Raw genomic sequence first — 288,358 nt, forward strand, 5'->3', positions numbered from 1 at the left:
GCCTTCCTTATCCCACAATGTCACCTCCTTCCTCCAATGATTGCTTCACTTCACCCCCTCCCCTCCCCTGGGATACCTGCCTTACACACCCCTGATCCTGGCCACAGGTGTATGTATGGCTGTGTTGGTGGGTTTGCAGTTACAGCTTTTATGTGTCATTGGGGGGGGGGAATACCTTCTCATTTTTCACAGCTCTGCTTCCTAGTGCCTCACCTTGCACATGTGATGCTCTTATGGCATCTACCTGATTGCATATGATTCCCAGCATTGCAAAGCAGTCACCAGCTGTCCTGTACATGACTCCTCAGGCCTAGGATGTCCCGTCAGTCTAGGGTTAGCACAGGCCTCATGATATCAGGGAGCACACATGACACCCAGTTTAGAGGTAGATATCTGTTATTTATTTACTTCTGCTTTTGTTTTGTCATGATTCATATATAAATGCATACACCATTGCTGAGGTAGACATGAATGCTAGACCATCTGGTCACACTAGACTGTCATAGAACATTCACCATACATATATGTACGCTTTATGAAAAAACACAATATCATACTTATGGTAACAACATGGCACATGCCAGGCTGATTGGCCCAACATGCCTGAAACTGCTCCGACCTGTGCAAAGTAAACGAGCAGTTCTCAGCCTCACATACTTTTTCATTTGTAAGGGACAGCAAATATCTGTGAGGGCTGTGGCTTCTAATCTCACTGCTGCTCCCTGTACCCCTGGCCTGGTTACATCATCATCCATTGGCCCATAGGTTAGGCAAGCTATCTGTCACCTCAAATATGCAGCCTACCATTCCCACGTTTTCAGTGTCACTCTTTGGGCCTCCACACCACATGCCATCTGATGGCAGGGTCTTTTCATTTCACTGCATACCTCTTTTCCACTGATATGGGATAGGTACCCTATATTGCATATAACACTGTCCCACCATATGCATGTCTTCCTACCCTAGGCATGGGGTGAAAACACACCTTCGGTGCAACTATTGCACACCTTAACCATCAATGTACAGTTTGCATCTGTACATCACATCTCAACATTTGCAATCATTGGCAGAGAATATGGTGACAACATTGTAGACGACAGCCTGTAACATGCAAGTATGTCCCAATGGGATACAGTAGGTAAAGTCCCATGAATATGCAAAGGAGCGCCCGTGTGATGTCCTTTCAGTCATTGGATATCTGCCAGCTACTTGTGAGATGTCAGGGACACTGTTCGTAACATGATTGGGGCCTCAATGGTCCATTGCCACCATGGCCCTCAGGTTTGCCCCTTCGGCTCCTACACAGGCTCCTGGAAGATGCCTACCAGCTGGCGCAGGAGCCTGACAATCTCCGCCAGGGCCTCTATTGTCTCCCGCCTCCCCTCCTGCAGTTCAGCGCGCATATCGGCCACAACGTTCAGTAGCTGTTCATAGGCCTCAGGAGGGGGAGGAACAACTGGGGCCGCTAGCTGCACATCCTGGGCTGGGGCTGGCCCTGCTGCCTCCATCGCCACCTCCTCATCTCCTTCAAGAGGGGGCATGTCTGCATAGACATCGGGGACCTCCCATGCTCACTGCTCCTCCACCACGTGCTCTGGCACCACCTCCGCCACGCCCTGTGACACATCCTGCACCTCTGCCGCCTGGCCCTCCTCCTCCACATCTGACACCTCCACTATGTTGTCATGTGGCAGACTCTCCTCAGATGCAGAGTAGCCTTCCTCCTCATCTGCTGCCTCTGCCTCTGCCATTGCCTCCCTGGCGGCCTCGAGGCACATATCCTGCACCACCTCCTGGGCTAGGCTCTCCGCAGTATGCTGTGCACGACCTGTGTATGGACAGAATATGATGTTAGGGTAACCATAGCGTGCATAGCTTTTATACTACATACACAATTAGCTATACCCCCACCCCCACCCAACTCATTGAGACTAGGTGGGAGACAGGTCAGGCCAGGGTGTGGTCCGGCAGCTTCGCTGATGTCAGGAAGGTCACGCGATGATTACGTCTGCCGGTCCATCCTCCTCTGATGTCATATACTTCCTAAGCAGAGCTGGCAGACGCTGTTATTGCGGGATCTTCCTGACCTCAGCACGGCTGCCAGTCTACCCCACTTGTTCCGGAGCAGAGCCGACTGCGTTGCCGCCGATGCCGGAGGGAAGGAGGGTGGCTATTGTCGTCGATGCTAGGGGAGCCCGCATTGCCGCTGCCATTTTAAAAAATTTTGAAACAGTGAGTCCTATGTTTGCCCTCCTTCAGCAGGCCCCCTTCAGCAGACAACTTTGGGCCCTAGGCACGTGCCTACTGGGCCTACCCTTTAATCCGGCCCTGCAGATGATATTTACCCAAGATTTCTAAAAGAACTCAATTCTGAAACTAGAGACCTACTTCTATAAAATAAGCTGAACACAACACAAATCGGGAATGCGTTAGCACATTTTCCTTAAATGTGAGCAACAGAACCACGTCAAGGTCCATTCCCATGTCTGTCGGCATTCATACACATTCATACCTGGAGGCACCTATTCTCCTTCCTCTGCCTTCCTTGGCTAGAAGAAAAACAGTGGCACTGAAAGTGCCTTTTATCCAGAGACACCACTGTGGGAGAAGCAGATGCCTTCACTCTTTTACACACACTTGCACACACACATGCACACACTTTCATACTCAGTCATACAAACAGGCATACTCTAGAGGTGTATTGAGGCCTTTGGAAAGAACATGGATGCAAAAGCTCTTTTTTAAAAATTATTTATTTGAAAATATTTTACAAGCAATACACTTGTTACATGAAAAGCGAAAAGAAATAAATCACAGGAAAACATACGAATCAGAAAACATTAATTATATACATTACATTAGTGATTTCTATTCCACCATTACCTTGCAGTTCAAGGCGGATTACACAAGAGTTGTCAGGAGGTTACAGGAGTTGTAACATTACATAAGAATTGTCGAGAACTTAAGAATTACATAAGAATTGTCGAGAACTTAAGGAGCAACATGATGGGTAATTCGAAACATTTTAGATTAGATATGGGTGGAGTGTGTGGTAGGGAAGGAACTTGTCGTGTTAAACAGGTTTTATGTGTTTTTTGAAGAGTAATAATAATAATAATAATAACTTTATTTTTGTATACCGCAATACCACAAACAGTTCAGAGCGGTTTACAATGTAAGAGACTGTACATATACAGCGAAGATACAATGTAAGGGTTTTAGTTTCTTTTTGAAGGTTTTATAGTCTGTGGTCGTAGAGAGCAGATTGGTGATTTGTCTGTCTAGTTGAGCTGCTTTGGTGGCCATTAGGTTGTCATATAGTTTTCCTTTTTTGACATTTTTGGTTGGTGGATGTGTGAATAGTGAGTGGGTTCTCCTGTGCCTGTTTGAGGTGGATCGGGTTAGTCAGTTGTTCCAGTAGGTTGGGCTTTCTCCATTAATAGCTTTGTATAGTAGGCAGTAGAATTTGCAGTGTATTCTTGCTTGTATTGGGAGCCAGTGTGAGTTGTGGTATGTTGTGATGTGATCATATTTTTTCAATGAGAAGATGAGTCTTAGGGCTCTTCTTAGACCCTAAAACTTAGTTAAGGGGTGCAGCCATAAGAAACACTTGGAACCTAATTTATCTAATAAACATAATATTTGTAGATGAGCTTAACGGAAAAACTCCTCTAATATATTCTAACTACCATTATCCCCTGGTGATCATTTTTAAGTCCAAGAATGCTCGTAGCTGGTCTGGCACATAAAATATATTTCACTCCAGCTTAACTAATGAAACATTTGCACGGGTATGCAAGCAGGAACGTGGCACCTAAATCCGTGGTCTCTTGCCTCATGGCCAGAAAGAGCTTTCTTCGTTCCTGCGTCTCCCTATTGACATCAGGGTATATCCAAACCTGTTGCCCCAAAAAAGGGGTCTGGGCATTTTGAAAGTAAAATTTCATCACAGCATCTAAGTTCTGTTGAAAACCAAATGAAATAAGCAAAGTAGCTCTCTTCTCAATAATAGACACTGTTTCCTCAAGTATAGCTCATATATTCTCCAAGTCCATAGAAACTTGTTTCTGAGATTCTTGATTTGCTACTCCTGATTCAGCCCCTGATTTTTTAACAGCAGTAGGTACGTAATAGATTTCATTTATTGGAGAAATAACTTCAGAGGCGAATTTCAGGACTTGTATCAAATTTTCCGAAACAATCCCACAGAAGAAATATCTGATGATCTTGAAAAGTTCAAAATGTGTAGGTTAAGTCTTCTATTAAAATTGTCCAACTGTTCTATTTTTCTATGAACAGACATTTTATCCTTAATTAGATTTTCAGGAATAATTTCTTGATTAACTGTTGCAAACTTTACTTCATTATCTGACTTAATTTCTTCAATAGTTTTGCCAGAGAGTATACTTTTCCTACCAGACTGGAGGTTTCTTCAAAAGATTTTTGTACCATTCCATCCAGTCTTTGGAGCATTCTCCAGACATCCATCAAGATTACCTCCGGGAGGGTTGAAGCCACTGCTTCAACCTCATTCGATTTTAACTTCATGGCAGCACTTTCTTCTGACTGGCGCCCCTCCACAGAGATAGGGCCCACAACCACTTCGGTGTCAGGGCCTCTCTGGCACTCGGTCATTACCGCTACCGGACACAGAGGAATAACTGGTTCCAAGAGCGAAAGAGATTTCAGACACGGATATAGCGGCAAGATCCCGAGCCACCATCACCAACAAGTCCTGCATCTCGGATTGTAGAGGAGTTCTGGCGGCGAACTCAAGAGTTGTTTGGCGCAAAGGCGTTGATGAATCCAACGGCGAGGGTCCAATTTGGACTGCGCCTTTGCGTTTAAACTGTGGCATCTTAAAGGAAAAAAAACCCCGAACACAGTTCTCGGTACCAGCATAGCCAGTCTCGCTGCCATCCTGGCCACTGATGCTAAAGATCAAGCTGTATTTTCCCTGCTCACGAGATCATGAAGCAAAGGGACAGAAATTGAATGATGATGTCATAAGCAGGGAAGACACAACCTGAACTTTGCCATTCATCTTCAATAAGCAGTTACTGAACAGGAAAAAATTAAAAAAATATTTGCACCCTTGACTCCTTAAGAAAGAACATGGATGCTAAAGCTCAAGCTGTATTTTCCTGCTCATGAGATCATGAAGCAATGGGCCAGAAATTGCCTGATGATGTCACAAGAAGGAAAACTACAACCTGAACTTTGCCATACATATTGAATAAGCAGCCACTGGAAGGGTAGAAAAAAAAAGTATTTGCAGCCTTGGCTCCTTAAGAAAGAACATAGATGCTAAAGCTCAAGCGGTATTTTCCCTGCTCACAAGATCATGAAGCAAAGCGCCAGAAATTGCCTGATGATGTCATAAGCAGGGTAAGAAACAACCTGAACTTTGCTGCTATTCATCTTCAACTGGACAGTCACTGGACAGGTAAAAATAAAAAATATTTGCACCCTTGGCTCCTTAAGAAAGAACATAGATGCTAAAGCTCAAGATGTATTTTCCATGCTCACGAGATCATGAAGCAATGGGCCAGAAATTGCCTGATGATGTCATAAGCAGGGAAGACACAACCTGAACTTTGCCATTCATCTTCAATAAGCAGCTATTGGACAGGAAAAAATAAAAAAATATTTCCACCCTTGGCTCCTTTGGAAAGAAGATTAATGCTAAAGCTCAAGATGTATTTTCCCTGCTCACGAGATCATGAAGCAATAGGCCAGAAATTGCCTGATGATGTCATAAGCAGGGAAAACAAAACCTGAACTTTGCCATTCATCTTCAAAAAGCAGCTTCTGGAGAGGTAAAAATAAAAAATATTTGCATCTTTGGCTCCTTTGGAAAGAACATGGATGCTAAAGCTCAAGCTGTATTTTCCTGCTCACGAGATCATGAAGCAAAGGGCCTGAAATGGCCTGATGATGTCATAAGCAGGGAAGACACAACCTGAACTTTGCCATTCATCTTCAATAAGCAGCTACTGTACAGAAAAAAAAAATATTTGCACCCTTGGCTCCTTTGGAAAGAAGATTAAGGCTACAGCTCAAGCTATATTTTCCCTGCTCAAGAGATCATGAAGCAAAGCGCCAGAAATTGCCTGATGATGTCATAAGCAGGGAAAACACAAACTGAACTTTGCCATTCATCTTCAATAAGCAGCTACTGTACAGGAAAAAAAAAAATATTTGCTCCCTTGGCTCCTTTAGAAAGAACATGGATGCTAAAGCTCAAGATGTATTTTCCCTGCTCATGAGATCATGAAGCAAAGGGCCAGAAATTGCCTGATGATGTTATAAGCAGGGAAGACACAACCTGAACTTTTACATTCATCTTCAATAAGCAGCTACTGGACAGGTAAAAATAAAAAAATATTTGCCCTCTTGGCTCCTTTGGAAAGAACATGGATGCTAAAGCTCAAGCTGTATTTTCCTACTCATAAGATCATGAAGCAATGGGACAGAAATTGCCTGATGATGTCATAAGCATGGAAGACACAACCTGAACTTTGTCATTCATCTTCAATAAGCAGCTATTGGACAGGAAAAAATAAAAAATATTTGCACCCTTGGCTCCTTTGGAAAGAAGATTAATGCTAAAGCTCAAGATGTATTTTCCCTGCTCATGAGATCATGAAGCAATAGGCCAGAAATTGCCTGATGATGTCACAAGAAGGAAAACCACAACCTGAACTTTGCTGCTATTCATCTTCAACAAGTAGTCACTGGACAGGTAAAAATAAAAAATATTTGTACCCTTGGCTCCTTTAGAAAGAATATGGATGCTAAAGCTCAAGATGTATTTTCCCTGCTCATGAGATCATGAAGCAAAGGGCCAGAAATTGCCTGATGATATTATAAGCAGGGAAAACACAAACTGAACTTTGCCATTCATCTTCAATAAGCAGCTACTGTACAGGAAAAAAAAAATATTTGCTCCCTTGGCTCCTTTAGAAAGAACATGGATGCTAAAGCTCAAGATGTATTTTCCCTGCTCACAAGATGATGAAGCAATGGGCCAGAAATTGCCTGATGATGTCATAAGCAGGGAAGACACAACCTGAATTTTGCCATTCATCTTCAATAAGCAGCTATTGGACAGGAAAAAATAAAAAAATATTTGCACCCTTGGCTCCTTTGGAAAGAAGATTAATGCTAAAGCTCAAGCTGTATTTTCCCTGCTCATGAGATCATGAAGCAAAGTGCCAGAAATTGCCTGATGATGTCATAAGCAGGGAAAACAAAACCTGAACTTTGTCCTTGGACACCGTCTAGCCCGCCTACTTCACAGGGCTTTAAACTAGGTAAGTTGGGGGAGGGCACGGGCACAAATTACCTACCTGGTGTGCTAAACTGTCATTACTTTTATGAGGCTGGGATAAGTAGTATACACACTATCGAGTCTAGGGAAGGTTCACATTACAATTCAGGGTCACATTGTAATTCAGGATCTAGGAGGACTACACATTGCAATTCTGGGTCCGGGAAGTGTACACACTGTAATTCCGGGACTAAGGGCAGTACACATTGTAATCCTGGGTACAGCAGGGGTATACACATTGCAAATTTTGTGAAAGGAGTTCAAGTAGCCCATGCGGGAACTCCCCCACAGGATACACACATTTCCGTTTTTGAGATAGGTACACACTGTAGCTCTGGGTCTGGGGAATCCGGGTCAGGTACAAGATATAGCTCTGAGTCTAGAGAGAATACCAAATATGCGAACAATGCTAAAAGTGTCCAAGTAACTCAAACAGGAATATCCCCACTAAGACATAATAAAAACACAACATGGAAGGCTATGTACGTTAACGCACACAGCTTGGGAAACAAGATACTGGATCTGGAAACAGAAATAAGGAATGCCGACATGGATGTGGTGGCAATATCTGAGACCTGGCTCACAGACTCACATGGGTGGGACATGGTCATACCAGGCTACAACCTGCTCCGCCGGGACAGGGAGGGTAGATTGGGAGGTGGTGTTGCATTATATACAAAGGATGACATTAAGGTCACAAGGATCACAGATGTCCAATACACGGGGGAATCCCTTTGGGTTAATTTGGCCAGAGGGAAGGACAAATGCCTATATCTCGGCGTTATTTACAGACCCCCAAGACAACAAGATGACCTGGATATGGAATTGATTGGAGATATAGAGAATATCACCTTGCGTGGGGACACGGTATTGTTAGGTGACTTCAACATGCCTGATGTAGATTGGGGCACACTTACCGCTGCTTCTGGCAGCAGCAGGAAGCTATTAAACTTGTTGAAGGGAGCATGTCTCAGGCAATTGGTATTGGACCCAACGAGGGATCAGGCAATACTGGACCTGTTGCTTACCAATGGTGAAAGTGTCACAGAGGTCTCGGTGGGAGACACATTGGCCTCAAGCGACCATAACATGATATGGTTCAATCTTGGAAAAGGCTTCACTAAACATGCCACACTGACCAAGGTCCTCAAATTCAAGAACACAAACTTCCAAGAGATGAGTGACTTTGTTCACCAGATGCTACAAAACCAAGCAGAAACCGATAGTGTGGATGAAATGTGGTCGACTCTGAAAGCCACCAAACAGGAAGCGACAAACCGTTATGTTAAGCTAGTAAGTAAACACCGTAGAAACAATAAACCACAGTGGTTCACTGCGGAGATCTCAGACCTCATCAAAGAAAAAAAAAAAGCATTCATCTCTTACAAACAATCAAGGGAACAGGACTCCAGGGCAGAATATCTGACCAAGTCAAAAGCCGTCAAAACAGCAGTCAGGGAGGCTAAATTAAACATGGAGGAATCTCTAGCAAAGAACATCCAGAAGGGAGATAAATCATTCTTCAGGTATATCAGCAACAGAAATAAAAACTCAGGGGGAATAGTACGTCTAAGGAAACCAGACGGAGACTATGTGGAAAAGGACTCAGAAAAAGCCCAACTGTTAAATGAATACTTCTGCTCTGTCTTCACCCGAGAAGCTCCAGGGCATGGCCCTCAGTTACAGACAAGGGCTGACTCAGTTGACCCATTTAGCGATTTCAAATTTACGCCCAACAGTGTCCACGTTGAGCTGTCCAAGCTCAAGGTTTACAAGGCAATGGGACCGGACAACCTGCACCCCAGAGTACTCAGGGAGTTGAGCGATGTCTTGGCGGAGCCGCTGTCGGCGCTTTTCAACCTCTCTCTTAGTTCAGGTAGCGTCCCGTTGGACTGGAGGAAGGCTAACGTCATTCCACTCCACAAGAAAGGCCCCAAGACAGAAGCGGCAAACTACAGACCAGTGAGTCTCACATCAATAGTGAGCAAACTAATGGAAACTCTTATCAAACACCAATTAGATACGATCCTGAATGAAGAGAACCTACGGGATCCCCGTCAACATGGATTTACTAAGGGGAGATCCTGCCAATCCAACCTGATCAGCTTCTTTAACTGGGTGACGGGGAAGCTAGATGTTGGAGAGTCCCTGGACATCATATACCTGGACTTTAGCAAAGCATTCGATAGCGTGCCTCATCGCAGGTTACTAAGCAAGATGAGTTCCATAGGATTGGGCGACACATTGACGAAGTGGGTTGGGAACTGGCTTGGAGGTAGGGTTCAAAGGGTAATGGTGAATGGAACCCCCTCTGAAATGACGGAGGTGATCAGTGGAGTACCCCAGGGCTCTGTCTTGGGCCCAATACTATTCAATATCTTTATAAGGGACTTGGCAGAAGGGCTCCGAGGTAAGATAACATTATTTGCCGATGACGCCAAACTAAGCAATGTAGTGGGCAAAAGCACAATAGATAAAAATTCAATGCCCGACAATATGATGCATGATCTACTCTTACTAGAGAGCTGGTCTAAGACATGGCAGCTCAGCTTCAATGCCAAAAAATGCAAAGTTATGCACCTGGGTACCCAAAATCCATGCAGGACTTATACCCTTAATGGCGAGATCCTAACAAGAACAGTTGCAGAACGAGACTTAGGGGTGATCGTCAGTGAGGACATGAAGGCTGCCAATCAAGTGGAGCAAGCTTCTTCCAAGGCAAGACAAATCATAGGTTGCATACGCAGGGGTTTCGTCAGCCGTAAGCCCGAAGTCATTATGCCTTTGTATAGATCCATGGTGAGACCGCACCTGGAATACTGCGTGCAATTCTGGAGGCCACATTACCGTAAGGATGTGCTGAGGCTGGAATCGGTCCAGAGAATGGCCACCCGGATGGTCTCGGGACTGAAGGATCTCCCGTACGAAGAATGGTTAGATAAATTACAGCTATATTCGCTCGAGGAGCGAAGGGAGAGGGGAGACATGATCGAGACGTTCAAGTATCTCACGGGCCGCATCGAGGTAGAAGAAGATATCTTCTTTTTCAGGGGTCCCACGGCAACAAGAGGACACCCGTGGAAAATCAGAGGCGGGAAACTGCACGGTGACACCAGGAAATTCTTTTTCACCGAAAGGGTGGTGGATCGCTGGAATGGTCTTCCACTTCAGGTGATTAAGGCCAACAGCGTGCCTGATTTTAAGACCAAATGGGATCGACACGTGGGTTCTATTCGCAAAGTAAAGGCAGGGGAGGGTCATTAGGGTGGGCAGACTGGATGGGCCTTGGCCCTTATCTGCCGTCGATTTCTATGTTTCTATGTTTCTATGTTTCATCTTCAATAAGCAGCTACTGGACAGGTAAAAATAAAATATATTTGCACCATTGGCTCCTTTGGAAAGAACATGGATGCTAAAGCTCAAGCTGTATTTTCCTGCTCATGAGATCATGAAGCAAAGGGCCAGAAATTGTCTGATGATGTTATAAAAGCAGGGAAGACACAACCTGAACTTTGCCATTCATCTTCAATAAGCAGCTACTGGATAGGTAAAAATAAAAAAATATTTGCCCTCGGCTCCTTTGGAAAGAACATGGATGCTAAAGCTCAAGCTGTATTTTCCTACTCATGAGATCATGAAGCAATGGGACAGAAATTGCCTGATGATGTCATAAGCAGGGAAGACACAACCTGAACTTTGCCATTCATCTTCAATAAGCAGCTACTGTACAGGAAAATTTAAAAAATATTTGCACCCTTAGCTCCTTTAGAAAGAACATGGATGCAAAAGCTCAAGATGTATTTTCCCTGCTCACGAGATCATGAAGCAAAGGGCCAGAAATTGCCTGATGATGTCATAAGCAGGGAAAACACAAACTGAACTTTGTCATTCATCTTCAATAAGCAGCTATTGGACAGGAAAAAAAAATAAATATTTGCACCCTTGGCTCCTTTGGAAAGAAGATTAATGCTAAAGCTCAAGATGTATTTTCCCTGCTCATGAGATCATGAAGCAATAGGCCAGAAATTGCCTGATGATGTCACAAGAAGGAAAACCACAACCTGAACTTTGCTGCTATTCATCTTCAACAAGTAGTCACTGGACAGGTAAAAATAAAAAATATTTGTACCCTTGGCTCCTTTAGAAAGAATATGGATGCTAAAGCTCAAGATGTATTTTCCCTGCTCATGAGATCATGAAGCAAAGGGCCAGAAATTGCCTGATGATATTATAAGCAGGGAAAACACAAACTGAACTTTGCCATTCATCTTCAATAAGCAGCTACTGTACAGGAAAAAAAAAATATTTGCTCCCTTGGCTCCTTTAGAAAGAACATGGATGCTAAAGCTCAAGATGTATTTTCCCTGCTCACAAGATGATGAAGCAATGGGCCAGAAATTGCCTGATGATGTCATAAGCAGGGAAGACACAACCTGAATTTTGCCATTCATCTTCAATAAGCAGCTATTGGACAGGAAAAAATAAAAAAATATTTGCACCCTTGGCTCCTTTGGAAAGAAGATTAATGCTAAAGCTCAAGCTGTATTTTCCCTGCTCATGAGATCATGAAGCAAAGTGCCAGAAATTGCCTGATGATGTCATAAGCAGGGAAAACAAAACCTGAACTTTGCCATTCATCTTCAATAAGCAGCTACTGGACAGGTAAAAATAAAATATATTTGCACCATTGGCTCCTTTGGAAAGAACATGGATGCTAAAGCTCAAGCTGTATTTTTCTGCTCATGAGATCATGAAGCAAAGGGCCAGAAATTGTCTGATGATGTTATAAAAGCAGGGAAGACACAACCTGAACTTTGCCATTCATCTTCAATAAGCAGCTACTGGATAGGTAAAAATAAAAAAATATTTGCCCTCGGCTCCTTTGGAAAGAACATGGATGCTAAAGCTCAAGCTGTATTTTCCTACTCATGAGATCATGAAGCAATGGGACAGAAATTGCCTGATGATGTCATAAGCAGGGAAGACACAACCTGAACTTTGCCATTCATCTTCAATAAGCAGCTACTGTACAGGAAAATTTAAAAAATATTTGCACCCTTAGCTCCTTTAGAAAGAACATGGATGCAAAAGCTCAAGATGTATTTTCCCTGCTCACGAGATCATGAAGCAAAGGGCCAGAAATTACCTGATGTCATAAGCAGGGAAAACACAAACTGAACTTTGCCATTCATCTTCAATAAGCAGCTATTGGACAGGAAAAAATAAAAAAATATTTGCACCCTTGGCTCCTTTGGAAAGAAGATTAATGCTAAAGCTCAAGATGTATTTTCCCTGCTCATGAGATCATGAAGCAATAGGCCAGAAATTGCCTGATGATGTCACAAGAAGGAAAACCACAACCTGAACTTTGCTGCTATTCATCTTCAACAAGTAGTCACTGGACAGGTAAAAATAAAAAATATTTGTACCCTTGGCTCCTTTAGAAAGAATATGGATGCTAAAGCTCAAGATGTATTTTCCCTGCTCATGAGATCATGAAGCAAAGGGCCAGAAATTGCCTGATGATATTATAAGCAGGGAAAACACAAACTGAACTTTGCCATTCATCTTCAATAAGCAGCTACTGTACAGGAAAAAAAAAATATTTGCTCCCTTGGCTCCTTTAGAAAGAACATGGATGCTAAAGCTCAAGATGTATTTTCCCTGCTCACAAGATGATGAAGCAATGGGCCAGAAATTGCCTGATGATGTCATAAGCAGGGAAGACACAACCTGAATTTTGCCATTCATCTTCAATAAGCAGCTATTGGACAGGAAAAAATAAAAAAATATTTGCACCCTTGGCTCCTTTGGAAAGAAGATTAATGCTAAAGCTCAAGCTGTATTTTCCCTGCTCATGAGATCATGAAGCAAAGTGCCAGAAATTGCCTGATGATGTCATAAGCAGGGAAAACAAAACCTGAACTTTGCCATTCATCTTCAATAAGCAGCTACTGGACAGGTAAAAATAAAATATATTTGCACCATTGGCTCCTTTGGAAAGAACATGGATGCTAAAGCTCAAGCTGTATTTTTCTGCTCATGAGATCATGAAGCAAAGGGCCAGAAATTGTCTGATGATGTTATAAAAGCAGGGAAGACACAACCTGAACTTTGCCATTCATCTTCAATAAGCAGCTACTGGATAGGTAAAAATAAAAAAATATTTGCCCTCGGCTCCTTTGGAAAGAACATGGATGCTAAAGCTCAAGCTGTATTTTCCTACTCATGAGATCATGAAGCAATGGGACAGAAATTGCCTGATGATGTCATAAGCAGGGAAGACACAACCTGAACTTTGCCATTCATCTTCAATAAGCAGCTACTGTACAGGAAAATTTAAAAAATATTTGCACCCTTAGCTCCTTTAGAAAGAACATGGATGCAAAAGCTCAAGATGTATTTTCCCTGCTCACGAGATCATGAAGCAAAGGGCCAGAAATTACCTGATGTCATAAGCAGGGAAAACACAAACTGAACTTTGCCATTCATCTTCAATAAGCAGCTATTGGACAGGAAAAAATAAAAAAATATTTGCACCCTTGGCTCCTTTGGAAAGAAGATTAATGCTAAAGCTCAAGATGTATTTTCCCTGCTCATGAGATCATGAAGCAATAGGCCAGAAATTGCCTGATGATGTCACAAGAAGGAAAACCACAACCTGAACTTTGCTGCTATTCATCTTCAACAAGTAGTCACTGGACAGGTAAAAATAAAAAATATTTGTACCCTTGGCTCCTTTAGAAAGAATATGGATGCTAAAGCTCAAGATGTATTTTCCCTGCTCATGAGATCATGAAGCAATGGGCCAGAAATTGCCTGATGATGTCAAAGAAGGAAAACCACAACCTGAACTTTGCCATACATTTTGAATAAGCAGCCACTGGAAAGGTAAAAAATAAATATTTGCACCCATGGCTCCTTTGGAAAGAAGATTAATGCTAAAGCTCAAGATGTATTTTCCCTGCTCACGAGATCATGAAGCAAAGTGCCAGAAATTGCCTGATGATGTCATAAGCAGGGAAAACAAAACCTGAACTTTGCCATTCATCTTCAATAAGCAGCTATTGGACAGGAAAAAATAAAAAAATATTTGCACCTTTGGCTCCTTTGGAAAGAACATGGATGCTAAAGCTCAAGCTGTATTTTCCTTTCTCACGAGATCATGAAGCAAAGCACCAGAAATTGCCTGATGATGTCATAAAAAGGAAAACTACAACCTGAACTTTGCCATTCATCTTCAATAAGCAGCTACTGGACAGGTAAAAATAAAATATATTTGCACCATTGGCTCCTTTGGAAAGAACATGGATGCTAAAGCTCAAGCTGTATTTTCCTGCTCATGAGATCATTACATTACATTACATTACATTAGGGATTTCTATTCCGCCATTACCTTGCAGTTCAAGGCGGATTACAAAAGGTTAATTTAAATAAAAAACAGAGTTACAATGATTAGCTAGAGAGGTAAGTTATAGATCTTTTAAACATTTAACGGGTTGTTGAGGGTGAGGTGGTTTGTAAAAGAATTAATAGGTGGTCATAGTGGAGGTTCTTTTGTTATTATTAGATCAGATGTCAGTTTTAGAGTTACAAAGAGGTCGTGATGTTATTGCTGCTTCAGGAATTTCTTGAAAAGTGTGGTTTTTATTTCTTTTCTGAACGTCCTATAGTCTGGGGTGGTCATCAGAAGGTTGGAGATCTGGTTGTCCAGCCTTGCGGCTTGAGTGGCTAGGAGGCTAGGAGATCATGAAGCAAAGGGCCAGAAATTGTCTGATGATGTTATAAAAGCAGGGAAGACACAACCTGAACTTTGCCATTCATCTTCAATAAGCAGCTACTGGATAGGTAAAAATAAAAAAATATTTGCCCTCGGCTCCTTTGGAAAGAACATGGATGCTAAAGCTCAAGCTGTATTTTCCTACTCATGAGATCATGAAGCAAAGGGCCAGAAATTACCTGATGTCATAAGCAGGGAAAACACAAACTGAACTTTGCCATTCATCTTCAATAAGTAGCCACTCAACAGGCAAAAATAAAAAATATATGCACCCTTGGCTCCTTAAGAAAGAACATGGATGCTAAAGCTCAAGATGTATTTTCCCTGCTCATGAGATCATGAAGCAAAGGGCCAGAAATTGCCTGATGATGTTATAAGCAGGGAAAACACAAACTGAACTTTGCCATTCATCTTCAATAAGCAGCTATTGGACAGGAAAAAATAAAAAAATATTTACACCCTTGGCTCCTTTGGAAAGAAGATTAATGCTAAAGCTCAAGATGTATTTTCCCTGCTCATGAGATCATGAAGCAATGGGCCAGAAATTGCCTGATGATGTCATAAGCAGGGAAGACACAACCTGAACTTTACCATTCATCTTCAATAAGCAGCTATTGGACAGGAAAAAATAAAAAAATATTTACACCCATGGCTCCTTTGGAAAGAAGATTAATGCTAAAGCTCAAGATGTATTTTCCCTGCTCATGAGATCATGAAGCAATGGGCCAGAAATTGCCTGATGATGTCATAAGCAGGGAAGACACATCCTGAACTTTACCATTCATCTTCAATAAGCAGCTATTGGACAGGAAAAAATTTAAAAAATATTTGCACCCTTAGCTCCTTTAGAAAGAACATGGATGCAAAAGCTCAAGATGTATTTTCCCTGCTCATGAGATCATGAAGCAAAGGGCCAGAAATTGCCTGATGATGTTATAAGCAGGGAAAACACAAACTGAACTTTGCCATTCATCTTCAATAAGCAGCTATTGGACAGGAAAAAAAAATATTTGCACCCTTGGCTCCTTTAGAAAGAATATGGATGCTAAAGCTCAAGATGTATTTTCCCTGCTCACGAGATCATGATGCAATGGGCCTGAAATTGCCTGATGATGTCATAAGCAGGGAAGACACAACCTGAACTTTGCCATTCATCTTCAATAAGCAGCTACTGTACAGAAAAATTTAAAAATTATTTGCACCCTTAGCTCCTTTAGAAAGAACATGGATGCAAAAGCTCAAGCTGTATTTTCTCTTCTCACGAGATAATGAAGCAAAGCGCCAGAAATTGCCTGATGATGTCATAAAAAGGAAAACCACAACCTGAACTTTGCCATTCATCTTCAATAAGCAGCTACTGGACAGGTAAAAATAAAAAATATTTGCACCATTGGCTCCTTTGGAAAGAACATGGATGCTGAAGCTCAAGCTGTATTTTCCTGCTCACGAGATCATGAAGCAATGGGCCAGAAATTGCCTGATGATGTCACAAGCAAGAAAACTATAACCTGATCATTTTCATCCATCTTCAATATGCAACTACTGAGAGGGATAAAGATAAAAATATTTTCTCCCTTAGCTGATGTATTGTGATCATGGATGATGAAGCTAAGCCCGAAATTTCCTGGTTAGGAGAGCATCAGACAATGATCTAGAAATTGCCTGATGATGACACAAGAAAAACAACCACAACCTCAGTTTTCTCATCATTTTTTAATATGCTGCCACTGGGAATGCAAAAATAAAAATATTTGTTCCTCTAGTTTCTGCATCATGAACATGGATGCTGAAGGTCAAACTGATTTCACAAGAAACAAGCTGCCCCCATACTGTCATTTTCCTGTTAAATTTTAGTTGTAGATGCAGAGTCTTCCCATAGAATGGTGTAGGGGAACATTTCAGCAAAGCAGGACCCCTAATTTAGTTATAGACCTATCTATGAAATGGTATTTATGTAAACTGTACCCTTTTCCCTCTGTAGAGGGAGACACCATCACCTAGCAGATTTGCAAATCTACTTATATATAGAAAGCATTTGTGTTTGATCTAAGGTTAATGTCAATGGTTTTTCAACACTTAATTGGAATTTCTTAGCAGCTATGGGTGCAAGAGATAAACTTGAACCCTTTTACAGTTATCGTAAAATTATTAAAACAAAAAGTTAAGCCAAAGTGGTTCATAACAATAAAAGCAAAGGTGACATTTCAAAAATCAATATGCACAAACAAGGAAAAGCCATAACAAAGAAAACAAAACAAACCAATAGGCACAAATTAGCTAGAGAGGAAGGAACAATTTACAATATATTATAGTGGGGAAAGGGGGAGGAAAACAAGAAAAGGTAAGAGGAAAATAAAAACTTTATATTATCCAAAGTAAATCAAATGCCAATTTAAAATAATAAACCTTTTATTGTGAATTAAAATTTTTGAATGAATTTTCAGCCCTTAAATATAATGGAAGTGAATTCCACAAATTAGGGGCCATTACCGAAAAGCTAGACTCACTATTAACATCTAAAAACATCTGCCTGAAAGAGGGGACAGGCAGCACATTTTGGTGAGAAGAGTGACGATTCCTTTGAGGTGAGTAAGGAATCAATTGACGCCAAAAAAGAAGGAAGAATCTGAAAAGAGAGTACATTGTACTTAAAAGGAATTCTATAAGCAACTGGAAGCATAAGTTCAGACTTAAGTGAAGGAGTAATATGATCATATTTGGATCGACAATAAAGCTAAAGACGACAAAGATGATATTGAGGAAGACCAATTAATCAGTATCCTTGTGCGTTAATCTTTATCAATATATGGTAAATATCTCATTCTAAATAAAGTACCAAAACTTACTGTTGTGTAATAGTTATCAAGCTTATCACTGAATCTACTGATTTGACTTTAAATTTATTAATTCCCTGATTTTATCCCCTGGTGAGTTCTCTACAGAAACAGTAATAAGCAAAATAGATCAGTAGAGCATATTGAAGTGTGGGGAAAAAAACCATTAACAAAATTGGTCTGTAATTAAAGTACAGATGAAGTCTGCTAATAATCATCCTGAGAAATGAATGAAACAGTGATTGTGTGTTTTATGGATGTTTATATTTAAAAGAAAAAACAGTGCCTAGTTTTAAATAATTAAATCTGGTGCTTTACCTGGATCCTCATTAGTCCTGTTCTTTTACAAGCATGGCAGGGTTTTAGTTAATCCTCTTTAGCATAGTGGTAAGTATCAAACTTTAAAAATTAAGTACTCAGTGTTGAGTTTGCTTATTTATTTCTCACCTGCCCTTATCCAGGGAGAGTTACATATTAACTTACAAAGTAAGATATTGACATTTGCCATACAAATCAATACTTAAACACACTATAACATACTTCCATATTAAATCAAATTGCAAATAACATACACATCGCATCAATGAGGAATATAATTTAAGGCAGAAACTGGCAAAACCCTAACATACATCAAAATATAAAATTTCATAAGGCATACAAGATGCCACAATTACAGACATTATGCCGGATAAAACAGACTAGAATATCTAACACCTCTGTGACCAGCACTCAACAGTCATCACTCCTTCTCCCTCAGCTTAACTCAGACTCTATATTTCATCTTACAGAATAGGTGTCTTTTCAGCATTTTCCTAAAGTTCTGTAAATTTTACTGTTGGCGAATGTATCCCCTGGGGCCAATGCAGTGAAAGACACTGTTTCTGGAAGAGGAAAGCCTTAAGTCCAACACAGATGGAACAGACAAATCACAATTTTCAATTGAATGAAGCATCGAGCCGACTCACGCGGCAAAATGCTCTGGACCTGGTGTTTAGTGGCCAAATTATGTAAGCACATGAAAACATTTACCAACAGCTTGCAACATACCTTGCCCCTTACTTTCAACCAATACAACCTTATAAAATATTCTGTTACATGCTCACATCTGTCCAATTTAAATAGAGAGCATACCATTGAATTCTGGGCCACATGAAGCGCACCCAAAACTGATTCTGGTACTCCCAAGAACACCAGATTGCACTAGTCGAAAATGGACAAAACCTTCGACTGCAACACCATCCTAAACAATGAGACCTCCAAATAAGATCTAAGACCATTCACTAACCGAAGATGAAAATACACTTTCCGAACTACTACAAGCACCTGCCGTCTCATGGTGAGTCTTGAGTCCAAAAGCATTCCGAGATACTTCACGATTATCACATTCTACAATTAATCTGATGATATAAATTGAAATCAAGCACTTACCTGGCTCCTGATGCAAAAGATGGATTGGAAACCTTCTGCTCTTCCACCAGTATTCGGATGCTATGGTTTATTCTTCTTAGCAGAGTGGTAAATATTCCACTCCAGATTAAGTGCCAAATTCCACAGTGTAGTGGTTAGCACTCTGGACAATGAATCTGATGATATAAACTCACACTTACCTGGCTCCTTCTAACAGCTCTTCCACCTGAATAATCATTAGTGGTAAGTATTCTACTCTAAAATAAATCCCTGGCAGTCGAGTGGCTAGGATTCAACCCAGAATCAATTCACGGCCAGTGAAACCTGGTTTAAAAGGAAATCTAAATTTGTTACGATGAAGTACACCTCAAAGAGCCATTAGCAAATCAAAAAACCTAGGGAAAAGTGAAGACTAGTGGGTAGAATGTAATGTTAGAGATTGTAAGGTCAATAAGCCTTTTTGTTATAAAAGTAAATAAAAATATGACTATGCGATAGATAACACATCTAATTACTAGGGATCAAAAGATTCTAGGTTCAACTCCTGCCCGACTGATGCTTTCTTTTACTTTAATATACTCTAAGATACTTGAAATAGAAGATAATAAAGTAAAAGATTTGAGATTTTAATACATTTATATACTGTCACTCTATAACTTGCAGCGCTTACAAAAATTACATACATACAGCAGCGTAACTAGGGAGGATGGCACCCTGGGCAGTGCAAGATGCCACTTATACACCTGCCCCCACGTACGTGAGCAGCATTTTCCATCTGCTGCTGGAGCCGGCCTCAGCTCCCTTCTGATCTCACCTCCTAGTTCCGTGCCCAGGAAATGATGTCAGAAAGAGGCCGAGGCTGGCGCGAGTAGCAAATGGAAGATGCTACTTGAACACCTGTCCCCACTGTGGGACAGGATCCCAGCTAGGCCTACTTGCCCCTGTGAATCCCTGTCCCAGAGTTGAATGAAAGGCAGTGGAATACAGCTCTCGGTGCCTCCCAGAAATTGCACATTGAGATTTCTCCGTTGTAACACATAACACTTTAATGAAAAATCCAAAAACTCCAATAGGATGGTCAGTATGGCACGAGCAAATAAGGTTTCAACAGTTCCACACACTGAAGCTTTAAGTGCAATGTTCACCTTTAGTTCCAGGAAAGTCTCTTGAGTTTAAACTCAACATAGTCTCTTGAATACAAAAATAAACTTCCAAGCACAACCAGTGCAATGGATTGAGTCCAATGTTAAAAAGAAAACCAACCAAAACTTTTCTTCTGGCCCAACAAGAACAGTTCATAACAATCCAGACAAACACTTGTTTCTTCAAGGCATAAACTCTGGTTCTGGCTGGTGCCCTGCTTGGGGAAGAGCCAAGTTCTCCAAAAAGGCTGGGAGGAGATAGGCCTGTACACCACTGGTATTGCCACATTCCCCCAAAAGACAGGCACAGGTTTTATATTTCATCCCACAACACAACTCAGAGTAGTGCACATGCTGCTCCAAAAAACAAAACCAAAAATGTAGCTTCTGCTTCACAATTCCTTGGGTGGCTGGACACACCCACAATGTAACCAGCACAAACACTTAGGCAGGCTTGAACATAAATATAAAAGGAAAACTTCAGTGAACAATAAATTGTCTGGCTTTGCAGCCTACTCACAGACCATTTGTTCTTCACTAATATCAGGAAAAGCAGAGTCCTGGTAATCTATTGGATAGATCTCTTGCTGGGTTTCTGTAGCTGGCTCAGCATGGCTTTCGGCTAGTTCCTCCATCTCCCAGTCAGTAGTTTCCATGGGGGAATTGGCTTGTGCTGGCTCCTGCTCAGCTGAAAGGATTGGCCTCCTTCCCAGCCTATGGTCAGCTGCTTGTTCCAGCTGTCTTCCTCCTCTGTCTGAGGAGGAAAGCTCAGGAAATGGAAAACTCAGCAGTTGACTGTGCATTAGCGGTCAGCTTTTGTTGCGTTCTCCACATCGGATCTTCCAGATTGGGAAATCTACTCCACAATGTCATCATCTTATTAACAACTGGACCCTTGAGAAAGGCTTTCTACACCGAAACACTGCCCATGTCGGGTCCATTAGTTTCTCATATGGTTGATGTGGCTATACATTTTTTTTATCATTGGTTGAAGATATTTTGAAGAAATAAAGGAAAGTCAAGAACATTGTGTTTCATCCATTGTGTTGCTGAATTGCTCCTTTTTCTGTGGAACACTGGGTCTTCTTGTTTTGCTTTTTACAACCTCAGAACCCAGCCACGCACCCTTCTAGCAGAGACAGGCAAGATCTTGAAGGGCCATACACTCTGTCAGCCTGAGTTCTAGACATTCTTAAAGGGGCAGGCTCTTGCCTAAAGCTGTGCACAGGGTTTTTATAAACTGCAAGATATTTCACAAACCTGCTGACAGGGTTTCTAATGGGGCTTACAGGATCTTCCTCCCTGTTTGTGGCAGGGCTAGCGGGATTCCTGTCACACCACATACCTCTTGAAAGATTCGCCTTCGTGAGCCACATCATCCACCTGCTGCTGGAGCCGGCCTCAGCAACCTTCTGATCTCAACTCCTAGTTCCGTGCCCAGGAAATGATGTCAGAAAGTGGCTGAGGTTGGCACAATCAGCAAGTAGAAGATGCTACTTGTTCGCCTATCCCCAAGTACCTGTTGAAAGATTTGCCTGCGTAAGCAGCATCATCCACCTGCTGCTGGAGCCGGCCTCAGCTCCCTTCTGATCTCACCTCCTAGTTCCGTGCCCAGGAAATGATGTCAGAAAGGGGCCGAGGCTGGTGCAAGCAACAAGTGGAAAATGCTACTTGAACGCCTAACCCACGTACCTCTTGAAAGATTCGCCTGTGTGAGCAGCAGCATCCACCTGCTGCTCGCGCCAGCCTCAGCTCCCTTCTGATCTCACCTCCTAGTTCCGTGCCCAGGAAATGATGTCAGAAAGGGGCCCAGGTTGGCGCAAGAAGCAAATAGAAGTTGCTAATCATGCCAGCGTCCCCTTGAAGATGGCATCCGGGGCAGTCCACTCCCCCTTACTATGCCACTGCATATATAATTAAAACCATTAGAAAGATGATAGGGACTTGCATGGCCAAAGAATCATCAGTTCATGTTTGGATTTTTCATGATATTTAGTTGGGTTTTTCCAGTTATTTCGCACATTCATTTGTAGTATGTTTATGTATTTTTTTAATAAATGCAAATTGATCATGCAATGATTTATAGATTTATGTGTGTGTAATTTAATGAATTCCTAAAAGTGTTAAGGTTCCCAAATGAACTAAATGTATTCCAACAAATGCACATCCCCAGAAGCTGCAAGTAGAAGAAAAAGTATGAGGGTGAATCAAAAATTAAAGGCAATTGTTAAGTTACACGATAACCAGAATAGAGCAGGCGAAATGCAACATATGTACTTGTGCATTGCCTTTTGAATAGTTTGTCCACACAGTGCAGCACTCAGCCTTTAATCATATGGCAGCCATGAGGTCAGAAACATGGACGCTCCATTTTAAGATTGTACCAATAAAGAACAATCTGCAGTAGTGTGCTTTCTCCGGACAGAGGGAGTGAAACCTGTGGAAATTCACCTTAGAATATTGACAGTATGCACATAGAACCATGAATCAATGAAAGGTATATGAGGGGTAAAAAGGTTTAAAGTGGGAAGAACAGGTAAAAGCGAAGAAGGTCGTTCTGGTCACCCATCAACATCGCACATGCAAGAGCACATTGACAGGGTGGATGCTTTGTTTATAGAAGACCGACGGATAACAGTATCTCAGTTGGCTGCAAATTTGGATTTCAGTTATGAATCTGCATGTGCCATAATGCATGATGATTTGAGAAACAGGAAAGTCTGCCCATAATGGGCTCCCAAACAGCTTACTGATCTGCAAAGCAACAATGTGTGGAGGTTGTGACCCAGTTCCTGAGACAGTATGAAGAAGATTTGAGTATTCTGGAGAGATTTGTCACCGGTGATGAGATATGAGTGCATCACTGTGACCCAGAGCGCAAAAGACAAAGCAACCGGAAAACTTAATCTCTGCAGAAATGCAGAAGCTAGATGAACGATACAACAAATGTATGGGGACTATGTGGGAAAGTGATATGTTCAATTGTTCACAAGTTACTTTTTTTTAAACCGTTAAATATATTTGCCTTTACTTTTTGATTTACCCTCATACTTAATATGATCATATAAGCAGATGATAGTACTAAAAGGAAGGCCAAAGAAGGTGTTCCAAGACTCAGAGATGAAGGAGAATGTGTAGAGGATGATGAGGAAAAATTTGTGTGATGTAAAGATTCATCCTGATTTGCTAAATTGGTATCTACAGGGTTTCCTGGTGAAGCTGTTCCTATTTGTGGGGAGACGTTGTGGGGCAGGTGGGCAAGGCTATGCAAAATGAACCAGGAGTAGAATGATGTAGAGGAATATCTGGACAACAGTTTAGTAAGAGTACCTTGATGAGATTTCCATTTCTCTTGAGTTGAGGACGGCTTCCGTTGGTTGTGAGTTTTCTGATGAACTGCGCTATGAGCTGCGCAAAGAAGCGCACCTTTGTCTTCTGCCTTAGGTGATGTTCCGAGCAGTGGCAAACTACTAGGTGAACTGCTTTAAATGGTGGTGCGTAGTAGGGGACACCAGGGGGAGTAGATTGACTCTCCTATGCCTGCCCTAACTGCTCTGTTTCCCCAATATAGATGAATCACACTGGGGCAGCTCCTGAAGGAAGTGGATACAGGATAGAAGGGCTTCTCCTTCAGCTCTGACATATGAGAGAATAAGGGGAGAGCAAAGTTTTCAAAGTCCTACCTTTGGTGGGTGGTCTTTCCACCATATGCCATTCCATTCACTCTGAAAAGTGCAGTCTGGATGAATAAAAATTAAAGCAACTATAAAACCAGGACTAGGATTCACAAACTAAAATATTGTGAAATAAACAAATATCAAGCTTGACCCTTAGGACCTGAGGAAAAAGTGCAAATTACATTAAAATCACAAATTACAGAGGGAGGAAGTGATGTCAGCTTGAAATATGGCTGCATGAGCTTTGAGCTCTGTAGGGGCTTGATAAAAAATTGAATCGGTAGAACCTTCCCGGAGAGAGTTGGATCTTCTAACTGTGCTAGTGGCTGGGGGAGTGCATGGCAAGAAGGAAGAAACTCGAGAAGTTTCAGTTTCCTGGGACAGTAAGCGTTAAAACCCAATCTCAACATTGTGGATCGCCGATAGGCTCAGTAAAAATGGCACAGCAGCCTGAGAAGGCCACCGCGGGCTCACCTGCTGGTTTTCGACTGGATGGGAAACATCTGGGTTCAGAGACTGTGGAGCAGCTGTTTCATGAGCTAAAAGAGGAAATGTTAGGAGTGCGGGCTGATGTAAAGATAGCGCTGCTGGAATTCTATGCAGAAGTGGGGGAGTTGGGCCAGCCGGGTCCTGAATGGGGCCGGATTGTCCCAGGCAGAAGAAATATTCTGATTAGCCCAAGCGCCTCAGGCCCCACCTGTGGGCGGGGTTTCTTCTGCCTGGGCCAATCCGCCCCATTCAGGACCCGGCTGGCCTGCCGGACGGGCGGGTTTGGCACCTGTCCGTCTGGCCAACGTTCAGGTACGGGGAAGGGGTGGGGGTCGGGGGGTCATGAAGTCGGCCGGGGGGGTTGCGGGTCGGCGGGGGGGACAATTGGGGGTTCTGGGGGGGCGGTCGTTGGGGGGGAGGGGAGTGGTGTCAAGGGCAGGAGGGTCTGGGATCCCTCCTGCCCGTATTGTAGTGGGGGGTGGGGGGGTCGCCGGGGCCAGGGGGCTTGGGCTCCCTCCTGGCCCAATCCAGTAGGGGGGGTCGCCGGGGCCAGGAGAGCTTGGGCTCTCTCCTGGCCCTTTAAATCGGAGGGGGGGGGGGTCGCCAGGAGGGCTTGGGCTCCCTCCTGGCCAGATCGAGTCGGGGGGCACGATCGCCGGGGCAAGAGGGCTTGGGCTCCCTCTTGCCCCGATGTTGTGTGTGGAGGGGTGATGCATCGCAGCAGGAGAGATGCCTCATCTCCCCTACCGCGATGCCATCACTCCTCTACCCGAGCTGCTGCGACCCACGGCAGGAGAGATAGGGCATCTCTCCTGCCGCAGGTCATGACAGTTCGGGTAGAGGAGTGATGGCATTGCGGTAGGGGAGATGAGGCATCTTTCCTGCCGCGATGCTTGCGGTGGGTAGGTTGCCGGGCCGCTGAACTGATGGCGCCAGCGGCCATCAGCTCAGCGGCCCCTTTTTTGGCACTTAGACCTGGTTTGACTACGTCTAAGTCAAAAAGGTCTAAGCGCTGACTAGGCAACCTGTTAATGTTTTGGTTATACCTGTTGTACGCCTAGGTGTAGGTCGGCCTACCTCCCGCCCACTGCCCGCCCTTTCCCCTCCTCTAAACACACCTCTTTTCTCTCTGTGCGTTTAGTGGCAGGGGAAAGGCCTAAGCTGTTTTTAGATACGTCTAAAAACCAGCTTTGGTTATGGGTACTTGGACGATCAGGCTTTTTGATCGTCCAAGTAGCCATTTAGGACACTTTTTAGATGGGTTTTTTTTTTTATGAACCTCTTAGCTTTTAAGCTTGGTTTGAGGGGTCCCAACGTGGCCCCGTTTCGATCTCTGCTTCAGGAGACCCGATTGCAGATTTTCAAAAAGCTTAGTGCTATAAATTGTTATAGTTCTTTAAGCTTCGTGATGTGCGGTCACATCTATAAATATAAAGAGTATCAGGTTACATGTGGGTAAAAAATCCATACTCGCACTGAACCTACTATGTTTATAATCATTCATTAGGCAAAACCATTAGAAAGGAAACGCATTGCAATAGTACATACCGCTGCTGGAGCTCACTGTGGAACACAATGTGAGTTGATGCGTGTTTTAAAAGAGGGAGCTGGAGGAGGAGACTCCGTATACAAGTCATAACGTATTGATGTGATACGTGGAATTCAAAGCCTGTGAGACTAAAGATCTGGTGAAATTAGAATTGAAATTAAATGACCTCTCGATGGCAATGTACAGAGCACTGGTGAAAATAAAATTCAGTCAAAGAAACGCCACCCATTCTATTTCATTATTGAGTCTATACGGGTGTAACGTGTTGAGAAGGTAAATCCATTTCTGTTTTTTCTTCCATAGCATTTGTGCCAGATTGCCTCCTCTGGTTGTAGCGACTGTGTCTAAAATGTAGTATTTCAGGTCTGTCAGATCATGTTGTTTCTCTTAAAAGCTAAGTGAACTTTAATACATCCAATTAACGTAGTGATGGCTGTTTTTCGATAAATGAAGAGAAGATATCACTTTCAATATATTTGAAGGATTACAAAAATTTTGAAATTTATTTAAATAGCTCTTTTGTGTCTTAGAGCGTGATCATTGATTTATGAAGTTGCAATGACTGGAAGGTGAACTCTTTTTGCAGGGAGGTTTAGAAGCCTTCCCTTCAAAGTTTCATGTCTCTGAGTATTTTATATATTTAATTGATCACTCTCTATAGACAGTTTTTCTATTGAAGTCAGCTTTTTGTTACTTTTAATTTCTTTCTGACTTCTGTTGCTGTTAATTTATATCCCTGATTTATAAGGAAATAATTTTACATAGAGCACATCGCAGCTTGGGGCCAGCACGAGCTGTAGGTAACCAGGATATTGTTGCTTGCTTTGGTGACTACCTACTGAAGGAGAGGATCTTGCAAGCGGCGATTCGTAATCCCTCTTTTATTTGGCAGGGATTATCTATTGGAGTGTACCAGGACTTGGCATCCGTGACTCTCCAGAAGCAGAGAGCATTTAGGGAGGTCACCCAGGTGCTCCGGTCAGCAGGGCACCATTATAGATGGCTGTTTCCTTTTGGAATCTTGCTCATGATAAATGGAAAGACCCGAAGGGTGGATAAAGTGGAAGAGGCTTGGAAGATGATGAAGGACTTTGGCTGTGGTTCGGGGGCAGATCAGAACCTGTGACGATCCCCGGTCTGGGGCCTCAAGTTTCCCGTGAGAAAACCTGCCTGCCGTCTACTAGCACTTGCACTGGCTGATCAGGGACTGTAGTAATCTGGTTTTAGACTCTTGCTTGTTCTGTTTGGGACATTCAAATTGAGCGGGTCCTGGGGTATTCAGGATGGCTCTGTGGGAGTTCCTGTATGTTGGGATGGGATGGGATGGGAGTTGGGGGGTGTGATGTCTGCCTGAGTTAAGCAGGATGGAGAGTGTGTTTGTGAGAATGGGTGCGGGGTATATGGGTTATAGTGTTAGAAACATAGAAACATAGAAAGATGACGGCAGAAAGGGGCCATAGCCCATCAAGTCTGCCCACTCTATTATCCCTCCCCAAACTACCCTCGTAGAGATCCAACATGGGCATCCCATTTTTTCTTAAAATCTTGTATGCTGCTGGCCACGATCACCTGCTCCGGGAGTTCGTTCCAATGGTCTACCACTCTTTCTGTGAAGAAGTACTTCCTGGTATCCCCATGAAATTTCACGCCCCTGATTTTCAGCGGATGTCCTCTTGTGGCCGAGGGACCTTTGAGAAAGAAAATGTCGTCTTCCACCTCTATGCGACCAGTGATGTACTTAAATGTCTCAATCATGTCTCTCCTCTCCCTGTGCTCTTCGAGAGAGTATAGACGCAATTTATGCAGCCTGTCCTCATATGAGAAATCTTTGAGCCCCAAGATCATCCTGGTGGCCATGCGCTGAACCGACTCAACTCTCAGCACATCTCTACGGTAGTGTGGCCTCCAGAATTGCACACAGTACTCCAGATGAGGTCTCACCATGGTTCTGTACAATGGCATTATGACCTCCGGCTTCCAGCTAACAAAGCTTCTACGGATACAATCCAGCATTTGTCTAGCCTTGGATGAAGCTGTTGAATGGCTGTTTTCATGTCTCCACTAATGATCACCCCTAAATCCCTCTCTGCTGTAGTCCTAGCCAAGGTCTCGCCATTCAGTGTGTATGTTCTGCACGGATTATTGTTGCCAAGGTGCATGATCTTGCATTTTTTCGCGTTGAAGCCCAGCTACCAGGTCGTGGACCAATGTTCCAGTAAAAGCAGGTCTTGCTTCATGCTGTCTGACAAATCATTTTTACTTACAGTGTTACATAATTTGGCATCGTCGGCGAATAATGCTATTTTACCTTGAAGCCCCTGCGTCAGGTCTCCTATGAATATGTTGAAAAGGATTGGACCCAGGACTGAGCCCTGCGGCACTCCACTGATCACCTTCAACGTTTTAGAGAGGGTACTGTTAACCAACACCCTCTGAAGTCGTTTACCCATGCGGTTAGTGTTACACCTAGTCCCATTGATTTCATTTTGTTCAATAATCTACGGTGGGGGATGCTGTCAAAAGTTTTACTGAAGTCCAAGTACATGACCTCCATGGACTCTCCCTGGTCTAGCTTTCTAGTTACCCAGTCGAAGAAGCTAATAAGATTGGATTGGCATGACCTACCCTTGGTGAAACCGTGTTGGTGGGGATTGCATAGATTCTCATTCAGGATAGTGTCTAATTTGCGTTTGATTAGCGTTTCCATGAGCTTACTCACCATTGAAGTGAGACTCACCGGTTTGTAATTTGCAACCTCTGCCCTGCAACCCTTTTTGTGTAGAGGAACGACGTTAGCTATTTTCCAGCCTAAAGGGACTTTTCCCGTACTCAGGGAGAGATTGAAGAGTACGGCTAATGGCTCCGCTAGGACGTCACACAGTTCTCTGAGCACCCTGGGGTGCAGATTGTCCGGTCTCATGGCTTTGTTCACCTTGAGTTTTGATAGCTCGGCTTATACGTCACTGGGTGTAAACTCGTGGTTCTGAAACGGGTCTCCCGAGTTATGCTTTTCCTGCAACTGTGGGCCGGACTCCGGTGCCTCGCAGGTGAAGACTGAGCAGAAGTACTCATTTAGTAGTTCGGCTTTATCTATGTCTGATTCTGCATAATTCCCGTCAGGTTTTCTAAGGCGTACTATCCCTTTTTCTGTTTCTTTTTCTGTTTATGGGATATTGATAGAGTATGAGTATGTGTATGGGGGAGTGTGCATATCGGGGGGTGCAGTACTTGAGTGTGAGTCATGGGGATTGGGGATTTTTAACTTATAATTTGTAGTGTTTTGGATATTGGGGGGGGGGGGGGCTAAGGTGCCAGAAGGCCTCTTTGATTTGACCTTATTTTCCTGTTCTGGCTGATCCGAATACACTGGGATCAGAAACTTGGAGGGGGGAGGAGAGCAGGGGGGATAGGGAGTACGATCCACAGGGTTTCAGCAGGAGGAAAGGGATCAGATGGGGAGGGGAACAGAGGAACTATTAATTGGCTCATGGAATGTTAATGGGCTGAACAGTCCGGGGAAACGGAATAGGGTGTTTAGGGAACTGAAACACCTGAAATGGAATATTAGTTTGCTACAGGAGACGCACTTGAGACCCAGAGATGCTGCTTTGCTGCAACTGCCTCAGTTTGAAAAGGTTTGGACTCATCACGGGCAGGGGTCTGACAAGAAGAAGGGGGGCTTAGCAGTCTTGGTGAGAAAGGGGCTGGGATTACAACTTGTAAAGGAATATAAGAACGAGCAGGGACACTGTTTAGCGATCAGGGGAAAATTGCAATGTCATTCCATAACAATAGTCAATATTTAAGGACCCAATAAAGGCCAAGTGGAGTTTTTTCGGGGATTACAAGGGGGCCTGGTTGATTTTGTGCAAGGGTCAGTATTTTTGGGTAGTGATTTTAATGCCCCACCAGAACCTCAATTGGATCACTCTAGGGGAGGGAGGGGAATGTTGAAGGCTTCTAGCAAAGCTTTCTGAGCTTTAATGTATGCTCTGGGGTTGATAGGTAGTTGGAGACTGCAGCATGGAGTACAACGAAACTATACTTATTATTCCCATTTGCAACAGACCTATACATGCCTTGTTGGCATTTGGATTCATGCATATTTCAGACCATGCCCCAGTGTGGGTGGCTTGTTGGGGTTTTATTACACATGGGGGTAAGGGGTATTAGAGATTAAATAAATCTTTGTTGAGTGCTCCCCAGGTAGATGTAGAGGTGGAAAAGACAATTTCAGAGTTTTTGACCTTTATTGATACGGGAGAAGTTTCTGATGCGACCTTGTGGGATGCTTTGGGTTTTTTATTAAATGGGGTTTTCAACGGCAAAGAGCTCAACGCCAGCTAGAACTCCGTGAACAACTAATTAGATTGGAGAAGTCCCATAAACACAATCCGGACCCTTGGGGTCTGCCACAATTGTTGAGAGTGCGGGAAGAGCTTAATCAAATTCAGATGGAAGCGAGAGAGATTTAAATTGAATATATATGAGCATAGTAATAAATCTAGTTCTCTACTGGCTAGATATATCAAGCTTAAACAGTCTAAAGCAGTGGTCTCAAACTCAAACCCTTTGCAGGGCCACAGTTGGATTTGTAGGAACATGGAGGGCCGCAGAAAAAAAAGTTAATGTCTTATTATAGAGATGACAATTTTGCATGAGGTAAAACTCTTTATAGTTTATAAATCTTCCCCCCCCCCGAAGGCCTGCATGTTCTCCCCTTCTTTGCAGTGTCCTCCAGCTTCTCCCCTGGTCTCCCAGTCTTAGTTTCAGCTAATTACCATGCCTGCAGAGAGGATCGCCGGTGCTGTAACATTCCTTGCAGGCTGCCATCGGCCTCCGCAGCACATTCCCTCTGCCGCAGTCCCGTCCCTCCTCTGATGTCAAGGGCAGGATCGCGGCAGAGGGAACATGATGCTGTGGATGACGGCAGCCTGCAAGGATCGCTACAGCACTGGCAATCTTCTCTGCATGCTGTAGTAATTATCTGAAGGTAAGAGCTGGAGGCCGGGGGGAAGCCAGAGGACACTACAAAGAGCAGGCAACATTAGTACAGACCGTGGGCCACAAAATAGTACCAGGCGGGCCACTTGTGGCCCCCGGGCCGCGAGTTTGAGACCACTGGTCTAAAGCTACTATCATTAGGGTAAGAGATAGCAGGGGAGGATTACAGGTTACTGACATTGCTGTTCGCCAGGCTTTTTTGAGCTCCTATAAGAACTTGTATAGTGGGCCCACACGGGAGGATTTAGCTGTTTATCAGAGATTTTTGGACACTTTGCCTGATAGAGATTTGCTTCCTGAACCTATTACCTTGATTGAGGTTCAGGGAGTGATTAGGGAGCTTAAAAATGGAAAATCCCCTGGTCTTGATGGTTACTCTAGCAGGTTTTATAAGCAATTTTCAGATCTGGTGGGTCCTATTTTGGTGAGGGTTGCAAATGGGGTACTGGAAGGGGGTCTTTTGCCTAAATCTATGGGAAAGGCTGGGATTGTGGTTCTTATGAAACTGGGTAGGGATCCCCAAAATTGTGGTTCATACCATCCAATTTCTTTGCTGAACTTGGATGCTAAGATTTTGACTAAGGTGTTAGCTTTGAAGTTGGGCAGGGTTCTGCCCAACGAAGGCAAGTGAGCGATAATATTAGGTGGACTTTACATCTCCTTTGGGAAATGAAACAGAGACCGGTTAAGGCGGTTTTGATGGCTATTGATGCGGAGAAGGCCTTTGATAGGGTGTTGTGGGGCTTTCTTTGGGAGGTAATGGAGCGTATGAGACTGGCTGGTCCCTTTAGTAGTTGGGTGAAGGCTTTATATGCCTCATCAAAGGCTTGTCTCTGGATCAATCAATCTTATACGGACCTTTTTCCTTTAGAGCGGGGGACCTGTCAGGGGTGCCTTCTTTCCCCATTATTGTTCGCTCTTTCCGTTGAACCCTTGGCTATTTGTATTCAAAATCATCCTTTGTTATGGGAGTTTGTACGGGGGGATGGAACACCGTATTGCGCTATTTGCGGATGATATTTTGTTGTATATAGGGGATACAATCTCTATTCCTCATTTGCTGCAGATTTTTGAAGATTATGGTATAGTGTCAGGATTTAAAATCAATTTAGACAAAATAGAAATATTGAATTTGACCTTGGATGCTTTGAAGGTCACCAGGGTTCAGGCGATGTTTCTGTTTCGGTGGGCTTCACGGTACTTAGGCATAGAGTTGCCAAACGATTTGAATAAACTTTTTGATGTTAATTATCCACCGGTGTTTTGTCAGATTAGATGTGATTTACAACGTTGGCATGGCTTATGGCTATCTTGGTGGGGACGGATAGCTGTAATTAAGATAAATGTGCTACCTAGATTGTTGTTTTTTTTTTCAAACCTTACCAGTGCAGGTGCCTCGGGTGGTGTTGGCTTCTTTGGGTGCAGAGTTGAGGAGGTTTATATGGCAAGGGAAGCCTCCCCGGATATCCCAAAAAGTGATGTGAGTCGCTAGAGAGTTGGGGGGTAGAGGGGTCCCTAATTTGTATTGGTACTACCTAATCGCACAACTCTGAATGCTTTTAGATTGGGAAATAGGGGAGTACAAGAGTGGGGTGCAATTAGAGCAGGATTATGGGGGCCTAGAACCACTTAAATATAGGCTTTGGCTTTCAGGGATAATTCGCACCTGGGCGAAGAGAGTGGATAATCCATTCTTACATCACCTTTTAATCTTGTGGCAGAGGGTTAGAGATAGGTTGGGGAATGGGGCACTGGTGTCCTCGGTGGCGCCTATTCGGAATGAACCTCATTTTGTAGCAGGGCATGAGCATAGAGTGTTTTATACCTGGGCAGGGTTGGGTTTGATTACTTTTCATGATTTGTTGGGAGAAGAGGGGGTGCTCCATTTTGCTCAGCTCCAAGAGAAGTATGGGATACCTAATGGGGATTATCTGGCTTATCTTCAAGTTTGCCATTTCATGAGGGGCCAAGGTTGGGATTCTAGATCACCCATGCAGGAAAAACATTTGGAGAACTTGTGGCTTTTGTTTGCAGAAGGTTCCCTGCTTCATTTCTGTCCTATATCAATGTTAGAGAGGTCATGCAGTAGTTCAATTTCCATTTATGAAAAAAATGGGAAGGGGATTTTGGCAAGGTCCTTACCCTCAGGGAGTGGGGGATTATATGTGGGGAAGTGTACAAGGCGTCCTCTTGTGCTCTAGTAAAGGAGAATGCCTATAAGGTCTTACTCGGTGATATTTCACACCGGCGAGATTGAATAAAATGTACCCCCAGTTTTCTGATCAGTGTTGGCACTGTGTCTCTTTCGTGGGTACCTTCCTGCATATTTGGTGGGATTGCCTGGTTCTGCGCCCTTGTTGGAGAGGTGTAGTCCATACTTTAACTGGTCTGATGGGAACACCAGTGGGAGATTCCCCAATTGGTTGCCTACTTGGCCTGTATAACACTGGGGAACATAAATGGCAAACTAAAATTCTTCACATAGGTTTGACAGCTGTTAAGTGCTTAATTGCAAGATGTTGAAAGAGCAACGCAGCACCCTCACATTCTGAGTGGGTCAATAAGCTATTATCCCTGGGAAAAATGGAAATTGCTGTAGCAAAGCGGCATCACTATTATATGCCCCAGGTATCTATTTGGAAGCAGTTGGAAGATAAATTGGCTTTTCTTTAGTTCCTACTCTTTAGGTTCCGATGCTCTGTTGGGGTGTTGGGGATGGAAAGGGGGAGGGGGGACGGGTGATGGGGGGAGGAGGGGGGATTTAGGTAGCTGTGTGGAGGACTGGGGTATACCTTATTCTTTATCTGGAACTATTGGAGCAATTCTGCTTTGTGATGTTGTGCTAGAGTATTTCTATTGGTTGTTTGTAATTTCTGTTACCAGTGTTTTTGGTGGTGTCATGTTTATTATATTGTTCTTCCACTGAAAAATCTAGTAAAAATCTTTAATTTTAAAATCACAAATTACATGAGGTTTTTTTGACCGATGATTAACTTGAAATTGGGTTCAGATTTTTCATGGGTGTAGCCTGTTCCACTCTGAAGTCTTTTTTCCTCCTTCTATATTTTGAAAGTTGGGTCGCAGGGGTCATGTTTGATATTTGAGTAAAAATCAATTCTTTTACTTCATTGGCTTACATCTCTCAAAGTTTCTTACTTTAAGCTTCTCATTCAAAATTTATTGATTGATTTGGTTTTATATACTGTCCTCCCCAATTCTATGTTCTACTACCCCTACTCATTCACATGGCTATCTTATTTTATTTTATTTTATTTTTTTTTACTATCCTTTCACTCTCAGACTTCTTCATCTCAGTTTGTCTCTATCTGACCATCATCTAATAACTTTCACACTTAACCACAAAGTCTTTCCCAATCACCATCATAAGAACATAAGAACATAAGAAATGCCTCTGCTGGGTCAGACCCGAGGTCCATCGTGCCCAGCAGTCCGCTCACGCGGCGGCCCAACAGGTCCAGGACCTGTGCAGTAATCTTTTATCTGTACCCCTCTATTCCCATTTCCAGTAGGAATTTGTCCAATCCTTTCTTGAACCCCAGTACCGTACTCTGCCTTATAACGTCCTCTGGAAGCGCATTCCAGGTGTCCACCACACGTTGGGTAAAGAAGAACTTCCTAGCATTTGTTTTGAATCTGTCCCCTTTCAACTTTTCCGAATGCCCTCTTGTTCTCTTATTTTTCGAAAGTTTGAAGAATCTGTCCCTCTCTACTCTCTCTATGCCCTTCATGATCTTGTAAGTCTCTATCATATCCCCTCTAAGTCTCCTCTTCTCCAGGGAAAAGAGACCCAGCTTCTCCAATCTCTCAGAATATGACAGGTTTTCCATACCTATTATCAGACGTGTTGCTCTCCTTTGAACTCTCTCGACTAATGCCATATCCTTCTTAAGATACGGCGACCAATATTGGACGCAGTACTCCAAATGCGGGCGCACCATCGCCCGATACAACGGCAGGATAACTTCTTTCGTTCTGGCTGTAATACCCTTTATGATTATACCAAGCATTCTATTCGCTCTCTTAGCGGCCGCTGCACACTGTCCACCATTACCCCCAAGTCCCTTTCCTGGGTACTCTTATTTAATAACATCCCTCCCATTTTATAGTTGTACCCCGAGTTTCTGCTCCCCACATGTAATACTTTACATTTCTCAATGTTGAACTTCATCTGTCATTTCGCCGCCCATTCTTCTAATTTGTTTAAGTCCCTTTGCAACTTTTCGCAGTCCTCTGTAGTCCGAGCTCCATTAAATAATTTGGTGTCGTCCGCAAATTTTATTATCTCGCACTTCGTCCCTGTTTCTAGATCATTTATGAAGATATTAAATAGCAGCGGCCCAAGCACCGAGCCCTGCGGGACACCACTCGTGACCCTCCTCCAGTCGGAGTAGTGACCCTTCACTCCTACCCTTTGTTTTCTACCCTCCAACCAGTTTCTGATCCATCTATGTACGTCTCCTTCCACCCCATGGTTCTTCAGTTTCCGGAGTAGACGTTCATGGGGCACCTTGTCAAAGGCTTTTTGGAAATCTAGGTTAGGAACATGTTAGGAATCTTCAGGCCTTTTGCACTCTCATAACACCAAACTCTCCTCTGCTTTAGATATTCTCATTCTTCCCATTCTCTATCCTATGAGGTGTATGAAACTCCATCCTTTGCTGACCTCCTGAATATGCTACATATACATATTCCTGTGTCTACTCCGCAAAGTGCCTTTGATTAAAATCCCATGACTGTGCTGCCTTTTTACATTCAAAATTCTTGCTGACCTCCTTCCAGTCTGCTATTGTACTTGCCAAACACCCATTTAACAAACTTCTTGCCCCCAACCCTCACCATTTCTGCCACACTGAAATCCATCCTCAGATGCCTCCACATACAATGCCTCATCTCTTTACTTTCTGCCCGGACTATGACTGAGTACTTCCATGACAAGATTAAAAAATTAATCTTGAGTTCTCTACTAAGTCACTTCCATCTCTACTTTCCCCACTTCATTTTCATGCCTTTATCCTTTTTCACCTATCTTTTGCATCTGACTCTTTTGATCAACATCTATTCCTTGTTACACTGTACTTCATTTGGATTAGAGTTATGTCTTGGCTTTCATCTTATCCTTCCCATCACATTTTTTTATGTATACTCTGGTAAATCCTTCTCCATTGCTATCCCATCATAAGTCAGTGTACCTCAGGGCTCTATTTTGGAATCTCTTCTGTTCACTTTCTATACAGGTACAAGATCCTTTATTCAAAATCCTTGGGAATAGACATATTTTGGTGTTTAGAATTTTTTTGTTTTTGGAATGGTAATACCAACAAACTTTTGTATTTCAATATAAGGCAAATATTAAACTCTTCAAACACTTCAGACACAAACTTATTCCTATGAGTGTTGGAGCATTTACCTCACCAGCCTGCAATAGAAACCTCTTTGATTCCTCTCTCTGATCATATCCTTTTCAGCTGCTAAAACAAGTTGAGCCCGATATTCAGAAAACACTTAGAAGGGCATAATTGAAAAAAAAAATGTCTAAGTCCCTTTTTGGCCTAAGGTGCTAGATACATCACCATCCTCCTTCCATTCGACATACATAACCCAATCTCCACAGAACACCTGAAAACTACATTGGAAACAGTGGATAAATGGATGATAGATCACAAGTTGAAGCTGAACTCTGACAAAACCAAATTCTTATTACTAGAGAAAGACAAAAAACCATCCCTAACAGAACTGGAAGTAAACTCAATCAAGTACCCTATACAGAACTCCCTCAAAATCCTAGGAATACACTTAGACAGATGCTGTACAATGCAAACACAAATCCAAAAAATCACTCAAAAAGCATTCTTCACAATGCGAAATTTAAGAAAAATCAGAAAATTCTTTAAAAAAGACCAATTCAGGATCATTGTCCAATCCATGGTACTAAGTATCGTCGACTATTGCAACAGCCTCTACTTACCCTGCCCGACCAACACAATAAAAAAACTACAGACCATCCAGAACACAGCCCTCAGACTCATATATTCACTCAGCAAATACGACCACATTACCAATGCATACCTAGAATCCCACTGGCTACCAATAAAAGCAAGAACACAATTCAAACTCTACTGTCTCATTTTCAAAGTAACCCATGGCACGGCACCCAGTTACCTAAATAACCGTTCTCACTACTACCACCCACCAAGAAAAAGGAGAACACAGAACCTCTTCACTTATCCACCACTCAACGGTACCTGTCGTAAGAAACTCTATGACAACCTCCTGGGGACACAGGCAGCCAAAATAGACTCTGACATCTCTAAATTACTGACCAAAACAACAGACATAAAAGAGTTCCGCAAAGAAATAAAAACACTACTGTTCAAAAAATATCTCCCATCACTCTAACCACCGCCCAATGAGTTCCCATTCAAAGACTTCGGAATCACTCATCCATATCATCTCTTTGTCTGTGATCAAGAATGTACTGTAACTCTTCTACACTACACCCGACTTAACTGATCGAGTTGACATGTATTACCTCTGCAAAATGCATTATCTTCTGCTATATGTATTATCTTCTGTAATAAGTAATATCTTCTGTGAAATTGTAATATCATAACTCTTCACTGTTCCTGTAACTTACTCCTATCCTGAAATGTAATTCTACTGGAATGTCCCAGATATTTTCTATATTGTAATCCGCCTAGAACCGCAAGGCACAGGCGGAATAGAAATCCGTAATGTAATGTAATGTAATGTAATACCCAAAGTAGGCAGCAGGGAAATGTCCATTCTCTACAAAAAACATCCAAAATGTGATTTTTTTTAAAAATGGCCTACCTGTATGTTCAGGTGTTTAATTGTCCAGACCGCCACTCCGTCTATCTTTAAGCCTTATTCCTGAACAAAAATTTGCCCAAGTCCCAAATGCCCAAAACAAGACCCTTTAGGCATAGGAGGGACCAGTCCTTCACTAAAAACCATGATTCTCTAACAGGCAGCTGTAATAAGCACAAGTTAGAGAATCGTGGAACAGTCCCCCTCCCCTCCGCAACGATTGCGGCAGAAGGGATGCCACACCCGCCGTTACCTCCGCCCAAATATTGCTTCAGGAGGGATGCCCAGTCCCTCCTGCCTGCACCTGCCATGACCTCTCTGCAATGATCACGCCGGAGGGATGCCCAATCTCTTCTACCCAATATCCCCTAGAACCCTGAAAGTTCACCCGCAGGAGAGATGCCCAATCTCTCCTGCTGACACCCTCCTACCCCACCAAAGTTCGCCAACAGGAGGGATGTCCAGTCCCTCCTAACTAATACCCCTCACCCGCCACAAAGGTAGCCCACCCAGATCGGCACTTAGATGACCTGTCTTTTTGATCGTCCAAGTACCGCTTTAGGCAAGTTTTTTGACGTATTTTCCTTTTGGTTATGTACCTCATAGCTCCTAAATTTATGCTCTTAAGAAGTTGGAGAAAAGGGAAAAGACTATTCTTATGTTTTAAAAAATCAGTTCCTGGCCAAAACCCTAGTCTTTACTCCAACTTCTGTGACTCCAGTCTTGCCTCAAGGACTCCTGTTCTGCAGGGATTCTTGATTCAAATATACCAGTTCTTGATTCAAAAACTCATGTATCACAGGGTCTGCTCAAGACTTTCCAGAGTCTGTTTCCTGCTTCATCAGAGACTTTACTTCATTGGAGCCTGCCCTCCAGAGATCCCAGTAATGGCCTCTAAAAACTCTTGATCCTGTCTTGGCTGGCTTCTCTCTCCACTCCAGTTGTCCCAGCTGTGCCTATCTTCAGCCTCAATTTCAGAGACTTTTGCCTGACTGAAGCTCCAGAGTTCGCATCATTGATGACTTCAGTTTCAGATACTCTAGTTCCAGTCCAAGACTTGTCTAAGGCTTAGTTGTGTCCAGTTTCAGCTCCATTTCCAGTAACTGGACCAGGATATCCAAAAACCATCTGTGAAAATACCGATACTAGCTTGGCTATAAGGCTCCAGTATAGGCAGATAGGAGGGAGATATTCTGCCAGGGCCAGCAGTTTCATGCATGCTTTACATTTCAATTTCCCTTTTAAGCTAAAGACTTGAGACCCATTTTAGACGGAACTTAGGAGGTGGAATTGACACATCTAGGTGTGGACTTGAACAATTTCTGTAGTATTTTAGAATAGATTCTTCCAACGTAGCAGCCTTGTGATTCACAAAGTTGGTTTGTAGAAACAAAAAATGAATCACACATTTTTCCTGGGAGCATTCATATCACATTATATATATGGAAAACATTACAAAGGAAACTTGGTAGCTTATACATGTAAGTGCTGACACATATACAGTGCCTCCCCTCGAATTCGCAGTTGGTGGTTCACGCCCCCGGTCATTCGCGGTATTTTCTGACCACGAATGACCGGGCAGGAGAGGGCAGCTGGAGAGGAAGGAGAGGCCAGCCAGAGTGCCGGCAAGTGAAGGAAATCACTCTCTGTATGCTCCGACTGACTCTTCCTGTACTAAAATCGGGCCTTACCAATCCGGAGCTGTGTGTCAAAGCAGCTCCTGATTGGTGAGGCCCGACTTTAGTATAGGAAGAGGCGGTCGGAGCATACAGCGGGTGATTTCCTTCACTCGCTGGCGCTCCAGCTGCCCTCTCCTGCCTCTCCAGCTGCCCTCTCCTGTCTCCCCTGCCTAAAAACCATATTCACAGTTTTTCGAAATTCGCAGAGGTTCCTGGAACGGAACCCCTGTGAATTTTGGAGGAGTACTGTAATATGGTAGTTTTCACAACTTACACATGTGAATGCTCTTAATTCATCACAGAGGCTACAATTTTTAATTGGTTTGTCTGGAGGGGGGAATTAAACAATGAGTTTTGCTTAAGGAGATTGTGTGTGTAAATTTTGGTTCTGCCCAATCCCCACCCAAACCACATCTGTTTGCAATGTACATGTAGTAAGTATTTACACATATGGGTAATTCCATGTCATCTGATCTAGTTTCAAGGAGGGACCCCACTCAACATCTTCCATGGAAGTGGCCTAAATAAAGGGGCCCCTAATTATGGACCTAGTTGAGACCATGTCCCCAGACTGTGGATATCTTCATTAGAGGTCCCTGAAAAAATTTCATCAATTTCTGAGATGGTCGTGGGGGAGCTCTGGACCACTTGACATGGAATGACCACATGTGACCTACTGAGAGAAAAGGTGGGATATGGAGCTTATTTAGAGGAATATCAACTACATAAATCTGCAAAGTTAGCCTTAGGTATGGACAAATTATGTCTTTTAACACATTTATCAATAAAAAAAGTAATTAAGTACCTTTTAGGCACTTGTGTTTTTTTTAGGCTTTAGAACATGAAAAACATCACAGTTGTTGAAAAAATTGTACAGTCCCTTTCTACTGACCCTACAGTACACAAAACTTTCATAAGAACATAAGAATAGCCTTACATATCAAGCCCAGCAGCCCGTTCTCACGGTGGCCAATCCAAGTCACTAGTACCTGGCCAAAACCCAAGGAGTAGCAATAATCCATGCTACCGATACAGGGCAAGCAGTGGCTTCCCCCGTGTCTTTCTCAATAACAGACTATGGACTTTTCCTCCAGGAACTTGTCCAAACCTTTCTTAAAACCAGCTACACTATCTGCTCTTACCACATCCTCTGGCTGCCCAAATTTACCCCTCCAAAATTTTATAGCCTTTATCTCTGTTATTTGTAATCCCACTTCTGGAAACTTTTACCAGTTTGCTAAAATCAGGTTTTACATGGGTAAGTAATGTACACCTGTAAATTGTGAATACGACTTCTAAAATATGGGCCTAGCAGTGGTTTAAACTTTACTGTTTATGAAATAAGTGCTATTAAACCTTACCTTTAAACTGCATTTTGGTTTGTGTTCATGTAGAGCTCCTTATGTCCCAGTCAGTGTTCTCTGACATGCCACGCCTTTTGTCTGCAATGTTTTGGGGGTGCAACCACCAGTGTTGGTGCTGCTTTATCCCTCTCCTGGTGTTTTTCCAAGACTGGCACCTCTTTGTATCTCTCGTAGTGGCTTGGAGTCTTCATGTCAGTGTTGAGGCCCTTTAACCCTCTTTTGCTGCTGTGAGGTCATCATGGCACTCTTGGAATACTGTTGCCTCTGTGGCAGATGCCTGCTAACAAGTTAAAAAAAAATTCAATAAAAATGGATGGAAAGTCCTACCGTTAGGATGAACAATTGCTTCCCTCACTGATTTTAATGGACCCTGAATGAAATGAAGGAAGCAAAGTTTTCTGAATCTAAAATCGAATCACAAGGTAGATTGACACAAACAGAAACTAAACCATACATTTTTCCTGTACACAATGCTAAGGTGGAGAATTACAGGGGAAATGATAAGACAGATGTGGGCATTTAGCAGATGGATTGGAGTTAGGAATTGAAAGCAGCTTCAAAGATTTGGGATTTGAGCATGGATCTGAATACTGCCAGAGACGGAGCTTGACGTACCGAGTCAGGCAGTTTGTTCCAGGCATACGGTGCAGCAAAGTAGAAGGGACAAAGTCAGGAGTTGACCATAGAGGAAAAAGCTACAGATAAGAGAGACTTACCCAATGAGTGGAGTTCCCAGGGAGGAGTATAGGGAGAGAGAAGAGATATTGAGGAGTTGTGGAGTGAATTTACTTGTATATGCGGAAACAGATAGGGAGCAATGAAGTGACTTGAGGAGAGGGGTAGTGTCAACATGGCAACATTGGCAAAATATAAGGCCTGCAGCAGAGTTCCAAACAGAAAGAAGGGGAGAGAGATGGTTTTAGCAGAAGACCAGTGAAAAAGCAGGTTGAATAGGATACCATCTCATCTCATAAAATCTAAAATTGGAACAGCATTTAAATAGAGGTGCAAGATCTTTTATCCAAAAACCAAAATATGCCTGGTTGCAAGGACTTTGGGTAAGGGTTCTTCTACCAGTACCACCGATGGTCACTACAGCAGCAGGGCTCTGGAAATCCGAATGAGGTCAGAAGTGCCAGGAGCCTGGACTGAAGTCCCGGGTGGTCCCCTTCTCCAGGGAAATGGGTGACCACACATTCTTTGAAGAGGTATGGGGTGGGGAAGGAGTGGATGGGGGTAGGGTCGGAGAAGAGAGCAGAGGAAGGGTGCCACTAAGCGCCTCTCACCCTTGTTATGCCACTGCCTACCCTCCTGCCTATCCACCACTGATTGATTTAGCACATTGCACCAAGCGCCCTATTGGACCTGCATGTCCAGTGTTCAGGCAAAGCGGCTCTTCCCTACCTCTTTGGGTCCTTAAGATAGGACTCAGTGTGAGGCCAGGCACCCTGCATGGAGTCCTCAAGCAAGGCAAGGCCAAAACGTCTGTCAGGCAACTTTCTTTGCCGTGATAGCTCAGGTGAACAATCTTGGAGCTCCTTCCTTCCCGCCAGTGGGAAAGGTTGTTCTGCCTCATCCCTCTCATGTTTCCCTCTTAAAGGAGCACATTCCTCTGGCTTCAAGAGGTGTTCTGGGGTCCCCCCTAGGCTCACTCTTAAAGAAGCAGTGGTGGGAGGGGAAAGCCTGGTTTTCTTTCCCTTTCTGTGGAGTGACGATGTTCCTAAATTGACTTTATTTGAAAGTATCAAAGTTCCAAAGGTACACTGAAATCATCCACATAAAATTCCATCCACATAAAATTAAATCATTCACATAAGAGCCTTAAAGGACCTAGTCCGCTAGGGATACAGGACCCAACACGGTCCGCGTTTCGACAAAAAGTCTTCTTCAGGGGAATGCAAATGCAAGCAGTGTCTCACTTCTGGCTCACCACACCATTGTTTCCCACGTACTCACCTTTATAGGACCCCCCAGGGACCCCTGAAGAAGACTTTTTGTCGAAACATGGACCGTGTTGGGTCCTGTATCCCTAGCGGACTAGGTCTTTAAGGCTCTTATGTGAATGATTTACTTTTATGTGGATGGAATTATTTTATGTGGATGTATCTTTGGAACTTTGATAACATACATGATTGGCTATACTCAAACAAACTCGCACTCAACATAAATAAATCCCGTGTGCTTCTACTTCCCATCAAAAAATCAGAATCATTACTCGGAACTATTTCTATCAAATCCACTCCATTACAAATGGAAACAAAAATTAAATTACTCGGCGTCATCATCGATAGCAATCTCACCTTCCATGAGCATATCAGCTCTGTAGTAAAAGTATGTTTTTTTAAACTCCGCATTATTAGATCTTTAACTTCCATTCTGAACACTGACTCTATCACCATCTTGACCCACTCTCTGGTAATCTCTCACCTAGATTACTGCAATTCTCTTCTTAATGGCCTCTCACAAAAAGAACTACGACGCCTCCAACTAATACAAAACACCGCTATAAAACTTATCTATAAGAAAAGTAAATCTGACCACGTCACTCCTCTCTTAAAGGAAGCTCATTGGCTTCCTATCTCCTACCGTATTACTTACAAAATCATCCTTCTCACTTTCAAAATCAAACTTCTACATCAACCAACTTTTCTTGACAAGCTTCTTATACCTCAAAGTTCCCCTCGCACATTGAGATCTTCAGACCAAAAACTCCTTTTTATACCGTCCCTAAAAGACTTTTATTATACTCGTAAAACCAATTTCGCTGTTACCGCCCCAACATTGTGGAACTCACTGCCACAACATCTCCGTGATGAACAACAACTTGCTAAATTTAAGACAAATTTAAAGACATTCTTATTTCGGGACGCATTTAACCAAACCTAAAAAAATCCTCTTTTTCTTTCATTAGGCAAGTATCCATTATTCATTACTTCAACGCTCCCCCCTCCTCATGTTCATCCCCTCCCCACTCTCTCCATTTCTTCTATACAATGTAACTTTTTCCCTTCCCCCACAATTTCCTCACATTCCAGTATGTCAAGTCTTTGTCATTTATGTTTAATTTAAGATATTTCCATTCACAGTCTACTACTATTAATTCTTTTTTAATCTGATTGTTAACCGGCCAGACAATTGTTTGATGGTCGGGATATTAAAAACCAATAAACTTGGAAACTTGGAAACTTGATACTTCAAATAAAGTCCATTTAGGAACATCGTCCACAGAGGTTTTTTTTTGGTTTTCTCTGGATTTTCTTCTTTGTGGATATTTTGGGGTCAATTCCTTTTGTTTTTTTCTTTCCCTTTCTTCCATCTCTACAGTTGGTCCAAGGCCTTTCCCTTCCACTGCGGAGTGGAAGACGGTTCCTTGCCATCTTTCCCCTATGAAGGTCTAGTGCGCAACAACCCTAGAAGGCAGCAGTCACTGGCAAAGGTTCCTGCTATGCAACCCCTGGCTAGGTGGCAATCTGTGGTTACCTGGTTGATCATGCCAGTAGCATATGCTTTTGGCTCCAAGTTACCACAGGGATAACAGGCTTGAGGCAGACAAGCAATCATAGCAAAACCACAGACCTTTTTCCCTTCTGGCCTAGGATCGAGAAGGCTGAGAGGATCTGCCAAGCGCTAAGGAAACAAAGTCCAACAGAGAGGGAACCAGAAGGCCCTTCATCCCCCAGGGGACCAGATGACCAAATTCCTGGCTGGGCTGGGTTGCCTGGGAGTCGAGGGGAGGCAGAAGGTGGGAGTTTAATAGACGGAGCAGCGGCATAGACCCCCCTATTTCAACTGGGTGGTGGCTTAATAGTCAGAGTGGTGCAGGACCTTCCTCGGGAGCATAAGGCGGACAGGACCCCAGATACCTCAGTGTGGTCAGAGAGAGAAGTTGAGGGGCCGCTAACCTCCTGAACAGGGGATACCTGGCAAAGTATACCTGAGTATATAAGGAGAGAGAGGGAGGGAAGGTGGGTGAAGGTCCTGCTGTGAAGTTCTCTAGCCAGCAGGGGGAAGGGCTTAACCTACCTGCCTGCTGAAGACACTTCTGGTTCAAAAGGACATAAGAACAGCTACACTGGGCCAGACCATCTATCCCAGTGCCCTTTTTCCAAATGTGGCCAATCTAGGTCACTTTAAATAGCAAGCCCCAATAGTCCAGAATGACAGCATGTTATGAAGGATGACTGATGCATCCTATAGCCCTGTCTGCTGTGGCTGGGAGGGTGATGCTCCCCTCCTTTGGGGAAGGAAATTTCCAGTAAATCCTGTCATGGCGGGTCGGCAAGTCTCAACAAACCTCCTATCCATCAGCCTGCCCGCTCTTTCCCAGCGTCTCAGACAGCTCTTAAAAACATTTAGTCGTTGCATTTCTGTTTGCAACTTTAGAACGTGTGTTACAAAGTTCTGAACTGTTCTTACAATTTGAATATTGTGTAATTTTGCCAGTAACAGTCAGTTTTTAATTTTTTGCATCGCTTTGAGCCAAAAAGGCACAGCGATTTATAAATAAATCTTTTGTGTTTCAGCTGGGGCTTTCTATGGCCACCAGAGGATCCAGGACCAAGAAGTATAGAGGGTGTGAGACCCTCTCCCCTTATCCAAGCGAGAGTTCCAAGAGGCCTGGCCTAAAAGCTGTCTCTTGGCTGGTGCTTGTAAAGCGCAATACCACTGATGTCCACTGGGGCAGCAGGGCTCGGCTCTGGAAGTCCAAAAGAGGTAGGTGTGCTTACTGCATCCGAAGAACAGATCCAGTAACTTGCACAGAAGACCTAGTCTCGCCCCTTAAGCTGGGGCACCCCACTTTCTTTTAAGACAGGGCAGAGAAGTGGCCTCCCTGCCTACAGGTCTCCTCCGACTCGGAGAGGGCATCCTTGCCATTTTCCATGATCGATTTTGCACTTTGTACCCAAAGGGGGGAACCTCCTTGCGAGATGGCCACCAGGGCCACAGGGCTTTGGAAGTCTGAATGAGGTAGGTGTGCTTACTGCATCCGAGGAACAGATATAATAGCTTGGACAGAAGACCTAGTCTGGCCCCTTAGGCTGGGGCATCAATGCTTTGTTTGTAGACAGGGTAGAGAAGGGGGCTCTCTGCCTACAGGTCTCCTCCCACTCGGAGAGGGCTTCCTTACCGCTTCCCACTGATCGATTTGGTGCACCATACCCACATGTTGAGTGCCCTTACAGGCAAGCAAGTCCTGTGTTCATGCAAAGTAGTTCCTCCCTTACCACTTTGGGATTTTCTGTGACAGAGGACTGGTGCCCCGCTGAGAGTCTACCGATGGCAAAGCAAGGTAGCTCTCCCTGCTGTAAGAGCTCAGGTGTCTGAATTCAAAAGGGCCTGGGATAGGCATGTGGGATCTCTCGGAGAGAGAAAGAGATAATGGTTACTGCGGATGGGCAGACTAGATGGGCCATTTGGCCTTTATCTGCCATCATGTTTCTAGGTGTCTGATCTCCGGGCCCTAAAAGAAGGGTTAGGCTTTAGTCTGGCCCATCCCTCTTGCATCTCCCCATGAAAGAAGCATGTTCCTCCAACTTCCAGGGGCATCCCAGGATCCCTGTGCTTATGCTCTTATGAGAGTTGTAGTGTGGGTGAGCCCCATTTTATTTTCACAGCTGTGCTGAGGTCCTTCCCTTCTGCTGCAGAGTGGAGGAGGATGGGTCCCTGCTGTCTTACCCCTGCTTTCAGTCCGATGTGGGATGGCCCTGGAGGGTGGCTGCTACTACCACCTCATGCTGTACTGCTCCCTGCTGCCAGTCCCCAGTCGGGTGGCCAGCCATAGTTACCTAGTTGATACTGTCAGTAGCATATGCTTGTCTCAAAGATTAAGCCATGCATTTATAGGTACACATAGCCAGTACCATATACACAGCAACTGTGCCCCCCCCCCAAAAAAAAAAAAAAGAAAAAGAAAAAAAAGTTTCCTGCCCCAAACAGCTTAGTGGCAGGAGACTGCTTTGGGCTTCTCCTGCCAGCTTTGCGCACATGTGAGAGTTGCTCTAACAATGATCAATCAGACAGAAGAGATGGGGATTCCAACGAACCTCCGCGTGAATCACTTGCATGCAAAATATTTTGTGCATCAATAGCTCTTTTAGAATTGACAAATAAATGAAAGAAGTCTGACCTTTGATTATACTGAGGTTGTGTCTACAGAGTGGTGCAGAATGTTTGCCATTGGCGCAGGCTTATCCCACTCACTGAGGTCTTTTTCTCTTATTTGAAAAGCAATAAAAGATATAAGAACATTGAGTCAACCATCCTCTCATATGTTTTAATATACTCAACTTTAGAGCCCAAACAAAACCAGGATCTTTGGTTTCTGCCAAAACTGAATCTATGACCAAAATCAGCCTCTCGTTTTCAGAAGACAGTGAAGCCAAAAACATAACTGCCCCACCCAACATCCCCCACCTGGCCCAAAAAAGAATCCCCAGATCCATCCACTGGTGGCAGCCCCCTCCTGGACCCAAACCCACCCCTCTTTCAACAACCCCCCTACTGAACCAATCCCTCCCCCCAGTGATAGCCTTTTTCTAGGCCTACCTTGTCATTGGTGAGTGGTAGCTACAGGAGCATCCTCACTTGCTATTGCACATGGCCATTTCCAGCTCAAAATGGCCTCTGGGAATTCCAACAGCAGTCTCGCAAGACTGACAATGCAGGTCTCATCAGAAATTTTGAGACTGGAACCAGCATGGGCAAAATCAATCCCAATGGACTACCCAAAATGCCTTACAAAGTACAATTCATAAACATTCAGTAAATTACAAAATAAGAAAGTTAAATTTCAATACTTTAACAAAGGCTTTAGTATTATGAAGCAATTTTTTTAATATTTAGGAGAGGAAAATAAACACATACATAAGTGACCAAGATAAGAAAGGAGGGAACCCTCAGGAATATCATGAGGTTTCCTTTTAACTAGAGAAAAACTGCTCCATGAAGAGATACAGTTAAGTATATTTGTATATTTATATTTCCATAATCCCTACATTCTTGTTTCAGTCTTTTCACCAGTTCTCAAAAGTGAAAGTACATGCATACTTCCACTTTGGAAACTTGTCTCTTTCAGCGTTTAGCATTTTGCAAAGATTTAAAAATTCTATCTGTGCATATCTCTGAGAATGGCTCCTCTCAATATGACTAAAATTATGCACATTGTGGAAAAAAAGTATACTTTTAGCTACATTTAAAGGGAAAATTTTCAGACAACCAATCATCAACAGAGAATAAGTGCGGATGTATAATGGGAAAAAAAACCTTCATACCTAGGCACCTGGTTTTTCTGCCTCCTCTATATTCTTAGGATTGTTCCACTGTGTATGAAGTAGAAAACTCTTACCTTCATCAGCTGCCTCTGCCACAGTTATTTCTTGTCACAAAGGTTTCAGCGCCTACTGGCAGCAATACACCAGAACTGATACTGCAGACAGTAAATAGGGTCCCCATGGCTCTTCTCTCTTTGGGGGATCAGAGAAGTACGAAAAGGGCTGGATCAAACTATTTTAATAAATGAAGCCAGCTGGTGCCACAGTGCCACTGTCCCCCAGTTTGTCCAACTCAGAAATAAGGACTAACAAGTGGCTGACACTGTGTGTGATTTCTGGTCTCCAAGCAACAACCTCTGTCATAAAGGGCAGTATTGATCAGGGACACCAACTCCCCCACTGTGACATCGGCACATAGAAACCTTTAAAAAATACATATGCGCATCGTTTTGATGCATGGTAACAGCTACAAAAAAGGGCTGAAATAACATAAATTAAAAACTTCTGATCAATAGAGTCAATTGGAAATTTTTAGACCACGGTTAATCTCTATTTTGCACATCTTTCACATTCATCCATAATATGAAGTAGATTAAGGGGCTCATTGTCAAAAAAGGGGCAGATGTTTTTCTCACCAAACCCTTCCAATTTTTTATATTTGAAACCCATTTTCTGGACAGATTCTATGTTGTTCATCTGCAGTGCGTCTAAATCTCAAGGTGTGGTTTGTGTGGGACTAGGAAGGTCTTATGATTTGGATATTTTTCTGCAATAATTGAACATTTTAGAATATGTCCAAGCACAGTTTGGACATTTGGGGCTAGATCTGTTTTAACAACGGATAAGTACTGACCAGATAACTACTGGAGGGATATAAGCATGGTCCCCCACAACATACTCTCCCAGTGGTCACTGACCCCCCCCCCCCCCTTGATTTCCAAGATTTCAGAACAAAATTGGTTGAGAGACTTTGGGTGTTAATTTCAAGGAGGAAAGGACCAAATAATGTGAAGAATTTTTTTTTATTTTATGGAAGGTGGGATATTCTCTGTGGGATTATTAGAGGTATTCATAGATTGAATAGCTTTCATCAAATCTGCTAGAGAGGACCTGCAGTCTGTCCCAGTATGACAACTCTTATGTTCTTGGTAGAATAAGCATTGGTGAACAGAAAAGTCTTTAGCGTGACCTTAATTTTTTCAAAAGATCTCACCATACTTAAATCAATAGGAAAAGAACAGGTCTATGAAGAGCTTTGGACAAATGAAATCATAGCAAAATTATAACCTACTAGCTGATGCCCCGGCGTTGCACGGGTATTTAATTATAGCAATAACACTGTAAATGGATTCAAATAAAGATACTTTATAGTGGTGAATGAAATTATTTTTTAACAGCTTTATAAAATATTCAAATTATAATGTGAAATATTTGACAAAATGAATACAATACAACTAACACAAAACTTGATTATAAACAACATTTTTAGTTTCACCTCCAGGAGCAAGAACATATAAAATTTTGGGTGAACCCACCCTTGAGCAAGCAACATAGAGTTGTCCATGGGAAAAACAGGGGGATCTTAAATCCACTCCACAGTATGTAATAGTCTGTCCCTGTGATTTGTTGATTGTGATAGAGAATGCAAGTCTCACTGGAATTTGCAATCTCGTAAACTGAAAAGGAAGATCTGTTGGAATAAGTGGCATCCAAAAGTTTCAGTATTGATTTAAACAACTCAATATGTGGAAACTCAGGTTGAAAAGAAACTCCATGCAGTTTTTTCCCGGTTCAGAATGGAACCAGTGTTCCTAGTTCAGCATATGTGAGTACTCATGTAATGTAATAACATTATGAACTGGGGTGCATGAAGGAAACAGTTACAAACACAGTTAGAACATACAAACTCTATATGTATGGTGTCCGTGGTAGAATAGAAACGATGTCCCTAGTGGTTATAGTATCATAGAAAGTGTTTTATAGTTGGAATTACTGTGAGAATGGCAGCTTTTTACATCCTTTCCAATGACATGAATGGGTGAAATCTGATTTTATGTTTGTAGCTCCGCCCACGTGTGCAGGTGGGCCGCGAGACCCCCAGAACATATCACCCCAGGTAGTGAGGGTTCTGCATACCAAGTTTCGTTCATATCGGTCAAGCCGTTTTTGAATTACTGTGAGAATGGCAGCATTTTACAGTTGTACCATTGACATGAATGGGTGAAATCTGATGTTCTGTTTGTAGCTCTGCCCACGTGTGCAGGTGGGCCGCGAGACCCCCAGAACATATCACCCCAGGTAGTGAGGGATCCGCATACCAAGTTTCGTTCAAATCGGTCAAGCCGTTTTTGATTTACTGTGAGAATGGCAGCTGTTTACATTTTTTCCATTGACATGAATGGGTGAAATCTGATTTTATGTTTGTAGCTCCGCCCATGTGTGCAGGTGGGCCGCGAGACCCCCAGAACATATCACCCCAAGTAGTGAGGGATCTGCACACCAAGTTTCGTTCAAATCGGTCAAGCCGGTTTTGAATTACTTTGAGAATGGCAGATTTTTACATTTTTTCCATTGACATGAATGGGTGAAATCTGATTTTATGTTTGTAGCTCCGCCCACGTGTGCAGGTGGGCTGCGAGACCCCCAGAACATATCACCCCAGATAGTTGTAATTACTGTGAGAATGGCAGCTTTTTACATTTTTTCCATTGACATGAATGGGTGAAATCTGATTTTATGTTTGTAGCTCCGCCCATGTGTGCAGGTGGGCCGCGAGACCCCCAGAACATAACAACCCAGGTAGTGAGGGATCAGCATACCAAGTTTCGTTGTAATCGGTCAAGCCGTTTTTGAAATACTGTGAGAATGGCAGCTTTTTACATTTTTTCCATTGACATGAATGGGTGAAATCTGATTTTCTGTTTGTAGCTCCGCCCACGTGTGCAGGTGGGCCGCGAGACCCCCAGAACATATCACCCCAGGTAGTGAGGGATCTGCATACCAAGTTTCGTTCAAATCGGGCAAGCCGTTTTTGCGTTGGCAGCTTTTTACATTTTTTCCATTGACATGAATGGGTGAAATCTGATTTTTTGTTTGTAGCTCCGCCCACGTGTGCAGGTGGGCCGCGAGACCCCCAGAACATATCATCCCAGGTAGTGAGGGATCTGCATACCAAGTTTCGTTCAATCAGTCAAGCTGTTTTTGCGTGATCGCGGCACATACACACATACACACACACATACACACATACATACCTCCGATTTTATATATAGATAAACATCAAATAGAAACATGCAAGGGTCAGTGTTTCAAAGGAATTCTATTGTGAGTTGGAGAGGTCATATATCTTTTTGCATATGTAGTCATTGGTCATTCCGTTTGCGTTTGTTGAGGTCATATCCATATTTTGCATATGTGACCAATGTGAGGTATTTTGCAAGCATGAGGGTTCTATGTAGAGATTTATAGCAATCCAGCTTGTTTTTTTACCAACACGAGATATGTTCTAATTCTAAGGACTCTTTCCATAGACTCAATGGCCAGGTGCAAGGGGAGGTGGCTATTATGGAGACAAGTCCCTCTGTGCTGATCCTATCCCTGAAAGGACACATGACATATCAGTACAGCCACATTTCTTGCTAGAAAAATGCACTTCCAGGAAGCAATATCCAGGATTGGTGGTAGACATGCTGAAGATCAGGGCAAAAACTAGGGGGAGGGGGCAAAGATCACCAGCAAGCTATGCCATGTTCAACTTCAGGCAGGCATGGAGACCCATGGCAATTTCCCTGGTCGCACCCCCCACCCCCCATAACTTAACAATACCACAGTATGAGGGTAATTTGAAAAATTTGGTAAAAAAGCAAGTTAAACAATGTAGTCTCCATTGAGGGCTATACACATAGTGGGGCATAATCAAAACATATGTCTAAGTTCGATATTTAGGGCGCTAGTCATCCAAAGTCAGCAGCGAGGAAATGTCCATTCTCAAAAAGTACGCCTAAAAATTTCTTTTTTTCCCCAAAAATCATCTATCTGGACGTCCAGACGTTTGATCATCCAGACTGCCACTACGTCTATCTTTATACCACATTCTCGACCAAAAATTCATCCAAGTCCCAAATGCCCAGAACAAGATTATTTGGACATGGAAGGGGCCAGCATTGTGATGGACTGGCCACCCAGACTTGGCAACAGAGCAGTAGGGCACCTTAGAGGGCACTGCTGTGAACTTCACAAAGAGGGTGCTACATAAACATCTCCCTTTATGGCTACAGGTGGCACTTATATGGCAGTACAGTAGGGTTTGAGGGGTTTTGGTGGGTGCACAGGTTCACCACAAATGTAGTGGCTTATGGGCCTGGGTCCTCCTTTCTATGGTTCATTAGCCCAACCCCATGGCTACATACTGTGTAGGCTTTCCTATGCTAGGTGCTGATGTTCCAGAGACAGGTATGTACGTTCTAATTCCAATCTTTGAGGGGATTAGTGAACACTGGGGGAATGTGTGTGGATCTTTACATTGTCTCTGCAGTGGTTATCTGGTCACTTTGATACCTTTTGGGCACTTATACCTCTTTTTACATCGTCTAAGTCACAACGTATAAGTTCCATCCAGACAGTTCCATAAAACCTTCGATTATCCCTGCAGGATGACTAAGGGCTCCTTTTACAAAGCTGTGCTAGCGGTTTAACGCGCGTAATAGCCCGCGCTAAACTTCCGGCCGCGCTAGCCGCTACCGCCTCTTCTTGAGCAGGCGATAGTTTTTCAGCCAGCGCAGAGGTTAACACGTGATGAAAAGTTGCACAGCTTTGTAAAAGGAGCCCTAAGTCTAGGTGAGCCCTCATCCCACCCACATCCCCACCCTAACCACTCCTCCAGATATGTCCCCTGTACCTCTGGGCACACAGCGACATTCAGAGTCCTAAAAGGTCCCTGGATACAAAAAAAAAAAAAGGTTTGTTTATCTGCACTTGGACGACCTGTCTTTTAGGTCATCCAAGTGCCGACTTGGACAGGTTTTTAGACGTCTTTACGTTGTGATTTTAAGCCCCTTAGTCAAGCAAATTTCCAGTTTTTCCGTATGCTATTTTTCCTACAATACGAATAAACTGGTAACTCGCTGTACTAAGTGTATACCCTCGATGGTGACTATATTTTTTAACTTGCTTTTTACCAAAATTTTCAAACCATCCTCATATTGTGATCCACAGGGTATTTCTCTGCTCATTAATCACTTTACCTGTTCTACAAACAGCTGAGTTATGACACAAGTGTATTGCACATCAATAAATGGCTATGGTGTCTTAACTTTTATATCAGTCCAAATAATGAAGTAGTGTACCACCAAGCAAGGACTAGATATTTAAAACCTCTTAAAAAATTCTTCAATATGTGGAAGCCTCAGTCCCACCACTTCACTGCTTTACCGTTTGCACCTGCGGAATAGCCAATGATTAAGGTTACCCGCAGGTGCAAACAGTAAAGCGGTGGAGTGGTGGGACTGAGGCTTCCACATACAGTTATTGAAGAATTTTTTAAGAGGTTTTGGAATATTTAGTCCTTGCTTGATGGTATACAAGTGTATTGCAGGCATGTATCTATAATCAATTTTCCTCTTACCTGAATTTACAAATCTTTCCCTTCTTACACCATTAAACTGACCGCTGTGAAGAAGGCTGTGACATCACGGGCAGTCTAGAACATCATAAAAACCTAGCCAGAAAGCATCTCCCCACACCTCTAGTCTCATTCACCATCTGTTCCCCTCCACCCACGCCCCTTAGCCCCCATACATCGTATGCTCATTCCCCCACCCCCTCTCTCTTTCCCTAGTCCCATCTATTTTCTGCTTTCCACTATCTTTTGACGTTTTCTCTCACCATATCCAGTCACTCTCTCTGTCTCCCTATCTCTCTTCTACATCACCTCCCTCTGTGTCCCTATTTCCCAATGTTCAGTATCTGTCTTCTGTGTCCCCATTCCTCACCCTATCCCTTCTTTTCCCCCTTTTTTTGCACTCCCACCACAGGGTCAGCATCTCCCCCCTCTTCTATCCACTGCCCCATCCCTATGATACTGCGAAAAAGCAAGCCAATCACCTCTCTGCTTTACAATCAGAAGATAACATTTATTCCTTATCCAACTTTCCCTCATCCAAACCTCCCATACCCAAATAAAATGAAAGAAAACAAACAAACAAATCCTGACCCCCCCCCCCCCCCCCCCCGCCTTAGAAATCTCAATTACCCTCTGTTTCTCCAATTTAAATAATCTCTCATGTTCTCTCTTTAAGTCCAGGTTTATTAAGTCCAGAGTTGTCTCCATGTGATGTAAGCATCCCATATCTTTTTAAATTTTAGTAGATGACCATTTTTTGTGCTCTCATCTTGGACAGTAAGCATAAAAAAATCAAATTTATGAAGCACTGCCACTATTGTAGGTATGGTGGGTTGTTTCCATGGTTGTGCCAGTAAAGGTTTTCTAATCACAAACACAAGTGTAGCCAATTTATGAGTCAGTGATGATACATTAAGAGGTTTGAGACATACTAGCCTGCCACTGCTGGATCGTAGGATGCACCTCTCCCACCCAGTGTTGCAGAATAAGCTTTTTAGTGAGCCCCAGATTGCCTGGTAGCAATGTTCACTTGTATTGATTTTTTTTTTATTGTGATGCTTCCAGCTTGACCACTGTATATTTCTCCTGTGCTTTGTTCCACTATAAACATATATTAAAAAAAAAAAAAGAGGTTTGACATGCAATAAGTAAGTTTCTGCAAAGGGTATGAATCATTGATAAAGTGCTTTAAGATTCCGAATATATTTTTCCAAAACATCTGCACTGTTGAGCATTCCCACCTGATATGATAGAATTTACCTGGTCCTCTGCAATGCCTTCAACATAAAAAAGATCCGACTTTAAAGATTTTTTTGATTCTCACTGGAATATAGTATCATGTTTATGGTACCATCTATATAAAAGTTTGAAAACATTTTTGATTACTCATCTAGATATGGATATCGTTAATAGATAGTGAAATGTTTTCCATCACAACCGATTATAGATTTAGCCTATATCTTTTTCCCCAGCTATCCATATAAAACGATATAGGATAAAGTTGGCCCAGCAATGCTTAATAGATGCGTGATACTACACCTCTGTTTGTATCAGAATGCATCGCTTGGACTACTACTACTACTTATTTCTATAGCGCTTCCAGATGTATGCAGCACTGTACAGAGTCAAGAAGAAGACAGTCCCGGCTCAAATGACAATACAATCTAAACTGGCAAGACAAACAAATAGGATGCCATGGACACAGTTAAGATGAATGGTTAATCACTGGCTAGTATAGTGGGCAGTGGGGATATAGATTGAAGGCTATATCTAAAAGGTGGGATTTCTGTCTGTTTTTAAACAAAGTAAGGGAAGAGCGGTAACTGGCAAACTCAGGTAGTTTATTCCAGGCATAGGGGGCAGCTAGATGAAAGGAAAAAAGTCTAGAATTGGCAGTGGAGGAGAAGGGTACAGCCAAGAGCAGCTGATCTGAGAAATGGAGTTCTCTGGGAGGTGTATAATGAGAGAAAAGAGAGGAGAGATACTGAGGGGCAGCAGAATGAACACACTTGTAGGTCAGCAATAGGAACTTGAACTGTATGCGAAAGCGGATAGAGAGCCAGTGAAGTGATTTAAGGAGAGAGGTGACATGAGTGTAGCGAGGTTGGTAGAAGATGAGTCGTGCAGCAGTTTATTGCACAGATTGCAGGGGGGAGAGGTGGAACTGTAGGAAACCAGTTAGAAGTAGATTGCAGTAATCTAAGCGTGAAGTGTGCTCAGAGAGGAAAGCCAACATTTGGAGATGCTGTAGAGATAGAAATGACAGGCCTTAGCAGTTTGTTGGATGTGTGTAGAAAATGAGGAGGTTGAAATCAAAGATGACTTCCGAGGTTGCGAGCAGAGGAGACTGGAACGATGATAGTATTATTTATAGAGACTGAGATCGGAGGGAGAGGAGTAGAGGGTTTAGAGGAAAGAGGAACAGTTCAGCCACGGACATGTTTAGTTTCAAATAATGGCAGGACATTCAGGCAGCAATGTCAGCCAAACAGGCAGAGACTTTCTTGGATTTTAGGTGAAATTGCGGGTGTAGAGAGGTAAATCTGGGAGTCACCAGCATATAGGTGGATACTGGAAGCCATGGAGATCAGGGCACCAAGGGAAGAGATGTAGAAATAGAAAAGAAGAGGTCCTAAGACAGAACCCTGGGGTACGCCAACCACTAGTGGAATAGCAGTAGAAGAGGACCTACCAATACATACACTAAAGGTGTGGTGGGAGAGGACAGATTTGCAGAATCCAAGCAAGGACAGCATATCAAGGAGTAAGCTGTGATTAACAGAATCAAAAGCAGCAGACAGGTCAAGAAGGATGAGGTTCGAGCAAAGGCCCTTAGATCTGGCCATGAACAGGCCACTGCAGACTTTGGTGAGAGCAGTCTCTGTGGAGTGTTGGGGGCAAAAGCATGATTATAGAGGATCAAGAATATGTCGAGATAAAAGGAAGTCAAGGCAGAGATGATGAACAGCAAACTCAAGTAGCTTGGATAGAAATGAAAGAAGGGAGACAGGGCAATAGTTTGATGGGCAGATGGGGTCCAGCGAGGGGTTGTTTTTGTTTGTTTTTTTAGAAGTGGCTTAACCACCGCATGTTTGAAGGCATCGGGGACAGTTTCAGTGGAAATGAATAGATTGAGAATATGGCAGATGGGAGGAATAACAGTATGCGAGATGGAGTCAAGTAGAGGAGTGGGAATAGGGTCTGAGGGGCATGTAGTAGGTTTGGCTGAAGACAGAAGTTGTGTGGTTTCTGCCTCTGTGATTTCTTCCTTCTCTGAAATCACAGAGGCAGAAACCACACAAGGAAGTCTGAAACCCAGGAGTCAAATTCATTGAGAAAGGAGTAAGGGGACTTGTTGAGGGGACAATAAATGACCACTCTCCAAAGAGGTAGAGGAGTGAATAGGCGGATGGAGTGGACTTCAAATAAGGAAAGACTGTGTGATTGAGATGGGAGAAGAGGTTGGAATTTGCAAGGAAGAGAGAGAAGAAGCCCAACACCTCCACCATGACCAGTAGGGTGTGTGTATGGGAGAAGAAATAGCCACCATGGGAGAGGGCAACAGCTGCAGTGGAGTCCTCAGGGAGTCCTTAGTTAGAGCAAGAAGGTGGAGGAACTAGGAGATGAAGAGTTCATGAATGTAGGGCAGGTTGTTGGAGGCAGAATGAGGCACATGAGAAAGGGAGAGAGGACTGAAGAAGACTAGGTAAAAGGTTAGGGTGATTACAAACGTGGGGAAATATATGGCATGGAGGGACTGACATCGCTGGCAGTAAACAGAAGGAGTAAGAATGCACCGAAGCAAAGGGGAGTAATGATAGCAATGGCTAAGACGGGAGGGGGCTCAAAGAAAAAGGAGATGGATGAATGGAAGAGAGAGAATGCTTGAGTGCAGTAAATAAGGTAGATGACAAGATGGCTGGTGATTGGACTTGTGGTGTGGAGAGTAGAGAGAGAGTGAGTATGAGAAGCAGAAAGTGAACTGGAGCCATAAGGAGAGGAATAGAGAAAGGAAATCAAAATATACAAAAAGTGAAGCAGTGAGAATAGATAAGGTACCCTCAGGAGGCATACAAAGGAGTAGACATGAGGAGGGGCAGGACCGCAGTGGAGGAAACAGCACCGAAGCAGCGCAATTATCGCTAGCATCGTGATCTTGCTGCAGGCTGCTTCTATAAGGTAAATGGTGCGGGAAGGCCAGAGGGGTGAGCAGTCCTTCGGGGTGGGGCAGGCAGGCCTTCAGGGGGGACAGACAGGCAGGCCTTCAAGGGGGGGACAGGGCTTCAGGGGGGACAGGCAGGCAGGCAGGTCTTCGGGGGAATGCAGGCCTTCAAGGGGGGAACAGGCCTTCTAGGGGGGATGCAGACCTTTAATGGGGGGACAGGCCTTCAGGGAAGGTGGGCCCTGGTGTAGAAGTACACAGAGGGAAGGGGGGGTTCAAAGAGACGTGCATATGTTGTACTTTGGGGGGAGGAAAGAAATAATGGGTCTGAAAATAGAGGAGAGGGAGAGAGATGATGGACCATGGGATTTAGGGAGGGAAGGAACAGAAAGGGAAAGAAGTTGGACACAAGGGATGGTGTGGAGTGGGGAATAGATACTGGATAGGAGGGTAGTTGAGAAATGATAGGGAGAGATGGTGGACCCTGGGGTGGTGGGGAAGGAGGAAGAGATGCTGGATGAAAGGGTAGTTAAGAAAAGGTGGATCTGTGGAGGGAGATGAAAAAAAGGAAAGATGGCAGACCTCCTGGGGAGGGAAGGGAAACAGAAGGGGAGGACAGAGATGGCAGATGGATGGTTAGCAAGCAGAAAGAAGAAAGGAGACCCTGGCAAGCAAGTTATCAGAAGACAACCAGAGCCTGGGACCAACAAGATTTGAAAAATAACCAGACAAAAAAAGGTAGATTAATTTTATTTTCTGTTTTGTGATTACAATATGTCAGATTTGAAACGTGTATCCTGCCAGAGCTGGTGTTAGACCGTAAAAGTGAGCTAGGATTTAACAGAGAGAGGAAAAATCTTTTTTATTTGTTTATTTTAGAGGCTATAAAATAAACCCATCAGGATGTTTGAAAAAAACACCCAATTGGGCAGGAAAATCGAATCCAAATCGAAAAACCAATTCAATAGGCTGAATCGAATCAGATCAAATCGAAATTTTTTATCCTGATTCGGGCAGCACTAGTAAGCACACATTAATGTTTACCATAGCTTAGTAAAACGACCCCTAAAGAAGTCAAACTAAACTATCACACCAAACTTTACCTTTCAGAGTTCTAAAGACTTTTTTCTCAAATTCCATGCACTTTGATGAAGAATGACTCTAGTTTACTACTTCTATGGGGATTTTTACATAATAGTACAACAGTTTCAGTGCTGTCAACTTAACTCCAAGTTTCTGCTGAGTATCAGATTGATTTTGGGCTTTGAACTCTCAATCCAGTGTGTTAATCCTAATCTAGCATTTCAAGCACCAGAAAGCAAAACAGACTGCCCCATATCAAATAATACAATACAATACAGTGTCTTATATACTGCAATTTTTGGCGAGGAATCTATGTTTACAATAAGATTTAGATCAAGTTTTGAAGTTACATTGTTTGCAGGAGCATTGGTTTTGGAAGGAGGGGTGAAGGATAAGAAAGTTACTATAGTGAAAAGAGGTATGTCTTTAGTTTCTTCTGGAATTTTAGGTAGTTGATGGGTTGTCTTAGGTTTATTGGTAGTTTGTTCCAAATAAGAGCTCCCTGGTATTCAAAGGTAGCTTCGAATATCTTCTTTCGCTGTACTTGTTGAGGAGATGGGAAGGATAGTTTGTAGCGTTCTGTAGTGCATGAGTTGAAGAAGGAATGTGGGACTTTAATGCCAGAAGTTAGTCCCTCTGAGTTCTCACCGTAAATCGCTTTGTGGACTAGGCAGGCTATCTTAAACTGGATTCTTTTTTTCATCGGCAGCCAGTGTAATTGCTCTACTAGTGAACTTACATTGATAATCCCTTCAGCAGCAGAACCAAAAATGGGCTTTAAAAGCCAGAAAAGGAGACATGGTGGATTATAAATGACAAAAAAAAGTTCTCAGATAAACACCATAGAATTTGTATAATATTTTTGTACAGCCAACAGGGACAGAATATTGCAGTAAGCAGCTCGAGGAAAAATCAGCAGGAAAGTGTTCATTTGATCTTCAGTCTTCAGTGACTGTGAAGCTGGTCTTCAGTGGAAGCCTATCTCGGTTTAGCACAGATCTGGTAGGGTAGGGGGCTGAGCGTTTGTGTAAAGCAGGCATCTTCTCGAGGTCTTGGCTGATTCTCAGGAACATGGAAAGTGAAATGCTGCATGAGGGTGGTGAAGAAGAGGAAGAGCTCTAACCTGGCCAACGGCTCTCCCAAGCACATTCGGCGTCCTGCCAGAGGGAGAAAAAAGACAGGGAAATAAAATTATGTTATGTTAATCTTAGGTTATTTTGGTAAGGCTGTAACTCAACTTTTCTCACAGACTCTTTTCCCACAGATAGCTCGATCATTGTACTTCAGCTGTCACCTACAGCAGTGGTTCCCAACCCTGTCCTGGAGGACCACCAGGCCAGTCGGGTTTTCAGGATAGCCCTAATGAATATGCATATGAGAGATCTGCATATAATGGAGGTGCCAGGCATGCAAATCTGCGCCATGCATATTCATTAGGGCTATCCTGAAAACCCGACTGGCCTGGTGGTCCTCCAGGACAGGGTTGGGAACCACTGACCTACAGCACACTTCCTGCTGTTCTAGTACAAGGCCCCCCACCACCCTTATAGTTCTGTCATTATATAGCCATTACTATTTTCATGATATATGTATTTTTTCTGTGCCTGAGACTCTTTCTCTTAGGTCTTCCTCCCTACAGATACTTTTCTTCACTCTGCTTTAGGGGCCCTTTTATTAAGTTGTGTTACAACAGCTAATGCACATTTTGCTATGCAGTAGACATCAACACAGACTCATGCTAATGTCTACTATCATATCGAAGCAGTCAGCATAGTTAAAAAAAAAAATAATAATAATCTGTGCTAGCTTCCTAATGCGGGAGTGGGCAAGAGCTTGGTGTGACATGGGCAGATAGGAGGATTGGTTGCCTGTGACAGCCATCGTGCAGGTTGTTACCACACACCAGCTGTCACAACTGAAAAGGAACAGTAAGTGCAGCTGTGTTACCTGCAGTCCACACGAGTGGCAATAGCCCTAACTCCAATCAGTTCACCTGCTCATCTAGCTCCCCTCCAGATTTATACTCCAATTTGACCACCCCCACAATGTGATACGCCAATCCGGTCACCCCCCCCCCCCAAGTAGTACTCTGATCCCTCCACCCCCCTTGATGTGACACTCTGATGCAATCACCATCCTCCTGCTGTAACACTTCTATCGCCCAGCCAAGCCCCTCCCACTTAGCTCATGCTACTTGCCTCCTACCCAACACTCCGCTTAACCATAGTTTATGTTTTGCAAAATCATTTGCTTATCCACTGTTTCCAAAGATAGGTCAAAGCGCCTTAACAATTAATTAAAATAGCAAACTTATAGAAAAGAAAACACCATTTGGTTATAGAAAAAAAATAGAATCATTCACACCAGTAGCGTAGCAAGGATGAGAGGTGCCCTCCCCTATCCTCCTCTTTGCCCCCCCACCTCCTCCTTCCCCCTCCTGCCACGTGTGTGCGTGCCCCTTCCCTTCCTCGTACCTCTAATGTTCCTGGTGTGAGCAGCATCATCAGCATCGGCTTTCCCTCCGATATCACTTCCTAGGCGCAGGCCCAGGAAGTGACGTCGGAGGAAGAGCTGATGCCAGCGCAGCAGCAGGTTGGGGTTGCTGCTCCCATCAGGAATGTTAAAGAGGTATGGGGAAGGGAAGGGGCGCGTGCGGCATTGGTGGGGGGGCAGAGAGGAGGATGGGTTCCGGCACCCCGACCAAGATGGCACCCAGGGCAGACCACCCTCCCCCCTTATTATGCCACTGATTCACACAAAGAACAAAAACAATCATCAATATAAAAATAGTCACATCTTAGCCCTTGAACACTGTGTAGATTCCAAAAAAATGCAAATTAAGTTGAACCAAATGGAAGTTCAGAAAATAAGTCTTTAAGAGATTTAAATTTGGGGAAGATAATTCACTTTGAATATGAGGTAGGAGGTTATTCCAGAGGAAAAGGGATAGAAAATAAAAGGCAGAAAATATCATAGGCCCTAAGCCCTGATTCTATAAAGGGAGCCTAAGTCATGCAAATGATTTTATTTTCAATTTAGTGATCAAAATGTGTCCGTTTTGAGAATTTATATCTGCTGTCTATATTTTGCACTATGGCCCCCTTTTACTAAACCGCAATAGCGTTTTTTAGCGCAGGGAGCCTATGAGCGTCGAGAGCAGCGCAGGGCATTCAGCGCAGCTCCTTGTGCTAAAAACTGCTATCACAGTTTAGTAAAAAGGGAGGGGGGTATATTTGTCTATTTTTGTATGGTTGTTACTGAGGTGACATTGCATAGAGCCATCTGCCTTGACCTCTGAAAAAAACCCGGAATATAAATGATAATTAACATTTTATCTTGCTTACAGTGTGCTTTGTGTTTCTTTTTAATTTTAATGTTGGTAGATCATTTTGACTTGGTCATTTTAAAAGTAGCTTGCAAGCCCAAAAAGTGTGGACACCCCTGCTCTAGAATGTCTCACCTATTGCACTGCAAAGTAGGAATATTGAAGAGAAAAAGATGCTCCCTGGTAACAGCACTAAACAGTAAGGCACCAGGAGCCCAGCTCCTCCCAGTGCCTGAACAGCACCAATGTGAACACAGCAACAGCTTTGAATGTCAAAAAAAATAGTCATCAGATGTTAAAGAACAGATAATGAAGACACAAAACCTGCATCAGCACCAAAACTCAGTTCAACATCCCCTATACACTAACATTCAGCCCAAGAAGTCCAACAAATAACCCCACCAAACTACCCTCCCGAGTCATCCCCACCCCTACCCCATCCCCCCAGACCATCTTCGAGAACACAGTATCAGTCGTTAGCACGGTCACGGCAGTGAGGGGGGGCGGCGTCTGGGTAGTAGTGCCCCCTTGCCTCCTCTGCTTCCCCCCCTCCCGCTCTCCCCCTGAAAGCCTTCTCTTCCCCCTGTATTGCTTTAATTCCTTCCAGAGGGGAGACCTGGTTTTTGAGCCGGAGCTGCAGTTGCTATATGATTAACAAATGTGATTATAGAGAGAAAAAAACAGTGGAAACCTGAAGTGGCTTCAGCTCCTGAGGACGCCTGTGTGGCGAAACGCAAGATTGTGTTGGGCTGGCTTGAACATTTTGTCAGTTGTTATTGATGAGAGAACAAGATCTTATCACGAAAGCAGGAGTTTAATCCATGAAGCACCAGTTTGGCAAGGACATTTTAAATAAAACACTGGACAATATGGAACTGATTATCCAGGTTTTCAGGGCAACAAGGGCATTTGCCTGGGTTGTCTGTTGAAATAGGTGTTTGTTATAAGTCAGAGGGTGGTATGTTCAATATATTTATAATATTTATGAAAAAAGTAAGGTTGATTAATAAATTATTATGTATTAGTTCTTCTCTTCTTCTAAATGTATGTTATGTGTTTCTTTGCCGGCGCAAGCAGCATCTCCAACCTGCTGCCCGTATTGGCTTCAGCTCTCCCTCCGACATCAATTCCTGGTCCTGTGACTAGGAACTGACCTCAGAGCGAGAGCCAAGGCCGTCGCGAGCAGCAAGTTGGAGATGCTTTTCGCGTCAGCGAAGAGCCAAAGAGGTAGGGGGGCGGAGAAGAGGAGAGGTGCTGTTGGTCACTAAGATGGCAACCTCACTATGCCACCGCCCCTTTCCAAGGGCTGAAAACGCTAGAGATCACGATGTCGTGCATACAGGCGGAGAGCTGAACACAGCTCCACTCCTCCCCCTTCCAGCGGGGGAGCCTCTTCAAAAGGAACCGCGCCGAGGCCGCATTGATTTTCCAGCGGCTTGGCGCATGCAGCGGAGAGCTGAAAACAGCTCCACTCCTCCCCCTTCCAGCGGGGGAGCCTCTTTAAAAGGAACCGCGCCGAGGCCGCATTGATTTTCCGGCGGCTCGGCGCGTGCAGCGGAGAGCTGAACACAGCTCCACTCCATCCCCTTCCAGCGGGGGAGCCTCTTCAAAAGGAACCGCGCCGAGGCCGCATTGATTTTCCGGCGGCTCGGCGCGTGCAGCGGAGAGCTGAACACAGCTCCACTCCTCCCCCTTCCAGCGGGGGAGCCTCTTCAAAAGGAACCGCGCCGAGGCCGCATTGATTTTCCGGCGGCTTGGCGCGTGCAGCGGAGAGCTGAACACAGCTCCACTCCTCCCCCTTCCAGCGGGGGAGCCTCTTCAAAAGGAACCGCGCCGAGGCCACATTGATTTTCCGGCGGCTCGGCGCGTGCAGCGGAGAGCTGAACACAGCTCCACTCCTCCCCCTTCCAGCGGGGGAGCCTCTTCAAAAGGAACCGCGCCGAGGCCGCATTGATTTTCCGGCAGCTCGGCGCGTGCAGCGGGGAGCTGAACACAGCTCCACTCCTCCCCCTTCCAGCGGGGGAGCCTCTTCAAAAGGAACTGTGCCAACGGCGCTTGGCCGTTCGGCGCGCTGGCGCACCTTAGCCGTGCGCCTTTGTGAAGCGCCTGCAGTGAAGACCATAGGGTTCTGAAGCTCACAAAACGGTGGTGAAATTTTAAAAAAAAAAACCCCAAAAAAAAACACCTATTATATTAAATTGTTGATATACATTGTTATACCTATTAGTCGGTATACTTAATTGTCGGTTATACTTAATTGTTGGAATATCTTGTAACAGTTGGTTATTCTCGAGTGTTGGTATACCTGTAATATTTTATTTGTTAATAGACATCTTGCACCATCCAGTTTAAACATCCATAAACACCAAGAACAAGTCCCAATACCCACTCACACAACTTACTCAAAATTCTTACACGAACCCTACTTATAGGCATAGGCATAGGCTCTTCAAAAAGACAGATAACACCAACAGAGCAAAGAACTTTAGTACTAACTCCCCAATCCATACACAAAAATGGCAACACGTACACCCAAACTCATCCTAGTCCTACTACTGCTCTCCCTTCTCATAGAAAAATGGAAAACAGCAGGATACCACACACATTCTATACCTATCCTCACAACAACACACAGACTGGTTCAACCCAATAGGAAACCCCAAACCCCCAGAACCCTGATACCTTGTCCTTCATCCAACCAAGAAAACATTCCCACAATCTGGGGAAATAGACCACCAACAAAAACTAAGGCAAACACACAAAAACTTCATACACCATCTAGAACACTTATCAATACACTCACTACTCACTCTCCCACTAAATTCACAGCAATAAAATGCGCATATATGAATATACGATCTATCAGCCCAAAGACAGAACTAATCAAAGACTGGCTGATCAAAGACAACCTAAGCTGCCTCTTCCTAGCCGAAACCTGGCTCACTTCCGACTCAGACCCTCGCATTACCGAATTCTGCCCAAACGGTTACAAACTAGAGCTAGTATGCAGAGAAAACAGAAGAGGTGGAGGGCTAGCAATCATTGTAAAAAACAACCTCAACATTAAAGTCCTCACCAAGCACTCCAACCCTCACCTAGACCTACTAGCCTGCCAACTCTCTGACAACACTTGCACAGGAACTCTGAACTGCCTTCTATGCTATGTCACACCAGGAAAATGGAATACCTCTAAACAAGAACTTGAAGAGTTTATCTTCCAGAATTCCCTCTCGTCCTCACACAACCTGATCCTAGGAGACATTAATCTCCACTTAGAAGATAATACCTCCAAACAAGTAATGGATATTCTTACATTCCTCAACACCCTATCATACCAAATACTCAACCCAGAACCCACGCATGAAAAGGGCCATCAACTCGATATTGCCGCTTACACATCTCCCAACCTCAACACACAAAACATCCATATCACCAACGGCACATGGCATCCTACCTTATGGTCCGACCACTACAAGTACACCTTCACCATCAATTGGGAGCATAATAGCATCAAACCTACTCCACTCAAATCAAGCTTCAAGTCCAGACAGAAAATCGAACCTAAAACATTCTGGGACACAGTAGATCCAGCAATAGACTTAAACAACCCCAAAGAATTCATAAACATCTGGCGTTCCACAAGTGAATCCACTTTGAACAAACTAGCACCACTAAAAACAAAAAACAAAGTATGCAGACCATCAAACAAATGGTTTGACGCCGAACTCCTACACCTAAAAAGGCAATGCAGACAATTAGAAAGAACATGGAAAAAACAGAAACAAGACCACAATAAAACAGAATGGAGATACCAAATCAAACAATACAAAATCAAACTGAAGGATAAACGCAAAGACTACTACTCCAAACTCATTGGCACCGAAAAACCGGACACCAAAAAACTTTTCAGCATTGTAAAAAACCTCACAGATACCAAACCCTTCCTCGCCACCCAAGGAACCCAGACTCCAACAGCTTCTCAACTAGCGGACCACTTCAAAAATAAAATCACCACAATCAGATCCACATTCAATAACTCTCAAAGCATCATAGAAGAGATACTAATAAATCCCACAATAGACGAAGCCATCTCAGCAGATAGGACCTGGAACAACTTCCCAACGACACAATGGTCAGACCTCGACCGACTGTACAAAAAATACAGCAAATCTTCTTGTGATCTGAACAACTGTCCTCCCTATCTACTAGCCACAGCGTCCACTAAATTCATAGCAGGTCTCACGCTATGGCTGCAAACCACCCTCAGGGAAGGTCAGTTCCCTCAGGATCTTGGCGAAATCATAATTACTCCCATACTAAAAGACCTCAAAGGACCAATAGACAACCCAACAAACTACAGACCAATCGCTTCTATCCCACTATATGTCAAACTCATAGAGGGTATAGTAGCACAATATCTCACCAATTACCTAGAAGACCACCACATTCTGCATCCAACTCAATCTGGTTTCAGAGCTAACCACAGCACAGAAACACTACTGGTATCTTTACTAGATATAGCCAGACAGCACCTCAGCAAAGGAAATAAGTTACTAGTCATCCAACTCGATCTTTCAGCAGCATTCGACTTAGTTGACCATCCAATACTACTCCAGACACTAGATGCCATAGGAATATCAGGTAAAGTCCACAATTTGGTTCCAAGGATTCCTTAAAAATAGATCATACAGAGTTAAGTCAAAGGATCTTCTATCCGACCCCTGGCAAACCCATGCGGAGTACCACAAGGATCCCCTCTTTCACCCATACTTTTCAACCTCTTCATAGCTTCCTTAGGCACTGCCCTAGATGCCCTAAATATAACATCTTTCAGCTATGCGGATGACATAACCATCCTACTCCCCTTCGACATCCAAGACCCCATCTCAAACAGACGCCTGAAAACAACACTGGAAACTGTAGAAAAATGGATGAAGAACCATAAGCTGAAACTGAATGCAGAGAAAACCAAATTCCTACTACTAGAGAAGGAACAAAAACCATCCCTAATAGAACTGGAAGTAAACGCAACCAAATATCCAATACAGAGCACTCTCAAAATTCTAGGAATACAATTAGACAGATGCTGCACAATGCAGACACAAATCCACAAAATCATACAAAAAGCATTCTTCACCATGCGAAACCTAAGAAAAATAAGAAAATTCCTTACCAAAGAACACTACAAGCTCATTGTTCAATCCCTCATACTTAGTACATTAGATTACTGCAACAGCCTCTATCTACCTTGCCCAAACAACATGATAAAACAACTACAGACTGTTCAAAACACAGCCATCAGACTCATCTACTCACTTAGCAAATTTGACCACATCACTCCCGCCTATGTAGACGCGCACTGGCTTCCAATAAAAGCAAGAATTCAATTCAAATTCTATTGTCTACTATTTAAAGTAACCCATGGCACTGCCCCCAGCTACCTAAACAACCGCCTACACCGCTACAACTCACCCAGATCAAGGAGAACTCGGAACCTATTCACCTTCCCCCCACATAATGGTACCCGACGCAAGAAACTTTACAACAGCCTTCTGGCGACACAGGCAGCGAAAATTGACCCCACCATCACCAAACTAATGATAGAAACAACAGACATCAAAGTGTTTTGAAAAGAAATCAAAACATTTCTATTCAAAAAACATGTCCTTACTCACTAATCTCCTCCCACTCGTACATGCTTTTCCTCCGTGAATAACACACTAGTCAATTCCTCGAATCATACCTACCAAAAAAATATCCAGACCGCTAAACAAGCATCTACCACATGTATCCAATAAACTTATCCCCTCAATGTTAGGTAATCCTCTTGAGTTACCCGAATATATTGTTATTCTCCACTGTTTCCTGTAAGTACTTGAATCTTTACTATGTAATTCCATCGGATAACTTCAGATATCCTCTAATTTTTAACTCTCAACTGTATCATGTAATGTACTTGAATCTTTGTTATATAATTCTCTCGGTAATGTCCAGATATCTTCTAATTTGTAATCCGCTTAGAACCGCAAGGCACAAGCGGAATAGAAATCACTAATGTAATGTAATGTAATGTAATGTATGGGGGCGGAGAGGAGGAGAGGTGCTGCTGCCCCCACCAAGATGGCGACCTCACTATGCCACCACCCCTTTCCAAGGGCTGAAAACGCTAGAGATCACGATGTCGTGCATACAGGCCCCTCAATCCCCATCCACCACATTCAAGTCTAAACCAGAATCAGTAATTACCACAGCACTGCAACAACTATCCTGGCACACACTCAAGCAAACAGTTAAATCTAAAGAACAAATGTCAAATAGAACAATATCAAGGATGCTGAGTCTCTGTATTTGTATTTATATACTGTATTTGGGGGTCTAGTATGATATTCAATAAGGTATGGAGCCCATTGACTGCATATGTTGAATTGCAATGAATGTCAGGAATATCCCTTTTTACAGATTCCTTACACATCCGGGGGGGAGGGGGGAGGGGAAGGTATTTGGGATTGCTAAAGGTATTTATCTATAATAGTGCAATAATATATGCATATGCAGTGTAATAGTTATGTGAGGAAGGGAGGGAGAAAAGGATTGGTAATGTATTCATTTTGTGTATTTTAAGTGTATAATGCATATGTTTAATATAGTTGTATTGCACTGTCAAAATTTGAAAATCAATAAAGAATTAAACAAAAAAAAAAAGGATGCTGAGTCTCTTGTGAAAGTATTTAGAAGATCTTGTGCCGCTGAAGCAGAGTCCCATGCCGGCCAGCGACCATTCTGAGAAACTTTAAGAACGATAGGATACACAAACATCAAGCAGATTTTCTTTTCATATAACTTGCTGCAAATCAGGATGGAACATCTCTGCTTATCCATGAGGACCACTGAGTAATCTTAAAAGAATCAAATGTGATGGCTCTCATATAGTACGGATTCCCATTTTGCTTTGTACAGATGTAAGAGTTCGGCCTTGGGTGCATAATTATGCACCTTGACCATAACATGAGGTCACAGGGACTCTACAATTTTGGGCTAATCTGTTTGCCTGTTCCAGATGGAAGGGGCCTGTAGCTGCAGAGAAATTAAATTTGTGTAAAATCCAAGACTCCCTGAGGTTATGGGTTCAAATCCCTCGCTGCTCCTTGTGACCCTGGGTAAGTCACTTAATCCCCTCATTGCCCCAGGTACACAAATAGAGTTTGAGCCCGCCGGGACAGATAAGGAAATATGATAAAGTACCTGAATGTAAACCACTTAGGATATAAATGGTATATAAATAATTCTTTTTTCCTTCTCACTCAGACACCCATGCCCAACAATTCTCCCTTTCTATTCCCCCACCTCAGCATCTCTTTCCTTCACTCCCTCCATTCTTCCATCCTATGTCCCAAGTTCATGCTCCCCTCTCTCCCTCCATTCTGTGTCCCAAGTTCATGCTCCCTTCCTCCTTCCTTCCCTTCTTTGTCCGAAGTTTGTGCTCCCTCCCTTTCTTCTGTGTCTCAATGCGACCCTGCCTCTCCCTTCCTGTGTCAACGTGCCCCTTCTTCCTCCCTTCCTGTCAAAACACGACCCTTCTCCTCCTTTCGGTGTCACAACGTGCCCCTCATCGTCTTTCCCTCTGTTCAGCATCCCAAATTCGTGCCTCTTGCGGGTGTATACCTCCTCCTCCCAGTCACACTTTGCAAGCCACAGCCGCTGGTTTCTGCACACGGCTGACTTGGAAGTCTTTCGTCACGTCAACTATAACATTATACCATGGTTCTTGCTTTGCCTCCTGGTTTCCGCATTATACTGAGTTTTTAGTGTATAGGAAAAGCTGTATGAAGAATGTGGGGCTGATCTCACTGTTTCTCACATACTAAGCAAATGCTTGTCTATTGGGCATCAGTTAATTCTGGTTGTTTGTACAGGTTTTTATGCTGTTATGTTATCGTTGCATCTACCTTTCTGTGCTCACTAATGCAGAGACTGGCTGTTCAAATATTACCTGCAGAAAATGGTATAAAGGCATCTCTCTTCACAAACTTGCCCTCAGGGCTCAGAAAATGCTCAGGGTAAAACTGGTGTGGCTTCTCCCATAAGGTTTCATCCTTCAGGACTGAGTACAGGTTGTAAAGGACAGATGTTCCCTGAGAACATAAACCAGAAAAAGTGCTTAGTGATGAAACCAAGTTAAATGCATCAGGGTGAACTGATCCAAATGATTTTTGACAAGCCAAAGAAAATCACCAAAATGTTCCACAGAGAGACAGGGAAAACCTTCACAATAAAAGTATTGCAGTTCAGTTGATCATTCCATATACAGCACAGCAAAAGTTTGTTGTACTTGGTTTTCCAAATGATTTTTGGCCTTTTGAGGGAAGATTTTAGGCAAAAGGCAAATGGCAGCTGTTGTAAAGTAAAACTGACAGAGATGCCAAGTTACCCAGTTCAAGGCTGGAGACATTTTGCCAGTCCTGGTTTTGAACTTATATCCCATATCAGCATGGGCTTAAAATGATCCTACTCATTTTAATCAGTGCAGCAAATCCCATAATGCAACAGATGGAGTGGTCAGAAATCCAGGACTGACCCCCAAATCACCAGTCTAAAACTGGGTAACTTGAAATCTCTGAACTGATTACCTGCAACAGCTAAGAGCAACAAAAAAGAAATCCAACTAAATCTGCAGAAAAAACACCGGAACAGGAAAACCAAACAAAAACTGCAGACAATGTGCACGATGCAGGCAAGAATTTATTGTACCAAAGTTAAAATGCAGTAAGATAAAATCCTTATTACCAACCAAGGGACCCGACACGGTCCGTGTTTCGGACAACACGCCTTCGTCAGGGGTCCATGGTAAATAAGGTATAAAATATACCGCATGAAATGAAGATAACAACAAAAGCCTGACTGTTGAATACACCAAACACTGCCAAAAATAAAGCCGCTCACAAATGGAGCAAGTGCGGCTTTATTTTTGGCAGCGTTTTGGCGTATTCAACAGTCAGGCTTTTGTTGTTATCTTCATTTCATGCGGTATATTTTATACTTTATTTACCATGGACCCCTGACAAAGGCGTGTTGTCCGAAACACAGACCGTGTCGGGTCCCTTGGTTGGTAATAAGGATTTTATCTTACTGCATTTCAACTTTGGTACAATAAATTCTTGCCTGCATCGTGTACATTGTCTGCAGTTTTTGTTTGGTTTACCTGCAACAGCTAACCACTGGAGACAGCAGTTCATCCTTTTCACAGGTGTGTCACATGACTGCACTCAATACCAAATTGAAAAATTCTTCTAGAGTAGTCTGGAAATAGGAAAATTCTTTCACTGTCCTTTCACAATAGGTTCCATCCTGCAACTCCCCTCTGTTCCATTTATGTGGTTTTGACGATGGGAAAAGAACAACACCAAAGGGAAGGTGGGTGGATTTCCATCGCAAATGAACTGCTGTCTTCATAGAACAGCTGCTACAGAAAGCATCTTCACTTTCTCTGTGGACACCTTCACCAAATCAAGCAAATCAAACTCTCTAGCTCAAGGCTGTCTTCAACAAAACAGGGGAAAACTAGCAACAAGAAGAGGTAATAAAAGAATTTTTAAATTTAATTTGGTTAGTTTTATATCCCATCCTCCCCAATGATCTCAGAATGGGTAACAAGATTGACATACATAACGCATAGACAAACAAATTACGAATTTACATTACAAGTATTCTATCATAATAAAACCCTAAGCGCATGCGCACTTTAATCTCCGTGCTTTGTGCTCCGTGCCGCGCATGCGCAGTACAATAATTCGCCTGCCACCGATCACCCGTGCCTGCCTAGCTGATTTCCTGCCTTCTGCCTCGATCTCTGATGCCGGCTGACTTCCTGCCTTCTGCCTATGCGGCCGGGATGCCTCTTCTTCTCACCCCCGGACCAGCAGTGGCAGCAGCCGTGGTTTCATCAAGCAGCCATGGGACCTTTGCTAGGCTGGCCCACTTCGATAATGCGAGGCTGGCCAGCCTAGCAAGAGCCCCAAGGCTGCCCGAATGCTAGCGGATGCTGGACAGGGTGAGCAGGGAAGGGAGAAGGGGTACTTCTGGACAGGGAGGAGGTAAAAGGAAGGGAGAAGGGCTACTGCTGGATAGTAGAAGCAGGGATGGGGCGCTGCTGGACAGGGAGAGGTAAAAGAAAGGGAGAAGGGCTACTGCTGGACAGGGGGAGAAGGAAAGAAAGAAAGAAAAGAAAGGCCTCAGCGCCCCATTGTGCTAAAAGTTTACACATCTGTTCTAGCACCCGTTAATGTAACGGGTTTAAACACTAGTGCAAGTATATAAGATATGTAATCAACATAAGAACATAAGAACTGCCATCTCCGGATCAGATCTACGGTCCATCGAGTCCGGTGATCCGCATAAGCGGGGCCCAGTCAGGTGTACACCTGATGTAGTTTTAGTCACCCAGATCCCTCTATGCCTTTCGTAAGGAGATATGCATCCAATTTGCTTTTGAATCCTAGAACGGTGGATTCCGCAATAACCTCCTCTGGGAGAGCATTCCAGGTGTCCTCAACTCGCTGCGTGAAGCAGAACTTCCTGACATTTGTCCTGGACTTGTTCCCCCTTAGCTTCAGTCCATGTCCTCTTGTCTGTGTCACGTTGGACATTGTAAATAATTTTTTTCCCTGCTCTATTTTGTCGATGCCTTTCAGTATTTTGAAAGTCTCGATCATATCCCCTCGCAGTCTCCTCTTCTCAAGGGAGAACAGTCCCAGTTTCTTAAGTCGTTCCTCATATTCCAAGTTCTCCATACCATTTATTAGCTTCGTTGCTCGTCTCTGCACCCTCTCCAGCAGTTTTATATCCTTCTTTAGGTTGGGAGACCAATGTTGGGCATAGTATTCCAAGTGTGGTCTGACCATTGTCCTATAAAGCAGCATTATAACTTTCTCTGATCTACTTGTGATTCCTTTCTTTATCATGCCCAACATTCTATTTGCTTTCTTTGCCAACTCCGCACACTGTGCCGAAGGTTTCAGGGTCCTATCTATCAGTACACCGAGGTCCTTTTCTTGTTCGCTTTTACCCAGAGTTGCACGTGACATTCTATACTCGTATTCCTTGTTCTTACCGCCTAAATGCATTACTTTGCACTTTTCCACATTAAACTTCATCTGCCATTTCTCTAACTGATACAAGTCACTCTGGAGTACCTCGCTATCCTTCTGCAATCTGATTGCCCGGCATAGCTTTGTGTCATCAGCAAACTTGATGATCCCACTGGATGTTCCTTCTTCTAAGTCATTTATGAAAATATTAAATAAGATGGACCCAAGTACCGAGCCCTGGGGTACACTGCTAGTCACTTTCTCTCAGTCTGAGAACTTCCCATTTATGCCCACTCTCTGTTTTCTGTTCTCTAGTCATTTGCCTATCCATCTCCCTCTATTCCATGGCTTTGTAGTTTCCTGAGAAGCCTTTCATGTGAAACTTTGTCAAACGCTTTTTGGAAGTCCAAGTATATTATGTCCACCGGTTCTCCATTATCAATTTGTTTGTTCACGGTTTCAAAAAATTGAAGTAAATTCATCAAACATGATTTCCCTTCCCTGAAGCCATGTTGACTGGCTCCCATCAGGTCGTGTGTGTCCAAGTGCCGGACTATGCTATCTTTAATCAGTGCTTCAACCATCTTTTCAGGGACAGATGTAAGACTCACAGATCTGTAGTTGCCCGGTTCTCTTCTTGATCCTTTTTTGAAAATTGTCGTGACGTTCGCTATCTTCCAATTATCCGGTATCTGACCAGTTCTAATTGACAGGTTGGCAAGTTTTTGCAATAGCTCTCCAATTTCAACCTTCAGTTCTTTTAAGACTCTCGGGTGAATTCCATCAGGTCCAGGGGATTTGTCACCTTTAAGTTTGTCAATCTGGTAGTATATCTGGTCCAAGTCCACTTCTACTGTGGTGAGGCTGTCCTCTGTTACTCCTTTGAACATTTTCACTACTTCTGGTATTGTTGCGGTGTCCTCCTTTGTAAAGACAGACGCAAAGAAGGAATTTAGTTTGTCAGCAATCAATCTACTTTCATGCCAAGTGACCAAATGGGAGTCTATAATGCGACCGTTAATTTCACTATATTATCTTACATGCATTTTAGAAGAACTTTCTGTCCATGGATATAAAAGCTATATGATAGCGCAGGGTGGAAAATACAATTACTATTTCAGTGGTGGGACAAAAATATTATCAGTACAGCAGTGATATTCAGATGCTAACTGTAGTCAGCAACCAATAAATATGTATTCTGTGCAGCTAATTATAAGGATAATAGCACTGAAGACACATATTAATGTAAAAGCAAATGCTAGCATTTAAATTAAGCCGCTCACCAGTTCCTGAAAATTACATCCATTCAGGTTGATATTAAAAGCAATTTAACCAGTCAGAAACAGCTCCTACAGTTAACCAATTAGGGCCACTTAAAATTAGTGGTTAGCGCCGAACTGAAAACCAGCTGTTTGCTGGCAAAGAGCTGAGGTCTTCCTGAAGTCAGAGGTTGGACTTAGCAATTGCAGCCAGGCTGCTGAATTTTTCTCCTTAAAGGAATATAAGCAGGTCGGTCTCTTGGGAGAGGGGTCAGCTACAGAGGAAGAGAGAGACCTGGAGGGGGACAGAGCCTTCAGGGAACTGAGCTGGTAGTCCTGGATAAGGAGACTGGGGATAGGAACGAACTCCCTAAGCTAATGTATCGCAAACTGTGTGCCGGACACACTGGGGAGGAGGAGAGGTACCGGCTCCGGATGACTACCTACAGGGCATGCCTCTCACGGTGAGAGGCATGTCCTGTAGGACCAATGTTTATATTTCTGTCCCCTCGTCCCTCCCAACATACACAATATCAGAAAGACCTGTGACTCAGGTTGAAATACAAGGTCCATGGCCCCCTTCTGACCCGCTCATTAGTACTAGGGATTGATAGGGTTACCAGATTTCAACTGTAGAAAAAAAAAGGACATGTGACCCCATTCCGTTTGGCCCCAGCTCCACCCCACCCACATCCCTGCCCCATCCCAACAGGAACTTCATCTTTTCTTCCCCATGCTCGGGGCCACGTCTGGAGGGCTTTCGAGCATGCACAGATGTGATATCGCATCCACGCATGCTCGGAGGCTCTCCAGACGTGGCCCTGAGCTCAAGGACTTCCAAAACACAGACAAACTTCCAGATTTTGGGAATCCTCCCTGGGTAACTGGACAGTCTTCTAAAAAGAGAACATATTTGGGTTTTCCTGAACGTCTGATAAACCTAGGAATGGACAACCAGAAAATTTTGGTTTTGTATTGTTTACTGTGTCATTTCTGGGAATGTTCATTTTAACTGTATAACTTATTTTGAAAATCGATTTTCTACATATTTTTCAATATAAGATTCACTTTCCTTTCCCTCTTTACCACACTCAGGGTATCCTTAACCAATCTACTAATCTTATATTATTTTCTCTGTTTCTAATTCCTTTATTTCCACAAAGCCAAGCAGGCATTATATTCTCATATGTGATGGGTAACATCATCCACAGAACCCGGCACAGACAGTGAAAAAGTATACTGTCACTTTAACACTACCCATACCACATGCATGCTGGTGCCTTCCAGCCCGACATCGTCTCACAGGACCTGCACTTCTTAGATTACCACAGAGCTGAGAATCTGTGTTGTAAGGTCTCTAAGTGTATCAAACTTCTATTTTGTGCCTTTCTGTTCTTTTTCCTTCAATTTTTATCATAATATTTTATTTTCTCTTATTTCCTAAGATTATGTTGAAAAATTTTCATTTTTTACCGGGTTCCCATTTTTGGGCCTTTTGTTCCCAGGCTGGGAACATCAATGTTTATTCCACCTAGTCGACCTCTCAGGCCATAGAGCCTTTTGACTTCACATTGGCGGTTTTTCCTTCAATGTTCAAAGCTCCTAGCAGCTTCAAGAAGTGCACTCAATGTCAACAGACCATTTCAGGTACAGACTCACATAACTGAGAGTAACGAGTTGCAGTAGTCTAAGCACAAGGTGATGAGGGCTTTGGTAGTGTGCTCAGAGAGGAAGGGTCAGATTTTGGTAATATTATAGAGGAAGAAGTGGCAGGTTTTAGTGATATGTTGTGAAGAAGAGAGAGAGGAGTCAAAGATGACCCCAAGATTACAAACAGACAAAACAGGAAGGATGAGAGTGTTGTCCACAGAGACAGAGAACGGAGAGGTGGGTTTAGTCAGGAAGATGAGCAGCTCTGTTTTAGCGATATTCAGTTTTAGATGGTGGTGAGCCATCCAGGTGGCAATGTCGGAGAGGCAGGCTGAGACTCTGGTCTGGGTTTCAATAGACATATTTGATGCAGAGAGGTAGATCTGGGAGTCATCATCATAGAAGTGATACTAGAAGCCATGGGAGGAGATCAGCGCTCCAAGTGAGCAAGTGTAGATTGAGAAAAGGAGCGGTCCCAGGACAGAGCCTTGAGGTACACCAATCAATCACCACTTTATGTCCCTAACCCTTCCTCCAGTGTTCAGCATCACTCCCTCTGTGTCCCTATGCCCCCCAAGTCCAACATCTCCCTTCTGTGCTCCTATTCTCTCCCATGTCTAACACTTTCCCTCTGTGTCAAGTTTCAAGTTTATTATTAGCATTTGATGAATCGCCTATTTGAATTACTAAGCGATGAACAAAATTTAAAAAATAACGTAAATTATAAAAACAAACCAAATAACAAGATCCTATAATTTAATACAAACATGAGAGGGGAGGGAAGGAGGAAAAGTAACAATTTTTATCTTAGAAGAAAATAGACAAGCAAGGAAAATACAAAAGGAAATGGAAGGGGTTAATTTTAGCGATTTTTTTAAAAGATGTAAGATCCTTTTTGTTTTTAATATATTGTGGCAGACAGTTCCACCATTGAGGGCCCATTACAGAGAACATGTCTGATCTTCTCGTGCCTACTATTTTTAAGGAAGGGACAGATAAGAGATTTTGATATGATGACCGAAGTGGACGTAAAGTGTTATGAGGTATTAACATTTTAGATATGAATTGAGGTTCATTAAAAGTTAAAGTTTTAAATATAAGCAGCATGACCTTAAAGGATATGCGATGGCTGATTGGGAGCCAATGGGCATCGGTCATCAATGGCGAAACATGATCATATTTCTTGGCGTTGTATATTAACTTGATCGCTGTGTTTTGTATGATCTGCAACCCTCTGTGTCCATGTCTGGCATTACCCCTCCGTGTCCATGTACTATTCCCATGCAGCATCTTCCTTTGTGTCCCTGTCCCTGTTCTCCTGCCACACTGCGCTGCAACCTAACCCCTCCCCGAGAGCTGTCCACACTCTCCCACTGCCCTAAAATCCCCGCCGTGATCCGATCCTCTCCCCCTGCAGCAGGAGAGATGCCCACTCTCCCCTGCTGACAAGTGACTCTCCTCCCCAGTTTCCACCGCCCCCCCTACCCCTTACCTCAAATAGATGACCCAGAGGGATACTGATTCCCTCCTCCCAGCTGCCTGCAGAGTCTAAAATGGGCCTTCCCCTTCCCGGTGCATCTTGGGATGCACCGGGAAGGAGCCTAAGGCGCTGATTGGCCTAGATGCCTAAGGTCTCTCCTATGGGGCGTCTGGGCCAACCAGAGCCTTAGGCCCCTTCCCAGTGCATTCGGGGAAGGGCTTGAGGTTCTGATTGGCTTAGATTGTATAAAGCTCCTCCCTCAGACCCCCTCCCCAGTACATCCCAAGATGCACCGGGGAAGGGAAAGCCAATTTTAGGCGATGCAGGCATCTGGGAGGAGGGAATCAGCATCCCTCCGGGTCATTTGAGGTAAGGGGGAGGGAGGTGGCAGAGACAGGGGAGAGGGTCACTTGTCAGCGGAGGAGAGTGGGCATGTCTCCCACTGAAGGGGATGGGGTTGTTGGTTGACAGCCAGAGAGATTGAACATCTCTCCCGCTGTTGTGTTCTGGAGGGGATTTTTTTCATGAGACAGATGACAGACCAGGGGAAAGGAGGGAAGGAGAGAAAGGAAGGAGAGGAGATGCCAGAAAATGGAGGGGGAGGGGGAGATGGAAGGAGAGGAATGAGATGCCAGGGCATGGGGGGAGGGAAGGGAAACTAAGGAGACAAATGCGATACCAGAGGGAAAGGAAGGAGAGGAGGTACCAGAGCATGAAGGGAGAGGGGGGAGATAGAAAGGAGAGAGATGCCAGGGCATGGGGTGGAGTGGGAAGAAAGGAAGGAAATAAGAAGAGAGAGATGCCAGTGCATAGGGAAGGGGTGGAGACAGAAAAATGGAGAAGGAGTAAAGCTGAAATGAATCATGTACAAAGAAGAGAAGGGGCACAGGATATACAGTTTATTGAAGGGACATAGAAAGAGGGAAGATGCCATATGGAAGAGAGAGAGGGCAGACACTGGATGGAAAGGGCAGAGAGGGTGGACAGTGGATGGAAGGGGCAGAGAGAGGGTTGACAGTAGATGGAAGGGGCAAAGAGAGAGGGCAGATGTTGCATGGAAGGGAGAGAGGACAGACGCTGTATAGAAAGAAGAGAGCGAAGAGATGATGATTAAAGCAGAAACAACAAAAGGTAGAAAGAAATGTTCTTTGTTGCTTTAAGTAGAAACAAGTAGTATTGTAACTGTATTGCTAAAAGTTTATAAATAGGAAATGGAAATAAGGCAATTTTGGGGGGGACTAAACCAGGTCAGGACTTGATACCATAACAGTAGTATACTGTACTGTCCTGAAGATAGATTTGGCCTCTGAAAGCTAATTGAAAAATGGACTAGTCCAATAAAATGGTATTTTCTTATTTCTCATATTTTTTTTATTTCTATTTGTTAATTTGTAAAGTGGTGATTGTTATGTATCCATTTTTTCAAATTTACATGCACTGTCTTCATATTTTGCACAGTATTAGGGGATGTGTCACTGTTTCTGTGGTGTTGCATTGTATGCAGAGTCTGGTTTCTTAGGGTTTCATTTTTATGTATTAGTACTTTTAGTTTGTGGTCCCGAATTTGCATAGGGTTATCTATGTTCTGCATGTGTGACCAAGGCCATGTGTTCCAGTAGGAATGAATATTGAGAAGCATACATTGTGCTTTGTGTAGTTTGATTTTGTGGTTAACCATTATGTGTTGTTAATAAGATTATATTGTATGTATATATGTATGTAGTATATATGAAAAATGAATGGAAAATATGGTATTACAATTAGTGCTATTATGGGGTGGGGTTTGGGGTGGAGATTGAGCGGGGTCTGGGTTGGAGCTTTCAGGCCCCTCCCAAACAAAAAAGCATTCCGCTGCCTATGGTCTGGGTCACTTTCTTCCTCCCCCACTTATGAGTCCAGCATTCATCTCCGTCCCCTTCACCCTGTGGGTCCACCATCCATGTCCCCCCACCCCTATTGCGGTTCACCATGCCTTTTGCGAGTCTGCTCTCTCATTCTTGGACCACCCCTCCCATACCCCGTGGCATCTCACTGCCGTCTTGCTTCTGACCCAACCCATTCCCTCCCTCATGTGGGTCTGGCCTCCAGTCGACTCCCCTCTCCATGTGAAGCTGGTATTTCTTACCCGCAGGCCCTCCGAAAGCAGCAGCAGAGGGAACATTGTAAACAGGCTGCTTGTGGACAGCCTTTTCTCTGCCACATCGGAAGTGACACGGCAAAGGAAAGGCCCTGGCAGGGCTGGCTGCAAGCATTTAGCATTGCATTCATTTTTGGTCAGTTAGGGGAGGAGGGAGTGCAACTCTGCTGGTTACGCTCACACCAGGACTTACTTTCTTCTGTTTCCCATTCAAAGCAACTTCTCACCAAGGAATTTTCCCTTCTCCCAATTTCTCTGGCCCTTACTTTCAGCTTAGGGCAGTGTCCCGCAAACTTTGTCGAGCCACAGCACACTAAACGTAGTGGCTGCAGCTCGAGGTATCCGGAAGTGTGCAGACGTCACCGTGATGACATCAAGCGCCTGCGCAAAGGTCCTCCAGATGTGTCCTGAGCCGCCAGTGGGGGGCGCCAGCAGGGAAGAGGGCTGGAAAGAAGGAGAGGTGCTGGCGCCTGCTGATTGCCTACAGGACATGCCTCTCACCGTGAGAGGCACGCCTTGTAGGCAGTCATCCGGAGCCGGTACCTCTCCTCCTCCCCAGTGTGTCCGGCACACAGTTTGCGATACATTAGCTTAGGGAGTTTGTTCCTATCCCCAGTCTCCTTATCCCAGGACTACCAGCTCAGTTCCCTGAAGGCTCTGTCCCCCTCCAGGTCTCTCTCTTCCTCTGTAGCTGTCCCCTCTCCCAAGAGACCGACCTGCTTACATTCCTTTAAGGAGAAAAATTCAGCAGCCTGGCTGCAATTGCTAAGTCCAACCTCTGACTTCAGGAAGACCTCAGCTCTTTGCCAGCAAACAGCTGGTTTTCAGTTCGGCGCTAACCACTAATTTTAAGTGGCCCTAATTGGTTAACTGTAGGAGCTGTTTCTGACTGGTTAAATTGCTTTTAATATCAACCTGAATGGATGTAATTTTCAGGAACTGGTGAGCGGCTTAATTTAAATGCTAGCATTTGCTTTTACATTAATATGTGTCTTCAGTGCTGGAGACCAATGATACACATCTGGAGAGCATCATTAGAAGCAGAAGGAAGAGATACAGAAGAGGAGGGTATCTGCCCAGGAACCATCAAGACAGAAAAACCAATAAGGAGACGTGTAGGAAACTTTTAAGACCCAGAGCTCTGAGCAACCAGCAGCATTTTGTATAGTCCATTTCTTTATTAGAACTAAAGACGGCAGCAAGTGAATCAGACACTAGTTTGAATATTGGCTGGAGCCCAATAAACCTCTGGGTTGGCAGCATTGACTATGCAAGGTTAGTTCAGCTGGTGGTAGGCCATGGTTTGTAAGACATTTATTGCTAAGGGTTGAATATCACATCCTTTATTTTAGGGGCTCACCTAATAAAGTATTTTACTTGGAGATGATGCATTTTATCCTTATTGCTTTTTTCTGTTCTGATTATTGTACTCTAGTTTAGGCCTTCTAGTCTTCCATTATCCTCATGAATCCTTTTTATTTACTTAACTGTCTTGTCTGCTGTTTTTTGTGTTTTTTTTAATAATTTTCCCCCTTTAAAATAGACATTCTTACAAATTTTCTTTTTGCATCTTTATTGAATACTCCAGAATCATTATTTGAAGACAGATTATTCAAAGATAATGCGAACTTTGAAGTTCAGATCTCCCCAGATCTCTTCCTCTTCCTCCTCCTCCTCCTCCATGCCCCCTTTTTCCATGCACAGAGGAAAAAGAGAAAAATTTAGCTTGCCTCACAATTAAGTCCACACAACAAAAAAGGCAAGACGGATGTCCAATCCAATCACAAATGTCTTTATTGTATAAATACAGTTCCAACAGTGTGTGCTGAGATGTACCTCATATTTTAGCATACATTTATGTCTGCATTTTGTATGTTTATATATTATGGTTATGTTCTTATTATTTTTTAGAATTTTATTGTCCTCTCAGGAAGGCATTTTATTTTACCAAAACTAGGATCCTTATTGGGGCTGTATTTATACAATAAAGACATTTGTGATTGAATTGGACATCAGTCTTGCCTTTTTTGTTGTTTTCCCTTTCTCCCTGCACCCATCTCTCTGATCCCTCTGAGCCAATCCCCCCTCTCCCCCCACTCAGTGCTAACCCTTCATTTCTTCTATTTTTAGTCTTTGGAATAGTTTGTTTATTTATTTATTTATTCATTCATTTATTTAGCCCATTCTCCCAAAGGAGCCCAGAACGGGTTACAAGAGTACATTCACAGTATATACAGGACAAAACTTAAGTGAAAATACAGACCTAGCGGACATAGCATAGTTGAAATTGCGACATTCACAGTACAGATATAACATAACATAAAGGTAACAGAACATAAAGGGTTTGGGAGGCCGCACTGAAACAGAAGAGTTCTGAGTGGTTGGGAGCCAGCACATCCTGAAGCAGCTGTTTCTGGCGAAACGCTGGGCACCGCGTCGATGTGACACTTGCTCTACTTACCTACCATTGTGTGGGATTAGTATACATATATTTTTTCTTCATAATTATTTGAATGAAGATGATAAGCAGCTGAGAGTGCTTTGAGTATTTAATCTGTGTTTTCCCTGCATTGCTTAAGGCTTATAATATCTCCCAATGTGAAAGGTTTTTTAGGCCTATGACGAGATTCATCCCCGGAGAATTTTCCCACACCTGTTGCACTTAAGAAGGTGTTTGTGTGTGTGTGGGGGGGGGGGGGTGAGGGGGCTTTTTCCTTTATATTCCTTCACATTGGGCTAAGATGTTTGTGAAGCACTTGCACTGACAGGGAATTTGGGACTTATTTCCACTCTATCCTCTTCTCCTTTGGGGAGTGTGTGCTATTTGAGGAGAAGGGAGTTGTATCTAATATTATATCGTTCTTCCATACTTGTGTTCGTTGTTCTAGTTATAACATAAAGGTAATACAGCTTTTGCGTTGTAGGTATGTACATGGTTGATAGTGTAGCGTTTGGGTTCCAGTGGGTAGCACAGTTTAAATTTGCTGGGAATGACATTTGAATTATGGTATGTAGCAGACAGAGTATGCTTAGTGTGTTTAGAAAGTTTGGTAGCTATTCAGGTTATATTTGGGTGGCATATGAGTTACAGTATGAGTCCATATGGTATGCTAGGAGATGCCTTTAAGATCCAACAGTCAGGGGTTGCCCATTCTAATAAACCTTGCTGAACTATTGGGACCTCTTGGCCTTTCCAGTTTGTGGCTATCTCATTTCATGCTTTTATAATTTCCCATTGGAACAGAATTCTTTTATCTCCCATGTAATGTGGGTAGCTAGCTCAGCAAGAAATTTTTAAGTTGACTTCCATTCTTTCTACAAATTTTCTACTGCATGGTACTTTTGGAACTACCCTCAAAATCTTAGTGAGAGGTTGGCTACACTACGAAAAGTATTAGTTGGACATAAGGACTTATTGCATCTCATGAGCATCTGAATCAGACAGATAATATTTCAAATTACAGTTCCAACACACTGTTTATGTGTTAGTTGAGAATCTATATCCATGCTTTTTTTTTTTTCGGGGGGGGATTTGAGTTACAGGGATGGGTAAAAGGGGGTAAAACAGTATGCAATAGGGAAACTTGGCTACTGTTATACAATTGCTATACCAAGAATACCAAAACATAAAATTAATTAAATGTTTAATTTATTAATTTCTTTAATTCAATTCATATCCTAAAAACTAACAAAATTTATTTCATCTACATTTAAAATCTACAATAATAAGTAATACAAAGTGCAAAATGCTACTAATGACAAAATCATAGGCTGGGAAAAGCTACAGGTACGATCTAAAGCTTTTAAATAGAGTCCATCAATCAATCTTCAATGCTCTTAATGATGTTAAGTATTGAAGCCATTTCAGACCCAATAAAGCTCACTTAACTTGATGATGAGTCAATTAAAGTCCCAATATCTCCTTGAGTTCTAATTCGTAGATTTGATCAAGTCAGTTGTTCCTTATATTCATGATCCAATAAGAAATGTTTAATCATTTCTGAGGTTCTCTCTTCTTAATCCTTATTGTTTTCCAGTTTTAGTTACTTATATTGTTCAATCAGCATAAGCCTCCAACTCCAGCTAAGTTTCAGTTGAGTCCATCATCAGGGAGGTTGAAGATATAAGTACTGAAATTACTTCTGATACAGATCTCCGGCTGAGAATTCCTGCTGGGAAACATTTATACAATTGGCAAGATTTGTAAGATTGCTGTTTTCTATGCGCTAATGCTGTTATGCCATGCATGTATTAATTTGACTTGTTGTACCTTTTGCTAAAGAAATAAGAACATAAGAACATAAGCAGTGCCTCCGCTGGGTCAGACCATAGGTCCATCTTGCCCAGCAGTCCGCTCCCGCGGCGGCCCGAACAGGTCACGGCCTGTCTGAGTCACCAGAAGGGGCCCCCTTGCCACCTTGGTTTCCCATTGAGTCTTATCTTCCCATCGAAGTCCTAACCCTCCGGTCTTGCACATGCACGACCTGGTTGGATTTCTATACTTATTACTTGGTTTGCTTTCTATACCTGTGTTACATCCCAGCACCTCTCTCAGTATCCCACGATCCCCCTATCCCTCAGGAATCCGTCCAATCCCTGTTTGAATCCCTGTACCGTACTCTGCCTGATCACTTCCTCCGGTAGCGCATTCCAAGTGTCCACGACCCTTTGGGTGAAGAAAAACTTCCTTGCATTTGTTCTGAACCTATCTCCCTTCAGTTTCTCCGAATGCCCCCTCGTGCCTGTTGACCCCTTCAGCCTGAAGAATCTGTCCCTATCCACCCTCTCTATGCCCCTCATGATCTTGAAGGTCTCTATCATATCTCCCCTGAGCCTCCTTTTTTCCAGAGAGAAGAGCCCCAGCCTATCCAACCTCTCGGCGTATGGGCAGTGTTCCAGCCCTCTTACCAGTTTCGTTGCTCTCCTTTGGACTCTCTCAAGCACAGCCATGTCCTTCTTGAGGTACGGCGACCAATATTGAACGCAGTATTCCAGATGTGGACGCACCATAGCTCGATACAATGGCATGATGACTTCCTGCGTCCTGGTTGTTATGCCCCTCTTTATGATGCCCAGCATCCTGTTGGCTTTTTTCGAGGCTGCTGCGCACTGTGCAGATGGCTTCAATGATGCATCCACCAGCACACCCAAGTCTCTCTCAAGACTGCTGTCTCCCAATAATGCCCCCCCCCCAATTTGTATTTGAACAACGGGTTCTTTTTCCCTATATGCATGACCTTGCATTTTTCCACGTTAAAGCGCATTTGCCATTTGTTTGCCCAGTCTTCCAGCTTGTCCAGGTCCCTTTGCAGGTCCTCACACTCCTCCCTAGACCTAACTCTGCCGCACAGTTTGGTATCGTCTGCAAATTTTATAACCTCGCACTTTGCCTCTTTTTCCAGGTCATTGATAAATATGTTGAAGAGTAACGGCCCCAGCACCGATCCCTGTGGCACACCGCTTGTGACTCCCCACCAGTCAGAGTATTGTCCCTTTACTCTGACCCTCTGCAGTCTACCCGACAACCAGTGCTCGATCCATCTGTGCACATCCCCTCCCACCCCGTGGTTCCACAGTTTCCTAAGCAGCCTTTCATGTGGCACCTTGTCGAAAGCCTTTTGAAAATCAAGGTAAATGATGTCTATAGGTTCCCCATTGTCCACCCGACTGCTTATTCCCTCAAAGAAGTACAGAAGGTTCGTTAAGCATGACCTTCCCTTACAGAATCCATGCTGGCTTGTTCTCAGTAGGCCATATCTCTCGATATGCTCGCAAATACCATCCTTGATCATAGCTTCCACCATCTTCCCTATAATTGAAGTCAGGCTCACCGGCCTGTAGTTTCCGGGGTCACCCCTCGATCCCTTCTTGAAGATAGGTGTGACATTCGCCAATTTCCAGTCCTCTGGTACCTCTCCAGTTTTCAAGGATAGGTTGCAAACATGCTGGATTGTGCCGCTATTTCTTGTCTTAGTTCTTTCAGAACCCTTGGGTGGATCCCGTCCGGGCCCGGCGATTTGCCGCATTTTAACCTGTCTATCTGCTTGAGGACATCCTCCTTGCTTACCTCTATGTGTTCTAATTTTTCAGCCTGTTCCCCACTCATGAGCTCCTCTGAGTCCGGTATATTAGATGTGTCTTCTCTCGTGAAAACCGACGAGAAGAACGTGTTCAACCTCTCAGCTACCTCTTTATCCTCCTTGATCACTCCCTTCCTATCCCCATCGTCCAACGGCCCCACCTCCTCTCTCGCTGGTCGCTTCCTCTTTACGTAACTGAAGAATGCCTTGAAGTTTTTCGCCTCCCTGGCCAGCCCCTCTTCATATTTCCCTTTTGCTTTTCTAACCTCTCGGTGGCATTCCTTTTGGCATTTCCTGTGCGCCTGGTGATTTTCCTCCGTTGGGTCCTTTTTCCATCTCCGGAAGGACACTTTCTTGTTGTTTATTGCCCTCTTTACTTCTGTTGAGATCCAAACCGGGTCCTTTGACCGCTTGTTCTTGCCGCCTTTCCTGAAACTTGGGACGTACATTCTTTGTGCTTCCTGCAGGGTGTCCCTGAATAGGGTCCAGGCGCTTCCTACAGTCTCCATCCTAAGGACGTTTTTGAGCTTCCTCCCCACCATTTCCCTCATAGCAACATAGTTCCCTTTCCTGAAGTTGAGCGCAGTTGTTGCGGTCCTCTTTACTGTGGGTGTCCCCCTTTCTAATGTGAATCGGATCGCGTTGTGGTCACTGTTGCCTAGTGGTCCTCCCACTTCTACCCCTCTTGCAGGCCCCCCTAATCCGTTTAAGATGAGGTCAAGAGTAGCACTCCCTCGCGTCGGTTCCTTGACTAGTTGCTCCATGAAGCAGTCCCTCACAGCTTCTACAAATCCTGTTTCCTTAGTGCAGTTGGAGTGACCCGTACTCCAGTCAATCCCCGGGTAGTTGAAGTCCCCCATCACTGTTACACTTCCAGTCCTGCATTCTTGTCTCAGTTCAGCTTCCAAGTCGTGTCCGATTTCCTCCGGCGTACCAGGTGGGCGATAGTACAGCCCCAGTTTTATGCCTGTACCCTTGTTTCCCGGCAATTTGACCCATAGCGATTCCAGCCCCTCTGCCTTCTTTGCCATATCCATCCCGACCGAGTAGATAGAGTCCTTTATATATAGTGCTATGCCTCCCCCCTTCTTGTGGGTCCTGTCCCTCCTGTAGAGCTTGTACCCTGGCAGCGCCACATCCCACTGATTCTCCTCTGTCCACCATGTTTCTGTAATTCCAATTATATCCAGGTCCTCCCCCTTGGCTACGACCTCTAGTTCACCCATCTTGGCCATGAGGCTTCTTGCATTGGCGTATAAGCACCGCAGGTCCCGTCGTTTTTCCTCCACCTCCGTATTTACCTGGGCCGCCTCCCCTTGAATTTCGGGCAGTTCTCCTGTTCCCTGTGCTTCTGCTTTGCCCTTAGCCTTTACTCTCGCAGCTTTCGGTTTCCCCACATTTCCGCCACCCCTCTCCCCAGCTTCTCCTCTGGGTTTTCTAGCCCTACCGGTCTCCTCCTGGGCTATCATCCCTTGAGGCTCTGTTTGATCCCCCTCGCCTTGTGGCACCCCTATATTGCCCTCAGTTTTCGCCCTCGTGCCACCCAGTCCCCCTGTGTCTCTATGCCCCTTAGTCTCCTCCCAGCAAGCTCCCTTTACCTGGTGTTTCCCTCGCTGTCTGATCATAAGATTCACCGGTCTCTCTACTTCCTCCTTGCAGTCAGCCCGTTCAGCATCTGTTCTGGATACTGTTGTCCGAAGCGTCAACATCAGATCAGCTGTCGGCTTTCCCCCTCTCCTCAGTTTAAAGCCCTCTCGATCTCCTTCCTCACATTTGCTGCCAGTAGTCTAGTTCCCGCTGTGCTCAGGTGCAGGCCGTCTCGCCGGTAGAGCTTGCTCTTTTCCCAGAAGGACGTCCAGTTCCTCACAAAGTGGAAGCCCTCCTCCTGGCACCATCTCCTCAACCATGCATTCACAGCCTGGAGGTCTGCCTGCCTCTTTGCATCTGCTCTCGGTACAGGCAGGATCTCTGAGAATGCTATCCTCCGGGTACTCCGCTTCAGCTTTCGTCCCAGGGCCCTGAACTGGTCAGTCAGTGTGGCCATGCTGAAGTTCCTCCGGCTCACATCATTCGTTCCGATGTGGATTATCACCGCAGTCTCCTCTGTCTCTGCTCCGTCCAGGATCCTCTCGATCCTATCAGTGACATCTCGTGTCTTGGCCCCTGGGAGACAAGTCACTAGCCGGTCCTCCCTTCCTCCAGCTACGTGACTATCTACCTCTCTCAAGATCGAGTCTCCCACCACAATAGCAGACTTCCCTTTCCTCAGCAACCTCCTCTGTCTCAGGTCTGTGTCCTCAGTGTAATGTGGTGTCTCTCCCTCGGGGTCCCGGTGGGTCGCGGTCTCCTCCTCTTGCGTGATTCCTCCACTAGGTCCTTCCCCGGTGTCGCCTTGTGGATCCTGGGTCTCGTCTGCCGACATATGTCTGTGCAGCTGATGGTCCTGTTCCTCCACCTTCCTCCTATAGGCCTCCTCGATGAATCTCTCGAGGTCCCTCACCTGGTCCACCAGGAACTGGTCCACAGTTCTAACCACATGCGCACACACAACAATACAAGCCTTTGAAACGCTACTGAACTATATTTTCATGCCCTGACTGAAGAGAGCTGGGCTTATCTTGGGACCTTGCTATTCTCCGGTCTGCAAATAGGTGTGGAGCTGCTCTGACCAGGTACGAGATGTTAGCTGCCTCCCTTCATCCTGAAAAACACAAACATTGTCACATGTCCTATTATATAAAGTATATATTTTTTGTCATCTCACATTCTCACAGCATGCCTATGTTTATACAATGAATAAAATGATATAGCACACATCCATTATCCATGCAAATTCATTAAGTACTCTTTATGACAGTGTATCGCAAACTGTGTGCCTCCTGAGATTTCAGGTGTGTTGCGACACACTGGCCATCAGGCAGGCAGCTGGCGCTGATTACTCTTCTCCTCGCCGGCGTCTCTCCTCCTCTCTCCATACCTCCCCTTCTCTAGGATCCCTCCACCAAAGCAGCCAGGTGGGCCTCTGCGCATGCGTGGACGTTGACGCAATGGCATCACGCATGTGCGTGATGTCAGCATGTTGACAACCGCGCACTTCTGGGTGCCTTCCGGCCGGGGTACTGCATATAGCGTGCCGCCAGCCAGAAAGTTTGCGACACACTGCTTTATGAACTAAGACTATGTATGTTGCTTATGTACTGCCTAGGTGTTTAGGCATTGTATAAATGTTTAAAATAAATAAAGATTAACTTCAGACAAAGCACTTACTTGGCCATGGAGAACCAGCCACTTCACTGTATTCTTGGTCCATTTTACTCAAAGAACTAGTTGCAAAACGAGTTGATGTTTCAGCAGCTGCTTTTTCAGATAAGTCAAGAAATGAGAAAAATCTTGTGAAAAATTTTGTGCCAGGCCTGTAGAGGACTGCAAGGCAATATAGCAGGATAATTTAAAAGGTCTTAATCCATTTCACAGACCTGAGACAGATAATTCGGACAATGGAATTCAACAAAGCAAACTGAATGCAAACATCGGAACATGGGTCCTACATGCTTCTGGCTCCAACTAGTTATGATTGATTCATCTTGCTTCAAACATGCGAGTCTCTACACGTAACTCTCATTTTTTAGAAAACACTATAGGAAACAAGATTTATGCCTCCAAAAATCCTTCAACCTAGATTAGATCTGGAAAAGCTGACTAAAACTGGCTAAGATTCAATTCAACAGACTTCTTGATTCCCAATAGTGTGGACAGTTATGAAAACACCTGTGTCAATTCATTGAATATTTTCTACTTCCTTTAAGGAGAACTTGAAGGGTTTTTGATTTGTAAGATACACACGTTACCCTTTGAAAATGTGTTGTTTTATTGCTAATGTTTCTCGTGTCTGTGAAAAGAGGTACCTTGGGGATGAAGAAGCCTTGGATCTCGGTATCTCGATACGTCATGCGAGGCAGCGTTATGGGGACAATATTTCCATAACGTTGAAATTCATGAATTACGGCATTAGTGAAATGCAGGTGCGCCTGATCATCCAGAACAGGTCTCCTGTCTCTGCCAATCACTCGGTCAATTTCCTCATGGACTTTGCCTGGAAATACAGAAAGACTTCAGGTTCAGAAAAACTCAGTACCTATTTTGTATACTTAACATGATTTCCTGGAAGCAGTGTTGGTTAAAGTACTTAACTAAATATAAATGTATAAATTTATATTTTAATACTTAAATAAAATTACAGTGAAGAATACATTAAAAAATTTATTTAGGTGAAAGTAAAAAAGTTATTGCTTAATATAATACTTTTTGAGAAAAAAATAAAAGCACAACAACAACAATGAATAGAACATAAGAACAGCCCCACAGGGTCAGAGCAATGGTCCATCAAGCCCAGCAGCCTGTTCCCACAGGCCCCTAGTACCTGGTCAAAACCCAAGGAGTAGCAACATTCCATGCTACCGATCCAGGGCAAGCAGTGGCTTCCCCCGTGTCTTTCTCAATAACAGACTATGGACTTTTCCTCCAGGAAATTGTTCAAGCCTTTCTTAAAAACAGCCACACTATCCGCTCTTACCACAATCTTTGGCAATGTGTTCTAGAGCTTAACTATTCTCTGAGTGAAAAAATATTTCCTCCTATTGGTTTTAAAAGTATTTCCCTGTAACTTCATCAAGTGTCCCCTAGTCTTTGTCATTTTTGATGGAGTGAAAAATTGATCCACTTGTACCCATTCTACTCCATTCAGGATTTTATGGACTTCAATCATATCTCCCCTTAGCCGTCTCTTTTCCAAGCTGAAGAGCCCTAACCTTTTTAGTCTTTCCTCATACGAGAGGAGTTCCATCCCCTTTATCTTCTTGGTCGCTCTTCTTTAACAATTGTTAATTTTTTTATTCCACTAACTTTATTGCTCTATAATTCAATCCACTTTGTTTCAGTGAAAATAGCTGTCACTCATGTGAGTGAGTGCACTTGTGAGCCATTATTAAACCACCACAGCTAATGAGGTGTTCAACAACTGAACTAGCAGAAAGTGGAGTGTTCAGTCTGATTAAAAAAAAAAAAAAAAGTTCCTTCAAATCATGCTAGGCAGATTATTACTGATGACTTTTGACTGGGTTTGCAGGTATTGATCAAGGAAATCTTTGTCATAACAGTATGGGGGTCAAATCAAAAGACACAGACATCCAAAAAGCATCCTAAATCAGCACTTGGATGTCCTAACCGCCAGGTCGTCCAAGTGCCAAGAAACAAAACTGTCTTTCTGAGATGTTTGGGTGAGGGGGGGGCTCACCATAACCCATAAAGGAGTTCTGGTGAGATATGTATCTGGCACTCTTTATGTGAAATTTGGCCTTGTGATTGCTCAGAAAGCCCCAAACCACTGCGACAAAGCTGTTCCAAGCCGCTTTCTCCTTCCTGATTAGCTTCTTAGGAAATTCCTTGAACTCCATGATATCCTTTAGTTGTGGGCCAATGAAAACACTAGCTTTGACCTTTGCCTTAGACAGATTGGTGAAAATGTTTTGAAGGTACTTGAAGGCTGTGACTCCTTATTTAGAGCTCTGACAAATTGTTTCATTAGGCCTACTTTGATGTGCTGTGGTGGCATCAGCACCTTCTGGGGCTCCACCATCAGTACCCATCTAATGTTTCTCCACACACAGAACTTGGTCTGCTGTGGCCAGTCCCACCTTTGGTAATGCGTCTTTGTGTTCCTGCTGTCCCAAAGGCAGAGATAACAGGGAAACTCGGTAAAACTACTTTGGAGACCCATTAGGAATGCCACCATTTTGAAGTCTACAATGACCTCCCAGCAGTACTCATCATACTTCAAGGTGCCTAGTAAGGTCTTGATACTATTATAATCCTGAATGAATCAGTGGAAGAGACAAGTACTTGTTCCCGTTATAGAGCAGCAAGGCTTTGATGCTCCTGAATGAGCTGTCAATGTAGAGATGCTACTCTTTTGAATTACGGGCGATTTCAATTGCCTCAAACAGACTGGTCACATTGTGGCAGAAGCAGAGTCCATCTTGATGAGTGAAGAAGGTGGAAAACCTTGATGACACTTACCCTGATCTTAGAGTCTTAATTTATTGTCAATTATTCTAATTAGGATAACAGGAGAACTTTTTATATTTCATTATCTGCTATGAAACAAACACTAAATCAAGCATATAATATAATCCTACGGCTCTCTATACTAGTCTAATATATTCCTAGTAGCTTAATAAGGTTTAATTAATTAATCAGCTCAATAATAAGACACAGACTGTAGTCCAGCAGCAAGAGGGGTGCTATCCAGCCTTTTGGTACTGAGTGTCACATGAATGATTATCTCCCAGTTTGCGAGAAGTTATATGTGTGTGCAAAGAGCTCCTAGCTCTCAGAGAACGAGTATGTTCCCTTGAGGCTAGAGTAGCAGACTTGGAGGAGCTGAGGGAGACAGAGAAGTACACAGAGAAGACCTACAGGGATGTTGTAGAGAAGACCCACCTCCAGTCTGGTAGCTCCTGTGCTGCCTTGGAGGAGAGTGGTCTCTTAGAAGAAGAACATCACCTTGGTGAAGCTAGGACCTTCCCATCAGGGGCTTCTGTCCAGGAGGGACGGGTCAGGACAGCTGTTGTGGTTGGTGATTCGATCATTAGGCATGTAGATAGCTGGGTGACTGGTGGGCATGAGGATTGCCTAGTCACTTGCCTGCCTGGTGCAAAGGTGGCAGACCTCACATGCCACTTAGATAGGATTTTAGATAGTGCTGGGGAGGAGCCAGCTGTCTTGGTACATATAGGTACCAATGACATAGGAAAATGTGGGCGGGAAGTTCTAAAAGCCAGATTTAGGATCTTGGGTAGAAAGCTGAAATCCAGATCCTCTATGGTACCATTTTCAGAACTGCTCCCAGTTCCAAACGTAGGACCCAAGAGGCAGAGCTCCAAAGCCTCAATGCATGTTTGAGATGATGGTGCAGGGATGAGGGATTTAGATTTGTTAAGAACTAGGCAACCTTCTGGGAAAGGGGATGCTTGTTCCGAAAGGATGGACTCCACCTTAACCGGGATGGAACCAGGCTGCTGGCACAAATGTTTAAAAAGGAGATAGAGCAGCTTTTAAATTGAAATGAGGGAGATAGCCGACAGTCGCCCAGGAGCAGATGGTTCGGTGTGAGGTATCCTTGAAGGATACTATTGAAACACGATATTTAGGGAATCCCAGTAGAGAGGTTTCAATAATTTAGGGAATCCTATTAAAGGAAGCTCACTGGTTACCAATAATACATAGGATAACATATAAAATAGCTCTTTTAGTCTTTAAAACAATTAAGACCAATACACCGGCTTTTATTGATAGACTTCTGATCCCATATAGTTCATCGAGAGTTCTTAGATCATCCTCTCAGTCTACCCTTAACGTTCCCTCCTTGAAAATTATCGGAACACGCCGTGCCTCTATTTTTTCAGTAACAGCACCAACGATTTGGAATTCTCTTCCTTTGTTCATGAGACTTGAACAAGATTTGCAGAAATTCAAGAGTAGTTTAAAGTGTCTACTTTTCAAAGAAGCCTTTAATTGAATTTACCAAGTATATCATGAGACATCTTCTTATGATCTATCTCATTCACGAAATCAGTTCACCAGTATTTCTCTCTTTCGATCTCTCATAACCACTTTCTACTTTCTCTTACCCTCCCAATGTACTTCCCTTTTATGTACTTTTCTCGAAAAATTGTATTTCTGCCCTCTATTCCTATTGTTTCTCAAGTTTAATTACCCTTGTTGGTCTAGTTATAAATATTATGTATCAGTGATTTCTTTAAAATCACATTTTTATTTTTGTAAAACGCTTTGTAATTTGAAAAGCGTTTCATCAAATAATTTGAATAAACTTGAAACTTGAACTTGAAGGTTTAAAAGGAAGGCAGAGTAAAAACCTCAAATTTTCCCTGTCTTTTCAGCATTCTGTAGTTACAAGGAAAAAACACAATTTGAAGTGTCTGTATATAAACACTAGAAGCCTAAAAAATAAAATAGGAGAGTTAGAGTATATAGCACTGAATGATAAGGTAGATATAATAGGCATCTCAGAGACATGTGGAAGGAGGACAATCAATGGGACACTGTATTATCGGGGTAGAAATTATATCGCAAGGCTACAGTAGATCAAATTGGAGAGGGAAGGGTTTGCGCTATGTGTTAAAGAGGGAATTGGATCACATAAAATACACTGTTGCATGACATAGATGGCATTGTGGAATCCATATAGATAGAAATTCCATGTGTGGAAGGAAGGAATATAAAGGTAGGGTTATACTACCATCTCCTGGGACAAAATGAGCAGACAAGACAGATGAAGAAATGTTTTCATAGATTAGGAAGCTGGAGAATTGGGCAACAGTGTAATAATGGGTGATGTCAATTACCCTATATTTCACTGGAGAAAAAGTACTGTATGTTCTTAACACCAGTATAATCCACTATCTTATCCACATATAAAATAACAGGAGACTAGTTTAGCATTGTGATACTGCTTCACTCTTGCTCAAAATCCATATATAACTTTCTTTGAGACTTAAAAATTGGGAGATATAAGGCCTTAGATGGGCTTCATGGGCCAAAAATACTCCCAATATGTTCTCAGTTGTAATCTTGTGGTTATAAAAAAAAAAACAAGTCATGATGCAATTTATTAAAGTCTCAAAGAGTGCATAGCAACACAATACAGGCAGGTCACAAAATTACAACTGAGAACGTATTAGGAGTTTTTTTTGGCCTATGAAGCCCATCTGAGGCCTTTTTCTCCCAATTTATGAGCCTCAAAGAAAGTTATGTATGGGTTTTGAGCAGGAGTAAAGCAGTATCACAATGCTAGTCTCCTGTTATTTTGTATGTGGGCAAGATAGTGGATTATACTGATTTCAATTACCCCAACATTGACTGGTTATATGCTACATCAGGGAGTGCTAGGGTGGTAAAATTCCTAGACGTCATTATTGACTGCTTCTTGGAGCAACTGGTCTGGGAACCGACAAGAGAGGGAGCTATTTTAGATTTGGTCCTTAGTGGAATGCAAGGCATAGTACAAGAGATAACTGTTGGGTCCACTGAGAAAAAGTGCTCATAACATGATCAAATTTGAACTGCTACAGGGAGTGATGTCGCAAAAGAAATTTATTGTAGAGGCATTCAATTTTCAAAAAGGCAACTATGATAAAATAAAGAAAATGATTAAAAAGAAGCTAAAAGAATCAGTTGCAAAGGTTAGGACTCTAAACCAGGCATGGATGTAATTTAAAAATACCATTGTGGAAGCCCAGACCAGATGTATTCTATGTATCAGCAAAGGTGGAAAGAAGAGGAAACAAGAGCCAGCATGGTTAAAAGGTCAAGTGAAAGAGACTATTAGAGCCCAAAAAACATCCTTTAAAGAATGGAAAAAGGATCCGCATGAAGAAAATAAGAAGAGACATAAGCCCTGGCAAGTTAGATGAAAAGCATTGATAAAGAAAGCTAAGAAAGAATATGAAGACAAATTTGCAAAAGAGGCAAAAACTCATAACAATTTTTTTTAGGTACTTCAGAAGCAGAAATCTGTGAGGGAATCCGTGGGACTGTTGGATGATCTAGCAAAAGGGATGCTCAGGGAGGATAAGGCTGTAGTGGAGAGACTGAATGAATTCTTTGCTTCGGTCTTTACAGAAGAAGATGTAAACCGGAAATGGTTTTCAAGGGTGATGTGGAGCAACTGAAAGAAATCTAGGTCAATCTCGAAGATGTACTAAGCCAAATCGACAAGTTAAAAAGTGATAAATCACCTGGCCCGGATAGTATACCAGGGTACTAAAAGAACTCGAACATGAAATTGCTGACCTGTTATTAGTGATCTGTAACCTGTCGCTAAAAAAATCTCTAGTACCTGAAGATTGGAGGATGGCCAATGTTACACCGATTTTTAAAAAGAGTTCCATGGAAGATATGGGAAATTACAGACCGGTAAGCCTGACTTCATGCCAGACAAAATGGTGGAAACAATTATAAAAAATTAAATTGTGGAATATATAAACAAACATGATTTAATGAGACAGAATCAGCATGGGTTCAGCCAAGGGAGTTCTTGCCTCACCAATTTGTTTCACTTTTTTTTTTTCTTTTAAGTTCAACAAGTCTTATTAAAGTTTTTCACAACAAAAGAAGAAAATATAACATAATTTGATGAGTATAATCTTGCAGGAAAGGAGGTATGCATTCAAATAATTGGCATGTTATAAGTGTGTATAAGCATGGTATGCAACTCGGAGATATTAACACAATAAAGACTATGTCAGTTATGCAAATTATCGTTATAATCTTATATCACAGCCCATACATTATTAAAGGTTGAAAGCGTATCCAGTTTTTCTGCTGCCACCTTTTCATATCTAGCAAACAGGCATACAGTATTCCACCATTCATTGTAATATAAAGTAGAAAAGTCTTTCCAATGTGATGAGATCGTTTTCAGTGCAATCAATAGTAGGGATTTAAGTAGCCTCGCTTTGTCTTTATCTAGACATGTTTCAATAATGAATCCACCAAAAAGGACTATTGAATAAGATAGCTCATTACTAATAGACTTATTGTGGTCCACATTTCAGACCAATACGATTTGAGGAACTTGCAATGAAATATCATGTGGTCAAGAGTGCATATATTTTCTTTACATGACCAGCATTGATTAGTACCCACTTGAGAGAGTTTTGAAAGTTTGTATGGGGTCCAGTATGCTCTGTGATAAAGCATTTGCTTAGTCACTGCTGATTTCAAAGAGCTAAAGGAAGAGAGCCAATTAGACTTCCATTCTTGGGGTGAATGCTTGCTTAATATATCTCTTGTCCAAGGGAAGGGAATTTAGATTCTGGTTTACAGTTCAGCCATAATATTACCCACCGGAGGTATTGATACATCTTTACCCCTGATTGGGGTTACACTTGAACAGATTGGAGGATGTTAGTGCAAATGGAGGCATCAATGTCCAAAAATAAAGCTGATTTATCATCTCTTGTAAGTAAAATTAACCAAGTACTAACAGAAAATGAGGAAACACTTAAAAAAAATTATACACTTCAAAAAATTATACACTTCAAATACAACAGATTAAAGAAGAGGTAACTATTGCTTATGATATTTCATCTGCTTTGATTAAAGACAACTTGATACATATGAAATTTTTTGAGAACTTTAATCAAAGATTAAGGGCTCATTTTATGAAGGTGCGCTAGCGGTTTTAGCGAATGCACCGGATTAGCTCGCACTAGCCGAAAATCTACCGCCTGCTCAAAAAGAGGCGGTAGCGGCTAGCGCATGCTATAGTGCTGCCCGATTCAGGAAAAAAATTTTGATTCGATTCGATTCAGCCTATTGAATTGGTTTTTCGATTCGATTTTCCTGTCCAATTGGGTGGGGTTTTTTTCAAAAATCCTGGTGGGTTTTATAGCATTTTCATCCCCTTTGGCTTCTCCTAACCACACTGGCACTGTGGTGTAAATAAAATAAAGAAACAAAAAGGACTTTTCCTCTCTGTTAAATCCTAGCTCACGTTTGCGGTCTAACACCAGCTCTGGCAGGATACACATTTCAAATCTGACATATTGTAATCACAAAACAGAAAATAAAATTTATTTTTCTACCTTTTGTTGGCTGGTCATTATTCAAATCTTGTTGGTCCCAGGCTCTAGTTGTCTTCTGATAACTTGCTTGCCAGGGTCTCCTTCTTTCTTCTTTCCCCGTGCTAACCATTCATCTGCCATCTCTGTCCTCCCCTTCCATTTCCCTTCCCTCCGCAGGAAGTCTGGCATCTTTCCTTTTTTTCGTCTCTCTCACACATCCACCTTTTCTTAATTATCCTTTCATCCAGCATCTCTCCCTCCTTCTCCACCACCCCAGTGTCCACCATCTCTCCCTTTCTTTTTTCAACTACCCTCCAATCCAGTATCTCTATCCCCCTCCACACCATCCCTTGTGTCCAACTTCTCTCCCTTTCTGTTCCTTCCCTCCCTAAATCGCATTGTCCTCCATCTCTCTCTCCTCTATTTTTAGACCCATTATTTCTCCCCCCCACAAGTCCGGCATATGCACGTCTCTTTGAACCCCCCTTTCCTCCCTCTCTCTGTGTACTTCTACACCAGGGCTCCCCTCCCCTGAAGGTCTGTCCCCCCCTGAAGGCCTGCACCTCCCCCTGAAGGCCTGCACCCCACCCCTAAAGGCCTGCATGTCCCCACTGAATGCCTGTGCCACCATCCCTGAAGGCCTGTTTCCCCCTTGAAGGCCTGTCCCCCCTTGAAGGCCTGCATTCTACCCCTGAAGGCCTGCCTAGCCCCCCTGAAGGCCTGTCCCCCCCCTTGAAGGCCTGTCCCCCCCCCCCCCCACGAAGGCCTGCCTGCCTGTCCCCCCTGAAAGCCTGCATGTTCCCCCTGGCCTCCCACTGGTGTTCGGCTTCCCCCCTGGCCTCCCCACACAGTTTACCTTATAGGAGCAGCCTACAGAGAAGATCAAAATGTTAGCGATCTTTGCAAACTGCTTCGGAGCTGTTTCCTCTGCTGCGGTCCCGCCCCTCTTCTGACATCAGAGGCAGGATCGTGGTGGAGGAAACAGCTCTGAAGCAGTTTGCAAAGATTGCTAGCACCGCGATCTTCTCTGCAGGCTGCTCCTATAAGCTAAATGGTGTCGGGGCCAGAGGGGAAGCCGGACGCCAGGGGGGAAGCGGACCACCAGCACTTCCCAACTGACCCTCCCCCCTCGCCCTCTAAAGCAGGTGCGGCAGCGACCGGCCAGCAAGAGCAGCACTGTTAAACTGTTATTATTATTATTACTCCTGCTTTAGGGGGCGAGGAGGGGAGGGTCAGCCGAAGTATCGGGAAACCGATTTTTTTGTGTTTTGAATTGATTCGAATCGATTCACCCGAAGTGAATCGGTGAACCGATTCGAATCGTGAATCAGGCGGCACTAGCACGCTATTCTGCGTGTTAAGGCCCTAGTGCACCTTTGTAAAAGGAGCCCTAAATTGGCACTTAATAAAATTTCTCAAATTTGTGGGCTTGACTCCAGGAGATGCCTTTAAAAAATATTTAGTTGAGATTCTGGAATATTCCCTGACCAAATCCCACCAATATATAGAAGTGACTGCTTACCTTCATCTTCAAAAATGACCCAGAAGGTGCTTAAAAATAGGGAAGCGAATTCTGAAAATCATATAGAAGCGCAAAAGGAACAATAGTGGAAGTTTCTCCGGATTTAAATAATTTGACTGACTTTCTCGAGAGTTCTCAATCCCCCTCTTTTATGAGGCTGCATTAGGATTTTTTATCACTGACAGCAGCGGTAAAAACTCATACGCTCATACCTGAACAATCAATACCTCCCTTTGTAAAGGTCTATTATCTTCCATTAAATAAGAAAAATCAGGAACAACTGAATGAAGATCAATCTTATCAGGAGAAGCCCCTTGATGTTTTCAATCTTTTGGAAACCTCTGATGAAGTACTTGCAAAACTATCAACACTTTTGGCCACAGTGGCGCTTGCTCCTGATAAAGAATGGATACTGAGGATTTTCTTCAAAAATAAATCTAAAGAATTCTTGGGACAGAAAATATTGATATTCCCTGATATCTCCAAAGATACCCAAAAAAGAAGGCGTCAATTTCTGCTGAGACCTGCAGTAACCTCAATTGGAGGAGTTTATTTTCATACAATACCCATGCAAGTGCATAATTAGTTATAAATCTTTTAAATATGTTTTTTATGACCCATCCCAGTTGACAGGTTTCTTGTCTCTAAAAAGCCTTGACAAAGAAGTTATAACAACCTCTAAAGTTTAGATTAACTCTCTACCCAGCACATGCTACATTTTTGCCTGTATTTTAGTTTCCTTATGTTTAAATCACTCAATTGAATCTTGGATTAGTTTAAATTGAGGATTTGAGATTGATTGAGTATTGTTCATTATTTTCTTTTCCTTTTAATGCAAATTTGGATTTTAATTATTTTGAAATCTATATGTATCATCAAACTTTCTGTTCAAGATGATTTACCGTAATGCTTGGAATTGTATTTCTGAAAATTTAAATAAAGAATTAGAAAAATAATAATAATTGGGTTACAATGTTTCACTAACATACTTGAAATGCAGGGATTGTGGACCTGTACTATTTGTTATTTATCTTTGCTATTTAAAGGCTGGACTTACCAAGTTCTTTATCAACAATTTGTTTACAATGCTTCACTAAGTATTCTTTAAATATTCCTGACATGCCACATCTGCAATTATTCTTAGATATCTTAGGAGTTTTGATTATTGTTTCTCTGTTATTTAGTAACTCTGTAAATAATATGCTGTGGGGAAGATTAGAGTGACTTTCTCACTTCTTTCTTCTCTCTATTTTGAAATGTGGTATCACCTGTTTGTTCTCACAAGTGTCTTTACCTTCAGTACACATGTTATGGTATCTAAACTTTTACTTGCACAGCTTATCTGTGCTTATTCTCCCAGCGAGCATCAACATTTCATATTTTTGTTGACATCAATGACAATGACTCTCACATATTACTTGTCACATGTCCCTTAAAATGATTTCCTTAAATGTCAAGGGTCTAAGCAACATGAGTAAATTTAAAAACGTTTTGTCTTATTTAAATAATAAGCAACCAGACATAATTCTTTTACAGGAGTCACATCTTAACACCTTCGAGGCTACCAAAGTGAGACTTGAATGGGCGCTGAAACCCTTCTTTTTTCCTGCAGTGGGGATTAAAAATGGTGTCCTTATTCTGATTAGACATCACAGTAGCGTCGGCAACTAATGATCTTCAAGGTAGGTGGGTTCAAAATATTTTGAATGTAAATAATTCTACAATAGCCCTAACTAACATCTACACTCCTACAAAAGACTCCCCAAAATTCTTTGAAGAAATCACCAACCAATTAGTTGCATCTAATGCCTGGCACCATATTGTAACTGGTGACTATAATATGATCATGAACCCCCTTATTGATAGACTCTCAAAAACGTCTTATAGGGCACCTAAGGCCAGGTCTACTCTTACAGATATAATGTCCCACTTGGATTTACTTGATATTTGATGAGATCTCCATCCGTCTAGTAAAGAATTCACATTTTACTCCTCACCCCACTGCTCATATTCACGCATTGATATGTATTTTATTAGTCATTCTCTCCGCCATTGTATAAAGAATGCCACCATTGAAGAAATCTTAATTTCTGATCAAGTTGCCATAACTTTAACCCTGTACAACATTGACTGTGTCTCCTAAGCAGTGGAGATTCAATTCCAATCTTTTTTTTTTATTTATAAGTTTTTCAAATTACATACCAAGTAATCACTTGTATAGAAAGTAAGTTAGTAATGATATGATCTATAACAAGTATAAATCACAATCAAACCTTTAGATAATTAATAATAAAGAAAATTCTTTCCAACTAACCCAACTCAAGTCCTCAAAAATAGATCCAAGATTACAAATTATCGAGCAAAGGAAAATTAATATAGCAAGATAAATTCCAGACAGAGCTGAGATATGAGCAGTTTATATAACTATACAGCTGTTGGTTTCTCTTTATTCAGTCGAGACAAAGCCAGAAAAGCAGTTAACTGTTGAGGTTCAAAGAAAACATATTTAACTGAACAGTGGCAAATGCATGGATATCTTAAATAGAACGTCGCCCCCCCCCCCCCCAGTGAAGTGACTCCAGGGTTCAATAGAAGAAATTCTCGAAGACACTTTTGAGTTTCTCTGGAGAGGTCAGAAAACATTTGAATTTTACATCCAAGAAACTCTTTGTTTGTTTTAAAGAAAAGTCTCAATAACCATATTTTATCAATTGCAAGGGCTACAGTCAAAATCATTGTGGAAGGTACAGCTATCTTTCTATCTGATGTTTCTAAAATTTCAGAGACATTCAGCGGTGCTTAATCCGGTATTTTAGACTGTAATTGAGCCCCATTTTTATTTGGCAAGTAATACATTTGAGTAAATGGTGGTAAAGTTTCTTCTGAGACTTGCAAAATTTCTATCAGTTATCTCCTGAGCATCTCCCTAGGAGTAACCATAGTTAATCTAGGAAAGTTAATAATTCTCAAGTTGTTATTCCAAGAGTTATTTTCAAGTGTTTCTAATTTCTTTCTGAGATTTATATTATTTTTAATTAGGGACTCTTGTACTTGTTTAACCATTAACATATCTTGATCCAATTGGTGCCAAGATATATGCTAAGATCTTGGCGACTAGACTTCAATGTGTTATACCACATCTGATTACTAAAGATCAAACTACATTTATCAATGGTAGACATTCATTTAATAATTCCCTTATATGGTTAAATATAATTGCAGCCTCCCAATCTTCTGATCAAAAACTTGCATTAATAGGATTAGTTGTTGAAAAAGCGTTTCATAGAGTGGAATGGCCTTTTATCAATGCTACCTTAGGTAAATTCAACATACCTGCTCAATTTATTGAAATGATAAGGGTCTTATATTCTTACCCCAGAACTAGAATTTACATTAATGATCACCTTTCTGATACATTTAAACCCACCAGAGGCACACTCCAAGGTTGTCCATTCTCTCTGCTACTCTTCAATTTAACGATGGAACCATTATTGATTGACATTAGAGCAAAGACGGATATCCGAGGATTCAAGCACAGAGACAGTGAAATCAAACTCTCCCCATATGTAGATGACATCATGCTTTATGCTACACCTGATTCTATCCCTGGAGTCATTAAAGTAATTGATCAATACGCGCAGGTCTCTGGATACAAGTTGAATACGACCAGGAGGAGCGCAGGAAAGGGGTGACATGATTGAGACATTTAAATACGTCACAGGTCGTGTCGAGACGGAAAACGACATATTCTTTCCCATGGGACCCTCGGTCACAAGGGGGCACCCGCTTAAACTCAGAGGAGGGAAATTTAGTGGTGACGCCAGGAAGTACTTCTTCACGGAAAGGGTGGTGGATCATTGGAACAAACTTCCGAGGCAGGTGATCAAGGCCGCCAGCGTGCTCGACTTTAAGAATAGATGAGATATCCAGTGGGATCCCTACGAGGGTCGAGCTAAGGAACTAAGTCATCAGCACTCAGACTTAATGGGGTGGGTCAGTAGAGTGGGCAGACTTGATGGGCTGTGGCCCTTTTCTGCCGTCACCTTTCTATGTTTCTATGTTTCTAAGTCCGAAATCATGCCTTTAAACTATGCTGTAGACAAACAAAACATAGAATCCTATGGTTTCATATGGAATACCTGCAAACTGAAATATTTAGGCCTTTTTATAGATCCAACATTGGAAGATACTGAACAGCTAAATATTGAATACTTATTAACACTAATAAAAGAACTAACATACAGATGGTCACCATTAAAAATCACTTGGTGGGGGCGACTAGCTACGCTTAAAATGATGATCCAACCCAAAATCAACTATGTATTAAGCATGCTACCTTTCCTTTTACACAAAAAATTTTACCATGACATTGAACAAGCATTGAGCAAATTTTTGTGGAAAAACAGTCACCCTAGGATTGCAATGCATAAACATAAAAATGATAAGATGAATGATGGAGTCAACTTTCCGGATTTCTTTAAATATCATCAGGCATTTATAATGCACCAGGGATCGATATGGATTCTTCATAAAACCATTGCTGATCCCCCCTCATGGCTCTCTCTGGAAAAAAGTATTCTGGGGACTAACACCCTCCGTCTCACCTCGTCAATAACCTCTTCTTTAAAACAATTTAATAGTATCATTCGCTCAACTAATGCTGTGCTTCAATAATTTGACTGCATAATGAAGATTAAATGGAAAGACACAACTATGATTCCATTATGGAATAATGACACCTTCAAAATTCAAAATAATACCTTGGATTGGCCTATATGGCATAGATGTGAAATATGGACTCTGCAAGACCTCCTTAATCACAATAAATGGCTGACCTTTGAAGAAGTGTACAATAATTATGTTCTACCTGCCAACCAATAATCTAGATGGCTTCAACTAAAACATTATGTTTGTGTGAAGTATACGGATCTTCAAAAACTAAAATCCATACCTGATCTTCTTTCACAAATTATTACTATCGCTCCTCTTAAAGGAGTTGCTTCTAAATGGTATGCAATATTGCGACAGACGCCTCCAGTACATATATCACAACTGATGAATGTTTGTCATACAGATTTAGAAATATCTGCTGAGTTATGGCAGGAAGTGTGGACTAGAGCACTGGCTCCCAACCCTGTCCTGGGGGACCCCCAGCCAGTCAGGTTTTCAAGATATCCCTAATGAATATGCATGAGAGAGATTTGCATACCTGTCACTTCCATTATATGCAAATCTCTCTCATGCATATTCATTAGGGATATCTTGAAAACCCGAATGGCTGGTGGTCCTCCAGGACATGGTTGAGAACTAGAGAGTTGCGCGGGGACAGAAATCCCACCCATCCCTACCTGTCCCCGTGAGGTATCCCTCCATCCTCACCTGTCCCCACCCAGCCCCGTGAGGAATCCCCTCTGTCCCCTCCCGTCCCTTTAAACTTCAGAAATAGTTATTTAATTTAATTATGCTACTGAATTAAAGGCTTTGGTAGAAACCCATTTACAAATAAGCAAAGACACTTTAATTTGGAAATATTAATTGGGAAGAATACATACTTTGTAAACGGGTTTCTACCAGAGCCTCTAATGTAAATATAAAATAGAAATACTCAGCTGATGAGGACCCCCAAGCTTTCAGCTGAGGACTTTCTCTGCAGTTGGCCGGGGGTCCCTTTTGCCAAGCTAGGCAGGCAGCAGTAGCGTCCCTGAATCACAGATGCTGGTACTTCAGAGGCTCATGGATGCTGCCAGCGACTGCTCCGCTTGGTGGAGGGGAGTTCTGGCCGCCTTTAGAGAAGGTCCTCTGCTGGCGGTGCTTGAGGATCCCCACCAGCCACAGCAAGGGTCAGCAAGTATTTCAACACTGCAGAAATAAAACCAGAAATCCATTTCCTTTTCTTTTGAACACAATACAAAGACATCTGCTATCTACATTTCCCAAAGCTAACATATTTTAGTCAATACATTCCATTTTTTACCTTTGTTGTCTGGAAACTTATTTTTCCATCAAGATGGTCCCAGTTTCTTTTTTCTGATTTCCCAACTTTTGTAAATTCTTCTGTTGCTGTCTATTGGTTCCTTCTACCATGGTCGATCATTTATCCCTTTTTCATCTTTCATGCCTGCCCACCAGCCCCATGCTCAACATTTCTCCTTCTGTTCTATCACCCCTTTCCAGCACCATGTCACATCTCTCCCTCCATTCTCTTCACCACTATGTCCAACATTCCTCCCTCTTGCATCCCTTTCAATCTGTCCCATTGTTCCCTTTCCATCACATTTCTCACTCTCATCTGTACCTCACTCCCTCCCTATGACCAAAAATTTTCCTCTTTCTTCCATTCCTCATGTATACCCAACCTTCTCTCTTTCCTGCTCACTGGCACACCCACACCCAATTCTCCCTTTCTATTCCCTCCCCCACCTCAGCATCTCTTTCCCTCCCTTCCTCTCGCCCCAGTTCATACCTTCTGTGTCCAAAAACGCATTCCCTCCCCTACTTCAGCATCTCTTTCCCTCCCTTCCTCCATCATCTCTTCCAAGTTCATGCCTTCTGTGTCCAAAAATGCACTCCCTCCCACCCCTTCATTTGAGTCCAGATACAGCAGGCGATGGAGGCAGCCTGCAGCATGCCATATGTAGCCTACCCAAATGTCTTCCCCCAAAGTCAGAGCTGACATCAGAGGGAAGGCTTTGCGTCAGTCTGGCGGCAGCTAAGATGTCAGGTGGGAGGGGGTAGATACTGGATGTAGGAGGTGAGAGGAGACAGATTGTAGATAGAAAGGGGGAGGGATCAGACACGCTGGATGAAAGGGGAAAGATAACAGGCAAGCTGGAATGCCTGGGGAGAGAGAAAAAGACAGATGATGGATGTAAAGAAAAGGAGAGGGGAGGAAGACATTGAATGGGAGGGAGGAGAGGGGGAGGATGCGGATGGAAGGGAGGAAAGAAAAAGATGGGGAAGATACTGAATATAAGGGAGAGAAAGAGAAATTAAGTAGATGCTGAGCTGAAAGGGGGAGAAAAAGATGGGAAGATGCTGGATGGAAGGGGGAAAGAGAAGGGTGGATGATGGATGGAGTGACAGAGGGTCAGAAAGGAGGAAGAGAGGAGACAGATCAGATGCTGGGCAGAAGCAGGAGCAAGAGGAGCTGATGCTGGATGGAAAGGGGAAGGGGCAGATGCTGGATGGAAAGGAGAGAGGGGCAGATGCTGGATGGAAATGGAGGAGAGAGAAGATGCTGGAGAGAAAACAGAGAGAAAGGACAAATGCTGGAAAGAAGGGAAGCAGAGAGAGAGAGGTGAAATGCTGAATGATGGGAGAGAAAGATTGTTCCTCGCTGGGTTTTTGCAGCTTTGCTCAGCAGCCCTTGGCGTCCACCGATCCCCGCTCAGCTCTGAGCCACATATCGCAGCTCGTGCAGCAGAACCAGGCCCTGGACACTGTGCCTGACCAGCGAAGTTAGCACATTTTGGGTTTGTTCCGGGAGCGGAGGATGACTCTGTCCGCCCGCTCTAGCCTGCAAGTGACACCTCCTCACGAATCAGCAACAGTCTCTTTCATGTAGGCATGGAGCTCAGCACGTAGGCACACAGAGTCTGTGTATCTACGTGCTGAGATTACTGCCTATGTGACAGAGACTGTTGCTGCTGATTCATCGGGACTTGGGAGCTCAGCTTGGCGCTGGACCCGGACCAGAAATTAGGTAGGCCTCAGGATAGGAACTCCGGGTCCATCCCCTTGGGAGTCCTGTCAGCCTCGGAAGGGTCCCCATGGGAGTCCTATGAGCTTGGGAGAGGTCCCCGCGGGATTCCCGCGATCCCCATTCCCGTCCAGATCTCTATTGGGAACCACTGGACTAGAGTATTTAAGTCTATTTGATCGGCTTCTATACTTCAATCAATATACTTTCTGCTACATCGATCCCACTGGACCCCGCAGAAATTTGCTAAATTCTCTCATGTTGTCTCCTATCTATGCTGGTCCTCGTAAGAAATCAGTGGGTACACTGCCTCATATGATATTCCAGTGTCCACACCTTAAATTGTATTGGGATGGAGTTTGGAACACCATTTCTTCTATATTGAACATTTATGAACCCTTACACCTCAAAATTATCATACTAGGACTAAAGGGCCTTAAGCACTCCCTATCTGAACATAATGCACGCTTACTCAACATCTTACTATTTTTGGCCATTAAAAACATTTTGCATTGTTGGAAGGACTTATCAAAAGTGGAATATATGATATGGTGGAACACAGTTTGTATAACTATCAAATTTGAAAGCACCATCGCGGAAAAACATAATTCTACTAATTCATTTCTCAAAATATGGAGATCTGTTCAAACTTACTGTACTTTAGACCGTTGACATATTGTATATTAGATCGCTTAATCTAAACTATAATGTGATGTTCGTTGAGAAATTCTTCCATGTTTTGCATGTGCATCGTCAAATAAAATATGTGTACTGAACTGTTATATTTGTTTGACACGAGGTACCTAGTTGTATTGTATTACCTTGTTCATGTTAATCTTCTCATATATTCCATTTGGCTTGTACAACTGGAATGTATCATGTCCTAATTAATACTTGTATACTTGGGTTGTTTTTTTTTTCTCTTTATATGTTATTATTATAAATCTAATTCAAATAAAATGTCTGGATATAAATTGTATGTAGCTAAGATGGAAGTTATGCGACTAAACTGCCCAGAAGCATTCTCTGTTGTTCAATAACTGGATCTGCAATGGTCTCCAGATAGAATAAAATATGTTGGCCTTTTTGGGGGGCACATCTATTGAAGATACTGTGGAATATAATACCTCTTACCTCATGGACTCCATCCAACAACTAACAAGTAAATGGTCACCTTTGAAACTGTCCTGGTGGGGCCACATGGAAACTATTAAGATGATGATATCGCCTGTTGTGAATTACATCTTAAGCATGCTACCAGTGTACTTGAAATCGCCAGCTTATACAAAGATTGACAGTCTCTTAACTTAATTTCTATGGAATAATAAAACTCCTCGTATAAGCTTTAAAAACTCAAGAATAACAAATCTTTTGGTGGTGTCAACTTCCCAATCTTCTTGGATTACCACACTGCTTTTGTTATGCGGTAGACTTCCAAATGGATCTCCCTCAAAAATTCTCAACCTTCTCCCAAATGGATGGTCATTGAACACTGGATGATATCTTCCCTTCCATTTGATATGATCTCCTTCTCTGTAAATATAGATTACGTGAAAACCAATGCAGTAATGTCTACCATGAGAACAGCCCTACAAGAAATCGATAAACTATTACCCCCACGCTGGAATGAGACTACTTCGATGGCAATATGGGGAAACCTAGGAATTCTCATACAAAACCCCCTAATATTTTGGTTGTCCTGGTGCAATGCTGGTCTATGGAAAATAAATCAACTTTATGTGGATTCTACATGGAAAACTTTTTCTGAAATTCTCTCATCATAACATTTTACTATCGCAACAGTTTAAATGGCTCAAACTCCATTCTTCTGTTAGCGCCCTATTGAAAAGTACTAACCTTAGAGATTACAAACCAACTGAATGTGATAGGCTATCATCTACTAAACATGAAACCACCAAATGGTACAAAATTCTAAGGAAACATAAATCTTTCCAACTGGATGGTCTTCATTCAGTTTGGGGCAAGGATACTGGCCTTTGCATGGAAGAACATGTCTGGACACACATTTGATCTGAGTCTCATAAAATCTACAGTCTTCAGCAATCATTCAATCAATATTTTTCCTAATATATAAAACTTTCTAGACACCTTTCAAATTATCTAAGATATCTAAACTATCAGACTCTGATAACGACAAATGTTGGTCATGCTGTTCTGCTACAGGAACCCTGGATCAAATGATCTTCTCATGCCCTGATGTAGCACACTACTGGTCTCAAATATGGGGTACAAAATGCAAAATCATCGAAATCTCCAAACCATTAATTCTGGCAATAATTCTATATGGATGCAATGGTCTCCAGGCCACTCTACCAGTTTCTCTGGCTCGATTAGTAAAAGCCCTTCTTTTGATCACCATCAAATCTATTCTCACTCATTGGAAAACTCCATCATCTCGATCATATTCTGCCTGGTGGAATATGACCTGCATCATTGCTGCAGTGGAAAGAAATGGGTCCTTGGCCACAGTTCAATCTATCTGTCAACCTCTCAAGGTCTACTGTGAGACTGTGAAATCTGTTTGATGCTCTTTGTTACCTAGAACAGTGAATGTCATAAATATATCACGATGGTTGCATTAACTTCTTTATTTGTTTTATTTATAGCTGAACAGTCAATTCTCTTAGTACTGTTTTCATTTTCTCTAATATTTGCTCTTCTTGCTTTATTACTGGCTTACTTTGTTTTATTGCATTATACTTATTTTTAATACATGGAAGTCTCTTCTTTAAGAATTGGAACATATGTATAGGTCTTAGATTTTTCCATCACTGATCTGGTCATTTCTGGGGGGGTTTGTTACGTTTATTGAAAATTGCAATAAAACTTTTGAACTACAAAAAAAAAACCCCATAAGGTTGCATATAGAAACCTAAAATAAAATAAATGTTTATTGAAGTAAATCCTATACTATAAAAATTACAGAGATTCTGAGTGTATGGGATTTATTGTAATTGGACTCCTATTGTTTGAATCAGTAAATTTCAAGCCATCTGCATCACATTCCATGCTCATATAATTTTTGCCCTGAACACTCCATGTCATGCTCTGATATGTTTCAGAACAAATGTTTCAATACCCATCACTTACTCTGGATGTCGGGATGGAGAATCATGAACAGTAGTGCCCAGCGCAGGGTGGTAGAGCTGGTCTCTGTGCCAGCTCCAAACAGGTCAAGGGTTGTAAAGATAAGGTTGAGTTCAGTGAAACTGGTCTCTGGGTCCCCTTTGGTCTGGAAGAAAAATGGATAGGGCAAGCAATGTTTACCTGAAAGCCGGGGTAATTATATATACAACTGCTTTCGTGCCAATTTTACCAGAACTAGAATGTCATTAAAAGAGCTGTAGAGACACGCTAACCAGTTAAAATTAACCAGATAACATATCTTCGCACGTCTTATCATTTTGAATAGATAATTTTTCAACACTCATCATGTTGTACAGTCAAAAGTTATTAATTTTGCTGACTCTGAAATTTGAAATACAATGCTCTAGCTCAGAGTTTTCAGCTCAGTCCAGCCAGTCTGGTTTTCAAGACATCCACAAAGAATATGCATGAGATACATTTTTTGCCTCCATGGTAGGCAAATCTATCCATGCGTATTCATTGTGAATTTCTTGCAAACCAGATTGGCTTAGTGTGTCCAGAGGACTGGGTTGAGAATCCCTGCTCTAGTTCAACGTTTTGCAAGTCTGTCCTGGAGTACCCCCTTGCCAGTCAGGTTTTCAGAATATCCACAATAAATATGAATGAAAGAGATTTGCATACAATGAAGGCCCAGGAAAAAATATTTCACACACACAATCATAGGAAAAAAAGACAAATGATACCAGGTAGTCTGAGCAGCCAAAGGCTAGTTTTAAAAAGTGAGGTTTCAAAAGATTTTAAAATTTAGCAAAAAGTCCTTCACAAAGTGAAGGGGAAGGTCATTCTAGAGTTTTGGAGATAAAAAATAAAATGCTGAATTAAGAGTGGACTCAGATCTACCTGTCTAGGATTTGAAAGCGTAAGGCGATGGGAATCTAGAGACTTAAGAGGACAAAAGGGGGCATAGGGAATGGCCATGGAGACGAGGAGAATGAGGTACAATGATAGTAGGCAATTAGGATCATTTTCAAAAAAGAAAACTAACCAAAAGGTGGCATAAAGGGGCAGATGACTGTTTTTCTTACCAAACCCTTCCAATTTGCTATTTTCAAAACTAATTTTTTACACAAATTTCTAAGCTATTCATCTGTATGGCGGTATATAAAAATAAAGTTGTTATTATTATTATTAAATCTAAAGTGAGCATGTTGGAAGATTGGTTTGTGTGAGAGTAGGACGGTCTTATGATCTGGACATTTTTCTGCAATAATCAAACATTTTAAAATAAGTCCAGGGCACAATTTGGACGTTTAGGGCTAGAGCTGTTTTAACAATGAATATGTGCCAAAAGGTGTCCAAACTGACCCGATGATCACTGGAGTGATGAAGGCATGATCTGCACCCATTGGTCACTGAATTTCTCTCACCTCTAAAGAAGTGAATGAAACAGTACATACCTGCTTGTATGGCAGCTTCAAAAGTTATAACCAGTCATATTAGAACAGCAAGCAGGTTCCTGGCATAGGTGTCAAATGGGGAAGGCCACAGGGGCCATGGTCTCCCCATAAATTGGTACTGCACCAGCCCCCTTCCCTCCCTCCCCTGTCAGGCTCTTCACCCGCGGAATCGGGTTTTTCAACGAGCACCCCCTTCCCTCCCAACCCTAGTCAGGCGGAAAACATTTCTTCTGCCGCTGAGTTGCAAAAAGCAGGAGTGCACTTTGGCACACATGCTTGGTGCTGAGGTGCTTCTTGATTGGGTCCCGTGAATTCTCGTCAGAATTCATGGGAGCCAATCAAGAAGCCACTCAGCACCAAGCAGGCATGACAAAGCACGCTCCTGCTCTTTGCAGCTCAGTGGCAGAAGAAACGTTTTTCCATGAGTGAAGACAGAGCCTGACAGGGGTTGGGAGGGAAGGGGGCTGGGGCAGTGCTCACTGAAAAAACAGATTCTGTGGGTGAAGAGCCTGATAGGGGAGGAAAAGGAGCTGGGTGCAGTGCCTGACAGGGGAGAGAAGGAAGGGGCTGGGTGCAGTGCCTGACGAGGTGAGGAAAGGGGGCTGGGTACAGAGCCTGAAGGGGGGAGGAAAGGGGGCTGGGTACAGAGCCTGACAGGGGGAGGGAAGGGAAATGGGCTGGGTCCAGAGCCTGACAGCAAGGGGAGGGAAGGGGAGGGGACTGAGTGCAGAGCCTGACGGAGAGGCTGAGTGCAGTTGGGAAGGCAGGGAGGACAGATGCTCAGGGGGTTAGGAAGACAGATACTGCACATACTGGGAGAGGGTTGGGAAGGACAAATGCAAGGGCTGGGGGTGGTAGGAAAGGAGAACAAGAGAGATGCTACACAGGTGGAGTACTGGGAAGGGAGAGAAAGAAATGCTACCTTTGGGGGAGGGAAAAGCAACAGAGAATTGTTGAAAATAGGTGTGTGACATGAGAGGGAAAGAGATAATGTATATGGGGAAAGGAAGAAAGAGGGAGAATTATTGGACATGATAGTGGTAGAGAGGAGGGAGGAAGAAATGTTACATTGGGAGGGAGGAGAGATGACCCAAAGAAGGGATAGATGTCAGACCACTGGAATGGGAAGGGGAGAGAGAGAGATGCCAGACCACAGAATGGAAGGAGGGGAGAGAGGGATGCCAGACCGCAGAAAGGAGAGGATAAATATGTTAGATCTGGGGAACAGGGATGGAAGGAGTGAGAGATGCCAGACCATGGGAGAGGAGAGAGATTCCAAACTATGGGAATGAGAGGAGAAAGATGCCAGACCATATGAGGGGGAAAGGGGAAGACAGAGATGTCTGACCATGGGAGAGGGATGAGATGGTGCATAGGTGTGGAGGGGAAAGAGAGACAGAGGGAGGAGATGGTGCACAGCAATGGATGCAGCAGGGAAGAGATAAAATAAAATGCTTCTTATGAATAGATTGGAGTATGGGAAAAGAAAGAGGGAGGAGATGGTACACATAGATAGATGGGAAGGGAAGGCATGGAATAGTAGATTTTGAGAAGAAAGCAGAAAAATGGAAGAAAGTTGAATGTTAAAAGTTAATGCTAAAGATGGATGTATAATTTACACACAACGTATCTCCTATAGTTTAGGAAAATTGCTTAAAACCATCTATTGATTGATATGGTTCCCATATGCTCAGAGATTTGAAGCTCTAATGGGGAGTGGTTACCCCCCCCCCTTTTTTTAGGAGCTTACCAACCAGTCATTGCATATGTTATACTGCTTCAATCAATTTCTGTAATACTATTTTTATTTCTTACATTTTATCTTCTTTATAATAAATATGCTCTTCTTATTTGCTTATATGGCCTGACATAAGTAGATACATGCCAATGATGGTAACAAACTAGTAAAGTAACCAACTTCACTTATCTTGACTGCGGTTGGGGGTTCCAAAGTGGCCCCGTTTTGTAATCTGCTTCAGGAGAACAGCTTTAAAGTGTTCTGCTCTTTATAAGTAGAAAAAAGTTGCCGATGAGTTCTTGCAACTTGGCATGTCAGATTATGAACATATTAGATAATACAATTGATCAGAGCTTACTGAAGGCTTTGTGCTTTGTAACTGAAAAAAAAATGTGGGGTAACCACTCCCCATTAGAGCTTCATATCTCAGAGCATATGGGAACCTTATCAATCAATAGCTGGTTTTAAGCAATTTTCCTAAACTATAGGAGATATGTTGTGTGTAAAAAAAGCCATATTAGCATACAACTCTTGTATGCTGTTTCACATCTCCCACATTTAAATGTATCAGTACCTTGTTCAAGAACTTGTTGATTAAAAATGGATGTATGGCCGAAAGTAAAGGAGAGAAAAACAGCAAATGGATAAGGTGGCCCTGGATACACAGTTAAGAGCATAGACAGAAGGACGTGCAGCCAGAGACTGGGAAAGATGGTTTGAAAACCAAAATCACCAGGCAACAAAGATAGGTGAAATGATTTTATTTTCAATTTAATGATTGAATTGTGTAAGATTTGAGAAATTACATCTGCTGTCTATATTTAGCACTGTTCAGGAAGAAATACATTTGTTTCTATTTTTCTGGAAGTTGTACTGTATGCAGAGTCTTGCATCTTAGGGTTTTATTTACGTATATTAGTACTTTTAATTTGTGGTCCTGTATTTGTATAGGGGTTATCTGTGTTCTGCATGTGTGACCAAGGCCAGGTGTTCTGATAGGAATGAATGTTGAGAAATATACAGTGTGCTTTGCATAGTTTAATTTTGTGGTTAACCATTATGTATTGTTAATAAGATTATATTGTATGTATATATGAAAAATGAATGGAAAAATGGTATTATAATAAGTACTATTAAGGGGGCAGGGTCTAAGGCAGAGATTAGGCGGGGTCTGGGGTGGAGCTTGCGGTCCTCCCCACAAAAAAGTGTTCCGATGCCTATGGTTCCTGTGCCTATGGTGTGCCATGAGAGATTCCAGAATTTTACGTTATTTTAAAAAATTCCCTTTATAAGAATACACTAGAATAGTTGACCTGAATTTACGCTGGAGTCAATATGGACTGCACTGGACTCCCTTTATAAACTCTATGCTGGAACTCTCCCCCAGATTAACACTCAGGCACAGAGACTTAATAAACTTAAAGGGGAAGTTAAAACTCAGAGTGAGAAAGTTGATCACTTGGACCAGCGGGTCCAAGGATTACAAACATCTCAAATATCGATAATTCAGGATAGATTGTTCTTAGCTAGGAAAGTAGAAAATTTTGAGAATTATACTAAGTTGTTGAATTTACAGATTCTGAACTTTCCTAGAATGTTGTCAATCTCTTCAAAAGATATATTTTATAGGTTCCTGAAGGAAGTATTTAAATATTCTGAGAATGGACTTCCTCCACTCCATAAAATATATCTTTTTCCAGTATCAAAGAAAAAGCAGACCTCGTCTCCATGTGCTTCATTGGAAGCTTTAAATGTTATTACAAATATTAAATATATTGTATATTTGTATTGAATATTAAATGCTATTACAAATATTCTGGAAGCTTCAGAGGATGAAGTCGTTAGTCGAGCGAATCTTCTGGTGAAATTGTATTCCATCAAGATAAAGAGGCCCTCCTAAGACTACCCATTTTATTTTTGGGTTTTTTTAAAGTAATTTGTTGGCCAAGTTCTTTTCTTAATACATAGAGGGGCATAATCGAAAGGAACGTCTAAGTCCATTTTTGTCTAAGTTGCATGTCGTCCAAAGTAAAAAACAGTCTAGGACACATTTTTGAAAAATACGTCCAAAATTGTTTTTGTTTCGAAAATCGTCTAACTATACGTCCTGTCAATCTGATCGGCCAAGTCGCTAAATCATCCATCTTTATACCACATTTTCGTCCAACTTTTCATCCAAGTCAAAAACGCTTAGAACAAGCCCTGTTGGACATGGGAGGGGTCTGAAAAGTGATGGACTGAACACCCAGACATGGCACCTAAATAGTGGGGTACCATACAGGGCTGTGATCTTCACAAAAAGGGTGCCTTGTCCTCTCCTCACTACAGCTCTCTTATAGGTCATGTTGATCCCCCCCAGACTACCTCTAGAATCCCCTAGACCCCTAGACCCTAGACCCACTCCAATAGTCCTTATGGCTGCAGGAGCCACTTATATGACAGTACAAAAGGGTTTGGGGGTGTATAGGAGAGTGCACATGTTTAAGTATCAATGCAGTGATTACAGGGGCTTATGGGCTTGGGTCCTCCTCTCCATGGGTCCCTAACCCACTCCCAAGATGGCTTAAACTGCCTCTGTGCTGGACGACTAGGCTTTCCTATGCCAGGCTGCCAGGTGATGGTCTGGAGGCTGAATTTTAAAGGTGTGATTACTATTTTTATGGGGTTGGGGGGGAGTCGGTGATCACTGGGGTAGTGTGTGGGGGGTCTGTATTATGTGTTTGCAGTGCTTATCTGATGACTTTAGGTGGGTTTTTGTGACTTAGACCATGTTTCAAATGGTCTAAGTCACAACATCCAAGTTCTGTCAATCCTGGGCTGTATAACTTTCAGTTATACATGCTGTACAACTAAGTCTAAGCCTGCCCACGTCCCGCCCAACTCCCGCCCTCGACACTCCTCCTGAAATGCCCCGTTTAGCTTTGGTCATTCAGCGGCACTATGAAGGCCTAGGTCGTTTAGAAATACGTCCAAAACCCATTTTCATTATCGGCACTTGGACGTATTTTGACAATGTTCATCCAATTGCCAACTTAGGCCGGTTTATGGATGTTTTTCTCTTTCGATTATGAGCCCCATAATATTTCATCTATTGATAAAATTAATAAATATATAAATTAAAAAAAAAAAATTAAAAAAAGAATAGTTGACCTGTATGCAAGACTCCTGTCAATGTTATGAGCATCTGTGCGTAGGGATACAACCACCCAGACAAGCATCATTCTTTGATGTGATTGGTCCTTGAAAACTTAAATTTCCCTTTATCTCATTTTCTTTCACCTTTAGAATTGTTAAAAATGTATATGAAAGATATTCTTCACTATACGCAGGTTACATAGTAACATAGTAAATGACGGCAGATAAAGACCTAAACGGTCCATCCAGTCTGCCCATTAGTTATATCAATTAAATACATGATTAATTTAACTTGTATCTTCTTTGATATTTCTGGGTCATAGATTGTAAAGTCCACCTGGTATTGTCCTAGGTTCCAAATGCTGAAGTTGCCGTCCAAGCTCACTCCAGCCTATCCAACCATCTTATTTCAAGGATATCTATCATAAAGTCTGGCCAGTAACATCCTTATGTTCCAAGTTAGTGGACTGATGCCCACTCCAGCCCAGTCCTACACCAAATCATCACATATGGGACCTCTGATTCTATTACACTCCCATTAGGCTACAATTACTACTACTTCTCACCATTTCTATAGCACAGCTAGACCTAAGCAGCGCTGTGCATTAAAACATTCAAGAGAAAGTCCTTGCTTAGTAGAGCTTACTGAGAACGGGTGCAGCACTTTCAAAGATGGAAAATGCAATTACTAGCACAAGCCTACTCAGCCAAGTCCCTGCACTATGGTGGCACTGTAGAGCTTAGATTGAAGGATCTATGCCTGATAACCTTTATTATATCCCAACTGGTACTAAGGTTATTGCCGAAGAAGGAGGTTTCGATCAAGTGGTATCTCTTGACAGTCTAAATTTATCCCAGTTCTTAGAATCATCTAAAGATTATATAGCTAAGAGAGCGACATTATTGGTGACATTCAGAACTGAATTGGAATAACAAGCCATTTTGAAACTTTATTTTGCTAATAAAACGGCACTATTTTGTGGCCAGCAATTGAATATATTTCTTGATGTCTCTAAACACCTAGTATAGGAGAAAACAATTTATACTTATGGCTCGTGTCTTAGCAGTGGGAGCTTTATTCTTTTTGAAGTTTCCTTGTAAGTGTTTAGTGACTTATGAGAACACTAAATTTCTCTTTGTTGATCCAAATCAATTGGAAAATTTTCTTCAAGATAAATCCCCTGTAAATTCCAAAGAGAAAAATGGTGAGGTTGAGGATTTGTGATGTAGCACAATATAATTAAGCCTGATTAAATGAGGATGAATTGTATTTTCCTAATTTCATTATGTGATTTCTTTCTTGGGAAAAATCAGTCCCAATAATGTGGACTGGAAGTTTTAAAATGATGGGTGACTACTTTATGTTTGAATTTTTGTATTACCTGTATTTGTTATATGATGTAATAAATCTATATTAATAAAATACTAAGCGCGCATGCGCACTCTTATCCCCTGTTCCCTGAGTCCTGATATGTCGGGATGTGGCCACAAGAGTGTGCATGCATGCTTACCACCATCTCTCTCTTGCAGCAGGCTTCAACACTTGCAATTACCTGACAAAGTTCATTTTTTAGCTCAAGACGCCGCCGCGGCTCCTCTCTCGAACCGCACCAGGCGGGGATCGAGAGAGGAGCTGCGGCGTCAGCTTTGAACTAAAAAATTAACTTTGAAAACGGGCTGGGGACCGCAGCCAGCCGCCAATCGCCTCCACGAGCGAAGTGAGGAGCCGGCCAGGGCGGTGCAAGGTCCATGCCCGACCCCGGCTCTGCCTAGCGCTGGCTGCACGGCCGAGCTGCTGCCGTTGCTGCTCCACGCAACCCCGGCCTCCCCGCCATCCCAGGAGCCCCGGCCTCCTCCTCCCGCAGATGTGTGCGCACAGACGGGCGGCTGCCCCGCAGACAGGAGGCTCCCGAAGCCGCGGTGGAAATGCACGAAGCTTCCCCAGGGGGGGGGGGGGGGAACGGCGCACGACGGCGAGAAGGGAGTGGGGCAGGCCGCAGAGGCTGTCGGTGCCTGCAGGCCACGGTGGCTTGAGGCGGATGTCCATGGAGGGCAGACAAAAAAGGCCATGGGCTGGAAGGCCATAGATCTGGGAACCGGCACTGGAGTATCTTCGGGGACCTGGTCCAGTAGTGGCCAGGTCCCGAAGATTAAAGGTAGGCCTCAGAGGGCCTGAAGAGCCCAAGGAGGTTGGGAATGGGCGCAGAAGTACAGGTGGTCCCCGATTGCTGGAAATACTATTTTTAGGGCTGCGGTGGGGAGTGACAAGGACCCTGGCAGTAGGAAGCCAGAGTCCTAAGGGTGATTTTTGAAGGCTACAGAGGCCTGGAGGGTGCAGAGAAATGTGCAAGGCTAAAGTACAGTGCAGAGCAGGCTTAATTCCCCGGATGTGCAGAGGCACAAATTTCATGGCCTCTCATTGGTAGGCTGGTTTTGCAAAGATGGGAAGAAGGAGCAGAGAGAGAGCTCGAGGTGACTGTGGTGCTGGCACGAGAGAGGAGAGAAGAAAAATAGCATGGCTGTTTGCATAGCCAATATTAAAGTACTGCAGTTAAAATATAAATTTAAAAAATAAAAGAAAGCTCTAGCTTTAGCACAGGGTTGATTTTTTAAGTAAAATAAAGTGTTTAAAAGATGCATGACCCCTGGCAAATACATCAATATCGACTTCGGCCAGGGGGCCGGTCTCAACCACATTGCCATGGACGAGAGCCTGATCACCAAGGGAAGGCCTGCCTTTGACCTGGCCACCTACGCCCGCATGAGTTATCTAGGTGACTATCAGGAAAATAGCATAGTCTAGCACAAAGTCAATCCTAAACCTGTCCAGATAAGTTATCAGGATCGCAGCTAAATATCTATGCTTTTGGCACCTCACTGTTTTATCCAGATATTCAGCGGACAGCCACTGATCAAATACTGCTACTGAATATCCAGATTATTTTCAGCTGTAGAGGCTGGCATTTTAAAAAAAATGTGCAGGCCAGAACGTGGGAAGGGAAACGGGGGTAGGGGAAAGGACATGCTCTGGCTGCTGCACAGGAAGGGGGGGGAATAAATGCTGCTGATGCATAGGGGGCAGGGAGAGAGACATACAAAGAAAGACAGACAAAGACAGCGAGAGGGAGAAAGAAAGGAAGGAAGAAGGACACAGGGGCAGGAAGAGAGACAGAAAGACAGACAGACAAAGGGGGCCAGGGAGAGAGACAGACAGACAGAAAGAAAGACAGACAGCGGGAGGGAGAGAGACAGAAAGAAAGACAGACGGACATATTCTAGCATCCGTTAGAATGGACAGGGGGAGCAAGCAAGAGGTGGTGGTGGACAGCCCAGGAAAAAGAAAGGTAGAAAGAAAGAAATAGAGAAACAGGCTAAGGAGAGAGAGAGAAAGAAATAAATATAGACATACACACACATATTATAGCACCCATTAATGTAACGGGCTATAAGACTACTTTATAAATAAAAAACTATTACTGCTATTATATTCATAGTTAGGCTCTGCATTGCTACTTCTGGAAAGGTGAAATAATGGTGGAAGAGCAGGGTTAGGGTAGGGGGTCTTACAAATATATGCTTGCCTAGTGCCTAATATAGAGTTAATCTGGCCTAGGGTTATCAGATTTTCGGGAGCGAATATCCGGACCCATGGCCCTGCTCCCAGGCCAACTCCGCCCCTCAACCTGTTTGCTCATTGGAACGGCATCTGCGCATGCGCTGGTGTGACGCGATGACTTGACGTCACCATGTTACATCTGCACATACGCAGATGCCATCCCAACGTCGCTCGTTGCTAGAAGCTTTCCAAAAACATTACATTACATTAGTGATTTCTATTCCACCATTACCTTGTGGTTCAAGGCGGATTACATAAGAGTTGGCATAAAGTTACAAGATATATAGGCGGATTACATAAGAATTGTCGTGAAATTAGGTAATACAAGTTGGGTAATTTGAAAATTTTAGATTTGATAAGGAGTAGACAATATAGTAGGTGGAGCTTGGGAAGGATCTGGTCATGTTAAATAGGTTTTATGTATTTTTTTAAGAGTAGAGTTTTTGTTTCTTTTTTGAAGGTTTTGTAATCTATGATCGAAGACAGCAGATTGGTGAGTTGTCTGTCTAGTTTTGCTGCTCTGGTGGCCATTAGGTTGTCATATAGTTTTCTTCATTTGACATTTTTTTGGTTGGCGGGTATGTGAATTGTGAGTGGGTTCTCCTGTGTCTGGTTGAGATGGATTAAGTTAGTTGGTTGTTCCAGTAGGTTGGGCTGTCTCCATTTATAGCTTTGAATAGTAGGCAATAGAATTTGAAGTGTACTCTTGCTTGTATTGGGAGCCAGTGTGAGTCGTGGTATGCCTCTTGTGATGTGGTTGCATTTTTACAGTGAATAGATGAGTCTTAGGGCTGTATTTTGTATTGTTTGTAGTTGCTTTATCATGGTCACTGGGCAGGGGAAGTATAGTATGTTGCAGTAGTCTATTAGTCCAAGGATAAGAGATTATACCAAAAGTTGGAATTGTTTCCTGTTGAATAATTTTTGAATTTGTCTTAGGGATCTCATAGTTGCAAATGATGTTTTTATTTTTTTGTTGATTTGTGGTTGCATGGTACAGCCTCCATCAATCAGTATTCCAAGAAGTTTTAGCGTGGGTTGAAAAGGGTATGAGATTGAGTTTATTTCTAGGTTTGTTAAGGTTGGGATTTTGCTGTTTTCTAGGAGGATGAAGTTTGTTTTGTCAGAGTTAAGTTTTAGTTTGTGTTCTGTATTCCATGTTGCTACTGTTTTGAGTGTTCTGTGTATTGTGCCTATCATGGTGGGCGCTGGATGGTCGAAGGGGAGGAGAATGGTGATGTCATCTGCATAGCTGTAGGAGGTTATGCCATGTTTGTCTAGGCAGGAGCTGAGGGAAGCTATGTATAGGTTGAATAGTGTGGGAGACAGAGGTGATCCATGGGGAACTCTGCAGGGGTTGGACCATGGTTCTGATTTTTGTTTGTTTGTTTTAACCCTGTAGGTTCTGGATTGTAGGAAGCCTTTAAACCAGGGGTGCCCACACTTTTTGGGCTTGTGAGCTACTTTTAAAATGACCAAGTCAAAATGATCTACCAACAATAAAATTTAAAAAAAACACAATGCACACTGTACGCATAGAATTGTTAATTATCATTCCTATTCCGGGGTTTTTTCAAAGAGGTCAAAGCAGATGACTCTATGCACTGTCACCTCAGTAACAACCATACAAAAATAGACAAATACCCACCCCCTCCCTTTTTACTAAACCACGATAGCAGTTTTTAGCGCAGGGAGCCGCGCTGAATGCCCAGCGCTGCTCTCGACGCTCATAGGCTCCCTGCGCTAAAAACCTCTATTGCGGTTTAGTAAAAGGGGACCATATTGTAAAATATAGAGAGCAGATATAAATTCAGACACATTTTGATCACTAAATTTAAAATAAAATCATTTTTCCTACCTTGTCTGGTGATTTCATGAGTCTCTGGTTGCACTTTCTTCTGACTGTGCATCCAATCTTTCTTTCAGCCTGTATGCTTCCTCTCCTCCACACCTCATTCCCTCCCCCAACTTTTTCTTCCTCTCTCCCTAACCTTTCTTTCTTTCTCTCTTCATGCCCCCTTTCTTTTTTTCTGTTTCTCTTCTTTCCTTCTGTCTCCCTGCTTGCCCTCTTTCTCCCTCCCTGCCCTCCTCCAAGCCACTGCCACTGCTGCTGCCATCGGATAACAGGCCCCAAGCCGCCCGCCGCCGGCCAAGCTCTCCTTGCTTCGGGCCCACCAGCATTCCTCTCCCCGACGTCAATTTTGCCGTCGGAGAGGAAGTTCCGCTGGCCAGAACTTCCTCTCCGACGGCAGAATTGACGTCGGGGAGAGGAAGGCTGATCGGCCCAAGATCGACCTATTGGGAGAAATGCTGCCGGGTCCTGCCTTTGAGGAAACAGAAAGTAGGCAGGACCTAGCAGCAAGAAGAGCTAATCACAAGCTTCACTGACCTGTCTCCCGCTTTAGCCTGCGAACGAGGCTCTAACATGTGCGTGCCGGCTTCCCTTCTCTCCCCCCCCTTCCCCTGGATACAACTTCCGGTTTCAGAGGGAAGAGAAGGGAAGCCGGTACAAGCACACGTTAGCCCCGGAGCATAAATTCTTCAAGCCGGTTTTTTTTTGTTTTTTTTTAATGTTGAGCAGCGGAGGCAGCAGCAGAATTCAGGAGCAGGCCAGTCAGGAGGGGAAAAAAGAGAAGGGAAGAAGGGAACCCGCTCTGCGATCGACTGGGGTCGCCTGAGCGAGCGACCTGTCGATCGCGATCGACGTGTTGGGCACCCCTGCTTTAAACCATGAGAGTACCTTGCCTGAGATTCCTATGCAGTCTAATGTTTGTAGGAGGATGTCATGGTCTACCAGATCGAAGGCTACGGAGAGGTCTAGTTGTATGATCAGAATTTTCTTGCCTGTACTGAGGTGTTGTCTAGCTGTGTCCATGAGTGGACAAAGTGGTGGGTTTTGAAAAGCCGCCTGGACATTGTGACAAACCCAGCACCAGCACTAGTTCGGTCCCTAATAGGATCGGGTGCAGAAGAGCTGATCAGATTGATTCTGGCGCTCAACTTGAGGCTGACCTCCCTTGCCCCTATGATCAGAGCAGTAGTGATCTGGAGCAGAGGCAGGCAGACTGGCAACAGCAGCCTCCAGGCTTTAGGGCAGCTAGAGAAGCCACAAGGGATATAGCTGCATTAGATAAACCCAGGCAGAGAAAAGCTGCTTTAGAGCCAAAGCCCATCCCCCGCTACAGGCTGAAGGGGATTGGCTCTGAGCTGTTTAAAAGCAGGCTGAGACAAGCAGCAGGAGGAGGAGCGAGTGACCAGGGTGAGTCACTCCCACAGCCTAAGGCAGGTGAGGAGCTGTGGAGCAGAGCAGGAGAGACAACCGTGCCAGATTGGCCCATGCAGGATTTGGAAGAAATCCTTCCCACTTCAAACTTCCAGATTCCAGACCGTGTGGAAAGCATGGAGGTACAAGTAGCTGGCCCTATGCTAGAGAGCCAGACAGAATGTATGGAAACTGAATGAAGAAAGTGAATAACTGGGAAACCATTAGTGGTTTGTGGGGTTTTTTTTCCCTTTTGCCTATGTTTTTCTGCTGTGCAAACAAGCCTGAAGAATGTGAGATAGGTTTGGACTTTATGAGTATTTTGGGGTTAAGAATAACACTTACCTGAATCCTAAACTATGGAAGTGATTTAAAGTCAAGTTTGGAAACAAGAAGCTCAAGATAGAACATTTTAAGTTTGTGTTTTGAACTTTAGAAATCCTGCTGTGGCTCCCGTTCCTGAAGAGCTAATTAGCTTATCTCCCTCAGCTGTTTGTTTTGCCTGCACAGGGAGCTGAGGGAAAAGCTGATCCATTTGCAAGAGCTATATTGCCTAAAGAGTTTTGGTTTAATTTGGATTTACAGCAAAGGTTTATTTCAAACTTTATTTGGCTGCTGAAATCTGCTGTTACATGCCTTTGATATTAATGCTGAGAGAAAGTTTGAATTATGAGTGAACACCAGTGTAAAGCAATCCTGAGTCAGAGCACATGACCTCAGGAATAATCAACTACAGGAGATTGCTGTTTTGTGATATCTTTATTTTACAATTGACTTTATTTTTGAATGAAATGCAAAAGTGATTTTTGTTTTATGCTGCATCTTTTTGACCTCTGGGTCAGAATAAACATCATATTCCTATTTGAAGAACTTGGTTTCACTGGTGATATTTGGAAACTCTTTGCTTGCCTTGTCTCTCATAGGCCTAGGCGGTCGCCTAGAGCCACCTGAAAAGTCCTGAAGGTACCCCTGGTTAGAGGGGACACACCAGAATCCTTGTGTTTGTTACACGACAGCCCGCCGCTGCAGAGGGTTTGTGACAACATGTCCTCGAAAAGGAGGACATGTCCGGAGAAATCCGGACATTTGGTAACCCTAATCTGGCCCTGCTTCTGGGGCTGCTTGTATAAGGGTCTTATTTGTCAGCAATTCTAATATATTTTTACTTCCATCGTGTAAACTGTTTCACTGTTAGACCATCAATTCAGAATATAAGCTGATGATATTCAGTTTTTGCTCCATATTGGAAGATTGTTTTGCTATGCTGTAGCTTTGTCTGCATTCTATAATGTGGTGGATGACACTAAGGGGGTAATTTATCAATTTGGGCTTCTGTTAAGAAGGTTTATTTTACCACAAGTCGAACTGTTTTAAAAACAGTGGTTCATCCCATAGTATTAGATATTCGATAATCACAGCTCTTAAACTAATCAAAAAATACTGTGCAACTTTAAACAATGAATAAACAATAATATAATTATTTGTGAAATGCTCAGACCCTGCACCCCGTGATTTGGTGATAACTCCAAACTGGGGTTCATAAGGGGATCATCATAGCTTTCACCATCCCCATAAACCAACCACTCCAGAAAGCTAAAATTCGGTACTAATTAACTGACACTCTACAGAAATGGGCAACAGAAACAGGGCTAACTCTGAGTTAGCCCTGTTTCTGTTGCCCATTCGATATGGAGAGCTAAATTCAGTGTCCTTCCCTGATGAAGACTTGAAACTCGAGTCGGGGGGACAGGGATAACTGAACAGTCTAATATGAACAAAGAAAAAAAGAGAAGAAATAGAATGGAGTAGTCTTTTTAATTGGTCTGGGGTTCACAACAATCAATAATACCTCCATTTCCAGATAAGTTATTGAAGAATTACTCTCAATATCATTTCTGTAGAGTGTCAGTTAATTAGTATCGAATTTTAGCTTTCTGGAGTGGTTGGTTTATGGGGACGGTGAAAGCTATGATGGTCCCCTTATGAACCCCAGTTTGGAGTTATCACCAAATCACGGGGTGCAAGGTCTGAGCATTTCACAAATAATTATATTATTGTTTATTCATTGTTTAAAGTTGCACAGTATTTTTTGATTAGTTTAAGAGCTGTGATTATCGGATATCTAATAAAGCAATATCACAGAGGAATATTCAGTATCTCCCCATTAATATTAAGATTCATTCCATAGTATGCCATAAGACCTTGTGTTAAAATAGCATGACTTGTAGTAAAATAACGTAAAACGTGAAAACACTCCAACAGATCCTCACAAGGTTAACAGATGCCTAAGCAAAGGAAAAGATCTCAGAATACCACCCCAAGGATCATATTACTATTCTCCTTTTGTTTTCCGGTGGTAGAGGGTATCTATCATTGATCAAAAACCACTATTAAGAGGATTGTAAAATTTAGTCCTTCTTGTATATTTTACTATTCCATCTAATATTGAACAAATTTTTGTTTTATACATTAGGCGAATCTTAACGCCACTTAATTATTTTTACTGTTATCTTAACACCAAAAAACAGTATGTGACTCAACCAGCCCTATAGGTTGTATAATCAAAAAGCACATAGCATTAACTTATCTTGTGCTTGGTGATGCTCTCTAATTTGCCAGTTTTCTGTTAACCTTGTGAGGATCTGTTGCAGTCAAATAACCCATCTTAACAGTAGCACACATTGATGAATTCCCTCCTAAATGTTCAAAAATATGCAAATACTTAAGGCTGGATTTGTTTTGTTTGTTTGTTTATTTCTCACCTGCCCTTATCCAGGGCGAGTTACATATTAATGTACAAAATAAAAGATTAACATTTATCGTACAAAACACTTCAGAGACACACTATAACAAATTACATACTTACATATCAAATCAAACTACATATAATGTACACATTGCATCAACGACGAATATCATTTAGGGCCAAAACTGGCCAAACCCACACATACATCAAAATATAGAATTCCATAAGTCATACAAAATGCCTCAATAACAGACATCAATAAACCAAATAAAACAAACCAGACCATCGAACACCTCCGTGACCAGCACTCAGCACAACAGTCATCACTCCTTCTCCCTCAGCCAAACTCAGACCCTATATTTCATCTTACAGAACATGTATCTTTCAGCATTTTCCTAAAGTTCTGTAAATTTTGCTATTGGCGAATGTATCCTGGAAGATTGTTCCACTCCCAGGGGCCGATGCAGTGAAAGACACTGTTTCTGCAAGAGGAAAGCCTTAACTCTTGCACAGATGGTACAGACAGATCACAATGCTCAATTGAGCAGAGCAGTCGAGCCGGCTCATGCGGCAAGATGCTCTGGACCAGGTGTTTAGGGGCCAACTTCTGTAAGCACATAAAGACATTCACCAGCAGCTTGTACCGAATCTTATCCTTTACGTTCAGTCAATACAACCTTATAAAATATTCTAATATTCCCTCCTCCTCCCTCCCTAATACACAAATTCCTAATACTCAATATTTGGAGATAATACTGCATAAAACCCCATATTTCAAAAAATAATTAAAGAAGTCTTTTGTAAATTAAGAACTGTTAGAAGGATTAAAGATGTGGAGGGGCATAATCAAAAAAAAACGTCTAAGTCTGTTTTGGGCCTAAGTCACAAGTCGCCCAAAGTCGGACAAAAGTCAGACATGGGAAAAGGTCCATTTTCGAAAAATACATCCAACATATTATATTTTTTTGAAAATTGTCTAACTGTACGTCCAGCCATCTGATCGTCTAGACTACTAAGTCGTCCATCTTTATACCCCATTTTTGACCAAAAATTTGTCCAAGTCAAAAACGCCTAGAAAAATAACTTTTGGGCATGGGAGGGGCCAGAACAGTGAGGGACTGGACACCCAGACATGGCACCATAGTGGGGTACCTTACAGGGAACTGCTGTGAACTGTACGATGACCTTCTAGTCACACAGGCAGCAAAACTAGACCACCAACTCTCCAATCTACTAATCGCAACCCCAGACTACAAAACTTTCAGAAAATAAATAAAAACCCTGCTATTCAAGAAATCCATGAAAACTAACTAACACCGTATGAAACATTTCAATCCTCTGAAGCAACCCGCTCTACTCTGTAACACCTCTGGACACGTTATCAGACAGACCCTCAGCAGTGACGTACAACACCCCCTCCAGTAAATAGATTTTTTTACTCTTTCAAAAATTACAAAGATTAGGGGACATTCAATGAAGTTACAGTATATGGAAATACTTTAAAAATCAATGGGGCTCATTTTCAAAGACACACAAAGTACTACAGGTTTCTATTGTATTTTGGGTGTCTAAGCAAACCGATCGTGTACTGATTGGTTTGCGACCCCTTAGTGACCTCAGCCCGATTCACTTACTTCTCTTCCGACCATCCTTCGATCCGCGCATGCAAATGAGGACAATGGCATGAAAAGTAGGCAGGGACGTGATTCACTAAACAAAACCCTGCAACACCAACTGGGCTGGCTGATCAAAAAAAAGCGACTGCTGAGGACCAGTCTCTGAAGCCCTTCTCTTCTCTAATCCGCCTTGAACCGCAAGGTAATGGCGGAATAAAAATCACTAATGTAATGTAATGTAACTTCACAAAAAGGATGCCACATAAACATCTCACCATAACTCCCTTATAGGTCATGGTGAGCCCCCTCCAAACACCCCCAGAACCTATTAGACCCACCTATCTATCACCCCAATAGCTCTTATGGCTGCAGGTGCCACTTATATGGCAGTACAAAAGGGTTTGGGGGTACACGTTTCACTATGAATGCAGTGATTAGAATGGCTTATGGGCCTGGGTCCTCCTCTCCATGGTTCACTAACCCACCTCCAAGACCACTTAAGCCACCTCTGTGCAGCTCTACTAGGCTTTCCTATGCTAGGTTGCCAGGTGATATTTTGGAGGCAGATATGTAAAGTTGTCATTACGATTTTTATGGGGGTGCGGGTGGGGTCAATGATCACTGGGGCAGTGTGTGGGGGTCTGTACTTTGTGTCTGAGGTGGTTATCTGGTCACTTTGGATATCTTCTTGTGACTTAGACCTGGTTTTAGATGGCCTAAGTCACAACGTCCAAGTTCCATCTAGGCAGTGTTGTAAAACTTTTGGTTACACATGCAGTACAACTAAGTCTAAGACGGCCCACGTCCCGCCCAAATCCCGCCCTCAGCACTCCTCCTGAAATGCCCCTTTTAGCTCTTGGCATACTGCAGCACTGTGAGGCCTAAGTCATTTTTAGACACATCTAATACCCAGTTCGATTATCGGCACTTGGATGACTTGTGTTACTGATTGTCCAAGTGCTGATTTAGGCCGGTTTTTAGACGTATTTCCGTTTCGATTATGAGCCCCTTTGTGTGTGAGACAAATTTTAGAATTGTAATACAGAGTACTATTTGTCCTTGCTTTGATATTATAATGGCTTGTTAATGGGGATTCCAAAGTCTTTTTTAAAGGCTTTGCAAGTGACTCAGAATGCCACAGAAAGAGTAGTCAATCAGCAAAAAGGCACTCAAAATTGGTATAGTGTCCAATATACATATACTATAGCATTGATGGATTCCAACTTGCGAATTCCCCTAACTAGAACACTATGATGATCCTCAGATGCACCACTCCACGTTCAAACTTTATCACTACGTTAAGCTTGATGTGCAAAATCTTCCCTAGATCAATGTTTATCTATCGTTTAATTTTTATCATTTTTGAGTCTAGCCATATATCAAAAGATAGTCAAACTTTTAGTTACTATAATTAAACAAACTTATCTTGGATATGTGGTCAGCGTAGGGACTTCTTGTGCCGACATGTTTTGCGTCAGAAACACTTTTTCAAGGCTGGGTCCCTACCAAGAGACACAACCTGTCATTAGGGTACACATCGTTAACCGAATGTTAATAAACATAAATTATTTTTAAATATCATTCTTACCTAGCATAATAACACCATCCAATGTGACCACCAGTTTCTGATCAGAAAAGATGGCGGCGGTTTGTTACCTGTTGAATTTAACTACCTGAGTTGCTTCAGCTGAAGAGGCGTGCTCACGTCAAAGAACGCCATGACGTCAACGTCCCTAAACTCACGCCGAAGCGAGTCAGGAGATTTAAAGTTTTACTATAATATTCCCAAGTCTTCATGGACTACAGAAATCTTAAATCAAATTAAAGAGCCCCATTCCAATTCCTCGTTTAGGCCATAAGGAGTTACAGTGTTGAGATAGTATATCCAGCGTTGCTCTTTAAAGTTTAATAATTGTTCAAAATTCCCAGTTACCTCCTCTTCTATACCATCTATTATTCTCCATCTAATATCCATGATCGTATGATTTTTTTGTTAGCCAGTGGGATACTATAGGTGCCTGTATATTTTCTGTGACAATCCTCGACTTATGCTCTGTCAATCTAATTTGTATTTGGCGCTTAGTGCGCCCTACATATACCAAACCACAAGGGCAGATAAGGATATAAATAACCCTCATCGATTTAAGGTAGTATTCCTTCTTGCTTTAATTTTGATATTCGTATGGGTGTCAATCCATTCACTACCTGTCAATGTCAATTGACACCATTGACAGTGACCACATTGTTCGTGAGTGTACACTAATGACAGGTTGTGTCTCTTGGTAGGGACCCAGCCTTGAAAAAGCATTTCTGACACGAAACAGGTCGGCACAAGAAGTCCCTACGCTGACCACATATCCAAGATAAGTTTGTTTAATTATAGTAACTAAAAGTTTGACTATCTTTTGATATATGGCTAGACTCAAAAATGATAAAAAGATAAAAATTAAACGATAGATAAACATTGATCCAGGGAAGATTTTGCACATCAAGCTTAACGTAGTGATAAAGTTTGAACGTGGAGTGGTGCATCTGAGGATCATCATAGTGTTCTAGTTAGGGGGATTCGCAAGTTGGAATCCATCAATGCTATAGGACAGAAAGAGTAGTGACAGGTGTCATATGCTCAAACCAATGATTACTTATCTTACTCCCCTTTTATCAAGCTACATTGCTGAGCAAGTTAAATGCCGAGCTGTCCATTCTAATCCTATGGGTGGCTCAGCATTTAGCTCACGCTCCTCAGCAGCACAGCTTGAAAAAAAATGAGGGGGGAGGGGCAAGTTAACTATATTGGTTACCTATTGAACAGTGTATTAATTTTAAAATTCTGTTATTGGTTTTAAAGTAAAGAATACTCATGTTTCTGTAATAATTTCAACAAATATCTACCTTCAAGAGTGCTTAGATCTGCTAATAAAGGCCCCCTTTTATAGTAGATAAACATAGTAGATGACGGCAGATAAAGACCCGAATGGTCCATCCAGTCTGCCCAACCTGATTCAATTTAAATTTTTTTTTTTTTGTAATTTTTCTTCTTAGCTATTTCTGGGCAAGAATCCAAAGCTTTACCCGGTACTGTGCTTGGGTTCCAACTGCCAAAATCTCTGTTAAGACTTACTCCAGCCCATCTACACCCTCCCAGCCATTGAAGCCCTCCCCTGCCCATCCTCCACCAAACGGCCATACACAGACACAGACCGTGCAAGTCTGCCCAGTAACTGGCCTAAAGCTGTGTTTGGGTTTTTTTAATTCATGGCTGCTGCAGTAAAAACTTTGATGCTCATAGGAATTCTATGAGCATTGGAGCTTTTACCACAGCGGCCGGCAATAAAAAAAAACGTAACGTGGCTAGATAAAAGGGGCCAAAATGTTGCTTGATGTACCACCTTTTTACACAGTGAGATTGGAAGAGTATCATTTTCAATTTTTTTATACTGTTGGTCCTAAATTATGAAACTCTTCCCCATATCAAATAACAACAATGCAGAATTTGGGGAAGTTCACAAAAGAACTATAAACGTTATTTCAACAAGCTTATGGAGTGAACTGAAAAGAAATAGCTTAAATATGATTTTGGAACTTGTCTGTATAATCAGGTTTGATGCATTTATTGAAATATCAAAGGGTAAATGGTATTAGCATAATTTTAGGCATTAATAGAGCTTTTTGTCTGTTTCTTTTATGTGTATGATGAATGCGGTATTTTTATTGTGTATGTTTTCTTATTCTTCAATAATTTTAAGATTGTGCAGAATACAAAAAAGAGTACCTGGAAGACCGAGCATTGCTCAGGAAAGTGGGGTGAGTGATTATGATGGGGTTGTTGTTCAGTTGTCTTGTATAGCTATTCGACTGCGGTATTGTCGTTTTCAATGTTGTTGGGGTAATTGGAGGTGGTTTGTTTATAGCTGACCAATGGCTTGCAGGGGGCGGCGGGAACAGTAGCTACAGAACTACAGACACACAGTGTTGCTTTTACTTCAGCTCTGTTCTCCCTTTTACATTCCAATATGTTTTCCCTCAGCCTCTCTTACCCTCTCAACCCCTTACCAACACTGAGGCTCTTCTGTTAGTCCTGCTTTTCCCTGCAGCCTATTGGCTAAGATTCTTTACAAATATCTGACCAATGGAATGCAGATGGTGGTGGGAACAATAACCACAGAGATACTGCCTTAGCAACCCGCTGGTTACGCTTCCTTAGGAATGTCTGACTAATGGTCTGCAGGGGGAGGCGGGAGCAGTGCTATAGCAACCTTGAATCCTGCTTTTCCCTGAATGTGTCTTTGTTACTCATGTGGTTTCCCTCAGCCTCTCTTACCCTCACAACCCATTACCTACACTGCAGCTCTTCTGTGTTGTATGCTGTTAGTCCTGCTTTTCCTTGCAGCCTGTTGGCTACCTAAGCTTCTTTACAAAAGTCTGACCAATGGGCTGCAGACAGAGGTGAGAACCATAGCAACAGAGTCACTGCCATAGCAGCCTTCAGTCCTGCTTTTTCTTTTAGCCTATTGGCTGGTTAAGCTTTCATAGTGATATGTGACCAATGATCTTCAGGGGAAGATGGAAGTAGTAGATGTCAGTGCTTTCCCTAGCAATAGTACATCATGAAAATCCCCCATTTGACCCCCCACATGAATTTTGCCAAACTCCAGACCTAACTAAATCGCTTTCTCACACCTGAAAACTGTGGATTCACCATATTTCATCAAAATCCTTAGGGCCGTGTTCAACATCTAATTCAGAGACATGCAGTACATACAAACATACAATTATGGCTCCGTCTATTATATAATAGGATAAATATATACCCAAAAGCCTTTTCTATAGAGGCCCTTTGATCCCCCCTCCAACAATGCAGTCCTCTACTCTCTTCAACCCTTCCAACATGCAAAATAGGCCAGCAAGATCAGTGGGGACAGGAGTGAAGCTCACTCATTCCTGCCCCTAGCAACTGCCATTCCAAAATGGCTTCTATGACCACTCTCCCCCTCACTTTTCAATATCTACATGGCTTCACTGGGAAATATGTTATCCGATTAAAACTGAAATCGTACATATACGCGGATGATATAACAATTATTATTCCCATAACCTCATTGACCCAAGAGACAGAACAACTCATCTCATCCATCCTTACCAAGGTTGAACATTGAACTATGCACTCCAAACTAAAACTGAATCCCAAAAAAACCAAGATTTTCTTGGCAAGTCCCAATAACAAGATCGTGAACATCTCCTTGAGACTAAATGGATCAGATACCCAATTAATCCCACAACCAAAATCCCTGGGTTCACCCTGGACCGAAGCTTGACATTTGAAGATCACACTAATGCTCAAGTCAAAAAATTATTTCTCACTCTATGGAAACTTCGTACCATTAAACAATACTTTGATTTCTTTTCCTTTCGACTGCTGATCTTAAGTACCTTAAATACTGCAATATTATATACTTGGGATCTCTCAAGAAAACCATCAAACGACAGAGTCATCTAAAATGCTGCAGTCCATCTCATTTATGGCCTCAAAAAATCAGACAATGTAAGGCATATTACAAAAAAAACTACATTGGCTGCCTGTGGAAGCAAGGGTCATTTTTAAGTTTGCTTGCCTTTGCTTTAAAACCTATCTGTCTCACCAATTCGAATTCCCAGGCACAACTAATAAACGCAGTACCTACCGGTTCACTTTTCCATCCCTAAAGGGCTGCACCTACAGGAGATACCTCGATAGAACACTATCATTCCAAGCAGGCAAATGGAACAAATGTTTAACCAACTTCATCTCAAATGCACTTTCATACCAAACATTTAGGAAGTCAATAAAAACTTCTCTCTTTGACAAATTTCTCTGACCCCCACTTCAACCTGATGTACTTCCAAAACACTTCCAGATAAACCTGACTAAACTTAGCATGCAAATCTAATTTTGAAAGTTCTCTGTAATGTCGCTGTCTGTATACAGTCTCTTCCCTTGTAAACCGCTTAGAACTGTTTGTGGTATGGCATTATAAAGTTATTATTATTATATTACTAGTCTTATAGCCCGTTACATTAAAGGGTGCTAGAATATATGTGTGTGTGTCTGTCTTTATTTTTTTTTCTCTCTCCTTAGCTGCTTTCTGTATTTCTGTCTGTCTTTTTTTTTTTTTCCTTGGCTGTCCACTACCACCCCTTGCCTGCTCCCCCTGTCCATTCTCCCTTCCTTTTACCTCCCCTGTGTCCTCCACCACCCCATCACTGCTCACCTTATCCAGCAGAAGCCCTTCTCCCTTTGTTTTACCTCCCCCTGTCCATCATCACCTCCTTCCTGCTCCCCCTGTCCAGCAGTAGGCCTGTCTTCATTTTTCTGCCCCCCTCCCTGTTGATCAGCACCTCTTCCCCTGTCCATCAACCCCTTTTCTGCCCCTCCATTTCCGTGTGTTGCAGCATTTCCCTCCCACCCCACTTCCCTGTGCAGTATTTTCCTCCCCCCCATACCTTCCTCCTGAACTCCATGCCCTACTTATGTTAAAATGCTTTCTGGGTTTGGCTGCCGCGGCCTGCAGCCGCCGCGGCCGACATCCGACTCGGGTCGACATCCACCTCGGGGGGGAGATGAAAAGAAAGAGCGTAGAGAGTACTGTAGGGGCATGCACACTCCTACCTGCGGGTCCCTACATCGCGGCGATGGCAAAGTTACTGTAAGGGAGACGCCAAGAGCAATAATGGAGCACTGGTGCGCAAGGGAACGACGGCGGCGGAGACGGCCAACTTAGAGGAAGGGAGGGAACGCAGGCGGGGATCGTGAGAGTAGCCACCACTGCGTCTTTCAACAGGGAGCAGGCCAGACCGTAAGCCGCGCATGCGCACTTCCTATGGGCACTACAGCTCACAGAAAACTGGCGCACGCATAGGAAGTGCGCATGCGCGGCCTAGCGTTTTATTATATTAGATAATTAATATAGTTATTATTGATAATTATTATTAATAATTATTGTTATTAATAATTATTATTATTAGTTATATTATTATTAATAATTATTATAGTTATTATTAATAATAACTATAATTATTATTAATAATAATTATTGTTATTAATAATTATTATTATAGTTATATTATTATTAATAAAATTATTATTATATTATTATTAGTTGCAGCCTTGCACTACTACCACTTTTACTGTAAAAATGCTTAATTGGACATCATGCTCTTAATGTTAAACATTGTTTCATATATAGTATATGTATGCACGCACACAGAATGAAAACAATTTTGAAAAGCTGTATATTCAGGTAAATGGATATTTGAAAATTGTCTACCCTCCCTGTGGGTAAAGGTGCATACTGATAGATCTTTGAATCTGTGCTGCTTTGATGACCTGTTCTTTTACTTTGATTGAAGCTGATCTTTGTCCCAGAAGCTCCCTAATGATTAAACCAGTTGCGATGATGCATTGGCAAAAACATTGTGATACAAGCCTACAGTAGATAAACACAGGTATTTGATTGTTACCTTCTCTATTTCCTCTAGGTAAGCATCAATGAAATCCCTTTGATAGGCTGGGTCCCAGCTCGCCTTGTGCTCTGCAACAATCTCTTTTAGGTTTTTAACTATTTCATCATGACAATCAAATAGGCCTTTTATAATTCCTGGGATGCAGATTAATGAGGGAATTGCGTTAAGAAGCTGTAGGGTAAAAATGTACAAAATGTAGTGAGGAAAACAGCTACCTTCAGTGGGTAGAATAATGAGATGTTAACAGATAGACATCTAAAGACAAGAAAATGCATGTGTAGTTTATTTAAAAATTTATATACTGCATAAAACGATGGAGTTAACATATTAGTTGCACACATAATATACTGATTGCCCTTTAGTTGCATGGATATGAACAAACAATGGACAGACATCTTATCAATATAACATTTAGCAATAAAACTGTAAAAAATTAAAACCCAGATATTCGTTGGCACTATATCTTACAGGAAGAACAGAAGTATCAACATATCAATAATAACTGAGCGATTTTAACTTACACATCCAAGGGGTGGGAGGAAGGGAGGGGGGATTCTTTGATTTTTACAGAAATTACCTGGGGGGAGGATTTTGGTGGAATCTATAGTTGGTATTTGGATGGGAGGAAGGGTGGGGAAAAAATGATTGCTTATGGTTTATTGAAAGTTGTAAGTGTTTTTTCTGGATTTATTATATATATGTATAATTGTAAATGCACTGTTGTTAGTTTGGAAAAGCAATAAAGATATATATATACTGTATATATATAAAAAGAACTAGCAACATTTTCATAGGAAAGCATTAACAAAGAGCTGTGTTTTCAACATTTTCTTAAAATTGATCTTTTCAGTCAGTACCAACTTGTATACTGGAGTATTTTTTAACGTAAAGGCACACATCTGTTTCCTTTAATGTGGATCTGTTTGTATATGATTGCTTCTGTATTCAATAAAAGTTATTTTTAAAAATTAAAAAGAAAAGAAAAGAGAAAAAGATTGGGGCCAATTAAATTCCTCAATTTGGAGCTAAAAAAGGGGTAGGCTCAAATTTCAGGGCTCTGGCCAAAACTTGGGCCTAGCAACCAGTGAAAAATAAAGAAAACTTCAAGAACTGAAAAAACTAAACAAATACAAGGGAAAAATGTAAAAGGAAATAATAAAAAAGCTCAAATAGGAAGGAACTGGAAACACTCGAAATTGCACTAAGGCGTGAAAAATGTGGAAAAATGAAGATTGTTCACTCTGCGTTCATGCATCAGGCAGCAAAGCATCCGCACACGTGTAGTGTTGCACTGCTAGAAATTTCTATCAAAAACTTGCTAGACTGGACTACATGATGATGTCACCCAGCTGTGAGAATATGAAGGCCTGATTGTCCTCGGAGAATAAAATTACCATCAATATGTGCTGTGACAGCATGTATATGAGACACCCATGGCTAAGACTACTACAAGCTTTTTAGGAACACAGAAGAAAGTGAACAAATAACCCCCCTCCCTCCCCCTTTTTACAAAAGCGTAGCATGGTTTTTAGCACCTGCCATGGTGGAAACGGCTCCGACGCTCATAGAATTCCTATGAGCATCAGAGCTGTTATCGCCGTGGCCAGAGCTAAAAACCATGCTATACTTTTGGAAAAGGGGGTGGAGGGTGGGAATGGGCTAGAAGAAAAAAAAAAATCAAGATCTAAAAAAGGCAATTTCCAGAAGTAAAGAGAAAGCATCTTGCATAGCAAAATCCTATTAAAGGTTGGGAAAGTGATTCCATCAAAATCAGACCAATTACATTTTCTTCATATCTCTGAAAAATCATTGAATGTCTGAGATATTTTTTATCCTACCTGGACAAGGAAACCACTGAGTTCTTTCATGCTTTCGTCAAAGAGATGAAGAAGCCTCAGGAACCTTTTATCATCATATTCAAAGCGATTGCCAAACACCAGGGAGCAAATCACATTACTGACCGCACTGCTGATGTCACCATGGACATCAAAGGGTTGACCTGAAGATAAATTCAATATGCAAATACTAGATATTAACATCACAGATGCTAAGAGAGGTACTAGAAGAGACAATGCTAATGAGATTTTTTAAAACTTATGAGCTAATAATCGAAACAGAAATACATCTAAAAACCGGCCTAAATCAGCACTTGAGCGATCAGTAAGACAAGTCGTCCAAGTGCTAATAATCAAACCAGGTTTTAGAGGTATTTAAAAATGACTTCGGCCTTTTCAGTGCTGCTGTACGCCCAGAGCTAAATGGGGCATGTTAGGAGGAGTGGTGAGGGCAGGATTTGGGCGGGACATGGGCCGACCTAGACTTAGCCATACTACAAGTATAACTGAAAGTTTAACGAGGCTGCCCAGACGGAACTTAGACCTGGTTTTCAATTGCCTAAGTTGCTACATATAAGTTGGAAAAAGATATCCAAAGTGACCAGATAACCACTGCAAACACAAAGTATAGTCCCACACACACTCCCCCAGTGATCACTGACACCCCCCCACCCTCCCCCCCCCCCCCCCGCCATAACAATCGTAATAAAAACTACATATCTGCCTCCAGAACATCAGCACCTGGCATAGGAAAGCTTAGTAGAGCAGCACAGAGGTGGCTTAAGTAGTCTGGGGGATATTGGGGTTGTAGACAGATGGGTCTAGTTGGTTTGGGGGGGGCTCAACATGACCTTTAAGGGAGATGTGGTGAGATGTATATATGGTACCCTTTTTGTGAAGTTTGCAGCTGTGCCATGTGTTGCCATGTCTGGGTGTCCAATCCATCACTTTGCTGGCCCCTCCCACGTCCAAAAGGTCTTGTTCTAGGCATTTTTGACTTGGACAAATTTTTGGATGAGAATGGGGCATAAAGACTTAGCGGTGTGGCCGACCAAATGGCTGGACATATATCTAGACAATTTTCAAAAATGAAAAATATTTTGGATGTATTTTTTGGGAATGGACTTTAGACACTGCCGACTTTGGGCAACTAGCAACTTAGGCCTAAAACGGACTTAGATGTTTCTTTTGATTATGCCCCTTTTACTGTCTATGTGTTTTTAGAGTTAGAAAAGTGACGGAAGCTTAGTGAAATAAATTAATACTATGGAGGTCATTTTAGAAGCCCTGCAAGTCAATTATATATGCTGTATAGCAATGCATGTATATTTTTTTAAAAGTTCCTGATAGGCACTTATAATTCAGCTGACTGATCGTTTGGACACGAGGTCTCCATAGGGGCAATTGAGTTTATCTCTTTCATGTCAAACACCACCTCCAAAATTTTAACTTACTTCTCTCAGTTTCTTAATTAATAATAATAATAATAACTTTATTCTTCTAAACCGCCACAGTTGAATGACTTCTAGGCGGTTCACATCGAAGAAAGCTGGACAATCAGCGAATTACAGAATACAGGAAGTGAGGGTACAACTTATTACGTAAGAAATAGATAAAAGGAAAATATGAATCTTAAGTATGTAGTATAGATCTCTTGTATGCAACCCAAGGAATAAAGCTGGACGATCTGCGAATTTTAGAATAGAGCTGGACAATAAGGCGAATTGCAGAATGAAGCGAATTACAGAATAAAGTGAGTTACAGAATAAAGTGAAATACTGAATAAAGCGAATTACAGAATACAACTGGACAGTTAGCGGATTACAGAATGCAAGTAGTGAGGGTACAACTTATTAACAAGAAATGGTTAACAGGAAAATATGAATCTTAAGTATGTAATTTAGGTCTCATGTATGCAACCTAAAGAATAATGCTGGACAAATCAGCGAATTGCAAAATGCAGAACGTGAGGGAATAACATATTACACAGAAATCGACAAAGAGAAAATATAGCTTTGTAAGTAGTGAGGCTTCTGCTTAGGAGATGAATTTGTCAAACAGTACAGGTTAATTGCTCTCCGGAAGGCGCCATAGATCAGCCTGGCTCCATTGATTTAATTACCCAGCCAGGACTGCTGTTTACTAGCTTGGAACATGAAGGACCTGTCCAGAAAGGATTTGTATTTGCAGCCTATGATCTTTGGGTGTGTAAATATGTTACGTTTTCTGGTTGACAGAGTGGGGTTGTGTAGTATGAAATGTGGTAGTAGGTAAGAAGGTGCTAGTCCCCAGACCTGCTTGAAACAAGTACAGGCAAACTTGAACATTATTCGTGCTTCCATTGGCAACCAGTACGACCTTCTGTAGTAAGGGCTAATGTGGTCATTTTTTCTCAATCTGAAGATCAAACGAACTACAGTGTTTTGCACTATTCTTAATTTTTGTACTGTTTCCTTTGGGATACCTAGATAAACAATATTGCAGTAGTCCAGAATTGATAGGATACACCAGTAGTCTAAAGGATGTAACGTCAAAGTATTTTTTAATGGTCCTTAGTTTCCACAGTGTACAAAAGCATTTCTTCACCACTAAGTTTATGTGGTCAGTCATGGTTAGATGTGTGTCTAGTGTGACTCCCAGTATTTTTATCGTTTTGGAAATTGGGTATTTGTGGCCGTTTAATTGTAACGATGTTCTGGTAATTTTGTCCTTGGGGCTTTCGTCTTTTCTGTATTTAGTTTCAGTTTGAAGTTGATGATTGTCCATTTTTCAATTTTGGTCATTAAATGAGGAGATATGATCTAGAATTTCATTTGTTATGTTATTTAAGGGGATTAAGATAGAAATATCATCTGCATATATATAATAGTTTAATTTCCATTTCTGCATGTTGTTTTATAAAATTTGGCACTTATAGCAATATAGTACATGACAATAGAAAAAGATCTATATGGTTTATCCAGTAAGCTCAATAAGGCAGCTCAATAAGGCAGCTGTTACCGTAAATACTCGAATATAAACCAATCCAAATATAAACCGATGTGACCCTTTCCCCCCAAAAAAGGAGGAAAAAAGGTTGTCTCAAATATATTGTCTCAAATATAAACCGAGATTAGAAACTTGAGTGATCCTGGTGAGCCACTCTGCAAAGACCAGACATCCTTGCCATAAGTTTTAACACTATTTTTTTTAACATTAAATATTTTTATTAGTGTAAAACCTCTGAGGAAGGAGATTTTGATCCCCATCAGTTAGTAAAAAATGTATTAAAATTAGTCCAATAAAAAAATTACCTTATTTCCATTTTCTATTTATAAATATTTATCAATACAGCTACAATACTACTTTATTCTAAAACAAAAAAAAAATCTTAAAAAATCTTTTTTCTACCTTTTGTAGGCTCTGGTTTCTGCTTTCCTCATCTTCTCTTCACTCTCCATTCCATCCAGCATCCGTCCTCTTTCTCTGTTCCATTTTTCTCTGTCTCCACTCCCTCTCCCATATTCTGGTTTCTCTCCCTTCTCCTTTCCTTTCTTCCTTCCCACCCAAACTCTCCGCATGGTCTGGCATATGCTTCCATTCCCCCATACCCTGGAATCTCTCTTCTTTGTCCATCTCTCCCTCTCCCTCCATGCTCTGGCAACTCCTATCCTTCCTTTCCTGATGGTTTGGCATCTCACTCCTTTCTCTCCCCCCCCCCCCCCAATGCCCTGGCATCTCTCTCCTCTTCTTCCCCCTCCATGCTTTGATATCTCCTCTCTTTTCTTTCCTTTACTTTCCTCCTTTCTCCCTGTGCTGGCTTTTGTTCTGAGCCTGTACCCTGAGCTTCGCCCTGTTATCAGGTATTTGAAAGAAAAAAAACCCCACAAAACCCAACAAACTTATTTTATGCTTACACACTTAACAGAAGTTTGTGATAAGAACTGTTTAAGACTTCATTTTGAATGGTGGTTTTTGTTTGTTGATCCCTGAGGAACCCCACAACCGGATATCCAACAATGAGCTCCCCATTCATCTTAATCACATCCAATCTAATAGAAAACCACTAGACTAAGTTAGTTTTGGAATAACTGGTAGGGTCCTATTCAGTCTCCTTAAAAATATATGATGATGGAACAACATCAAAAGCACTTGAAAGATCCAATCATATTGTTAAAGTGTAGCTGGTTTTAAGGTTTGGACAATTTCCTGGAGGAAAAGTCCATAGTGTGTTAGTGAGACAGTCATGAGGGAAGCCGCTGCTTGCCCTTGATCGGTAGCATGGAATGTTGCTACGCTTTGGGTTTTTGCCAGGTACTAGTGACCTGGATTGGCCACTGTGAGGACTAAGCTAGATGGTCCATTGGTCTGACCCAGTAAGGCTATCCTTATGTTCTTATGAATAGCTATTTTTGAAACCCATTTAGTAGACGGTTTTCTATGCTGTTCGTCTGCAGTGTACCTAAATCTCAAAGGGATGTGTTGGAGACTTGGTTTGGACAGGAGTAGGAGAGGCTTACGATCTGAATGTTTTCTGCAACATATCCAGGGTATGTGATTGAGTTTGATGCCCCTGTTGTAGAACATATCCAGGGTACAATTTGGACATTTGAGGTAGACTGTTTCAATAATGAATAAGTGCCAAAAGGTGCCCAATCTGACCAAGGTGACCTCCTTCCACCCCCAGTGGTCACAGACACCCCCCCCCCAAAAAAAAAAATAAAAGATGTGAATGAAACAATTCAAATCAGCCTATATGACAGCTTCAGATGTTATGACCAGTCCTATTTGAGCAGCAAGTAGGTTCCTGGAGTAGGCTGATGGTCAGGGCAATGAACTATAGAGATGGGGACCCAGGCCCATATCCCCCCCTCTAATTGGTACACTTGTGGTGGAACATGCAAACCTTCCAAAACCCATCCAATAAATCACATTTATTAAGTTATTTGACAAAATCTATCTTGAAAGAATCAGGAAATTAAAATATAGTGGGAGAAATGGTAATATCCTATTGCAGATTGGGTATTGGTTAAATGATAGGAAACAGAGAGTAGGACTAAGGGTTCCTTTTACTAAGGTGTGCTAGCAGTTTTAGCACTCGCAGGGTATTACTGTGCGCTACGCATCTAGAACTAATGCCAGCTCAATGCTGGCATTAGCGTCTAGCGCACGCAGCAATGTAGCACGTGCTATTCCGCCCATTAATGCCCTAACGCAGCTTAGTAAAAGGAGCCCTAAATGATCACTGTCCGCAATGGAGAAAGGTAAATAGTGGAATGCCCCTTGGAGTTGTACTGGGACCAGTGCTTTCTAATATATTATAAATGATCTGGAAAAGGGAGCAATGTGTGAGTTGAACAAATCTGCAGATGGTGGTGTTGGAGGCCACTTTGGGGGGCGGCATGGATCTCCAGGATTGGTCAGGTGGTGGTGGACAGGGGAGCACCATAGAGGCTCTGGACTCCCTGAGAGATTTGCTGCTGGACATTCGTAAAGAAATGCATTCCTTATGCCATGATGTTATCAAGGTAGTAACAGATTTAAAACAAGACCTGGGGGAGCTTATGAAAAGACAGGATGAGGTGGAAGCACATGTTAACACCATGACTGAGGACATTATAGAAGTGCAGCAGGCAGTGGCTGGAGTGCATGTGGAGGAGTTGGCGCTGTTGGACAAGTTGGAAGATCTGGAGAACAGATCCCGGAGGTTTAATCTTCGGATCTGGAGGGTGCCGGAAGAAAGTGCTTATCAGGATGCTCGCAAGACAGCTTTGGACATCTGTGCGGACATTCTCACTGTGCTCTAGCGGGTAGGGTGCCGGAAATAGAAATAGAACGAGCACATCAGACTTTGGGGCGCCCTAAATCTAACTTGCCCCATGACATTGTTTTATGCCTGAGCAGCTTTCGGGTGAAGGAGGAAATATTTCATGCAGCGTGGAAACAGAAGGATTATAAATGGAATAATTTGCGGGTGGACATTTATCAGGATGTGGTGGCTATAACCTTGCGAAAGCGGAGGGATTTGCAAGCAGTGACCACTTATCTACGCAGAGAGGGCTTTCGATATTGATAGCTTTTTCCATTCGCCTTGGTGCTGACAGTGGGGAGCGTGACAAGACGAGTTCGTACAGTGGTGGAGGCTTGGTCAGTGCTACAAGAACTAGGTGCTCCTAACCTTCCTGAGAGGGGATCTGCTGAAGAGAGAGAGGAGGAAAGAGCTGGACCTTCCAGATGGCGGAGACAGACCAGAGGAGTGACGGCGTGGAGTGCTGTGAACAATGAGCCTCAGAGATAATCCATGCGAATGGGTTGCTGACTCCACTGGACTAATCTGTTGAATTGGATGCTTTTGTTATTCGGAGGCTGTAGGGTTTTTCAATGGGAGGTGGGCGGTGTGTGTGTGTTGGATGAATGTGTTTTGGGAGGGTAGGAGGATTGGTCGGGGAGTTTGTGTACTGGAGGGATTTGGGAGGAGAGTCAGGTGATCTGGGGGGGTCTGTTGCTGTATGGTTGGGGGGTCTATTATGGGGGGCTGTGCTGTGGTTGTGGCTGGGTAAGTGCTGAGGAGAGGGACGGAGGGTCTGTTGGAAAGGGTTGTTTGTGGGGGTTCCGGTTGGAGTATATGGCATATATTTGGTGTCCATATTAGGGTAGTGGGGTGTGCATTGGGGTGGCTGGGGTGGTGGAGTTGCTTCTTCCTCAAGGGATCTTGAGATATGTTTGAATGGTCTCGAAGGGAGTGCAGTTTGCATGTCATCAAGTAAAACACTATGTGAGATCCCTCGACAGAGCACAATTGAGTTTGCACTTGGGGGCCAGGCTGCGGGAGTTGTTTGCTCGAGAGGAGGGGACATCTCTTACAGTCTCTAGCATTTATGCCAGGGACTAACAGAGCATCAAGGGTAAATGGGAAAAGGAATTGCAGATTAGTCTGGGACATTGGGATGTAGCCCGTACTTTGAGGGCGACGCCTGGGGTGACCCCGTGTGCTTGGTTGCGGGAAACGTATTATAGGGTGACCTTACGTGCTTATTACACTCGTACACAAATGTTTTATAGTGGAGGTATTCCTACACCACTATGTCATAAATGTGGGACTGGGGGTCATACTTTGGGACATGCCTTTTGGTTTTGCCCCATTATTCAGCGCTTCTGGAGGCATATAATCTCTTATATGTCAGGGTTAATTGGGAGAGTCTTATGCAGTACCCCAGACCACTTTGTCTTGGATTTCCCAGAGGCTAATGGCCATTTACCTAGGGGGCATCGAGCTTTGTGTAGGAAGATGAGTTTACTGGCCAGGAAATGTATTCTTCAGTGCTGGACAGTTCAGGACCCTCCGGCATATTGGCATTGGTGGAACCAATTGCATCAGTTGCTCATTTGGGAGGCGCAAGATGCCGGAGGGCCTAGGAAACGAAATATGTTGTTTTTGAATATATGGGAGCCTTATCTGCAAGTCTTACATCCTAAGGGCCGCAGTGCGGTTTTAAGATGGGTATCCTAATTTGTTAATTAGTTGGGTTGGGAGAGTAATAGTGAGTACTGGTGGGGCGGGGTGGAGAGTATCATTGTGGGGGGGGGGGGAAGAGGGGGATTTGAGGAGGGAAAATGGGGTATATTGAAGGTTCTGGCAATTAATCAGATAGGATAAGTGGCTCAGATGGGGGGAAGGGGTGGTGTGAAATTTTTGGGGTTCATAAGAGTATAGGGCTTTGGAGTACTTTCCACCCTCATTAATCTCACTTGCCCTATGTAGAGAAGGAAAGGGAGGGAGTTTGGTTGATGTTACTCTTTTATTGTATATGCTTGTTCTATTATTGTATATGATGCATTATTATTTGTACTGTGCACCTTTGGGGTGCGTTGGTGTCGTATTTGCTGTGTTTGAATCAATAAAAATTGTTTGAACCTAAAAAAAAAGAAAGAAATGCGTTTACCACAGATTTTTGATGTGTGGCAATTCCTTCTGGTTATGCTCCATGCATCAGCTCCTCCTGGACCGCCTCTTTTCACGAGTCCTATGCCTTTTCTTCCACTCCTCCCAGACCTACCATTTCTCTCCATCTTACAGCCATGATATCACCTCTGAAGAGTACTATCATTGGACACTTACATTGCCCGCCACTGCTGCAACACAAATAAAGTGCCATTTAGAGGGTTTTGTGGCAACAGTGGTGAGTGAGTAATAAGTGGCAGCGATCACACTATTGTTTTAATGTGTATATTACCCTATCCCTAGGACTGCTGCTTTCCTTAACCAGCAACAGCGGCAGTAAACTTCAAATCAGGGGTGTCCGCAGCCCAGCTTGTGCTCCCTCCGGCGGGTGTTTAGTTTCTGGTCAGCTCCCCTGAAGCAGTTTTTCCACTCAAAGACGCAGACGTTGGCTCCTTGAGTGATCCCTGGCTGCGTTGGAAGTGTTCTCTCCAGTGGCGTACCAAGGGGGGGCGGGGGGGGGCCATCCGCCCTGGGTGCAGCCTTAGCGGGGATGCACAGCCGGCTAGGTCCGGAAAATTCTACTGGGCCGATCAGCCTGCCTCTCCCCATCGTCAATTCTGCCGTCGGAGAGGAAGTTCGGGCCAGCCAATTGCTGCCTAGCTGGGCGGAACTTCCTCTCCGACGGCAGAATTGACGTCGGGGAGAGGAATGCTGGTTGGCCTGACGAAGGGAAGACGCACGGAAGGAGAGCTTGGGGCGGCAGCGGCTTTGGGGCATGTTACCCGATGGCGGTGATTTGGGGGGCTGTTCCCCGATGGCGGCGGCAATGGCTTGGGGGAGGGCAGGGAGAAAGAAAGAAAGGGGGCAGGCAGGGAGACAGAAGGAAAGAAGGGAGACAGAGAAAAAGAAAGGGGGCATAAAGAGAGAAAAAAAGAAAGGGAGGCAGGGAGAAAGAAAGGGCAGGGAGAGAGGAAGAAAAAGTTGGGGGAGGGAATGAGGTGTGGAGGAGAGGAAGCATACAGGCTGAAAGAAGGGAAGAAAGATTGGATGCACAGTCAGAAGAAGAAAGTGCAACCAGAGACTCATGAAATCACCAGACAACAAGGTAGAAAAAATGATTTTATTTTAAATTTAGTGATCAAAATGTGTCTGAATTTATATCTGCTGTCTATATTTTGCACTATGGCCACCCTTTTACTAAACCGCAATAGCGGTTTTTAGCGCAGGGAGCCTATGAGAGCCATCGAGCCATTTAGCGCAGGGAGCCATCGAGAGCAGCCCTGGGCATTCAGCGCAGCTCCCTGCGCTAAAAACTGCTATTGTGCTTTAGTAAAAGGGGAGGGTGTATTAGTCTATTTTTGTTGGTTGTTACTGAGGTGGCAGTGCATAGAGTCATCTGCCTTGACCTCTTTGAAAAAACCCAGAATAGGAATGATAATTAACATTTTCTCAGCGTACAGTGTGCTTTGTGTTTTTTTAAAAATTTTATTGTTGGTAGATCATTTTGACTTGGTCATTTTAAAAGTAGCTTGCAAGCCCAAAAAGTGTGGGCACCCCTGAGCTAGAGCGTTGAAGCTGCGTGTTTCTGCCGTAAAGGTCATCTCTGACACAACCGGAAGTTGCATCAGAGACGACCTTTATGGCAGCCATATGCAACTACAATGCTCCGGCTGATGTAAGAAGGCAGTTTAGACATCGCCGACCACAGGGCAGGGAGATTTGTCGGACCGGGGGGGGGGGGTGGAGAAAGCACCACGAAGGAAGGGGCAGGGAAGGAGAAAGGGAGAAAAGGTGGGGTGGAGAGGAAAACAGGGTAAACAGAAGGGGGAGAAGGACACTGAAAGCATATGGGGAAGACAGAGGGGGGAGAAGGACGCTGAAAGCATATGGGGAAGACAGAGTGGGAAGAAGATGCTGAATGGAAATGGGGAACAGAGAGTGGGGAGAAGATGCTGAAGGGAAATGAGGAACAGAGAGTGGGGAGAAGATGCTGCAGGAAAATGGGGAAGAGAGAGTGGGGAGAAGATGCTGAAGGGAAATGGGGAAGAGAGAGTTGGGAGAAGACGCTGGCAGGGAAGAAGACAGAGATGCCAGACTATGGGGGGAGCGGAGGGAAGAAGATGGGTGCCAGACCAATTTGGAAGGAGGGAGAAAGGGAGAGGCACAGTAACAGAGCAAATGGAAGATGCAGAGAGAAGATAGACAGTGGATGGAAGGAAGAGAGTAACAAGAAGATGAGGAAAGCAGAAACCAGAGAAGACAAAGGTAGAACAAAAATTTTCAATTTATTGCTTTAGGAGACATGTGTCACTGTTTCTGTGGTGTTGCATTGTATGTAGAGTCCAGCTTCTTGCTGGTTCAATTTAACCTTTGTCTATGTATTTCTATTTTATTCCCCCTTTTACAAAACTGTGGAGCATTTTTTAGCGCCAGCCGTGGTGTTAGCAGCTCTGATGCTCAGAATTCTATGAGCGTCAGAGCTGTTACCACCGTGGCTAAAATCCACACTACAGTTTTGTAAAAGGGGGAGGGGTTAGTTTGTGATGATATATTCCATACTAGGCAAAGGTGTTTTCTGTGTTCTGTGTGTTCGAAAGACATGGTTTTCTGTTAGGATTGACGGTGTAGGATTGATCTATACTAGTCTGGCTTGTTTAGTTTTACAATAGGTGTATTGATGTTGTACTGCTCACTGCAGTATGTAAGATGCTGCCTTTTCCTAGGTACTCGTGTGACATGTGGCTTGTTACTAAAAATCATGTTTTTCATACAGATGGGAAGTGGGGTGCCAAAAAATGATGGGCACCGGGTATCACATATGCTAGGTACGCCACTGGTTCTCTCTGACATCACGACATCAGAGAGAAGGTTTCCAATGCAGCTGCGGATCACACAAGGTATCCATACCCGCGGCTTTGAATGGAAAACCGGCTGCAGCAAGGAACCGGCCAGAAACGCTGTTGCTTCACAGGACAGGGAAGAGAAATGCTTCTGCTGCACAGGGAAGGGGGGAGAGAAATGCTGCTGCTACACAGGGAAGGGGGGGAGAGAGAAATGCTGCTGCTATAGCACCCAAATGGAGAGACAGAGGGAAGGAGGGAGAAGGAAGACAAGGAAGAGGAACCAGAGATGCCAAGTCCATGGGAAGGAGAGAAAGGAAAGGAGATACCAGACCATGGAGGGGGAGGGAGAGATGCCAGGGTATGGGGGGGAGGGAAGGAGATGGACGCCAGACCAATAAGGGTGAAGGGAGAGATGGAAGGAGGAGGCATAAAGTTTCTGGAAGGAGAGAAGATGCCTTATAGAAGGGGCAGAGAGAGGGTAGACAGTGGATGAAAGGAAGAGAGTGACAAGAAGATGAGGAAAGCAGAAACCAGAGAAGACAAGAAAGAAAAAAAATTATTTATTTTTTTGTTTTAAGGGACATGCATCGCTGTTTCTGTGGTGTTGCATTGTATGCAGAGTCCAGCTTCTTGGTGGTTCAATTTAACCTTTGTCTATGTATTTCTATTTTATCTCCCCTTTTACAAAACTGTGGAGCATTTTTTAGTGCCAGCTGTGGAGCATTTTTTAGTGCCAGCTGTGGTGGTAGCAGCTCTGATGCTCAGAATTCTTGGAACATCTGAGCTGTTATCACTGTGGCTAAAATCCACACTACAGTTTTGTAAAAGGGGGAAGGGTTAGTTTATGATTACATATTCCATACTAGGCGAAGGTGTTTTCTGTATTCTGTGTGTTCGAAAGACATGATTTTCTGTTAGGATTAACTGTGCAGAATTGATGTATACTAGTCTGGCTTGTTCACTTTTACAATGGGTGTATTGATGTACTGCTCACTGCAATATGTAAGATGCTGCATTTTCCTAGGTGCTCATGTGGGATGTGTGAATTGCTTGCCCCATCTGTCTTCAACTTGCTAGTATTAAGGAGGAGCTCTGCAAACTTAAACAGGAATTGAATACAATTAAAGCAGCTTCCATCGCTCCACAAAATCATACCAATTTACCACCTCTACCTCAAAGAATAAAACAGCCCAGAAATAAATGGGTCACAGTAGGCTCAGGAAGACTGCGACATGTAACACAGAAACATCCACCTTCACTAATATTACCGCTACAGAATTCCTTCACTCCACTAGTGCACTGCGATACTCAAGAAAACAGAAGGGACTGGAACCAATGAAGGTAACTCAAGAGAACAAGCGCACCCTAAGCACAAATAAAAAAGCCAAAAACAGAAAACTATTACTGTTGGGGTATTCCATCATCAGAGGCATTAACCTTGGAACACAATAGTGAAATGTCTTCCAGGATCCTCAGCTACCAGGAGTTCCAGGCAAATACAGACTATAATTAAGGAAGAAACTAAGGATTTTAACACTGATATTGTTATCTATCTGGGAACAAATGACCTGGCCAACAACTCCAAACTTGCAGCACAGAAAGCTTTTCGGGAGCTTGGTGAGAGCGTGAAACCTTTTGTAAAGACTTTAGCTTTTTCTGAAATGCTGCCTGCATATGGACGGGGAGAGAGAGCAAAGAGTGAAAAACACAGAGGACTTTAATAGATGGCTCAAAGCCTGGTGTCATCAAGAAGGCTTCAGGTACATAGGAGGATGGGGAAATACATGGAAGGACAAGAAGCTATATTGCACTGATGGGCTACATATTACTGCAGCAGGAAAAAGAAACCTTGCAGAGAAATTTAGACAATATGTTTCAAGGCATTTAAACTAGAAGGTGGGGTGGTGTATGTATGAAGGACAATTATAGAGATCACCCCCGGCAAAAGAAAAGATGTGATAGTAGTAAAGATTGCAACATAAACAATATCAGCAACTCATTTCTTAGTATTGCAACGGAAAGTGAAACGAAACAAAAATCTATAAGAAAAAGGAGATTACCACTGAAAAATATCTGGAAAGTGATGACCACAAATGCTCGCAGTCTAAGTAACAAAGTTCATGATCTGCAAGCCCTGATGTTAGATGCAGATCTAGATATTGTCGCTATCACAGAGACATGGTTCAGTGAATCACATGGATGGGATGCAAACATACCGGGATATAATCTTTTTAGGAAGGACAGAGATGATCAAAAAGGTGGAGGAGTAGCTCTCTATGTAAAGATCAATATCCAAGTGACTGAAATGCAAGGGACCTGGGGAGAGGAAGAAGCGATATGGATCGCTCTGAAAAGAGAAGATGGAACTTCTATCTATGTGAGTGTAGTCTACAGACCTCGACTCAATTGCAGCAAATTGATAAGGATCTGATTGTGGATATCCAAAAGTTTGGAAGGAAAGAGGAGGTTCTGCTGTTAGGAGATTTCTACTTGCCGGATGCGGACTGGAATGTTCCGACTGCGGAATCAGAAAGAAGTAGGAAGATTGTGGATGCCTTTCAAGAGGCTCTGCTCAGACAAATGGTGATAGAACCCACGAGGGAAAAAGCGATATTGGATCTGGTCCTCACAAATGGAGAGAGTATCTCTAATGTTCGAGTGGGTGCTCCCTGGGAAGTAGTGATCATCAAATGGTTTGGTTTGATATAATGGCTAAAGTGGAGCATGGCCGCACGATACTTAAAGTCCTAGATTTCAAACGTACCGACTTTAATGCAATGGGAGAGTACCTGAAGAAAGAGCTGTTAGGATGGGAGGACATAAGAGAAGTGGAAAGACAGTGGTCTAAGCTGAAAGGAGCAATAAAAATGGCTATGGACCTTTATGTGAAGAAAATCAATAAAAACAAGAGAAAAAGGAAGCCGATATGGTTCTCCAAACTAGTGGCGGAGAAAATAAAGGCGAAAGAGTTGGCGTTTGTGAAATATTAAAAAACCCAAGAAGAGGAGTACAGAAAGGACTACAGGGTGAAAATGAAAGAAGCCAAGAGAGAGATACGTCTTGTGAAAGCACAGGCGGAAGAACAAATGGCTAAAAATGTAAAAATGGGAGACAAAATTTTTTTCAGATATATTAGTGAAAGGAGGAAGATGAAAAAATGGAATTGCTAACTAAAAGATGCTGGGAACCGATATGTGGAGAGTGATGAGGAAAAAGCAAATATGCTAAACAAATACTTCTGTTCTGTGTTCACAGAAGAAAATCCTGGAGAAGGACCGAGATTGTCTGGCAAAGTTACACAAGAAAATGGAGTGGATTCTGCGCTGTTCACGGAGGAGAGTGTTTATGAGCAACTTGAAAAACTGAAGGTGGACAAAGCAATGGGACCAGACGGGATCCATCCCAGGATACTATGGGAGCTCAGAGAGGTTCTGGCGAGTCCTATTAAAGACTTGTTCAACAAATCTCTGGAGACGGGAGTGGTTCCTGGGGATTGGAGGAGAGCAGATGTGGTCCCTATTCACAAAAGTGGTCACAGGGATGAAGCAGGAAACTACAGGCCGGTGATCCTAACTTCAGTTGTTGGAAAAATAATGGAAGTGTTGCTGAAAGAAAGGATAATGTACTTCCTTGAATCTAATGGGTTACAGGATCCGAGGCAATATGGCTTTACAAAAGGTAAATCGTGCCAAATGAACCTGATTGAATTTTTTGATTGGGTGACCAGAGAGCTGGATCGAGGACATATGCTAGATGTAATTTACTTAGATTTCAGCAAAGCCTTTGATACAGTTCCTCGTAGGAGACTGTTGAACAAACTTGAAGGGCTGAAGTTAGGACCCAAAGTGGTGAACTGTGTTAGAAACTGGCTGTCAGACAGACGCCAGAGGGTGGTGGTTAATGGAAGTTGCTCGGAGGAAGCAAGGTGAGTAGTGGAGTCCCTCAGGGTTCGGTGCTGGGGTAGATCCTGTTCAATATGTTTGTGAGTGACATTGCTGAAGGGTTAGAAGGAAAAGTGTGCCTTTTTGCAGATGATACCAAGATTTGTAACAGAGTAGACATCGAAGAAGGAGTGGAAAATATGAAAAAGGATCTGCAAAAGTTAGAGGAATGGTCTAATGCCTGGCAACTAAAATTCAATGCAAAGAAATGCAGAGTAATGCATTTGGGGATTAATAATCGGAAGGAACCGTATATGCAGGGAGGTGAGAAGCTGATATGCACGGACAGGGAGATGGACCTTGGGGTGATAGTGTCTGAAGATCTAAAGGCGAGAAAACAGTGTGACAAGGCATTGGCTGCTGCCAAAAGGATGCTGGGCTGTATAAAGAGAGGCGTAGCCAGTAAAAGGAAGAAGGTGTTGAGGCCCCACTTGGAGTACTGTGTTCAGTTTTGGAGACCGTATCTGGCAAAGGACATAAGAAGACTTGAAGCGGTCCAGAGGAGGGCGACAAAAATGATAGGAGGCTTGCGCCAGAAGACGTATAAGGAGAGACTGGAAGCCCTGAATATGTATACCCTAGAGTAGCAATGGCAAACCTATGGCACGCGTGCCAGCTGTGGCACGTGAAGGCCTTGCAGCTGGCACGCGGGAAGGTCCGCAATTAAGATATGCGGTGCGGCGGGAGGCGAGTGTGCCGGTGTCTGCTTTGCAGCTCACCTGGCAACAGGGCCGGACTGGCCATTGGGAGGACCGGGCATTGTCCCGGTGGGCCGCGGCCCATCCTCCTTTGCTGGCTGCAGTCCTGTGAGTGGATGTTTAGCTTGACTGTCTTCCCCTTAGTATCCTATGAGCCAGGCAGTGTGTGAGGGGGAAGTGGGGGGAGGAAGAGAAGCTTCACACTGAGTCTGTCACAGGAACTCAGTGAGGCTGTAGTGTGACTCCACATGTGACATCTGTAATCAGGAACAGTTCCTAGTGCTCCCATGCTAGAGAGGTGAGGATATGGGGGGATGTTAATGTGTCTAATAATGTGCTCCTCTGTAAAAACCTCTGTATCTTCCATGGGGGACATGCTAAATTCGAGGAAATAAAAAAGCTGCTTATGATGATTGCATAGAGAAGTTCAGTAAGCTGAGAGGAGGGCTGGGCTCTCTGTGAACAACCAACACACTAATCCTCTGCGCTGTACCTTATGGAAAACTGAATATAGCAAAAAACAGTAAAGTGTATATGTGGCCCTTCACAGTGCTTTTGTAAACATCATAATAAAATAACAAAGGCTCCAATAATGAAAAATAAGTCCTTTTCCCATACACTCAGGTCATCTCTTAATTAGTTGTTATTGTGATGAATCCAATGTTGTATAGTCATTAATGCGATTAATTCAGTTTGCAGGTCATTTTATTTGGGGAATCGCAGTCACTTCTCCAATACATCAAGACTACAAATAAAACATCTCTTCTTAGTCCTCTGCTGTCACATAAACCTCCAGCTCACTAAGGTTGGACATTGCTGAGCTGCCTCTTGTTATCCGGATTTGACGTGCTGGCACTTTGAGGAAATGCTTTGGTTTTGTGCGGCAGTTTGGGCACTCGGGCTCAAAAAGGTTAGCCATCACTGCCCTAGAGGAAAGGAGGGACAGGGGAGATATGATTCAGACGTTCAAATACTTGAAGGGTATTAATGTAGAACAAAATCTTTTCCAGAGAAAGGAAAATGGTAAAACCAGAGGACATAATTTGAGGTTGAGGGGTGGTAGATTCAAAGGCAATGTTAGGAAATTCTACTTTAATGAGAGGGTGGTGGATGCCTGGAATGCGCTCCCGAGAGAGGTGGTGGAGAGTAAAACTGTGACTGAGTTCAAAGAATCGTGGGATGAACACAGAGGATCTAGAATCAGAAAATAATATTAAATATTGAACAAAGGTCAGTACGGGCAGACTTGCACAGCCTGTGTCTGTGTATGACCATTTGGTAGGGGATGGGCTGGGGAGGGCTTCAGTGGCTGGGAGGGTGTAGATGGGCTGGAGTAGGTTTTAACAGAGATTTCGGCAGTTGGAACCCAAGCACAGTACCGGGTAGAGCTTTGGATTCTTGCCCAGAAATAGCTGAGAAAAAAAATTTAAAAATTTAAATTGAATCAGGTTGGGCAGACTGGATGGACCATTCGGGTCTTTATCTGCTGTCATCTACTATGTTACTATGTTTATGTTATTAAAATCATGTTTTTCATACAGATGGGGGGGGGGGTCAAAAAATGATGGGCCCCGGGTGTCACATATGCTAGGTATGACACTGGTGTCATGTATGTGTGTCAGCCTCAGGTCAGTCATCTCTGACCCTAAGCCAGCTGTCTCTCGTGACAGAAGTGATCCTCTACTTCCATTGCTGTCTTTTCCCTCCCTGTGTCTCCTCAGGCAGCCCCCTTTTTAGAATCAGGCTTAGGATGAAGGCCAGTTCACATAACTATTTTTGCAAGAATACCCTTCCAATCCCCCTGGTTAAAATGTTGCTGCCCCTCTCAAACGTTCCACTTTGTTGCTGGAACATTTGAGAGGAAGAGCAACATTTTAGCCAGATTTTGGTACAAGCAGTTTTTTCACCAATCTGATATTGTAGGCCCCTGAGGCAGCCTGTATAGACGAAACTCAGCTGAGTTGGGCATGGTTTTGACCCCTTTTTTATTGTTGCTAATAAAGTTGTCTTAATTTGGAATACCTTTAGACCTTGGTCTCCTTGGTTTTTGACTTTTGTTTGGTCTGCTCTATATCACTTCTATCTGGACCATAGGAGCAGCTAGGTGTCAATGTGTGAGATCAGGCCCCTTATGCATGTGAGCTGGAGTAGGGCCCCAAATGCTTGTGTCACATGCCAAATGTGTGATACTCGGCAAATCTGATAACACAACACTTCCTCAACCAGAGAGAGCAGTATAGTATCAATACGCTGAATGTGAGGGTAGAGGTTAACTGACAAAGCAGCAGTCCTCTATCAGAAATACAGTACATTTACACTCCAGTTCCTCATAATACACTTCTCCCTCCATATTCACTGTGATAGGGGATTAACAGAACCGAAAATACAGAAAAACCGCAAATAACTTTTTCATATGTTATTCACTCTTTTCTATTAAAAACCATCGTGAATATAGTGAAATCGCAAATAACATGGTGGGAGACCTGGTCTGTTCCTGAAGGCAAAACACGGTGAAGAAAGTGCTGGGAATCAGTGATTTTCTCTGTAAATGCTTGGAATCAGCTATTTCTCTATGCAAGCTGATGTAATGGGGGGGGGGGAGGAGCCAGCAAGCTAAAAACTGTGAATAATCGTAAAAGCGAATGCTGAAAACCATGAATATGAGGAAGAAGTGTACATCATTCTTATTTTCCCCCTCCTTTTTATTTTCCTTAAGTTAGAAAGACATACCTCCTTTGGATTCAAATACCGAACAGAGAAATCCAGCTTCCTCAATTATCCTTTCTTCAAGGGACTTCTTACCCAGCCCAAAGTTTCGCATTGTAGAAACTGAAAACCTTCTCTGCTCCCTCCAACCACGTCCATACCTGGCTAAGACCACTCCTGCAAGATATTCACCAAAGACTCATTTTTACAGTGGGCTCTAACAAAAAACTACACATGTCTTTAATCTAATATACTTTGAAGACAGATTCCATTTTGAGGCTTACCTTCACAGTTCTTATTCACTCCTAGGTGCTTAAACAGTGGAAATGGTGGGCGGTCAGCAAAGTCTTCTGACTTAACAACTAACGCCTCCTTCAACACCTTAAAGCCATTCAGCACCACCGTGTTTTTCCAGCAAAACTGCAGACTGAAAACATTCCCATACTTTTTACTCAGCTGCAAAGAAAGAAAACGAACTGAGAAGATCTGAAGGACAAATTATAATTATGATTTTAGATTTTTTAAGCTGCTTTTTAACGAAGAGATTCACCCAAGGCGGTTTACAATTCATTGAATAGCACAGTGGTACCTCGGAATCCGAACGCCCCAGAACTCGAACAAATTGGAATCCGAACTTTTTTTTGTACTAAATTTTGTCTTAGAATCCGAACGCCCTGCACATTGTATGTGTGTGTTTGTGCCCCAGAATCTGAATGCTGCTTTGGAATATTTGTTGTTAATATTTTACCTTAAAATGCAGTGTATTTCCTGTTAAAAATTTCAGTTTGTGGGACCCAGGAACGGATTAATCTAGTTTCTATTATTCTCAATGGGAAAAATTGTCTTGGAACTCGAACGCTTTGGAATTTGAACGGGGTTCTAGATGGATTAAGTTCGTATTCCAAGGCATCACTGTACTCTAAAATCTTGTCTCCATCTGTCCTGGCAGGCTCACAATCTAACTGGGGCACCTAGGGCAATAGAATGTTAGGGGACACTTTGCCCAGAGTCACAAGGAATAGGCTGGGTTCATAGGCAGTGGAGCACAAGACGTCAGCGCGCCGACAATCCAGCGCCGACAATTCGGCGGAAGACAGAAGCGCACGGGGGGAAAAGTAATTTTTAAAGAGCTCCGACGGGGGGTTTGGGGTGGCAACCCTCCCCACTTTATTGGTTAGTGTTCGCGCTGCTGTTGGAGGGGGGTTCAGGGGGTTGGAAACCTCCATTATAGCGAAAATGGAACTTTTTCTGATTTTTTTGAGGAAAAGTTCCGTTTTCTCTATAATGTGGGGGGTTTCACCCCCCCCCCCCCGCAACAGCAGCGCGAACACTAACCAATAAAGTGGGGGGGTTGCCACCCCAAACCCCCAGTCGGAGCTCTTTAAAAATTATTTTTTCCCCTGTGCGCTTCTGTCTTCCGCTGAATTGTCGGCGCGCTGGCGTCTGGCGCACGATTATCCCGTCACCGTCCAAAGGAGGTTTAAGTGACAACAATGTACCACAAATCTCTGACCCTAAGACAGCGGAATTGAAGATTCCAAAATCAAATTGATTTGTCCCCATATTGATTTCCAAAAGTTGAATATCAAAGGACAAAAAAAACAACAAATGATCCAGTGTCCCTATTCAAGATGACAGTGCCAGCATCTATTAGATTTGGAACTACAGTATCTAACTTCTGCAAACGAACTGGGGTCCAAAGAACTCTATGTAACAGAAAAAAACAAGGACTCCTTTTATCAGGCCGCACTAGTGGTTTAACGCACATAATAGCACGCGTTAAACCGCCGGCCTCGCTAGCCGCTACCGCCTCCTCTTGAGCAGGTGGTAGTTTTTGGCCAGCGCAGAGGTTAGTGCATGATGAAAAGTCACACACGTCTTCATAAAAGGAGCCCCAAGTTTGTCTCATAGATGCTGACATTGTACATCTTATCCTCCAAGTCCAAATCCGTGGCCATTGAGTAGCAGAAATCTGCTGCTTTATCTCAATGCTCCAAATGTGTTTTAGACTAGTTTTAGGTTTCTTGTTCAAATATTCAGATATTAATTTATACCACTTGGCTGCCTGATGCCCTAGCAAATCTGTCTGGAAGCATAGACCCGGCAAGCTATACTGATTATTTAAATTTCACCAATCAGGGAACCCTTTCATTTATTTATTTATTTATTTTTGTTCAAAATATTTTATTGATTTTATGTGAGCAAAAGAAAAGACAATAAAGTTATGCTCCCGAAGAAGCACAGAACAAACAGTGATAACACCAGTCGAGTATATCGATTTACAAAAAAAGAGTGTTATGCATAGGTAAAATCAATCTAAAAGTTAAAAGTAGAATCAGGCAATATAACATTAGGTAAGGAAAAGTACAATATTACAACGTAAATAAAGTAAATTAAAAAGATACATCATTAAGGCAAAGGATATGTACATAATTAATGAAGATCAAGCAGAAAGAGAAAGCAAAAAATATTGCAGGAAGATCAATCCATCAATTAAGCAATCAAGTGATTGAAAAAGTAGTTAATCAAAGGTCAGAATTACAGTGATCTACTAAAATAGACCAGGTTTTGGTATATGAGGATAACGAGTTATGGCATTCAGCAATATAACGTTTAAATTTAATATGCAAACATACAGAGTTCCACCAATGAGTGAAATCAAGTTTCGTGGAGTCTTTCCAATTCTGGAATATAATCTGAATGGCAATAAATAATAAGATTGTTAAGAGGCGGTCATGGTATAAGGATAAAGGTGTAGTAAAGGTTAGTGAGCCAGTAATCAACACATCAAATGAAAAAGGGTCAGAAATATTAAAAAGTTTGGTAAGCACACGCCAAATGGAGGACCAGAAGGCGATAACATGGGGGCAATCATATAGCATATGACGCAGAGAGCCATCCAGGAGTTTACAAGTCCAACAGCAGCTGTCAGAAGATCTTGTCAGTTTGGCTGTTTTATTAGGAGTCCAAAAGGCTCTATGATAAAAGAATAATGCTGATTACATATGTGAAGCTGATCTAAGAGATTTTATTAATCGAGGCCAAATAGCCATCCAAGTATGGGTAGTGAGTGGAGATTGTAAGTACTGATCTCATTTGGTTAAGGAATCGGGAAGTGGTTGGTAACATTTAGACTGAATGAACTTGTACCATTTGGAGGATTGTCCTTTAGTTGAGGTGAAGGAAAGTATCATGTCGTATAAATCCGGAATAGAGTGTAAAGAAGAGAGAGAAGAGAAAGTCGTCTTGAGACAATGATGTAGTTGGATCCAGAGACAACGTGATTAAGATTCCAGAATCCTCAACGTTGCCAAGATTTCCATACCACTAATTCTTTGTTAATTTTAATTTTGGGATTGTTCCAGAGTGGGGCTAGAAGCGAGTCTGCCCATTTTTTATCCGAGATGGAGTCTATATGATTGATTGCTTGCCAAGTATTAAGCAGAATGGGGTTCAATTTGACTGAGGCAGGGAGAGGTAAGGCAGGCACGTAGTGAAGGTAAAAGGAATCCACAATGGAATGTTCCAAATGAAGCCAAGTGGGAAGTATAGCAGAAGAATCGTTATTTAGCCAGAGAGATCCTTGCGACATCGAGAAGGCTAAGTAATAATCACAAAAGCTGGGAAAATTAGCTCCTCCTTGGTCACGAGGGCATTTTAGTTTGCGTAATGCGATGTGGGATTGTTTACCATTCCACAAGAAGTCTGCCCAAAGTTTTTCAATGCGAGAGTAGATCGAATAGGGAAAAAGAACAGGAAGCATACTGAGAATATAATTAATCTTGGGAGTGATCATCATGCGGATGGTGGACAATCTTCCCCACCATGATAGGTTGAGGGGCGACCATCTATTGGTACAGTTTTGAATGATGGAGAAGATGAAGTCGGAATTAAGTTGTAGAGTGGATTCAAGAGAAGGTCCGAAATATAGGCCAAGATATTTAATTTTGGTGGGAGACCAGATGAAGCCGTTAGTGGAAGAGTTGGATTGAATATCAATACAATTTAAAGGTAAAATTTCAGATTTAAAAATGTTTAATTTATAACCCGAAATGATGGAAAAGAGATGAATTTGTTCAAGGACATAAATGAGGGAGTTAAGTTGTGGACTGTATTATATGATTTATATGGATGTTTAAATTTCAATTCTTGGTATGTAATATGACTAAGAGAATAATATATTTCTGTATTTCTTTAAACATCTTGTATAGGATGCATTAAAATGATAAATAAATAAAAATAAAAAAAAAAATAAAAAAAAAAAGGATTGATGTATAGGAGGACATCATCAGCATAGGCTGAGAGTTTAGCTGAGAAGGAGCCAGATTGGAGTAAAACCCGGGGGGAGACAAGATGGCGTCAGGAGCAGGACGCTGAGAGAAGCACTCCCGTCTTGAAAGGAAAAATTTCTTTATTCTACTTTTAAAAACGACAATTTCATGCCTAAAAGAAGAGGGAAACCGAGGGGTATCCCTCCACCTACCCCGGGCTTCTCGACGCCGAGGCAGACTGTGATAACAGCATTCACAGTCCCCTCTTCCATGTCGGGCGTTTCCGCTGCTGTGGAACCGGGAATCCATAGCTTGGACGGCGAGATGTCGCTCTCGTTGAGCCCGCGAGGACCGCATACCCCTCCCAATCCCGGAGAATCTTCGCTGCAGCGGAGCTGGCGGGAGGGCTCCCCCGGAGTGTGGGGTGAGGCTTGCTCTCTCTCCGAAGTTGACCCGGAAGTGGAACATGCAGCAGACACGCTGACCTCGACGTTGGAGAGGCAGCGTTCTGGGGGAGAGGAGCCGACGGTGACCGGCGGTGGGGAGGTGGCAGGAGCCCAGACTTCCATCGCTGGAGCAGGAGCCGTGCTTGGGTCGGCTGGTGTCCCCCTCCTTGGACCGTTGGTAAAACCACAGGCTGTTACTCTGGACTCCATTTGGACTGCAATTGAGAATCTTCACCTGGTATGTTCTAACTTTGTTACTATGACCCAGAATTCTACCTCCAGGATAAGCTCCTTAGAGACTATTACTCAGCAACACCAAGTGGAATTAAAAAACTTAGATAAAGCAACAACAGAGACTAAGAATCTAATTACCAAACAAACAACAGAAAAAATGATGATTTTGAGGAAGATTGAAAACCTGGAAAATCAGCAGAAAAATTTAAATTTGAGGATTCTTAATTTTCCGGTTGCCAAGTTTATGTCTCCTAAAGAACTCTTTAAGAACTTTATGTTGAATGTCTTAAATGTACCTGAAGTAAGTCTTCCCCCGATACAAAGAATTTACTATATAAAACAAGTGCAGAAAGAAAAAGCTACAGCAGATGAAAATGTTCAATTAGATGTTTCTGATATTCTGCAATCTTCTGACATTGAAATTCAGGGAAGAGCAACTTTATTGGTCTCGTTGGTATTTCTTCAAGATAAAGAAATGTTGCTGAAATTATATTTCAATTTAAAGCAGATTTCCTATTTGGGGGAAAGGGTATATATATTTCCTGATGTTTCAAGGTGGACGCAGTCCAGAAGGAAAGAATTTCTGTTACATAGATCAAAGGTGATTGCTTTGGGGGCAAGTTTCCAGTTGCGATTTCCTTGTAAATGTTTTATTTCCTATCAAGGAAGTAAATATATATTTTTCGAACCTTCCCAATTAGGTTTTTTCCTTGAAGGTAAAGGAATCTCTACACAGTCCGAATGATACAGGTTAATAATGCGGTTAAGGTTACTTTGGATAGGTAAGATCTGACTGCTCTATTTCTTAAAGTTTTTAGTTTCCTTTGTATATTCCCCTTTCCCGAGGGGTTTTACTTTCATCTTGTCTCTTCTCCTTAAGTTGTGGACTGTATTATATGATTTATATGGATGTTTAAATTTCAATTCTTGGTATGTAATATGACTAAGAGAATAATATATTTCTGTATTTCTTTAAACATCTTGTATAGGATGCATTAAAATGATAAATAAATAAAAATTAAAAAAAAAATAAAAAAAAAAAAGGATTGATGTATAGGAGGACATCATCAGCATAGGCTGAGAGTTTAGCTGAGAAGGAGCCAGATTGGAATCCCCAAATTCTAGAGTCAGATCTGATAGCAGTTAAGAGAGGTTCAAGGGCAAGGTTAAACAGTAGGGGGGATAAAGGACATCCCTGTCTCATTCCACGGGTCGGAGAAAACGGTTGTGAAAGGTGGCCATTGATCATGATCCTCGTCGTCGGATGAGAATAGAGAACTCTAATCATATTAAGGAAGAAGTCAGAAAATCCATACCATTTAAGGAAATGAAAGCGAAAGTGCCATTCGATTCGATCAAAGGCCTTTTCGGCATCGAGGGCCATGACCACCAGTCTATCAGAATGGGAGGTGGTGTGGTGTATGATATGGGATAAGAGGCGAGTATTATTGGAAGAATAACGCTGGTTTAAAAAAACAGATTGATCTGGAGAGATAAGTTTGGGAAGGATAGATTGTAACCTTTTTGCCAAGATCTTAGCAAAGATTTTGGCATCAACATTAATTAAGGAAATAGGTCGATAATTTTTGATGTCTTGGGGGTCTTTGTGCTCAAGGACAATCTTCTGGTTCCTTCATGGAAGCTACCCTTATCGTCTTCCCTAAACTGGGCAGAGAGAATGAAAAAGGGTAGCATGTGTGGAAGCAACGCAGGTAGAAAGGCTTTATAAAACTCATTGGTAAGACCGTCTGAACCAGGGGACTTGTTAGAGGCGAGTGAGTGAATTGCATCAATGAGTTCTTGGGAAGTGAAGGGCATATCAAGCGGTAGCATTTCTGTAGGTGAGAGAGAAGGATGAGGAAGAGATAAAAAGGAATTGACAAGGGGAGCAGAGAAAGAAGATTCAGATGAGTATAACTTTTGATAAAAAGAGAGAAAGGATGAGGCAATGGCAGATGAATTTGTAACTGTTATCTGAAGAATCTTTAATTGAGGATATGGAAATCTTATCCTGAGTTTTCTTAAGGTAGTTCACTAGAACATGACCGGGTTTATTATTATCTGCATAGTAGGTAGAAGATTGAATGAAAACGGATTTGGCGGCCGAGGAGCTGAGAAGAGAATTGTATTGGAGGCGTAGGTTACGGAGGTGAACAAGGGCGGAAATATTAGACACATCTGATAAGTGTAAAGATTCAGCTGTTTGAATACGACATTCCAGGTCTTTTTGTGATTCCTTCTGGGAGGAATGGAGACGGGTAGAGAACTGAATAATGGTACCCAATATAAAGGCTTTAAAGGCATCCCAGGTCACAGTCCAATCAGTGTGAGAGGGTTCATTAAAAGTAAAAAATTATTCTATAGCAGCAGTAATGGTTTCTTTAAACGTGTCTTCATCGAGAAGGGAGGAATTAAACCTCCATTGTCTAATGCGAGGCTCTAGAGAAAAGTGTTTGCAGGTTAAAGTAATGGCAGCATGGTCAGAGATGATAATAGATTTAATGTCAGTAGAGGCAATGTGATCCAATAGAGAGGAACTAGTAAGAAAGTAGTCAATCCTGGAGTAGGTAGAGTGAGGGGTGGAAAAGAACGTGAATTGATCTGCATCTAAATGTTGGAGTCTCCATGGGTCAGTAAGTCGCAACTGATCTATGATGTCATGAAGTGCAAACCAAGATTTTGGTTTTTTATATGAAACGTGGGATTTCCTATCTTTAAGAGGGTCCAAGATAAGATTAAAATCGCCACCTATGATGAGAGGGGTATCCGGGTCTTGGAGTATGTGGTTAGCTAGATTATGGAAAAATTCAGGAGAGTCTAAATTAGGTGCATATATATTAATGATGCATAAGGTGTGATTAGAAATATTGAGTTTAACACTAATCCATCTACCAAATATATCATGGGAACTGAACATCACAGAGATTGATGGGTGTTGTCTAACTAGAAGGAGGACACCATTCTTTTCATTGACAGCAGGGGAAAATAGAGGAGCATAAAATCCTTGCTTAACAAATTTAGTGGCGTCAACAGTATTCAGGTGGGTTTCTTGAAGAAGGATTATATCAGATTTGAGATCATCTATATATTGGATAGAATCTTGCGTTTCTTAATAATGTTATTAAGACCTTTGACATTAAGAGAAGTTATAGAAAGTGACATCTAAAGGATGGAAGACTGATCTGAAATGTACAATAGTTGCCTTAAAAAAGTGCACAAAAGCATGATTAAGGAATGAGCAAAAAACAATTCAATGGCTGGACAAGCAGAGGTTGTAAACATCATAAATAATAGAAATAACAAAATAGGGAAGGAGCAATATGATACACTCGACGAAGTGAAAAAGGCTCACTGCAATGAGCAGCGGGCAGATACTAAGGGTGTCTGTCGAACAACAAACCAGTCGGGAGAAGACAGCAAAACAACAACCCAGTAAAGGAAGATTTGCCATAAAGTAGCTCCCACTGCATGCACGATTGAATTTAACAAGCATGAGGTTACTAAGCCCGACGGGCAACCTTAATGCGGAGCTGGGAGGCCCGTGGGATCGCCTGTTGGTTAGATGAGAGAATGGGGGTGTATTTAGGAAGGGCAGTGAGACCAGACGTGGGGGAGGACTTTTCTATTCTGGGATTGACCTCTGATTGGGGGGGTCGCAGCTGGAGGGAAGGGTGGGTAATTCAATAAAGGGAGGGCTCTAGGAGGACCATTAATGGCTTTTGGTCCTCCGAGGCAAATTTGGTCTCCAGTGCGGGCAGCTCTTTTATAGCACCATGTGGCATTGGGGAGATGGAGTGTCGTTGTTCCTGCCGTGTGCGAGAGCACTTGGAGCCAGAGGTTGGTGTGGCATGGCTCGAGCTACTACCAGTGCCGCCGAGGAGCCCGCAGAGCTGTCCCTGCTTGCCGGCGACTCGTTCGATGAGGACTCGGCGCTGGTGAGTGAGCCTGCACAGGGGGGGAGATTGCTGCCTCCGAGACGTTCGCGGTCGGCTATCCGTACTGTGTTCGCCTTGGAGGTGATAGGGGAGGTGCCGAATCATGCGGGCGGTCTGGAGTTGGCCCGCCGAGGCCGGAGTAGGAAACCAGGGATCCATGGCAGCGTTGGGGGACGGCGGAGGTCGTAAGAGTGGCTGAGAGGGGCCCAGATGGGGGGGAGGTGTCTATTTCTGGAGTCTCTCCAGTCTTGCAGCAGGAGGGCGAGGAGTCCAGTGAGCAGATTGCTGTAGACCGGCAGGTGGTGCAGGGTTTTTCCCAAGATGGGGGTGGTGTGTCAGTGGGAGAGGAGGGGGCTGGGGCTCCGCCCGTCTACTTCGGGCGCTGGTCCTGGCATGTTGGTCGGTTCTTCGGGTTGGGCGTCGCCTTGGGCGGCGGGGCCATGGGGATCTAGGGGACTGGGACCCTGGTCTGTGCTTCAGCCCCCGTTTTTTGGAGCTGTTCCTCTGCAGACTTGGGGGTCTAGGTCCCCCTGGGGGAGGGGGACCGGGGGATTTGTGGGGGTTGGGAGCCTGGGGGTAGGGATTAGTCCCTCAGGGCTAATGTACCCTCATACTGTTCAGGTTGCTGGCCCCTGTCTGGCTTTTTTCCCACAGGATTGCGGACAAGTGGCTCGGACGTCGGCTGCAGCTGGGTCTCATGGTGGATCGGACAAAGCCCCGCGGATCGGAGTCGATGAGCCTGTGCAGGCGGCTCCCCAGGTTCCAGCTATGGTGGTTGCTGTGGATGGCGCCACTTCCAGAGCGGACGGTGGTGGACACAGACCTGGATGTGATCAGCTTAAGGGTAACATGGCCCTAAGGGCTGGGACTAGTGGCGTGGATAGAAAAGGGAAGAAGTGGAAGAGTTGAAAGGGCCGTCGGGGTACGGATTCTTCTTCGTCCTCTTCAACATCTTCTTCCTCTTCTTCTTCGTCGACTTCCTCAGCGGGATCACCTCGACGGGAAGCGGGTACTAGGAATGCGCAGGGGGGTGAGGACCGGGGGGCTCCTGCCCTTGTGGTTCTTGCGGAGCTCTGGGAGAAGGTTCTGCGGTCTCTTCGGCACAAGATTAGAAAGCGTGCGTGCATGGACATTTTCAAGTTGCTGGAGGAAGAAGAGTAAGAAGGAGGGAGCGAAGGCGAAATCGGGTGCGGTCTCCCGTAATGTTTTAAACTGGACGTGAGTGTTCTTGAGGTTGGCTAGTGTCTGGGGGCAGGACCGCCCCCAAGATTATGGCCTCCTGTTGGCTTATGCAGACTCCGTGTTAGATGCGTGTCAGTGGTTGGACTTGGCTCAACTACGATGAAGCGTTCCGTGATAAAATGGAAGAGAACCGCCACATGTCTTGGGGTACGCACAACATTAATTTATGGCTAACCCATATGGCAAAACCTGAGGGGTCCGGTTTGGGTTCTTTGAGTAAGCCAGGAGTTCTGGTCCCCGGTGGAGTGTGTTCCTTTCGTCCCACTGGTGGCCTGGGGGCCGGGGGTGGCCCAGGCCTCTGTTGGCAGTTTAACAAATCGGCTTGTTCCTTTACCAACTGTCGTTTTTGGCATGCCTGTTCCTTGTGCAGTCAGGGACATTCGGCTCTCAAGTGCCGCAAGCAGAGAGCTGGGGTGCCTTTGGCCCCTGCTAATTGAGGTTGGGGTATGGGGGTTGCCCACTCCAGTCAGGGTGGATGCCATGCGGCCTTGGCTGGACCAATATGGAGATGCGCAGGCTGCAGTGATTTTGGCGGGGGGTTTTAGTGAGGGTTTTGTCATTCCGTGTACACTTCCATTGGCTAATGTGCAGGCTTCTAACACCTCTTCCGTTTCTCGGTTGCGGATGGAGGTACTGCGAAAGTTGTGGGAAGAACTTGAGAAGGTGCGAGTTGCAGGGGAGCGCCCGTTCCCGGTGATGGTGTTATCTCCGTTAGCGATTATTCCAAAGAAGGAGCCCGGCAAATTTTGCCTGATCCAAAACTTGTCCCGGCCTGTAGGGCGCTCGGTGAATGACGGCATTCCGCGGGATCTCTGTTCGGTACGCTACGCGTCTTTTGATAGTGCATTGTGTCGCGTTCAGCGTCTGGGCGGCAGGGCTTTGCTGGCCAAGGTAGACATCGAGTCGGCCTTCCGGTTGTTGCCGGTACATCCATCCTTGTATCCGTTGTTGGGATTCCGGTTCAAGGGGTCCTTTTATTTTGATCGATGTTTGCCGATGGGGTGTTCCATATCCTGTGCCTTCTTTGAGTTATTCAGTTCCTTTTTACACTGGGTTATGGTTCAGCGAGCGGGGAGGGATTCTGTGGTTCACGATCCGGATGATTTTCTTTTTCTTGGGGCGGCGGGCTCCGGTGATTGTGGATGGTTAAAATCCACTTTCGAGGGCATGGCTGCTGAATTTGGTGTGCCGTTGGTGGCTGACAAATCTGAAGGGCCTACTACTTGTCTCACCTTCCTGGGGATTGAGATCGACTCGGTTGCGATGGTCACTCAGCTGCCGCAGGGGAAGGTGCGGCAGTTGTTGGACTTGATCTCACTGGTGCTGGTTTCCCGTAAACCTACTTTGAGGGTGGTGCAGTCTTTGCTGGGGTCTCTTAACTTCGCCTGTCGGGTCCTGCCTATGGGCCGTGTCTTTTCACGGCGACTAGCTGCGGCGATGTTGGGTGTCTGTGACCACAAACATGTTGTCCGTATTATGGCAGGGATCCGGGCGGATTTGCGCATGTGGTCTCTGTTTCTCGAGCACTTTAATGGGTCACTCCCGATACAGCAACCTGATGTCTCTAATTGGGATCTAGAACTACAATCGGATGCAGCTGGTGGTGTAGGTTTCGGGCTCTATTGTCAGGGGGATTGGTGCGTGGCGGCATAGCCGGAGAGCTGGAGGCAGGCGGGCGTCACTCGTAACGTGACCCTGCTGGAGCTTTTTCCTCTGTTGGTGGCGTGTGAGTTGTGGCCAGATAGGTGCGGAATCGACAGGTAATATTTTGGTGTGATCATATGGGGGTGGTCGAGGTTATTAATCGACAGGCTGCTAAATGTTTGCGTGTGAATGCGGGAATTTGTTTTACGCTGTTTGCATCTTAACTTGTTTATTCAGGAGCGCCACGTCCCGGGGATTCAGAACAGGCTTGCTGACGCAGCGAAGATGGAGGGATTGCCGATGCCCGATCATTTGTGGAGCCTGGTGGTGAGCAGATCTGGTGGTTGTTGCAGCAGTCCGTAGCCCCATCCACTTGGACCCGTTACAATCACGGTTTCACAATGGTGTTTGCCTTTCTTCGTTCACGGGGTTGGGTCCCCGGACCTGTTTCGGAGGTCCTGCTAGCGGACTTCCTAGCGGACTCGCATCTGGCAGGCTATTCCCAAAGTGCAGTGGCTGGTCACTTGGCTGGCTTTGCATTTTTTTTGTAAGGCTTTCGGTTGGCCGTGCCCATCGTAGGGATTTTTGCCTCTTCGGTTGCTGGTTGCCTGGGCTCGGGTGGCTCAGCGGCTGCAGGACTCTCAGTTACCAATCTCTCATGCGCTGTTAGTGCATCTCATTGGGGTGTTGCCAGTGGTGATGCGTTCTGGTTTCGAAACAAGTTTGTTCCGTGCAGCTTTCGCTTTGGTCTTCTTTGGGGCCCTGCGGGTTGGGGAGCTGCTTGTCCACCCGTCGGATGTCCGGGGCCATCGAGGTCTCCGCAGTCAGGTGCAAGTGGACGGGAGTACGGTGCGTTTATTCATAGCTCAGTCTAAGACGGACCAGCTGGGCAGGGGGCGCACATTGGTCCTACATCAGGTAGTGGGCTGTGCATCGTGCCCCGTCCGTTCTCTGGACGCCTTTATGGCGGTTCGTCTTAGCTTTGTTGGTGCACGAGGATGGTACTCGTCTCTCTCGATACCAGTTTTTGGCTGTATTGCGCTTGGCCCTGAGGCGGTGTGGAGAGGAGCCAGTGTGTTACGGCACACATTCTTTCCGCATTGGGGCTGCTACCAGTGCGCTCACAGCGGGGGTGCCTGCTGCGGTTATTCAATGGCTGGGACGATGGTCGTCAGAGGCTTATCGCAGTTGCATTCGTCCATAGGGTTCAGGTCGGGGGAGGATCCCAGACATAGAAACATAGAAACATAGCGTATGACAGCAGAAAAGGGCCGTCGGCCCAACAAGTCTGCCCACTCAAAGAACCCTCCCTCAACAAGAACCTTCCCTCTACGAATTTCCCAAAGCGAACCCACTCCAAGAACCCTTCCTCAACAAGAACCCTCTTTTTAAGCATTTCCCCGGAGCGAACCTACATGTTTATCCCATCGTCCCTTGAAGTCGAGTTACTGTTCTCAACTACTGACGTGGAAGACCATTCCATTGATCAACCACTCTTTCGGTGAAGAAGTATTTCCTGATGTCACCATGAAATCTCCCACCCTTGAGTTTGAGCGGATGCCCTCTGGTTCCCATGGGACCCGTAAGAAAGAAGACATCTTCCTCCACCTCAATACGGCCCGACGGGTGGGTTCTGTTCATTGGGGAGCTCATGAGTAGGTGTCGGCGTGGGGTGGGGAGGATTTGATTTTCGGGTAGATGTGTGCATGGCTAGGTGTGTGGGAGTGTTGGGTCACTGCATGGTTGCTCCTTACTAACATTTTGGTTTTGGCGATGTTGGCTTGACTGCTGAGTTTTGCCTTGCAGTTGCTGTGCGGCATGTCCTGTCGGTCTGGATCATTGAGCACTCCTTCTTCCATTGGGCTGGGGAGCGTGCAGTTGTCCGACCGTGTGGTCAGCATTTGGGCCTTCGTCCTCGCGGAGAACACGTCTCTTGGTGGGGACAGAGGGGCATGCATTGGCATCAACTGCTTCCTTCTGGAGGACCTTCGGCGTCGTTCTCGGTGTCCGGACCTTTTGTTATTTCACCTTGGGGGTAATGATGTCGATTCGCTTAGTGTCAAATATTTAATTGATACTATCATCGGCTATCTGGGGGTGATTCAGGGATGGTTTCCGGGTGCTCGACTGGTTTGGTCCGATATTATTCCGTGACCAAAACGGTTGGAATCCCGCAGGTGGACCAGGGGATTCGCTAAGGTGAATCGCCAGATTGGCTGGTGGGTGGAAGCCCGGGGCGGGGTGCAGATTAGACATGATTGGGTGGATGTGTCTTGTTCGGGGTTGTTTTATAGGGATCAAGTGCATCTTTCGGACATTGGGTGGATCTGTTGTTAGACGATTTTGCATCCTGTTGTGAGCGTGTGTTGGCCCCTTAGCCGCAGCTCTGTTCATTGGGGGGGGCCTGTGGCGGTATCCCGAGCTACTGGCTGCTGGGCTCATTAAGAGATGTTGGGCCGGCTGGGAGCCTTGCCTGGTGGGTCAGATGACCTGGGACAATGGGGCATGTGGGGACATGCCACCCCTCGGACCCTTGCTTAGACGGCGGGGTCGGGGGCCTTTTTTACATCTGTGATGGTAGCTCGGGATCTGGGGAACAATGGTGATACCATTGTGTTGGTTTAATTCAATAATATGTTATTTAATGCTATTTGCAAGATGTTTATTTAAGATATGTTAATATGTTATTTAAATATGGTTATTTTCAATAAACAGGGCTGCGGCCAGGTTTTACCACACAGGTTTCATTGTCTCCTTGGGTTTGGTTGGTGGTATGAGGAGTAGGGGTGGAAGTCTTGCTTTGGGGGGAAGCGGGCCGCTCCAGGTTCCGCTGTTATAAGCAGGTCAATTAGCAAAGCGAAAGCATCAACTGAGCAAACAATGGTAAAGTGATAAACTGCTAATACAAACAAACATATTGAAAGAGCGCCAGAGCGTGACTAAAAGGTGCAGAGCAAAGAAGAAAGTACATAAGAACTCATTAAAAGGTCAGTCAGCAGAAATAATAGTCTGTAACAAATTTGAAGGAGGTAAAATGAGTTCGGGCTGCACAGAGAGCAACAGTCACGCCTGAAGGTTTAGCAGTTAGTAATGAAGAATGGAAGTAAATAGTAAAAGTGGTCAAACGGAGTCTATCGGAGTCGGAGATTTTTCTTCGATGTAGGTGGCAAGCTGCTCCGGATCTGTAAAGTCTTTAGTTTGGTTCATGAAGGTTATCCTTATCCATGCCGGGTAGAAGATACTGAAGCGGGCACCCATCTTCTTGAGCTGCGGGCAGAAGGCGAGAAGTTGTTGTCAGGCTTTCACTGTGTTTTTATGCAAGTCAGGAAGAAAAAGAATCGTGTTGTCCTCATGAGTAACAGGTGCAAGGGATCTCACTTTTTGCATGATTTCCAGCACTTGGGGGTATCGAAGAACTTTGAGGACGATGGGTTTCGGGCGACTATCATATGGTTGGCGTGAAGATGGCGATCTGTGCGCTCTCTCAATTTCAAAATCTTTCTTTAATTGGAGGTTCAGCAGAGTAGGAATAAAAGATTCCAGGAAGGTTATCATATTATTTCCCTCCTGACCTTCCGGGACCCCCAAGAGACGTATGTTATTCTGTCGAGAGCGGTTACTCGCATCTTCAAGCTCTCTTTCTATAGCCAGCGTGCGTTTCACGTGGCTTTGCAGCACTTTGATGTTTGCATCCGCAGTGGCTGTTTTAATTTCCAAGTCAGCGATTTTGGATTTGAATGTAGAAAGGTCTGTGTGGATCGTGACTAATTCGTCCTTTATTTCAGACACGGCATCCTTGGTATCCGTCATTAACCCACAGAGACCCAAATATAGAAAAAAACGTAAAAAAATGTTTTCGAACGTTCACATGTTGTTATAGGAGGCTTGTGATCCCTAAATCAGTGGTTTTTTTTTTTATTTTGACATTTTAGTAACTTTTGGGGAGGATGTTGTAAAATTGCAACGCTGGGCCTGTAAGGTAGCAGAATTTCAATAGTGTCACTCTCTCTCTGAACACATGTAAGGAATAATTAAAAGTTTATTTGTACTTTACAGCTTATAAAGACCCACCTAAGTTTATGTATATACACAACAACAATAGTATAATAAAGAAAAAAGTAATTTTTATTATCAATTTAATACAAAAAATGAGTATCATATAAAAACGCAAATTTTTCCCTGTGAAGCGCCCATTGACTTCTATCAGCGGTAATCAAGAAATTTCGTGTTTTTGCACAAAAAATTTCATGTTAGCGCAAATACGGGTAAAAACGGCCACGCTATGAAATAGCACTTGTGCTATCTTCATAGCACGGTTTTGTGAATCGAGCCCTATATGTGCATGTTTTATTTGTTCATTTATTCAGTTATGGTAGTTCCAAAAACAGTTATTTTGCTCTGAAAAGCACAGGCGAACATTGCACTTCCTGCAAAGTGTGTTGGTATAGCCTTTTGCACAGTGTCGGCACCGTCCTCTATCGGCTTTGATGGGAAAATGTCCAATCATGTCCTTGCAAACTTCCTTTGGAGGGTGTGCATTTGACTTTTTGGCTGTCATGGCAGCTGAAGAACCTCCATCATCTGTAAACTGCCTCTTTTGGGAAGTCAAGGTGCCCCCTCTTGATGAAACTGGGCTTGCAGATGGTCGCCCTCGCTTTGACACTGACCCAGCCGTTCCGATCAGGATAAGAGAAGATGCCAACTGGGCCTGAAACATTCTCCTGTTTAGCATCTGTTTCTTTGGGATATCCAAAGCTTTGCAGTCCCTTTTGTACAGGAGCCAAGCATTGATCACAGCTAGGTTAATGGTGTGCCAGAAGATGTAAAGGTACCAGCGGTAGGACTTCAGTGGAAACTTGTATTTTGCTGCAAATGAGTCTAACAAATCCACTCCGCCCATGAATTTGTTATAGGCAGCCACGATATAAGGCCTCTCAACTTCAACAAATCTTTTGGCAGTTTTGTCCCAGCGTTGAATCTTCTCCACTGGTTGTGGGCCAGCAAAGGAAGACACAAGTGTAACCTGTCTGTTGTCAAACCATTTCACAGCACAAATGTTGTGATTTGACTCCACTCTGACATCAAAGCTTCCTCTTCCCTTTTTCTTCAAGCTTTTCTCATCCTCAAGATTACAGTTTGGAAGGCGCACTTGTCTGGCTGTTCCTGTGTAATGAATTCCACAATCCAGCAGCCTAACTATCAATGGGATGCTGGTGAAAAAGTTGTCTGCATAGATCTTGTAGTTGTGACTATGTGGAAGTGTGGAAGCAAGTTTCATCACAACATCCCCTGATAGTCCAAGTTCAGATCTTGCCCGTATTCCATTCACACTGCCTTGGTACACATCAAAATCACAAAGTATACCAGAGATTCCAGTCCTTGCCCACAGCTTGAACCCCCATGGGTTTGGCTTGCCACGCATGTACTGTTTGATGCTGCTGAATTTCCCCCTGAAAGGGATCATCATTTCATCAACAGAGTTATGTTCTTCAGGGACCACTTTTAGGCATTTCTCTCTGAAAGCATCAAGCCATGGTCTGAGTTTCCAGAGTTTGTCACTTTTTTGTTCCATCTCAGACACGGTTAGATTGTTCACAAAATGTAATGATGTCAACAGAGACTGGAATCTGTTTCGTGACATTACATCAGCGACAGGACTGTATCTTGTGTCTGCTTCCTAGTACATACGGACTCCAGGCATTTGGACAAGACCCATCTTCAGATACATGCCAATCATTTGCTCTATTTCCTTTGTGTTTGTGTTTATAGATGATCCTTTCTTCTGAAAACTGTACTGATTTGTGTTATCTGCCAGAGCGTTGATCATATCTTCTGTCACAAACTTCTGAAAGTACTCCAGTGGTGTGCAGAGGGAATGGACATCATTACTCCAAAGCAGGCAACAGGGTTGTATGACTTCATGGCCAGATAAACAGACCTATTTACACATTCAACCATCCAATGGTGTTGCAGAACTGAACAATAGGTTCTATTAGTAATGTACATGAAGTTTTAAAAAGAAAAAAAATGGGGGAGGGTTTATTTTGTAGCCTTAAATGTGATGTTGTAATATTACAACACTGGGTCTCAGGGGAGTGCAGACAAAACCTTGCTATCACTTTGACCCACTGTTGTAAAATTACAACATAGAAATAACCAGCTCTAAATCTCTTAAAATCAGTATATTCAATGATGTCATAAAATCTGCATGATCTACACATATTAATGATCACATAAAAAAATATTTCAAGCTTTTTACTTACTTTAGTCCTGATGTATCCCGTCCAAAACAACAAGATGATATACTCCAAAGCAGGCAACAGGGTTGTATGACTTCATGGCCAGATAAACAGACCTATTTACACATTCAACCATCCAATGGTGTTGCAGAACTGAACAATAGGTTCTATTAGTAATGTACATGAAGTTTTAAAAAGAAAAAAAATGGGGGAGGGTTTATTTTGTAGCCTTAAATGTGATGTTGTAATATTACAACACTGTGTCCTGTACCGCTTTGATAGCCTCCCAGAGATCCATCATGGAGGGAGCTTCTGGCTTCTCTGATTTCTCTGATGTTGGAGATTTTGCCAGTGATTGAGGTTCGGGCTTGTGCCGTTTGCCAGTTTTGGCAGTAGCCATCGCTAATATAGCAGTTAATGCAACAGTTGATGCAAAATTGAGGAGTCAGGAACAAGTGAAATGCTGCAGGAGAGGAAGAAAATATAAAGGGTTGCCGGAGCTGATTGTTCAGACGACCATCTTAGTAGGGCTCAACAGCGCCCCCCCCCTCCCATTTATTTATTTTTTAAAATTTTCTATACAGTTTTATATCAAAATGGTTTACAAAATAGTTACATACATAAAATGTTAAACAAATCAGGACAAGTAGAAACAGACAGAATTAATTATTTCAAGAATAAAAATCAATATTCAAAGAAATGCATCAACAAATAGTTGTGTTTTTAACAGTTTTCTGAATGAATTCCTATCACTGCATTTCCAAATTTGGTCAACAAGGGTGTACCACAATTTTACTCCTGCACATGAAAAGGTCATTTCATTGGTTTCCACATATTTTGGAAAGGTTTGTACTGATTTCACAACAGTCCCCAGTCATTATACAATTGAAGCCCTTGCAGAGATTCCAATTTCCAAGTTATCCAGTTCCAGGCTGGAGATTTCGGGACAGTCCTGGCACTAAACTTACATCCCAAAACAGTGTGGGATTTGTAGTGCCCGATCAAGCCTGTTGACATCAGTGCTGCAGGTTCCATAATGTACCAGGAAGGGGTGGTCAGAAATCCAGGACTGTCCTAAAATATCCAGCCTGGAACTGGGTAACTTGGCATCTCTGCTCTTGGGGGCCCCTTTTTGTCATGCAGTTGCTTATGTCCTGCAGGAGGCAGGCCACAGTACACTTTCAGGTTTTTGGAGTTTGGTTGTGTGGGAATGAGCTCTCCTTACCTGGAAACATACAAATTCAACTTAAAAACGGTTTAAAAAACGGAACTCGTTCATAACCTGGGGACTGCCTGTATAACTATATGTAGCCTTTCACTAAGGATGTGAGAGTAACTCCAGAGATTCTATACAAAGGAGATTTATTAGCATTACTGGTGCTTTATGTGGATATAAACTAGAAAAAAAATCCCCAGTACACCTGGGGCAAAATAGGCAATGGACTAAGCTCAAGGCCCAACTGAAGGAAAATTCAGAGTCAAAAATTCAGAAAGGCAGATCATGCTGGAACCAACTACCACTTACACTATGATCTGGTGATCACTATCTCAGGTTCAGAAAACTTTTAAAAGCATTCTGTACTAAGGCAGGGAGTCAACCCTGAAGTAACTGAAATGGTAATTGTAAGAGCCCATTTCTGAACTGTCTAATACAACTCCTGGAACGTAATGATGAGCCAACAATGACCTACTTGTACTTATAACTGTGGCCTAACTGTATTAATAACTGTACTGATCTAGGAAGTTTTTCTTTACCCAGCGTGTTGTGGACATCTGGAATGCGCTTCCAGAGGGCGTAATAGGGCAGAGCACGGTACTGGGGTTCAAGAAAGGATTGGACAATTTCCTACTGGAAAAAGAGATAGAGGGGTATAGATAGAGGGCTACTGCACAGGTCCTGGACCTGTTGGGCCACCGCGTGGGTGGATTGCTGGGCACGATGGACCTCTGGTCTGACCCAGTGGAGGCATTTCTTATGTTCTTATCTACCTGCACTAGCAACTCTATTGAAGTTCCATGTCAAACTGTCCATTGTAACTTCCTGGGTAACTAACCCAACCTCTTGCAATATAATCTGACCTTGAACTCAATAGGTAAAGGTGGAATAGAAAACCTAATTAACATAACATATATCACAACAACGGTTAAAGTTCTTTCAAATAAGAAACATCATAATTTTATTTTTAAATATTGTTGATTTCTTCCCAAAATAAATGATAGAACTTCAATTTTCTCATAAACCTTACTGGGTTAGACCAGTGGTCCATCCAGCCCAATATCCCATCTTCACGGTGCCCAATCCAGGTCACAAGTATCTGGCAAATAACCCAAATAGTAGCAACATTCCGAGCTACCGATTCAGGGCAAGTAGTGGTTTCCCCCATGTCTGTCTCAATAGCAGAGTGTGGACTTTTCCAACAGAAACCTATCCAAGTCTTTTTTAAACCAGCTATGTTACCACACTTAACACATCCTCTGGCAAAGCATATCAGAGCTTACCTATTCTCTGCGGGAAAAAAATATTTCTTCCTATTGGTTTTAAAAGTATTTCCCTGTAACTTCACTGAGTGTCCCCTAGTCTTTGAAATTTTTGATGGAGTAAAAAAAAAAATCGATACACTTGTACCCGTTCTACACCACTCAATATTTTGTAGACTTCAATCACATCTCCCTCTCAGCCATCTCTTTTCCAAACTGAACAGCCCTAATCTCTTTAGTCTTTCCTCATATGAGAAGAGCTCCATCCCCTTTATCATCTTGGTCGCTCTTCTTTGAATCTTTTCTAGTTCCACTGTATCTTTCTTGAGATAAGGCGACCAGAATTGAATACCATGGAGCGATACAAAGGTATTACAACATTCATAGTCTTGTTTACCATACCTTTTCTAATAATTTCTAGCATCTTGTTTGCCTTTTTGGCCACTGCCACAGATTGGGTACAACGTTTCAGAATATTGTCTACAATGATATCCAGATCTTTTTCTTAAGCACTGACCCCAAGGTGGACACTAGCATCTGGTAACTATGATTTAGGTTATTTTTCCCAATGTGCATCACTTTGCACTTGTCCAGATTAAATTTCATTTGCCATTTGGATGCCCAGTCTTCCAATTTCCTAAAGTTTACCTGTAATTTTTCACAATCTGCATATTTTAACAACTCTGAACAGTTTAGCAATTTCCAGATCATTTATAAATAAGTTAAATAGCTCTAGTCCCAGTACAGATCCCTGCGGCACTCCTCTATTTACCCTTCTCCAGTGAGAAAAATGGCCATTTAACCCTACCCTGTTTTCTGTCCAAATCCACAAATTGGCCTTGCTAGAGCTGTTTTGCCTCATGAATTGCAAGGGAGTAACTTTAGGAGTGGTAGAGTTTAAACCTGACATTGTGAATTTCATATCAGTTGATACAGGTTCTGTGTGACCTTTGGCATCATTTCTTTATCTTTATTCACCTTACAATTCAAACTCCTCTTACTGACTTACAAATGCATTCCCTCATTATCTCTCTCCACTTATCTCTCCCTGTGTTAAGAATATAAGAATAGCTTTACTGGGTCAGACCATGGTCCATCCAGCCCAGTATCCCGTCTTCATGGTGGCCAATCCAAGTCACAAGCACCTGGCAAAACCCCAAATAGTAGCAGCATTCCATGCTACCGATCCAGGGCAAGCAGTGGCTTCCCCCATGTCTGTCTCAACAGTAGACTATGGACTTTTCCTCCAGGAAATTGTCCAAACCTTTCTTAAAACCAGCTACTCTATCCGCTCTTACCACAACTTCACTATTCTCTGAGTGAAAAAATATTTCTTCCTCTTGGTTTTAAAAGACTCTCAGGCCTTCTGCATAGCCATCTCGCTCCCCTCCAATCCATCCAGAATTCAGCTGCACATTATATTCCAGGAGAGCCACTTTATTCACCTTGCCCCTCTCCTAAAGTCACTTCATTGGCTTCCCATCCATTTCCGAATATAGATCGTGACCTACAAAGGCACTTACTCGGCTGCTCCTCACTATCTCTCTTATCTCCCCCTATGACCCCCCCTGTGAGCTTCGCTCAGCTAGTAGGTCCCTATCTCTGCCCTTCTCTTCAACTACCAACTCCAGACTCCGTCCCTTCTGCCTTTCTGCACCATATTGTTTGGAACAAGTTGCCCGATTCCCTACGGCGAGCTCTGTCTCCGACAGTGTTCAAGGCCCAGTTAAAAAGCCCATTTTATTTTAATTTACCCTCCTCCTTGTTCTTATCCTATCTGGTTTTCCCTTAAAACATTGTAAACTTCATAAGCACATAAGCCGTGCCTCTGCTGGGTCAGACCTGAGGTCCATCATACCCAGCAGTCCGCTCATGCGGCAGCCCATCAGGTCCAGGACCTGTATACTAGCCCTCTATCTATACCCTTCTATCCCCTTTTTCTTCAGGAAATTGTCTAATCCCTTCTTGAACTCCATTACCGTACTCTGTCCTATCACACCCTCTGGAAGCGCGTTCCAGGTGTCCATCACCCGTTGGGTGAAGAAGAACTTCCTAGCATTGGTTCTGAATCTGTCCCCTTTTAATTTTTCCGAATGCCCTCTCGTTCTTGTAGTTGTCGAAAGTTTGAAGAATCTGTCCCTCTCCACTTTCTCGATGCCCTTCGTGATTTTGTAAGTCTCTATCATGTCCCCTCGAAGTCTCCGCTTCTCCAGTGGAAAAAGCCCTGCCCCTGTTTGCCTATTTGTGTCAAGTTTTTGTTAACCTGGCTTTGTTTATTCCCCGTTTATTTATATTGGTTTTTAATTATCTCCAGCTGTTTTTACATTTTGTAAACTGCTTTGATTTGACTCTTTCTTTTTTTTTTTTGTCAGTGATGGCGGTATATCAAAGAAAATAACTGTAACTCCTAACTCCTTTCACCTTGGATTCTGCATCCCCAACTCTATAGGTCATGTCTGTCTATCCATGTTGGATTGTAAGCTCTTCTGAGCAGGGACCGTCTATAAATATCAATGTACACCTTTCAGTGATAAGTAGTAGTAATCCACAAATGGTTTTTGGAGGAAATAGTACTGTAATAAGAGATTGGCGTATGTTTCTTTGAGGGGGTAGACTCGACTACAATGTCAGGAAATGTTTATTAAAAGAGCCATGGATTCATGGAATGGCCTCCTAGTGGAGAAGATGAAAATAAGGCCTGGAGTGGAATTTGCAAAAGTCAGGGGGAAGTCGCAGAAAACACCAAAGTTACTAGGAAGTGAAGGGAAAAAAAGCGACATGAGGGGGGTCTGTGGGCAAATTTGAAAAGCAAAATTGATGGTATTTATGCAAAGTGTCAGACAATCAACAGAAATTACGATTGCAATTACTTATGACTTGTGCTTAATCAAAGAAGTGAAAATTGTGCCTTTTACTAAGGTGTGTTTTTAGCGCACACACAAGATCATCGTCTCTCCTATAAAATACTCCTCCTCACTTTTAAAACAAAAAACTCTAACCAACTGGCATTTATAGATAAACTTTTGATCCCTTATTCATCATCCAGGACCCTCCGATCAAATAATCAGAGCTTACTCTCCCTACTATCAATACGGGAACTATTTTACGATACTACTCGCAAATCCACCTTTTCAGTTACCGGCACCTCTCTGTGGAATTCCTTCCCGTTAGACGTTCAATTAGAGAACTCGCTTGAAAAATTTAAAGCCAAACCTTCCTCTTTAAAGATGCCTTTATTCTTCAGTATTAGCTTCAGCCTCTTAATTCCTTGATTCATGTGAAGCTCTGAAACATCTAATACTTATTTTGAAATGATTCCCTCCTAATGTTTTTGCCACTCCCCATTTACCGTCCTTTTTTTTATTAATTTTACTTCGATGTATTTTAAAAAACCTTTCCCTCCCCTACTTTCCTTCCATCTCGTGTACGTTAATCCGAATTTGTCTAGAACTTTTAATATTTGATAAAATATAGCTTTTATTTACCTATTTTAATTGTCCCTTGCAATCTTTTTATATTGTATGCTGTCTAGACATTTGTTTTGATAGACGGTATATCAAAAATAAAGAAACTAGCTAAAAAATTACCGTCTGCTTAAAAGGAGGCATTTTAGGCCCTAACGCACCTTTGTAAAGGAGCTCTTAAATTAGTTTTTTTTAAAAAGAACGATTGATAGGCATAGACACAGATTAAATGACTGGCACATAAGCATTCCCCCGAGGAAACCAATTTAGTTTGGCGAAACGGAGGTTGTCCCCGTAGGGACCTATAAAGCTAAGTGCATTTAAAGTTTTATGCCTGATTATAGTTATTTTATAATGTAATACCATAATAAAGGAGAGTTTTTTGAAAAAGAGATTGATGATTGGAATATGACCCAAAGAGTTAGACTTGCTGTTTTCTAACATTGAGGTCTGACACCCTTAGAGGTCCTTTTTTTTCTCTGGAACAACCTCTCATCCCCGCTCAGAAATTCAAGCTCCCTCCAATCCTTCCGCAAACACTTGAAAACTTGGCTCTTTTCAAAAATCTAATCTCCTCCCGCTCTCTGGTACCCTTGTCCCTCTCTATCTTCTTAGTTCCTCTCCTATAACCCTTCATTGCAGTTCCTTTCCTCCTAACTCTGTAAACCGTGCCGAGCTCTACACTTGTGGAGATGGCGCGGTATACAAACCTACGGTTTAGTTTAGTTTAGTTTTAGTAACATTGCCTCCTACCCCATCTCTCTTTCATTTTCTCAGAAGCCTCTCATGAGAAACTTTGTGAAAAGCATTCCAAAAATCTAGATACATTACATCAGCTGGCTCAGCTTTATCTACATATTTTTTCACACCTTCACAGAAGTCAAGCATATTAGTGAGGCAAGACCTCCCATGGCCGAATCCATGCTGACTCCATCCCATTAAATCATGTTTGTCTATATATTCCACAATTTTATTTTTTATAATTGTTTCCACTATTTTGCCTGGCACTGAAGTCAAGCTTACTGATCTATAATTTCCCAGATCTCCTCTGGAAACCTTTTTTTTTTTATTGGGGTAACATTGGCCACACTCCAATTTTCAAGTACTACAGATGATTTTAGCAACAGGTTGCAGATCACTAATGGCAGATCAGTAATTTCATTTTTGAGTTGTTTCAGTACCCTGGAATGTTTACCATCTGGCCCAGTTGATTTATCACTCTTTATCTTTAACTCAGTTGCTTTCCAAATAAATTAGGTAATCAGTTTTTTCCATCATTTGATAACAATCAGACCCTCACCATTAATAAAAAGCTAATTTCAGTTTCTGCATAAATCTCCATCTTTACTATACCTTTACAACATTAAATTTTTATTAAAACCAGTTTATGAAACATTCATACATTCAACCTTACGTGACCCTTTTCTTTTTCTCCAAACACACTTTAAAACAGTTTTTTCTTCCAGGTACTCCAGAGACATACACTCATACACACCAGCATAAAGCCACACCCCACTGCTACTTGTGCTCTTCTTAGGCAGCTCCCAACTGACTCAACGGACTTTTCTACAGTTTATTCAACTTGTGTCACTATTTTCCAGATACCCTGCCATGAGGCAGCACGAGACACCAGCACAGCTTCAATTAACTGTTAATTTTCCCTCAGCTTCATTATTAAGAGTTTCCAAATGCACATTCACTCATGTTATATCTCACTCATTTACTCTCAATCACACAGCACTGGGTTTAATATGTGCTGCTCCAATCAACCAGGTGTGTGATTTAGCACCTTGATAAAACCTCTGGTAACCTTAATTTCAGCTATGTACCGTAATGCTTCTGATATAATCAAGAATGGCAAACACTTTCTTTTTATTTTGTTTAAAGTAGGTGGAGACTGAAGATCAAACAAGTGATGGGTTGGGGTTTTTTTTTTTTTCCTTTGAGCTGGCAAAACTGTAGGTGAAGAGTTAGTCTGCAGGGAGCGGAGCAAAGTCCACAAGACAGGTATCAAGTTTTTCTTTTTTTTAAAGTTGGCAACCCTAGGATCCATCAGATCTAGTTTTATTCCTCCCTGTAAATGAAAGAATGGTGGTAATCAGCAGAATGAAAAAAAAAAAAATAATAATAAAATGTAGAAAGTAACTCCCATTCACAGATCTGGTGGATCTCTGTGTGGAAGAAAGGTAGCAGCCCAAGGCACTGTTGTGAACTTTGTAAAAAAGGTGCCACATAAACATGTCACTAGAAAAACTTGATACCTGTCTTATGGACTTTGCCCTGCTCCCTGCAAACTAACTCTTCACCTACAGTTTTGCCATCACTTGTTTGATCTTTAGTCTCCACCTATTTTAAACAAAATAAAAAGAAAGAAAGTCGTAGCTGAACCCTTTTTGCTGTGGCAAGTTCCCTCTCTAGTTTCTGAGTTTCACAATGCGATTTGGATGCAGCTGTTCTGCATGTTTTGTATGTGTGTGTCCTGAGCCTATGGTCAGGATGTTGCTGTTTGGGGCAGGACACACATGTCCATGAAATATATACAAACAAGCAAAATTCAAGCTACCGACACCTCCAGCAATGCTGGGAAATTTTGACCACTGAAAGATGGACTGTCCCTGCTGTGCTTGATATAGAGTGTTCATTTTAATACTAATGAGCTCCTTGCAATGCATTTGCATAGGATTCTCGGTGGCTGCTACCGCCATCAGTAAAAGCCCCTGAGAACCCTTTTGTGCATCGGAGGCTGAGCTACCTTGCAAATAGAGAGTGGCTACAACCAGTCTTACTCCCACGGTAAGCTTTTGAACATTGGGCTTCGTGTGTGGGAAGAAAAAATGGATTGGGGATATGGTGGTGTGTTGTTGTTTTTTTTGGGGGGGATGTGATGCATTGGGGCCCCTATGCGCCTCTTTTTGCTTCTCTGGGGTGGGACAATACACGTTGGGGCCAACAAAGTGGCATAGACAACCTCATTTCAGCAAATATTGCAAGTGATTCTCGGAAAAAGAAAAAGATGTGACATTGTTCATCCCAAAACTGCAAGTACATCAACTATGGTTAAAGTTACACATTGTGCTACTATTCAGAACATTTATTTATTTTATTTTATAATTTATTTTCCACATATCCTACAATTCTATGTGAATTACAAACTATTCAGGTACTCAAGCATCATTCCCTAACTGTCCCGATGGGCTCCCACTCTAATGGGAAAGGATTTGATATTATCGTCTTTCAGTGGTCTCAATTAAAGTGGTTTATGTATTCCATACAGGTACTTATTAAGTGACTTGCCCAGAGACACAACCAGCTCTTATACAAATCAAACCCAGGTCCCCTGGGTCTCAGGCTGCTGCACTACTGTAAATATCACTGCATACCGCTGCCTGACTCTCAGAGCTATACTGGGGTATAAGAAGTGAAAGCTTCCAGTCCTACCGAGAGTAAAGTCTCACTACACCAACCCAGCAGAGGGGCAAAAGGAAACGAGAGGTGCTGTGATAAAAGAAAGCCTGACAAACTGGCAAATATTTAACTTCCACTATTTATATCCAGCCTAAACGTCAATCTTCATTCTAATATGGTAGGGGCTGGATTCATTCTACTCCCCCTCTAATCACTGTTTATCTTCAAGGACGCCTCAGCCCCACCACTCCACCGCTGTAATGACTTGCAACCGTGGGAAGAATTATGTGGTGCTTCATCATTGGCTGCCCATTAAATATCGTTGGTTTTTTTTTTTGTTGTTGTTCAAAAAGTTTTATTGATTTTATATAGTATTATTAATTAATTGGTTGCTTCTTAATGTAATAAATACTCATAAATATTATAAATATAAAGTGCATGTAGTGCATGCGGTACTTATCTTAATCTCAGCCAAACCTGGGAGTCAGACCCGACATGTTTCGCAAAAGTGCTGTCTCGAGGGTCTCCAAAGGTCGCCGCTGTCATCCGACTCCAACTGTAATGTGAGAAAGATCTGCACTACATGCACTTTATATTTATGATATTTATGAGTATTTATTACATTAAGAAGCAACCAATTAATAATACTAGTAAAATTAAAAAACGATATTTAATGGGCAGCCAATGATGAAGCACCACATAATTCTTCCCGCGGTTGCAAGTCATTACAGCGGTGGAGTGGTGGGGCTGAGGCGTCCTTGAAAATAAACAGTGATTAGAGGGGGAGTAGAATGAATCCAGCCCCTACCATATTAGAGTGATAAAAGAAAGCGGCATCTCAGTGGTGGAAGAGGATCCCCCATGCCACCCATCTATACACTGTACCTGTTAGAGAAATTCCATGAGTAAAAATTCCAAGCAGGCAAATGGAAGAAATGTTTAACCAACTTCATCTCAAATGCACTTTCGTACCAAACGTTTAGGAAGTCAATAAAAACTTATCTGTTTGACAAATTTCTCTTCCCCCACTCCAACCTGATGTACATCAACCTGATGTACTTCCAAAACACTTCCAGATAAACCTGACTAAACTTAACATGCCAATGTAATTTCAAAAGTTCTCTGTAATGTCGCTGTCTGTATACAGTCTTTTCCCTTGTAAACCGCTTAGAACTGTTTGTGGTATGGCAGTATATAAAAATAAAGTTTTTATTATTATTAATCCACCTAGATTTTGACCCAGTTATGTCTTTGCTGGAGTGAATTTTCAGTTGTCACAATATATACTGTAACTCAGAAGAACATAAGATTTGCCGCTGATGGGTCAGACCAGTGGTCCATTGTGCCCAGCAGTCCACTCACGCGGCGGCCCTTAGGTCAAAGACTAGTGCCCTATTTGAGTCTAGCCTTACCTCGTATGTTCTGTTCCAGTAGGAACTTATCCAACCTTGTCTTGAATCCCTGAAGGGTGTTTTCCCCTATAACAGCCTCCGGAAGAGCATTCCAGGTTTCTACCATTCTCTGGGTGAAGAAAAACTTCCTTACATTTATACGAAATCTTTTCCCTTCTAACTTCAGCGAATGCCCTTTCGTTCTCTTCATATTGGAGAGGGTGAACACTCTCTCTTTCTCTACTAAGTCAATTCCCGTCCTCCCCAATGAGCTCAGAACAGGTTACAGTTTACAATCATAGTTTTCCAATACTGTATATAGTTACATTTGTAGCCTTAAACTAAACTAAACTAAACCTTAGGTTTATATACCGCGTCATCTCCACGGAAGTGGAGCTCGACACGGTTTACAGGAATTAAAATAGAGAAAGGAACTCCAATGGGAGGAAGAAGGGCTGTTAGATAGGAAGGAAAGAGGGCTTTGAATAATGGGGGATGGGGGGGGTGGTTACATTTTGGAGAAAAGCCAGGTTTTCAGATGTTTTCTGAAGCCTTATAACAAACATTACATAACTGATAGATCTATTTGTCTTTTCATCTCAGAATCATTCGAGAAAAACCCATGCTCTTCATGTCTTTCCACCAGCCAGTGGTTGCAAGTTTATAAGATTTCATGAGCTCTGCACCATGACGATTTCAGACATTTGTGCTCGACTTCCTATTCTTACCTTCAGTTTAGAAGGCAACTGAAGACATATCTTTTTGATAAATTTATAGGCAACTAGACTCTCCACTCTCAGATCCATTTGTAATTTTATAATTCTTTTGGTAACCTCATAGAACTATTTGGTTATGCGGTCTATAAATTGATTTATTGTATTGTATTATTCTCCAGACATTGCATTAACTCAGAGGAATCATAAGATAGGGAAATGGTTTCACATTTTAAAGATGACTTTTGTGCATATATTTAAGTTCTTTCTGGTGTGTTTTTCCTTTCCTCTTGCCATGGTGTCCATCCCTTGACCACAAATCTCCCTCTGATATAGCAGTGGACTCTGAAAACTTTAGCTTTGAAAGTTATTTCATGGACTTTGGTTTGTGCTGTACTGCCTTATGAATTCCTTTGCCTTTTTTCCCTTGACTACCAACTGGAATACAAACCCCCGGTTCCTCTCGAACCAGGTGTTAGCTTTGAAAAACTAACTTGCTACTACTATTAATTATTTCTAGAGCACTATCAGACATACGCAGTGCTATACAGAGTCACAAAGGAGACAGTACCTGCTCAAAAGAGCTTACAATCTAAACAGACAAGACAGACAAACAGGGGGTATGGTTAATCTACTGGCTAGTAGATCTAGGGTAGTGAGCAGTGGGGAGTAAGGTTCTGGATTGAAGGCTATATCAAAAAGGTGGATTTGCAGTGTGCTTTTAAACAAGGCAAGGGAAGAAGCAGTTTGTTCCAGGCATACGAGGCAGCTACAAAGTCTGGAATTGGCAGTGGAGGAGAAGGATACAGATAAAACTTACCTGTGAAAACGAGATGTGGGGCTGGCGAAAATCAACCTGAAGCATGTTTCCTAGGAAGGGAATAGACAAGGGGCCTGGGGGGTAGCGGTTCCATGTCTTCCTGCGCTTCATGAAGTCCAAAAGCAGGACAAAGACGGTGAGGAAGATGCCCAGGAAGGTGACATTGTTATAGCAGGAGGACAGCAGTAACTGGGGCACTGACAGCAGCTCCATGCGCGCACTGTACCTCTTTGTTTATTTTCTCTTCCTGACCTGGTTTTTGTCTCCCTCGCTGCCTTTCTACAGCTATAGCTTTAACTTGTTCCTCTGCTATTACATCTGTTTTATAATGGGTGAGGCTGTGGGTGGAGAAATAGAATAATGGCTCGCTATGACCTTGCCAACTCCCAGTTAATTTGCATGCTTTAAACAGCCTCATCCTGATCCCAAAACACTAAGCAGGTTTGTGTTGAATAACTACTATGATTTTATCATGTATTAGGTGCAAAATTCTTCAGTTTCACTTTTCACATTCTGTCTGATGTTGCTTACTAAAAACTAGTGTTTTATGTGCTTACCTGTTATTTCAGTTGTTTTGATTGTATCAAAACTGAATACTTACAGGTGTGGCTCCAGGATTTCACTTGGGGGAACAGCAGCTGAGAAATGTGAGGTGGGAGCACGAATAAAAGCTGAGGACATTTTTTAGATCAGAGGTTCTTAACCTGTGGTGCCCGTATCCCAAAGGGGTACAGGAATAGCTCAAACAGGCTTCAGAGAATGGCTCTGAAATATGAGATAATTTATTGAAACTTTCTAGACTGAATGAAGGCCATTATTAGAACAATTCAGTGGTAGTATAACTGTGTGCTATTGTAATTTTAGCCACAAATTATCAGTTACCACCATTAGCTAACAATTAGCGAAATACTTGTATATAGATGTCAGTAGTCATTAATGTCAACACAATAATCTGAGGAGCTACCATTGAGAGTTCTGTGATGATTAATGACAATGCTCTAATATCACAGCTTTAAATAATTTAAATAAGTAAAGTGCTCAGACCCTACAACCAAATCTGTTCAGTGAAATCACTAAACTATGGTTGCCACTGGGACCATCATTGCCTTTACTGTCCCATGTCCTCCTGTTGTTATAATATTTTGCACTAACCATAGATTTAAAATAAATATACAAAAGATCAACTTATCTGAGATTTTCAACAGGAGGCTTCTTGGTCTTACTAATGGCAGCCATAAACCAAAGTATTAAAGTGCAGGTGCTCTAAAGTGCTCATATAAGTACTCAAAAGACAATGCAGACAACTGGAAAGAAAATGGAGAAAAAGCGACCAAGAATCCACAAAAACAGCATGGATAGCAACAAACCAAAAGTACAAACAAAAACTGAAATAAAAAAGAAGGGCATACTACTCGAAACAAATTGGAGATGGACCCCAAGACTCAAAAAAGCTATTCCAGCTACTAAAAGTCCTCACAAACACAACACCATACATAGAGAACAACAATTCGCCCCCACCTACAGCCACCCTCTTAGCTACCTACTTCAAAAACAAAATCGCAAATATCAGAGCCTCTTTCAGCGGAACACCCTCACACATAGAGACATCATTTCTACCAACAGAAAAAGAATCAGTTGCAGCAGATAGTACCTGGTCCCATTTCTCACCTATAGAATGGGCAGAGTTCAACAATCTTTATAATAAATACAGCCATGCAGCCTGTGACCTCAACCATTGCCCTCCATACCTACTGAAAAACTCAAGCATATTATTCCGATCCCTACTTCTACAATGGATATACTCATCATTACTAGAGGGTTATTTCCCACAAGAACTCAGCAAAATCATAATAACTCCGATATTAAAGGATTCTAAAGGAGCAAAAGACCAACCTTCCAATTACAGACCCATTTCCTCAATCCCATTGTACATCAAGCTGATGGAAGGTCTCGTAGCAAAAACTTTAGCCTCATACCTAGAGAATCACAACATACTCCACCCCACACAATCGGGATTCAGAGCCAGATACAGCATGGAGACATTACTAGGAACACTAATGGACACTGCAAGACAACACCTCTGTACAGGCAAGAAAATACTGCTGATACAACTAGACCTTTCTGCAGCCTTCGACTTGGTAGACCACGACATGCTTCTACAAACTCTCAACTCAATAGGAATCTCAGACAAGGTACTTGCATGGTTCAAAGGATTCCTGCAATCAAGAACTTACAGAGTTAAAACAATGCAAGAAAAATCAGAACCATGGTCTAACCCCTGCGGAGTTCCCCAAGGATCACCCCTATCACCCACACTATTCAATATATACATAGCCTCCCTCAGCTACTACCTAGATAATCATGGCATAAGTTCATACAGCTACGCAGATGACATCACTATTCTCCTGCCCTTCGACCAACCAGAACCCGTCATGACTAGCATAATACACAAAACTCTAAAATCAGTTGAAATTTGGATGACAGAGCACAAATTAAAACTTAACCCTGACAAAACAAATTTCATCCTACTAGAAAATAATAAAACTCCAACATTAACTAATCTTGTAATAAACTCGATCTCATACCCAATACAACCTACACTAAAATTGCTAGGAATCACAATTGACAGAGGCTGCACCATGCAACCCCGAATTAACAAAATAATAAAGGCATCGTTCATGACCATGAGAAATCTAAGAAAAATCCGAACATTCTTCGAAAAGAAGCAATTCCTACTATTGGTACAATCTCTTATCCTTGGGATGATAGACTACTGCAACATACTATACCTACCTTGTCCCGCGACCATGATGAAGCAATTGCAGACAATACAGAATACAGCCGTGAGTCTTGTATATTTCCTTAAAAAATATGACCATATCACAGAGGCATACCATGACTCGCACTGGATTCCAATAGAAGCGAGAGTACACTTCAAATTCTACTGCTTACTTTACAAGGCTCTCAATGGAGAGGGCCCAACCTACTGGAAAAGCCGACTAAATCAATCCTCCTCAATCAGACACAGAAGATCCCACTCACTTTTCTCTCACCCATCATCCAAAGATGTCAAAAGAAAAAAACTTTATGACAACCTAATAGCCTCCAAAGCAGCTAAACTGGACAGACAAATCACTACTCTGTTATCTTCGACTTCAGACTACAAAGCCTTCAGGAGAGATATTAAAACCATACTCTTCAAAAAACACATAAAACCTATCCAGCACAACCAATCCCAACCAAATATCTAACACTCTATTTACCCTTAGATCTCTCTAATACTCTTTTATCTATCAAACATTATCTAAAACCCATAATTTCACCCTATTCTTATCTCCTAAAGACCTCCACTTCCCTTTGGTAACTCTTTATCCAATGTTTATTACCTTATAAAATTCTATGTCATCGCTTATTCTATTCCTTTTAATTTGAATGTAATTCTTGTTTTTAGTTTGAATGTAATCCGCCTTGAACCGCAAGGTAATGGCGGAATAGAAATCACTAATGTAATGTAATGTAATGTAATAAATGAAAGCAGCTGAAAGCCCCTCCAACCCAAGTTTCGTACTCTTCCTCAGGAGGGGTCACTAATAAGAAAAACACACAAACATCGTGCTCTGTAAAACATGATCTTAAAACTATAAACAGCTCTAAAAAACTGTATAAATGGTCTTTATCTCACTAAAACAGAATTACACACTTATCCATGCCATTCAAATATACTATAAAAACTTAATACATAATGCTTGCCTACCATCTCTTGGCTAATTCTCGCCCGGAAGGCATCTGGGCCAGGCTAAACTGAGAGCGTTTACTAGAACCGCCATTTTAAATCCCTCCTCTCGAGTCACTTAATGACGTTAAACGCGTCATCACTAAACATTCTAAAGATAAAGCAACCCATATGAATCACAATTGAAACCAATCTATTTCGGCATTTAGTCAATAAGGAGCCAAAGTATGCCAATTAAAGATAAACTTATGTTCCCTTAAGGGTAAAAAATATGCTACATCACCTGAAAAATCTAAAGCTTGGAATAGGACCGTATACCATAAATAGTCAATGGTATGTTCCTTGTCTAGCCAGTGAGACACCAATGGCGCTGTAACTTGACTCCTACGGATGCTACTTAGATGTTCTGTAATATGAGTTTTTATCTTCCTAACTGTGCGGCCAATGTAATATTGGCCACACGGACAGACTATACAGTAGACCACCCCACATGAGTTACAATCCGTTCCCGTGGTAAGGTAAAAGGAATTGTCAATGAATTTTCCTGTAACACATACTGACACTGGCTGCAACTCTCGCAGCTTGTGGGCGGCGCAGCCTTATCATTGGATCATTGTATGTTTTTTTGTTTGAGTAATTCGCCCAAATTACGCGACCTTGAAAATGCAAATTTAGGACTATTACAAAGCACTGAATGATACTGAAGAACCGGCCAGTGCTTTTATATAATCTTTTTAATATGATTGCTATTACTAGTGTAAGGTAAAACGCATGTTAAACTTTCTGTAGAACACTGAGTTTGTGAATGTATTAACCACTGATGTTGACAGTGTCTGGCCCTCTTCCAAGCTTTCTTGATTATTTTTCTCAGATAACCCCTTTCCCTAAATTACTGACTCGTAATGCTAGCTTGATTATTAGTCATTTTCGTTGGAACAGATCTTTCTCAGACGAAGGAATTGCCCTATAAGGATACTATTTCTCAACTAGTCGTTAAGCCCGTTACATTAACGGGTGCTAGAATTTATGTCTGTCTGTATTTTTCTTTCTGTCTCTTTCCTCCCTCCATTTCTCTGTGTAGCGCTGTCTCTGCTTTCTTCCTCAGTCTGCACTCTCAAGCTGTAACATTACTGCTTAGCTTTTTCTCCCTGCAAGCATCTCTGCTCTCTTTCTCATCCCCAGTCTCTTTGCTATTTTTCTCTTCTTGCAGGGGTCTCTGCTCTCCTTTCTCTATATGTTCCTGATTCCTGCAAACTTCTGTTTTCTCTGTATGCTCTTGATCCTGTGTTTCCCTGTAGGTGTCTTTGCCCTTTTTTTTTTTTTTTATTCCTTCTTCATGTATGGTTGATTTATTAAAAGTTTTTTATTTTTCCTATTTGTTGCATGCCTGTCTCCTTGGCCGCTGTATGTTTCTAATTTTTTGCTTTGTGTGTTTGTTTGTGTTTTTTTGCTGATTGTCTACTTGGTCGCTGTCAGTCTGTCTGTCTCATTGGCTGCTGTATGTCTGTATGCCTTTTTTTCAGTCTAACTCCTTGGCCACTGTATGTCTGGAAGGTTTTTTTTCCTGAATTTATCCTTGGGCATTGTAATTTTTATTTTTTTATGTTTGTCTCCTTGGCTGTTTGTATTTTTTTGCTGTCTCTCTGTCTGTCTATTTGGACGCTGTATGTAAGTATGTCTGTCTCCTTGGCTGCTGTATGTCTGTTTGTCATTTTTTTTCCTGTGTCTCTCTCTCCTTGTCCTCTGTGTTTTGTTATTTTTTCAATCTGTCTCTTTAGCCCCCTGTCCTTCTGTGAGTGTCTGTGTCTCTCTCTCTCCTTTTCCTCTGTTTTGTTATTTTTTCAATCTGTGTCTTTAGCCCCCTGCCCTTCTGTGACTGTCTGTGTGTCTCTCTCTACTTGTGCACTGTTGTTTGTTTGTTTTTTTCAATCTCTCTTTAGCTCCTGATCCCCTCTCACTGACCCTTGCGCGACTGCATGTAATTCCGGTTAGGTTTCCATGGCAACCCTGCTCGCGGGTCTGTGAGTGTAGGGCCGTTTTGTCGGGTCTGGCGGCGCCGGGTTGGGAAGAGTCCTGGCTCCTTTTTTGGTTTGGGCCCGTGCAGAGGGGCTCAACAGCGCACAACCACCTTTCCTTCCCTCCCTCCATCAGGTGCAGTGCAGCTCCACCAATGTTAAAAGCAGCCGCGTCGAAATCGGAGCCCTGCCACTGCCGTAGCACTTTCCCCTCTGCCTTGGTCCCGCCCCTTCTCTGACATATGGGACCGCGGCAGAGGGAACGTGTTACGGTGGCGGCAGGGCTCCAATTTCAAAGCAGCTGCTTTTAACATAGGCGGAGCTGAACTGTACCTGATGGAGGAAGGGAAGGAACGGTGGGGCAAATTTAGTCAACGGCAGGAATTGTTTGACGGACCAAGCACTGTGAAACCGTGAGGAAGGCCGCCGCAGCCTCGCAGCTAGGTAGGGGGACAACAATGGCGCTTATGCTCAAGCCCCCGCCGCAGCTCCTCTCTCGATCCTGGTGCGGTTCGAGAGAGGATTCGTGGTGGCGGCTTGAGCATAAGCGCAATTGTTGTCCAAGTTGCCGAGTTTGGTGACGTAAACCCGCGCATGCGCACTAAAAAAAACGCGACGGATCAGGGAACACGTTTTTTTTAGTGCGCATGCGCGTCCTACCATTTTATTATATTAGATGCTCTGGGATGAAAACTGATATTGAAACAGAGAAATTCTGTCTGACGGCTTTCTGTGTAGACTGGTGGAGATGCAGCTACCTGATTTAAACATTCAATATCCAAAAAGGATAAATGTTGCTTATCCTGAACTGTAGTAAATTTAATATTTATATCACGATTATTTATTTCCTCCAAAAATAACCGCAAGTCTGCATCCATACCTGTCCACACAAAAACACATCATCTATGTATCTTTTCCAGCATTGTATGTGTTGAAAATACTGTGAAGTATACACAAAAATCTCTTCAAACCTGGACATATAAAGACAGGCTAAAGTGGGGGCTACTGTGGCTCCCATTGCGACTCCCTTGGTTTGGTTGAACAGCCGATTTTCAAATTTAAAGTAATTATTTGTTATGACTATTGTTATTTTTGGAGGAAATAAATAATCGTGATATAAATATTAAATTACATCAGTTAAAGAAGTGCAGGAACCAAAAAAGGTTAAGAATCCCTGGTATTATGCCCAGAAATTCAATGCCAGGCCATGTCTGGGCCCCAACATTGAATTTCCAGGTTTATGGAGCCGGCGACATGGCTGATTTTTATGCAGTCCTATTTATGCAGTGATTGAGGAAAATTACAGTATTCAGAGGAGACCAAGATCCATTTTCCTGATAGAAACACAGACATAGAAACATGACGGCAGAAAAGTCCAAATGGCCCATCCAGTTTGTCCATCCACAACATTCGCTATCTCCTTCTCTCCCTAAGAGATCACACATGCTATCTTGAATTCAGATACAGTCTTCATCTCTACCACCTCCATTGGGAGACTATGCCATATATCTACCATCCTTGCTATAAAGGGCCATTCGATGCCCCCATTTGGCAGGAGAGATGCCCATTCCCTCTTGCCATCAGGGTCCTGCACCCCCCAACAACCACCATGCCTTTAAATCAAAGGACGGCAGGATGGATGCCTACTCCCTCCTGCCACTGGGGTCCTCTCCCCCCTCACTCCTCCAAATCGAAGATCTTGGTATTACGTACATAGTAGGCATCAGGATCCACAACACATTAGTTACAGAGAATTTAAGATTGGTATCAATAACACACTTGCTAGGAAAAACTAAGAACATCTATGCTATAGTGAATCTAAGGACACACTAGCTATAGAGAATCTAAGAATGTTTTCAGCATGGCTATAGTAGATAGGAGAACAAGTAGTGGTTGACAGAAAGTCTCAGGTGCCCCGTGTTACAGGTGCTCTGTGTCTTGATCAGTTATAGTTTGAGACCATGGCATGCTGGTTTGTGAATGGTAGTGTCTTCACTGCCTTCCAGCAGGGCAGGAGATTGTCAATTGCCCTGAAGGCAGGGGGAGTTAGTTCCATAGTTTAGGAATGCTTCCGGGCTGTTTCTAGGTATAGGTGATTTGCAGGAGGGCAACACAGCCAGCGTTCAAGTTGATATCAGAGAGGCCACTGAGGGTGGTAGATTGGAAGCTTCCTTGCAATGTAGTCATGGAGGCACTTAAAGGCTAGCATTATTTGTTTGAAGATGGTGCGCATGTGTATTGGAAGCCAATGGGCCTGATTCAGTGTGGGGGAGATGTGGTCAAAAGGGCCAAGGTTCTGTTTCCTTCTTGAAGCTGTACAGCACTGCGTACGTCTAGAAATAATTAATAGTAGTAGTAATACGAGGGTTACCATATGGTTCCACAAAAAGGAGGACAGATAGACATATCTGGGTTTTACTTCCAGTTGAAAGCAATGGAAGTAAAACCTGATTGTCTCAATCTGTCCTCTTTTTTCTGGAATAACACATCCCTCAAAAATAACAAACCTGCTTATAGTAAAGCTTTACATATGGTAAGATTAGCTCCAAGACACGGAGGGGTAATCAACGAGGCTAAAAACCCCAACCACCTCACCACCCAATCATTGCTATATCCTCCACACACTTTTAGCTTTCTAATACGAGGGTTAAATTATGAAAAATTGGTGAACTTCAAATCACTTCAATAAAGCTTAATAATATGTGAAAAAACACTTAGCTATAACATGGTTCATTGGTTCCCTTTCTTGTCTCGTGGCAATCTTGCCCAGCTTTTATGGAACAAGAAGCAACGCTGGATTTTTAAATTGCAAACCTTGGCTCCACGAGGACTTAATAGTGAAATCGAGTGGCAGGCTTTTTTATGATCATGTTTCAGCATTTATTTTTCATGATTCATTTTTCATTATTCATTGGTTTTTGTCTGATTTTTGTTAGTATACTACATAGTATTTTCAGTGATTTGCCAGTTCCCTTTCCCATTGGGGGATGATTTATGATGTCATTATGTTTTTTACGTAATGATGTGATGTTCCTTTAAATTCTTTTGAAGTTGGTGTCTGTCCGCCGTTCAGCAGTGAATTGGAGCCATTTTGAATTTCAGAGAAGTCACATTTATCAGGTACCCAGCGTTACATGTTTTTTCAAATGTTTTTCAACATGTTTTTCTACTGTCTTCACTAGTGATTAAAGTTTTGCACTATTGATTTTTGGTTTTTTTATTGTACTTTTCTGAGATATTTACCTTTCCTTGCTGCTAATGATAATAGTGGTTCATCTTGTCAGCGTTTTGGTTTCCTGAAGCAGTCAACAAAACGTGTTCACGTCGGGAACCAATGAACCATGTTATAGCTAAATGCTTTTCTCACATATTAAGCTTTATTGAAGTGATTTGAAGTTCACCAAGTTTTCATAATTTAAAAATTTAAAAAGCTAAAAAGTGTGAAGGATATCAGCAATGATTAGGTGGTGAGGTGGTTGGGGTTTTTGCCCTGTTGATTACCCCTCCATGTCTCTGAACTAATCCTAACATATGTAAAGCTTTACTATAAGCAAGTTTATTATTTTTGAGGGATGTGTTATTTTTTTTTTAATTAACATTCACGTTTTCACTCCCTATTGTTTATGCCTTATGGTATTTTTAATGTTCCCTTCGATTTTTTGACTTAGTCTCTTTTTTCTGGAGCCATAAGGTAACCCTAAGTAATACTCAAATACAAACCAAGATTTTTGGGCCAAAAGATAGCTCCAAAATGGGGGGTCTCACTTTATATTTGAGTCCCATCCAGCTCCCCACTCCCTCCCCCAGACCCACCATGGGCCTACAGTGCAGCCCTGGTGGTCCAGCGATGTGGTCCAGCAGTCCAGAGCTATCAATGCCTCCCTCCTTCCCTCATAGTGTTTGTGTTCTGCAGCCCTCTTCCCCCCATGGAATCCATCACTGCAGCCGCTCTTTCACTGTTTGGGTCACCGACAGCGTGAGTGAGGTAAACGCACTTCTTTCAATGGCCTGGAAACATTCTTTCTTCTATTGCTTCCTGTCCCCACTTATGTTTTATGTTTATGTTTTATTGATATACCCCTTAAGCGTATTACAGATCTAAGTGGTTTACAATAAAATACAGATACTTAGAACTTCCCTACCTGTTCTGAAGGCTCACAATCTAGCTAAAGTACCTGAATAAACAATTATTAAAATAGAAAAGATATAGCAAAATTCTAAGAATTGTGAGTGAAATGTACAATTCAAATAATAAAAAAAATAAAAGATTAAATAAATAAAAATAATAAAATTAAAATATACATATAAGTTTAAGAGATTGGAGATTGAGCAAAATAAATTCCAATCTGGTGCTAAGTCCAATCATCAATCCGGTCCAATAGAGCTCCACATCTGCAAGGAAGGATCGACACAGAGAAGTGATCGTGGGCTGTGGGGCCATCCCAACCAGAGGTGAAGGAATCAACGGTTGCAATCTGGGCTTAGGCAGGAAGCAGTAGCAGAAGGAAAGCTACCAAAGGCAGCATGTTTACTTCACTCATACTGCCAGTGGCCTAAAGAATGCAAGAGCAGATGCCTTACCCAATCCCATGGCGAGGAGAGTTGTGAGGGGATCACAGAGGGGATGGTTATTAGAGAGATGCCAGACCATGGGAATGGGGAGGAAAAAATAGAAGGAAAGTAGAGGGGAGGACAGCGATGCCAGACCATGGTAGGGAGGAGGAAGAGGGAAGAGAAGGAGAGAAGATGAGATATCAGACCACAATCCTTACATAGAGAGCTACTCCTCCACCTTTTTGACCATCTCTGTCCTTTCTAAAAAGATTATATCCCAGTATGTTTGCATCCCATCCATGGGATTCACTGAACCACGTCCCTGTGATAGCAACAATATCCAGGTCTCCCTCTAACATCAGGGCTTGCAGATCATGAACTTTATTGCTTAGACTGCGAGCATTTGTGGTCATTGCTTTCCAGCGGTAATCTTTTTTGTATAGTGTTTTTGTTTTGTTTCACTTCCCGTTGCAATGCTAAGAAGTGAGTTGCTAATATTGTTTGTGTTGCAATCTTTACTACCATCACATCTTGTCTTTTGATGGGGTGGTCTCTATAATTGTCCTTCATAAATACGCCACCCCCACCTTCTAGTTTAAATGCCTAGAAACATATTGCCTAAATTTCTCCGCAAGAATTCTTTTTCCTGCTGTAGTAATATGTAGCCCATCAGTACAATATAGCTTCTTGTCCTTCCATGTATTTCCCCATCCTCCTATGTACCTAAAGCCTTCTTGATGACACAAGGCTTTGAGCCACGTATTGAAGTCCTCTGTGTTTTTAACTCTTTGATCTCCCTTTCCATATGCCAGCAGTCCTTCGGAAAAAGCTACAGTCTTTACAAAAGGTTTCTAGCCCTCACCAAGCTCCCAAAAGGCATTCTGAGCTACAAGTATGGAGATGTTGGCTAGGTCATTTGTTCCCTGATGGATAACAACACCAGCTTTAGACTTATTCGTTTCTTCCTTGATTACAGACAGTATTTGTTGGGTACTCCTAGTAGCCAAGGATCCTGGGAGACACTTCACTATTTTAGGCTCCTTGTCTTGTGTTTCAATGTTAATGCATCTGATGACAAAATCCCCTAAAAGCAATAATTTATTGGCTTGAGATTTCTTACTCTTCCTTTGTATGTGCTTTTCTTCATAAGTTACCTTCACTGGTTCCAGTTCAATTTCAGTTCTTTCTTGAGCACTGCAATGCTCTAATGGATCAAAGGAATTTTGTAAGTGCAATTGTGATGGTGTATGCTTCTGTGTAAAAAATATCACAAAAAATAAATAGAACCAAGAAAGGATGTCAAATATATAAATATCCACAAAAATATACCCTCAAAATGTTCAGAATAACGTCACTTAATTTAACTAAAAGGGAGAAAAGACCTCAGTGTCTAATAGGGGCTATCCAAACAGCAACTTGAAATTGACTGTTATTTTTTTGAAAGTTATCGTGAAATTGCGTCTTCAACTTTTTGGGAGTTTTTTTGACCGAGGATGTGTCTGCTGAATTGAAGTGATATTTGTAACCAGCTTGTCTATGTGGATTGCTGTTGGATAGCCCCTATTAGACACTGAGGTCTTTTCTCCCTTTTAGTTAAATTAAGTGACGTTATCCTGAACATTTTGAGGGTGTATTTTTGTGGATATTTGTATGCTTCTGTGTCACATGTCACAGTCTGCTTGACCCTACTGTGATCCATTATTCCTTGATTGCATTATTCTTTAAGGCAGTGGTGGCAACTTGGTATGGTTCAGTGGAGTAATGGAAGTTGCTTTGATTGCATTCAATTCCTTCTTAATGCCAAAGATGGATGTAGGACAGAAAATGAAGAAGGAGAGAAAAACAGCAAATGGATAAGAAGGCCCTGGAAACACAGTTAAAAGCACTGACAGAAGGAAGTGCAGCCAGAGACTAGGAAAAGATGATTAGAAAAATAAAATCACCAGACAACAAAGGTAGAAAATGATTTTATTTTAAATTTATTGATTGAAATATGACAGTTTTGAGAATTTACTTCTGCTGCCTATATTTTGCACTGTTCAGGAAGAAATGTGTTTCTTTCTATTTCTCTGGTTTTGTACTGCACACAGAGTCTGTCATCTTAGGGTTTCATTTGTGTATATCAGGACTTTTAGTTTATGGTCTTGTATTTGCATAGATTTTATCTGTATTCTCCATGTGTGATCAAAGCCAGGTGTTCTGGTAGGAATGAATGTTGAGAAGCGTAAGAACATATTTGTTTGCTCTCCTTCACCCTTTTTGGACCCAAAATGGCCCTCGCTTGAAAATTAGTAAAGACTAGGATATACCCAGACAAAAAGAAGTATGTTTCTGTGAAGATTAATGATGAAAAAGTAGCAAAGCAGAAAAGATTGTTATTGTGCAATCTGAAGGAACTTTATACCATTTATCAGAAAAAGTATGGACCTGAAATTGGGTTCTCAAAATTCTGTGAGCTTAGGCCAAAATGGTGTGCTAAATTCAGGAACTCATTCAGTCTGCATTTGTACAATTCATCAAAAAATGATGTTTTCTCTTTTTTGAAAATGCCCCTACTGGGGGGGTGGCCAAGATGGTAACTTGATTTGACTGTTAGCAGTGTTTGTCGGAGAGAATAGGAGATTGAGAAATTTACCTTGTTCAGTTTCTCTTTCAACATGCCACATTCAAAGAGAAAGGAAGGGTGTTGTTAGGGCTGTGTCCTCTCTAGCCCGGATCTCTTTCCCAACTCAGCTTATCCTTGACCACTGTACTGCTAGACCTGCACTGGAAATCCTGGATTGTCAAGGCACTGCTATGGAGAGCTACGAGGGAGTGCTACTCTATTCTTTGGGCCTGATGTTACGCTGTCTCCCTCAGTTTCTAATTCTCCACTGTGTCCGGCAGATCTACGGGGTTTAACCTGTGAATGACATGGAGGTGAATGTAATCAGCATGGTTGTCGGTCAAGAGGAGAGAAGACCCTACCAATTGATTGCTGATGATTCGAACAAAGGAGCATCGAGTTTCTCTAATGCTCCCGTGGTGGTCTCTCTGGTAGGGATCTGGATGGTCTTGAAGAAAAGGGATGGACTAATACAGTGGTTCCCAAACCTGTCCTGGGGGACCCCCAGCCAGTCAGGTTTTCAAGATATCCCTAATGAATATGCATGAGAGAAATTTGCATATAATGGAAGTGACAGGTATGCAAATCTCTCTCATGCATATTCATTAGGGATATCTTGAAAACCTGACTGGCTGAGGGTCCCCCAGGACAGGTTTGGGAACCACTGGACTAATAGAAGAATCTTCACAGGAAATTACCCAGATGGTGGTAAGATCGAGACTTGTCTCAAAACATGGATTTGGTAAAAACAGGATGTTTGGGCCAAATAAAACAAGTTGAAAATGAGGGTAAAGAACTTAAGGAAACAGTCTTTGAGATCATTAAGGACAAGATTGTGATTCCATCATAAGATAGAATAGATAGAAAACTATAATTGAAGGCTCAGTCTTAGAGTATTGAATTTTCCCAGGTCTGTTCTTTTTACCCCTAAAGATCTTTTTAGGAAATACCTTATTGAAATTATTTTGATACCTGAACAGGTTATTCTGCCAATTAATAAAATATATTATTTCTCTCTATGGTTACTGAATCAGGGAACAGACTTGAGTAATGTTCAAGTTCAATCACAGGAGAACTTAATGCATTAGAAAATATTTCAAATTTGTTGGAGTCTTCTTCAACAGAAGTGGCAGATAGAACAACCTTGATTGACTCATTAGATTTTGAAGCAAGATTTAAATTCAATAATGAAACTCTATTTTCACAATTGCCAAAAATTGTTTTGTGAACAGAAGATTTGGATCTACCCAGATTTGGTGAAAGTGACAAGATAGAAGAGAATTTTTGTCAATGAGAGAAGAAATAAAGAGACTGGGGGCTTTTTGTTTTCTAGCCTATCCATGTAAATGTACGAGGGTCATTTCATAAATAATGCACATTATTTTTTTAATTTACATGTTTTTTGTTTTTTTTCAAGTATTTCTTTATAATCCTTCAATATAGTCTCCCCGCTTTGCAATGACCGAGTCCCAACGTCTGGGAAGCTTCATTATTCCATCCAAGACACCGTTTTGTTCAGTTACCGAATGGCTTGGGTACCGGCGGAAGAAAGCTCTTCCAGAGATGCAAAACGATGTCCACGCATAGGTTGTTTCAACTTTGGAAAAAGGTCAAAGTCTGGTGGACTCATGTCTGGATTGTAGGGAGCATGAGGTAACACACAGACAAAGTTCCATGTGGAAGAAGTGTCACAACAGTGTATTATCGTGATTTTTTGCAAAAAATGTGCAGAAAAATACACAAAATCCGTCTTCAGTTGCTCTTGGCTGGGCCACTCATTCTTCATGACAATGCTCGCCCACACATAAGGAATATCATTGAAAAACTACACGAATACGACTGGGAGGTGTTACTTCAGCTCCCTACAATCCAAACATGAAACCACCAGACTTTGACCTTTTTCCAAAGTTAAAACAATCTATTCATGGACATCATTTTGCATCTCTGGAAGAGCTTTCTTCTGCTGGTACCCGAGCCATTCGGCAACTGAACTAAAATGGTGTCTTGGATGGAATAATGATGCTTCCCAGACATCGGGACTCAGTCATTGCAAAGCAGGGAGACTATATTGAAGAATTTTAAAGAAATACTTGGAAAAAAAACCCCCAAAAACATGTAAATTAAAAAAAAATAAATAAAAATAGTATGCATTATTTATGAAATGACCCTCGTATAATATGCTATCTTGGTAAATCGAGGTAAATGTTAAACAGTGTTGGGGAAAGGGGGGAGCCCTGTGGCAATCCGCAAGAGTTTACCCAGCTATTGGATTGTTTATTATCACTGTAGACTTGATACGATCGTTTAGTCAAAAAGCCCTGAAACCAGTTTAATACATTACCTGAAAGTCCAATTGACATCAAACACTCAATCAGAATGGTATGATCGACCAGATCGAAGGCACTGCTTAAGTCTAATTGTAGAACTAGGGCACTTTTACCTTGACTGAAAAGGCTATGGAGGAAATCTAGTAATGAAGCAATGACTGTTTCGGTGCTGAACCCCGATTGAAAGCCTGATTGGTTGTCATGTAGTATGCTGAATTTGTCTAGATACATTACTAAGATCATTTATAGACCTTAAGAATCTTTCAGAAAATGGGTTCAGGTTTCTCAAGTAATAGGCGCTCCTATAAATTGTTGCCTTGTTTTCTCTCCTAATAAGATGCCTCTCCTCCACAAAAAGGAGGTCTAAGGAGGAGTCTGTTTATTTCTCTAAAAATATTTCCTTTTACTTTTTAAATTTATGATATATTTTTAAGACTCTGCTTTTCTAAAGATAAGTATATTACTTGTTATGTTGTTTCAAATTGCAAATAATAAAAGTGATGTTTTCTGTTATTTCACTTCCAGATGATTACAAATTGCTTTTGAGTAAAAACTGCGGTGTTAAAAAAAAAATGTCCTGGGAGGATTTCTCTGGAAGAATATCTTGCTGATTATTTTAAAGAAAGTATTGCAATTAAGCAATGGATTCACACAGATTGGAATACCTTAGGAACTTGGCAATTTACATGATTTTACTTCAGTATTAGTTGGCAAAATTTGTAACCAGGCCAGCCACCATTTCATCTCCAAGCATCAAAGTGCCTATCTGAAGGAAACGAAAGAAATCTAAAGGAGGGTCATGTCATCATTTTGATGGGCTTTGTTGAGAATTCATCTTTTATTGTTCAGGACACAGTGTAGGGGTCTCATTGGGGAAATAGGCAACACTCTACCGTTTTCGTTGTTTATTGCAACCTTGATATCTAATGTCTCTGTGCATGCATGATCAGTGACTACTTGCGCCATGACACGATAGCTGTGCACATGTTTTTGAGAAAGCTCATTGATCATATGAAGGACATTTGACCCGTTTTACAGCATATTCACTACTTTAGTGATGGTTCTGCTCCTCAGTACAAAAACTTCAAAAATGTCATTAATCTTTACAATCATAATAATGACTTTCATGTCACAGCTAAATAAGCCAGATCCTGATTCACTGAGGTTCAATCATCGGACTCTCTATTCAATGCACACTCCACCCAGTGAAAGCAGGCACGAGCTACTAGACCTCCACAAATGGCTGCCTGCACCACCAAGGCCGCTACATCAAAACTCTGTTTGAGAGATTCCTTATGCCTATCCTGGGGGTCCTTAATGGTGAAGCCCCCATTCACAATGACTGTATTCTTCTTAGTAATGGCTGAGACCACAGCATCTACCACCAATGACCTCAAGCCTCCTTATCCAAGCCTGGGATTGGATACAATCACAACAGAATGGGCCACCCAAAAAGGGGCATCCAGAGCCTTCCACTATATCTGAAATCACATCCTGGATACCTTGATATATAGGGAAAGATTTAGCCACCATCCTGATTCCCTTAAGAAGTGGATCAATGATCCATGGATCCTCCCAGGACTCAAAATACAATACCAATGCCAATTAATCAATGAGCTCTTCCTAATGGAAGATACGCATTATAGATGCATCTTTCCCCACTGGTGGCTCTGCCAACCAAGCCTCAGATGCCCCAAGGCCCCCTAGACCCAGAAGATTGGTCCCAAACCACTCCTTGTCTTCCTCCAAGAGGTTATCCTCCAAAAGATCTTCCTCCTCCAGCAGAGAGTCCAAAGTGGCTGTCACCACAGCCAGAGAGGGACTCACGGTACACAGCAGATGAACAGACCCTGAAGACTACAAACAAAATGTCAGGTACATAGAACAAATTTTCCCCCTAAAAGGACTTACCCTATGCTCCCCAGCCTCTTGCATAGGAGCAAGGAGTTGTACTAATCCAAAAAAGTTCAGTCTAATTCTGCATTTAACCCATGCAGTTCTAATGAGTTTAACTCAAAAATCCAACATTGCTCTTTATAATTTAATAAAGATTCAATGTTCATTTTTGGCATTAACTTTTAACATTCAATCTTCTTCCATTTTTCTGCTTTCTTCTCAAAATCTACTTTTCCATGTCTTACCTTCCCTTCTATCCATGTGTACCATCTCCTAAATCTTTCTTCTCCCCTATTCCCATCTATCCATAAGAAGCATTTCTTCTATCTCTCTTCCCTTCCACACTCATCGCAGTGCACCATCTTCTTCCTCTCTCTCTCCTCTCCTGTAGTCTGACAATTCTGTCTTCCCTCTTCTCCCCTTCTACAGACTAGCATTTTTCTCCTCTCCTTACCACAGTTTGGCATCTCTCTTTCCTTCCCTCCCTGTTCCCATGGTTCAACATCTCTCTCCATCCCTTTCCCCCTTCCCAGAGTCTGGTATCTCTCTCTTCTCTTCCCACAGTTTAGCATATTTCTCCTCTCCTTCCCACAATCTAGCATATTTCTCCTCTCCTTCCCGCAGTCTGGCATATCTCTCTCCCCTCCTTCCTTCCCATTCCCTGGTCTGGCATCTCTCTCCCTTTTTCCATCACCATTCTCTGGAATCATTTCTCCCTTCCTCAAATCATCTCTCCTCAATAAAGTATTTAGGAATTTGGATTAAAAATACGCTGGAAGAAACAATGAAAGTGAATGAAAAATTTTTATTACAGAAGGTAACAGAAATGTGTGAGCAATGGATTTCAAAATATTTTATTAGAGTTTTATCACGTACAAACAGAAAATAGAAGAACAGAAACAATAAGAAATACTGAACAATATCCACACAGGACATCTCACCGAAACAAAGCAAGAATGTCGTACAATAATCATATATAGGATATTAGCAGTGCTTATGAAGCAGTCCCATGTAGGATTGTAGGGCAACCTGGAGAGGGAGAAGAAGAGAAGTAAAGAAGAGAAGCGAAGAGATAAACAAAGGAGGTCATAGCCACACATGAATGGTATCGAGGCTCAGGGAAGAGTAGCGAGGCATGGGTCAATACAAAGATAAAAGCGCGAACAAAAGAAACTAATGGTAAGAAATGTCAACGGTTAGAACGAAAAATGTACAATAGGGTCCCATATTTTTGAGACAATTTTATGTCTACTAGAATATTCTGCAGCTTTCGTCTCATAGAGATGTATCTTGAGTACTGTGTGCCACCAAAATGTAATATTGAGAGAGTCAGCAGACTTCCAGTTTTGGAAGATTTGTTGTAGAGTTATGGCAATTAAAATATTAAGAAGAGATTGCTGGTCAGCTGTAAGAGAATCGTTGATAGCGAGGGATCTAAAAAGAAGGATATCCAAAGAAAGAGTAGACTGAATTGGGAGAATGCGTTTAATGGTATTCCAGACGGTGGACCAGAAGGGGACAAGAATAGGACAAGTAAATATCATGTGACTCTAGTCACCAATGTCCGAAAGACAATGCCAACAAAGATTAGAATCTCGGAGTCCGGCCCGAAACAATTTATTGGGGGTCCAGTAGGCCTTATATGACAGGAAGTATAATGATTGTGAGAGACTGGAGGAGGTCGTGGGGCGGATGATTCTGCTAAAATAGAGTTTCAATTCTCTATCGGAGCCCCGCAAAGACGTATCCAAAGACCAGACGTCAGTCGTTTTAATGGACCTAGGATATAGATGAGATCTAAGTTTCTTATAAAAGAGGTCACAACAACAACAATACACTCCAAATTTGCCAAAATTCCTACTGTAGAAAAAACACAAAAAGGCAACCTAGTCACATCAAGGTTTGTGTGGGGGACGCTCAAGACGCCAAAATTGGCTCGCAACTAACAAACCAAAATGGGGTGGATATAATATAGGGTGCTCTCAGTGTGAACCCTCAGTGATAGGAGCACAGCTCCGACACTTCACTTCTGGGTCAAGGCGGTAAGCCTCCAACCACACACCATCATTGAGCACCCTAAGTGTGCTGAAATTAAAGGGACCTGAGTCCACTAAATCAAACAAATCAAACAATCAAAGTGAGTAAATTAAACTCAACACAAACAACCTGAGCGACCCCCAAACAAACCCTGCCAGCCAGACCCCCCGACTCACACAACAAAATCAAAAATCACCATGCAAAAATCAAATGAACACAATACTTATCTGAAACTATCTCACAAACTGATAAACGCAAAAAACCGCGCCAGGAGAAAAGGTTTACTCACTTTGATTGTTTGATTTGTTTGATTTAGTGGACTCAGGTCCCTTTAATTTCAGCACACTCAGGGTGCTCAATGATGGTGTGTGGGTGGAGGCTTACCGCCTTGACCCAGAAGTGAAGTGTCGGAGCTGTGCTCCTATCACTGAGGGTTCACACTGAGAGCACCCTATATTATATCCACCCCATTTTGGTTTGTTAGTTGCGAGCCAATTTTGGCGTCTTGAGCGTCCCCCACACAAACCTTGATGTGACTAGGTTGTCTTTTTGTGTTTTTTCTTATAAAAGAGGGACATAGTATGTCCCAGAGCAAGACCCAAATGGGACAAATCAAGAAGAGAAGAAGATGAAGAATAACCATGAATAGATGGTGAGCATTTTTTTAAACAATGGGAAAGCTGAAACCAGCGAAAATATTCTGTCGAGGGGAGGGAAAATCGATCCATAAGTTGAGAGAAGGATATGAGTGAATCGTTATCCATAACCTGACGTAAGGACCATATTCCTCGGTCTATCCATGTGTGCCAATGGACAATAGTATTGTCAATACGGATACCTGAATTAAACCACACAGGGGAGGACATGGTGTACCAGTGATTTGTATGAGAGAAGTGGTCAAAATGCTTTACCGCCTGTAAAGTAGCACATATGGTGGTCGATTTAGTAGGTAAGTAATGCACATGGAGGTATGGCAGGCAAGAAAGCGGAATAGGACGTACCAGATGCTGTTCTACATAGAACTACCTAGGACGGTGGTCTTGAGAGCTCGGGTCTTGTAGCCAAATCGAGCAAAATCGAAGTAGAGAAGCAACATAAGAACATAACATAAGAACATAAGCAGTGCCTCTGCCGGGTCAGACCAGAGGTCCATCCCGCCCAGCAGTCCGCCCCCGCGGCGGCCCAACAGGTCATGACCTGCCTTAATCACCAGAAGGGGCCCCCTTGCCCCCTAGGTTTCTCATCGAAGTCCTATCTTCCCATCAATATCCTAACCCTCCGGCCTTGCACCTGCACGACCTGGTGAGCTGTCTATACTTATGCAACACCCCAGCACCTCCCTCAGTACCCCACGATCCCCTTTTCCCTCAGGAATCTGTCCAATCCCTGTTTGAATCCCTGTACTGTACTCTGCCGGATCACTTCCTCCGGGAGCGTATTCCATTTGTCCACGACCCTTTGGGTGAAGAAAAACTTTCTTGCATTTGATTTGAACCTATCTCCCTTCAGTTTCTCTGAGTGCCCCCTCGTACCTGTCGTCCCTTTTAGTCTGAAGAACCTGTCCCTGTCCACCCTCTCTATGCCCCTAAGTATTTTGAAGGTCTCTATCATATCCCCCCTGAGCCTCATCTTTTCCAGAGAGAAGAGCCCCAGTTTATCCAGCCTCTCGGCATATGGGCAGTTTTCCAGCCCTCTTACCAGTTTCGTTGCCCTCCTTTGAACTCTCTCAAGAACTGCCATGTCCTTCTTGAGGTGCGGTGACCAATATTGAACGCAATATTCCAGATGTGGGCGCACCATCGCTCGATACAGCGGCATGATGACTTCCCGCGTCCTGGTTGATATGCCCCTCTTGATGATGCCCAGCATCCTGTTGGCTTTCTTCGAGGCTGCTGCACACTGTGTGGATGGTTTCATGGATGGATCCACTAGCACACCCAAGTCTCTCTCAAGTCCGGTGTCTTCCAGCAATCTCCCCCCCATTTTATACTCGAACAACGGGTTCTTTTTCCCTATGTGCATGACCTTGCATTTATCTACGTTAAAGCGCATTTGCCATTTGTTTGCCCAGTCCTCCAGCTTATCGAGGTCCCTTTGCAGTTCCTCACACTCCTCCCTGGTCCTAACTCTGGCGCAGAGTTTGGTATTGTCTGCAAATTTTATAACCTCACACTTTGCCTCCGTTTCCAGGTCATTGATAAATATGTTGAAGAGTAGCGGCCCCAGCACCAATCCCTGCGGCACACCGCTCATGACTCCCCGCCAGTCAGAATATTGGCCCTTTACTCCGACCCTCTGTAGTCTACCTCAGTGATTCCCAACCCTGTCCTGGAGGAACACCAGGCCAATCGGGTTTTCAGGCTAGCCCTAATGAATATGCATGAGAGAGATTTGCATATGATGGAAGTGATAGGCATGCAAATTTGCTTCATGCATATTCATTAGGGCTAGCCTGAAAACCCGATTGGCCTGGTGTTCCTCCAGGACAGGGTTGGGAATCACTGGTCTACCTGACAGCCAGTGCTTGATCCATCTGTGTACATCCCCGCCCACCCCGTGGTTCCACAGCTTCCTAAGCAGCCTTTCATGTGGCACCTTGTCAAAGGCCTTTTGAAAATCGAGGTAAATGATGTCTATGGGTTCCCCTTTGTCCACCTGACTGCTTATTCCCTCAAAGAAGTACAGAAGGTTTGTCAGGCACGACCTTCCCTTACAGAATCCGTGCTGGTTTGTCCGCAGTAGGCCATTTTTCTCGATGTGCTCGCAAATGCTGTCCTTGATCATTGCTTCCACCATCTTCCCTATAACTGAAGTCAGGCTCACCAGCCTGTAGTTCCCGGGGTCACCTCTCGATCCCTTCTTAAAGATAGGTGTGACATTCGCCAGTTTCCAGTCCTCTGGTACCTCTCCAGTTTTCAAGGATAGGTTGCAAACATGCTGGATTGCGCCCGCTATTTCCCGACTTAGTTCCTTTAGAACCCTTGGGTGGATCCCGTCCGGTCCCGGTGATTTGCTGCTTTTCAATCTGTCAATCTGCTTGAGGACATCCTCCCGACTTACCTTTATATGCCTCAATCTTTTGGCCTGCTCCCCACTCATGAGCTCCTCTGAGTCCGGTATATTGGATGTGTCCTCGCTCGTGAAGACCGATGAGAAGAACGTGTTCAACCTCTCAGCTACCTCTTTATCCTCCTTAATCACTCACTTCCTATCCCCATCGTCCAATGGCCCCACCTCCTCTCTCACTGGTTGCTTCCCCTTTACGTAACTGAAGAATGCCTTGAAGTTTTTCGCCTCCCTGGCCAGCCCCTCCTCGTATTTCCCTTTTGCTTTTCTAACCTCTCGGTGGCATTCCTTTTGGCATTTCCTGTGCTCCTGGTGATTTTCCTCCGTTGGATCCCTCTTCCATTTCCGGAAAGACACTTTCTTGTCACTGATTGCCCTCTTTACTTCAGGTGTCATCCAAACCGGGTCTTTTGACCGCTTGTTCTTGCGGCCTTTCCTGAAACTGGGGATGTACAGTTTTTTGCGTTTCCTGCAGTGTGTCCCTGAGAAGGGTCCAGGCGCTCCCTACAGTCTCCATCCTAAAGCCGTTCCTGAGCTTCCTCCCCACCATTTTCCTCTTAGCAACATAGTTCCCTTTCCTGAAGTTGAGCGCAGTTGTTGCGGTCCTCCCCACTATGGGTGACCCCCTTTCTAATGTGAATCTGATCACGTTGTGATCACTGTTGCCTAGTGTTCCTCCCACTTCTACCCCTCTTGCAGGCCCACCTAATCCGTTAAGGATGAGGTCAAGAGTAGCACCCCCTCGCGTCGGTTCCTTGACTAGTTGCTCCATGAAGCAGTCCCTCACAGCTTCTACGAATCCTGCTTCCCTCGTGGAGTTGGAGTGTCCCGTACTCCAGTCTATCTCCGGGTAGTTGAAGTCCCCCATCACTGTTACACTTCCAATCCTGCATTCCTGTCTCAGTTCTGCTTCCAAGTCGTGTCCTATTGTTTCTGACGCACCAGGCGGGCGATAAAAAAATCTGGGAAGCCTACTCCCCCATCCTCTTTAGCTGATTTGAGGATCTTCAGAGCAATACGAGGAGTCTTTCCACACCAAAGATAAGAGGATAGTTTACAATCAATGGATTTATAAAATTCCTTAGGAGCTAAGCGAGGAAGCATGGATAGGTAATAGTTAATTATCGGAGCAGTGGTCATTTTTATAGCTTCCAAGCGTCCCCACCAATGGGCAATGGAATCCGTTACATCTTTCCTGGTAGGGGAGAGTCCAAACTATTAAAATGATGATTTTGCCTGTGGTTTGTTATCAAATGGGTATGCTGCCAGTTTTTTTTCAAGGGTCCTTTTATAAAAAATTAAATAGTGTTCTTACAAAATTTGTTTGGCTGGGTAAAACTCCTAGAGTTGCTTTAGTATCTCTATAAAAGCCAATTGCAGAGGGAGGGGTAAATTTTCCCAATTTTTATAGGTATCATCGATCCTATATTATGCACCAGGGTATGTAGTGGGTCCTCCCGGAGCTCACTGAGAATATCTCAGATTGGTTATGGTTAGAATGGCGCCTCATGTTTCCTCTGCGATTATGCCATGTTCTCAGTATCAAAATGCCTAGGTTGTATAAAGAAAATAGAATATTAGTAAACTAGTATTTTAGCCCATTACATTAACGGGTGCTAGAATATACATCTGCGTGTCTTTATTTCTGTCTCTCTCTCCCTGGTCCCCTTTGTCTGTCTGTCTTTCTGTGTCTCTCCCTGCCCCTGTGTCTTTCTTCTTTTCTTCCTATCTATCTGTCTCTCTCCCTGCCTCCTATGCAGCAGCATTTCTCTCCCACCACTAACCTGTGCAGCAGCCACAGCAGCATTCCCTCCCCATCCATTTTCCTCCCCCCACACCACTTCCCTGTGCAGCAGCAGCGTTTCCCCTACCCCCCTTTCCCTTCTCGCAGTCTGGCCGGCTTCCTTAGTCCCTTCCCCCCCCCTTCCCTTCCTGTGTTCCCGACAAACTACAGCCAGGAAGCAGAGAGGCAGGGACATGGTCGCTGGAGACACTTTGGCTCGCTGCCACTTTCCTTCGCGTCATCTTCTGCCGCGGCCCAGAAACAGAGAGGCAGGGACACGGTTGCTGGAGACACTGTGGCTCGCTGCCACTTTCCTTTGCGTCATCTTCCGCCGCGGCCTGCAGCTGCCAACAGCCGCCAACAACCGCCACGGCTTACATCTGCCTCGGGGGATTTTTGCGCATGCGCACTCCTACCTGCGGTGCCCTTCAGCGCACAGAAAACGGGAGCACGCAGGTGGGAGTGCGCATGCGCGCTTAGGGCTTTATTATATTAAATATATGGAAACATTAAGATATGTAAGTAATTTAACACCTATTCCAATTCACAAATCAACAAATCAAAACTATATGGCTAAACTCCAAGATTCAAATTGGCAGATTTAAAGTCATCTGGAAGTATTGGATGATTGCAGGAATACGTGTATTAGAAGATGTTATTTCTAATGGTAAGCTGCTTGATTTTTCACAGTTGCAACATAAATATGGCCTGAATAAATCACAAAGTTTTAGATGGATGCAACTGAAGTAGGCTATTCAGGTGGAGTTCCCTGAATGGAAAAATCTTAATAATCAATATAGTTTGGAGGTCTTATGTTTTCAGGTGGACTTCCTGGGACACCAGACCGCCCAGTGGTATAAATTGATAGCTGGATTTATTAAGAAGAAACCAAAGACTGGTCTGAGGGACATTTGGAGCATTGAGATTAAGTTTCAAATTAATGCGTCTCAATGGCCACGAATTTGGACTTGGAGGATGAGATGTACAGTGTCTGCATCTATGAGACAAATTTGGTTTTTTTGTTGTTGCATAGAGCATTATGGACCCCTGTTCAGTTACAAAAGTTGGATAGCTCTAAGTCTAATAGATGTTGGCATTGTCATCTTGAAGTAGGCACTTTAGGCCATTTATTGTTCTATTGTCCATTTATTATGGCTTTTTGGAAATCAATTTGGGGCCAAATTAATTGTTTATTAGAAAACCCAGTGGCATTGACCTATGATACTATATTATTTGGCATGTCAATGAGGGCAAAGAGTCAGATATCTTCGAATAATAATAAGCTTTTGCTTATAATGACAGGGGTTGCCATACAACAAATTACTTGTAACTGGAAGAACTGAAGTAGATTGAATTATAATTTTTGGTGGAACTCATTGTGTCATATATATAAAATGGAAAGAGTAATAGCTACACAGCAGGGGTATTTAAGGAAATTTCAAGATGTGTGGGAGCCGTTAACAAAATATTGTAATGAATAGATGTCATTTTTTTTTCCCCTTAAATTTATAAGTACAATATTCAGGGGGGGAGATAATTTTTAGTATATCATATAAAAATATTTGTTATGAAAGGGTGGGAAGGGAGGGAGATAAGGTTATACGATTTGTATCATTGCTGAATATTAAGTGATATATTTAATGTTAAAATGTTTTAACTTACTCTCACACTTATTGTAAGTTTGAAAATGAATAAAGATTTATTTAAAAAAATAATAATCTCTCCTCCTTCCCAGTGTAACATTTCTCTCTCTCTTCCTCCTTTCTGCCCCTTGCAGTGCAACATCTTCCCTCCCTCATCTGCATGTCCCTCTGCTCTCATCCCTCCCCACCCCCATTCCTGGGCTAACTTAAAACAGCTCCAGGTGGCTTTGCAGTCCAGGCATCTCTTCCCCTTCAGTCCATCTCCGTCCCTCTCTTCCCCTTACCTTCCTGGTCTCCTTTCAAAGTCGAAATCTTCTTTTTCAGAGGAACCCTAGCATGGCAGCCATTCTTACAGGCTGCTGGCACTGCCCTGAAACTTTTCATCTACTGCAGTCCGCCCAGGCAGAAACAGGAAATTCTGTCAGAGAGAGGCAGATCACAGCAGATGGAAAGTTTGAGGCAGTGCCGGTAACCTGTGAGAATGGCTGCCATGCTGGGGCCCTCTGGAAAAGAAGATTTCAATTTTGAAAGGAGACCAGGAAGACAGAGGCATATGTAGTATACTGTATTTGACACCCAGGGCTAATCATTTTTTAAACACCCCCCCCCCCCACCGCTTCATATAAAAAATATATATATTTAGGAATAATCCATGAGTCACATAACAAGGGTGCATCTAGGAAAAGGCAGCATCTTAAGCACTGAAGTGAGCACTAGAACATCAATACAGTAAACCCCCGCAAATTCACAGTTTGGGAATCGCAGATTCAGTCTTTCAAGGTATTTTCTGACTGCCTCTTCTGGGAACTAAAGTCAGGCTACACAAATCAGGAGCTGCTTTGATGCACCAGATAGCATGAAAGAATGATCCCGCCCCTGATTTTCAGCACCTGCTGCTGCCCCTGCAGCCCTCTCCTTCCTCCGATCCGCTCCTAAACTGCATTCGCATTTTTTCATGGGGAATAAATAAATATTGATGGGGACATCTTGGTAACTTTATTCTTCATTTATAATATATATTATGTAATTATTAGATGAAGGATTACTTAAAATCTTGAAAGATATATATGTTACCTGTACAGATATTAGTGTAACTAGTGTTAAAGCCCGTTACATTAACGGGTGCTAGAAAGCAGCCCCCTTTCCCTCTCCCCCTCCAGTTCCTCCCTGACTGTCTCTCTGTGGCCCCCTTCTATCTCCCCTCCCCCAAGCAAAGCTGTCTGCCTCCCAACACACCCTACCCCCAAAGCAGCCTCCTTTCCCTCTCCGTCTCCAGTTCCTCCCTGACTGTCTCTCCGTGGCCCCCTTCTGTCTTCCCCCCAAGCAAAGCTGTCTGCCTCTCAGCACACCCCTCCCCCAAAGCAGCCCCCTTTCCCTCTCCCCCTCCAATTCCTCCCTGACTGTCTCTCTGTGGCCCCCTTCTGTCTTCCCACCCCCAAGCAAAGCTGTCTGCCTCCCAGCACACCCCTCCCCCAAAGCAGCCCCCTTTCCCTCCCATCCGACCCTCCCTTCCCATGGTGTGGCCGGCTCCCTTAGTCCCTTGCTGCCACCTTCCCGTCCCGTGGTCCCGACCAATGTCCTGACTCCAGCAGCGGCCGCAGCACTCTAAACCCGCTACTTCGCGGCCATCTACTGCTCTGATTTGCTCTGCCTTGACTGCCTGGAGGAACTGAAGAGCAGGGAGTCCCGCGTACAGATTCTCTGCTGGCCATTGTCACAGCTAGGTACGCATACGCACTCCTGCGGCCACAGACCTACAGATCATGGAAGCACGCAGTTCAGAGTGCGCATGCGCGGCTAGGGTTTTATTATTAACATGTATGTAATACCTATTGTTTTGATCATTTGTATGACACTGTTTTAGATTAAAAATCAATAAAGATTTTTTTAAAAAATTTAAAAATAATTTGCGGGTGCTTCTGAATGGAACCCCGTGAATTTGGGGGGCATACTCTATACCCATTGTAAAACTATACAAGTCAGATTAATACAGTTCAATCCTGCACAGTCATTGCTAACAGAAAACAATGTCCTTTTCATACATACAGAACACAGATATATCCTCGCCCATTATGGAATAAGTAATCACAAACTAAAAATATAAATATGTAGCATATGTGCTAGAGCCCTGATTCTATAAAGTGCGCCTAAGGGCGCCTAAATGGTGCCTGCTGTTTAGGCGTCCGAATTAAGTGGTTAATGAGCCACTTGAGAGTCTTAAAAAGCGTTAATTGGGAGATAGGCCCTGTTAATTAATAGAGAGGTGTCCTAACAATGTAGACATGACTTTTCAGACGCATCTCCATATTTTTAGGTGTCCTCAACAAAGACCCGCACCTATCTATATAGAAATGGGCGTAACCTGGGCTTGAAGACGAACGTCAGTTCACATAGTTGAGCGGCAGAGTGTATCTATATATTGCGGAAATTGTAGACAAATGAAAACTGGTCTACTTTTCAGTGTAGTTTGAGCTTCGGCTGGACGCGACTTCCTATGGGCGAAACATAGGCGCGGTTTGGGCTTCCATAATGATATCTTCTAAATAGAGTTTAAGAAAATAAACCTCACCATGGCCCGGCCCGGTACAGCGGCATAATAACCTTCTCTGATCTGCTCGTAATCCCCTTCTTAATCATTCCTAGCATTCTGATCGCCCTTTTCGCCGCCACTGTGCATTGAGCAGATGGCTTCATTGACTTGTCGACCAGTACTCTCAAGTCTCTTTCCTGGGAGGTTTCTCCAAGTACTGCACCAGACATCCTGTATTCGTGTATAAGATTTTTGTTACCGACATGCATCACCTTACATTTATCCACATTAAACCTCATTTGCCATGTCGCGGCCCATTTCTTGAGCGTGTTTATGTCACTTTGCAGGTCTTCGCAATCCTTCTGCATCTTCACTACTCTGAATAGCTTCGTATCGTCTGCAAATTTAATCATCTCGCTCGTTGTACCAATTTCCAGGTTGTTTAAAAATATGTTGAAGAGCACGGGTCCAAGCACCGAACCCTGCAGCTCTCCACTCGTGACACTTTTCCAGTCTGAGTATTGTTCGTTTACCCCCACTCTCTGTTTCCTATCCGCCAACCAGTTTTTAATCCACGAGTATTTTAACCTTGATTCCATGGCTCGCAATTTTTCAAAGTAGTCGTTCATGCGGGACCTTGTTGAACGTCTTCTGAAAATCCAGATAGACAAGGGCGAGCCGGTCAACATTATATATCTGCCTGTTTACTCCCTCGAAGAAGCGCAGCAAGTATGTCAAGCAAGATCTTCCCTTGCTGAAGCCGTGCTGGCTGGTTCTCATCAGACTGTGTCCATCAAGGTGATCAATGATGCGGTCCTTTATCAGCACCTCTCCCATCTTTCCCGGTACCGAGGGTCACCCTCACCATCTATAGTTTCCCGGATCTCACCTTGAACCTTTCTTGAAGATCAGCATAACATTCTCCACTTTCCAGTCTTCCGGAATCCTTCCCGATTTGATCTAAAGATTGATTATTAGTTGAAGCAGTTCAGCTATAACCCCTTTCAGTTCCTTGATTACCCTCAGATGGATGCCATCAGGTCCAGGGGATTTGTTGTTTTTAAGTCTGTCAATCTGCCTGCAACCCTGTCAGTTTCCCATCTTCGTTTCCTACGTATAGCCTGTCGGCTTCCGGTATGTTGTGTATATCCTCTTCAGTAAATACAGATGCAAAAAAAGTGTTCAGTTTGTTGGCAATGGCTTTATCCTCCTTTAGCACTCCCTTTATTCCATGGCCATCCAATGGCCCCACCGCTTCCTTCGCAGGTCATTTCTCATTAATATAGCGAAAGAACAGCTTGAAGTTTTTTGCCTCCTTGGCTATTTTTTCCTCGTAGTCTCTTTTGGCCCCTCTTACCGCCTTGTGGCATCGCTTTCTTTTCCTTCCTTCCTTCCTTCCCTCCTCACCCCACAGTCTGGCATATCTGTCTCCTTCCCTTCTCTCCCCCCATGCCCTGGCATCTATTTCCTCTCCTTCCCTTCCATCTCTCCCTCCCCCCCTTTATGGTCTGGCATCTCCTCTCTTCCTTTCCCGTTGTTCAGGCCATCTGTCTTCTTCCCTTCCCTCTTCTGATGTCCAGGTATCTCTCTCCTTTCCATCTCTCCCTTCCCCTCCTTGCTCTGGCATCACCTCTCCTTCCTTTCCATCCTTCCCTCCTTTCCTCTTGGGCTGGCACCATTCTCTGTCTCCTTCCCTTCTGTCCCCAATGACTTGGCATCTCTCTCCTTTCCTTCCTTCTTCCATCTCTCCCTCTACTCCATGCTCTGGCATCTCCTCTCCTTTCTCCCCTTCCCTCCCTCCTTCCTTCCTTTCACCTTGGTCTGCCATCTCTTCCTCCCTCTCCATGGTCTAGCATCTCCTTTCTTTCTTTCCTTCCTTTCCCTCCCTCCATTCTCTCCCTTCTCTGGTCTTCCTTTTCCCTCCTTCTTCCATGTTATGTATAGCAATTATTTCCCTTTCCCATCCCCTCCCTCTGTCACCCTCTCCCCAGTCGATAGCACAGAGTTCACAATTTGCTGCTCTTGTCAGCTTCATACTTCCTCTCTGCTGGGTCCTGCCTTTGTGGAAACAGAAATTAGATGGGACCTGGCAGAGGAAGGCCCAAAGCTGACAAGAACAGCGAATTGTGAAAGCTGCTGCTGCCAGAAGATATTCATGATGCCAGCCTTAAAGCACCTCTTTATGGGCTGCACCTGGGGTGGACCGCACCCCCCCCCCTCTTGGTATGCCATTGCAGGAAGGTGAGGGGAAGGGAGGTGGACCACCTGCTGGCCCTGGTCACATGAGGTCCCAAAAATATTGGGGGTGCTCAAGCATTGTATTGGGAAGTTGAGAAAACCTAATACTTTACACATCTGCACTTTTTGCGCAATTTGGACACTTTTATTCACCAATTCTCATTGGAACAGCAAGCCTGCAGAGCCACAAGAGTTGACCATTCAAGATAAACAAGATAAGTGCAATAATTTATTTAATAGTGCATAAGAGACAGTATTAGTACTTGTTAGATGGTCTGGCACTATAAGATCAGTAATAATGCTCAATAAGGGACCCAAAAGTGCAATGATGGTCCCTAAATGATCTCATTGTGGCTCGCATGCAAGAGATAAGACACTGAGCACTTTTTATATGTTTAAACATTTATTCACATACACATAATTTGAAGATATATAAGTAAATTAAATTTATAATATTGTAAGCATGAACTGAAGAAGCTGGTAATCAATTTGAATTAATTTCTCTTAACTGTTGCCAGGATTTCCTGGACATTTCTCTTCATGTCTATCATCCATCTTTTCTCTTCATCCCTATCTTTCCTTCATTTTCAGCATCTCCCCTTTGTCTCTATCTTCCCCCACCCCCCATCCAGCATCTTCCTTCTGTGGCCATAACTCTCCCTCCAAGTGACCAGCATTGTCTCTCTATCCATATTCCTTTTCCTGTGTCCAGCATCATCCATTTGTGTCCCTATCTCTCCATTTTCCAACATTTGCCCTTGTTTCCCTATCCTCACATGATCAACAATGCCCCTGTGCACTACTCCCTCCATGTCCCACATCTCCCCTATGTCCCTATCCCCCATCTATGCCCAATATCACTCCTCTGTGTTTCTTTCCCCCTCCCCCCATGTTTGGCATCACTTCTATGTACAGCATCACCCGTGTCCCTGTCCTATGCCCTTCTCATGTCCAGCATCTCCATTCTATGTCCCTATCTGCTTATCTGTGCCCAGCATCACCCCTCTGTGTTCCTATCCCCCCCAACCTGTATCTATCAATACAGTACAATACTTTGCTTATATCTGCAATTTCCACTTAAGTGGTTCAATATGGTTTACAAAAGATTAAACTAGGGAAATCCTGGGATGAATACAGAATTAAAATAAGCAACATTTTGTAAAATCATTCTCCTAGAAATTGGCTGAGCAAGTAAGTTTTACGTTTCCTTCTAAAACTTATATAGTCCATTTCCTGTTTGATGCCAATTGGTAAGGAATTCCAAGTTTTAGCCACTTGGTAAGAAAATAAGCAAGAATACTCGTAGATTCATTGGCATTCTATATTCACTGTGAGATGCCCCATAGCACCCTCTCAGTGCACTACCCTGTCTCACTGCAACAGTGGGATGGCTGTTGGTCACAGTACCTAATGGTAAGTCTGGTTTTCCCTGGGACAGGGTACACTTCCACCCAAACATGTTACAGGCATCTTAAAACCAGCACTGATTCCTGGGTATGTGGTGAAACTCCAGTGAAAACCAGGAAGAGACTTTTCACACAGTTTCAAATTAAATAGTAGCAGACGTTTATTGCACAAATTAAAATCTTTAGGTTCTCAGCAATTTTGAAAGCTTTTCAGTTAAATAAAGTACTTTTAACAGTTAAAATTGGTGAACACCAATGTAAAATATTTCTCTTATTAAAATGAATTAAAACCCATTCAAAAGCAATGTTCTTTAAAATTCACCACCATGAAATAAAATGTTGGACTTGTGTAAGCTTTTCCCTCAGGCCCAACCCAGTCTGACCTGTCACCTTACAAGTGCAGTTTTTTAAAATACCGTAAATACCTTCCTTAACTTGCCCAGTTTTTATTGCAGCCTTGCCTCAAACTAGATTGTTTTGTGATAAAATGTTTCTCCTCTTTTGTCTCCTCAGGAATCAGGATGAAATCAGTAAGGAACATCCAAACTCAGGTAAGTATATATAATTCTCTTGTTTAGCTTTCCCAAAAAGACAACCCCCAATGTCCTATAGAAGAAAACCAAAAAGAAACATACTGTGCACTTTAACAAAGGAAAACCATACATATATTCTCAGAAGTTTTCTAAAATAACAAACAGCTTCCATCAGTCTCTTTAAAATTAGTAACCAGCTCCAGCTCCAAGCTCTAAATCAGTGTCACAAACTTTTTAAGCTGCCGGCACATTAATCTTCAGGCTGTGGCTGGCGGACATCGACATGATGACATCACATGCATGTGTGACATCTTCACATCGATGTCCACGCATGCGATGTCCTCCAGCCATGGCCCTGAGTCTCCTATTTCCACTCTGTGTGTGTGTGGGGAGGGGGGGGGGGTGCTGCAGAAAGAGAGGTGAGGAGATGGAGCAGAGGCGGCTGACTACAGGATGACTGACTAGAGGACATGCCTCTTGCCGGGAGAGGCACGTTCTGTAAGCAGTCAGCCAGCGCAGGCGCCTCTCCTCCTTACCGGCATCTCGGGGCACAGCTGGAATCCTCCGCAGCACACAGTTTGCGATACACTGCTCTAAATGTTTCTCTCACAGGAGCCACAAAGAATCACCATAAATCTCCCCCCAAATCACCTGAAACCCTCCCAAAAGAGGTCCAGCCCCATTTTCTAGGCAAAAGAACTTCTCCCAACTTCTCCCTCAATTGGTTGGGCTCACACACGAGCCTTTTCCACTCAGTCTGTTTTTCAAAAATACACCAGAAATTCTTCAGGCTCTGAGACAGCAGGCATCTCTGGGACACGGCAGGGCCTGGGATCTTGCCCTGGCTGCTCCTGCTCCCTGCCCCAACCCAGGCCCTGAAGTGGCTAAAGCCATGCCTCCTAAAGCCTGTCCTATACTGGAGCCTGATCCCCAGGTGAGCCATCCTATAATTTTTTTTTTTTTTTTAAACCCACATTTTTTAACCCTTGTTATAACTACATGGAGAAAGTGAACATTCAATTGCTCATCAACAAAAGGGATCCTGCACGGTGGTTAAAAAAAAATTTTAAAAAATGCCATGGGCTATAGATACAGAAGAGCCACACCATGGTGTGACATTCCGGCACTGCTGCTGGCTTGCCACAGGCTCTAAGCAATAGAGAATGACACAGTGGTAGTTACCCATGGCTAGCAGCGGGTAACTCGCCAAAACGGGAGGGGGGCAAAGTGCTCCCTGCGGGCACAGGGACAAGGGCATCCACCGCCCCATGGAGCGGTGATTGGTCTTGTCCCCGCAATTAAGGGAGGGAAGGCGTGTGGTCACCAATCGCGCGCAGCCCGCTCCCTACGGCCAAATCTATCTCCCTCCCTCCCCCTTACCTTCACAGAGCTTTAGTAAAGAAACTTACTGAAGTCGGCAAAGCCAGTTGCATCAGAGGAGAAGCTACTGCCCACACACACGCGACTGCAGGCACAGGCAGGCAGTCTCCGCCAGCTTCAGTAAGTTTCTTTACTAACATGCCGCGAAGGTAAGGGGGAGGGAGGGAGATTCTTAGGCTTCTGAAGGGCGGTGAGGTGGTGAGAGGGAAGGATGATGGTGGGGAGAAGATGCTGGAAGGGAAATAGGGAGGACAGAGTGGGGAGAAGATGCTGGAAGGGAAATGGGGAAGACAGAGTGGGGAGAAGACGCTGAAGGGAAATTAGCAACAGAGAGTGGGGAGAAGACGCTGAAGGGAAATGGGCAACAGAGAGTGGGGAGAAGATGCTGGAAGGGAAGAAGACAGAGACACCAGACTATGGGAGGAGTGGAGGAAGAGGCACAGTAACATAGCAAATGGAAGATGTAGAGAGAAGACAGTGGATGGAAGGAATTGAATGTGAAGATGAGGAAAGCAGAAACCAGACAACAAAGGTAGAAAATTTTTTTTATATCTTTTTTCCTCGAGTCCTGACTCTACTAGACCCACCCAAAGGTATAAACTATCCTTCCCCTCTCTACACGGTATTCGCTATGCAGGCAAATTGGGAAAATCCCTTCTCTTCAGAATCACAGGTCTTTGGAACAACCTTACTACCCTGCTGCGGAACCTGGGCTCCCTCCAATTATTCCGCAAGCAACTGAAAATCTGGCTTTTCACTAAAATGTAATTCTATCCCCCCCCCCTTACTCTTCTCTTCTATATATAAGTTCATGTAAACCTTTTTTTTCCTTCTCTTCCTATATTTTAAGTTCTTGTAAACCGTGCCAAACTCCACATCCGTGGAGATGATGCGGTATATAAACTTAAAGTTTAGTTTAGTTTAGGATAAAGTAGTATATTATTTGTGTTGATACAAATTTATAAACAAAGCCTTGCCAGCTGAACATCTCTTTCTCTAGTTCAGCAGCCAGAACTTTGATTTATAAGGAAGGAATAAGTTAAATATTGCAGTACTGAGGCTTGTATGGATGTTGTGGGGACAGGGAAATGCAGGAAGAAATGTTAGTAAATGATATTGAAATGGAGCCTGAGGAATTAGGCATGTTTGAAGACATGGTCGTAGAGTGAAGTTGAGGGAAGTAAGTGTAACATAAGATACAATCATTTTATACTTTAAGATCACTTAATATATCATCAAAGTATTGAAGTCCCCAGCTACCACTAGATTAGAGGCAGCCAGTGGCAGAAGCACCTGTTGAAGAGTCTTTAAAAATTCTGCTTGATTCGAATTAGGAGCAAAGACACAAAACAGCGTCAGAGCATGTTTCCCCAAGGTCATCTTTACCTGAACCCACCTTCCTTAAGGATCTGCAGAAATGAAATGAAATATAGCTGAACATTTCTTATGGACTAAAATAGCCACCCCCTGCTTTTTTCCCCACAGCTGGCGCAAAGAAACACTGCTTGACCCACCCTCCTTCTAATTTCATAGATTCCTACACAATCAAATGAGTTTCCTGTATCATACATATATCCGCATTTTGCTGCTTTAAAAAATTGAGTGTTTTCTTCCTCTTAACAGGATGATTGAGGCCATTAACATTTAAAATTCGTTGTAAAATTTCAAAGATGAGAACCCATATAGTATACCAAATACACCACGCAAATACACCCTTTGTTCAATACATGTCCTAAACCCCTTAAAACCCTCCCCTTTCCCTCCGATTCCCTCCTCCCCTTTATCATACGATTGCTTGAAGACATGCATTTAGACTAGCAGCCATATCCCTCCCCCAGGCCACCTAATTCATTACTTCCCCCTTATATAATTGCCATTAATTAACCCCTATAAACTAAAAAAAAATTGCATGAATACTTAAATAAATAAATAAATATTTTCTAAGAAGTGAACAAATAATTCATAGAATATAACCATAAAATAAAGTTCATTCCCTACCTATGTGGAAATTCATTAATGAAATTATTCAAAGAAATATATTTTAATGATATGACCAAAGAATACCCTTTAAATTCCCTAAAATTATACCAAAACCCCCTCTATTAAGCTATTAAACAAACTTACAGCAATGAGACCTGACACCTGAAATTTTAAAAACATATATCAGGGAATATATATAAGGTCCTAGGGTACCAAAGTAAATTAATCTATAAAATAATAAACTTTTAAATTCATAAAATGAATATTTCAATACCCAAAAAAAATCCTTTCCCCCATGAAATTAAAATTAATCAACCCCTAAAGACAAAATATTTCATAAATACCTGAATAAAATTAATGAATAAATAAATACTGAAGTATAGTAACAAAATAAAGTACATTCTCTACATATGGAAATTCATTAAAGTAATGAAATTACATGAACAAATTTAATCAATATAACCATAACCTCATTACATCAAAAATTAGTAATTAAACATTTTGCCCTAAATCTACTTATAATTCATAACTAAAGGACATATTGTGCATTAAATGAGCCCACTGCATGTGCTTCTATGACACAGGCAATCTTCTTAGCATCCTCTATCTAATCTTCCTAATAATATAGGTTTTATTGACAATAGCAAATAGCACACTACCTAGTTTGCAAACCACAGTAGGTGAGGAGTCAATAGAGCAGTGCTTAACACAAAGCTCGTAGTTCTCACAAGGTCTTATCAGTGCAAGATCAGTCATTTACATAAAAGGAACCAGGCCCCAGCACATTGGCTATAAGTAACTCCAGCCCAACATAATAAATCTGAGCCAGTCCTGGGCTTACAATGTATTTTGAAATAGTGTAAGTACAGCAGGATGAGAACCCCATGACTAGAGCACAGCCTAGTACAGGGAAAGATTGTGGTTCTGGTCCCCCCAGGGTAGACAAAACCAAACCAAACTCAATGCCAGCCCCTGTGCAAGACTCTCACCCAGTACCTTTCACTATGACCATGACCTGATACTGAAAGGAGTTCAGAGACAGAAATAAACCCTTCTTAGAAACAGCAGTTTTACAGTCCACCAAAATAAACAACAGAACACAACAGGTTACAGGATTAGTAAAAACACCCTATGCTAGGCTGGGAGTGGGGAGGGGAGGAAAATTTCTTAGAACAGAGATCTTAATTGCAGCTGTGGCCATTGACCAAGCACAAAGGCACTTCAGAACAAAAAAACATCACATGCCAGACTGGTAAAAATAAATTTGCAGTGGGCCTTGTCTAGCTATGCCAAGAACCTGCTTGTGTTCTGGGGATGGGAGAACAACAATTTTAAGGGACAGTGACGAGCTCCATTTGGAAATCAGAACAGTAGTAAGAGAGCTCAAAACTCAAACAAACAGAGCTGGGTCAAAACATTTCTTTTTCATAAAGTGCTGTATGATGGAGACAGAATGAATGGTAAGAGAAGATGTACAAAGCAATCTGTCCCCTTCTATAAATCAAGGCCACTAGCGTCCACAGTCAGGTTAAAACCACACACAGAAATAGATGGGGAGAATTGGACTAGATCATCCCAGAAAGAGTCAGTCTTTGCTTAAGCCATCCTAGGCAGTTCTTCTCTTCTCCCCTTTCTTTGTGGTGGTGCTTCCTCATGGTGAATGATTTGGAGGCTTCCTGGTTTCTTCTTCCATATGTATCGCCAAAATCTTTGTGGCCTTTGCCGTGGCTAGACCTCCCTTCAGGGGATCTTCATGGTTAGATGCTTTTGTATTCTTGAATCCATTCGTACTTATGGAAGAGGCTGTTATAGGGGAAAACACCCTCCAAGGATTCAAGACAAAGTTAGACAAGTTTCTGTTGAACAAGAACGTGCGCTGGTAGGGCTAGTCTCAGTTAGGGTGCTGATCTTAGACCAGAGGGCCGCCACGTGAGCGGACTGCTGGGCATGATGGACCACTGGTCTGACTCAGCAGTGGCAATTCTTATGTTCTTATGAATCACGAGTCCGTCTTTGGTGGTTTTTACTGTTGTGCTCGACTCCACCCTCCTAACCGATATGTTTGGATTTCTCTTCCTTACGATTCTGCTTGTGGTTGAATCCTTTGTGGCTCTTGTGTGGTGGTTTGACAGTATATCATTCTTGCTCAGTAGTTCCTGCCGATGCTCAGTGGTTCTCGCTCAGCGTTCCTGCTGATGACAAGTGTTGGTTAAAGTGTGGGAGCTTTCTGTTGTGCTGGCAAGACCACTCTTTCTTGGAGCTTGACTGTTTACGGTGGTTGTAACGGTCCAATTGCTCATCAGCACTGGAAAGGGGCAGCAGTAAAGCGAAGTAAGTTCCCTTTTTGTTTTTTGGGTGACTCTCCAGTGCTCGTGAACAACAACAGCCTCAGCCCCACCTCCGAATTCCTGCGTCGAGCCACGCATACTGTACCCTGCTTCTCATCGGGATCCCCATCGGAGATAGCGTCTAATTGCTCAGTACAAACCAGTGGAAGCAGAGGCCTAAACAAATGGCTCGTGGGATTGCAGGCCTCAGAATGGAACGAAGACAAATGAAGGCCGCTCTGATTGCTCCTACCACCTCTCCCACCATCACTAACCTCCTCTGATGTCAGGTATAAATCTGCATGTAATTAATATAATGAGCTGGAATTTCCTTTTAGATATAGAATCCTCTTCTGCTGTTTGAATGGGGAAAAAAAGACTGCTCATATAGTTCTATTACAGTTAAAAGTCTGTAGACCAGGGGTGCCCACACTTTTTTTTACTCGCGAGCTACTTTTAAAATGACCAAGTCAAAATGATCTACCAACAATAAAATTAAAAAAAAACACAACGCACACTGTACGCATAATTATCATTCCTATTCCGGGGTTTTTTCAAAGAGGTCAAAGCAAATGACTCTATGCACTGTCACCTCAGTAACAACCATACAAAAATAGACAAATATCCACCCCCTCCCTTTTTACTAAACCACAATAGCATTTTTTAGTGCAGGGAGCTGCGCTGAATGTCCAGCGCTGCTCTCGACGCTCATAGGCTCCCTGCGCTAAAAACCACTATTGCAGTTTAGTAAAAGGGGACCATATTGTAAAATATAGACAGCAGATATAAATTCAGACACATTTTAATCACTAAATTTAAAATAAAATCATTTTTCCTACCTTGTCTGGTGATTTCATGAGTCTCTGGTTGCACTTTCTTCTTCTGACTGTGCATCCAATCTTTCTTTCAGCCTGTATGCTTCCTCTCCTCCACACCTCATTCCCTCCCCCAACTTTTTCTTCCTCTCTCCCTGACCTTTCTTTCTTTCTCTCTTCATGCCCCCTTTCTTTTTTTCTGTTTCTCTTCTTTCCTTCTGTTTCCCTGCCTGCCCCCTTTCTTTCTTTCTCCCTGCCCTTCCCCAAGCCACTGCCACTGCCGCTGCCATCGGGGAACAGGACCCAAATGCCACCAATGGATAACAGGCCCCAAAGCCGATGCCGACGCCACCCCATGCTCTCTCTGCTTCGGGCCGATCAATCTTCCTCTCCCCGACGTCAATTCTGCCGTCGGAGAGGAAGTTCTGCCCAGCCAGGCAGCGATTGGCTGGCCCAAACTTCCTCTCCGACGGCAGAATTGACGTCGGGGAGAGGAAGATTGATCAGCCCGATAGATCGCCAAGGCAAAGGGAGTCCTGGATGATCGACTCACTTTGCCTTGGCGAGCTACCGGTCGATCGCGATCGACCTATTGGGCACCCCTGCTGTAGACAGTTCCAATTCCATATATTAAAATCATTTAGAACCAAAACATTAAAACTCTTTTTTAATTCTCTAAAATCCAGAGAAACTCAGTAAATAAATATATAAATAAAAACACAGTTTCCACTGACAGGATTATCCATTCAGTTCATTGGTGTTTCTTGATTGGACAAAAATTCTTTCAGCTTTTCAGGGTCTTCAAATTGGTAGAATTTTTCTTTAAAAGTAATCCTCATGACAGCAGGATAATAAAGCCCATATGTTGCCCCAATGTCCTTTAATGGTTGTCTCATTTGTAGAAATTGTTTGCGAAGATGTACTGTCGCACCTGCAAAGTCTGGGACGAACATATTTGAGCCCTTTTAAGACAGATTTTTAGTCTCTTTTGCCACCCTTAAGAATTCTAAAATGTGCTGGAAATGCAGCAGGTGAAAAATTATTGGTCTAGGGAAAGAAAGGAGGCTGATGCAAGGGGGGGAAGGGACAGGAGAGAGTGAAATGCCAGACCATGGGGGTATGTGGGAGAGGGAAGGGAAGAAGAGGAGAGGAGAGAGATGCCAGACCATTGGAGGAGGGAATGGAAGAAGATGGATGTCAGACCAATGGGGGTGAAGGGAAAGATGGAAGAGGGAGGCATACAGTTTCTGGAAGTAGTACAAAAGGACAGAAGATGAAAGAAAGAGAGTGACAAGAAGATGAGGAGAGCAGAAACCAGAGAAGACAAAGGTAGAAAAAAATGTTCCATTTATTTATTTTTTTGCATTAAGGGACATGCATCGCTGTTTCTGTGGTGTTCCATTGTATGCAGAGTCCAGCTTCTTGGTGGTTTTATTTAACCTTTGTCTACATATTTCTATTTTATCCCCACTTTTACAAAACTATAGAGCATTTTTTAGCTTTGTAAAAGGGGGAGAGGTTAGTTTGTGAATACATATTCCATACTAGGCGAAGGTGTTTTCTGTGTTCTGTTTGTATGAAAGACATGGTTTTTTTGTTAGCATTGACTAGCCTTGTTTGGCGAAATGCATCAGGCATGGTTCTTGGGAGCACTTTCAATTAACCTGATTTGCATCTCCTTATTTTCTGCCAATCTTCTTTTGTTTCATGTTGGATTTTGCCTTGTTGTTTCGCTGCAAGTTAACATACATGGAGTGGAACGTACTAGAGGTTGTTTATACATACATATGGGTTACAGTTGGTTGATGTAGAGTGAGGCAGTTGAGAGGCAATGTAAACTCGGTTATTAATATAGACATATTTTGGATAGTATTACTGCTTTACAAATATTTGAACACTTTTATATATGCATGGAAAGGGTTCAGAGTTAAAGTCCTGGGTAAGTAGGTGGGAAGAGAAGAAAGGGGGATTTGTTCAGAGATGTTTGGGGGTTGCATAGAAGAAAAACTGTGCACTGGTATGCTAATCTTTGTTTTGAATTTTTTATTTTTTTTTAAAAAGAAAATACAAGTGGAAATAAAGAAGAAAATAAGAAAACAGATATATGAGGGTTGGACATGGGCAGGGTAGGGCCAGGGCTGGGTGAGGGGGGCCCAGTGTACTTGTATGCTTAGGCGCCCTCGAAGAATTAATCCTGCCCTGGCTAGATGGACCATTGGTTTGACCCAATAAGACTATTCTTATGTTCTTAGAGCTAACTGGCAATCCTATCTAACTTGGAGGAGACTCCAGCCACAGAATGAGAAAGGGCATAAAAATCTGTAGGTCATCATATAATCTAATAAAATATTACATTCGTTACATTACCTCCCCATCACCATCTGCTATTGTGTTATTAAAACGTTTACAACTGTAGATGCTGAGTGATGTTGGAATTTTGTCTGCAAACAGGTTAAGAACATAAGAGATGCCGCTGTTGGGTCAGACCAGTGGTCCATCGCGCCCAGCAGTCCGCTCATGCGGCGGCCCTTTTGGTCAAAGACCAGTGTCCTAACTGAGACTAGCCTTACTAGCGTACGACCTTGTTCAGTAGGAATTTGTCTAACTTTGTCTTGAATCCCTGGAGATTGTTTTCCCCTACGATAGCCTCCGGGAGAGCATTCCAGTTTTCCACCACTCTCTGGGTGAAGAAGAACTTCCTTACGTTTGTACAGAATCTATCCCCTTTCAACATTAAAGAGTGCCCTCTTGTTCTCCCTACCTTGGAGAGGGTGAACAACTGTCCTTATCTACTAAATCAATCCCCTTCAGTATCTTGAATGTTTCGATCATGTCCCCTCTCAATCTCCTCTGTTCTAGGGAGAAGAGGCCCAGTTTTTCTTAAAAATTCTACAACCTTTTAATAATACTTCCTTTGTTTTCTTCAAAACATTCATTGGTAACCTAAGCCAACAGTACTAATGGACAAATTAATAGGAATAAGTTCAGGAATGCAAGCCCTTCTGGGATGCTGCTGTCCCATGAAAGTTATCTAAGTTTGGCACAGATCTGGTAGCGGTGGGGGCTAAATATGAAAGTAAAGATAGGATCTTCTCGTGGTCTGGGCTGATTCTCAGGAATGATGAAAGTGAAACGCTGCATGAGGGTGGTGAAGAAGATGAAGAGCTCCATCCTGGCCAACTGCTCTCCCAAGCACACGCGGCGACCTGCCCGAGAAATTGTAGAGTAGGAGAGTGGAAGACAATGGGAAAGAAAGAAAACAAGTTTCCACTGAGCTCTGTAATAACCGACAATTTATTTTGTTAATGATCTTGGAAGATTTACTCACCTGCACTTGTTCCCCAGTTTACTTTATCCATATTGCAGGGGTATACAAGTTCAGCCAACAGGTCAAGTTTTCAGGATATCTCTAATGAACACGAATGAAGAAGCCAACAAAACAAACAGCAGTAATACATTCTCATTTATTTAATAAAATTTTTTAAATAAATATTTCTGAATCCTTCACAATAAATAACAGTTTCAACACCACTTATTAATCACATTGAAAGCCCTTCCCTTCCCACATAACATCAACAAACATTCACATAAAGCATCTGTTATAATAATTCCCTTAGCACGCATGCGCACTTAAAAGTTGGTGGGTCCGTGATCCGTGGCACCATGCCTGCGCATGCGCAGTGCCTGCCTCAGCTGATTTCCTGATCTCCAATGCCGGCTGACTTCTGACTACGCTGTGCTTGCCAGCTTCCCTGTTCCTCCGAAACTGTAGATGGGGGGGGGGAGGGAGGAGAAGCGAAGTGTTAGAGCCCCCGGAGCATGGCCGAAATCGCTTCCTGGCTAGAGCAGCATTGAAGGAAGATAGGGCAGGGAGGGAGGCTTCAACTCACTGCTCCTGCTTGCTTCGGGCCTTCCTCACTGCCAGGTCCTGGCTTTGCGGAAATAGAAAGTAGGTGGGACCCAGCAGCGACAAAGGACCGAAACAAGCAGGAGCAGCGAGTTGTGAATGCTGCACTGCCGACGGCTGTGTGAGACCCGGGAGGTGGGGAGAGAAATACTGCCGACGGCTATGTGAGACTGCGGGGAGAATGCTGCAGCAGCACCCTTTTGGGAGACAGAGGGAATGAGGGAGAAGAAAGACCAGGGAAAAAGGGGGAAGAGAAATACTGCTGTTGCACAGGGGGGAGGTAAAAGGAAGGGAGATGGGCTACTCCTGGACAGGGGGAACAGGGAAGGGTTCCTACTGGACAGGGGGGGAGAGACAGAAAGAAATAAATTCAGACAGCGGGCAGGAAAGACAGACAGACAGGGGGCCAGGGAGAGAGACAGAAATAAAGACAGACATAAAGACAGAAAGGGGGCAGGGAGAGAGAAAGAAAGACAGACATACAGAAAGAAATGCCTAAGTCTACACATCTATTCTAGCACCCTTTAATGTAATGGGCTGAAAAACTAGTTAACTTTTTTTTTTTTTTTTTTGAACCACCAGCCAACAGCTGTTCTCGTGGACGTGACTTTTGAAAATCTTTGTAAATGAATATAACAATCGTTGGATTTTCTTCCATGAGTGTGGCATCTAATGAACTGCTATCAGAATGATAGAGCCATTGTGTATGAACATTTGAGGACTTGGGAGAACAGCTGTTGGCTGGTTGTTTCAAAAAAATATAAGTTAATGCTTTATGTTAATGCTTTATGTGAATGCTTTGTTGATGTTATGTGGGAAGGGAAAGGCTTTCAATGTGACAGAACACTATCATTCCAAGCAGGCAAATGGAACAAATGGTTAACCAACTTTATCTCAAACGCACCTTCGTACCAAACATTTAGAAAGTAAATAAAAACCTACCTCTCTGACCCCCACCTCAACCTGATGTTCTTTCAATACACTTCCAGATAAACCTGACTCAACTTAACATGCCAATGTAAATTTGTAAGTTCACTGTAATGTCACTGTCAGTATACAGTCTCTTCCCTTGTAAACTATTTTGAACTGTTTATGGTATGGTGGTATATAAAAAAAGTTATTATTATTATTAATAAGTGGTGTTGAAACTGTTATTTATAGTGAAGTATTTGGAAATATTTATTAAAAAGTCTTATTAAATAAATGAAAACATATTACTGCAGTTAGTTTTGTTGGCTTCTTCATTTGTTATTGATATAATTAATTGAAACCAAGATTTAGGAACGTGTGGTCCTGTATATTTTGGATAATGAAACACTATGCAAGGGAATTCAAATTATCAAAGGTGATGTCTTATATCAACACTAACATTGGTCACCTTGTAGTTCCAAACACATTAACTTAAATTAATAAACTGCTGCAGTCAGCTGGAGCACCTAGTGCACACTCAGACCCACAACTTTATCCCAGTGAAATCACGGGGTAGCTGTGTAGAGAGACCATCATAGTGGTTCACAGTCTCACCCACCTTAACAACAAAACTTATGCTGCATCACTGTAAACACAAGAACAAAACAAGGAATGACTTATCTTGCAATGATCAATACAGCTACTCCGGGCACCATCTTAATTACTTCAACTGCATACGTGCAATTCTCCTTGTTTTGTTCTTGTGTTTACAGTGATGCAGCATAAGTATTGTTGTTAAGGTGGGTGAGACTGTGAACCACTATGATGGTCTCTCTACACCAGTGGTTCCCAACCCTGTCCTGGAGGAACACCAGGCCAATTGGGTTTTCAGGCTAGCCCTAATGAATATGCATGAAGCAAATTTGCATGCCTATCACTTCCATCATATGCAAATCTCTCTCATGCATATTCATTAGGGCTAGCCTGAAAACCCGATTGGCCTGGTGTTCCTCCAGGACAAGGTTGGGAATCACTGCTCTACACAACTACCTCATGATTTCACTGAGATAAAGTTGTGGGTCTGAGTGTTCACTAGGTGCTCCATCTGACTGCAGCAGTTTATTAATTTAAGTTAATGTGTTTGGAACTACAAGGTGACCAATGTTAGTATTTTGGATAATGAACATGAATGGGATAGAGCTGTATGCTTACCGCCTCCCTTACATGTAAACGTGTCATGCATATTTATTAGGGCTAACCTGAAAACCTGAGCTGTTGTAGCCCACTTGGCTAATCATGGGATACTGTGATAAGTGCTGGCACAATTTGAGCTTGAGGAGTCACTTAAGTGGGATGAGACCCAAAATAGAGAATGACACGGGGACAAATTTTTCCCCGTCCCCATGGGAACTCATTTTCCTATCCCATTCTTTTCCTGTCCCTGCCCCATTCCTGTAAATTCTGTTCTCATCTGCACAAGCCTCAAACACTTTTAAAATCATAAGTGTTCGAGGCTTGTGCAGTTAAGGGCTTACAGGAAAGGGGCAGGGACAGAGATAACAACAAAACTCGTGGGGATAAGACGGTGAAATTGAGTTTCTACGAGGAAAGGGAAAAATTAGTTCCCGTGTCATTTGCTAAACCAGAGGACCACATTTAATTCCCACCGTGGCTCCTTGTGACCCTGGGCAAGTTACTTAAACCCAGCGTTGTAGAGTAGCTAAGGGCTCCTTTTACAAAGCCACAGAAGGGGCTGCTGCGGTAATTCATCTGACACCCCTAGGGATTTACCATAATGGGCATCAGAGTGTTTGCTGTGCGGCAGCCACCACCATGGCTTTGTGAAAGGGGAGGTAAGTAAATGTAACTAATTACTGTACTTAAGTAAAAGTTTTGATACTTTTATGTTTATTTAAGATTTGATATACCACTCCTGCATTTTACTGACCTAAGCGGTTTACAAATTATCAAATGAAATGAGGCACTTGAGACAAACTACCCTATCTGTCCCGAAGGTTCACAATCTAGCTAAAGTACCTGATAAACTAAAAATACCTAATAACAACATATAATACATTTCCAAAATCAAAGAAATTGAAATAATGAAAGATGATAAAAAAATAAAAAATAAAAACAAATTTAAGAGATAAAAAAGAAGTACAGGATAACATTTCTACTTTTACTGAAGTAATAATTTTGCCAATTTTTATTACTTTCACCTAGTTACATTTGATGTTTGTAGTTAAAATTAAAAGTGGAAGGGAGATGTAAATCCCAAAGGAAAAGGCCTGTGGAACCGATGTTCTGGATGACAGAGTTTATTAGTGTATACTAAAAACAAACCAGACAAAGTAGCTGCTATGTGGAAAAATGCAAAACTATTGCAAACCTCGTCATGCTGTTTGCTATCAGGCCACTTCAGAGACTTTTCTATCTCTTAAATTTGGTTTATTTAATTTTTTATCTTCTTTCATTGTTTCTATTTCTTTGATTTTGGTTAGCTAGATTGTGAGCCTTCGGGACAGATAGGGTAGTTTTTCTCAAGTAGCTCATTTCATTTGATACTTTGTAAACCGCTTAGGTCAGTAAAATGCAGGAGCGTGGCCTAAGGCTGCACTTGTGGCGGAAGAGGCGTGGAGCAGGAGGGGCTGAGCACCCTTCCTGCACCCAACGATATTACAAGGTACGGTAAGGGGGTGGGCCTTGCCTGGTCAGCCGGTCTCGGAGGAGGCCTGGAGCAGGAGGGACTGAGCATCCCTCCTGCTCCCAACGATAGTACAAGGTACGGGAAGGGGGTGGTACGGGAAGGGGGTGGGCCGGGCCCGGCCAGCCGGCCTAGGTTAAGGTGGAGGGAGGGAGGTGGGCCTGGCCTGGCCAGGCAAGGAGGGGTTTCACATGGCAGGAGGGAGTTGTTGGCATCCCTCCTGCCTTTTTTTGGTGGGGCCGCGTTTGGGGGGTGCATTTTTTAGGGATTTGGGGAGGGAGGAAGCACTTCCGGGGGGGGGGGCCAAATATCTGCCTGATTTAAAAATAAAATTACAAGCCTTGACAGCAGTGACAGGAGGCTGCTTCTCTTGTCACTACTGAGCATGCGTCGGGATCGGACAACAGCGATCCGTGCCGGCAGATGGGGGGTGTTCCTCCGATCGACCCCATCTGCATATTAAAGTTTTGTGAATTCATCAGACCTTCCCGGATCGGACACGGATCGGTCCTGATTGGGCAGGTTCGTGAATCTAGCCCTAAGACCTCAATACTCAAAACCTAACACCAGCGCTAAAGGCAATTAGTCCCAGATTAGTGCTGGTGTTAGTGTGCCACAGATGCTGAAACCATTATCACAGACCACATTTAAATGCATTTAAAGTGGTCTTTAACTACTCCACTGTATTGTTAAAAAAAAAAAAAAAAATTCTCCAAGTTCATTTAGCATGGAAAACTTTAAATATTCCTGGGTGGTCTAATGGCCTGCTGCTCTCCTCCCTCCCACCGACCCACTCAATAGTGGTATTAATGCCCATGTCTCCTAACTAAAAACCTCCCTGGTAGTCTAGTTCCCCTCCCCCCTTCTCAGTTCCATGAAAAGAGACCTCCTGGTAGTATGTTGCCCCCTACCCTGCAACTCCAACCCAAGGCCCTCCACCCCCTGTACCTGGATGAAGAGAGGAACAATATCTATTCATTCCTATCTCTGGGTGCTGTCATCATCAGACTGGGAATTTCTCCCTTATATGGTAAGCAGGCCCCACTTACCGCCATTTTGAAGTAATATGACAGTAATATGGGAAATGTAAAAATTCTGCCATCTAAAGACCAGAGTTTCCATATGTTATGGAAATTGCGTACATTGAGAGCATTTTTTTTTACACTTTGGCATTTAAATTACTAGTTCAATCCCTTGTGTTAAATCAGCTAGACTACTACAATATTGTCTGTCTTGCAGGTGTTAAAAATATTCTCTCTAAATTACGAATCATTCAGAATGCTGCGGTTAGACTTATGGTCATATTTCTTCAGACCGAATATATCACCCCTTTTTATCGGAAGTTGCATTGGCTGCCCATAGAGGCACGTATTATTTCTAAACTGGGCTGTATTTTCTACAAAGTGTCCTTGGGTCAAGCTCTGCATGATTTAATTGATTCTTTTCTCATTTTGACAGACTTTCTCGTAGATCTTGTGCTCTTTTTGTCTTTCTGCCTGTTAAGGGTTGTATCATGAGTGAGCTCTTTCCTATCAGGCGGCCATTTGGGATACGAATTTTAAGCAATTGTTACTGACTTTTATTTCTTATTTGCATTTTAGAAGACAATTAAAAATCTCTCTGTTTTCTAGATTTTTGAGCAACTAATACCCAATTCTTGCCATAGGTCTTCTCTTCCTATTTATCTATAAGTCATTATTTAATATTTTGTTAACTGCATAGAACTTAACGGATATGCAGACTAGAAATTTATTTTTATGTTATGTTATGAGTTGAGGACCCTTGGGCATGAGACTACCAACTTGTGGACTTCCTGACCCATGGAACTGTAACCCTAAGTCAAGAGGCTCATTGCTCTGAATATGGGGCTCCTGCACCTTGGAGACCTAATGCTGGGAATCTTGCATCTGGTAGACCCAAATCTGGGACCCCCCCTTCCCACATGAAGGACTGAAGTCTTGGGCTCCCACACCTGGAAGATCCAAGTGTAGGGCCTTTGAACTCAAATACTCAAGACTGGTGCCCCCACAGCCAACAAAAATGTGTCTAAGACCCTCAATTTCATATCCAGAGATCCTGAGTCTAGAATTCTGCACTCAGGAAGCCCACAGGTCAGTGCAGGGGCATAGCCAGACATCCAATTTTGGGTGGACATGACAATCCCACCCCCTGTCCAGCATCGCTTCCTCCCTCCATCAGATAATGAAGGAGGTCACATAGCTCCAGTGGCGTACCAAGGGGGGGAGGGGGGTTCCACCCTGGGTGCACGCCCCAAGGGGGTGCACAGCTGGCCACCCACCTGGGAATAGGCTGCCGCCAGGGAAAGGCTGCCACTGCCGCCATCGGGAACAGACCGGCGCCGAGTTCTCCCTCCCTGCTTTTATTCCCTGTGGGGCCGACCAACTCTCCTCACTCGACGTCAATTCTGACATCGGAGAGGACGTTCTGAATAGAAAGATGCCAGGAGTTTTCAACTAATCAGATAAATGCACTATTTACTATTCAAGGTAGATACAGCATTCAAACCAACAGTTAAGCCAGGATTATTTCTCCAGCTACTACAACGACCTTTATCAAGTCTTATCAGGCCCTCAGTGCCACTACTCAGAACTCAAACTTCTCACAGTTCTAAGCTTTACGTGCCAGCTCGTCACTGGGTCTGTTTACTTGTAGAGACTACTTAATTAAAAGCTAAGTACCAGCTTATTGAATTAACTGTTTAAATAGAATGAAAAAGTTATATAGCTAAACACAAAGTTCTTGATAAGACATAAGTAAACAGACCCAGTGACGAGCTGGCACGTAAAGCTTAGAACTGTGAGAAGTTTGAGTTCTGAGTGGTGGCGCTGAGGGAGTTTTCAGCTGGAAGGGGTGGCTTAGGGAGCCCCATCAGCCAAATCACTACTGTGGCACTACTGGGTGCGCTTCTGCCCACCCAGGCTCACCTGTGGTTACACCACTGAGTCTCCGGTTGTCAGAACAAAAATCTTGGCATACCAAACCTTAGGGAGTATGGTGGTTACCTGCAGAAAATGGCATGAAGGCCTCTCTCTTCACAAACTGGCCCTTATCATCCAGAAAATGCTCAGGGTAAAACTGGTGTGGTTTTTCCCAATAGGTTTCATCCTTCAGGACTGAGGACAGATTGACGAAAACCATTATTCCCTTTAAAAGAGAGAACATTTATTAATGCTGTGCAAGATAAACTGAGTGATTACTGGTTTTGTTCTTTGAGAATCTTACCAAGTAAGTGAGGAGATAAACATTTAACTGTGCTTACCTTTTTCTGTGCAAGTTTTTTCCGATTTAAAAAATGAAAATATGTGCATACTTTTATCTCAGGAAACTATGGGGCTCATAAACCATCTAATCTAATCTAAATCTTAGACTTATATACTGAATCATCTTCTAAAAGTAGGAGCTCAACTCGGTATACAATTACATAATTAGATTGTAAAAAGATCAATTAGATCAGTACGGAATACTAAGACCTATTAATATTCATTAGAGTTGTTACCTAAAAAAGGTTAAACAGATCAGTTTTCAAAGCTAATTGGAAAATCTCAAGAGAAGAACAGGTTCTTATATAAGAAGGTAAAACCCAGTGATGAGTGTTTCCTGCTGAGATTGTTTTAGCAATATCTCTGGAAAGGAAAAAGGGCAGCGCTCTCCCTCAAAATCATGTCTTTGCCAGTGGAAAAGAGAGGTCTAGGCTTACTGGACCTATGCCGTCTTCTGACCAGCTGTGGTATGGCACATATAAATGACTGATTTCTCATTTACAGATTTGGAACAGGCATTACTTGGGTGTGAGCATTTTAGTGCATTTCTTCACTCGGGCTTGAACAAGTCTAACTCAGTTGTTACCGAGTATGTATTATTTTCTAGAAACAAATCAGGAAAATGCAACTTCAAGGTGTATATTCACAAAAAATGCAACATGCAAACACACCCAAAAAATGATTCAAACCACTTCAATATATCAGGGGATGAAAAGACCTCAGAGACCTTTTAAAAAAAAGCCACAATGCTGCTTTAAGTTAGCAAATGAAGCAAGTCATGTCTCAATCACTGGCCATTTTTCCCAATGAAAAGCAGTACAAAGCACAACAGCACTTTCCCTGATGAAAACGGAGGCCACGTAGGGCTTGAGGAGCAGTGCTGGAGTTTCAGCGTGGCACAAGATAAGCACTGTTCTTAAAGTTTTGCGCTTTTTGCATTTAAACTAGGATCCAGTTTAAATGTGCATGCATAATCTTCAAACTTCTCTATGGAATATTTGATCCTTTTGTCCCCTTATGTTGGAATACCCTTAGACTTTGCCATTTGAGAAACACACAAAGATATGTTAGCCTTCCCTTCCTTTAAAGGAATTAAATCTGCTGGGAAGCTCAGTCGATCTTTTGTTTTCAAGTTTGTAGAGATCTGGAATTAACTTCCTGGCTCCATTAGGCTTTTAGGCCAGCTGCAATTATTTCGTAAATTCCTGAAAACTTTGCTGTTCTCGCAATTTTTAAATGGTTTAACTACAGCCTCAATGAAATGATAATATTTTTCTTATGCTTTTCTTATGTACTTAATTTTTTAATTAGTTCTTCCTTCTTCTGTTTTCTGCTATGTATTCTAGTCTTAATTATATGTGAACCGAGTCGAGCTCCACTGGGAGATAACCCGGTATATAAACCAAAGATTAGATTAGATTAGATTAGATTAAACTAATTTATTATTGAAAATTTATTCTGCATTTTGCACTTTTCACATTAAGGGCTCCTTTTACTAAGCTGTTATAGCGTTTTTAGCGCACGCTGTCACTGGCAGCCTCAGGACAATGGGTCCTAGGGCACCAGTAGCAAAAGGAAACTCTTGTGAGCCGCTACAGGCAGCACAAGGAAAGAAAAAAAGGTCAACAGAAGTGAACACCACCACACCAGGTATGTATTGCATCAAGTAAGTTCTGGGTTTATTCTTCAAAACAAAACATTCAAACTAGCCTGCTTGTCTCAAGTTCAATCAGTTCCTTATTGTGGAAAAAAACAATCTTGTCAGGATGTTCCAAATATAAAATATAGTCCCAAAACAAACAAAGTACACTTCTAAACAGTCTCTGGGTTAATGCCAATCAATAAAGTTCAAAAACACATAATATGGGCTCTTCAAAGCTGCCGCTGGTTCTCCAGCCGATTAATAATCCAAACTTTCAAAGCATTCAAAAAAAAAAAACAGTCTTTTGGGCTGATATCCCTACCTCAGCCTGCGCTAGTGCTACAGCACAATTTGCCAATCATAGGCCCTCAATCCCACCACAGAAAATGCAGAGCATGCCCCACTTCCTGGAACTGGTAACAGCCCTTCCCCCACCCAGAGGGAAGAAAGAACCCCCCCCCCCCCCCACAAAATCCCAAAACAGGTCTTTTACAGTTTTAGAGGTGCCTCCAAGCACCACACCACAATATCTTTAGTCAGCTTAGCCAAGCAGTGTCCCGGTTAAACATTTAGGCAGTTCAAATTACTTGCCATCAGTCTAGCAAACCTCCATTGGCAGGACTCCATTCCGTGTTTCAGCATATGGCTCCAGCTCCATGTCCTGAAAATCTTGAGGCATTAAGTTGGGTGGCTCCAGACCAGCCTCAGTCAGCTCCATACCTTCCAGCTGTTCATTATTATCCAGAGCTCTTAACCTTGAGCCTCCCTGCCTTTTCTGTTGCTGCTGCTTTTCCTTCTGCCTCTCTAGCTTTTCTGCTCTCTGGTGTAATAGCCTGCAGCCATGCCCCAAACTCTCAGGTGAAAAGGTTTTCCTGTTGTTTCTGCTTCCAGCCTGCAGGTCACTGCTTGGAACTAAACTAGAATTATGTTGGGGTTGGGAAACAGGCAAATCTGCTCTCCTGCTCCCTCTAGAGGCCAAAGAAGAAAAGTCCCCAAAATGTTCAGTTTGGGGTTTAAATTGAGCTGTTTGTAGAGTGTCTACTCCTGAGCTGTGCACTGCTCTGGGGACAGACCTAGCAGGCATAGGCTGAATACCACAACACTGAATTGCTACACAGCTAGAACTAATGCCAGCTTAATGCTGGCGTTAGCGTCTAGCACGCGTGGTAATTCAGCGCTCGGTAAAACCGCTAACGCAGCTTAGTAAAAGGAGCCCTAAGTATCACATTGCCTCAGGTACACTAGATAGAGTTTGAGCCCGCCGGGACAGATCGGGAAATATGATAAAGTACCTGAATGTAAACCACTTAGGATATAAGTGATATATAAATAAATATTTATCCAGTGGGCTTCTTTAATGGTGTTGAAGAGCATTCTTTATATTTGGAGCTCAACTTCTGCTCCTACAGAACAATTATGGAGAACTAATATGATCCATATATGAGTGCTGGAACATAAAACAAAAAAATTTTGATTCATTAAATGGCCACCAGTTTCAATCAGTGGGGAAACCATTTTGGCAAATGCTTACTCGCAGGGCAAGAAGTAGAATATCAAGCCTTTGAAGTATTAGAATTGAAACACTCTTCTGTTCTTTGTTTATTTTAAAAATAGATAAAGTATGGAAGTAGATAAAGGGGTTGGGAAGATTGTGGGGAGGAGGTGAAGTTGGGGAGAGAGATGTGGAATATAATTAAAATTTTCTGGGATTTGTTGTTTATCTATAATGGCTTTATCAGTTTTCCATCATTGTAACTTGTATTATTATTCTGTTTTGAATTGCCTGCATAATAAACATGATTTAAATATATAGAACATTAAAATGACTGGAATGCAAGGAGTGTGGGGAAAAGAGGAGGCACTGTAAATAGTTTTTGAAAGAAAAATATGGCACTTCTATCCCCACAGATGTAGCCTACAGACCTCCAAGTCAAACAGAACTGGACAGGGACTTTGCTCAGATGCTGGATTTAGTACTGATGAATAGAGAAAATATCACAGCCACGCAACCTTTCTAATGATATTATTGTGATTTAAATCTTTCCAGTACTTCATTGTGAGCCCAGAGCATTTTCTGTAGATGTTAAGTGTGGCAGCGCCACCTACTGGATTAAACACCTTCATCCCTGAAGCAGGCTTTCCATTTGAAGCCGAAACACGGCCCATGTTGGGTCCAGAAGTACATTTAAAAAAACGTTCTTTATTTTCAATTGTATATGTGATATAATTTGATGTATGATTAAACTTAATAAACTCCATTTGTTCTCAGGCTGATGTGTACGATACTTTCCTCATGTGTTCTCTCTTTTTTATGAATTTTGAGAATACCAGCTAATGACAGTTATGCATGAAACTGCGACTTAATGTCAACTACAACCAGTTTTAAACAATTGGTCGTTAATGCCAATGAGCAACTCATTCTTCTATCATTTGTGCACACAACTATAACATTGAGGGTTAGGTACCTATGTGGCTTCATAAAACAAGCTAAAAATTAGCACCTTCATGCTCTTTTCACCCTCTCTGCAATATTGAAGTAGGTAGAGAAAATAGTCAGACCAGATAGACGCTGATTTGCTGTCAAATTCTGCATTTCTCTGTACCTTAGGGATGAAGAAGCCCTGAATCTCGGTGTCTCTGTATGTGAAATGAGGTAGTCCCAAGGGGAAAATGTCACCATAGCGCTGAATTTCATGGATGACGGCATTGGTGAAAGGCATGTTCATCTGGTCATCCAGTGCGGGCCTCCTGTCTCTGCCAATCACCCGATCAATTTCTTCATGAACTCTTCCTGAAAGCACAGGGAGGCTTCAGATTGGCATAATGTAGAGAATTATATGTACAAGCACCATATGCAGTGGTTTCATTGTGGTAGAAATAAAGCAGTAATGAGTCTGGCAGATGCTGGCTGCAGCACTGTGCTTCCTTTTAAGTTCCAATTGCTTTTTTCCCTCTCACATTATCCCACCTTCACTCAGGGAACTACAGTTTTACTGCCAAGTTGCTAGAAAGTCTTAGAGTCTGCTCCCAATCCTGGCTGTGAAGACATTTTAAAAATATTTTAATAGAGTCATTTTCAAAAATATTTTGGGTGGCTAAGAAGAAACTGTAGGCCCAATATTCAAAAAGATATATACAGCCAGGAGATACTGTCTGGGGCGAACTGGAAATTTTCAAGGGCACTTAACCAGACAGTGCCACTGAAAATGCCCAGTTAGAAACCAAGCCATAACTGACTATTTTGTGGGTTTTCTGGGGGAGGGGGGGAGGAGATGGAGTCAGCATTTAGCCGATTAAGATAGCCACATAAATGGGACCACATAAAAGAGTTGTATCTTTATGTGGTTCACCATAGCCGACGCCATTTTTCAATTCTGCAAAGGCAGATTGTGCTATACACGCTTGACGAAAACAGACCCCTGCAGAAGCCGCATTCGGTGAAACGGGTTCCATTGGGCCATTGGTTCAAGCTTAAGTAAAAAAGCCCAGCAAACAAGCGATTTATTCAAAAGATAAGTGGCACTACTTTATCACGTTTTTTGTGTCTTGCTGTTTGCTGTTTTCACTAAAGTAAATGCATAACTAAAAAATCTAAAAAACAAATAATACTTGTATGCCCGATGAAAGAGAACGTGCATACCTGTATACTGCTATCTCAGTGTGATCTTTTTGACCACTGTGCAGCACAGGTATCTTAGGGCTACAGTTTATTCTACTGAGTGTTAGCAAGTCCGTTTTTTTGCTTTATCAGTTAGAAACCAAGCCATAACTGACTATTTTGTGGGCTTTCTGGGGGAGGGAGGGAGGAGGTGGAGTCAGCATTTAGCCGATTAAGATAGCCACATAAATGGGACCACATAAAAGAGTTGTATCTTTATGTGGTTCACCATAGCTAGAGCCTGGGCATGGCCTAGCATTGAATTTCTGAAGATAATGCCAAAAAACAGAGGGAGGAGTCAGGATGCACTGGGAAGGTGGGCCTGGAGAGCAGGAGGGATTGGGCATCCCTCCTGCTGTCATCTATTTTTAAGGTACAGGGGAGGTTTGAGGCGGATATTTTTTGGGGGGGGATCCAGTGGCAGGAGGGAGTTGGCATCCCTCCTGCTGATTTTTGAGGGAGGGGTAAGTTCAAGGGGTCCTTGCGGGGGGGGGGATCAGCAGGAGGGAGTGGGCATTCTTCCTGCTAATTTTTTGGTACCAGGGTTATTGGGGAGGGAGTAGACGGAGGAGGGGGGACAGTACAGCAATTTTTTTTATGGGCACAACATCTGCGCCAATAGAAAAAGAAAATACAGGTTACCAACAGGTCCAGACCTGTCCGCTTTTCTGGGTTTCTCAATTTGAGCCAACAAGGGTGTCTCAGCAGAAAATAAAACTTTTAAAACCTGGAAGCACACATGGGCATTAGGTATAAGCTACAGCAGTAAAATGTAAGTTTACGTTAACAGTTAACAAAGTTTATGTTACGTTAACAAAGATGATTAACTGTTACATACAATAACAGAAGGAAATTATACTTATATACAAGACATTAGCTGGAAGGGTCCCCCAACCCCACCAGACTGAACAGGATCACTCTTTATTGTCCAGTATCTTTTAAATCACCTGGTCAAGGTGTGGAGGAGGGGAGGCAGTTGAGAGCAGGTAGGCAAAGCAAAGGGTTTCTCAATTTGAGCCAGCAGGGGTATCTCAGCAGAAAATAAACTTTTGAAACATACATCAGCTGGAAGATTGAACAAGTTGGGTTCTGCATCCCCAACCCTATATGTCATGTCTGTATGCCCAAGTTAGATTGTAAACTGTTCTGAGCAGGGACCAGCTATAAATGTTAAAATGTACAGTGCTGCGTACATCTTTCAGCACTATATAAGTGATAAGTAGTAGTAAGTAGATCCTACCAACCTGATTCTGGCATGCAAGTTTAGGGCATCGGTCGGATGTCTGGTTTTAATAGTAATGACCTAATTTGCATGCCAGAATCAGAGAATGTAGGACTGCACAGAAAACCACGCAGTGAGCCATTTTGGGCTTCGGGTCGGCAAATACGATCGGTCGCTAAACCAGTCAAACGTATTTAAGGTTGTCTATGTGGAGAAAAAGATGGAAGAGATGGCAGTTCATTAACAAATGCGAAAACAAATCAAAATTTTACTTGACCAATGGTTCACAATTAATCCATAAAAATGCAAATAAATGCGATTACATCTCAAAATATAATAGTTTAGAATACTTAAAATGTTTCTAAAAGAAATAAAAATCATTTGAGGGCTTAAGTCACAAAGCAAAACTTCTCAAAGCACTGAAGCTTAAAGTGCTTTAAAATACTTTTAAAATGAGTCAAATCTATGATCAATGAGAACCATTACAGAAGTGTTAAAACTACAAAGGAACCTTAACTTTCAAAGCAAATGCGTTTTAAAACACAGTAGAACAAATTTCTCTCTCTCCATGCACTGTATTCATTGAAAAAAGCTACTCTAGTGTCTATGGAGCTTTATAGCAAAACTAAGGGCTAGATTCACTAAGGGAACGGATCCGATCCAATCCAATCCATGGCCGAGGGGCTGATTCATGAAGCGATCCTGACGTATGCACAGACCATCTTCTTTCCCTATAGATGGTCTGCACATGCGCTGGCCCTCCGTGCCTGGCAGAGCTGTAAACTTTTTTTTTTTTTTTTTTAACTTTTTAATACTTTGCAAGCCCGTGGTTTTAACCTGCTTTAAACCCACGGGTTAAAACCACGGGCTCGCCCTGCGGGAAAGGGCAGGAGAGCCAGGGCTGCAAGAGGAGGAGATTCGGGGCGAGAACAGGGCGGCAAGTTGGGGTGGCAAGAGGAGGAATTCGTGGCGATGAGTCGGAGCGGCAAGAGGAGGAGATTCAGGGCGAGAGCAGGGCAGTGAGTTGGGGCAGCAAGAGGAGATTCAGGGCAGAGAGCAGGGCGGCGAGAGGAGAGTCGGGGCAGGAGAGCAGGAGATGCAGTCGGAAAGCACATGAGCGACTGGTCCCCAGCAGTCGCTTGTTTTGTTGATCGGCCAGCCCAGTCGGTGTTCCAGATTTGTTTAGTGAATCGCTGCCTTCCTACATTTTCATGCCGTTCCCCCTCATTTGCATGCGCGTATTGGATCGGAGGTTGCTTGGCACCAAGGTTAGTGAATCGGGTCGGGGAACAATCAGGTCGCAAAGTGGTTGGGACACGATCAGTGTCCTTAGTGAATCTAGCCATAAGCGTCTTGATGTAATGCACTGTTTGCTAGTGGCAGATATGTTTCATCACATACACGGGGGTGTTGAAAAGTTCTCAGCCCAACCAAGAAGGGAATGACGTGGAGACATGAAACTTACAAGTTATTCCACATATTCACCCCTAAGTTCAACATACTTGGCACATCGTGTCTGAAGTTTCTATAACCCTTTCAAAAAATACTCTGATGTCTGGTCACTGAAATACTGCTCTGCTTCTGCAATCACCTCCGAACCACTTGAAAATTGTTGCCCTTTCAAATTCTTTTTAAGGTTTGGAAACAGAAAATATCAGATGGGGTAAGATCTGGTGAGCAGGATGAATGGTCTATGCACTGAAACCCCAATTGCATCAAAACATCTATCATTTTGCCAGCCTTGTGAGCAGGTACATTGTCTTGCAACAAGACAACTCCTTTCCGCAGCTTCTCTCTCCTTTTCTCTTTCAATGCCTCCTTTAATCGGCACAAGATATACACTTCTCCCTCCGAATTCATGGGTTTAGTAATCGCAAATTCAGTTATTCGTGATTTTTTTGCCTCCTAATTTTTAAAGGCTGCCTCTGATCCATTTCTGCCTCCCTCCTGCGTCCCGGACCTCCCCAGACCTTATCTGGTAGTCTAGCGGTGATGCAGGGCAGGAGCGATCTTCCTATGTTGATGGCTCTGCAAAAATGGCTGCCATGAGTTCCCATTGTAGTCTTGTGAGGCCACGGGAACTCACGGCAGTCATTTTTGTTGATGGCTCTGCACAGGGAAGGAACATAGGAAGATCGCTTCTGCCCTGCGTCACCACTAGACCACCAGGTAAGCTCTGGGGAGGTCCGGGAGGTAGGAGGGAGGCGGGTCAAAGTTGGCCCTAAAAGTTATTTGTGATTTTCCATATTCACGGGCCGGCTCTGCCCCTAACCCTCACGAATTCGGAGAGAGAAGCATAGTAGTATTAACTGTTTGGCCCCTTGGAAGATAGTCCATTGCATGGACTGTTGTTTTGTCTCAGGATCATAGTGGTGTAACCATGTTTCATCAACAGTAACTAGTTGTTCCAAAAAGTTGACACCAGTTCACTGAAAATGCTGCAAAATCAACTTGAAGTGTCCACTCATCGTTTCTTGTCAGCATTCAACATTTGGGTGCCCACTTGGCTGACAGCTTCTGCATACCCAGCTGCTCATGAATTATACTCCCAACATGTTCCCTGCATATCTGTAGTGTCTGACCAATTGTTTTAGTAGATATTCACTGATGTGCCAAAATCAAGCCATGGACATGATCAACAATTTCAGGATATGTCATTGTTTGAGGCCTCCCAGACCTTGTTGCTCGGTCTCGAAATCTCCACACTGAAAGTTTGCACATCATTCCTTCACTGGAGTATGATGGGCATTTGTCACTCAATATTTGCATCATACATTCATGAATTTCCTTTGCAGTTTTCTCCTGCAGGAACAGGAGCTTCATGAGGTCTCAGAGTTCTACACTTGAAAATTCCACACTTTTTGTTAACTTAGTTCAATCAGTGATCTGAAACAATGTCAAAACATAGCATTACGATTCTGCAAATTAGCACTTTGCAAAATAAAATCACTCTTTTCAGCTACAGTGGCAAAATAACACTCAGAATTTAGGAAGTTGAATGGGCGGAGAACTTTTCAGCATCCCCTCATAATTGCACAATGGAACTGTCCATTCAGATCTCTTTAATACTGTGCTACCAGTACTGGTTTAATGAAGATGGGAGTGTGTGGTGCAGTGGTTAGAGCCACAGCCTCCGCACCCTGAGGTTGTGGGTTCAAATCCCACACTGCTCCTTGTGATCCTGGGCTAGTCAGTTAATCCCCCCATTGCCCCAGGTACATTAGATAGAGTGTGAGCCCGTCAGGACAGATAGGGAAAAATGCTTGAGTACCTGAATGTAAACCACTTAGACTATAAGTGGTATATAAATGCATAAATAAATAAATCCAAATCTGTCCTTTAAATATGATAATGTCAGAATTAAAAAACAGGATACTCCTTCATGGAGATTCTCCCCTTCTTTTACGAAAGCAAAGAGTGGGGTTTAGCGCCAGCAGCGGCAGTAACCGACGCTCATAGGAATTCTATGAGCTTCGGAGGAATTACCGCCACAGTCAGCGCTAAAATCCATGCTATGTGTTCGTAAAAGAGGGGGGTCTATTAGGTAATAAAAATCACTGTTTAAATGAATAAAATTAACATTCTTATGGTTTAATGTTACGTTCATAAAGATCACTGCCGTGTTCCAAGAAAATACTAATCTAAAAATCACTATTCCAAAAAAAGTCCATCTTCAAAGAGAAGCTCTAATAACAAAATTTATCCTAAATATCACTGTGCAAAGAGATGACTGCTCCATAAATGATGTGGTCCATATTATATATTTATCATAAATGATGTGGCCCATATTATATATGTATATGTGTAAGGCAGAATAGATGTTTAAGTATACATGCCATACTTGCTAGTGTTGCTACATATGTGCTACTCATTACATATTACACACCTTATAAATATGATCTAAGATGGTCCTTTCTATGGTGGTTTATGAACACAGCAATTTTAGTTTTACATTTGATTTTATTTTTATTAAATTATTCATATAGCTTGTCTCTAATATACATATATGTTTGTTCTAATTTATTTTAGTTTGATTTTTTTATGTGCATATTTTTTAGGAATGTGCTAATAATTTTAGATGTATGGTGGTTTCTTTGTGCTAAGCCTGTTTTATACTTAATGATTTATAGACTTCTGAGGAAGGCCATTTGGCCGAAACATAGACCTGTGTTGAGTCTTACAATTCAATAAAGCTTTGTGAATTCAGAGCAAGAAGCCATTTCTGATTTTGCTAAGGTTCTGTTCTGTCATCAACTTCACTGTGGTTTTCTCCCCTTTTTGTCCTGGTTCTTTTTCTTGTAGCAGCCAAGATGCCAGAAAATTCCTTGCAAAATTCTCCCAAAAGTGAAATGTGTCTGTCTATTGATCTCTCCCAGAAACTCTCTCCCCGATACCAACATTTGTGCTAGATTATAGTGTCTGTAAGTCTTTGTAAACCCCATCTCCCTTCACAGTACCATCTTACTTTGGATGTCAGGGTAAAGAAGCACGAGCAATAGTGCCCAGCGCAAGGTGGTAGCAGTGGTCTCTGTACCAGCTCCAAATAAGTCACAAGTTACAGCAAGAAGAGTGGTCTCCTTGAATGTGCTCCCTGGATCCTCTTTAGCCTGTAAGAACAAAAAAATGGGCTTGTAAGTATGAGTGAAAGGAGACCGATTTGTTTGCCAAAAGAAGTGGCTTTAAAAAATAAGACAGTAAGATTAATTCAAATGGTACAAGGTGAGGACAGAAAAGAGAGGTCAGGACAGTTGGAAGAAAAATAGCCTATGCAATACAACAAGGTGAGAAACCTCATTTCACTTAACCAAGTAAAGAGGAAATGCAGAGATGAGATTGCAAGATTGAGGGGTGAGAAGGGACAGAGGCATAGAAAAAGCAAAAAAAAAAAAAAAATACATAAGCATAAAGCTAAATTATTTGATGTATTTATGGGACTTGCTGTTCAAGCCATGTTATCTGGGTAGAAGAATAATACTGAACTGTCAAAGAATGCTTGGTGGAATATCATTTGTCTTATAAGGAAGTGCGAGGACATTGCTGCTGGAAAGAAAAGGGGTGTGTGTACATTTCTGAAAGTCTGGGCACCTCTGGATGTTTTTTGGCACCTTGCATGCATATAATTTCTGAAACTGTATAGGGGATGATGATTGTGTCCTGGGGGGAGGGGGGTTGCTGTAGTCATTTGTTGAAACTTAATAAAAAATATTTAACAAACTTTTGTCCAGTGTCAACCGAGAAAAGTGTTGGAGGAGAGTCACTGATGACTGGCAGGAATACATATGGCAAAGGAACAGTAAGAGGTCCACTTACAGAAGGGAGGGTTTAAATGAAACTAGCAAACCTGAAGGCAAAGTCACTCTTTGGAGAGAACGTACCAGAAAGTCAGGGATGAACAAATGTCCTTCTTTAAAAGTGGAAATAGGGAACTGGGGAGAAGGCTGGAAAAATTGCTGCTCAGTTAGTTATGACCTTATGGGTAGATAAATTAATGGAGTCACTGCTAAAGGGACTAATAATAGGTCCAACTAGCATGGTTCTATCAGACGAGGATGTCATCAAACAAGTTTGACTGAATAATGGTAATCAAGATCCAGATCAGGGTTGTGTGCTGAATGAGGAATATTTAGATTTCAGTGAAGTACATTTTCACGCCCTCCTGCACTGGCTTAGAAACTGCCTGAGCTCAATGTGAGTCCACTTGATAGAAAGTGTTGGTAGAGTGGAGCAGGGATTTTGCATATTTATTTAAAAAAATTCCATACACTGCATTCCTATACAGATATTCAATATGGTCCAAAAATAAACAGAAATACAATTTTAAAAAAGATACTGTGTTTCCCCGAAAATAAGACAGTGTCTTATATTCATTTGGGGCCCAAAAAAGGCACTAGGTCTTATTTTCAAGGTATGCACATGATCATCTCTCTCTCCCTCTCCTTCACCCCAATTCTTCCTCTTTCCTTTCTCTTTCCCACATGTGCAGCATCTTTCCTCCCCTCCATCGGCAGCTTTGCCCAGCTTCTATCCTTCCCTCCCTCCCATCCCTTGTGCAACAGAACCCTTGAGCATCCCCCCACCCGCCCCCACTGTGCAGCCAAATCCCTGCTGACCCTTCATCCTTCCCTCCCCACTGACTGCGAGCGAGCTTTACCTTCAATCGAAGCAGCGTTGGGCCGGTAGCACTCTAAACAGGCTGCTTGGCCTTGTCCGTTGGGGATTTCACTCTGCCGCGTTACTGATGACATCATCAGTAACACACAGAGTGAAATCCCCAACGGACTAGGGCCAAGCAGCCTGTTTAGAGTGCTGCTGCCCCAATGCTGCTTTGGGGAGGGAAGGATAGGGGTTCGGCTGCGCAGTGGGGGAGAGGGCAGGGCCGGGCTGAAGAGTTGCCAGTGAATCCCAGTACTAGCGCTCATTTTTGGGGTAGGGCTTATTTTCGGGGAAACACGGATAAGAGAGGACAATTCTATAAGGTCCTCTTTTACTAAGTCACGGTAGAGGTTGCTACCGCAGCCTGGGATGCTAAATGCTCCAATGCTGCTCCAACGCTCGTAGAAAGTCTATGAGCGTTGGAGCAGTATCAGAGAATTTAGCATTCCAGGCTGCGGTAGAAACTAGAGAAAGACACGATGCAAATTTTTCTCCGTCCCCATGGGAACTCATTCTCCTGTTCCTTCCCCGTGAGTTCTTTTCTTGCCCCTGCCCCGTTCCTGTAAGCTCTGTCTTCGTATGCATAAACCTCAAACACTTTAAAATCATAAGTGTTCGAGGCTTGTGCGGTTAAGGCAGAGCTTACAGGAATGGGGCAGGGAAAGGGACAGCAACAAAACTTATGGGGATGGGACAGGAAAATTGAGTTCCTGTGGGGACAGTGAAAAATTTGTCCCCGTGTCATTCTCTAGTAGAAACATCTACCACGGCTTATTAAAAGAGAGCCTAAATCTCACCGTTGACAGAATTATGCTGAGTGAAAAAAATATTTCTTCCTATAGGTTTTAAAAGTAATTCCCTGTAACTACATCGAGTATCCCCTAGTCTTTGTAATTTTTGACGGAGTGAAAAATTGATCCATTTCTACCCATTCTACTCCACTCAGGATTTTGTAGATTTCAATCAAATCTCCCCCTCAGCCGTCTCTTTTCCAAGCTGAAGAGTCCTAACCGTTTTAGTCTTTCCTCATACGAGAGGAGTCCATCCCCTTTATCATCTTGGTCGCTCTTCTTTGAACCTTTTCTAGTACCACTATATCTTTCTTGAAAAAGGAGACCACAATTAAACGCAATACTCTAGGTGAGGTTGCACCATGGAGTGATATATTTTTTGTGCTAGATCCCCTTTTCTTTGACTAGTCATTCCCACTGTATTTTATTTCTATGCTTTTTTGATTTGTATGTGTGGGGGAGGGGTGCTGATTCTATATTTTTGTTGGTATTTCTGCACTAACCATTTACCCCCTGATTCTATATATGATACCTAAAAATTGGTACCAATTAGAATGGATCGGTAGCATGGAATATTGCTACTCCTTAGGTTTTGGCCAGGTACTAGTGACCTGGATTGGCCTGACACAGTAAGGCTATTCTTATGTTCTTATGTAAGCACAATTCTGTAAAAGTTATACATACCTTATAGAATCACACTTAACATCAGTGCATGTAATAAACTTTTAGGCACACCCATTTAGGATAACTAAAACCAGGCTTAAATGCCCAGTTGGTTGGTGCATAACTTCTTCTAGGAATGACTACAATTTTATTTATTTAAAAAATATATAAATATATATATATTTAAAAATTTTTAAAAATATATTTAAAAATGCATACATCGCGTAAACCTAAGCGGTTCACACAATCTGAATCACAATACAGAAATAAATAACATTCACCTAAATAATCTTCAAATAAAAGTATAATACAAAAGATTTCATAAAAAAGCTTTTGTAAATAATGTTATTTTTTAATACACTCTTAAATTTTTCCCTCTTAGATTCATACACTGATCATGACACATAACACTTTGTGCAATGTGCCTACCAAGTTGTATGCTTAACTTCTAATCAGTTGCAAAGTAAGGGGGGACGAGGGGGTCAGACCACCCCAGGCTCTGTCTTGGGCACCTCTTTGCCCCCCATGCCACACTTGCAATCTCCCTTCCCGCCCCGTACCTCTTTAAATCTTCATCAGCACGAGCAAATTCTCTGGCCTACTGCTCACACCAGCCTCGCTCCCCTCTGAAATCACTTCCTGGTCATGGGGCCAGGAAGTGATGTCAGAGGGAAAGCCAACGCCACTGCGAGCAGGAGGCCAAAGAAGCTGCTAATGTTGGCAAAGATTTAAAGAGGTACAGAGGGGAAGGTAGGGCATGAGTGTGATGTGCGGGGAGGCAGAAAGGAGGGTGCGGGAAAGCCTCAAACGCCCACTACACCACTAATGCCAATTAACCTCAATTACCAGGTGTTACTTGCCAATTATTGGTGCCAATTAAGCCAATTAATGAATTAAGTTGTGCACGCACTTCGGCTACATGTGCCAGTGTGTGCGCACAACCTTAGGTGCCATATACATGCCATGGTAATGTAGCTACATTGATTAGCACAAGAATGCTCACTTTCCGGCGCTGACATGCCCCCTCAAAAAATATGTAAAATATTTTTAGCACGTGGTTGGCGCACGTTTATTTGGCAGCTACTGCAGGATGCGGGAGCACACCCCATAGTACACCATTTTAAGCTTAGTGAAAAGGCCCCTATGGTGGCAATTCTATATACAGGTGCCTAATTTAGGTGCCATGAAAAGACATGCTTAGAACTAATTCTATAATGGCTTAATGATATGCCTAAACCATCATTAGAACACTAGCACGAAGCTGAATTGGCATGCCTACTTACGACAACTCAATGGCTGGTGTAAGTGGGTGTGTGCAGCTAATATGGTTCTATAAGTGCCCACATTGCTTGGCAACATGGTTATGACTCACCCAGGCTCCGCCCATGTGTACACTCCCTGACTGTCATGCGCCAAGCAATTTAGGCACACTGGGCCCAATAGTCAGCCAGTGGTGGGCAGCGCATTTGCTGTCTGCCACCGGTGTTAAGCCCGGATATTCAATACCAGGCAATTTCTGGCAACTGGCATTGAAAATCCAGTTTCATTTTTGCTGCAGCAACTTAACCAGTTATACCGATATTCAGCACTAACCAGTTAAGTGTTTAGCCATTAAGTCTGCTATTTATAAAATAGGCGTGAGCAATAAGGGAGAAAAGAAAGTAACATACCCCCCCTTTTACAGAACCATAGTGTGGTTTTAGCACCGACCACAGCTGTAACAGCACCGCCACTCATAGAATTCCTATGAGCATCAGAGCTGTTACCACCATGACTGGCGCTAAAAACCACACTACGGTTTTGTAAAAGGGGGGGATAATGAGGGAAAGACAGAAATGAAGGAAGAAAAAAGGAGCAAGAAAAATGAAGAGAGAGAGAGAGAGAGAAAGAAAGAAAACCAGTTCTGTAAAAATTTTGTGAAATAGTTCCAAGGTGGGTTTTAACCATTAATATTTACCTTTTCCATTTCTTCCAAAAAGGCGTCAATATAATCCCGTTGGTGGGCTGGGTCCCAGCTCGTCTTGTGTTCTTCAACAATCTCTTCTAGGAAACTGAGGAAATTAAGTATGCAGCTTACAAACTTCTGGTGAGGCCCTGGCACATGCCTAAGCCAGGGTGCTACATTTAGAATCTAGGAGTCAAGAGAAAAAGAGAAGATCCTGAATCTACAGCAATCGTGGAAGAGGATCTAGAAGCAAAAGGGACATATCTTGTTAGTTCTTTACAGCTCCATATACTCTGCAAAACTACAGTTACTAGACGTCTAGGAAAACCCAGACATGTCCTCTTTTTGAGGACTGTCCGGGTGCCCGGACAGTTTTATTGTAATGGGGAGTTTGTCTGGGTTTAGCCAGCTCTCCCCATCTACCTCTATGCAAAAGAAAAAAACACATTTGTCTCATAGATGCTGAAACTGTACATCTTAACCTCCAAGACCAAAGTCGTGGCCATTGAGATTCAGTAATTTGATGCTTAATCTCAATGCTCCAAATGTCTCTAAGACCATGTTTTGGTTTTTTATTTACAAATCCAGATATTAATTTATACCACATTGCGGCCTGATGACCCATCGAACCCATCTGAAAGCAGAAGAATTCCAGGCTATGATAAATAGGCTGGTATCTTAATGCATTCTGCTTCATTTTTTTCAATCAAATTCCATCTATATATATATATATATATATATATATATATATATATATATATATATATATATATATATAAAATCGGAGGTATGTATGTGTGTGTGTATGTGCCGCGATCACGCAAAAACGGCTTGACCGATTTGAACGAAACTTGGTATGCAGATCCCTCACTACCTGGGGTGATATGTTCTGGGGGTCTCGAGGCCCACCTGCACACGTGGGCGGAGCTACAAACATAAAATCAGATTTCACCCATTCATGTCAATGGAAAAAATGTAAAAAGCTGCCATTCTCACAGTAATTCAAAAACGGCTTGACCGATTTGAACGAAACTTGGTATGCAGATCCCTCACTACCTGGGGTGATATGTTCTGGGGGTCTCGCGGCCCACAACTCTATGTTGCTTGCTCAAGGGTGGGTTCACCCAAGAATTTATATGTCCTTGCTCCAGGAGGTGAAACTAAAAATGTTGTTTATAATCACGTTTTGCGTTAGTTGTATTGTATTCATTTTGTCAAATATTATAATTTGAATATTGTACTTTTTATTAAGCTGTAAAAAAATAATTTCATTCACCACTATAAAGTATCTTTCTTTGAATCCATTTACAGTGTTATTGCTATAATTAAATACCCGTGCAACGCCGGGGCATCAGCTAGTATATTCATAAGAACATAAGAATTGCCACCGCTGGGTCAGACCAGTGGTCCATCGTGCCCAGCAGTCCACTCACATAGAGGCCCTCTGATCAAAGATCAATGCCCTGAGACTAGCCCTACTTGAGCACGTTCCAGTTCAGCAGGAACTTGTCTATCTTTGTCTTGAATCCCTGGAGGGTGTATTTTATCTGTTCTATGTATTACTTCTTTCCCTAAAAAACCCAGAAAAAAACAGGGAGGAATGGAGGGAAATATAGTACAAAGATTCAAAAATATCACTCCAAAACAAAAGCACCACACAAGCCAAGAAAGCTAGCTTATTACTTAAGTGAAAGAAAAGCCTCAGACAAACAGTACCCACACTCTTCCACCAAAGCATCATAGGCAAAAAACTGTTGCACAAGTTTAAAGTTAGCAGGTGAGAGCAAAAAATAGCCGAGAATGATTAATGGTAAAAACCACTGAACACAAACAGGCCAGGCCGACGATCGTTTCGTGGCCGGTAACCACTGCTTCAGGGCCTTAGCGCCAAATCCAGGCTATCAGTACGCAGATCCTAACTGCTGCTTTCAACCGGTATTTTCTGCATTATATTGTAAATGCTTTCTGTTTTTATCTGGTTTTAAGTCCATTATTCTAATTTGTATTTTATCTGTATTAGCTCACCTAGTTGTAAACCGCCTAGAACTTTTTCGGTATGACAGTATATAAGAATAAAATTATTATTATTAGGAAAATATTTAAAGACTTTAGGCTCCTAACTTTGAGCTTAAGACACCTAAATTAGTCTTTGAAATTTTATTGGGGCTAAGTTCCAAAACTTATGTATAACCCCTTGTTTAACCCAGTAGCTGGGATGGGGTACACAAGGTTTTTTTTAGTTTGTTAGGACTAGAGCTGGAATCCTAGAGTCCCACAGCCAGCATGTACCAGACTTCCTCTCTATCTCTGAATAATGCACACCTCACCATAGGTAAATCCAAAACTCCAACTTTACTTCTTGAAACCAGGAAGAAGCACACAGTGAATAGTTGCTTTAAACAAGTCCAACTTTCTACAGATTCTCCTCCTTCATTCAAAGATGTTATGGGGTCAAATAAATAATTTGTTAGATAATCCGGTGGCATTATCCTATGATACCATATTGTTTGGTATGTCAATGAGGGCAAAAAGCCAAATATCCTCTAATAACAATAAGCTTTTCCCTTAGTAACAATAAGATCTTACACATTATGACAGGGGTTGCCATACAACAGATTACAAATAATTGGAAAAATTGGGATAGACTGAATGCTTTTGGTGGAACTCTTTGTGTCACATATTCAAAATGGAAAGGATAATTGCCATGCAGCAGGGAAATTTTAAGAAATATCAGGTAATTTGGGAGCCATTAACAAGATACTGTAAAGATTGAAAGTATTGCATAGAATAAACATTAATTCTCTTTTGTTTATACATGTCTAGAGTGGGGTGGGGGGATGGGAATATTTTATGATTTCTCCTGCTTATGATTAATTGTTGGATATAAGAGAGGGAGATATTTGATGAGAGCTATAATTTGATGATATAATAAGTAATGTTAAAGAATAAAATGATTGTATTTTGTGTTATACTTATTGTGAGTTTAAAAAATGAATAAAGATTTTGAAAAAAGATGTTATGTTCTAATTTCCAAACTCCAGTTTCAATGATCAGAAGGTGGGCCCAGGCCAACAAAAGCCAAACCTCTTAATCAGACTTTTTACTGTTCAGTTGGTGTGCTCTGACCAAAGACAAAATTTATCACCCAAATCTAGGGTTACCAGATTTTACATATGTAAAATCCGGACACCCCCCCTAGACCCGCCCAGTTCTACCCATCCATACCCCGTTACGCCCATGTCATGCCCCTAGCCCCCCAGCCTGCTCGCAATGATGTCTCGCGTACACACGCATGTGCCACCACCACGTTGCATCCACGCATGCGCGGACGCCCCTCCCAATGCGATTTGCTTTTCAAAACCCGGACAAAGTGCCGGGTTTTGAAAAGCCATCCGGACATGCCCTCTCAAAAAAAGGACATGTCCGGGTAAATCCGGATGTCTGGTAACCCTACCCAAATCCAGTCCTTAAATCTCCTCTGGAGTGAGGTCACACAACTGAGACCACCTTCCTGGAAGACCAAGAGCTGGCATGTCTTCTCTATAGATTTGCTAAGGCTTCTGGAAACTGCTGGGACCCTTGTTCCGAGTCCCTGGCAGTTTTAGAGGTGACTGCTCTGATCTCGGTTTATTATTGGGGGGGGGGATGTATCCTGAATTTAATGTTTTTCAATGCTCCAGAGATCCTCAGTTTTACTGGGGCAGCTCTTTCTGGGAGAAGATACCGACTTTACTGATAGAAGTCTGTAGCTGGCAGACCTACCTAGCTGGCGTGCATGAGCACACTTGGAAGGCTTGGGGTCTGCTCCCCTTGTAGCAAGCCTTGCTCCTGATTTGTACTAGATCATGAGCACAGGTTGTGTGGCCCCATGTCTGTCCTGAAGGCTTTATTGAGCATGGGCTGAGATCCCCCCCATCGGTCGATGCATGTGGAGCTTTGGGGGTGAAGAGCCGGCTGTTAGCGGCCTTCACTGACAGACCACTCGACACTCGTTATGCTGGTTCAAATGGTATAAATTTAATAATAAATCAGTAACAGCTTACAAGAATAAATTGTACAGCATACAGCGTAATAGAGCATACACCAGGCTGGTCAAACTGATAGAGAACTTCAGATGAGTTCCGAACCTATGGTTCAATGAGCTATCTTTTATATGTTTCTGACAGCTCTGGTCCACATTGGTGCATGTTACATTTCACATTTTCATTGGTTAATTACATTCGTCATTATGCTTATTAATTTATTGATTGGCTAACATAAAGCACAGTTACTTACCGTAACAGGTGTTATCCAGGGACAGCAGGCAGATATTCTTTACGCATGGGTGACGTCACCGACGGAGCCCCGGTACGGACCTTTTTAACTAGAAAGTTCTAGTTGGCCGCACCGCGCGTGCGCGAGTGCCTTCCCGCCCGACGGAGGAGTGCGTGGTCCCCAGTTAAGATAAGCCAGCTAAGAAGCCAACCCGGGGAGGAGGGTGGGACGTAAGAATATCTGCCTGCTGTCCCTGGATAACACCTGTTACGGTAAGTAACTGTGCTTTATCCCAGGACAAGCAGGCAGCATATTATTTACGCATGGGTGACCTCCAAGTTGGCCATTAGGAAAATAAATTCTGAAGTACAGATTGGCCGAAGTGCCCATCCCGTCTGGAGAAAGCATCCAGACAGTAGTGAGTAGTGAATGTGTGAACTGAGGACCAGGTGGCAGCTTTGCAGATTTCCTCAATGGGTGTGGAACGGAGGAAAGCAACAGAAGCGTCCATAGCTCTCACCCTGTGGGCAGTGACAGCACCGTCCAGTGACAGACCGGCCCGAGCATAACAGAACGCGATGCAAGCTGCAAGCCAGTTGGATAGTGTCCGTTTAGAGACCGGTCGACCTAGACGATTAGGGTCGAAGGTCAGGAAGAGCTGAGGGGACAAGCGGTGAGCCCTTGTACGATCAAGATAGTAAGCCAGGGCACGCTTGCAATCAAGACTGTGTAATGCCTGTTCCCCAGGATGTGAATGAGGTTTCGGGAAAAAAACAGGCAACACAATAGACTGGTTGAGGTGAAAGGCCGAGACTACCTTGGGAAGGAATTTAGGATGGGTACGCAGAACCACCTTGTCATGGTGAAAAACCGTGAACGGTGGGTCGGCGACCAGTGCATGCATCTCACTAACCCTCCTGGCAGAGGTGATGGCAATGAGGAAAAGCACCTTCCATGTCAAAAGTTTGAGCGAAGTTGTGGCAAGAGGCTCAAAAGGAGGTTTCATGAGGGCTGATAAAACCACATTCAGGTCCCAGACGACTGGAGGAGGCTTTAGAGGTGGTTTGACATTGAAGAGGCCCCTCATAAATCTGGAAACCAGAGGGTGAGCCGTGAGAGGTTTTCCGAGGATAGGCTCATGAAACGCCGTGATGGCACTGAGATGGACTCTGATTGAGGTAGACTTGAGGCCTGCGTTGGACAGGGAGAGCAAGTAGTCCAGTACAGTTTCCTCCGCTAAAGAGGTGGGGTTGTGATGATGACGGAGGCACCAAGAGGAAAACCTGGTCCACTTCTGATGGTAACATTGGAGGGTGGCCGGTTTCCTGGAGGCGTCCAAAATGAGACGGACAGGCTGAGACAGATTTGCTGGAGAGGTCAGCCCGAGAGAAACCAAGCTGTCAGGTGGAGCGAAGACAGATTGGGATGCAGCAGAGACTGACGTTGTTGCGTAAGTAGAGTAGGAAACACAGGAAGAGGAATGGGATCTCTGACACTGAGCTGAAGCAGGAGAGGAAACCAGTGTTGTCGAGGCCACCGAGGAGCGATGAGGATCATGGTGGCCCTGTCCCTGCGGAGTTTGGATAAAGTCCGCAACATCAGAGGTAGTGGAGGAAAGGCATAGAGGAACCGATCCGTCCAGTCGAGTAGGAATGCATCCAGGGCCAGACGGTGAGGAGAGAAGAGTCTGGAGCAGAACTGGGGCAGCTGATGGTTGTGAGGAGCTGCGAATAGGTCCACCTGCGGAGTGCCCCAGCGAGCAAAGATGGAGTGGAGCGTGGGAGGATCCAAAGTCCACTCGTGAGGTTGAAGGATGCGGCTGAGATTGTCGGCTAGGGAGTTCTGTTCGCCCTGGATATAGACAGCCTTGAGGAAGAGACTGCGGGCCGTGGCCCAGGTCCAAATGCGGAGAGCCTCCTGACAAAGGAGGCGAGACCCGGTGCCGCCCTGCTTGTTTATGTAGTACATAGCGACTTGGTTGTCTGTGCATAGGAGAAGAACCTGAGGGCAGAGAAGGTGCTGGAAGGCCTTGAGAGCGTAGAACATGGCTCTCAGTTCTAGGAAATTGATGTGATGTAGACGCTCCTGCGGGGTCCAAAGACCCTGGGTGCGTAGATCTCCCAGGTGAGCTCCCCATGCATAAGGGGAGGCATCCGTGGTGATGATCATGGAATGAGGGGGCAGATGAAAAAGAAGGCCCCTGGAAAGATTTGAGGAGTTCAACCACCATTGCAGAGATCGCTGAAGAGACGATGTCACAGAGATGGGATGAGAAAGAAGATTCGAGGTCTGTGACCACTGGTTGGCCAGAGTCCATTGAGGTGTCCTGAGGTGGAGTCGTGCCAGGGGAAGCACATGCACCGTCGAGGCCATGTGGCCCAGGAGGACCATCATCTGCCTGGCGGAAATGGAGTGATGAAGGAGCACCTGACGACAAAGGTGGAGCAGAGTCCGTTGACGGTTGGAGGGGAGGAACGCCCTCATTAGTGTGGTGTCGAGAACTGCTCCAATGAACTGAAGTCGCTGTGAGGGAAGGAGATGTGACTTGGGGTAGTTGATCTCGAACCCCAGAAGATGGAGGAGAGAGATGGTATGATGAGTGGCTTGTAGCACAAGTGGAGACGTAGGTGCTTTCACTAACCAATCGTCCAAGTAGGGGAACACCTGGAGGTTGTGAGACCTGAGGAAGGCCGCCACCACAATGAGGCATTTGGTGAACACCCTGGGTGATGAAGCGAGGCCAAAAGGTAGCACTTTGTACTGATAATGGCGGTGGTGTACCTGGAATCGCAGGTAGCGACGTGAAGTTGGATGGATTGGGATGTGAGTGTAGACCTCTTTGAGGTCCAGAGAACATAGCCAGTCGTGTTGAGAGAGAAGAGGGTAAAGCGTGACCAGGGAGAGCATTCTGAATTTCTCCCTGACTAGACACTTGTTGAGGTCCCTGAGATCGAGAATGGGACGGAGGTCTCCTGTCTTCTTTGGAACTAGGAAGTAACGGGAGTAGAATCCCCGGCCTCTTTGTTCCGGAGGCACTTCTTCGATGGCATTGAGAAGAAGGAGGGATTGGACCTCCCTCAGGAGGAGGGGGGTTTGAGTTGAATGAGAAGCAGACTCTACGGGAGGATTGTCTGGAGGAAGAGTCTGGAAGTTGAGAGAGTAGCCGTGGCGGATGATGTTGAGGACCCACTGGTCCGATGTGATGACCTCCCAACGGCTGAGGAAGATGTGGAGCCTGCCTCCAATTGGCTGAGGAAGAGGCAATGAGGGTGGAAGACTGGCTAAGCCCTGGAGAGAGGAGTCAAAAGGGCTGAGATGGTTTGGCAGGAGGAAGAGGCTTGGCAGGTTGATTAGACTGGGCACGAGCCTGGGTGTGCTGGTGTTGGCGGGCCCGCCTAGGTTGCTGTGAAGGTGGATTGAGCGGCCTAGCGGAAAACCTGCGCTGATATGAGGTCTGTGGTCTGTAAGGGCGAGCAGGTGGAGCCTTTTTCTTAGGTTTTATGAGAGTGTCCCATCTGGTCTCATGGGCTGAGAGTTTCTGCGTGGTGGTATCCAGAGACTCTCCGAATAATTCATCCCCAAGACATGGGGCGTTGGCTAGTCGGTCTTGATGGTTGACATCCAAATCAGAGACCCTGAGCCAGGCCAGGCGGCGCATAGCCACAGCGATGGCAGATGCACGGGAGGTGAGCTCAAAAGAGTCATAGATAGAGCGCACCATAAATTTTCTTAGTTGGAGCAGGCTGGAGATATGCTGCTGGAATAGAGGAACTTTGTGTTCTGGCAGGTACTTCTGCATGGCGGAGAGTTGCATGACCAGATGTTTCAGGTAGAATGAGAAATGGAATGAGTAGTTATTAGCTCTGTTGGCAAGCATGGCATTCTGGTAAAGTCGCTTGCCAAACTTGTCCATTGTTTTGCCCTCTCTGCCAGGAGGGGTGGAAGCATAAACACTAGAGCCCTGAGTCTTTTTTAAAGTGGACTCCACCAGGAGAGACTCATGGGGCAGTTGGGGTTTATCAAATCCTGGGATTGGTATAACCCTATAGAGGCTGTCCAGTTTACGGGGGGCCCCAGGGACAGTCAGCGGGTTCTCCCAATTTTTATAAAAAGTTTCCCGCAGGATATCATGCACAGGCAACTTTAGGAACTCTTTGGGAGGTTGATCGAAATCCAATGCCTCCAGGAAAGCTTGTGACTTTTTAGAGTCAGATTCCAGAAGCAAAGATAAGGCCCCCGACAATTCCCTGAGGAATTTAGAAAAGGAAGATTGTTCAGGTTTAGATGTGGTATCGGGGGCCGAAGGCTCTTCGTCCGACGACGATGCATCCTCCTCGGTACCGGGAGGGGATTCTTCCCATAGGTCCGGGTCTCTGACATCGGTGTGTGCGTGTCGAGAGACCGGAGTGGAAGGCTCGGTATGGTGAGTTTTAGACAAAGACTTGCCTGAGCGTACCGAGACGGCACCGGGGGATGAAGACCTGTGTCTGTCTCGGTCCCGGGAAGAATGATGCCGGTCAGGGTCGCGGGAAGACCGGTGCCCTGTTCAGTCCCGAGGAGGATCGGTCGTCGTCAAGGCGATAGTCTCGGCATGGGTATGGAGATGCGACGCCGAGAGAATGGGCATGGAGGAGTCCATAGGTACCGATGGAGTGGATACCGGTTGGACGGTGCGGGGCTCGGGTCGGTCTGGTACCGAAAGCAGCGGTGCCAAGATAGAGGGTAAGAGCTGCTTAAGTTGCTGTTGGAGTTGTTCCTGCAACTTATCTTGGAGGATGGCCGCGATGCGGTCATCCAGGGGTGGCACCGGAACCACTTTTTTCTTCTTTGGTTCCATGGGTGCCGCTCTACGCTCCGGCGATGAGGAGGCCGATGACGAGGCACTCACCGATATCGGAGCGGAGCGTTTTTTGGGTCGGCGTGGAGCCGAAAGGACTGGTGTCGCCACCGAGGTGGGAGGGCGCTCAAGGGTGGAAGGCTTCTTAGCCGGCTTACCTGGCGCCGGTGGCGCCGATATCGTTTCAGGCGGTGTCGAAGTGGTCGGTGCCGATTTCGACGGTGCCGCAGGTGAAGAAGTCGAGTCCATAGTCGGGCTGGTGCCGAAAAGTAGATTTTGTTGGATTTGACGATTCTTCAGAGTGCGTTTCTTAAGAGTGGCACAGCGGGTGCAGGAGTCCGCCCGATGCTCCGGTCCCAAGCACTGTAAACACCAATTGTGTGGGTCAGTGAGGGAGATCGGGCGTGCACACCGCTGGCACTTCTTAAAACCGGGCTGCGGGGGCATGAATGGGAAGACGGCCTCCGCAAAATCAAACCCCGAGGCCTGGATCGTGACAACAGGCCCCGCCGGGGCAGGAACGAAAAATAAAGCAAAAAGAAATATATATATTTTTTTTTTTTTTAAACTGAAAGAAAAAAGCACCCGAAGGTGAATAAAACTAAAAAATAACGCGAGCGGGAAGGCAAAAAGAGGATTTCAACGGAGTTGAAAAATACACGTCTTCTTCGCTCCGCGGAAACGAAGAAACTGGGGACCACGCACTCCTCCGTCGGGCGGGAAGGCACTCGTGCACGCGCGGTGCGGCCAACTAGAACTTTCTAGTTAAAAAGGTCCGTACCGGGGCTCCGTCGGTGACGTCACCCATGCGTAAAGAATATGCTGCCTGCTTGTCCTGGGATAATAAGTGATACTGTGTGTCACGCCTTTTTCACTAGAACTGCTCTGCTTTCCCCGTAAATGTCCTTTTAATATACCAAGATCCCCTTTTGAACACCTGGGCCTAACAGCTTTTAGCTTTGTGGCCTAACAGCTTTTAGCTCTTAAGTTTCACATCCTTATTCTTGTGAAGCTTCGAGCAGCTGGCCATGCTAACATGGGTGAAGGATCCCTTTTTCACAAGAATTGTTTTTCTTTCCAGCGGTGCCTTCTGTTTGACCTTGCTCTTCTCAGAAAAGCAGAAGTGTGCCTTTCAGAGCTGACAGTTTTTAGTCAGAATGTGTCTTCAGCCATTATAATCTCTCAGCAGCCATTTTAGGTTTTAGCTGTGTTGGCCTGTTTCTGCTAAATTGGGGATTTTAGGGGGTCTTTCAGTGGTCTTTTCTTCACCTGTGCTTTCCTGCACAGGGCTTCTTCTCCCCTTCCTTCCTCAGGGGTCTGAGGTTTCAGTCCTTGTTATGGTCTGACTGGCAGCCCAAAGAAACAAACATTTGGAGCTTCTTTATATGTTTGTCTGAGGAAGAAATCGTCACCTATTTCTAGCTACTGTTTGAACTGAATCAGGCACAGCACCAGATTGAACTATGAGTACAGTCCATTATACTCTATGGGAAACATCAGGGGGGTCTCTTAATTGCAGTTTTGGAGATTCCTGGGGCCAGGATTGGGGTCCCCCAATTCCAAAATCCACTTCCCTGATTTTTATGTACTTTAATATAGCTTTCCTGGGCCGTTTTTTGGTGCTATAAAGCTACCTCTGTGACCTTCTTGGACATCCCGATTTGATTTATAAAGCCTATGCGTGTCTCAAAACTGCTTAATTTTGTATAAAATAATTTCAGATGGAGCCCCCAGACTGTTTTGCCCCTGATTAATTCCATATTAGCACTGGCTGGCTAGCTGAAGAGCACCCATGTGCAGCGGGGCAGGGCAGGGGAGTCTCAGATGGCTCATTTTTGAAACAAAAATCCATTTCAGAGCAAAACGCAGGTGCATAGACGCCTTGGGGCCCATGAGGAGACAAGAGTTCCTGCAGATGTCCTCTGGGCATACTATTCAGAGCATTACCCCTGATTTCACTGGTTTTATGTATGATTTCTATCGGGGTCACTCTGTACCATCTGGATTCCTGCCAGCTGGGGTGCAGGATAATTGCCCTCTCATAGCATAGGATCGCCTCTGAAGGTTCGCAAACAGAGGTTCAGTTAGAAACAGGCTGGAATGAATGGGGATCACAATCAATATTCCCTCAAAATTATTCTTTAATTTTGGAGGATTCAGGTTATCAGGCTTGGCTTACACTCAGAGTTTGTGGCCACTTTTCTCTCCTATGTGAAGGCTTGGCTGATTTTTAGAGTTCTTGTCCTAAGCAGAAAGATGAGCCCTTTAAGGCCCTGAGGGCAGTTGTCTTAGCATTTTCTTTTCCAGGACGGGCTTGAAAAGGGCCCAGAGGTCGATTCTGTTAAAGTACAGATAGCATGGAATGTTGCTACTCTTTGGGTTTTTGCCAGATACTAGTGACCTGGATTGGTCACCGTGAGGATGGGCTACTGGGCTAGTAAAGCTATTCTTATGTTCTTATGCCTCTCGTGCCTTACAGCTTTAGTGGAGTAAGTTTTTTTTAGCCTCTTCTCCTAATGTGATTCAGGTTTTGGAAGGGAATGTTATGGCTGCATTCTCCTATGCAACAGCCATTTCCGGCATGGTTCGACTGAATTACTAACTCTAAAACAGGAACTGAGAAAACTAGAAAGAATCTGGCAAAAAACAAACAAAGAGGAAGACAAAATACACTGGAAACAAAAAATGGAAAACTACAAAGATCTGATTAGAGAAAAACGAACAAAACACTACACACAAAAAATAGGGACACCCAAAACAAATAGCACAGAACTGTTCAAGTTGGTAAACAGACTAACAGACACTACCCAAATCCTGCTACAGGAAAATGAATGTATGCCCTCAGCAGAAAACCTTGCCACTTTTTTCAACAATAAAATCTTAGACGTAAGAGCGATCATACCTTCACCCTCACCCAACTTCGAATTCTAACTCGGACCCCACGAAAAAGAACCCAGAGTAGACATGCTCTGGAACCATTTTGAACCTCCAAACTGGCACCAGTTTCTAACCCTGTTCAATAAATATACCAAATCAAACTGCCTACTGGACATATGTCCTTCCAAGACCTTGAAAACAGCCGCACTAGATTTTAAAAAGGATCTTTTTAAGTGGATAACAACCACTCTCACGGAAGGAACATTTCACAAGGAAATGGGACATATACTGATCACACCCATCCCTAAAGATAAAAAAAACTTCACTAGCCCTGAAAACAAACTACAGACCCATAGCAAGCACCCCCTTATTTACCAAGCTACTTGAAGAATTGGTCAACTTGGAGCTAGTGAACTATCTAGACAAATTTAGCATACTCAATGAACACCAATCAGGATTCAGAAAAGGTTATAGCATTGAGACAGTCATAGCCTCAATCCTTAATCACCTATACGCTTATTCAGCAAAGGAAGAAGTGCTCTGATTTTACAACTGGACTTCAGCAGTGCTTTTGATCTTGTTGATCACGAAATAATGCTACACTGCCTAGATGCAATAGGACTTATGGGAAGAGTACCGAGCTGGATACAGGGTTTCCTAACAAAGAGATCATACCGTGTGGTTAGTGATTGGACATACTCAAACTCCTGGAAAAACTCCTCGGGAGTACCACAGGGTTCACCACTATCACCTACACTATTCAACATCTACATATCATCCTTAGGACACTTACTGCAAAAGCTAAACTTAATCTACTATATATATGCAGATGACATTTCCATTTTAATCCCAGTGAACAGCATAACAAACGAAACCTCAGAATGCATTTCTCATATTATGACCGAAATAGAACACTGGACAATCAACTTTAAACTGAAACTAAACACAGAAAAAACAAAAATCTTCCTTGCAAGCCCAACAGACAAAATTACCAAAACAATACTACATATAAAAGATCACGACTACCCGATTACTAAAACAATAACAATATTGGGAGTCACATTAGACACACATTTCACAATGGTTGAACACACGAATATAGTGGTAAAAAGTGTTTCCTGACTTTATGGAAATTAAAGACCATCAAAAAATATTTCGACCCATTATCATTTAGATTACTAGTGCAATCACTAGTGCTTTCTACACTGGACTATTGCAATATCGTTTATATGGGTATACCCAAAAAAACAGTGAGGAAACTTAGAATTGTTCAGAACACAGCGGTCCGCTTGATATTTGGATTGAAAAAAAGCGACCATGTCAGCCCCTACTACAGACTGCTACACTGGCTGCCAGTGGAGGCACGAATAATAATCAAATTCTCTTGCATATGTTTCAAGCTGGTTTGGGGACTAGCTCCTAACTACTTGCTATCTCACTTCGTACTATACAACCCTATAAGACAAACCAGAAACTGCAATCTATTTGTATACCCAAGCATTACTGGCTGTAAATACAAAACCTTTCTGGATAGAACTTTTATGTACCAAGCAAACAAACAACACTGGCTAGACAACTACATTAATGGAGCTAGACTGACCTACGACGCTTTTAGAAAAGTAATAAAAACTGCCTTATTCGACAGATATATCACCTAAACAGTAACTACACCAAACACTAAATCAAATTCTATTATTTCTAATATGTCCCCTCTGAAATTCTTAACAAACTGTATGTTATATTGTAATTCGCTACATTTTAAGATTCTGCATACTGTAATTTCACTGACTATCTTCATATTGTAACTCGCTGATTGTGCAGCTCTCTTCAATGTGAACCGCCTAGAAGTCGCACGATTATGGCGGTATAGAAGAATAAAGTTATTATTATAGAATAAAGTTATTATTGTTCTGCTGCCCCTCAGTAAGGCCCTGTACGAGCCCCTTGTTTGAGGCATCATTGAAGGATCTTACATTTAAGTCAGATTCCCTTGTGGCTTTCACTTCTGCGAGAAGAATCTCAGAGCTGCAGGCTCTGTCCTGCAGAGAGCCTTCTTTATGTGATACGGAGGCTGAGGTTTCACACACAATACCTTCCTTCATGACAAATATTTTTTCAGCCTTCCACAGAGAACAGGATGTCCAGCTACCCACATTCCATGCCACGGGTTCCTGCAGAAGGGACTACATTTTGGCATTTCTGGATGTTAGGAGTGTTCTTTTCTGTTTCCGCAAACTGACAAATAATTAATCTATCAGATTGTCTTTCTGCACTGATAAACTCTAGCCATCTGGGGAAGCCAACTTCTATGGCTTCCATTTCAAAATGGATTTGCATGGCTATATATATTTTTTTTTTTTAATGTAGATTAAGTATGGTAGGCAACCACTGATTCCTTTGACATCATACTATGTCTGTCCAAGTTAGATTGTAAGCTCTTCCCAGCAGGAACATCTATATGTGTCAAAATGTATAGCGCTGCATACGCCTTTCAGCACTATATATGTGATAAGTAGAGTGTAGTTTCTTCATGGGTGGAATCCCAAGCAATTCTGCCCGAGGAGATTTGTAGGGTAGCTACGTGGTCCACCCTCCATACTTTCACAAATGTTTTACAAACTGGATGTAGCAATACAACTGGACACTGCTTTTGGGTCCTCAGTGCTAGCAGTAGGCTCATTTGCCTTGCCCTAGACTCAGGGGATGTCCCACTGGTTCAAGATCCATATGCCTTTTGTACTAGAAGGGAAAATTAGGTTCTTGCTTCGATAATCTTCTTTCTAGTAGAAAGGCATGAGAGTCTTGAAGGCCTACCCTGTCAAGATTCCAATTAGCTGCTTAGTATTGAAAGAGGTATGCATTTCCAGATGCTTGAAGTTCTCCTGTCAAACAGGTCTAAAGAGTGTTTAGATTGCTCTCTCTACCAGAAAAACAAATGAGACACTGTGTGGACTAAAGTTAAAAGGGAATAGATTCCGTACAAACGTAGGGAAGTTCTTCTTCAACCAGAGAGCGGTAGAAATATGGAACGCTCTTCCAGAGGCTGTTATAGGGGAAAACACCCTCCAGGGATTCAAGAAAAGGTTGGATAAGTTCCTGCTGGAACAGAACATACACAGGTAAGGCTAGACTCAAATAGGGCCCTGGTCTTTGACCTAAGGGCCGCCGCATGAGCGGACTGCTGGGCACGATGGACCACTGGTCTGACCCAGCAGCAGCAAATCTTTTCTTCTTATGTTCTTATGACTATATAAGTGATAGTGCTGGTTGCACTCAAGTTGGTAACTTGTTTGAGTCTACCTTGTATGATGTTTTCCTTGTTATTGGTTTCTTTAATTGCATTCTTTCAAGAGCAGACCAGATTTGGATTTGTCGAGCTGTTCCCTGTGCCCCTCCTTTGTTATTTCTACTCTGATAGTGCTTTTTTTATGAGCTGAAGAGCTGCAGCACAGCCCAGAGATACAGGAGGTAGAGCCAAAAAAGGTTTGCATGATGCTTCTATGCAACTCGTGATTAGAGGTGAATAACCCACTGGTTCAAGACCTTACTACTAGAAAGAAGATTATCGAGCTAAGAACCTAATCTTCCCTTGTTTTGTTAACCAATCACATGGTTTCTTCATTGACCAAATAATTGACATTCTAATGAACAAATAGATTAACTGTATTTTATTGATGGATCACAATTATAATTCAATAGTACCTGGGGCAATAGTCCTTTTCCTAACTTCATGTTCTCATCCAGGAAATACAGAAGCTTCTGAAACTTCTTATCATCATACTCAAAGCGATCCCCGAACATCATGGAGGCTATTACATTGCTGGTCGCATTTTGCATTATGTAATGTGCATCAAAAGGCTGACCTAAAGATACATAACCCAAATGCACACAAAATATCATACTCTCAAAATCCACAAGTCATAACAAAATTAACTCTGGTTCTCAATGACCAGGTGAACGAGTTCTGTTCACTTCCATTCTCATTCAATTGTCATGAGCAACTAATATCACCAGGAAAAGATAATTAACCAAGGCTGGTTTTAAACTGGTGAAACTGGGCTCTCTTGGATTAATATGGTGGTTACACACTACTTGTTACACAACTGAAGTCTCAAACCAAGATTTAAGCTAAAAACTGCATACAAATTAATAATAAAATCGACATCAATTAACTAACAATTTGAACAGGAAATTCAAGACCTTCATTCTCCATCTAATCAGGGACACTATCTGTTGATGTGTTAAAATGGAAAAGGTACAGTCCTTTTAGATCAGTGTTTCTCAACTCGGTCCTGGACTACCCCCTCTCCAGTCAGGTTTTCAGGATATCCACAATGAATATGCATAAACTTGATTTGCATATACTGCCTCCATTACATGCAAATTCATGTCATGCATATTCATTGTGGATATCCTGAAAACCTGACTGGAGAGGGGGTACTCCAGGACTGAGTTGAGAAACACTGTTTTAGATTTTTTTTTTTTTTTTTTTAAATCAATGTTTTTATAGCACGGGTTTCTTGGTTGTGTATCTTTTCAGGTGGAATTAAATTCATATTTGTGCAGCTGAAGAGTCCTCAGTGTGAAAAAGGCACAATTCTAGTTTGGAGGATCTGAGGCAGGGGAAGGGTGAGAGTATACCATAAGGCAGAGTTGTCCAAAGTCTGTCTTCAAAGGCCACAATCCAGTCAGGTTTTCAGGATTTCCCCAATGAATTTGTATGAGATCTATTTGCATGCACTGCTTCCGTTGTATGCAAATAGATCTCATGCATATTCACTGAGAAAATCCTGAAACCCTGACCTGGCGAGGGCCGAGGTTGGACACCACTGCTTACAGTCTAAGCTTGTACCTTAAGCAAAGGAAGGTTAGGTGATTTGCCAAAGATCACAACAAGGTGTCACAGCTGGATTTGAACACTGGCTTTCCTGATTCTCAGGCTGTTGCTCGAACCATTATGCTGTTTCTCTATTCTGGTGCTAAGCTGATGATTTTTTTCGGAAATCTGGTTGATGTATGCTGAATTGGATTTTCATCAATCACTTTCTTGGACACAGAAAGGATTCATCTTTTACTCCTTCAGTTGTTCTATGGAGCTATCACTGGCCTGAGGAATGGAAAAATGTCTGCTCTGGGGTGCATTCACATCTACCTATCTGGCTGAGAATTGCTGCTACAAGAGTGACAGCTAACTTCCCTCTCTCCACAGGCTTGAGTGTACCTAGACTCAACCAAGCTTGACATAACGGGGAGCAGAGTCTGGATCTCCCAGCACTGCAGCACACAGAACTGTTTCTTGATCCACAAAGCCAGACTGTAGAGGTTGGTGTTTAAAGCACAAATCATGTAACCTTAGGGGTCTACATCCAAGTTTTCCAGAGAAAGTTAGGCATGTTTGAACTTACCTTCTTTAGACTCAAATACAGAGCATAAATATGCAGCTTCCTCAATCACTCTTTCTTCCAGAGACTTTTTCCCCAGTCCAAAGTTCCGTAAAGTAGAAATTGAGAACCTCCTCAGATCCCTCCATGCATGACCATATTTCATCATCACCACCCCTGTATAAATTAAACAAACAGAAAACACAACATGCAGGGGTGCTACAATATTTAGAAACTTTGTGTGCCAAGCAATGGCTTTAAAAGCCAGAGAAAAATATTTGCCTTAGAATTTAATTTTAGCTTTTCGATTTTTGAAATCTTTGTTTTGAGTTTCTTATTTTACTTGGTTTTGCTGATTTATCCTAGCAGTTTTTTTTTCTTTATTTCAATTTTTTATTATTCTCCTCTCCCTAACAAACTCTCCATCTCTTGATCCCCCAGTTCCCTTTTTTTTTTGTAGGTCTTTTTATTAGTTCAAGTCCACACTACAAATAAAAGGCAATGTACATCAAACACAAGAAGGAAAACATACACTATGTAAAACAAATTGCTTCTCAAATATGAGGCCCAAATAGGAACCTCTTATTTATAGAGAGAGATATATAAACCTCACCATCCTCCCAAATTCCCTCCCTCCTCCACTTAACTACACAATAAAACAAATGAGCAATAAATGTCCATAAACAAATAGAGAGACCTGGGGTGAGAGTGTCCAAAGATCTAAAGGCAAAGAAACAGTGTGACAAGGCGGTGGCTGTTGCCAGAAGGATGCTCAGCTGTATAGAGAGGCGTGACCAGTGGAAGAAAGAAAGTGTTGATGCCCCTGTACAGATTGTTGATGATGCTCCACTTGGAGTATTGGAGTATTGTGTTCAGTTTTGGCAAAGGACATAAGAAGACTTGAAAATGGTAGGAGGTTTGCACCAGAAGATGTATGAGGAAAGACTGGAAGCCCTGAATATACCCTAGAGGAAAGGAGGAACAGGGGAGATATGATTCAGACATTAAAATACTTGAAATGTATTAACATAGAACAAAATATTTTCCAGAGAAAGAAAAATGGTAAAACCAGATGGCATAATTTGAGGTTAATGGGTGGTAGACTCAAGAGTAATGTTATGAAATTCTTCTTTATGGAGAGGGTGGTTATGCAATGCACTCCTGATGGAGGTGGTGGCAGGGCTGGATTAAAGGGTAGGCCCAGTAGGCACGTGCCTTGGACCTGAAAATATCAGGGGGGGCCTAGGGCCATCGTTAGGGGGGAGCAAACAGGCAGGGGGCCTCCAACTGCCTGGTGAGGTCACCTTCCAAGTTTCCAAGTTTATTAAATGATTTGATTAATCGCCTACTCTACATTCAAGGCGATGTACAAGATAAAACAAATAATTATAAACATATGTAAAAAATTATATAAACAGGTAAAATATTATATAAATGGACAAGATTACAAAAAACAAACACAAAACCTTCCCTCCCTTCCACTCACTCATTGCCCTCTCACCTGCAAGCAAACTGAACCCATGACACTGGGCTCTAACACTGCACGTGCTGGCTTCCCATCTCCTCTGAAACAGGAATGACATAACTTCATGTTTGGGAGGAGAAGGGAAGCTGGCGCATGCAGTGTTAGAGCCCACAGCCTGGGCTCATTTCGCTTATGGGCGGTGGGCAAGAGGGAAGTGAGAGAGTGGAAGGGAGGGAAGCTGATTTCACCTCACCAGGCAGTCGGGGAGGGATGCTGCTGCACTCAATTGGGGAGAGAGAGGGAAGGAGGGAGAAGGAAGACCAGGGAAGGGAGAGAAGAAAAAAGAGAGATGTCAAGACCATGGAAGGGAGAGGAAGGAAAGGAGATACCAGACCATGGAGAGGGAGGGAAAGGAAGGAGATAGATGCCAGACCAGGGACAAGAAAGAAGGAAGGGAGAAAGGAAGGAGAGAAAATGCCAGATAATGGAAGGGGAGGGGGAGATAGAAGAGAAGGAGAGCAGAACGATGCCAGGATATGGGGGAGTGAAGAGAAACTAAAGAGATGCCAGACCAGAGGAAAAGGAAGGAGAGGAGATGCCAGAGCATGGGGGAGGGAGAGATAGAAGAGAAGGAAAGGAGAGAGATGTTAGGCCATGGGGTTGAGTGGGCAGAAAGGAAGAAAGAAGAGAGAGATGCCAGAGCATAGGGGAAGGTGTGGAGACAGAAAAATGGAGAGGGGGTGAAGCTGAAATGAATTATGTACAAATGAAAGAAGGGGCACAGGATAGACAGTTTATTGAAGGGACATAGAAAGAGGGAATATGCTACAAGGAAGAGAGAGAAAGGGCGGGCACTGGATGAAAAGGCCAAGAGAGAAGGTGAACAGTAGATTGAAGGGGTAGAGAGAGGGGGACAGATGCTAAATTGAAGTGTGGGGGAGGGGGACAGACATTGAATCGAAGGAGGGTGAGAGGGGAGCAGATGCTGGAAGGAAGTGGGGAAGAGAAAGAAAAAAGGGCACATGCTAGATTGGGGGAAGAGGATAGAGTTACTAGAAGGGGTGAGGGAAAGAGGTGGCAAGCTATAGGTAGACAAAATGAAAGAGGGAAACTGAGGACTGAATAGTAAGAAAGAATTTAGACAGATGCAGAAAATAAATTGAGAAGGAAGACCAGGGAAGAACAGGAGGAAGAGAGATGCCAGAGCAGGGGGGAAGGGGAGGAAACAGATACCAGATCTGAGGGGAGGAAAGGAGGAGAGAGAGAGATGCTAAAATCTGCTGGGAGGGAGGGAGAGATGGAAGGGAAGAAGACAGATAACACACTATGGGGGAGTGGAGAGAAGTAGGTGGATGCCACACCAATGGGGGAAGGGAGAGATGGAAGGGAGAGGCAGACAGTTTCTGGAAGAGGCATAGAAAGAGAGCAGATGCCATTTGGAAGAGCAGATAGAGGGCAGACAGTGGATGGAAGGAAGAGAATGATGAGAAGATGAGGAAAGCAGAAACCAGAAAACAAAGGAAGAAAAAAATTTCTATTTGTTTTATTTATTTATTGTTGCTTTAAGATGAAGTATTATTGTAGCTGTGTTGATAATCGTTTATTAATAGAAAATGGAAATAAGGTGATCCTGTTTATTGGACTAATTTTAATACATTTTTTTTTACTAATTCAGAGACCATAATTCCTTTCCTCAGGTCAGGACAGGGATGCAGTATAATTTACTGACCTGAAGAAAGAGGTTTTAACCTCTGAAAGCTAAGTGAGAAATGTATTAGTCCAATAAAATGACGGGCACTAAATTTTCTTGCCCCATGCCTCCTACCCATATGCAAAATATAAATTGGTGGACTTCCCAAACCCCTGTCAGCTGAAGATCTCTTCCTCTAGGAAGGAAGGGGGAATTTGTTCAGAGATGTTTGGAGGTTGCATAGAAGAAAAACTGTACGGGGCAGGCCAAGATGGTGGCATCGACCAGACGCTGAGATCGGGCTCTCTCTGCTTTGGGAGTATTAATTGCTAAAAAAAAATGCCCCATAAGAGGAAAGGGAGCATTAAAGCGCCAGCTTCCTCGATGCCGACGCCCCCAGTTCGTCAGCAGACGATTGAGCAGTTGTTATCTGGTATCTGCATCCTGCGAGGCGATGTAATTCTGGCAGTGGGAGAGAGTAGAGAAAGCTTTAGCCCACACGGAAATGAGATCTCACTTTCGCCTCCTTTCACCGAACCACCTCCCTGTCCAGCTGACTCTTCTGCTTTGGCAGTAAGAACGGAAAATGTTGCCGAAGTTGCACATGGAGCTCTTATGGGGGAAGCGCCCAGAGCAGATGAGCTTCTGCCGAAGGTGACAAACATTGGGGAGCTTATCCCCTCCGGTGAGGTGACGCTAGCAGCGATTTGGGGACTGCTACAGAAGATGGACTCTGAGGCAACGAAGACTTCCACAGAGGTACAAATGTTGGCTAGTAAGATGGATGATTTAACCAAGGCGCTGGAACATTCAAACAAAAATATTTTCACGGAAGTAAAATCAGAAGTGAAATCCCTTGTGGACTTTAAAAATGCTGCAATTAAAGACTCAGTGACTTTACATCATAAACTTGATAATATAGAAAACTTTAATCGAAGGCTGAATGTTAGGATTCTGAATTTCCCCAAAGTACCCAGGATATTAGCCTATGATATGTTTAAGAAATATTTAGTGGAAATCTTAAAGTATTCCCCGGACAATATTCCTCCTTTGAATAAAGTTTATTATTTGCCTTTCTCACCTAAAAACCGGGATACAATGGGGGTTGGAGAACAGACTCCACAATTGGATTTAAATAATATTTCAGCCATCTTAGAGGAATCTATTACAGATATGACACTTCTGGCTTCCTTTATTTTCCAACAGGACATTGACTCCTTTATGAAACTTTACTTTCGTGTCTCTAAAGAACTGTTCTATGGAAAAAAGATATGGGTGCTCCTGGATGTAACTAAGGTTACCCAGGAAAGGAGGAAACTTTTCCTAGCAATGCGACAGGATACTAGGGCCTTGGGTGCATCCTTTTTGCTCACATATCCATGTAAATGTATTGTCAAATATGCTCAAGTTAAGTATGTCTTCTTTCAACCAGAGCAGTTAAGATCTTTTCTGGAGCTGAAGAAAATGGCTGCTGCTGTATAGGTGATTAATAGAATTAGAATGCAGAATGTTATGTTATGGCCTTTCATGGTACCTTTTTGCAACATGATTGATTAGTTTCTTACTTATCTGCTTAACCCCCCTTCAATAGTTTTTTGTGGTCTAAGAAACATATCTGTATTGCCTCTTTATTTTTTTATTATTGTAAAATGTGATGTTGAACATTTGAACATTTATTCCTGCTGTATTTTCCTAAACAAGATGTATTTTCTTGTAAAGGTATAAAACTAATAAATAAAAAAATAAAAAAAAAAGAAAAACTGTACACTGGCACTGGTATGGTAATCTTTGTTTTGAATTTTAAAATAAAAGAAATAAAGTGGAAAGAAAAAAGTAAAGAAGAAAATGGGTAAATAAATGGGGGCGGGGCAGGTCATGGTAGGGAGGGATGGGATAGGGGGGTCTTGGTGGACTTGTGTGCCTAGGGACCCTTGACAAATTAATACCGCCCTGGGTAGTGGAGAAGAAAACGGCGACAGAGTTCAAACAAGCGTGGGATGAACACAGAGGATCTCGAATCAGAAAATAGTATACTGTATATTGAAGGGACTAAGGCCAATACTGGGCAGACTCGCATGGTCTGTGTCCCATATATGGATATTCAGTTGAGGACAGGCTGGGGAGAGCTTCAGTGGCTTGGATGGGCTGGAGTGAGCTTTGAAGGAGACTCCAGTAGATAGAACCTAAGCTCACTACCGGGCAGGACTCTGGGTTTCTGGCCCAGAAATATCTAAGAAAAAGGACTATTTAAATTAAATGATTAATTTATAGAGCGTGTACGGTTGGGCAGACTGGACGGACCATTCAGGTCTTTATCTGCCCTCATTTACTATGTTATATAAAGAGCTCTCATATTACATTATATTACATTAGAGATCTCTATTCCGCCATTACCTTGCGGTTCAAGGAGGTTACATATACACTCCCATTTAGCCATATTCCTATTATCATGATCTTATGCATATCATTTATAAACCATAACTTTGAAATCCATTTGTAGTCATTTGGAATAGTCTCCAATTTCTAGGTAGTAACCAGTGGCATCCCTTTCTATTACAAATGCAAACAGTGTCTCACTTCCGGTTCACTACACAATTGTTTCCCATGTACTCACCTCTATAGGACCCCCAGGGACCCCTGAAGAAGACTTTTTGTCGAAACGCGGACCATGTTGGGTCCTATATCCCTAGCGGACTAGATCCTCTAAGGCTCTTATGTGGATGATTTATTTTTATGTGGATGAATTTATTTTATGTGGATGATTTCAGTGTACCTTTGGAACTTTGACACTTTCAAATAAAGTCCATTTAGGAACATCGTCACTCCACAGAATTTTTTTTGGTTTTCTCTGGATTTTCTTCTCTGTGGATATTTCTTCTCTGTGGATTGTTTTATACTTAGGATATGTGACACTTGGGGCCAATCAGTTTTTAACACTCAACCCCTCCCCCACAATATATAAAAAATATGTTTAGTATTTTATTTATTTATTTTTATAGCCAGTTCTCCCCAGAGAGCTCAGAACAGGTTACAGGTTTAACATTCACAGTGTTACAATATAACATTACATATGTGGCCTCTTTTACAAAGCCGCGCTAGCAGCTGCCACGCGGCAACAGCCCCAAAGCCCTTTAAATCTCTATGGGCTAGCGCTAGTGCTAGCGCAGCGCAGCCACTAGCAAGGCTTTGTAAAAGAGGCTGATAGTTACAACTTCTCCAACCCCACGCCGGCGCTGTGGTGTAAACAAAAAGACATTTCCTTTCTCTGTTAGGTCCTAGCTGCGGAAACTGCGTCAAAGGTTTTCCGTTGAACATTGTAGTGGATTTTCAGCATAGCAGGACACAGGAACAAAAATCTGATCTGTTTTTCCGCTAGTAGAGAGCAAAGTGATTGAAAAGGTCTATGACGCTCTGTCAAGGACGAGGAGAAGTCCTGAAAGATCCTCACGGGGTTGTTTTCATAAGCAAGAGTATCACATTTAGATCCATATAGGCACAAGATTTCCACTTTATGTATATAATTGTGGAGTTTCACAATAACTGTCTTTGGGCGTAAGTTTCATGTAGTTTTTGGAACCAGACGATGTGCGTACTCCAGCCACATGGGGCCTAGGCCTTGGCACATGGGTGGTTCTGTCGAGAGCCAGTGCTCTAATTCCGTAATGTGTTGATGGTTCAGCACAGACTATGGAATACCAACGAATCGCATATTACCTCTCTGCAATCTGTCCTCTAGTTTTTCAGTGTGTGCTTGTACCAGGTTTTGTAGAGATTCCAGTTGGTCCGCCATTGTGGTGGTGCAATCTTCCACTGTGGAGACACTGTGTTTTCTACTTGAGCTGTACGGCGAGTGGTGTCCGTAAATATAGTCTCCAAATTGGTTAAGTGCGAGGACAGTTGTAGTAAGCAGGCATCTAAAGCTTGTACCACTGCTTGCATGATTTCAGTCAAGGCTGCCTCTGAGAACTGAGTTATCAAAATAGCGGAAAGCTGTGCCATTTTGTCCTGTCTATTTAATGCACTCTTTCGCCTTTGTCAATGATTTTCCGGCCATTTCTCCGTTTGGTTTTTGCAAGAATTTGTCTATGCAGGGTTCACAAACAGTTGAAGTTGGTTATGCAGCGATTATCCACGCAGATAATATGAAAATTATAGTTTGAACCACCTGGGGTCTCGGAGGGAGCAAGACGCACATCCTGCTCCTTCATAGCATCACGTGACCCCCTCTCTTGTATGTTTAATGTACAGAGCTGTGTGCGTCTGGTAGCACTATAGAAATAATACATAGTAGTAGTAGTAGATATATTGTAAATGTGTGTGTTAGCATTTGCACGCTACTTGAGTGCGATCTGGAAACCTATCTTATAAAGATGCAGAAGCGTTTAAGCTACCTTTATAAACTAAGCTTAAAATCGGTGTCTTCTTGAATTGCCATTCTGTTATAAGACAAAGTCATATATGATCAAGTCGTCTCACCCTCATTACATAAGCCTTTTACTTTTTAGGTTGTAAGAACAAGTCCAGCTGCATGTAGGAGATACTTGCCTTGATCCATTCCGATTTTGCTATAGAAAGGAATTGGTGGGCGATCAGCAATATCTTCAGATCTTTTGATCAGCATTTCCTTCATCACTTCAAACCCATTGAGGACCACCACATTGGTCCAGCCCACCTGGAAGCTGAAGACATTCCCAAACCTTCTACTCATCTGCAAAGGAAACGATAATAATGGAATCGAGTCAGCGTGTTAGCAGCAGGACTGTACATAATCAACAGACAATTGTAAGCATAAAACCAATCACCGTGAACAAGGAAGAAAATAGAGGGTTTAAAGTAGAGTTGGATTTTCTGAAAGGTATGATTCAGCTTTCACTCTCATTTGGGGGTTTTGCAGATTCTTGGAAACTGATTGTTAACAAGCACTATTATTATTATTTCTTGGTCCCTGAAGCAGATTAGTGAAACTCTGGCCACCATTGGACATAGATGTTGCACACTAATGCTTGACACAGTTTCACAAATAATTTTTTTGTATGACAATTCTGCAATATTTATTTGAATTCATTCACAAAGGAAGCTTTTTGCCTGATAAGGGATAAAAAAAAGCACAGTTACTTACCATAACAGGTGTTATCCAGGGACAGCAGGCAGATATTCTCACATAAGGGTGACGTCAACCAAGGAGCCCCGATGCAGACAGCTTCGCAAGCAGTCTTGCTTGAAGAACTTTTAGAAAGTTCGCAACTGTCGCACCAAGCATGCGAGAGTGCCTTTCCACCCAACGTAGGGCGTGCGTCTCCTCAGTTCAGATAGCTAGCTAAGAAGCCAACCAGGGGAGGTGAGTGGGTTGTGAGAATATCTGCCTGCTGTCCCTAGATAATACCTGTTACGGTAAGAAACTGTGCTTTATCCCAGGACAAGCAGGCAGGTATTCCCACATATGGGTGACCTCCAAGCTAACCAGAATGGGATGGTGGGAGTGTTGGCAATTCAGGAGAATAAATTTTGTAAAACTGCCTGGCCAAAGTGGCCATCCCGTCTGGAAAACAAATCAAGACAATAATGAGAGGTGAATGTATGAACTGAGGACCAAGTGGCTGCCTTGCAGATTTCCTCAATAGGAGTAGATCTAAGGAAAGCTAAGGAGAGGAGGTAATAAACAAGCCTGGCTGTGGAAAAAAGAACAAAGTTGGATTTACCATTGGAAGACAGTGACCCCTACAGGGTTAAATCGAGAAGTCGAATGGTGGGCGTTTCTTCATTGATGACAGACAGTTCGGCACTTCATAAGTACCGGGTGCACAGCTGAGTATTGACGTCACAGGAAATGAGGGTTTTTTTTGAACTAGGTATCCTGCTGACAGCATCGAGAGTTTTATCTTGTATACTTGCTCATTTTGAACATTGTAAAATTTTCTTTTCTCTTCTTTTGTTAGGAAGGATTTAAATTTGAAGGTCGCACACAGCGTAGCGGGTTCTCTGAGGAAGCCAGCGAGCGAAACGCGTCAGAACCTTGCCGGACCATCGCTGTATGGACACTAAAGTTAAGTTTTTTGATTTCACTATTTTTGGAGTTTTAAGCTGTTTGGACATTTAATACACCGTTTGGAAATTTAAAGTTTACATTGCTCTTCAGGAAATTTTTAATCACCTTTCTACCACAAAAGTTGGTGCAATGATAGACTCTGTGAAAGACTCTATAGGGGCTTGTCCCCCATTCTGAGCTTTTCCATTCCATCTTTGGATTCTGAGCGCCATCCTGGTTTAAAAGGTATTAAAAGTCCGTTGTTTGTTCCTTTTTGCTTTTTGTTTATATTCTGTAACCCTACATGCTGTGTCTTTGACCTTGTTGATCATAGCATATTACTTCAATGTTTGGATTCCATGGGAATCACTGGCCGTGTTTTTCAATAGCTTTGTGATTTCTTGTGCTCGCGTTCTTACCAGGTATTATTTGACAATACACTTTCTTAACCGTAGATCAACCCTTGTGGTTCTACAAGGGTCATCCCTAGCCCCTCTGGTTTTTAATATTTATTTATCTGCTTCGGATGCTAGATTATCAGTTTTGGGGGTTAAATTGTTTAACCATACAGATGACATTATTGTTGTCATTTCTATTGCATCGGTTCCCTCAAAACATTGCAAGGAAATCTCAAGGGTGCTATTGGGTTGTCGAGGAGTGGACAAGAGAGTTTAAATTGAAACTAAATTTTAAAAAACCAAATTGTTATTTGCTACTCCAACTGAACTTACTGAGGATTGTTTGTCATTACATGGGGTGCAATATCCTATTATTTCTACTTTAAAATACTAGGTGGCCATGTTGCCCAAGTATATGCGATTTGCCAGACTATTTTCAAATCTTTGGTGGCTTATTATCAGAGGTATGTTGATGAAGCTTCCAAGAAAGAGATCAAGGACATTCTAATTCAGTATGAGAGGACCTTGCTGGTTGCAGATCCTCGCCAGTGTGAGTCCAAGAAATTTGGTAGACCTGGAGCCCATGCTCGCTACCAGATTCTTACCTTCAAAATATTTTTTGTACATATGTTCCAAATAAATCTGGAGGAAAAGGTCTCAAAATATATAGATATATAGATAGATATTAAGAGTCCTCTTGGACAGAAATCTTACTATGTGAGCACAAGTGGATCCTGCAGTAAAAAAGGGTTTCGCTATACTATGGAAATTATCCCCCCACCCCCCTTTTTACTAAACTGCAATAGTGGTTATTAGCGCAGGGAACCGCACTGAATGCTCCGCACTGCTCCCGACGCTCATTGGAACTCTATGAGGTTATGCGGTCTAGAAATTGATTTTATGTTATGTCATATTTGGCTGGTTTTGTTATTTTGTTATTTATATTTTATTTTAGTATTTATATAGCCTATGTGGTTTACATTCAGGTACTCAAGCATTTTTCCCTATCTGTCCTGGTAGGCTCACACTCTGTCTAATGTACCTGGGGCAATGGGGGATTAAGTGGGTACCAACTTTTGTCCTAAGATATGCGAGTGGCATTGGGAAAACTGTTTCGATTATCAAGAAACACTGGAAAATTTTACAGCTACATCAAGTGTTTCATGAGAAACAGGTGAGGATAGCGTTTGGTAGAAATCGCAACTTTAAGGAGATTTTATGCCCAGCGGACACTGAACAAAAGGGTGTTCACAAAAAAGGGGGGTGGGGTCATAGAAAATGTGGCACTTGTTTAACATGTGATTCCACTATAGAGGTAGATAGATTTTTTTTGAACATCTGCAAACAAAAGAGAAATTCTTTTTAGAATTTTCTACCACGTGCAGCACAGAGTTTGTTGTGTTGTAATATGCCCCTGTCCAAAGCTTTGTCGGACAACCTGCTGCTTTAGAATACTTTTTGGCGAGCACAGAAGCAGCATCTGGGGTTGTGGGTTCAAACCCACGCTGCTCCTTAGGACCCTGGGCAAGTCACTTAATCCCCCCATTGCCCCAGGTACATTAGATAGATTGTGAGCCCCCTGGGACAGACAGGGAAAAATGCTTGAGTACCTCAATAAACTCATGTAAACCGTTCTGAGCTCTCCTGGGAGAATGGTATAGAAAACTGAATAAATAAATAAATAAAATTGTGACTGGCTGGAAGAGCCATTGGTTCAGCATTGTAAGCAGTTGAACCATGGCTTTTCTACATTGAAATGTTGTGTCTTGGATTATATCCCAGAGTATATCCTTGACAGGGCTAGAATGTTGTTGAAATGGGAGCAAGAATGGATCTTTCGTCTGGGATCAGAAGAACTGCAGGGTCTGAACTCCAGGATCGACTGATATCTTTTCCTGTGGCCAATCCCATTTTGAGATGCAAGGAGCACGTAGGGTATTCTAACATCAAAAAGTAGAACAAGCATGTAATAAGAAAGCAATTAAGAATATAAATAAGAATGTTGAACAAAAATAAATGAATGGCGCTGGGACTCTGTTCTATTTGGAGTTTAATATGTCTTCAAAATTAGGAATCCGATAGAAGTGTAGCACCCATTTTGGCTTTTAAAGCAGTTCACTGTCATCTATTGTTATTTGCTGTATGTTTAATAGAGCGATCTAATTGGTTTGTCCTTGAGGGGGCGTCGGCTTGACGTCAGACACCAACACACACAAGATCTGACCTGGAGGTAGCCATGTTTGCGGCGCCTGTGAGCATGGAGATTATATGCCAGAGTAAGGAAATTTAGGGGTCCTTTTATCAAGGCGCAGTAGGGGTTTAATATGCAGAATACCGCGCATTAAACCACCTGCCGCGCTAGTCGCTAACACCTCCATTGACCAGGCGTTAGTTTTTTTGCTTGCCGTGGTGAAATGTGATGAAATGTCTGACGCGCTAACCCTGCTAGCATGGCTAGATAAAAGGACCCGTCTTGTTCTTATGATAAGTAAAGGTTAAATCAATACAGATTTAAGTATTTCAGTTTTGAAATTGTCTGCTTATGTATTTTTTAGTGCAGCCTTGATGCCCTGATACAGCTTAGCGAAACGCTGGCTGGCCACTGTCAGCTTTGGCTGAGCAGACTTGCCATTGAAAGGCTTTTGATTGAGCAGATTGAGCAATAGCAGTGCATACAAGTGGAATACAGAGTGGGAGCCAGAGAAGAGATAAGTGCTTGTGAAACTAGTGTATATTTCTAACATTTCATGCTGGCACCCACCCGTACGCAGTTTGTACACACTAGCAGGAGGCAATTTTATGGTCACTCCTGAACACTGTTGTTCTTTAGAAGTTTCATGAGCTTGACTTCCAGCACATACAGTTGAATAAGTTAAAACTTGCTTAATTTGATTTGAAATTATTTTTAAGATGTTTAAAATCTATTTATAAAAGATTTTTAAAACATTTAAAGTTTACATGAAAATTGGAACTTATGGAGGAGGGGTTATTTTTGCCGATGAGGTAGCTCGAAGATTAGCCTGAATGCTTATAAAAATGTGGCCACTCAATATGATAATACGCCGGCTAAATATCACATCCCCACATTTATAAAAGGATGATTATGAGAAAATATTTTGATACTCAATCCTCAGAGGGAAAATGTACCCGTTGGCTCAAGTGAATGAAATTCCCTGAACCCACTCTTCACGGGATCTCATAGGATCAAAATATATCATCGTATGCAGGATATTTATTAAATTTTAAATAATAAATGTGAACTTGTACTTAGCTTATAAAGTTCTCTTTTTTTGAACTCATTGTATTTAAAATAGGAGCGCCTGAGTTTGAGGCTTTTTCTCCCCCTTTATGAGGTACCCATATTTTTTCTGGAACTCTTCTCACTGGAGTGCTGGGGAGCCAAGGAAGATTTAAATGAAAATTGAGAAGTGTAAAGCAAAACAAAATTTAAAGTATTTCTTACTTAGGAATAAGACATTGCATATTGTTCCAAGGATAGTAGGGTTTAGAGTAGTTTGTTCCTTGGTTTTGTGGATGTGGATTAAGTGACTTGCCCAGGGTCACAGGAAGCAGTGTGGTATTTGAACCCACAACCCCAGGGTGCTGAGGCCATTGGGAAGCCCAGGACCTCTATCTTTATACCACATTTTTTACCAAAATATTGTCCATGTCTCAAACACCCAGAACAAGGCCATTTGGATGTGGGAGAGGCCAGTCATGTAATGGACTGGCTATGCATACATGTCAACAGAGCAGTGGGGCACTGCTATGAACTTCACATAAAGGGTGCCAGATAAACATCTCATCAGAACTCCCTTATGGGTTATGGTGAGCTCCACCAAACCCACTTTGCCCACCTGTCTACAACCCCAATAGCCCTTATGGATGCAGGTGGCACCTATATGATACTAGAGTAGGGTTTTTTTGGGGGGGGTTGGTGGGCTCACATTTTCCACCATGAATTTAATGATTAGAGTGGCTTATGGGACTTGCTACTCCTCTCTATGGTTCACTAGCCTACCCACCAGGCTGCTTAAAACATCTGTGTGCAGCTCTTCTAGGCTTTCCTATACCAGGTGCTGATGGTTTGAAGACAGGTATGTACGTTTGTATTCTGTTCTTTGTGGGTGTGAGGGGTCCGTGAGCACTGGGGGAGTATGGGGGTGTATTACCTTGATGCATGCAGTGGTCATCTGGTCAGTTTGAGCACCTTTGTGGCACTTAGACCCTTATAAAACAGGTCTAGTTCCAAAAATATAAATTCCATCCAGGATGTCTTGAAAAATGTTTGATTATCGCTGCAAGATGTCCATATCTAACCCACTCTTGAGATCACCCAAAGTCTTCCCACCACACCCATCTCATGCTCTGAATGTACAAAGGCTGGAACACCTCGCTAGATGTACAGAAAGATGGTTTTGATTATCGGCACTTAGATGTCCTAGCAATTAGGACTTCCAAGTGCTGATTTAGGATGCTTTTAGGACGTCTGTGTCTTTTGATTATGGGCCCCTTAGAAGGCAAATAAAACCACATAAAAAACTGGCCTATCTTTGCCCACTAAACCATGACCAGTTAAATCTGAATATCACCTTAACTAACCATGCACTAGCCAACATTGAATGCCAACGACATCCTCCTCCTCATCCCCATAACCAATAACCATCCTAATATTGCCAAAAAAATATCAAACAATATAGATAAAATTAAAAGCTGGGCAACGAACAACAAGCTGAAACTGAACGCCACTAAGACCAAAGCCATTGGTTTCCATACCGCACAACAGAATGTCATTTCTAACCTCACTCTTCCATCCTCACCTTCCACTCTCATAATGGAAAAATCCACCAAGGTACTAGGCTGCATCTTAGATGACACTCTCACAAGGAACCACAAATATCTAACCTTCAGAAAAAGACCATCTACACTATGCATCAACTGCATCTCACAAGATCATAGTTTTCAGTTGGCATTGACTACAGGATCAATTGGCTGTGCGGGATCTGGCTTGTTTAGTTTTACAATGTATGTGTTGGTGTTCTAGTGCTCACTGCAGTGTTTAAGATGCTGCCTTTTCCTAGGTACACTCTTGTGCGATATGTGGATTGTTACTAAAAATCATATTTTTCATATAGATGGGGGGGGGGGTGTCAAAAAATGATGTGCCCCGGGTGCCACATACCCTAGGTACGCCACTGCTCTGAAGACTGGTTATTTTCTGAGAGAACAGATAAGGAAGAAAGCAACTGCTAAGAACCCTTGAAAAGAGCAGCATCCTACGCTTGGATAGATATTGGCTCCTGTATTACACTCTGTTAAGTGCCTGAGAACACGAGAGAGCACAGTTCACAGGAAACCAAGAACTGCACATCTTGAATATTTTTGGTAGCTATTTATTTATTTAATTTATTTTCTTATTCCGTTTTCCCCAAAGAGCTCAGAACGGGTTACAGGTTAACATACTTAATATGCAATTAACAGGTTACAATTTGCCATAGTTATAGTTCAAGTTGATACAAATTTTTATCTTAATACATACTAGGCATCTAATACCAAACCATTTCTCCCTCCGTATTCGCTGTGATAGGGGATTAACAGACCCGCAAATAACTTTTTCTTATGTTATTTGCTGTTTTCTATTAAAAACCATCATGAATATGGTGAAACCGCAAATAACATGATGGGAGACCTGGCTTGTTCCTGAAGGAGAGGCAAAACACGGTGAAGAAAGTGCTGGGAATCGGCAATTGTAAACGCTTGGAATCAGCAATTTTTCTATGCAAGCTGACGTAATTGGGGGAGGGGAGAAGCCAGCAAGCTATAAACTGTGAAAAATCAATACCGCGATTGCTGAAACTGCGAATACAGAGGGAGAAGTGCATATATAATATACAGTTTACAGGTTAAATGGCCATAGTTACAGTTCATAATGTTTCAATATAAGTTTTATCCTAACATGACACAAGGTCCCGTATGAACAATTACTTCGAAAAATTGCGGGCCATGGAATCAAGGGTGAAATGCTCATGTGGATTAAAAACTGGTTGGTGGATAGGAAACAGAGAGTGGGGGTAAATGTACAATACTCAGACTGGAAAAGCATCACAAGTGGAGTGCCGCAGGATTCGATGCTTAGACCCATGCTGTTCAACATATTTATAAAAGACCTGGAAATTGGTATGACGAGCGAGGTAATAAAATTTGCAGACGATATGAAGTTATTCAGAGTAGTGAAGACAAAGGATTGCGAAGACCTGCAAAGTGACAAACACGCTCGAGAAATGGGTCGTGATATGGCAAATGAGGTTTAACGTGGAGATAAGTGTAAGGTGATGCATGTCGGTAACAAAAATCTTATACACGGATACAGGATGTCCAGTGCAGTACTTGGAGAGACCCCCCAGGAAAGAGACTTGAGAGTACTGGTCGACAAGTCAATGAAGCCATCCGCACAATGCGCAGCGGCGTCAAAAAGGGCAAACAGAATGCTAGGAATGATTAAGAAGAGCATCACAAACAGATCGGAAAAGGTTATCATGCCACTGTACCAGGCCATGGTACACCCCCACCTGGAATACTGCGTCCAGCACTGGTCACCGTACTTGAAGAAGGACACAGTACTACTCGAAAGGGAAAAGAGGAGACTGAGAGGGGACATGATCAAAACATTAAAGATAATGAAGGGAATAGACTTAGTAGATAAAGACAGGTTGTTCACCCTCTCCAAGGTAGGGAGAACGAGAGGGCACTCTCTAAAGTTAAAAGGGGATAGATTCCATACAAACATAAGGAAGTTCTTCTTCACCCAGAGAGTTTTAGAAAACTGGATTCAAGACAAAGTTAAACAAGTTCCTGCTGAACCAGAACGTACGCAGGTAAGGCTAGACTCAGGGCACTGGTCTTTGACCTAAGGGTCTCCGTGGGAGCGGACTGCTGGGCACGATGGACCACTGCTCTGACCCAGCAGTGGCAATTCTTATGTTGTTATACCGAAGATCTAGTACTAATATATATTTCTTTGTGATCTATCGGTTGTGGTGGGAGAGTTAGGTGAAGAGGTATGTTTTTATTGCTTTCCTAAAGTTGAGGAGTCCTTCAAGGGATCTGATCTGTGGGGGCAGTTGATTCCAGTGGCTCAGTATGAAGTGGGAGTAAGAACTAGAGAATGACATGGTGACTGTTATCCACGGGTAACCCGCAGGAATGGGGGGAAAAAAATACATCGACTGGTTGACGCAGGTACATGGGACAAGGCCGTCCCATGGAGCAGTGAATGGCCTTGTCCCGCAGTAAAGGATCTGCCATAAGTTGCTTTCCTTCTCACCCCTCCCGGTCAGCAGCCCCCCCCCTCACTATCTTACTTTGTTTTTACAGATTGCCTCATCCTTGTTATTGTAAACATTTTGGTACTTATAAAGGATCAAATAAATTGGAGTTTCACTAATACTGTATACAATATCTTTTTCCTTCCTTTTTCTTTTAAAATATCATTAGTGTGCCTGCCAGAGATTTTGTTCTAAAAGTGAATAATCAGCCATGAAGGGACCTTTTAACTAGCCCGCCTGCTTGGGGAAAAATTTTGAGATCTGTGCACATTTCCAGACACCAAAGTATGTCTATCTGCTTCTAGGGTCACCTTCAGCCCCACCTATCTCGGAGAACTGCTACACTGTTTTCAGAACCTTAACACTGCAGAGGGTGAGACAGAAAGGGCAAAATCTGGTGGGCAATTTCTGCTTCTTGTCTGAGCTCACTAAGTGCCACCCCTATCACTGCTATTCAGTTCTGGGGATTCTCTATACATATCAGGTTTGGGCTCTGATAGCTTTGAGAGAAAGGTTATGCAACCTTACCTGTCTGAAACAAAGAGGCAGACATTTAAAATCCATTTGAAGAACATTTCCAATAAATGGCAGAGGAGTCGGTCCTGGAGGAAAGCGGTTCCACATCTTCCTGCGCTTCAAGAAGTCAAAAAGGAGGACAAAGATGGTGAAAAAGACTCCCAACACTGTGACATTGTTACAGCAGGAATACAATAGGGACCAGGACACTGACAGCAGATCCATGCTCCACTGAACTCGTCTGTCTTCCTGTTTTTCTCAGTCTATAGGGCAGAACACTGTAAATGGGCAAACCTTGTTTTCAGTTTCTGTTAATTATTGCAAATCAAGCTCAAAGGAGTCCATGCTTTGCTTTATTAAACAGTAGAACTGGTGTGGCTTGATCATTCATTTCATATATCAGGTTTCACTTAGACTCACCCAGATTCCTGTTAACCTGCCAAGAGACTTTTTTTTTTTTTTTTTGCTGATCATGACATAATGCATTCAATGACTGCACTGTACAAGTCTTCCATTCAGAAATCTGTATAAACTGCTACTGTATGAAGAACAGTTCCAGGCTTTGGAATTAGCATTTATTTACTGGAAAACAAAATGTGTTCATTTCTAGAGCTGCTCCATTCTGAAGGATTCTGACAGCTGTGAAGTTGCCCTTTTTTCAGATTAAGTAAATTGAAAAAAATGTCACTGCAGTATGATTTTTGGCTTGTAATGCATTATACCTGGAGATGACATCGTCCCAGTGTAGGACTTTGCAGGTGATCCAGAATACTTTTGCACATTTGATTTTTGGTGGTGATAGGTTTGAACATGTTACCCCCCATTTTTGCAACTGGTTGCTTATAAAGTCATGTGTTATGTTTAAAGTGTTGGTCTTGACCCAGTGGCATAGCTAGGGAAGTTTGTGCTTGGGGCAGTGGCACCTGGCATCTTCCCACCATGCGTTGTCCGTCCCGCATTCCCCATGTACCTCTTTGAGATGTTTGCCAGCACGAGCAGAAGATGGAAGACACTAGAGAATGACACGGGGAAAAAAATTATCACCGTTCCCGTCCCGTCCCCGTGAGCTCGTCCCTGTCCTGCAAACTGCAAACCCGCACAAGCCTCAAATAGTTATGATTTTATACTGAACTTATTTTATCTCTATAATAAAACCCTAAGCCGTGCATGCACACTTCTACTTGCATGTTCCATATGTCCTTGGCCTGAAGAAGTGTGCATGCGTGACTACAACTGCCCCACACTCGCGGCCCTGTTTGCATTCCAGTGGCAGCAACTGAGTGGTGGAGAGCAGCCCCGCTCCACCCATTGACCCTCCACAAACCTCCCGCGCCCTTCTACTGCCCATTTCCTCTGCCGCGTCTCTGATGACATCATCGGAGACAGACGCGGGAGAGGAAATCGGCAGTGGAAGGGCGCAAAGCAGCGTGTTTAAAGTGCTGCCTATGCAGCTGTTATGCCTATGGCCAGGGGGTAACTGAAACTCAGCATACTACTGACATGTCTCCACAAGTCTGCTTATCTGCTATCCTGACCTCAGTGACCTGGGTGCTGCCAAAACAACGAACAAAAGGACAGTAAAACCAGGTGGAAAGCTGGTTTCTGCAACAAGCCTGCTTATCTGCTATCCTGACCTTAGTTACCTGGGTGTTGCATGCCTGAGTCGTAGTGAAGGAAGCTGATTACTGCAGAATCAGCTTGGATAACTATGAACTCAGCAGTTTTCACCCTATATAAGAACGGGACTTTGCCCCTAACATTAGAATCCATCACGTTGCAACCAAGGGACAGTCCCGTGTCCACCCACCTATCAATTGCAGGGATTCCCGATTGTGAAGGATGGTGCTGCCTAGGATCACGGTGAAGTTATTCTATTTTTATATTCATCTATATATATAAGTATATTAAAGGGTTATTGTTTATGCTTTTATATTGTCTGTGTGCTTTTCTGAGTGTCACTGATCATCCCATCTGACAGAAATAAGTGGCGGAACAGCGGCTGGAGCCCGGAGGTTTGTCGGTGGTGGGAGGGTCTGGAACAGGCCAGATCGAGCAGGACAACGGCAGTAAAAGAAGGGGGAGGGGACAAACGGAGCAGGCCAGATTGCGGTAAGAGAAGGGAAAGGGGGGTGGGGGAAAATGCTGCTACTGCTACACAGGGACTTGGAGGGGAAGGGAAATACCGCTGCTGCTTCTGCACAGGAAAGGGGGGGATAGGAGGGAAATGCTGCTGCATAAGGAAGTGGGATGGAAATGCTGCTGCACAGGGAAATGGGGAAAAATGAAAGACAGACAGCGGGAGGGAGGGAGACAGAAAGA

At 42.9% G+C, this 288,358-nt stretch overlaps 2 protein-coding genes across 7 annotated transcripts; both read right to left on the minus strand.

Annotated features, from left to right (window-relative positions):
* Positions 1–59,101: 59,101 nt before the first annotated feature.
* Positions 59,102–185,812, minus strand: LOC117353429 (cytochrome P450 2D15-like). 2 transcript variants are annotated; one of them, XM_033929347.1, is made up of 9 exons: positions 185,529–185,812; positions 155,531–155,702; positions 155,271–155,423; positions 137,141–137,301; positions 135,300–135,473; positions 110,236–110,377; positions 90,164–90,351; positions 70,559–70,700; positions 59,102–60,400 (listed from the first exon to the last, which is right to left on the minus strand). In XM_033929347.1, exons 1-9 carry the CDS (start codon positions 185,739–185,741, stop codon positions 60,222–60,224), a joined length of 1,524 nt encoding a protein of 507 aa, XP_033785238.1. In that variant the 5' UTR covers positions 185,742–185,812; the 3' UTR covers positions 59,102–60,221. The 2 variants fall into 2 exon arrangements, with proteins under 2 accessions (XP_033785238.1, XP_033785239.1); XM_033929348.1 differs by lacking the exons at positions 59,102–60,400; positions 70,559–70,700 and adding exons at positions 88,852–88,959; positions 89,526–89,612.
* Positions 185,813–216,552: 30,740 nt separating this feature from the next.
* LOC117353431 (cytochrome P450 2D17-like) lies at positions 216,553–287,337 on the minus strand. 5 transcript variants are annotated; one of them, XR_004537937.1, is made up of 10 exons: positions 286,052–287,337; positions 276,321–276,483; positions 268,645–268,797; positions 266,942–267,102; positions 251,284–251,457; positions 246,185–246,326; positions 239,443–239,630; positions 234,940–235,081; positions 227,370–227,602; positions 226,414–226,852 (listed from the first exon to the last, which is right to left on the minus strand). XR_004537937.1 is itself a non-coding variant. In XM_033929350.1 (9 exons), the coding sequence occupies exons 1-9, from the start codon at positions 286,262–286,264 to the stop codon at positions 217,936–217,938; spliced, it is 1,368 nt and encodes a 455-aa protein (XP_033785241.1). In that variant the 5' UTR covers positions 286,265–287,337; the 3' UTR covers positions 216,553–217,935. The 5 variants fall into 5 exon arrangements, 3 of the variants coding, with proteins under 3 accessions (XP_033785241.1, XP_033785242.1, XP_033785240.1); XR_004537938.1 differs by lacking the exon at positions 226,414–226,852 and adding an exon at positions 227,725–227,805 and having other exon boundaries at positions 227,559–227,602; XM_033929350.1 differs by lacking the exons at positions 226,414–226,852; positions 227,370–227,602 and adding an exon at positions 216,553–217,967.
* Between the last annotated feature and the right edge of the window lie 1,021 nt (positions 287,338–288,358).

This window comes from Geotrypetes seraphini, chromosome 2, assembly GCF_902459505.1.
Source record: "Geotrypetes seraphini chromosome 2, aGeoSer1.1, whole genome shotgun sequence".
NCBI lineage: Eukaryota > Metazoa > Chordata > Amphibia > Gymnophiona > Dermophiidae > Geotrypetes > Geotrypetes seraphini.

Excerpts from the sequence above, each read along its gene's own strand:
- LOC117353429 (XM_033929347.1), bottom strand. The coding sequence starts at position 185,741 with ATGGAGCTGCTGTCAGTGCCCCAGTTACTGCTGTCCTCCTGCTATAAC. Across the intron at positions 155,424-155,530 it reads AGTGAATAAGAACTGTGAAG|GAGTGGTCTTAGCCAGGTAT; the intron begins GTAAGCCTCAAA and ends AATATCTTGCAG. Across the intron at positions 137,302-155,270 it reads GGTATTTGAATCCAAAGGAG|GTCAACCCTTTGATGTCCAT; the intron begins GTATGTCTTTCT and ends ATTTATCTTCAG.
- LOC117353431 (XM_033929349.1), bottom strand. The coding sequence starts at position 286,264 with ATGGATCTGCTGTCAGTGTCCTGGTCCCTATTGTATTCCTGCTGTAAC. Across the intron at positions 276,484-286,051 it reads TGCCTCTTTGTTTCAGACAG|ATGAGTAGAAGGTTTGGGAA; the intron begins GTAAGGTTGCAT and ends TTTCCTTTGCAG. Across the intron at positions 235,082-239,442 it reads AGGGCTTCTTCATCCCTAAG|GGAATAATGGTTTTCGTCAA; the intron begins GTACAGAGAAAT and ends TCTCTTTTAAAG.